General features: G+C 40.9%; 2 protein-coding genes across 12 annotated transcripts; one reads left to right on the top strand and one right to left on the bottom strand.

The window, feature by feature from the left end:
• The first annotated feature begins 61407 nt into the window (after positions 1–61407).
• GOLM1 (golgi membrane protein 1) lies at positions 61408–116489 on the top strand. 6 transcript variants are annotated; one of them, XM_025984163.2, is made up of 10 exons: positions 61408–61768; positions 73552–73700; positions 75515–75694; positions 91979–92033; positions 94639–94741; positions 102090–102219; positions 106411–106570; positions 107305–107577; positions 109654–109767; positions 114205–116489. In XM_025984163.2, the coding sequence occupies exons 2-10, from the start codon at positions 73572–73574 to the stop codon at positions 114279–114281; spliced, it is 1221 nt and encodes a 406-aa protein (XP_025839948.1). In that variant the 5' UTR covers positions 61408–61768; positions 73552–73571; the 3' UTR covers positions 114282–116489. The 6 variants fall into 6 exon arrangements, with proteins under 6 accessions (XP_025839948.1, XP_072619472.1, XP_025839949.1 ...); XM_072763371.1 differs by lacking the exon at positions 61408–61768 and adding an exon at positions 62999–63132; XM_025984164.2 differs by lacking the exon at positions 61408–61768 and adding an exon at positions 63350–63542.
• A 1367-nt stretch (positions 116490–117856) lies between these two features.
• Positions 117857–223501, bottom strand: NAA35 (N-alpha-acetyltransferase 35, NatC auxiliary subunit). Of its 6 annotated transcripts, none has more exons than XM_025984161.2 (23): positions 223467–223501; positions 222224–222352; positions 204143–204176; positions 201615–201729; positions 200347–200421; positions 199597–199764; positions 181543–181609; positions 181418–181461; positions 180293–180343; positions 179571–179654; positions 178386–178500; positions 148848–149026; positions 144457–144516; positions 139962–140068; positions 130333–130399; positions 128760–128858; positions 128029–128207; positions 124709–124845; positions 123572–123639; positions 122521–122661; positions 121975–122097; positions 119004–119084; positions 117857–118206 (listed from the first exon to the last, which is right to left on the bottom strand). In XM_025984161.2, the coding sequence occupies exons 2-23, from the start codon at positions 222345–222347 to the stop codon at positions 118147–118149; spliced, it is 2178 nt and encodes a 725-aa protein (XP_025839946.1). In that variant the 5' UTR covers positions 222348–222352; positions 223467–223501; the 3' UTR covers positions 117857–118146. The 6 variants fall into 6 exon arrangements, with proteins under 6 accessions (XP_025839946.1, XP_072619426.1, XP_025839945.1 ...); XM_072763325.1 differs by having other exon boundaries at positions 222224–222487; positions 223467–223499; XM_025984160.2 differs by lacking the exon at positions 223467–223501 and adding an exon at positions 223287–223402.
• Between the last annotated feature and the right edge of the window lie 7711 nt (positions 223502–231212).

The following is a 231212-nucleotide window of genomic DNA, read 5'->3' as shown; positions in this document are numbered from 1 at the left end:
AGCCTTTGTAGAAATGACTTCTGCAAAATGTCCTAAAATAAAGCAATTAACCACAAAAGTATTTGTCAATATCATGGGCAAAGGGCAGTGAAGACCTAAGCCCTCAGATGTCTGTAAAACAAGACCTAATAGGTAGACAGATACAGGACCAAAGCCCTGATTGGCACAACTCAGCACATCCTGATTGCTTAAGAAAGTTCCACAAAAGACCCCATAAAAACCCCAAACTTAGAAATTCCTAGGGCATTTCACTCGGGTCTCCCTCCCTCTCCAGGAGCTGTGTACCCATGCTCAATAAACTCTGCTTTGCTACCCACCACTCATCTGTGCTTCCTCTTTGTTCTTTAAGGCAGTGTGACCAAGAACCTGGGCACTGAGGGGACACATATCCTGTGTAACAACTTTCCTCCTAATGATCACGATTACCCAGGACCTTTCTTCCCAGTTCACCTTTGCAACATTCAGGTTGAACAAAAAGCAAGAGACTGCCCAGTGGGCACTCAAACAGGGCACTCCTTTGAGGACTGTGCTAGAAAGACTAAGAAATAAGGTCTCAGGTAGAGAAGAGTAGGCGGTCCAGTTTCTTTCTCTCACCCAGGGATCCCAGAAATGCAGTAACTGCCAGCTGAGGGAACCTATAATGGCTCCAGGCTGAGCCAAGCCTGTTAGGAAATGGAATTTTCACTCCCACTGCCCAGCTAGCTCCTATTCATCCTTCAAAACCCTGCTTACCTCCCTATATGGTTCCCATTGGCCATCTCTCTCCCCAGGCCAACACTGTGTGCCCCCCCCTTTGCCTTATGGCTTTGTACCTCCTCCCACTAGTGTGGGCAGAGTATATTTCCCCACTCCAGGGATGCCAGGCTTGGCTGTGTTGAATTGTTCTGGCCAAAGACATGTGCATGGAAACCGTATTATGACGGTTCTAAGCCAAGACCTTAGAGGTACTGCATGTTTCCACTTGTCCTCTTGCATCCTTGCCATTTGCCACGAGAACATGCCTGGAGCAGCCACTGGTCCAAAGTGGGTGAGACACCGTGGAGCAGACCTGACCCCTCCTGCCTACCAACTTGCAGACTGTGAGTGAAAAAAATAAATATTTGTTATTATAAGCTCTCGATTTTGGGGGTGGATTGTCATGCAAATTGTTGCCTCTGAGAACCCTTCTAGGCCTCCCACCCAACCACACACAGTAGCCCTCCCTCCTCTGAACCACTTTCTCATCTCCCACACACATATGAACACACACTCTTAGCCACTAGATGCAGGGACTGTACACACATCCGTCTATTCTGCTAGCCAAGCACCTCTTAGAAGCACAGTGCAACCTGTGGCTTAGTAAACTTGTCTGTTTCCATTCTCTCTTTTTTTAAAGATTTTTTTTATTTTTTATTTTAGAGAGAGAGAGAGATGAGAGAGAGAGAGAGCACCCACATGAGTAGAGGGAGGGGCAGAGGGGGGGAGAGAGAGAATCTCAAGCAGGATAAACTATTCTTGAAATAAAATGAATCAAAAAACCCCTTGAATCACGCATTACATTGCAGCGTTCTCTTCTGAACTCTCTGCCGTCTCTCTTTCTGCCCAAAATCGTATCATAAAATTTCCCTTTGCAACAGTATCCCACTCTCTGTTCTGTACCAGCAAGGGTAAGATGACTCTCTTACTCTTGCACAATTTACTCCTCCTAGAAGTCAAAACCTTTTTCTTTGTCTTGTCACTTCAGCACAATGTATTGCCCTTTGTTAAAATGGTATGAAAGCCCCCAGGCCTCACTACCTTTGAGAGTTTTCACTTCTTTTCTGTGAGGCTTCCCATGTGCTTATGAAATAACCTTTTCTCCTGTTTATCTATCTTTGTCAATTTAATTTGCAGGGCTCCGGTGTTCAACCTAAGAGGGAAAGAAAAGGTGTTTTTTCATTTTGTTTTGTTTTGTTTTTTCCCTCCCCTACAGAATCCAATGCACCTTTAAGAAAAATCTTCTAGGGCAGCCCAGGTGGCTCAGCATTGCTAGCCTTCAGCGCAGGGCCTGATCCTGGAGACCCGGGATTGAGTCCCACATCAGGCTCCCTGCATGGAACCTGCTTCTCCCTCTGCCTGTGTCTCTGTGTCTCTCATTAATAAATAAATAAATCCAGGGATCCCTGGGTGGCGCAGCGGTTTGGCGCCTGCCTTTGGCCCAGGGCGCGATCCTGGAGACCCGGGATCGAATCCCACATCAGGCTCCCGGTGCATGGAGCCTGCTTCTCCCTCCGCCTGTGTCTCTGCCTCTCTCTCTCTCTCTGTGACTATCATAAATAAATAAAAAAAATTAAAAAAAAATTAAAAAAAAAATAAATCTGAAAAAAAAATCTTCTAAAACTCGCTGCTGATACAATTTGGTGACCATCATTAATTTCACACTATTATTTTGTAATTTCTCTAACCAGTAATTCACAAGCACCTGAAATAACTAAATCATATGAACAGCCGTAGAAAGTGTGATAAAGTAAAACTTACAAGTTTATTACCAGTAGGCAAATCCCAACTAAATAATAACTAAAAGGAAAAAAATGTAAGTTCATTGAGGCTTTGCTTTCAGCCTTATATTGAGGTAGTAATTGCTCTGCTATTTAAAAAAGAAAAAAATCCTTTATTTGTGTATGTGTGTGTGTGTGTGTGTGTGTGTGTGTGTGGTTCCACATAATATAAGGGCTTATATTCTTTTCTTTCCCAGGTGTGAGCATCTGAGAAGGGGGAGGACCTCTCCTCCTCCCCCCCCCCCCCCCCCATGCAGCATCTGTAGGTCAGGGTAAGGGTAAGGAAATGCTGTTTTTATCCAAACCAGCGGTAAACATAAAGCAGCTGTTCACAAACTTCAGCGTCCCAGGATCACTGGGAGGGCTTCTGAAAACACAATCTGCTGGCCCACCCCAGAGGTTCTGACCCAGCAGGACTGGGAGGGGGTCTGGGCACCCGCGTGTCTACTCGGTTGTGGTGCCGCCGCGGGCCCCAGCAGCCAGGGACCACACCTTGAGAACTGCCGGCACAGAAGAAAGGATTCTGTGAGGATGAAGTCAGCTCCCCCGGGAGCTCCGTGCCAGTCACTGACGCCTCCCAGGGGTCCCCCGCTTCTCCCCTCGTAGAAGCCTCTGGTCCTTTCAGTCCCCCCACGGTTGGCGCCCAGGGAAGGGTGCAGAAAGGAGCACTGCAAGCCAACTGCTCAGAAGCAAGGGCCACCCTTGCACTAGTTCAAGTTCCCTGAGAGCAAAGGCTTGGGAGCAGCGGCCTATCTGGAGGTGATCCCCAGCCACAGGGGCGAGGTTGCAGGGAAGGCCAGGGAAGAGGACGCGCCAACCTGAAGCCGTGCTATTCAGGTCCCTCGAGTCTCCTGAGACCTCTAGGAAGCTTCCAGAATTGCCCACCGGAAGGATGGGAGACTGCGCATGACATACTTGCTACACCCACTGGTCGGTTAACTCTCCTCCACTTCCAAGCCAAGCCAGCCCCTGTGGCCTGTGACAAGGGCCTGGGACAGAAGGCAGGTGATTGAGTGTTGATACTGGAGAGACTGAGCTCTGACGACCTGTCCAGCACAGCCACGGGGGAGGTCAGAAATGGACCCATAGGGCACCAAGCGGACGCCGGGGATAGCTGCGCCCTGACTGGCGGCGGGGAAGACCGGGATGCCGGCAGGTCCTGCAGGCCCTCCTGGTAAGCCATTAGAAAGAGCTCTGGGGGATCCCTGGGTGGCGCAGCGGTTTGGCGCCTGTCTTTGGCCCAGGGCGCGATCCTGGAGATCTGGGATCGAATCCCACGTCAGGCTCCCGGTGCATGGAGCCTGCTTCTCCCTCTGCCTGTGTCTCTGCCTCTCTCTCTCTCTCTGTAACTATCATAAATTAAAAAAAAAAAAAAAAAAAAAAAAAAAAAAAGAGCTCTGGTTGGGCCCCCAGGTTCATAGCAGCACTGCTTCTAGCAGCCAGGAGGGGGAATCAAGCCCTCTTAGACACAGAGAACAAATTGGTGGTTGCTGGAGGGGAAAAGGGTGATGGGATGGGGGGAAAAAGGTGAGAGGGATTAAGAGGTACAGACTTCCAGTTACAAAATAAATAAGTCATGGATGTAAAAAGTACAAGACAGGGACGCCGGGGGGAGTGGGGGGCTGTGGTTGAGCGTCTGCCTCTGACTCAGGGCGTGATCCCGGGGTCTTGGGATGGAGTCCTGCATCCGGCTCCCCACGAGCCTGCTTCTCCCTCTGCCTGTCTCTTTCTCTCTCTGTGTGTGTCTCTCATGAATAAATAAATAAAATCTTTTTAAAAAAGAAAAAAAGTACAAGAGAGGGAATATGGCCAATAATATTATAATAATGTCATATGGTGACTGCATTTAACTGTGATGAGCGCTGCATAATGTAAAGGATTATTGAGTCCCTGCATTGCACATCTAAAACTAGTATAACATTGTATGTCAATTATACTTCAATTAAACCCTGAAAATTATGAATTTAGAATATCACATAATTGCTTATTTGTTTTATTCCATATTACCTTGCAGGGAAAAGTCCCAGGATGGCCATACAACTATAATCTCCATAGTTTTAAAATATTTGTAGCAGTTTTTCCATAATTTCTTTAATCTACTCTCCTTCATGGTTGATGGTAGACTCTGCAAGATGTATGTGTGATGCACAAGAGTGGGAGAATAACACCCATGGGGAGAAGCTTTGACCAGAAAGCGGAGAGCCAGGGGATCTGTACTTCTCTCCTCTGGATGGGATGTCCCCAGCATCTTTCCTGTGGGGGCTTCTCAGGAGCCAGTCCTGTGAGAATGAGCAACCAGTCGCAGTGCACACTCCAGATGGTCTCCCTGCAGCCGTGCTTACTCTGCTCCACTGTTGTTTCTGGGGATAAACAGGTGCTACATAAACCTTTGCCCCAGGCTCTGCTTTCTGGGAAATCCAAGCTATAATTTACGTCGAAGATGTGCATTCTAAAACGCAATTCCATTTTATACTGTCATTTACCCAAGAGCCCAGTTGTGACCAAAACTTATCTCTGTCAATCAGATAAATGTAAATAATCTCATTAACTTAATTGGCATTTCTTCTGTGATGAAAGAAATTGAGTACATTTTTATGTCTGTTGGCTCTGTTTATATCTTATCTTTTATGCTTTTTCCTTCCAAAGTTTTCTTTAAATTCTAATTACTTAACATATAGTGTGATATTATTTGCAGGGTAGAATTCAGTGATTCATCACTTACATATAACCCAGTGCTCATCACAACAAGTGCCCTCCTTAATACCCATCACCCAACTAGCCCATCCCCCACCCACCTCCCTACATCAACCCTCAGTTTGTTCTCTATCATTAAGAGTCTCCTATGCAGCGATTAGAAACGACAAATACCCACCATTTGCTTCAACGTGGATGGAACTGGAGGGTATTATGCTGAGTGAAATAAGTCAATCGGAGAAGGACAAGCAGTGTATGTTCTCATTCATTTGGGGAATATAAATAATAGTGAAAGGGAATATAAAGGAAGGGAGAAGAAATGTTGGGAAATATCAGGAAGGGAGACAGAACATAAAGACTCCTAACTCGGGGAAACGAACTAGGGGTGGTGGAAGGGGGGAGGAGGGCGGGTGTTGGAGGGGAATGGGTGACGGGCACTGAGGTGGACACTTGACGGGATGAGCACTGGGTGTTTTTCTGTATGTTGGTAAATTGAACACCAATAAAAATTAATTAAAAAAAAAAAAAAAAAAAGAGTCTCCTATGGTTTGCCTCCCCCTTTCCCTTCTCTTTTTTTCCCCCTTCTCATATATTTATCTGTTTTGTTTCCTAAATTCCACATATGAGTGAAATCATCTGGTATTTGTCTTTCTCTGACTTATTTCACTTAGTATAGTACACTCTAGCTCCATTCATGTCAATGCAAATGGAAAGATTTCATTCTTTTTGATGGCAAGTAATATTTCATTCTATATATATGCTACATATGTATAGCATATATATATATATATATATATATATGCTACATCTTTATTTCTTCATCAATCGATGAACACCTAGGCTTTTTCCATAATTTGGCTATTGTTGGTAATGCCACTATTATAAACATTGGGGCACACGTACCCCTTCAAATCTGTATTTTTGTATCCTTTAGATAAATACCTAGTAGTGTGATTGCTGGATTGTAGGGTAGTGCTGTTTTTCACTTTTTGAGTTGCCTCCATACTATTTTCCAGAGTGGCTGCACCTGTTTGCATTCTCACCAACAGTGTAAGAAGGTTCCCTTCCTCTGTGTCCTTGCCAATACCTGTTGTTTCCTATATTGTTAATTTCAGTCATTCTAACAGGTGTAAGGTGGTATCTCATTGTGGTTTTGATTGGTAGTTTCCTGATGATGAGGATGTGGAGCATCTTTACATGTATCTGTTAGCTACCTGGGTGTTTTCTTTGGAAAAATATCTATTCATGTCTTTTGCTCATTTCTCTATCTCTTTTTTGTTTAAGATTTCATTTATTTGAGAGAGAGAGAAAGAGCACAAGTCGGGGGAGGGGCAGAAAGAGGGAGAGAGAAAGCAGACTCCCCACTGAGCAAAGACCCTGATGCAAGGTTGGATCCCAGGACTCTGAGATCATGACCTAAGCCGAAGTCTGATGCTTAGTTGACTCAGCCACCCAGGTACCACCTTCCCATTTCTTAAGTGGATCATTTGTTTTTTGGGTGTTGAGTTTGGTAAACTCTTTATATGTGTTGGATACTAACCCCTAATCAGATATGTCATTTGCAAATATCTTCTCCCATTCTGCAATCTTTTAGTTTTATTGATTGTTTCCTTTGCTGTGTAGAAGCTTTTTATCTTGGTGAAGTCCCAATAGTTCATTTTTGCTTTTGTTTCTCTTGCCTTCATAGATATGTCTAGTAAGAAGTTGCTATGTCTGGGGTCAAAGAGGTCACTGCCTGTGTTGTCTTCTATGATTTTGATGGTTTCCTATCTCATGTTTAGGTCTTTCATCCATTTTGAATTTATTTTCATGTATGATGTAAGAAAGTGGTCTAGTTTCATTCTTCTGCATGTTGCTGTCCAGTTTTCCCAACACCATTTGCTAAAGAGACTGTCTTTTTTTCCACTGAATGTCCTTTCCAGCTTTGTCAAATATTATCTGACCATATAGTTGTAGGGTCTATTTCCAGGTTCTCTATTCTCTTTCACTGATCTATGTGTCTGGTTTTGTGCCAGTACCATACTGCCTTGATGATCACAGCTTTGTAACACAGCTTGAAAATTCAGAATTGTTATGACTTCAGTTTTGCTTTTCTTTTTCAGGGTTGCTTTGGCTTTTGTGGTTCCATACAAATTTTAGGATTGTTTATTTCAATTCTGTGAAAAATGCTGGTGGTATTTTGATGGGGATTGAATTAAATATGTAGATTGCTTTAAATAATATAGACATTTAAACAATGTCTGTTCTTCCAGTCCATGAGCATGGAATTTTTTTCCCATTTCCTGTGTCCTCTTCAATTTCATAAGTATTCTATAGTTTTCAGAGTACAGATCTTTTAACCTCTTTGGTTAGGTTTATTCCTAGGTATCTTATTTTTTTTAGTGGAATTATAACTGGGATCAATTCCTTGATTTCCTTTCCTGCTGCTTCATTATTGATGTGTAAAAATACAACAGATTTCTGTACATTGATTTTATATCCTGTGAGTTTGCTGAATTCATGTATTAGATCTGACAATTTTTTTTTGTGGAGTCTTTCAGGTTTTCTACATAGAGTATCATGTCATCTGCAAATAGTGAGTTTGACTTCTTCTTTGCTGACGTGAAAGTCTTTTATTTCTTTTTTTTGTCTGATTGCTGAGACTAGGACTTCCAGTACTATGTTAAATAGCAATGATGAGAGTGGACATCCCTGTCGTGTTCCTGACCATAGGGGAAAAGCTCTCAGGTTTTCCCCAAAGAGGATGGTATTAGCCATGGGCCTTTCATAGATGGATTTTATGATGTTGAGGTACATTCCCTCTATCTCTGCTTTATTGAGGGTTCATATCAAGAATGGATGCTGTATTTTGTCAAATGCTTTTTCTGCATCTATTGAGAGGCTCATATGGTTTTTATCCTTTCTTTCATTAATATGGTGTCTCACATTGATCAATATGCAGATATTGAACCACCTCTGTTTTTCTGGTCTTTTTGATATGATGTAGGCCTGGAGTGAATGGTCAAGAAACAATTCTTAAGACACTTTTGGTGCAAAAAGGGGTTTTTATTAAAGCATGGGAACAGGACCTATGGTCAGAAAATGCTACACTGAGCTTGTGAGGAGCGAATAATTATATATTTTTAAGTTAAGATAGAGAAAAAGGATGTTTCCAAAAGGATTTTCCTATGTTAAAGAAGATGTACAGGAGGTCTGCATAAAGACTATCATGCTAAGGTTGCTTTTTGCTCTAGCAAAGCATGGACATTAAGGCAGTTGTGAACTCCTTGAGGATTGTCATACTCTGCCAGTCTCAAGTATTTGTCAATGGGCTGCAAGTTGTAAGATTTAATTTTATCTACATTTCTTTTGCCTTTGTTCTCATCATCTTGCATGTTTTCCTATGGGACTATTCACCCATTTTTAATAATTTATGAGCACTCTGTGTACATTAGGCTACTGACTGTCATATGTGTTGCAAATATATTTTCTCAGCTTGCATTTTGTCCTCAGCTCTGTAGGGAATTTTAGTTTTCACTTATTAAACTTATTAGTTGGCTTATTTATTTGCCTTAGGCTTAATAACATCTTCCTGTTCAAGATTTCAGGAAACTGTATTTTCTGTTTACTTTTATTCCTTTTTCTGCTTTTAGTGTTTACACTTGAACCATTGCTATATCTAGAAATTACTGATATGAGGCATTCTATAATTTCATCTAATGAGAGATGCAAAGTCCAAAATGTACTAAAGACAAATCTGCCTCAAGATAACACATAGTTCTGGGTATAAATGAATTTCTGGCCTAAAGTAGCAGCAAAATTTAAAAGATCAGGGATCCTTTATCCAGAAATGTATTCAAAAGTAACATATTTTTAAAAAAGTGTAAAGCTACATATGTTAACACTTTAATATGCATTTTATTTATAAAAAAGAAAAATCAAAACAAACTGTGTGTAATAATAATTGTATTAGGGCACCTGGATGGCTTAGTTGGTTAAGTATCCAACTCTTGATTTCAGTTTCAAGGTTGTGAGATGAAGCCCCACATCAGGCTCTGTGCTAGGCGTGGAGCCTGCTTAAAGTTCTCTCTGCCTCCCTCCTGCCCCCAGCTTGGGTGCATGATCACTCGCTCTCTCCAAAAAATAAATAAAAAATAAATAATAATTGTGTTATTTTATTTTTTTAAAGATTTATTTATTTATTTATGATAGACATAGAGAGAGAGAGAGGCAGAGACACAGGAGGAGGGAGAAGCAGGCTCCATGCCGGGAGCCCAACGTGGGACTCGATCCCGGGTCTCCAGGATCGCGCCCTGGGCCAAAGGCAGGCACTAAACCGCCGAGCCACCCAGGGATCCCCTAATTGTGTTATTTTAACTTCAAATATCTTTCCTCTAAAATTATAATTGTCAAAACTACATAAAAATATAAAAATACATATAATTATAAGGAATTATAATTATTACAAGGAAGATACAATGTTGTATTTCTACAATGATTACGACATATAAAAATAACGTGAAAAAGCAAAAGTGGGCAGTTTTTTTTTTTCCTGAGAGTCTGCATTTTTTCTGGTGTTGATCTGCATTACTGTTACAATGTTTGATACTTTTTAAAAGTCTTATCATATGTACACATACAATATTATAAATATATGTAAACCAGAATGGATAAGAAAGAATAAAAATGGCAAAAACAATCTGAAGTAGCCACAATGAGATTTTGGCTTAGAAAAAAATGACAGATAAGATAGGCTATTTAAGGTAAACAAAGTCATGTTGATTTTAAGAAAAACAAAGGAAAAATACAAAATATATTTTAAATCTCATAAGTGTAGAATCAAACAACAAATTAAGTTGTTGCCTTTAATATTCAATTTGAAAAAAGACTGGACAATAAAGATGGAGGAAGAATGTTATGGAGTTTATGTTGTCCTTAACTGGGAAACTTGGTAGCCAAGCTTCTGATGGTGTTAAAAGATTATAGCTCTTAGGGCTCCTGATGCCTCAATTGTCTGACTCTGGATTTCAGCTCAAGTCATGATCCCAGAGTTGTGGGATTGAGCCCTGTGTAGGTCTTTGTGGTGGGCCTGGGATCTGCTTAGGATTCTTTCTCTCCCTTTCCTTCTCCCTGTGCCTCCCCGCCCCTGCTAGTGGGCAGGGACTCTCTCTCTCTCTCTCTCTCCCCCCACCCCCTCTAGGGAAAAAAAAAAGATCATAGCTCTATTTTGCCCAATGCAAGCCAACACATTCCCTTATACTTTTCAAAAGAAACTAAATGAGTGTTTGCTTGGTTTGGTTTATAATACGTTTTATTTTTAAAAGTAGTTTTTTATTTACAGAAAAATTAAGTGGAAAGTACAGAGAGTTCCCATAATCCTCCCTCTCCTGGCCCTGCCCCCGGCCCCATTATTAGCGTCTTATATAGTGTGCTACGTTTGTTACTACTGATGAGCCACTGTGGCTACATTATTAACTAAAATCCGTAGTTAGATTTGAGTTCACTGTCAGTGCTATATACTCTGTGGATTTTATGTAATGACATCTAACCACCATTAAAGCATCATGCAGAATATTTTCACTGCTCTAAAAACCTCCCTCCCTCCCTTCCTCCCTCCAAGCCCCTAGCAACCACTGATCCTTTATGGTCTCCATAGTTTCGTCTTCTCCAGAATGTCATGTAGCTAGAATCACACAGTATGTAGCCCCTTCTGAATGGCTTCCGTCACTTAGCAATATGCATCTAAATTTCCTCCATGTCATTTCATGGCTTGATAGTGCATTCCTTTTTATGTTTGAATAATATTTTATTCCATATATCTAGCTATAACACAGCTTATTTGTCCATCCATCCCATTAAAGGAAAGTTTTGATTTTTAATTACAAGTTCAGTTTTAATAGGCTTTAAAAAAAAAGATTTTATTTATTCATGAGAGAGAGAGATTGAGAGAGAGGGAGAGTACAGCACGGGGAAGGGCAGAGGGAGAGGGAGAAGCAGACTCCCCACCAGGCAGGGAGCTCCATGCCAGGCTCGATCCCGGGATGTCGGGATCATGACCTGAGCTGAAGGCAAACACTTAACTGATTGAGCCACCCAGGGGCTCCAGTAAGCCCTTTTTTTTTTTTTTTTTTTTTTTTTTAAGATTTATTTATTTTAAAGAGACAGAGGAACAGAGAAAATCTCAAGCAGACTCCCCGCTGAGTATGGAGCCTGACTCGGGGCTCAATCTCATGACTCTGAGATCATGACCTGAGCCAAAATCAAGAGTTGGATGCTTAACTGACTAAGACCCCCAGGCACCCCAATTTCAATCAGCTTTAAGTAGCTAATGAGAAGCTTTCAGACATGCTCATTAAATGAAAACCTGGACTGAGGATAAAGGCAAGCAGCATCAAAATGAATTAAAAGTTGAAAGCAGCCTGCTAACCTGGAAGTTCATATTCTGGTTTAAAAAAAAAGAAACTTCTTATTCTGTTATTCATTCATGCTTTATTATACTTTGAAAATGATCAAATACTTGAAGATGTTGAATGGATTTTCTATGTGAAGATGCACCAAATCCATTTTAATATTTATAATTAAAGTAACACATTATGAAAAAATTAGAAAATGCAGGTAGCAAAAATAAGAAAATGGCAATGACTATAACTCTATTCATTATCCTGAGATAATTACCATTTGTATGTCTGCGTGGTCTTTCAGATTTTTCCACACACTTGTATACATCTATATGTCACATAAGATTTACTTAAACCGATATACAGCTAGCTTTCATTATTCACAGGGGTCACGTCCTTTAAAGTCACCACAAAAACACTGCTTAAAGAATATTTAACCATTGCCTCTACAGGAAATACAGGGTTAGGTTCCTAGGAACCTCTGATTGCAACATTTTCATCAACTGATCAATACATGATATTGTTTTATATATGTTTGTGTGTAAAGACCACTTATTTAATATACATTGTTGATTCACTAACAGCAAACTCATGGATAACAGTGCTAGAGATCTGCCTGAACGAAGCTTGTCTAACATCCATATTTTCTCCATTAGACACATCACAGCCTTCGTGCATTTAGGAGCATTACACTACTTCAACACTGTATGCAGAGGCCATTTAAACAGTGAAATCACCAACAAAGAACGCAAAAATGTGAAAAACATGGGACCAGATGGGCTGCAAAAAGGACTTGTTTACAGTATGAGCTGAAACAAGGCAGAGTAACGCCTTGTGGGGCCTCCGCTGGGGCCGGTGGCATCAGGCTCCTCCCATTTTCGGCCTCTCTGGGCATGACCACAAATGATTGTGAAATCACCATGAGTATTGATTTGGGGATTTCAAGTTAATTTTGGCAAGAAGGCAGATTCACAAATGTGGAATCTGCGAGTAAGGAGGATTGACTATATATGTGCCAAGTCGATCATGCTATAGCTATAGCTGGCATTTCTTTTTCTTAAGGATTTATTTATTTATTTTAGAGAGGGAGAGAGAGAGAGAGAGAGAGCGCACACACACACTCAGCACGGGGAGGGGCAGAGGGAAAGAATCTGGAGCAGACTCCCCGCTGAGCACAGAGCCCAGGGTGGGGCTGAGTCCTGGCCCTGAGATCATGACCTGAACCAAAATCAAGAGTGGACACTTAACCGACTGAACCACCCATGCGCCCCATAGCGGGCACTTTCTTCTTAATATATGAGTTACCACCTTCCACATCACCAAGTGTACTTCTACATGATCATTTGCAGTGGATTAATAAGTATTTTACTGAATGAATGCAAAACATTGATTTATTTATTTTAAAAGATTTTATTTATTTATTTATTTATTTATTTATTTATTTATTTATTTATTCATGAGAGACAGAGAGAGGCAGAGACATAGGCAGAAAGAGAAGCAGGCTCCATGTAGGGAGCCTGATTGGGACTTGATCCCAGGACCCTGGGATCATGCCGTTAGCCAAAGGCAGACGCTCAACCATTGAGCCACTTAGGTGTCCCCAGAACATTGATTTAGACAATCTGTTTCATTTCCTGTGGCTGCTGTAACAATTTGCCATCACAAGCACCATAGCATAAGATGACAGAAATTTGTTGTCTCATTGTTCTGGGGACCAGAATTCCAAAATCAGTATCACTGGGCTAAAATCACAGTATTGTCAGGGCCATGCTCCTGCCTGGGACTCTAGGGGAAAATACACTCCTTATTTCTTCCAGCTTCTGGGGGCTGCTGGCATTCCTTGACGTGTGGCCGCATCATCCCAGTCTTCAAAGCTGGGATCTCCAAATCTCTCCCTGCTCCATCTTGACATGTCCATCTCTGTGTCAGTTCTCCCTCTTACCTTCCTCTGCGAAGGATACCATTGATTGCATTTAGGGCCCACGCTGATAATGCGGGACCCCAATAGGGAAAACCTCAGGCTTAGAAATAGTATGCAAATTACATTTGCCTGCATCAAGCCTAAAGAGCTTTTAGCAAGAAGGGAGCTCTGGTGAGGTGGCTTCCAGGGTCTCCTCCTCAGAGGTAAGCTCAAGGTGGTGGTGGCGAGGGTCAGGAGATCTGGGGTAAAATACCCCACATCAAAAGAAGCCCCAGACCAGAGTGTTTTAAACTCTTATATTTCCAGCAAACCTTGGAACTGTAGCACAATTAATTTATATGGTTGCAAATATTCTCTTAGGGGAACTATGTCACCTAGTTATGACATCTATTTCTGGGTTCATGTTCTTACTATGCCACCAGGACCATATTCTGGTATCAGTCATAGATTATATAATAATCCACAACCACATAATGAGTTTATCATCATTTCATGCAGTTGTTTCTGTATATACAAGGCCCGAGGTAGGCCTTGTATACAAGAGCATGGCAAGCCCAGCCAAGGCCAGCCAGTCTCCTGGCATTTCAGGACTCAGGCTGGAGCTACAGAGACAAGGCCTTGGGATGGTAGGAATGGAATGTAGAAGAGCGTAGCTGTGGGGCTGGACTGGAGATTACATTATATATTATATGACACATTTTATATACATAAAATATATAACAAATTGTAACAAATAATATTACATAATTAACTATCATAAGGATGTAATTCATATACTGATGGGGTTTCAGGACATGCTACCCCAAAATATGACACTTTGGCATACTGAATATTTCAAAGTGAGGGAATCTGAGAAACAGCAGGTGCAGGAAGGGTTTTGTGGTGTTTCCCTGAAGCAGATCATAGGATCCTTATGTGAGAAGTTCCTTCTCTACTTGGAGAAATGGAGCATCCTTATTTCCAAGGATGAGGAAGGAAGAAAGAAATATGAACATTTTTTCAAAGAAGACATGCAAATGACCAGGAGACACATGGAAAGATCACATGTGTCAACATCACTCATCATCAGGGAAATGCAAATCAAAACCACAGTAATTTATTACCTCCCACCAGTCAGAATGGTTAGTATCAGAAAGACAAGAAATAACAAGTGTTGGTAAAGATGTGGAGAACCTTTGTGTGCTGTTGGTAGGAATGTAAATCGGTGCAATCATTGTGGAAAACAGTATGGATCTTCCTCAAATTTAAAAAATAGAAATGCCATATGATCCAGTAATTCTACTACTGGGTATTTATCTAAAGAAAAGGACAACACTAATTTGCAAAGATATAGGCAAATTTTTGTATTTTGCCTATGTTTATTGTAGAACTATTCAAATGATATTTAAGAGTTTTAAATTTATTTTTTATTTTTTTTTATTGAAAGAGAGAATGCAAGCTGGGGGAAGGAAGAGGGACAAGCAGACTCTGCTGAGTACAGAACCTGACGTGGGGCTTGATCTTACAACCTGAGCTGAAATCAAGAATCTGATGCTTAACTGACTGACCCACCCAGGCACCCCTGCAGGATTATTTAGAGTAGCCAAGCTATGGAAGCAACCCAAGTTCCCAGCAATAGATGAATGGACAAAGAAGAGGTAGTACAAATATACAGTGGAATATTACTTAGCCATAAAAAAGAATGAAATCTTGCCACTTGTGACAACATGAATAGACCTAAAGGGTATTAAGCTAAGTGAAATAAGTCAGAGAAACACAGATGCCATATGATTTCATGTATATGTGGAACCTAAGAAACAAAACAAACAAACAAAAACAGACTCATAAATACCGAGAACAAATTAGTGGTTGTCAGAGGGAAGAAAAGTGAGTGGGGAGATGAGCAAAAGAGGTGCAGGGCATTAAGAGGTACAAACTCCCAGTTCTAAAATAAGTGAGGAAGATGAAAAATGCAGCATAGGGAATATATACTCAATAGTATTGTAATAACATTGTGAGGGATGGTAACTACCTGTATAGAGGTGAGTATGGCTTAATGTATGTACAGAATTGTTGAATCACTGTTGTACACCTGGAACTAATATAACATTATATATCAACTATACTTCAATGATAAAATTTTAAAAATTTACCTAATCTCTTCTTTTTCCATAATACCCTGAGTCACTCCCTGTAATTGGGACACTATTTGGCTTTCTACCTAAATCTGTATACCCCCAAATCGCAATCCTTTCATCCCAAAAAAACACTGCATTTTGGTTAGGTTTCTTATTTTTATTTTTTTAATATTTTCTTTATCTTAATTTTTTATAGAGAAAGCACAAGAGGGGTGGAGGGGCAAGGGTGGGGGGGAGAGAGAGAATCTTAAGCAGGCTCTATGTTCAGTGTGGAGCCCAGTGTAGCGCTCGATCTTATGACTCTGAGACCATAGCCTGAGCTGAAGTCAAAAGTCGGACACTTAACGGACTGAGCCACCCAGGCATGCCAAGATTTTATTTTTGTGTAATGTCTACATCCAACATTGGGCTCAAATTTACAACCCTGAGATCAAGAGTCACATGCTCTACCAACAGAACCAGCCAGGTACCTCATTAGAATGACAGTATACATATAATATTATATATATATATATATATATATATATATATATATATATAATATAAATAAGTAGTATAACATCAATGTCCTGTATTGTTATGTATCTTACCCAGATTGTGTGTATCTGTCTCACTTTCTAGTTCTTTCACCAAATCAAAAAAGAATAACCTTTTAATACCAAAAATGTAAGAGAAGAATTATCTCAGAAAAAAAGAAGTGTCCATTTAACTCCATGAAAACTCAACTCATGCCTTTTTTTTTTTTCCCCATTTTGCAGCTGACAGGTAACTCTCCTGTTACCTGATCTCTCCTGGACGGGCTCAAAACCTGCATTGTTCTTTGAGAATCTCTGCTCTTCATTATGGAGAACCTAGGATCTGATTTCACCATAGGTGTGGGCCACATAAGCAGTAACAGAGAGGTCTATAATAAAACCGTTTTGGGAATTGGTGGAAAGAAAATCTTCCTGGAGATAAGTCATTCATTCATCCATTTACTGAACAATCATGAGTGGAATGCTTATCTGGGTCAGGATCTATGGTCCTTGGTGGGATCACAGAGAAGATAAAGGGATACATTTTTGCCCTCCAGGAGCTCACGTTCTCATTATTTACAATACAGTGTGATATGTGTACAGGTTTTAGAATAGGATACCAGGGGCAGCCCCGGTGGCACAGCAGTTTAGTGCCGCCTGAAGCCTGGGGTGTGATCCTGGAGTCCCGGGATAGAGTCCCACGACGGGCTTCCTGCGTGGGGCCTGCTTCTCCCTCTGCCTGTGTCTCTGCCTCTCTCTCGCTCTTTCTGAATAAATAAATAAATAAATCTTAAAAAAAAAAAAAGAATAGGATACCAGACAGGTCTGACTTAGCTTGGGAGACAGGGAGCTCTGAGACGAGGTGGTGACGTGGAAGTGAGGGTGAGGGGCAGAGGCGCCATAGGTAGAGCACAGGCAGGCAGAGGAAGCAGCACATGCCTTACAGGAAGGAATACCGATCCCTACTGGGAACTCATAAATATCCTCTAATGGCTACACATGTTCACATTAGTAAGAACAAATTTTGAACAATTTGTTCATTGCATAAGAGAAAAATGAAAAGGAGCTGTGGGTATTCTCCTTGCTGCTCTAAATTTATATTTTTTATTAAATTGCAAATGTCTCAATAAAACAAGCTTTCTAAAAACTAGGCATTATCTCCCACAATCAAGGCAAAATGTGCAAAATGATTTGTCTTTAGCATAAAACCAATTTTCTCCCAAATACAAGACACGCTAAACTAACCAAGCTCACACAAAAGAGTCTCAAGAAAATGGGGAATTTTTTTCAGCGTTTGTTTTATAGATGGTGAAGGTTACTCCTGCAAACCAAACATTTTAAATTAGTTTTTACAAAATCTTGTCCCAAGTAACATAGGGTATCTTCAAATAAAGGTTTCTTCCTGAAGAAACCATGGGCAACAAAATTACATATTCATATTCAAGTGAGTCTTGCTGCATAGCAGGAAATCAGACAAACATGCATCTAAATAATTCATGGTTAGGACCTCTTACCAAAGACAGAGGGTGTCGGGATTTCAAGGCAAACCTGATTAGGAATCTGTAGTACCAATTTAATTTGTTTTTTACTCAATAAATGCAAGAAAGTTGTCAAGTGAGCATTTGTTTTTTTGAAAGCTGTTGATTTTCAGGAAAGTTTTGAGAATATCCATTTGGACTCAGTCACATCTCTCCTGTGAGGATATGTTTACCATATTCACAAATCCACTCCACGTCTGGGAAGATGCACACACTCGGCTGCTTTTTAAACCAAGCCAAAGCCTGACCCATAGCTTTGACCTCACCCAGGGACAACATGAGCCCAAGTGGGCTAGAACCAAGGCCCACCATATTCAATCAATATGTGTGAATCAGGAACTGTTGGGGGACAAGTGACAGATACCCATTTGAACTAGCTCAGATACAGAGAGGATTAAAGGAAAGGATTCACCACCAGACTCTCCAACATCTGAGGGGAAGGACCTAACGGGGCTGGTCGTCCAGGAGTAGAGCCTGTTCATATGGGTCACATGCCCATTTACTTCTTTCACCAGGGATCTGCTACCTTCTCCTACGGACTTTTTTTTTTTAATAGCAGCTTTATTACGTTTATTCGTATACCATAGAATCCATCATTGTAGAAGAGATAATATATTCATTTTTAGTATGTCCAAAGAATCACACAGCCATGACTACTGTCTGGCTTTAGAACATCTCATCACTCCAAAAATAACCCATACTCATTAGCAATGACTCCTCATCGTGCCTTGTCCCCTCAGCCCCTGGCAACCATGAATCTGAATGTCTCTATGGATTTGCCTATTTTGCATACTTCATTTAAATGAAATCATACACTATGTGGGGTTGTTTTATGACTGGTTTATTTCACTTAGAATGTTTTCTTTTTTAAAATAAGGTTTTATTTTTTTAAGTGATCTCTATGCCAATGAGGGGCTAGTACTCACAATGCTGAGATCAAGAATCACATGCTCTACCCACTGAGCCAGCCCCATGCCCCTCACATAGCATGTTTTCAAGGTTCATCTATAGCGTATATCAAGATTTTGTTTCTATCTGTGGCTGAATAATATTCCATTGTGTGAATATGCCATGTGCTGTGTATCCATTCATCAGTGATCAGCATTTGGCTTGTTTCCACTTTTTGGCTATGACAAATGCTGCTGCTGTGAACATTTGTGTCTGAGTTTCTGTGTAAACATGTCTTACTTTCCCTTGTATTTATACCTGGGATATATTGCAGGATCATATACAGTAACTCTATGTTTAACTTTGTGAGAAACTTCTAGACTCTTTTCCAAAGTGGCTGCACCATATGAATCCCACCAGCATTGTATGAGGGTTTTTATTTCTCGGTATCCTTGACAATACTTGTTATTGTCCGTCCTTTTTATTTTAGCCATCCCATTGTGGTTTTGATTTGCATTTCCCTAGAGATTAGAGATTTTGATAATCTTTTCATGTATTTATTAGCTCTCTGTACATATTCCTTGGAGAAATATATATGCAGATCTTTTGTCCATTTTTAATTGTGTTGTTTGACTTTTTATTATTGGGTCATAAAATTTCTTTATATATCCAAGAGACAAGTCCATTATCATATGTGCATGATTTGCAAATATTTTCTCCTACTCCATACTTTGTCTTTTCATTTCCTTTGAAGCACAAAAAGATATTTCACATTTTTAGGAAGTCCAATCTATTTTTTCATTTATCACATGTTCTTTTGGTGTCATATCTAAGAAACCATTGCCTATTCCAAGGTCATGAAGACTTACTCTTCTTTTCTTCTGTCCTATATTTTTAACTCTTTCACATAATTATATGTTTATGGTGCAAAGTAGGGATCCAAATTCATTCTTTTGCATGTGAAGATCTAATTGTCTCAGTACCATTTGTTGAAAAAACTATTCTTTCCTATTGAATTGTCTTGACCCTCTTGTAGAAATTAGCTATAGGGCTTCTACTTTTCTTCTTCTAAGATGAGCTCTCCCTGTCTCTCTGCCCCTTTATGATTTCAGCCCATGTTGCACACCATGGGACCACCTGAGTCCTGAAACTGTCTGACCTTTTAGTGGAAAGGTCCATTATTCTCTAATTCCCTGTTTCTCTCTAATTATAAAAGTGAAATCTGATTGGCCCATCCCACTATAGGGGTTGGTTTCTTTTTGGCCAGATATCTGATATTGTGCAATCAGCTGTGGCTAGGGTGGAGAGCTGGGGCATGTAGCCCATATCTAGGGTGACCAACTCACCCTGGTTTGCCTTGAACTTTTCTGGTTTTAGCACTGAAATACTATTGCCAGCTGCAAAAAATGATCACTGAGGCATTGAAAACATTGGATTCATTAGTTATAACACCTCTTGGACGTCGCCAATACTCAAAGGGGAATCCCCAGGGAAGGTTCAAGTTGGCATAGGGGAAACAACTAGAAAAGTCACAACTCTGTGAAGATTTGGATATCCCTGGAAGCAAACCCTGAGGTGAGGATCTGAGTGGGAACAATTTAACGAGAGGTGATCCCAGGCAACCCTGTAGAGAGTGAGAACCTGACTGGGGGCAGAGAGCCAATAAAAGCTACATCAGTGAGAAATCTGTGAGAAAGAGAAGATCAGATCCTCAGAGGCTTGCAAAGGTTTGGGTCAGAATTCTTTTTTCACATGTGGTCTGACCAATGTCCAATTGTATCTTCAGTCTGTCAGCCCCAAAGTCATATGCCTCTGCCACAGTCCTCTCCAGTCAGAATCCATGTGGTACCTGCTTTCTTGTGTCACTGTCTTCTGAATGGACCTCCTGCTCTTGAGTGCAGAGCCCAGATCAGGGGCCTGAGCTTCAGGGGGATGCCTAGCTCTTCCCTGGGGTGGGCACTTGTGGGGGACATGCACACCCACAAGAGGAAGGGGGTTCAAAGATGCTGGACAGTCACACAACATAACCAGTGTCCACCACACAGGTATAGCTAGTGATGAAAGAGCCACAGAACTTTGCAGGTTAGATCTAGAATATTTTGTAAATCAATAGATAAAAAGATAAATGATTTCTATGTACACGTTTCTCCAGGGGATGAAACTTAAACATATTTTTCCAGAGAAAGTACAGAAATTTTTAAAAAACACCAGGAAATCCTCGTGCTCTTTCCACCAAAAAAAAAAAAATGACCATAGTTAATATTTAGACATAGTATGTTTCTTTGGTCCTTTTATGTTTTTTTTTTAAACTGTTGAGATCACAATGTATACACAATTTCATATTCTGCTATTTGGTATCACAAGCATCTCATCACATCACTAAAACTCTCTGTAAATATCATTTTATGACATCACGGTGTTCCACTGTATGGCTGTGTACACATAATTTGTGTAGCTATTCCCAGAATGGGCTATTCCAATTGTCTCTCATTTTTGTTGCTATCATGAGCATAAATCCTTGTCTTTGTTTCTAAGCATGATGGAGTTTTAGAAGGAAATTACTAAGCATAGGGTGTGATGGCCTTTGCTTTTCTTGACATGCTTTAATAATCTCTGTACTATCTGCTATTTCTGTCTGAATGACCCTCACCAGCAGAGAGGGACGGGGTAAGTGAGGACAGTATAAAGAAATAAACATTCAGGAAGGAAAAGCTTTTTGAAGAACTGTCCTGAGATGCCTCCTGGCTTGGATTTATTATGAAATGGCTTATCATCTGCTGAGGCACCCTGTGAGTGTACATGAGAGATTTTTGACTAGCTAGTGGTCTGTAAAGAGAGCAGAGAAACTCGTCCTGATTCTGAATAAACGATGACACATTTTGTGATAAATATAGTGGCAAGCAACATGTAATACTCTATTTTTTAATGGGGGTGAAGAAATTGGATGGGTTACTATCTTTAAAAATGCATATCCTAGGGCACCTGGCTGGCTCAGTTGGTGGAGCATGTGACTCTTGATCTCAAGGTTGTGGGTTCGAACCCCTTGATGGGTGTGGAGATTACTTTAAAAAATGCATCTCCCAAATATCAACACATAGAGTGGAGCTTCACAAACGTTAGTGGCTCATGAGAGCCCCATGAAGGGCTTCTGGAGGCATGGGATTCTGATTTGCATTTCTAATCATTCGCTGATGCAGTTGCTTCTGGGGACCACAGAGGCTTTGTTAAATCTAGTAAAAAGAACTATAAAGAGGGGAATCATGGTACCTTCAAATAATATAATTCAAGAAAAGGAAATCTCTAGGCTCACTTTATGTCCAATCATGGATGATGGATACTTGTGAAGCAAAATGCTTGAGGCCGAGGCCCAGGGCTCCCCCAAGTCTCCCTTGAAAAAATAAGATGGATAAAGCTGTGCGGCTAAAGAGAAGCAAGCCTATGTTTGGGAGCTCTGGGCTTCACCCGGCTACTCGAGTGAGAAATCTCTTTTTTTTTTTTTCATTTTCTTTTTCAATTTTTTTTTCTATTGTGGTAAAGAAACACATAACATAGAACTTAACCATCTTAATTATTTCTCTTTTTTAAAAAAGATTTTATTTGCTTATCTGAGTGAGAGATAGCACATGAGCCAGGGGGAGAGGGGCAAAGGGAGAGGGAGAAGAAAGCTTCCTGCTGAGCAGGGAGCCTGACCTGGGGCTCCAACCCAGGACCCTGAGATCATGACCTGTGCAGAGGGAAGATGCTTAACCAACTGAGCCACCCACGGACCCCCCTCCCCCATCTTAACCATTTCTAAGTATACAGTCCAGTAAGTGTTAAATATATTCACATAATTGTGCAATCCATCTCCACATTTTCATCTTGCAAAACTAAAACTCTGTATCACTGAACAACAGCTCCCTGTCAGCCCCTGACGACCACCATTCTACTTCCTACCTCCATGAATTTGCTTACTCTAAGTACCTCCTATAAGTGAAATCATACATGCTCTGTCTTTTGGTAGCTTATTTCACTTAGCATAATGTCCCCAGGTTTCACTGGATTATTACATGTGACAGAACTTCCTTCTTTTTTAAGGCTGAAGAATATCCTATTGTCTGTATATGCTCCATTTTGTTTATCTACTCATCAGTTGAGGGGCAACTGTAAAGGAGATTGTTTTCTTAATTCCTTTTTCTGCTACTTTGTTATTAGTATATGGAAATGCAACAAATTTCTGTTTTCTGCAGATTTACTAAATTTATTTACTAGTTCTAATAACTTTTAAGTGGATTCCTTAGGGTTTTCTATATATAATATCATGTCCTCTGCAGTGACAGTTTTCCTTCTTCCTTATCAATTTGGATGTTTTATTTATTTTCCTTGTCTGATTGTTGCAGCTAGCATTTTCAATATTATGTTGAATAAAAGTAGTGAGAGTGGACATCTTTGTCTTTTTCCTGATCTTAGAGGAAAAATTCTCAACTTTACACCATTTAGGATTATGTTAACAGTGGGTTTTTCATATATGGCCTTTATTATGTACAAGTATATTCCCTCTAAACCTCTTTTGTTGAGAGTTTTATCATGGACAGATGTTGCAGTTTGTCAAATGCTTTTTCTGTATCTATTGAGATGATAACATCGTTTTTATCCTTCCTCTTGTTAATGTGATGATTGACCATTAATTGATTTGGGAATATTGAGTCCCCCTAGCATCCTGGGAATAAATCCTACTTGATCATGGTGAATGATCCTTTTAAAGTATAGTTAAATGTGATTTGCTAGTATTTTGTTGGAGATTTTTATATCTATATTCATCAGGGATATTGCCTATAGTTTTTTTCTTTTTTGTAGTATCTTTGTCTGGTTTTGATATCAGGATAATACTGTCCTTGTAGAATGTTGTAGAATGAATTCAGAAGTTTTCCCTCCTTTTCTATTGTTTGGAATAGTTTGGTAAGAATAGGAATTAAGTCGCTAATTTTGTTTTAGACTTTTGTTTATTGTGAGTTTTTAAATTACTATTACTAATTCAATTTCATTACTAGTAATCAAATTTTCTATTTCTCCCTCCCTGATTCAGTTTTGGAAGATTTTATGTTCCAAGGAATTTATCCATTTCTTCTAGGTTGTCTAATTTGTTGGCATATAGGTTTTCATGGCCTTCTTTTATAATTCTTTCGATTTCTGTGGTTCAGTTGTTATTCCTCCACTGTCATTTCTGATTTTATTTATTTGGGTTCTCTCTTTTTCTTGATAGGTTTGACTAAAGGTTTATCAATTTTGTTTATTTTTTTAAAAAAATCAGTTTCATTGATCTTTGAGGTTTTGTTTTGTTTTGTCTGTATTTTACTTATTTCTGCTCTAATCTTTATTTATTCCTTTGTTCTACTAACTTTGGGTTGTGTTTGTTCTTCTACTTCCTTTAGATGTAAGGTTAGATTGTTTATTTAAGATCATTATTTTTTTTAATTTCTCAAGTATTGCTACTAACTTCCTGTTAGAACTGCTTTTGCTGCATCCCAAAGGTTTAGGACTGTTGTGCTTTATCTTCATTTGTCTCCATGTATTTTTAAATTTCCTCTTTGATTTCTTCATTGATTCATTGGTTGCCTAGTAGCATATTGTTTAGCTTCCATACATTTGTGGAGTTTTTTTCAGTTTTTTTTTTCTTGTAATTGATTTATTGTTTCATATCATTCTGGTAAGAAATGATGCTTGATATGATTTCAATCTTTTAATAATTTGTTGAGAGTTGTTTTGTGGCCTAATGTGTTCTATTCTGGAATGTTTCATATGCACTTGAAAAACGTGTATTCTGCTGTTTGGGGATGGAATGTTCTGTATATATCTGTTAGGTTCATCTGGTCTAATGTGTTGTTCAAAGACACTGTTTCCTTATTGGTTTTCTTTCTGTATAATCTATCTGTTTATGTGAGTGGAGTATTAAAGCCCTTTTTATTATTACATTGCTATCTATTTCTCCCTTTATGACTGTTAATATTTATTTATTTAGGTGCTCCTATGTTGGGTGCATAGATGTTTACAATAGTTATATAGTTTTGTTGGATTTATTCCTTTATCATTATGTAGTATCCTTCTTTGTCTCTTGCTAGTCTTTGTTTTAAAGTCTATTTTGTCTGATATAAATGTCACTATCTGGCTTTTCTTCTTCTTCTTCTTCCCTTTGCATTAAATATCCTTTTGTATCCCTTCACTTTCAGTCTTATATGTCTTTAGGTCTGAAGTGAATCTGTTGTAAGCAGCATATATATGGCTCATGAATGCAGTCATCCTGTATCTTTTGATTAGAGAATTTAGACCATTTACATTTAAAATAATTATTTCTTTAAGATTTTATTCATTTATTCATCAGAGACACAGAGAGATAGGCAGAGACATAGGCAGAGGGAGAAGCAGGCTCCATGCAGGAAGCCTGATGTGGGACTCGATTCCGGGACTCCAGAATCATGCCCTGAGCCAAAGGCAGATGCCCAAGTGCTGAACCACCCAGGTGTCCCTAAAATAATTATTGATAGGTATATACTTTATTGCCATTTGTTAATTATTTTTAGTTGTTTTTGTAGTTCTTCTCTCTTCCTTTCTTCTTCTCTTGCTCTCTTCCCTTGTGGTTTGATGGACTTCTTTAGTAAAGTGCTTAAATTTTTCTCTATTTTTTGTGTATCTATCATAGGATTTTGATTTGTGGTTACTTTTGAGTTAATATATAATATCCTATATGTAGAGCAGTCTCTATTAAGTTGATGGTCACTTAAGTTTGAACACATTCTAAAAACACTAAATTTCTACTTCCCACTCCATGTTTATGTTATGCTATGATGTCATATTTTACATTTTTTAAATGTTGTGTATCCCTTGACTAATTTTTGTAGACAAAATTGATTTTACTACTTTTGTGTTTTAACTTCCATACTGGGTTAGTAAGTGAGTAATTTACTATCTTTATTGTGTGTTTGCTTTTACCTTTCTTTTGCTTTTATCCTTTCACAATTTTCCTACTTCTAGTTCTGGTCTTTTCTTTCCACTTAAAGAATTCCCTTTAACATTTCTTGTAAGGCCAGTTTAATCTTGATGAACTCCTTAATGTTTGTTTTTCTAGGTAACTCTATTTCTCTTTCAATTCTGAATGATAGTCTTACTCAGTAGAATATTCTTGACTGCAGGTTTTTTCCTTTCCACACTTCGAATATATCATGCCACTCTCTTCTTGCTTGCAAAGTTCCTGCTGAGAAATAAGCTGATAGCTTTATTGGGTTTTTCCTGTACATAATTGTTTTCTGTTCTCTTGCTGCTTTTAAATTTTCTTTTTAGAATTATTTTGCCATTTTAATTATTATGTGTCTTGATATGGACCGCCTTGGATTGATCTTGTTAGGGGCTGTCTATGCTTCCCTGACCTGGATATCTATTTCCTTCTCCAGATTAGAGAAGTTTTCAGCTATTATTTCTTCAAATAAGTTTTCTGCCCCCTTTCCTCTCTCCTCTCCTTCTAGGAACCATGTAATGTGATTATTATTTTGCTTGATGATGTTCCAGAGTTCCCTTAACCTATTCTCTTTTTAAATTTTTTTTCTGTTCAGCTTTGTTGCTTTCTGTTACCCTCCTTCCAGATCATTGATCTGTTCTTCTGTATCCTCTAGTCTGCTTCCCTCTAGCCTATTCCATATTTCAGGTATTATACTCTTTGGCTCTGATTGGTTCTTTTTTATATTTTCTCTCTATTGAAGTTGTCCCTGAGTTCATCCACTCTTTTCCCAAATCTGGGGAGTATCTTTATGACCATTACTTTGAACTCTTCTTTATCCATTCCTATGTCTTTTGAATGGAGCATTTAGGCCATTTGTATTTAAAGTAACTATTGATAGGTATGTACCCATTGCCATTTATTATTTGTTTTCTGGATATTTTTATAGTTCTTCTGTTCCCTTCTTCTTCTCTTGCTCTCTTTCTTTGTCATTGATGAGTTTCCACAGCGTTATGTTTGGTTTTATTTCTCTTTGTTTTTCTTTTATCTATCATAGGTTTTTGTTTGTGTTTACCAGGAGGTACATATATAACATCCTAAGTAAATAGCATTTGATATTAATTTGATGATCTTTTAAGTTCAAACACATTCTTTAAAAAAAGGCAAGAAAACAAAAAGAAAGAAAGCTTTCTTTGTCTTTCCCCTTCTATTCTTTTCTCTTTTACTTCTTTCTCCATGTTTCATGTATATGTTCTCATATTTTACATCTTTTGTTAGTCTGGGGAACTCTTACCTTACCTTCAATTCTGAACAGCTACAACTAGTTATGAAAGGTCTTTTCTGTCAGTCTTTATGTCATTTCCATAGTCAATTGCATATAGTTATTGCCTCATTAAAAAAGCTTCCCCATTCTTGTGAAGATAGCTTTTACACATGTTCTCTGTACCTTTTCAAAGGCTATAGTCAAACTTGGTGATCTGAATCAACCAACTTTCGGCTCTTGCTATGTCAACAGATGGTTTTTGAAGTTTAGAAAGACATTTTATGGGGAGGCTGGATGGCTCAGTAAATTAAGCATCTGATTGTTGACCTCAGCTCAGGTCTTGATCTCAGAATTATGAGTTCAAGCCCTGCATGGACCCTACTTAAAAACAACAAAAAAAGACATTTTATCTCTTAACCAAGCCTTTCAACAACCATTGAATGGGTGAGAAACCGGAAGGTAACCCAAGATTTAAGGTCTGAGGAGAACATAGGGTTTATATCTTTAAGCCTGATATTCTTCATCCTCTGGCCCTGGTGGTCAATCTCAGTATCACTAAAAGTGGAACAACTAGACCTTGTGTGTCCCTGACAGAATGCAATATGAAGTGTACAGCACCACCCATGAAACAATCCTTACCTAACTTGAGTGTTGAGCCTGAATCTGAGATTTTAAATATAACTACCAATTGAGAGAAAATAGAGGGGTGGAATAAAAGTTAATGATACCATGAGAAACCAAACAGATCAATTATGGAACATTCTATAAGACAAAAGCATGTGCAAAATAGGGAGGGATAGATGCTGTAGATGTAGAACCAAATATTTCATGTGGTCTTTTCCTGAATCTTGACTAAGACAAATTTGTTATAGAAATACCTTTTTAATACATCCCTGATTTTTGTATGCAATCAGAATATTTTGACTATGGAATAGATATTATCTGATTTTTAAAAAGATTATTTAAAAGTAATCTCTGTACCCAATGTGGGGCTTGAACTCACAACCCCAAGATCAAGAGTCACATGTTCCACCAACAGCCAGCCAGGCACCCCTAGATTGATATCTGAAATCAAAGGTTCATCATTGATGATCTTTTGTTAGAAGTAATAATGACATTATGCTTTTAATAGAAAAATGTTCTCGTGTTTTAGAAATATATATTGAAGTACATAGGAGTAAAATGACATGCTATCATGGACTTGCTTTAAAATAGTTTTCCAAATTCAATCTAGATATACCAACTTGAAAAAATGTCCAGGATATATTAAGTTGCAAAATGCAAGTTGCAAATCAAAATGCATAACATAATTATATTTCATCAGTATAAATAATTGTGATCAGATGATATGGAAATAAGTACAGAAATGATAAAGTAGAGGTTCCTGACTGGCTCAGTCTGCAGAGCATACAACTCTTAATCTCACGGTTGTGAGTTCAAGCCCCATGTTCGGTGTAGAGATTATTATTTTTAAAATATTCTATTAAAAAAAAAAAGAAGTGACAATGTCCATGTGGGTAAAATTTAGAAATAAAATGCACAAAATATAAATAATAGCTATCTTGGGGAAGGTGTTACTTGGAAAGAAAGGGAATTTTGAAATATAACTTTTCATAATTGTTTTGAGTTTTGATATAATAGGTGATATTTACTTTTTTGTTTTTTTGGGGTTTTGTCAAATAAAAATTAAAAAGGTTAAAATCACAAATTCCAAGTTTAAACTTGTGCTAATTGCATACATAGAAGAATGCATAGAGAATATCTGGAAGGGTCTAAATCAAGAGTTGATGGTGATTACCTCTGAGAACTGGCATTTGGGGAAGTGGACAACTAGAATTTCAACCTGAGATGAAGTCCTGATTGAAACTGTTTTTGTTTTTGTTTTTTTAAGATTTCATTTACTTATTCATGAGAGACACAGAGACACAGGCAGAGGGAGAAGCAAGTTCCGTGCAGGGAGCCGGACGTGGGACTCAATCCGGGGTCTCCAGGGTCACGCCCTGGGCCGAAGGCAGCACTAAACCACTGAGGCACCCGGGCTGCCCTGATTGAAACTTTTATAACAAGCATTAAGTATATTCACCATTGAAATAAAAAGAGATAAAATTGGGGTACCTAGGTGGTTCAGTTGGTCAAGCATCTGACTTCTGCTTAGATCATGATCCTGGGGTCCTAGTATCCAGCCCCAAGTCAGGCTCCCCCATCAGTGGGGAGTCTGCTTGTCCCTCTTCCTCTGCCCCTCTGCCCCTCTGCCCCTCTGCTCATTCTCCCTCTCTTTCACATACAAATAAATTAATTAAATCTTTTTTTAAAAGAGAGGATAAAGTTAATGCAGAAACTCAAAGCCTGGGAAGGAACTATCTAAACCAAAAATCTTTTTTATATACAACTGATCAGCTTCCTAAGAAATCATATTTTATCAAATATTTGCTTCTTTTTAAAAAGGAGAAGAAACACTAAAATGCCAGCAACTGAATAATGCAAACAAATATGATCACAATCAGCTTTGAGCTTCAAATCCTGAATTTGAGTCCCAGCTTTGTCACTACAGATCAAAGTGTTCATATATCTCAAAGAAAACCTGTTGTGTGTGGTCAAGAGTGCTCTGTCTGTTATATTTAATAAAGCTAGTGCTTAAAGAGATAAGACCCTGATTGTGGTTTATTACAGCGCAGATGGCATGCACATTTGAGACAAATGTCCCCAGGACCTCTGCTTGCCATTTCTGCCTCAGTCAAAATGCTAGCCAGTGACTGTCTCCCTGCATCTGAAGCCAGGTGCAGGGACCACGCTGCCATTTTGACAGACCATCTTGGGCACCTGTTAGCGACAGCGCTTGAAAAGATGCCCTGGAGTCTTCAGCAGGAGCTGCACTGTGCGCCTTTCTCATGGTTGCTGAGCGTTGTCTCTTCCTCATCCCCCTCCTCCCCTCCGCCCAACCGAGGAAGATGTTTCCTGCTTAAGCCTTCCTTGCTGCTTGCAGGAAGCACTTGCTGAGGTTGCATTTGCCCCAGTATCTGAGATTCCATCCATTTTGCCCAGATGTTCCTTCCGCAGTGCTCTACATGGTTCTTGCTCATGCACCTCCCTGTCTTATTATGATGGGTCTCACCAATCATCGGTCTTGGTTGTTTTCGTCTACATCCAAACACAAGACTGGTCACTTTGTCTCTTGATTTCATGTCTCTTGGCTAGTTCAGCTTTCTTCCTATTTGTTCTTTTTGGAGAGCCCATGCTGTCCCCAGTAACTGTAGAAGCATGCTCTTATGGTAGACATCCATATATTTGATGGCTAGAAATTATACCATACTAATATTTATAAACACTGATTCATGGAGGATGACATATGTTTTGAGGGGAAAACTTCCATCTGTTCCTGGACAGATCACATTCATGAGCCCTTTTTTTTCTTGTCATGCCAATGTAAATAAGGTAATTTCCTACCCAAAAGCAGATGCTTCAGACTGAGATATTAACCATTTAATATAATTGATACTGTTTTGTTGTTTTTTGCTTTTTTTTTTTTTTTTTTTGAGAGAGAGAGCGTGGAGTAGGAGGGAGAGAGAGAATCCCAAGCAAGCTCCATGCTCAGCCTGGAGCCCCATGCTGGGCTCCATCCCACCACCCTGGGATTATGACCTCAGCTGAGATCAAGAGTAGGGCCCTTAACGGATTGAGCCACCCAGAGGGCCCTATATAGCTTCTTTTTTTTTTTTTAAAGATTTTATTTATTTATTTATGAGAGATACAGAGAGAGAGAGAGGCAGAGACACAGGCAGAGGGAGAAGCAGGCTTCATTCAGGGAGCCTGATGTGGGACTCGATCCCAGGTCTCCAGGATCACGCCCTGGGCCGAAGGCAGGCACTAAACTGCTGAAACAGCCAGGGATCCCCACCTATATAGCTTTTTAAAGGCAGTCCTTGTTATTGGAAGCATATGGCTCTGCAGAAGTTATTAGAATGTTAAGTAATTTGGAGGGTGGCCCTGGAGGTAGAAGAAAGGAGAGGGCTTCCTGGGAGGAAGTCAGGGAGCCTACCCAGCACTGCAGCAGCAGGGAAGGGACAAGAAGGGCTGACCCCTGCAAAGAGATGTGCCCAATGGCTTTCCAGAGCTGAGATATCCACTAGCACGTGTGAAGTTTTATTTTTCTGTATTTTTAGTTTGTGGCTGGACTTGGTATGATTGACAATCTTGTGTTCTGAGTGTCTTGTAGAAAAAAGAAAAATCAAGGCCCGTGCCCATACTTTGGGATGAAGCAAAGTCACAGTATAAATAAGAATTAAATTCACTTGCAAGTGATAGAAATCTGAAAATGAGAAAGTTTAAGCAAATAGAAATTGTTTTCTCTCTCAAATAAACAAAATCCAAAGGTAACTAGTTCAGCACTGGGAAGGGGGTGCCATGATCAGCAGGAACCTGGGATCCTTCTACTTTGTTGCTCCATCACCTTGTGGCATTGACTTGTGATCTGAAGTGATTGCCTGAATGCCAGGTATCACGTTCACATGCCAGCTCCCAGGAAGGGAGAAGGAGATAAAAAAAAGGTACTCCTCCACCCTCTAAAGACACTCCATTAAGTTCCACATGATCTTTGACTCACCTAGTTGACCAGAACATACTCATGTGACCACACCAAAAGGGACTCTGGGAAACAAAACTTTAATTTAGATGCACATGGATTCAGTTAAAAATCAGAAGTTCCATTAGTACAGAAGGAGGGCAGAGTAATACCGGCATGTGATCGGCAAAACGGTGGCCTCCCAAGGTGTTCATGTCCTCATCCCTAGAACCTGGGAATGTCACCTTACACAGGGAGAGGGACTTCACAGATGTCTTTAAGGATCTTGAGACAAGATGGTTATCCTGGATTATCTGGGCGTGTTCAAAGTCACCATTTGATTCCTTAAAAGCAGAGTCCCTTTCTTGGCCATCATCACAGGGAGCTGCTTCAAGTCCTACAGAAGCAGGACTTGAAGATAGAAGAGGCCATGAGCCAGCCCCTATGGCTCAGTGGTTTAGCACTGCCTTCAGTCCAGGGTGTGATCCTGGAGACCCGGGATCGAGTCCCACGTCGGGCTCCCTGCATACTTCTCCCTCTGCCTGTCTCTCTCTCTTTGTCTCTCATGAATAAATAAATAAAATATTTTTTTTAAAAAAAGAAGAGGCCATAAGCCAAGGAATGTGGGGGCTTCTAGAAGCTGGAAAGGGCAAAAGAACAGATTTTCTAAAGAGCTTTCAGAAGGTTCCTGCTGGGACCTTGATTTTAGCCTAGTGAAACTCACATCTGACTTCTGAAACCTACGAAACTGTAAGAAAATAAATTTGTATTGTTTTAAGCCACTAAATTCATGCTAATTTGTTATAGAAGGAATAGGAAACAAAAGGTATCCAGCCAAAAGTCTATGTAGCAACCATGTAGGCATCAAAGTGGTCCAGACATGGTTAGAAGTAAGAGACACCCAGCAGGACGTGGCAAGCACCAACCAAGGGAGTCATACACACGCACTCACCCAGGGTCCTTAGCAGTAATCCCTGGGAGGGGGCTGGACTTCCTGCAAACATGCAGGATGAGGCCTATGCTGTTACTAAATATTGGGAGGAGATGACTTCCCCTTCTTGGATGATGCAAAGCTAGTAATACTATCCCTCCCAGGCCTCACAAATCTGTTCCTGGGAAGAAAACCGTGGCAGGGAATAGACTTTCATGATCTGGAGACGGTGGTGTTGTGGAAAGTCATCCCTCCATTCATGCAACATATATTCATGGAGTACCTACAGGATGTTTATAAAGTCTGGAAACATAAATCACCATTGGTGTTTTACAAAATAAAGATGTCTCATTGTGCATATTTGCCTGTATTCCCAGACTCTGTGGACCCCAGCCCTGTGCTCTAGAAACCAGACAGACCTGGGCCTGCTCCTGAGGAACTTATGGTGGACCAGGAGGGCAAAGGACTCCACACGGGATGACTCCAGGGAGGGAGGGGTGTTGAGATGGGTCTGTGCTCACCAGTTCATGTTGTGGTCCCACCACTTACCAGTCTGCCCCTGGACAACTTGGCCTCTGTGTGCCTGGTTGCAGAAAACAATGCCTAGGTGGTTGCTAGGACTAAATGAGTTCACACACATACAAAGTACTTAGAACAATGCCTAGCACATAATTGGCGCCCAATACATATGAGCTCCTGCTATCATTGTTACTAGCCTGGACCTCGTTCCCCTATCTTAATAACCTTCCATGCCCCACAGGGTCCACAGATTCAGACGAGAGAACAAATGCAAAAGATACTTATATTTTATTAAAGCACATGAAAAAGTATATAGTGTATTATGGGTTTACTGACTTTTAAAAGTAGATTGTATTTATTTATTTATTTGAGAGAGAGAATGAGCATGAGTTGGGGGGGAGGGGCAGAAGGAGAGGGAGAAGCAGACTCCCTGCCCAACAGGGAGCCCACCCGGGAACAATCTGACAACCCTGAGATCAGGACCTGAGCCAAAATCAGGAGTCAGACACCTAACTGACTGAGCCACCCAGGCTCCCCGGCATAGCTAAGTCTTATGCACATACTGATCACCCGTGTGCAAATATGTGAGTTTTGTGTGAAGGACAAACACTGTGCATAATTCATAATTCTCAGGGCCCTTATCTCTAAAGTGGACATGTGCCTGGAGCCCACAAGTAAAACAAGGCTCTGGATACTAAGTCAGTGGTCCCTGTTGTCTGATAGCTACTTAATGAGGCGCAACACAAATAAACATAAAAGCTAGACAACATATAAATCTTACCGCCCGGGAAATAAGTCAGGGACCGGACACAGCCTGTTGCCCGGGGCTCGAGCTTACAGACACACACAGCATCGATGCAGACCGTCTCCGGAGAGGCTTGGACAGCCACCCCATCTGGCTCACAGGTTCAACTAGCTTCAGGGTCCCAGTTCCAGGGCGGGCATGGTGGCGGCCAGACCGGGAGGCTGGGGGCCACTCCGGGGTCCCAGCTGGGTCAGGTTCACAGTAGTCGTCACGGAGGCAGCGAGGGTCCTAAGTGCGTGAACAGCCGTCCCTGCGCCCTGCCTGTGCCTGGGGCCCCAGCTGGCTCCTCATAAAGCCGCTCGCCGCCGCCACCGAGCAGAGGTGCCACCGAGCAGAGGTGCCACGGAGCAGAGGTGCCACGGAGCAGAGGTGCTGGCCGGCCGCCTATTCTGCTCGAGCCCCTGCGGCCTCCCCTGCGGCCTCCCCTGCAACGCCCAAGCAGGCTGGACGCGCACTGCGCTGCGCTCTCTGCATCCGCGGTCTGTAGAGCAGAGCACTGCTTTGGGGCCGGGGGTGGGGGGGGGGGGTGCAGCCTTGGAGACCCGAGCCCTGATCTTCGATCAATTCGTAAATCCCTTGGGCCCACCAGGGAACGGTCAGAGAAAGTGGAACAGAAGTGGATAAACCCAACTGATAGCGAGGCTACCGGGAGTAAGCTGTGTGACCACAAACCTCAGAGCTGGGTAAACAAAGCCAGAATCACTCTAAAGCGCGGAGGACAGGGCCACGCAGCCATGGAAAGGAACAAGACAGCCACAGGTGCTGAGTGCCCACTGGACACTGGCAAAGTCCGGAGCGGAACAGTGTGTGCCTTGTGCCCCGCTGATGGAGACGGGAAGAGGATGGGGCTGTGCAGAGAAGCAGCCAGAAGCACTGCCAAGAAACCGGCCTCGGGAATCTCCCTTTAAGGACAGAAACTTCGAGACTGGGAGTTGGGGTGTGGTGGGGCTTACTCTTCGCTACGTGGTAAATTTACTACTGTGTGAATATATTCCCTTTTGATATCTTTTGAATTTAATTTAAAATTATTTCCAAAAAATAAAAAAATAAAATAAAATAATTTCCAGGGCTTCTGAGTGACTCGGTCAAGTGTCTGACTCTTGATTTCTGCTCAGGTCATGATCCCAGGGTGGTGAGATCGAGCCCCACGTGGAGCTCCTTGCTCAACACAGAGTCTGCTTGAGGATTCTCTCTCCCTCTTCTTCTGCCCCTCCCCTCACTCACTCTTTCTTTCTCTCTCTCTAAAATAAATAAAATCTTTTTTTTAAATAAAATAATGTCTAAGATACCTATACACAGCTTCTTTATTTGAGGTAAAGAGAAACAAAATTGTGTGTGTGTATATACAATGCAATCCCAACCCAAATCTCAGCATGCTTTATTTTGTAAAAATGGACAAGGTGATTCTAAAATTCAAATGGAAATACGAAAGAACTAGAAGAGCCAAAACAAGTCTGGAAAAGAACAAAGTTGAAGAGCTAACACAACTTGATTTTAAGAATTATTATAAAACTGTGCTGTTCAAAACACCATGGTATTGGTGTCATGGTAGATAGGAGTTCAACAAACAGAATAGCAGGCACGTACATAGAAAACTCTAGAAGGATATATAGGAAACTAATGGCAGTGAATATCTTCTTTCAGGCTGGGAGCTGATTGGAGGAAAACCAGGAGGGAGCACTTTTCACTGAATTGTGATTGTATTACCTATTCAAAAAATGAAATTCAATGAGCATTTGTGTCACTTTCTAAAGTTCAGTTTATGCTAAATTTCCAGTTGGGAAATAAATTATCAGGAAGTATTGCATACCTTCCATTTGGTAGGCCAAAGGGAGAGAGAGAGAGAGAGAGACAGAGAAATTGTCAAATTGTCCATCAGATCAATTCAAAACAAGGTTTGGATCCTGGGGCTCTTGGACTTTGCAAGACAGTAAGTTATATCTGAGAAGATAGGGAAAGTTTGCACCAGAGAAAAGTCTTCAACCTTTGCCTTGGTCACATCCAATCTTAAAGTCAAGAAACTTTATCAAGACAAAGTCTGGATTTCTGGTTCCCTCCCCTGTATGAGGTCACAATCAACAAGGTTTTTTTTGTCTTCCTTTCCTTTTTTTTTTTTTTTTTTCTTTTTTTAAAGTAATCTTGATGCCCAACATGGGGCTCAAACTCATGACCCTGGGATCGAGTTGTATGCTCTACTGACTGAGCCAAACAGGCACTACTGTCTTCCTTTCTTTCTTTCTTTCTTTCTTTTTTTTTCAAAAGCAGCTTTATTGAGATAAAACAGCTTTATTGACAGATAATAAGCTATACACATTTAAGGTGTATAATTTGATCTTTGACACATGTGTTGAGAATTGCAAAAGTCTCATCACAAAATACTCCATCCACCACCCCCACACTTAGTGACTCTAGCGTGGCACCCAACAGCCTAAGAATGTCCCTGGAATGACTAAGTCCTGTGTGGGGAAGCTCAGGCTGTCAAAAGAATTTATTATTTGTTCCAGCCAAGACCTGCTAAGTCCCTGACCTCCTTTTTCTTAGAGCATTTGCTTTAGAAAATTGCAATTGTAAATCCTTTCTCCTGTCCTTTGGGGGGAAATATATATATATATATATATATATATATATATATATATATATATATATATATATAAAGTTTCTACAACTCAAGCATGTCTTCTTCAAGAAGCTGGGAGCCTTTCCTTTGAAATCTGACCATAAGGAAGGATTTGGCCCCCTATCTCCTGTGGGAGGGAAGGAGCCTAACTTGGATGAGCATCAGTTAGCAGACACAGATGGTCTTCATCACATCCCTGACCATCGTTCAGTGCTTTCCTTTAGCCCACCCCACTGATTAAAAGGCCTCCTGCCTTTTGCTTCTGGGGAGTTGAGCTTAGGTCACGCTGAGGTCTTTTCCCCACTGCAATAGCACTGAATAACATCTGTCCTATGGCCTTTACTAGTGTCTGGCTTTGTTTCTCTTTGACAGTATACAGCAGTGAAATGATCCTCCCAGTCAAGGTAGAGAACATATCCAACTCCTTCGGGAGTGTCCTTGGGCCCCAAGGAAAGCGTCCCTCCTGAGCCTCCCCACCCACTTCCCATCCCAGGCAACCGCTGCTCTGCCTTCTGCCCATTTAGATTAATTTGCATTTTCTAGACATTCATACATATGAAATCATACAATATTTATTCTTTTTTTATCTGGCTTCCCCACTTAGGAGAATTATTTTGAAATTCATCCATATTGTTGTGTGTGTCACACTTATTGCTAAGTAATATTCTGCATATACATATATCACATTTTATGTCTTTTATTGTTTTTAATATTTTTTAATTTATTTATTCATGAGAGACACAGAGATAGGCAGAGACAAAGGCAGAGGGAGAAGCAGACTCCCTGTGGGGACCTTGATGTGAGACTCGATCCCATGACCCTGGGATCACGATCTGAGCCAAAGGCAGACAGACACTCAACCACTGAGCCACCCAGGTGCCCCTCTATCACATTTTTAAAATCCATTTATTCATTGATGGAGGGAGTTCCCCAATTTTGGTTCTTAGAATGAAGCTGCTATGAACATAGGTGTACAAGTCTTTGTATGGATGAATATTTCCTTTCCCTTTGATTAATTATCTAGAAGTAGAGGAGTGCCTGGCTGGCTCAGTTGGAGGAGCATGTGACTCTTGGTCTCAGGGTCATGAGTTCGAGCCCCATGTTAGCTGTATAAATTACTTGAATAAATAAACATTACTAAAATTAAAATGGAGCACCTGGGTGGCTCAGTCAGTAGTTATGCGACTGCCTTCAATGCAGGTCATGATCCTGGGGTCCTGGGATCAAACCCCGTGTTGGGCTCCCTGCTCAGCAGGGAGTCTGCTTCTCCCTCTGCCTTTGCCCTTCCCTACCCCCATTCGGGCTCTCTCTCTCTCTCTCTCTCTCTCTCTCTCCCATTCATGCTGTCTCTCAAATAAATAAAATATTTTTAAAAAATAAATTAAAATAAATATTTAGGAGCAGAATGGCTGGATCAGACAGTAGATGTGTGTTTAACCTTTGAAGAAATTGCCAAATTTTTGGTTCTAGCAATTTTGTTGTTGTTAGTTTGTTTTTTGCAGATTCCAAAATGATTTGATTTGATTGATGCTCATCTGTGCAAAAAAAAGATAGTTTGCATGTTCTTTTCCAGTCTGTTCTGCCTTTTCTTTATTTTTCTTGACCGCTGTACCCCTAGTACAGTGTTAAAGAACAGTGGTGAGACAAAGCATTCCTGTCTTGTTCCTGATCTGAGGGGGAAGTATTCAGTCTTCCACCATGAAGTAGGATGTCAGGAATAGTTTGTTTGGTTTTTTTGTTTGTTTGTTTGTTTGTTTTTTGTTGTTGTTTTTGTAGATGCCCAATGTCAAATTGAGGATGTTCCCTTTTATTATTAGTTTGTGGAAACTTTTTACTAGGAATAAATGTCAGATTTTGTCAAATACTTTTTCTCCATCTAGGGAGATGAGCATATGATTGGTGTGTTTGCTTTCAGTCATTTAGTTAATACACTGAATTATAGTAATTGATTATCAAATGTTAAACCAACTCTGCAATCCTGGGATAAACCCCATTAGTCATGTTGTATTATCATTTTAACATATGGCTGGATTTAATTTGCTAAAATTTTGTTAGAGTTTTTGTATCCAGGGGCGTCTGGGTGGTTCAGTTGGTTTAGGGTCTGCCTTTGGCTTAGGTCATGATCCCGGGGTCCTGGGACGGAGCCCCACATAGGGCTCCCTGCTCAGAGGGGAGTTTGCTTCTCCCTCTCCCTCTGCCCCTCCCTCCCACTTGTACTCTCTCTCTCTCTCATTTTCAAATAAGTAAATAAAATATTTTTTTAATTTTTTTTATTTATGATAGTCACAGAGAGAGAGAGAGAGGCAGAGACACAGGCGGAGGGAGAAGCAGGCTCCATGCACCGGGAGCCTGACATGGGATTCGATCCCGGGTCTCCAGGATCGCGCCCTGGGCCAAAGGCAGGCGCCAAACCGCTGCGCCACCCAGGGATCCCCAAATAAAATATTTTTTAAACAGAATTTCTTTATCCATATTCATGACGGATATTAGTGTGTAGTGTTCTTTTCTTGTGATATTTTTGGTTGGTGTCAGTATGAGGATGATGCTGGCCTTGTAAAAGGAGTTGGAAATTCTTCCTCTTCTTCAGAATTTTGGGAAGAGTTTGTATAGAATGTTGTTATTTCTTCCTTAAAAGCTTTTTAACATTCCCCAGTAAAGCCCCTGGGGCTTTCGTCTTAGTGCATTGAGGAGGCCATAACAACACAACGTAGACTGGGGATGGCTTGTGTTTACAAATGTATTTTTCGGTAGCTTGGGAGGCTGGAAGTCTGAGATCAGGGAGCCTCCAGTGTGGAATTCTGGTTAAAGCATTCTTCTGGGCTGCAGACTGCTGACCTCTTATTTTGTCATCACCTGGTACAAAAGACAAAGGAGCTTTCTAGGGCCACTTTTATAAGGACATAAATCCAGTCCACAAGGACTCCATCTTCCTGATATAATCACCTTCGAAATGTCCCACCTCCTAATTCCATCCCCTTGGAGGAGGGGTATGTTTCAACCTGTGAATTGGGGGGTGACACATTCAGACTCTAGAAGCTTGGAGTTGTCCTTAAGGGATGGTTTTTAATCAGTAATTCAATTTCTTTAATAAACATAGGGCTACGTAAGTTTTTCGTTGGTGAGCAAGGGTAGTTTATGTCTCTCAAAGGATTTGTCCATTTCATCTAAGTTATTGAATTTATCAGCATTAAGTTGTTTATATAATATTCCCTTACTATATTTTCAATATCTATAGCCATCACTACCCTCATTCTTTTTTTAAAGATTTATTGATTTATTTGAGAGAGAGAGAGAACACACACAAGAGGGAGAATCTTAAAGCAGATTCCCTGCTGAGCATGAAGCCCAATGTGGGGCTCGATCTCATGATCTGTGATCATGACCTGAACTGAAGCCAAGAGTCAGACACCTAGCCCACTGAGCCCCCAGGGGCCCCTCCCTCATTCTTGATATGAATAGTTGGTGTCTTCTTTCTCTTTCTCTCTTGATCAATCTGGCTAGAGGTATATCAATTTTACGGATCTTCTCAAAGACCAAGATTTGGGTTGCATTTATGTTGTCTATCGTTTTTGTTTTCTGTGTCACTGATTTCCACTTTGATATTTATGTTCTTTCTTCTGCTTCCTTTGGGTTTTAAATTGCTCTCTTTTTTCCAAGTTTCTTAAGGTGGAACCTGAGAGCTTTCTTCTTTTGAGACCTTTCTTCTTTTTTAATATAGGCCTTTAGTACTACAAATTTTCCCCTTTGTAGCCCTGCACAAATTTCGACATGCTTTCATTTTTATTGGTTTCAGAATACTTTCTAATTTCCTGTTTGGTTTCTTCTTTGGTTGGGAGTTTAAAAGTGTCTTAATATTTAGTTTCTAACTGTTTGGTAATTTTCAATAGATCTTTCTGTTATGGATTTCTTTTTTCTTTCTCTAAGATTTGTTTATTTGTTTGAGAGAGAGAGCATGGAGGGGAGGGGCAGAGGGAGACAATCTCAAGCAGATTCACCGCTGAGCATGAAGCCCAACTCGGGGCTTGATCTCAGGACCCCAACATCATGACCTGAGCCAAAATCAAGACTTGAACACTCAGTTGAGTGTCTGAGCCACCCAGGCGCCCCTCTGTTATGGATTTCTAATGTGATTCCTTTGTGGTCAGAGAATGTATTTTGTATGACTTGAATCTTTTTAAGTTTATTGAGATTTGTTTAATGGCACAGAATGTGGCCTATTTTGGTAAATATTCTTGGTGTACTTGAGAGCGTGTGTCTACTTTTTTTTTTTTTTTTTTTTTGGTTCTTTCAAGCAAGAGAGTAAATATGTTCCCTCTTTCTCCATCTTGGCTTAAAGCAGAGCTGCCTACTGAAGGCAAAGTCTTGCAAGAGCTAAGAAGCTCAGTTTGGTGCCCAGGCCCAATTGTAATACCAAGACACAGGATTTGAAATTGAACAAGCATAGCCAACGTGCTGCTTCAGGACAGGTGCCAGAGCTCTGCTCAGTGTCACGCGGGGGGGGGGGGGAGGGGGGGGGGCAGTGGGGGAGGGGCAGTACAGCATCAACCACCTCAAATAAACACAAATAAACAGCTAAGCGGAAAACAGTGGGCTTGTTGTACAAACACAGGTCAAGACAAATCCCCAGTTGGGGAAATCTGAATTAGGATTGTACAGATGATATTAGGGAAATTATTATTAATTTTGTTAGGTATCTGAGTAATGGCTATGCAGAACAATGTGGGGTTTTTTTCTTCATATGCATACTCAAGTATCTGAAGTGAATTGGAACTGTAATGTATTTTATTTTGGGTTTGATCTTTTTTTTTTTTTTTTTTTTTTTAAGTAGGCTCTACACCCTACACTGGGCTTGAACTCAAAACCCCAAGACCAAGAGAGCATGCAAGTGACCGAACCAGCCAGGGGCCCCTGTAATTTATTTTTAAATACTTAAGCAAAGCACAAAAAGTTCTATTTCCTTTCTCTTTTCGAAACTAAGTTGTAGTCTCCATCAACAGAGCCCACAAAGATTCAGCACCACAGGAGCTTTGCAGCTGGTTGGAGGCTGGAGAAGGGAAAGCTCATACCCCTCCTTGCAGGGACACACCCCAGTGAAACCTCTTAAAAACATAAAATAAAGTTGAATAAAAATCAAAATGGCTGCACTAATGCTTCAGCAAAGCTCAATTTTATTTTTTATTAATTTTTAAAGATTGTATTTATTAGAGAGAGAGAGCGCAAGCACAAGGAGGGGAAGGGGCATAGGGAGAGGGAGAAGCAGACTCTCCGCTGAGCAGGGAGCCTGATGTGGGACTCAATCCCAGGACCCTGGGATTATGATCTGAGCCGAAGGCAGATGCTTAAACAGCTGAGTCACCCAGGTGCCCCAACAAAGCTCAATTTTAAAGCAACTTTTTCCTTCTCTTCCTCAAATCTCCCCCTCTTCCCTTCTTAGCCTTTTGTTTCAGGAACCCCGTGCCACCCTAAAGACGGGATGAATAAGGCTAGCAGCATGCACGATTCCTGTGAAAACCATCTAAATCCTGTATTTCCCTATAACCACCCCCACCTCCCTGCCCCTTCCTCCGTGAGGACTTGTAGTTTTTGGAGGCCATAGCCTGCTACATCCTCCTTTGCCGAGCAAAGCAGTAAAGCTACCATTTCTTTTATTTCAAACTCTATCTTTGTGGTATATTTTGGCTCCGAAGCACAGGAGTTGGTTTTTGACAACACCCAGGAATTACATACAGCACTTGTCCTTCCATCCCAGTGGCCAGAACTTAGCCACACGGGCACACTGTCCTGCCAGGGCTGGTGGGGAAACAGAGAATGGATTTGGGGAGATCACAAGCCCCATAGAAACTCAAGGTTTCTGATCTGCAAAGAAGAGACCAGATAACAGGAGACAATGACACATGTCTGGCATCTGTAAAACTAACTACTGGTACAAATCCTCAAAAGGATGTATTACTTGGGTTTAAAGAGTTGATTCCAACAGGATACTGGAACCTAGCAGGAATTCCCCTGGAAAATAAGCCCTCATTTCCCAGGGTTAGGTGTGAAAAGAATACATGCCCTCCTTATTCAGAGCTATTCAGACCTGGAACACAGGGCTGCTCAAACTTTAATGTGCAGACAAATCACCAGGGTATCTTGTTGAAATGCAGACTCTGATTACATAGCCTGGGGCAGACCCCAAGTTTCCAGGGTTCTAACAAGCTCCAGAGTGAGACCAACGCTACTGGTCTGAGGATCATATTTTGCATAGCAAGGTACAGTACCCTTTAACAGGTTGAATGGTGTCTGCCAAAAACATATGTAGGTATGGTCAAGTCCCAAACCCCAGTGCTTGTAAATGCCACCTTATAGGGAAATAGGGTCTTTGCAGATATAATTAAGACGTGGGTTAAGATGAGGTCTATACTGGATTAGCATGGGCCCTAAATCCAACCGCTGGTCTCCTTATAGGAAGAAGAGAGGACACACAGGTCTGCACAGGAAGAAGCCATGCAGACATGGAGGCAGAGACTGGGGCAGTGCGGTTATGAGCCAAGGAACGCCAAGCTTGCCAGCATCGACCAGAAGCCAGAAGAGGCAAAGAAGGATCCTCCTCCATAGCCTTCAGGAGGAGCATGGCCCTGTCTGCCCCTGGAATTCAGACTTCTAGCCTCCAGAACTGTGAGAGAATACATTTCTGTTTTTTTTAAGCTACCCAGTTTGTGGCCATCTTGTTATGGCAGCCCTAGGAAACTAACACCCACCCTTGATGCAGTGTGGGTGGAAGGTGCTCTCAGGGTTCCGCCATATCAGTATTGTGTCACATTTCATTTCCTCATTTCCAAGGCAGCATTCTTGAAGTACAGAGCAGTGACTTGGGATCTTCATTTAAAACCCAGAATATGGGCACCACTCTACCCATGGAGGCAACATTCCTAAACACTGGGCCCCACACTAGCTCCATCAGGGTGACAGGCTCTGTAGCACTTTCCTTCATGTTCTCCAGGGTAGGCAGGCTCACCATGTGCTGAGGATTCAAGGCCGAGCTGCCTGAAAGCTGCCTCTCCACTTAAGGTCTGCTCTAAATTCCTACTGTCAAAACCTCAATCCTTCAGCTGAAGGGATAAAGGATCAAAAACCAGATGCCTTGGGGCGCCTGGCTGGCTCAGTCCGCAAAGCATGTGACTCGATCTCAGGACAGTGAGTTGAAGCCCCACGCAGAGCAGCATAGAGATTACTTAAGAAGAAGAAGCAGAAGAAGGAGGAGGACGAGGAGGAGGAGGAAAGAGGAAGGAAGGAGGAGCCATTGCAACTGAGCCAGATGCTTTCAAGCTTTTCCCAGAGGGGCACTTGCCTGCATTCATCCAACTTCCTATGTCTCTGTCTTAGATCGCTTAATGCAAATACAACTCAAGTCTTCGTCCTGAGAGATAAACAGCAGTACCTTGCTTGGACACTGGTCCGTGTTGGGACCTAGTTGGTGAGAATGTCCGGGTGAGGGGGTGGGGGGGAGAGGGAGCATTATCAGTCATTTAGACTTCATTCTGGAAAGCGCAGCTGTGGGCGGGTAAGGAGTCCTGCCAAGCTGCTCCCTGGCTGTGTGTACTTCAGCCATCTGAACCTGTTTCCTCTTCTGCAAAACGGGGAGGGTAACACCTGCCCCTCCTACCTGGCAGGTCCTGTGTCTGCCCCAGAGCTACAAGCTAGTCACGGAGAGGGACACAGGCAGGGAGCTAGGACGGAGCTCACGGGCAGTCCTGGGCCAGGAGAAACAGCCTGCTTCTCTGTTTGTTCAAGCCTGCACTGTGGTGTTTTGGAAACTGTGATTAATAAACTGTGACTGACTTGGTTGGCTCTTCCTTTTTTTTTTTTTTTAAAGTTTTACTTAAGATTATTTAAATAATCTCTACACCCATTGTGGGGCTAGAACACACAACCCCAAGATCAAGAGTCACAGGCTCTTCAACTGAGCCAGCCAAGTCCCCTGGTTGGCTCTTCTTTTTATTTGCTTGGAGGTGACTTTTATTCTATGTAAAATTACTTCAACAATTCAGAATGATTGGCTTCTATGGATCTTTTAAAAAGCATTTAAACATGCAATTTTCCTCTCCTTTCTTTTTCCTTTAACCCCCAGCATCCACTGAATTTTGAGGGAGTTTGAGAACCATGTAGCAAATGCCTTACAGGACCATGGGAAACTTAAGCGCAAATTAGTCTTTAAAAAACTAGGAGCACCTGGGTGACTCAGCATCTGCCTTTGACTCAGGTCATGATCTCAGGGCCCTGGAATCGAGCCCTGAGTGGGGCTCCCTGCTCAGTGGGGAGCTTACTTCTCCCTCTAACCCCTTCCCTCACGCCAGCACCCCCCACCGTGCCCATGTGCCCTCCCTGCCAAATAAATAAATAAATAAATAAATAAATAAATAAATAACATCTAAAAGAAAAAAAAAAAAACCAACCCAAGTGGGAAAAAAATTCAGAACTATGGTTCTTTCTGGTTGGGCAGGGATTAACTGGAAAGGATTTATGAGAGATTAGATGACGATAATATTCTATATCTTGATCGGGTTTTGTGGTTATGCAGGTAAATGCATTTGTCAAAACCCAGCCATTCTCCAAATGTCCATGTATTTCATTGTATCTAAATATTAAGTACAGCTAAGAAATGATGTACCAAAAAGTAGCTTTTGGTAGATCATTCTCTCTCCATGAAGACACCACCTTTGGCATATGTGAGAAGAACACCAGGCTACCAAGGTGGTCCAGCCTTGTATTAGAAAGTAGAGCCTGACCTGAATCCATGTTTTCTGGCCACTAAGAGCCTTGGTCAGACAGGTTCCTGCAGGGGTTCCCGAACTTGGAACACCATCAGAATAGGAACTGTGTTCAGTACAGCAAAATGGTTACTAGTTGGGCTTCTGCAGCCTGATCCACCTGCTTTTCTTTCTTTTTTTTTTTTAAGATTTCTTTTTTATTTATTTATTCATGGGAGACAGAAAGAGAGGCAGAGACACATACAGAGGGAGAAGCAGGCTCCATGCAGGGAGCCCGATGTGGGACTTGATCCCCTGACCGCGGGATCATCCCCTGAGCTGAGGGCAGATGCTCAAACCCTGAGCCACCCAGGTGTCCTCTGCCTGCTTTTCAACTCCCACCTCCTCCACCACTGCTTACTCTGTTTGGAACAAGTCACTTGACTTCCATGCCTATATTCACCTGTAAAATGACAGTAAAAATGTATTTTTTCATATATTGCAGGGAGTAATGTAAGTAAGAATTTAACACAATGCATAATAGATGGTGATCATTGGAGTTGGTTGGCTATTGTCATGGATATTTATGTTAGTATTCAATCAGACTTCAAGGTCTACATGCTTTTTGAACTTAGCTGTTTTGTTTGGTTGGCTTTCATTTTTTATCCTTTTTTTAAGATTTTAATTTTTTGGGATGCCTGGGTGGCTCAGTAGTTGAACATCTTCTTTTGGCTCAGGTAGTGATCCCAGTGTCCTGGGATTGAGTCCCAGGTTGGGCTCCCTGCAAGGAGCTTGTTTCTCCCTCTGCCTATGTCTGCTTCTTTCTCTGTGTCTCTCATGAATAAATAAATAAAATATTTTTTTAAAAAAGATTTTAATTTTTAAAGTAATCTCTGCATCCAATATGGGTCTTGACCTCACAGCCCCCACTACCACCAGATTGAGTGTCACATGCTATTACAGACTAAGCCAGCCAGGCACCCCTGTTTGTTTGTTTTATAAGTTCAGAGGTAGAGACTCCATGTTTTAGCATACAGTGAAGAAATATGTCTATTTAATTCTATATTGCCACAACCCATTTTTGGAAAGGTGCTCATAAGTAACAAAACACCCTTTACTTTACAAGCACATTATAAGCTCACTTGTGCCATCCCAAAGTTTGTATGTTGAAGCCCTGACCCCCAGCACCTTAGAATGTGACTGGATTTGGAGGTAGGGCCTTTAAAGAAATGATTACATTAAAATAAGGTCTCTGATTGACATATTTCACTTAGCATAATATCCTCTAGTTCCATCCATGTCATTGCAAATGGCAGGATTTCATTTTTTGATGGCTGAGTAATATTCCAGTGAGATCTATCATCTATCTATCTATCTATCATCTCTCTCTCACATCATCTTTGTTCAATGAGTCAAGCAGAGAAAGACAATTATGATTTCACACATACGTGGAATTTAAGAAACAAAACAGAATCACAGGGAAGGAAGGAAAAAATAAAACAAGGCAAAATCAGAGAGGGAGACAAATCCTTAAAGACTCTTAACTCTAGGAAACAAACAGGGTTGATGGAGGGGAGATGGGTGGGCAGATGGGTGCCTGGGTAATGGGCATTAAGGAGGGCATGTGATGTGATGAACACTCGGGGTTATATGAAACTGATGAGTCACTGAACTCTATCTCTGAAACTAATAATACACTAGTTAATTAAATTTAAATAAAATAAATTTTAAAAATTAAAATAAGGTCATTAAGATGGGCCCTAATCCAGTAAGATTGGTGTCCTTATAAGAAGAAAAGATTAGGGCATAGACACACACAGAGGGAATAGCACGGGAAGCCACAGAGAGAAAGATAGCCATCTACAAGCCAAGGGGAGAGGCTTCAGGAGAACCCAGCCCTGCTGACACCTTGACCCTGGACTTCCCAAGTCCAAAACTGTGAGAAACGTTTAAGCCACCCAGTCTGTAGTACTTTGTCATGACAGCCCTTGCAAACTAGTACAAACATATATTAATAAGTAATTTATAAAAAGAGAAAGCATGATTAAGCAACATTTTAACTATAGGAATATGACTTGTCTTTTTTTTAAATCTTTGTTTTTTTTTAAGAACACTTTTAGGTTTACAGCAAAACTGAGGGGAAGATACAGAGATTCCCCATCTATTTTCTCCACCCCCACCTCTGCCTTCTCATGCATAGCCTCCCCCATTACTCTCCCTCATCTGTGCGATATGATTGTTACAACCGATGAACCTATCCTGATATATCACCAAAAGTCCATAGTTGACCTCCGGGTTCGCTCCAGCTGTGGCATATTGCACAGATTTGAAAAATCTGTAAATCACATGTAACATGAAATGTATCTGTGATTGCAGTCTTTCCACGGCTCCAGAAATCCTCTCTGATCCACCCATTGATCCTGCTCCCCCCAAAACCCCTGGTAACCATCGCGTCCCCTGTCCTGCCTTTTGCAGAATGTCACGCAGTTGGAGTCATACAGTATGGAGCCTTTTTCAGGTTGGCTTCTTCCACGTAGTAACATACATTTAAAGTTCCTCCGCATCTTTTCATGGCTTGATAGCTCATTACTTTTTAGTCCTGAATAATACTCTACTGTCTGGATGGACTACAGTTATTTATCCATTCACCTGCTGAAGGTCATCTGGGTTGCTTCCAAGTTTGGGCCGGTATGAATATAGTTTCTGTAAACATCCGTGTGCAAGTTTTTGTGTGAAATTAAGTTTTCAGCGTCTTGGAGTAAATACCAAGGGGCACGATTGTTGGAACCCATGATAAGAGTGGATTTAGTTTTCTGGGAAACTGCCAAACTGTCCTCCAGAGTGACCGTAGCATTCTGTTTCCCACCAGCAATGAATGCGAGTTCTTATTGCTCTACATCCTCGCCAGTATTTGGTGTCAGTGTTCTGGATAATTTTTCCTGAACTCTAGGCCTGGGAATCTTGGGCAATTCAAAGGCCCATCTTCAGCAAATCCCTCTCAATTCTTCTCTCCTCTCCTTTCTTTGCTATCTGTGCCTCCTTCTGTCCCTTTTCCATTGGTGAACTGTGCTCTATTCTGGTACAGGGAAAGAAAAAAATATATCTTTTTAAAATTATCAAAAGTTGCAGTGCCTTGATATGTATTTCTGTCTAAGGAGGGTTTGTTTAGAAATACATACATGTATTAGGGAGAAGGCCAGGTCAGCAGACACGGGGACAGAGCACTCCTGGTACCTGTCAAGCATCCAGAACAGTTAGGCTTTTCCACGGAGACCACTTAGGGGGGTGCGGGGACAGGCTACAGCCAGGCTTCCCGAAGTGCCCCCGGGGTTAAGCTGGCTTCAGTGCTGCCTTTCTTCCATCATTGATTCAAATTCTCACTCCTCTCTTCTCTGGCGATTTCAAACTGTGGTCCTGATTTGTCCTTTCTTTCTGAAGTTTGCTCCTCTTGGCCAGCTGGAAAAGCTTCCCTGGCTTATTACCATTGCAAGAGGAACACACTGCTGCAGTCAGCAGGTCAGCAGCCAAGGAGGGGGGTGGTGAACACTGGCACTCCCATACACCCATCTGGGGCCACAGCCACTCCAGGCCGGCTAGGGAAAAATCAGCGTTTCCGAGCTCAGAGACATTAAAAATATAGGAAATATTACCTCCTGGGCAAATTACTGCACACCTCTAGACCTCCTCCCTCTCCTGTGTGTAATATAGGAGTGAGTTTTTCTCTCCCCGAATGCAGAGAAAAATCTCCCGACGGTTCTTTCCAACATAGGAGTGATCCAGTACAGAGGTCAGGGCCTCTTGTTCTACCAAGCACCACCCCTCTAAGGGTCTAGGTCCACTCTGTAGCTCACGAGGCTCACATCCCAGGCAGGAGTGGGTTGTTTGGGACTGAGCACAACTGGGCTGTGCGGGGGGCTTCTGGCTGTAGAGGAAGGTGACCCTCAGCCATCTCCCAGAAGCAAACTGAGTTAAGACGGGTCGGTCACCTGGGCAAGTACAGCACCCACTCAGATGGGGAGCAGGTGGGCTGTAGGCCTGGGAAAGCACCCCCAGGAGGGTATCAGGAAGAGGCTAATGGCCTCCAGAGGTGGAATCTACCCTCCATTTCTCCCTTAGCACTGGGGCTTTGGAAATTCAAAAACCAATCGAACCTTTTTTATTACTCTGGTTTTCCTGTGCTAGTCCCTGTCTTAGGCAATGAACACAGAGCGCCTAGATTAGGAGTCTACACACTTCTCAGAATAAAAATGTTAAACTCATGAAAAGAAAATAAAGAAACCAATCATACTGAAATACAGTTGTCAATATATATATTTTTAAAATGTGTAATATATGTGTAATATATGCACTTGCATATATTTATATTTATATACTTGTAGTATATACATAAGATCAAGTACCTTAATTTCAATGTGTTGATGTGCATACATGTTCTTTGATACAAATATGTGCTATAAAAACATCTGCATTTTCTATTGGTTGCAAAGTCATAGGTACTTGAATACTATGAATGTTTTTAAGATTGCTCAATTTTCATTTCTAAAACATTGATAGTGAACCCACATGATCAAAACCTTTTTGGGGTTGTCAGTAATTTTTAAATGTGTTTACTTATGGGACACCTGTGTGGCTCAGCCGTTGAGTGTCTGCCTTTGGCTCAGGGCGTGATCCCAGGTCTGGGCATTGAGTCCTGCATTGGACTCCCCATGGGGAGCCTGCTTCTCCCTCTATGTCTCTACTTCTCTCTGTGTGTCTCAGGAATAAATCAATAAAATCTTTAAAATAAGTAAATGTGTTTACTTAAAAATTTGCAGTCCTAAAACCAAAAATTTGATGATCAAAGATCAGGAATGGCAGGGTAGGCAGGAGGCAGAAATGCTGGAAATAGAAAAGATATGTTAGATAAGAATAAAAAATATTTAAAAAGAGGATATTGGCCTCGATGATCCTTAAGGTCCCAACATTAGGATTCTCTGACATGGGGATAAAAGTCTCCTCAAGCCTCAACTCCATGCTTTCCTCTTTCCCTACTGAGTCAAGGCTAGACCACTGAAACCCAGCTTGACGAAAATACTAGGGCTTCACTCGTCATTGATGTAGGTAACCTGTCTTTCCAGGAGTGGTAAAGACTGATCGCTGTTCCTAAAGATCTCTCTTCTTCCTTTCTTTTTTAGGAAGAGTGCCCACGGTTGTTAGCTGGGCACATGGCAACCCAGTGAACGAGCCTCTGTTTCCCAGCTACCTTGCACCTGGGTGTGGATGGGTGCCTAAGTTCTGGCCAAGGAATGTAATTGGAAATGTCATAGGGAACTTCTAAGAGGTGTCCTTAAAGGGAAGGAGCAGGCGCTACTTTTTCTCCTGTCATCTGGGAGGAACATGGAAGTGACAGCTTCAGTGGAAACACGTGTCTTAGGCCTCAGGAATGAGGGTCCCATCTGGCGGCAGTGGGGCCTGGATCTCCGCTGACTTGGCAAACCTGCCACTTCAGCCCAAGACTGTCCACTTACAGACTTACTCTGTGAGGGATTCAAACTTGGTGAGTTTAAGCCCTATTATTTAGGTTTATTGTCACTGGCAGCTGAGCCTCATCCTAAAATGATGTGCAAAGAAAAGCTCTCTTCCTGGGTTTGAGGTTTGAGTCCCCTAGAGTGCAACCTGACAGGGAACAAAGATCTTCCCAGGTCCTTCCACCCTGTGATTACCCTTGTACTTCCCCCTGGATCATTAGATTCTCTGTTGAGATCAGTGTTTGTCAACTGCGGAGGGTGGGATGGGGTGGGGTGGGCACTATTGGCACTGGCGGCAGGAGCATGTTTTGTTTCACAGGATACTTAAATAAATAAAGGTCAACAGTAGAGCCTTCCCCCACCCTCATGAGCCATTGTTAAAAAACAGAAGTCTCTTATACAGCAATATTGTATTATATTCCTCAAACTTGCCAAGAGACCAGAACTTTATTATTTTAACCACTAAAAAGAAATGATAATCATGTAACCGGGTAGAGGTGCTGACATTGCTACAATGGCAGTCATATTACAATATAGTATTGAATTAATATCTTGTGCACCTGAAACTTACACAGTGTTATAGGTCAGTTTAAAAAAAAAGTCTCCTCTCATTTCCAGATGCTCCCTGGGTTCACCATACCCTCAGCTGAGAATCGCTGCTCTGGACTCAGGAGACTGACCCTCTGCTGGCTCCCTTTAGAAGTTCTCTAGGCACCGGGCCAGCTCTGTCCATAGAGGGTGTAACTCCTGACCTCAGGGTTGTGACTTTAAGCCTCACGTTGGGTGCAGCGATTACTTAAAAATAAAAAAATCTTGGGGCATCTGGATGGCTCAGTCAGTTAAGCATCTGACTTTGGCTCAGGTCATGACCTCGGGGTCTGAGGGTCAGTGCCCCCACTGGGTTCCCTGCTCTTGGGGAATCTGCTTATCCCTCTGCCTCTGCCCCTCCCCTGACTTAACATGAGTCTCTCTCTCTCTCTCAAATAAATAAATAAATAAATAAATAAATATTTTAAAAATTAAATAAAAAATAATAAATATTATGAGGCATCTGGGTGGTTCTGTGGATTGAGCATCTGACTTTTTTTTTTTTTTCATGAGAGACACAGAGAGAGAGAGAGGCAGAGACACAGGCAGAGGGAGAAGCAAGCTCTATGCAGAGAGCCTGATGCAGGACTTGATCCCAGGACCCCAGTATCATGCCCTGAGCTAAAGGCAGGCACTTAACTGCTGAGCACCCAGGCGTCCCAAGCATCTAACTCTTGATTTCAGCTCAGGGTCATAGGATTGCCCCATGTTGGGCTCCACACTCAGTGGGAAGTCTGCCTGAGATTCCCTCTTCCCCTCCACTCTCATGCTCAAATAAATACATAAGTCTTGAAAAATAGAAACAAAATAAATCTTTAAAAAAAAGTCCTTTCTCATGACTAAGCAAGGGCATGACCCATCCAGTACCCACCAGGTGTGGCCTCACTGTGTCACTCTAGGTGGACACAGTGGTTCTTTACTCAGGTTGTTGGAAGGTCTTGCTGGGTGTGGGGAACTTGCCAGACTCAGCAAGAGAGTAAGTCAGTGGGAACATGAGCTAGGAGAGGGCCAGAGGCACGGGCTCTACCCCACAGCACTTAGGTACATACTTGAATGAAAAAAAAGAATACACATCAGAACAAAGGACAGAAGCCACCGAAATACAGCTGACATTTCAAACTGTGTTTTCAGGAAATAGCCTCTTTTCCAACATTGGAAAATCAGCTCTAGTGGAAAAGCCATGAGTCAGGGAGCTGATGTTCCTAAGTGTTCAAGTATTCTTAATATCGCTGCCAAGTTAAACTGAATCTGTCATTCTGCAGTCGTAAGTCTCAAGGTCAAAGCACTAACCCACTTCTGAAGCCTTTTCTGAGGAGGCCGAGGGAGCATATTTTGAGAACAAGAGAGATGCAAACGTCACTCAAGCCGATGAATCACCTTTTCTAGAACAACTTCATTTTTGGAACAAAACACAGACACACCTTCCCTACTCACCCTGGGCTAGGTAGGGTAGGATCGTGTAGACACAGAAGCTCATGTCGCCGGGTTGGTCCCTGGATTTCAGGATGTCCTCAGCTTGGCCTTTTTCTCCATCAGCCCAGGGAGGATGACAGGCCCCTCACGCCCCCACCTCGGCCTCTCCAGCTGGTTCCTTAACGTCCTTTGACGCTGGACCATCCCTAACACGCATGACACACCCGCCAGAGACAACTGTGAAAGAAGCTCAGCAAGTGCTTTGGTTTTAAAGGCAGTTGTAGAGCTCACGATACACAAAGGCACCCTTTTTACTGCTTTGCTCAGTGGTAGGAGGCCTTTAAAATCTGACAGTACTTCTTTCTCAACCTCAAAACATGTCAAGGTTCACTGTTTTAAAACTCCAGTTAATACAGGACATTGAAGACAGTTGTCTGAATGTCTAAAATTAGAAGTATCTACTTTAGAAAGATTATTCTTACCATATTCTGTACTATAACAACCTGGCTTTTCAATGGTTTCAGATAATCAATTTAAAAAACTTCTTCCAACATAGGATTGCCCTACTTAGCAAAGGACAAAAACCAAAACACCAGGATGCCCAGTTAAATCTGAATTTCGGATAAATAACAATTTTTCTTTCTTTCTTTCTTTCTTTCTTTCTTTCTTTCTTTCTTTCTTTCTTTCCTTCCTTCCTTCTTTCTTTCTTTGTATCTGACCCATGCAATATTAGGAACATATTTACATTAAAAACTTATTTGTTGTTTATCTGAAGCTCACACGCAAGTGACAACTCTATACACAACAAAAGGACTATGAGTCAGAATTCTTTGTGACAGAAATCCAGTGCCAACTGGCTTGAGTAAAATGGGAAATTAATTGGCTAATATAATTGACAATCCAGGCTAGATTTGATTTCAGGTATAGCTGGATCAAGAAGATGAAATGACATCATCAATACTAGGCGTTTCTCTGTCTTTCTCAGCCTGTCACTGAGACCCAAAGCAGCTGTAGGATTATATTCTCCCAGGATGGGCTGCCTTCATGGAAAAAAGAGCCTCTGCTCTCCAGTACCTGCAGTGAAGGTGCCATATGGAGCCTCATTCCACTCATTGGGACCCAATCACACTATAGACTCCAGGATGTATTAGTCTCCTGTGGCCGCCACTTGGGAATCATCAAAACTAGGTAGCTCAAAGCAGCAGAAGTTTTATTCTCTCATGGTAGTAGGGGTAGGGCTGGGCTGTCTCCAAAGGCTCTAGGAGACAATCTGTGGCTTGCCTCTTCCCGGTCTTCCTCCAGGCCTTCCTTGGCTTGTGGCCCCATCTATATGGGCTCTGCTGCTGTGATCACATGGCATCTCCCCTGTCTGTCTAAAATCCACTCTACCATTCTCTTACAAGGGCCCTTATGATTGCATTTCTGACCCACCTGGATCACCCAAAATAAGTGCCTCAAGATCTTTGGTTTAATCACATCTTTTGCCCTACAAGAGTAATGTTCACAGGTTTGGGGATAGGACATGGAAATAGCTTTTTTTTTTTTTTTTTTTTTTCTTTTTAACCATTCAGCTCACTACAGACATTGAAGATTGAAAAGTCAGGGAGGGATGACTTGAAAACATAGTGATGCTGGTAACTGAAGAAGGGAAAAAAGAATTCTGGGGAGGAAGCAGAAGATGTCTGTGACAAGGACTGTGTATTCTATTCCCTTCCACTGCTATCAGGTATTTAATATTTGGAGCATGTCCACACTGCACTGCGCTCTGTGCCACCCACAGGAGCTCCAATCCAGTCTGAATTGTTCATCCATGCAAGTGTTGGGGAGGATACTGAGTCTCCCCTTCCTTTGGGAACTTTGCACACTTTGTGGCACAATGTGGTGGGTGCTTTGATGACTGGGGCTTTTGAGCTGAATTGTAAGAAGGGAGCTAGGGAGGGAAGCTTCTAGGCAGGATAGCTGAGCAAAGCCGGGCTGTGGGGGGCACTGAGTAGTGACCGGTTGTGGTTTGAAGAAACTTGGACAGATAACCTAGAATGGCAAGGTAAGATTCCATATCGGCAAGGAAAACCACTAAAAGTTTTGGGAGTGGGGGGTGATATGACCTGACTGGTATCTGAGGAAGATTATACTGCTGTATGGAATTTTGTTTAGTCTAAGGTTGACTCATGAACCCTTGGCAACAGGGCTGCACTTCTAGCTTACCCTCCCATCTACGATGGTTCCCCAATACCAGCTAGTCCTCTTGTTGTTCTGTGTCATGCTTTTTGCCTTCTACATCTGTCATCATGCTGGAGTATTTCTCCTTCATGTTTCTGTCTTTATAAAAATATCCACACTTCTGGTTCCCACAGCACACACAGCTTCCTTGGCATCAAGTTTCTGAAATGCAGGGCAGCCAGTGGAAACCAATAGCAGAAGGTAATTTCTGGATAGCTCTAGAGGGCAGCTTTCTACCAAGTTCTACTGGCACCACAGCAACTTCTCTGCCATTCAGAAAGCCATGGCCATGCTCTGTCCTGTGAGGTCTCGGTCTCCTTCCTTTCGAGTAGGTGGATAGATGGGGGGCTCTTACCTGGATGATCTATCTCTGCCCTAAAGGGTAGTGCCTGCCCCGTATATCTGCTATTCTTACATTTTTTTTTAGAGTTCTCTTTGCATCTTACCAGCCAGACCCTCATTAGTCCAATACCCTGCTATAATTAGCAATTTTTTAATATTCAACTTTCCCTGTTCAACTTACTGTTTTTTGAACACTGTTTTCCCAGACTGATACGCCATCCTTCTAGACCTGGACTGTCCAGTGTGGCAGCCCCTAGACACATGTGGCTATTGGGTACCTGAGATGTGGCTGGTGCCACTGAAGAACTGAATTCTTTTTTAAGATTTCATTTATTTATTTTAGAGAGATAGAAAGAGGGAGAGGAAGCAAGAGCTCACAAACATGCGAAAGGGGGGATGGTGGGGAGAGAGTCTCAAGCAGAACCCATGCTGAGCTCAAGCTCCATGCAGGGCTCAGTCTCAGGACCCTGAGATCATGACCTGAGCTGAAACCAAGAGATGGACCCTTAACTGACTGAGCCACTCAGGCTCCCCAAAAACTGGATTTTTAATTTAATTTTATTTAGATTAAAAAACTAAAACAGTGTAAATTTTTCCATTAAATACTTTAGTACATGTAAAATGTCTCATTAGCATTTTATTAATTACGTGTTTATATGATAATACATTGGATACAGTGGGTTAGATAAAATACATTAAAATTATTTTCACTTGTGAAAATGTCAATGTTACCCAGGGCAATTTACACGTTTAATGCAATCCCTATCCAAATACCATGGACTTTCTTCAGAGAGTTAGAACAAATTATTTTAAGATTTGTGTGGAATCAGAAAAGACCCCGAATAGCCAGGGGAATTTTAAAAAAGAAAACCATAGCTGGGGGCATCACAATGCCAGATTTCAGGTTGTACTACAAAGCTGTGGTCATCAAGACAGTGTGGTACTGGCACAAAAATAGACACATAGATCAATGGAACAGAATAGAGAACCCAGAAGTGGACCCTGAAATGTATGGTCATCTAATATTCGATAAAGGAGGAAAGACTATCCATTGGAAGAAAGACAGTCTCTTCAATAAATGGTGTTGGGAAAATTGGACATCCACATGCAGAAGAATGAAACTGGACCACTCTCTTTCACCATACACAAAGATAAACTCAAAATGGATGAGAGATCTAAATGTGAGACAAGATTCCATCAAAATCCTAGAGGAGAACACAGGCAACACCCTTTTTGAACTTGGCCACAGTAACTTCTTGCAAGATACATCCACAAAGGCAAAAGAAACAAAAGCAAAAATGAACTATTGGGACTTCATCAAGATAAGAAGCTTTTGCACAGCAAAGGATACAGTCAAAAAAACTAAAAGACAACCTACAGAATGGGAGAGGATATTTGCAAACGACATATCAGATAAAGGGCTAGTTTCCAAAATCTATAAAGAACTTATTAAACTCAACACCAAAGAAACAAACAATCCAATCATGAAATGGGCAAAAGACATGAAGAGAAATCTCACAGAGGAAGACATGGACATGGCCAACATGCACATGAGAAAATGCTCTGCATCACTTGCCATCAGGGAAATACAAATCAAAACCACAATGAGATACCACCTCACACCAGTGAGAATGGGGAAAATTAACAAGGCAGGAAACAACAAATGTTGGAGAGGATGCGGAGAAAAGGGAACCCTCTTACACTGTTGGTGGGAATGTGAACTGGTGCAGCCACTCTGGAAAACTGTGTGGAGGTTCCTCAAAGAGTTAAAAATAGACCTGCCCTACGACCCAGCAATTGCACTGTTGGGGATTTACCCCAAAGATTCAGATGCAACGAAACGTCGGGACACCTGCACCCCGATGTTTCTATCAGCAATGGCCACAATAGCCAAACTGTGGAAAGAGCCTCGGTGTCTATCGAAAGATGAATGGATAAAGAAGATGTGGTTTATGTATACAATGGAATATTACTCAGCGATTAGAAACGACAAATACCCACCATTTGCTTCAACGTGGATGGAACTGGAGGGTATTATGCTGAGTGAAATAAGTCAATCGGAGAAGGACAAGCGGTGTATGTTCTCATTCATTTGGGGAATATAAATAATAGTGAAAGGGAATATAAAGGAAGGGAGAAGAAATGTTGGGAAATATCAGGAAGGGAGACAGAACATAAAGACTCCTAACTCGGGGAAACGAACTAGGGGTGGTGGAAGGGGGGAGGAGGGCGGGTGTTGGAGGGGAATGGGTGACGGGCACTGAGGTGGACACTTGACGGGATGAGCACTGGGTGTTTTTCTGTATGTTGGTAAATTGAGCACCAATAAAAATTAATTAAAAAAAAATAAAATAAAATAAAATTATTTTCACTTGTTATCTTCTTTCTTTAATGCAGCTACCAGGAAATTGAAAATTATACATGTGGCAGGGTACCTGTCAGGCTCAGTCAGAAGGGCATGCAACTCTTGATCTCTGGGTTGTGAGTTCGAACCCCACACTGGATGTAGAGATTACTTAAATAAAAATAATAAAAATAATAAAGCTATATATGTGGCTTAATTCTATTTCTATAGGATAGCCCCACTCTACATCGACTTTCTGTATAATCTCTCCTGATTTTCCAAGACAGATAGGATTTCTCCCTCCCTCTTGCCCTTTGAATTTCTTTGGATATTTGCTAGTTTTTAAAAATTCTTTTTAATTTTATTTTTTTATTTTATTCTGTTTTATTTATTTGTTTGTTTGTTTGTTTGTTTATTTATTTATTTTGCTGGCCAGCATTCTGTCTCTTCTTTTTATAGGCGTCTCAATCTCCTTTGTGGAGGATAATGTCCCAGAGCATGTAGCCTTGCTGAGAATTAGTGGCCCCATCCCGGTGCAGAAAACAGCTGGGTGTCCCTGTTAGCCTGGGGAGGATGGGCTCCAAATCAAACACCTCCCATGAGAAGCCCCCTCCGGACACGATGTATCTTGAGCAAGTGTTCCAAGGACATGGGGTCAGTTGGGGTCCCATTTCTTAAAGATGCAGCAATGTGGCACACCCTTTTTCTGTTGTGTCACTTTTGCAGTGATTTCTGCAGCCTCCAGGGTTTCCAAATTGATTGGAAATTGATCAATATGATTTCACTGATTCTCACCATTGATTCTGTGAGACCCTGACATTGGTCCAATTAATTTCCCTTTTCCAGAAGATTGATAGAGGCTGTTCCTGTTATTTGCAACCAAGAACTCTCGTACTGCACTGATGTATTACATGTAGGTCAGCAAATTCTAGGCCATGGGCACAGTTTTAGAATTAAAGGTAGACTGAAGGGTCAGGTTTTGGGATGCACAGGAACCAGCCCTACAGAATGATGTGCCAAGAAAGATGGGTGCTACCATTGAGATAAGCGCATATCAGTATTTTTCAGTCCTCGGGTCACCACTTTGTTCATTCCAGGAACACAGTAACGGACCAGCTGAGGTTAGGGCCTGTGGTAGGTAGAATGATGCCCAACCCCCCAAAGATGTCCGTGTCTTCATCCCTGGAGTCTGTTAATATGACCTTACTTTGCAAAAGGAATTTTACAGATGTGATTAAGTTAAAGGCCTTGAGGTGGAAAGATTATCTTGCATTATTTGGGTGAGACCAGTATAATCATGAGGATCCTAAGAAGTGAGGCAATTTTCCCAACTGGATCTGAGAGATGTGACTATGGAAGTAGGATTAGAAAGATGTTACTAATAGTGAGATTGCTGGTTTTGAAGATGCAGACAGAGGGACCCTAGCCAAGGGATGCAGGGAGGCTTTAGGAGCAATAAAAGGCAAGAAAGGGATCTTCTCCAGAGTCTCCAGAAAGGAATGCAGGCCTGCTGGCACCTTGGTGAAAGTTTTGACCTACAGAGCTGTAAGATATTAAATTTGTGTTGGTTTAAGTTGAATGATTTGTTAGGGCAGCAAATAGAAAACTATTATAAGGTCCATCCCTTGAGCTGGAGAGGACATTGCTTTGATTGACAATCTACCAAGGCTCTATCCCTTGGAGATGGGGGGAGATTCCTGTATGAAAACAGTGTACTACTGTTGCCTACTGGCAAGTGAGGAAAAGGATGCTGCACTTGATCTGACCCCAAAAGCCAAGAAGTGATGGGAGAGGATGTTGAACAGGCAAAACATGGATGCCCACTGCAACAACTACCACAGCCCCTTGCACATTGGTTAACCAAAATCTACCCAATTGAATTTTTAGGGCTGGCAATTGATTAGTTTAAATATTTGGGGTGAGAAGCCCTGGAGAAATTGAAAAGAACTTTATAAAGAATGCAAATCCAATATTTATACGTATATATTGCTGCATCTTTATGATGCCAAATTTTGGGGTGCCTGAGTGGCTCAGTCAGTTGAGTGACCAACTGTTGGTGTTAGCTCAGGTCATGACCAGGTCCTGAGATCTATCCCCCAGTTGGGCTCCATGCTCAGCAGTAAATATGCTTGAGATTCTCTCTCTCTCCCTCTCCCTTTGCTCCTCCCACCACTCTCTCTCTCTTAAATAAATAAATAAATAAATAAATACCTTTTTTTTAATGCCAAATTTCAGCATAAGGAATCTCATGAAATTTGAAAAAGACTGCTTCCCCCTCAGCAAAGGTGTACTGATTCAAATAGCTGCCCTAGCACCTAAACATGTGGACCTGTTTCATAAAGTGTTTAAAAAACTTGTGCTGGGTGTGCTGGGGTGACTCAGTCAGTTAAGCATCCAACTCATGATATCTGCTCAGGTCTTGATCTCAGGGTCATGAGTTCAAGTCCCACCATGGTCTCTACACTGGGTGTGAAGCCTACTTAAAAAAAAAAAAAAGAATCATGGGTTTAACTATGGCAAACAGTATAGAGGATCCTCCAAAATTAAAAATAAAACTACCATATAATCTGGCATTAAGTCAGAAAGATATATGTACCCCCATATTCACAGCAGCATTATTTATAATAGCCATGATATGGAAACAACATAAGTGTCCATCAATGGATAAATGGATAAAGATGTGGTGTACACACACACACACACACACACACACATTAGAATATTATTTAGCCATAAGAAGACAGGAAATCCTATCATTTGTGACAACATGGATGGGCCTGGAGGGCATTCTGCTAAGTGAAATAAGTCAGACAAAGACGAATACTATACGATTTCACTTATATATGCAATCTTAAAAAAAAATCATAGTGAGAAAAGGTCAGACTTGTGGTCACCAGAGGTGGTAGGGCCAGCAGTGGGGAGTTAGAAAAAAGTCAAAAGGTACAAACTTCCAGTTGTAAGATAAGTATCAAGGGATGTTCAAGGGATGTGATGTACAGTGTGATGACTCGTGCTAAGGCTGCTGTAAGATATGTAAGAAAGTGGTTAGGAGAGTAAATCATAAGCCTTCTCATCACAGGAGAAATTTTTTCTTCCTCTTTAACAATCTGTATCTTTAGGAGAAGATGAATGCTAGCTGAACCCACCATGGTAGTCATTTTACAATATATATAATTAAAGCATCATGCTGGACACCTTAAACTCATACAGCAAGATACGTCAGTTATTTCTCAATAAAACTGGTGGGTGGAAATCACTGGCTTAGTCACTGATTAGTTGTTGATAAATGAGGGATTCAATGGAACCCTGCTTACAGGCAAATGAGGTAGAAGGTACGGCCCCCCAGCCTAAGAAGGCAAAACATGATGAGGGGAGGCAGAAGGAGCAATTTATTGCACCTATCCAAAAATACTGACCATGGTCACTTAAGGTCACTGGACAATTAGAAAGAAGTGATACAAGTCATTGGAAAAGCCAGGGCTGACGTCCAACACACCCCGTGGCTCTTGTATTCTTGATCCTGACCTGCAACAGTCTAACAGCAGGTCACAAAAATTATCATTTTGGGCTATAGGAGAATATTACTCTAAATTCAATTAGGAGGTTTTGGCTCATGAAGAATCCTTTTCCTGAATTTAAGGAGACCATGCTCAGGTGCCAGGTCTCCTTTCTCAAGGTGAGTCTTCGTTCTGTTTGAAAACCATTTTGGCTGTGAGCATTCCTAAGGGAGTTTGTGTACTTATTGTTGTTGTTTTGTGATTGGGATTTGGGAAGGGCGAGAAGAGGCTCCTTTCCCAGAGACCAGAGCTAGATAGGTTCAAAAAGACATAAATCTAGAATTATTCCTGGTGCTGGCCATATGTTAGAATTAGCTGGAAAGCTTTATAATAAAAATACCCACGTTTGGGCTTAGAACTCTGGAGGTTGGGACCCTGGCATCCAAATCCTCCAAGAGCTCCCAGATAATTTGGCCAGTGCGGTCAGGGTTCAGAGCCCCCGTTTTCGAATTTTCTAGTAGGGATACCGCGTAGGTCATTAGTTTTGCGGCGTCCTCTCAGGGAGCTGTGGCCTAAGGTGCTATTCAAACCTCAGCGCGCTCGGGGCGCTGTTTAGGATTCAGCCTCCCAGGCGTCATCCTTGGAGAGTACTGGAAGACCACACTTGCGCAGCGTCCAGGAATCTTCATTTTATCCACAAGTAGATAGGGTCACGGTCCGAAAAATTAAACTTTGAGGGGTAACGGTCGTGGGGAGATTAGGAACCGGCTAGGGTTGGTGGCAGAAAAAAGATTTGTGAGGACTGACCCCCCCCCCCCCCCTCCAAATTCCTGTTATTCGTTGGCCCTTTACCCTGGGCGGTTTGGGGCCTGGACCACTGAAGGTCTGTGAGTGTGGCAAGGTGGGTGGCGCTGGATGTAGTTGGCCCCACATTCCAGAAAGTTCCCTCTGGACGGGGTGGGGGTGAGGCGAGGGGTCGCCTCTCTCCTCCGAGCCCCTTTGCTCCGCGCCGCCGCCCCGCTCCCGGCCCCTTCTTGGGAAGCGCCGGGCCGCTCGGCCGCTGCCCGGGAGCCGCGTCCTGAGGGGGGCGCGCGGGGACGGGGGCGGCCGAGGAGGGGACGCGCGGGGAGGGGGGGAGGGGGCGTGCGGGGAGGGGGGGCTTGGGGAGGGGGGCACGCGCGGGGAGGGGGGCGGCCGAGGAGGGGGCGCGCGGGGAGGGGGCAGCCGAGGAGGGGGCGCGCGGGGAGGGGGGGAGGGGGCGTGCGGGGAGGGGGGGCTTGGGGAGGAGGGCGCGCGCGGGGAAGGGGCTGAGCGGGGAGGGGGGCGCACGGGGAGGGGGGCGCGGGGAGGGGGCCGCGCGGGGAGGGGGGGGCGGCCGAGGAGGGGGCGCGCGGGGAAGGGGCTGAGCGGGGAGGGGGGCGCGCGGGGAGGGGGGCGGCCGAGGAGGGGGCGCGCGGGGAAGGGGCTGAGCGGGGAGGGGGGCGCGCGGGGAGGGGGGCGCACGGGGAGGGGGGCGGCCGGGGAGGGGGCGCGCTGGGAGGGCGGCGCCGGGAGGGGAGCACGCGCGGGGAGGGGGCGCGCGGGGAGAGGGCGCGCGGGGAGGGGGGCGGCCGGGGAGGGGGCGCGCGGGGAAGGGGCTGAGCGGGGAGGGGGGCGCGCGGGGAGGGGGGCGCACGGGGAGGGGGGCGCGGGGAGGGGGGCGGCCGGGGAGGGGGCGCGCTGGGAGGGCGGCGCCGGGAGGGGAGCACGCGGGGGGAGGGGGCGCGCGGGGAGAGGGCGCGCGGGGAGGGGGGCGGCCGGGGAGGGGGCGCGCGGGCAGGGGAGCACGCGGGGGGAGGGGGCGCGCGGGGAGGGGGGCGGCCGAGGAGGGGGCGCGCGGGGAAGGGGCTGAGCGGGGAGGGGGGCGCGCGGGGAGGGGGGCGGCCGGGGAGGGGAGCACGCGGGGGGAGGGGGCGCGCGGGGAGGGGGCGCGCGGGAAGGGGAGCACGCGCGGGGAGGGGGCGCGCGGGGAGGGGGGCGGCCGAGGAGGTGGCGCGCGGGGAGGGGGCGTGCAGGCGGGCGCGGCCGGGGCCTCGCCTCCCGGCGCTCGCGGCGCCACCTCCTCCCCACGCCGCCGGCGCGGACCGGGGGCGGGGACTCGCCGCTGCGGAGGCCGGAGACGCGGCGGTGCTGGGCGCGGCGCGGGGCGGCCGGGAGCGCGGGGCCGGCGGCGGGCGGCCTGGGAGCGGGTCCTGCGGCGCCGAGCGGCTCGAGCCGCGGCCGGAGGTGAGTGCGCGGCGCCGGGCCGCCTGCCCGCTCCTCCGCCCGCGCCGCAGCGGGTCACCGGAGCCCGCGAGCCCGAGCCGCCCGGGGCCGCCTCCCCGCCCGCCGGTCGGGGCCGCGCGGCCTTGCTTTCTGTTCTCCGCTGTGGCGCGGCGCCGGGTGGAGGGGGCGGCCCCGAAGCGGCGCTCGTCTCGTCCCGGCGCCGGGGGAGGCGGCGGCCGCGTGGGCAGGTGGCCCGGGGCCGCGAGCCGGTGGCGGGGCTGCTCCAGGCTCGCGCCCGAGCGAGCGTCTCCAGCCTAGGACCGTGGGCAGCGTCCGCACAACTTTGGCTGCGCTGTGAAAATAGCGTCCCGGGTTTACATCCAGTCTGTTTCACACTCCGTGTGCTGTTTGTGATGGTTTCTTTTTTTAAGGTAAAATAAGGCAATGCCTATTTTGATGAATGTTCTTTTTAGTATAATTTAAGGACCGTCGTACGGGGGATGCCGTGACGTCGCTGGTCACTTCCAGATTCTCTCTTCTCGAGATTTGCGCGACCAAACTTGTGTGGCTTTCGCGAGTCTGAGATTTCCTTTGTCTGGTGTGGGTTCTCCAAAGCCCTATAGCTCGAAATTCCGCACATTCCTAGGGATGGATTATTAAGATGTCCCACAGTCTGATGAAATACTTAACAGCTTTCCAGTGACTCTCCTTGACTTATGGCCGTCATGTTGACTCAAATTTAGGCAGTTTCAGTATTTCTGTAATTTTTGGAGCATGAGACCAGGGGAGCGGTGGAATCTCTTGGCGGTCTGGCTCCTCCTGCTTATGCTATAGAAGATTAAGGTAAGCTCATGCACTTGGGAAGAATGATTTTATTTGTAAGTACAACCAGCAATATGGTAAGACATGCTGTCCTTAGGCCAGAACTCATTTTTAAGATATCAGTGGTCAAAAAGACATTGAATCCCTAGGATGTTTAAAGAAAACAGTGAGCTCTTCCAGACGTGTTTTGGTTTCCTGTGCAGAGGTTATCACCCGCCCGCCCCCTCCCCCCATGGGTTTTGTTATAATGTAGGACCAAGAATGAGAGGAAGGAGTGGTTATGGGGACTAAAGGGGATCAGATGTGGACGACATTGCTCTGGGGAGCAAAGGATGCCGTCTCCTTTCTAATTGTTGGCAATGGGCCGGGTTATTGATGAGGGATGAAAAGATTTTTGTATTTATATTATTTTTTGAGGGGTAGGGCAGAAACAGAAGTGAGGATGGTTGAATGTGTCAGGGGCTATCTGTCTTCAGTTGGCTTTTGTGGCCACTTTCCCCCAGCAGGGAGGAAACTGCTGACCTTGTTGAAAACCCTGTGAATGTGCAGACAGGCTTTCTGCCTCTGAAGCACAAGGTAGAAGGGCAGAGCCTGGGGAAACTGCCTCTCCAGGGAGGAGGCTTCTAGCAGGCTGTGCTGAGCAGTGTCCTGTGGCTGGTACAGTAGTGGAAAGGAGCTTGGAGGTGGCGTGGCCCCTAGAGAAGTCTAGCCCCAGAGAAGGGAGAGCAGGAGATGACGGAAGAGAGGCCCCATGCCCTGGCTTTAATGTAGTTGTATTGCTTTATTACCTTTTATTTTCTTTTGAATGACCTAAGGTGAGAAAGAACATCCATCATTTGGATAAGAGAAAAACACTTCTTTTTTTATTGTTTAAAAAACAAAAAAAGCACTTCTTTTTTTTTCAAAAGTAGGAGAAATGGTCTTGATATGCTTTTGTCTTACCTTAGAAAAGCGTGAGTAGTATTTCATTTTCCTACTCTCCACTTCCTCCTACAAAAAAACATTCTTAGGTTGTGGTCATTTTCTTTTCTCGACTTTTCCAGTTAATGATGACATCACATGAAAGGACTTGGCTTGAAGTTTCAGAAGTCCTTACCAAGTTCCCAGGGAGTCTGCTTTGTTTCGCACAGTGAATTTCCTACACTTTTTTGGGGGGGAAAATCATGCCTTCTCTGATTGTTACAATATTTTGATCTTATTTTTGTTTAAAACCCTTCAGGACTGTGTTAATAGCACTTTCCTTAGCTAAGATTTTGAAGATTAATTAGTGCCCGACAGGAGGAAAATGTACGTCAGAGTATGATATAATAATGATCATACTGATACAGATGGTAACTTGCTATGGTTTCCAAACTTTTTTGATCATTATCATTAATCTAAAAAACAAAAACTTAAAATTAATTCATTGTTATATATCAGCTATCTCAATTACACAGATGTTTAGCACTCGCCTGTGGTTTTGTTATTTATAAGTCAGGTGCACGTGCTATTACTGTCTTGTATCTCAAGGTCCAGAATACTTCTTAGAGCTGGATTCATGCTTAGTGGCAGTAGAGGTAAAGCCCTATTTCATATACTCCTTGAATTGTGAATATTTTTGGCTTGTTTCTTGCTAGATCTGATTATATCATCATAGGTTTTACTTTGGGACATGGTTCGTGCAGAACTGAAGATGTGCCTTCCCAGCAGTGGGCCTGTGTTTGCCCATGCTTATGTTTATTAGAATGACTTTAATTTGTGCTTTTTATATGAATCTTAAAGCTTCTTAGCCTCTGTAAGGTTTGGTCTGGTTATAATTTGTCGGTCCACCTCTCTGTGCACAGTGCCAAGGTCAGAGGAGTTCCTCAGGCACCTCACAGGTTGGGGCCATGTGCCTTTCAACAGAGAGACTTAGCATGCAGGTCAGTTTCTACTTTTATTAGCACTGTTGATATTTTATGGTCGTGTAATAGAATTAGTAAAATGGAAGATGGTATAAGATCCTTAATATGATTAGTCTACATATAATATAGTTTCAAGTTTTTTTATATAATAGTTATATCACTATGTTTCATGGATACAAATTAACGTAACTTCTCAGATTTTCTTCTCTAGCCCTGTGGAGCATCTTCCATTACCCTTTGGGATGCATGTGCCCTGTTGGTGGACTCAATTCTTGTAACCTGACAGCCATAGACAAGGGATAAATTAGTGGGAGTGACTGTGTCCTTATAAAACTTTATTTATGGACCCCCACATTTTAATTGCATGTGCTATTCACGTGTCATGATATATTCTTTTGATTTTTTTTAACCATTAAAAACTGAAAAACTAGGCTTGTAGGCAGTGTACAGAAACAGGTAGCTGGCGGGATTCAGCCTTTGGGCTACAGTTTGCCAACTCTTGAACTAGAGGAAAATTCGGGAGTTCCTGCCAAAATGTAGTCTTGGCATCCATGTAGGAGGTGGCCTTTCTTCAGAAAATTTCAAGTGCTGGAAAAAGCACAATGAAATTTGGTTCCTCTCATTCATTTTCAGTTGTCCATCTTGCTCTTTGGTATTTTCAGTATGTAATACTAAACATGCAAATGAATTTTTAAAAAATATTCAAGAGAGAGAATGAGCAGGGCTGGAGGGCTGGGGGAGGGGCGGAGGGAGTGGGGCAAGCAAGGAACCTGATGTGGTGCTCCGTCCAAGGGCCTGGAGATCATGAGCTGAGCCATAGGCAGCTGCTTAACTGATTGAGCCACCCAGGCACCCTGTCATGCACACGGATTTTAAAAGTTTTTTAAGAAAATTTTTTTGAGGTATAACTGACGTCACGCTAGTTTCAGGAGTACGATGTAGTGATTCAGCAGCCCTAACTCAAGTCAGTATGTATTGCAGAAATGACCACTGCAATTAATCCAGTTAATGTCTGTCACCACAGTCACAAAATTCTTTTCTTGTGAGAACTTTTAAGATGTACCCTGTTAGCAATTTTCAAATATGCAGTACAGTATTACTAAGATCACCATAATGTTTAAGTTTTTCCTTTATAAACTGTCAGCTTCCAGAGCTGGGGAAACATGATGTTTGTAATTGGGGGTTGGGGAAGTAAGACGAAATTCTCTGCACTTCCTGGTAAGCTTTTAGAGCAATTTCAGGAGAATGCTGTGGACCTGGTCATTCAACGCTAATGGCTTAGAGCCGGGTTGAAAAACTTCTGTAAGGGGCCAGATAATAAGTATTTTAACCGGTTGAGTCCTCATAATAACCCTATGAGTGGATTTGGATCAGCTCATCAACTCTGTCTGGAACCAGAGACAGCTGTGGCCCTCAAGGGAGCTGGGGCGGCTGTGTTCACAAAACAGGGCTGGCATGGCATGCTCACCTCTGCTTGGGGACATTCTTGGGGCAGGGCAGAATGTTTTTAAACCCTCAGAAAATTGTTGGTGACCGAATCCTTCATCTGCCCTGAGCGGGGCGTCTCAGGTCTGTTTGCTCAGTGCAGAGGGACTTCTGGGCTTCCTGCTAAGCCTCCTGCAGAGTCTCCTAGATCCAGGTGAGGCCGTTTTGGAGAAGGAAGAAAGGTGGGGCTCTCCCACGGGAGAAGCTGTATGGTTTCCGCAGCGGTCACGTTGGTCTAATGAGCTGTTCTGACTCGATTGCTCTTACGTACAGTATCTGCCTATATGATTAAAAACCCCCATGTGGAGGGGCCCCCAGTCTGTAGAGCATGTGACTCTTGATCTCAGGGTTGTAGGTTCAAGCCCCATGTTGGGTATAGAGATTACTTAAAAATAAATTCTTGGGGCACCTGGGTGGCTCATTTGGGTAAGCATCCTGCTCTTGATTTCAGCTCAGGTCATGATCTCAGGGTGGTGAGATTGAGCCCCACATCAGGCTCTGCATTGAACGCAGAACCTGCTTAAACTTCTCTAGTTGTCTCCCTCTGCCCATCCTGCCCCAGCTTGAGTGCTCTCTCTTAAATCTTAAAAAAAGAAGAAAAAGACCTATGTGGAAATAAGTAAACAAGAAAAAAAAGTAAATCAAGGGGCCAGTGTATTTGGCAGGTTGCTCATTTTCAGGTGCCTTTCTTAAGTAATTAGAGGTTTTTCTTCTTTTACAAAAAGATTTTTTTTCTAAAGATTTTATTTATTTATTCATGAGAGAGAGAGAGCGCATGCGCGAGGCAGAGACACAGGTAGAGGGAGAAGCGGGCTCCATGCAGGGAGCCTGACGAGGGACTCGATTCCGGGACTCTAGGATCACGCCCTGGACCAAAAGCAGGTGCTAAACCACTGAGCCACCCGGGGATCCCCTACAAAAAGATCTTTATCTTACATGCAAACAATAATTTTAACCAGTAGGTTGAATTTTTAAAATGAAGCCAGTAGGAAAGAATGTGCAATTCTTTTCACATTTCCTATTACCAAGAGACATTTAATGCAGAAACACATCACTTTCTTTTTCTCCAGGGAAGCCTGGGGGTTCCACAGAGTTCAGCTGATTTAGGTTAACCATTTTTCAGTGTGTCAGATACAGTCAAATACGAGACACAACCCATTCTGAAGCCCCAGTTACAGTGAATATTAATATACCTGATGCAATTGTCTCCCACCCCTGCCGTCACCCCCTCGGCCCAGAGAACTAAGGTTGGGGAAGGAGAGTGTTTGAAGTACCTGACACTTGTCAGTGATGGCTCCGAGTTACCACCTTAGCCTTCATCATTTCCTACCTGTATCTGGCCTTTTGTTTTCAGCAGCAGAGGTTTCTACAGTCCTGAAAGTCAGCGCCAAAGTGCCAGGCTACCCTCCCTTGTGCTCACCTCCGTAGCCAGGTGGCCCTGTGTCCCTTAGTAGCCCCAGGCTCTCCTGTCTGTGCCCTCTGGGCAGCTGCATGGTTTCCTGGCCAGCCAAGTGCTGGGTCATAGCAAGGGGCTTCTGAGACCAGGCTCATGTTGGGCTTCCCAGAACCTCTCTTTTTCATAATGGGGTCCTGGTCTGGGGTGTCTGGTGCCGTGGTGGCAGCGGGGAGTCTGCCTCAGGTGATGGCAGTTACTGCTGCTTCATTGACAGCAGAGTCAATAGGATGAATGCATAAAGCTGGTTCCTTATAAAGTAGAATGATGGTGGAAGGAAGACATTCATCACCTTTTCCTTATGAAATGGGGAAACGACTAGATCTAGAAATGATTTCTTATTCATCTTTCCATCTCTAATAGTCAAATTTATTGAGCAATTACTATGTGCCATGTGTGGTTCTAAACACCTCTCATATCTTAACTTATTACATCCTCACAATAACCTTGTGAGGACAGTGATGCTCAGATAGGTCCTATGGTTCCTAAGAAGTGGAACCAGAGTCTGACACCGGACAATGGGTTTTAGAGTTTATTCTTTTAACACTGTCCTGAGTTGCTTGGTGCTAGCACAGCACCTGTCTCAGGATAGTTGGTCAGTACATTCTAATTGGCTCAAGAAAGAGTTTTGAATGATCATCAGAATACTTACCTTGAAGGTGAGAATTGAGATTTTTTATTGTTTTCAGGCTTGTAGTATATCCATCCATTGACTTCTATCTGCTGGAATAAAATAAACACTCATACATGGACTTCATCTAGAAGTATATTGTTAGGGAATTAAGTGTAGACGAAGATAGGCTTTCAAAGCCCTAGGTAAAAATATATTTTTTAGTAAAGGGTGCTGACAGAACTGGCTAGCCATCTCTCTCTCTCTCTTTCTCTCTCTCAGACACACACACACACACACACCAAAACCCAATATTTTTTGGATTTTTTACTCCTTACACCAAAAGGGAACTCCAAGTAGATGGAAGATTTAAATAAATATATGAGGCCATGGGTATGTTGAGAGGAGATATGAGTAAATGTGCTTCTAAACTTAGAGTACAAATGTCTTTTTAAGTGTAAGCAAAATCGGGATCGCTAGGTGGCTCAGCGGTTTAGCGTCTGCCTTCAGCCCAGGGCGTGATCCTGGGGTCCTGGGATCGAGTCCCACATCAGGCTCCCCGCATGGAGCCTGCTTCTCCCTCTGCCTGTGTCTCTGCCTCTCTCTTTCTCTGTGTTTCTCATGAATAAATAAATAAAATCTTTAAAAAAAAAAAGTGTAAGCAAAATCCAGACATGATAAAAGATTGACAAGAGTAGGTTGTTTTAAAAACATCACCAACAACCCAAGACTATGGACAAAAAATTCAAAGAAAAAGTGAAAAAGTCAAAGAACAAATGAAAAATTGAGAACAAAAGATATCCTCGTGAAATACCAAAGATTTAACATACAAAGAGCTCTTATAATTCAACAAGGTGAACACCCAAGTTTAAAAATGGGCAGAAAAGGGATGCCTGGGTGGCTCAGTGGTTGAGTGTCTGCCTTTGGCCCAGGGCTTGGTCCCAGTTCCAGGATCAAGTCCCACATCGGACTCCCTATGGGAAGCCTGCTTCTTCCTCTCTCTGTGTCTGCCTCTCTCTTTCTCTCTCTCATGAATAAATAAAATCTTTAAAAAAAAATGGGCAGAAAGTATAAAAACACATTTCACTAAAATGAACCAATGGCCAATAGATGAAAAGATGCTCATTTATGCTAAGAAGTATATTTTTTAAAGTAGGCTCTTTGCCCAATGTGGGGCTCAAACTCATGACCCCAAGATCAAGAGTCACATCCTCTATGGACTGGGCCAGCTGGGCACCCCAAGAAAATGTATTTTAAAACATCATTACTGATGAGCTTGCCAAACATCAGAAGTTTTATTTTGGTGTTATTGTGTGAGAAAACACGTTTCTCTCTACTAGTGGGAGAGTAAATTATTGGAACTGCTTTGGAAGCCAATGGAATAAGATATATCCAAAATTTTTTAGATGACTTGAATTTATGAAAGTTGCAAACATAGTAGATCCCTCACCCACCCATCCCTTTGTTTAGTTGTCACATCTCTCTGACAGTTTCTCACTATCCTTGTTTTCCATGATTTTAAATTAATATTTTTGAATATAGAATGTCCCTCAATATAAGTTCCTCTGAACTTTCCTCCCCGGTGCATCCTGTTGGGTGGTCTATGATGTCTGTCCCACTAGTAGCTGCATTCACTTTGATCACCTGGCTAAGGCAGTGTCGTCCAGGGTTTTCTACTCTTTGTGCTTTGTAATTTGCTAAATGTTTTGGAGGCAATAAGCTCTATCAGTTTTAAATACCTATGACCCAGCAGGACCGCTTCTTGAAATTTTTCTACAGCTGTCTGTGATTTATTCCATCGCTTGCAAAATGGGGGCGATTAGTGCCCCTCAGAATTGCTGAGAGGCTTCAGGGACCGCTGTGTTGGAAACACTTGAGTGCCTCACATGGAGTAAGCTCCTTGCTGGTTCCTCCTCCTTCCCAAACCCCTGGAAGAGGTATTTGGAATTCAGAATTTTGTCAGAATTCAGAAGATAATAAGATGCACTCATTATATATTATGTGACAACCCCAGCAGGATCTGCGGAGCACCCTGTACTTGAACACTAATCTTTCTGCAGCAAGACATATGAATATTCACACAAAGGGAGAAAGATAAAGACTTTAAGTAGTTTTGGGTAAGTTCTGATCAGTCCTTGATCTGAGTTCAGGTCAGGTTTGATTGCTATGGGTAAGTTTTTAAAACTCCCTTTGGGCTCTTAGAGCAATTTGGATTTCAGGATTGTGTTGGGGATCGCACACCTGGATAGGGGGTTTGCAAACCCAGGTGTGGATGTGAAAGGGTGTTCATGGCAGCATTGTTGGAAATAAGCCGAAAGGCCCTCTGTAGGAGGTTAAGTAAACCTTGCACACAGTGGTGCCCATTCAGAACTTTGAAAAGAAAAGAGCAAACTGTAATGTGCAACCAGGAAAAGTGCGATAAGATGTATGACTAAGTGACTCATGACATTACAGAACAGTGTGAATGATCTTGTTTGGATTTAAAAATATGTACGTCGATGCTTGTATAAACGTCAAGAAACATGGAGAATGATATCTAGGAGAGTGGCTGGATATTAGAATCGCCCGGGAGCACTGAAAACTACCAATACCTGGGCCCTTCTCTACACCCATTGAATTGCAGGTGAAGGATTGTGCCGTGCCTCGGTTCCTGGTGATGCAGGAGTCCGTGAGGGTTGAGAGCAGCTGGAATAGAAGGATGCTGCCGTTAGAGGGGAGACTTCTCATTTCACACTTGACTGTGTGGTCTTTCTCCCCATTTGTATTTGTAGTTTTATACATACTTTTTAAAGTTTAAAAAGAGTAAAAAAGACTTTTGTGAGCAAAATCAGATATGAGGGAGTGGAGACACGTTTTCAGCAGGTATATAGAATTTTCTAGAAGTTTAGTATTTCTGAGCATTACCTTCCTTTAATATATATAGTGCTTGCTGATTTCAACTGATATTTGATTTTTAAAGTTTTTTCCCCCTCTTTCATCTGGTGAGGAAGGCACCAGCAGAGGCTGAGGTCAGGTCTGTGCTTCAGAATTCTGGTGGTGCTTTATTTCAGGCAATTCCAAAGATTGCTCATTTATCCCCATGTAGACTCCCGCAGAGGTCTCCTGGTGACACACCAGATAGGAACACCTTGGGGGGAGAGCTGGCCCTGTCAGCTCTTCCCTATCTTGCTCGCAGGAATTGAACCTGGAAGCTCAGTCCCTGGGGTCTTCCCTCCCTGTCCCCTCCCGTGCCCACCCCCCAGGGCCACACCTGGCATAGAAGCGTACCTGTTCTCAGAGATGGCCTTTATTGTGCACGCTGCCCTCCCTCTGATCAGGTCCTGTTCTGGCTGGCTCAGCAAAGCCTTTTGGGAAGGTCGGCTTTCCGTGCTCGGTGCACAGTGCTGGCATCCCGGCAGCCCGGTCTCGGGTTGAAGCCCGAGACAAACCTTGTAAGCCTCGTCTGGGATTCTCTGGACAAGGGGCTGCTCTCTGCAGCTGTGTTGCTAAGGTGGCCGCGCTGCGCGCTGAGAGAAGCAGCCATTCTGAGGAAGCCTGGGCCAGCGCCTCTCCTGCAGGCAGCGCCGTGAGTGTGTACAGCGTGTGTGTGTGCACGTGCGTGTGCGGAGTGGAGGGGTCCACAGTGGGCCGTGACTTAGTGGGCATCTACACTCCCGGGTGCTTTCTGGCTTTGCTCAACAAATGCTTTGACTGGGTGTCGTTAGTGATTCTGTCCAGGGGCGAAAACCCCTTCCTTGTTAGGTCTCAAATCAAAAAGAGCTCTTCGGGGAACAATGAGAAATGGTTTTTCCCCCCTAAGGTGATGTGGAAGCATTTGATATCTGCTGTCTCTGTTCAAACAGGTGATTCACGTCAGCCTGTACTGGAGTGGTAAGTACTACACTCGCCCTAACGTTTGACAGCGGAGGAAACTGACGTGCATGAGAGATTGTTACCTGCCCGAGGTCTCGGGCCACAGGTGCTGGGGCTGCAGGACGATGCTCACTCCTGCCAGCCTGTCCTGGGGGGCTGGCCCGCAGCGCAGGGCACCCAGCCTTGTGGGCTCAGGCTGTGCTACTTACATGGCTCTCTCCTGCGGGATCGTGTGTCCAGGCAAAGTGCCTTTGTGTCGGCTGTGCCGGTGCACGGGGTCTGCTCCAGGCCCAGCGCTGCTGTACAAAGGCTCATGGGCTTGTTCTATTTGGCAGATTCTCAACCAGCCTTTGAGATGATGGGACTGGGAAACGGGCGCCGGAGCATGAAGTCGCCACCCCTTGTGCTGGCTGCCCTGGTGGCCTGCATCATCGTCCTGGGCTTCAACTACTGGATCGCCAGCTCGCGGAGTGTGGATCTGCAGGTGTTTTGCTTGTATTTGCATGGGTGTCAAAGTATTTAAAGTTGCCGGGTGCTGGGGTCAAGGGGTTTGCTGTTTGCCACCCCCTGAGGCATTCCGTCCAGCATGCGTGTACTTCCTATCGTGAGTTTGGGGCTCTAGGTACCCTGCACTCAGCCACGGGCTAGACTCTCCACGCCAGCTCTGCTCTTGGGTGGGAGAGGACCTCTCTGTGATTTGGGGTTGCTACCGGAACAGCCGCCTCTGCTTGTCCTGTGAGTGAATGATTTTTAGTTCAGCTGTGGGGGCCGTTTCTGGGAAGACGGCTTGCTTCGGTACACAGACCACAGCCCGTCGGGCCCCCCAGTCCATGCTAGACCTCAAAGAGTGGTATTGGAAATGCATTTGGGTGACAAGTGTGGGAAGTGTGTGCTTAGATGGGCCAGTTGTTAAAATCATCATGTAAGGAAGGGTAACTTTAGCTTTCCCATTATCACTGCCTATCATGGGTCCGGCAATGCTGAGCAAGGACAGAGACTATGGTCAGGCAGCTCTGACCCCTCCTCTCCATGAGGCCTCCCTCCTGGCCTCCCGTATCCTGTCTGCAGCCTGCCCAGCCACTTAGCAAAGAATCCTGCTAAATCATCCCCTCCCCCAGCATCTGGTCAGGCACCTGCTGCCTCTCCCGTGATGTCTGAGCTCTTCGCCTGCCTTTAGCCAGAAATCCCCCTGCTCTTGAGGTCTCCCCTTGATAGTCTTCCTCCACTGACCCCTCCCTCTGCCATTGGCTGTAAACTCTTAGCTGTCTCGGCTGTGTTCAGAGTGGGGCTGGTTCTCTCCCCTACTGCATAGACGTGACCCCTATTGCAGGAGTCTTGAAGGAAGTTTTCCTTTCTGTTTTAACAAGTATCCAAATGATTTTTCTTCAACAACACATCGTATACACTATCTTCTGTACACAAACCTTGTAGGTTTGGGACTTCATTTTCCCCATTTACCAGGTAGGCAGATCGAGACACAGAACGTACAAGAGGCCTGGGGATTTGAACCCAGTGTTTCTGAGGGCAGAGCTTGGGCTCTGAGCCATGAAGCCCCATCCCGTGTGAGATCCTCTCAGGCTTACTCACCCCGAAGGGTGGTGCTTTCATGTGAACTCCACGGGAGCCCGTCCTCTGGGCACAGGTGGACATGGTGTCCAGAGCAGGAGAAATGAATCTGTTGCTAGAAGTTCTGTCTGCCAAAGAGTTAAGTGCTTTGTCATCAGCAGGAGGGAAACAGAACTAAATATTTGAGCACCTTGTAAAGCATGAGGCACTTTATGTACTCACGTCATTTCAGCCACCCAGAGTCCCTGGGAGGGCTATGGTGGTATTTCCTTGAAGATTAGCAGTGGTGACAAAGAAGCCCAGACAAGTGACTTCCTCTACTTATAATACTGTGTCTCTGGGAAAAACTGTTGTAGCTTCTACACCATTGACTTCCAAAATGGTTCATAACACACAGAACTCCTTAAAGCACATCTTGGGAGGAAGTAGACTTTATCGTCTAGGAGGAGGGTTTGCAGAGCTTCCATCCGGCTCTGCAGGACCTGCAGAGGTGGTGTCTGGCAGCAGCCTGGGCCTGGTTAGGAAGGGGAGTGGGCTGGGAGCAGGGTTGTGTGGGGTTGGGGAAGGGCCCTGGGGGAGGGACCCGCAGGGCTGAGTGGGAGCACCCCCCACCCCAGGTACTGTCTCCTGCTGGTGCCGGACCCTGAACCCCCAAACTGGCTTCTCTGTCCCGGCCTGGTCCCGGGGTCAGCCTGGGTTCGCCCTCACCAGCCATGTGTGGTGTCCCCATAGACCAGGATCGTGGAACTGGAGGGCAGGGTCCGCAGGGCAGCCGCCGAGAGGGGCGCCGTGGAGCTGAAGAAGAACGAGTTCCAGGGGGAGCTGGAAAAGCAGCGGGAGCAGCTCGACCGCATCCAGTCCAGCCACGACTCGCAGCTGGAGAGTGTCAACAAGATCTACCAGGACGAGAAGGCAAGGCCTGTGCCCTAACCCCTTAGCTCCGCTCCGGTGCCAGTCGAGACTCCATTGCACTCCCCTCGCTGGGAAGATGCAGGGCCGTGAGGGGGTTCATGCGATAATGTGGGACCGGCCTCTTCATCAGGCTGTTGCGTGTTAGCTCTCCCCTGGGTTAGACGTTGGGTCCCCGCATTATTTATTTTATGCTTGGCAGTTTGAACCTCTTAATCCCCCCCACCTCGTATTTTACCCATCCCCCCCCACCTCCAGACGGCTCTCCATCCATGACCCATTTTGTTTCTTGTTTTTAGATTCCACATGCAAGTGAAATCACATGGCATATTTGCCTCACAGATTTATTTCACTTACTGAAATGCTGTCTAGGTCCATCTGTGTTGTCACAGATGGCAAGATTTCATTCTTTTTCATGACCGACTAATATTCCTGTGTGTGTCTGTGTGTGTACACATGCGCACATACCATATCTTTATCCATCTATTGATGGGCGCTTGGGCTGCCGCCATGTCTTGGCTGTGGTGAGGAATGCTGCAGTGAACATGGGGTACGTATCTCTATTTGAATTAGTGTTTTTTTCAGATAAATACCCAGCAGAGTTGCTGGATCATACGGTAGGTCTACTTTTAATTTTTGGAGGAACCTTTTCCTGCTTTCCACAATGGCTGCACCAATATACCTTCCTACCTATGGTGAAGGAGGGTTCCCTTTTGTCCACATCCTCAGCAACACTTGTTATTTCTTGTCTCTTTGATTTTAGCCCTTTTGACAGGTGTAAGGTGATAGCTCTTGTGATTTTGATTTAGAGAATACTCATTTGCTGAGTACTTTATCATATTCACAAATGTGTATTTCTTCTCTGGAAATTGTTCCAGTTTTAATGCTGTAGTAAAGTGCTTCCTAATTTTTCTTCACTTTGTGGGTGACACTATTTATGCTCCATAAATCCCCCATAACGGATTTTAGAATAGGACCTAGACATTGCTCATAGCATGTACACAGACATAACTCCTTAAAGCACATTTCTGGGAAAAAGTAGAGTTTATTCTCCAGGAATAGAGTTGGTAGAAATTCCATGTGGGCTCTTTGGACGTGCAGAGAATGTGTCTGGCACCCGGCCCCTGCCCAGTTAGGAAGGGAGAGTGGGATGGGAACTGGGGAGTGTGGGGTGGGGAGGGGGCCCTGGGAGCAAGGCACCCGCAGGGCTGCCCACAGGGCCTGGGCGGAGATGGGCTCCCGCGCTGGGCAGTGTAGGGTGACAAGCCCATCCAGCCTGGTGGAGCACTTCCTCTCTTCCTGGCTGTGGTCTGGAACAGGATTTTTACTCAGAGCCTCTGGCTTTTCTGTGTTTTTACTTTAATTTTTTTTTCTTTTTGAAATAGTAGTGATAGAAGATAACATGAGTGTGTGGCCGTGAGTCATGTTTGCTTGTTGTGCTTAAGTGTTTTTGTTTTCTTAACTCCATCAGTCTACCAGATGCTTCTGAAATTCCACTGCCCTACGAAACCCAAAATTCTAGGAGTGATAATCTCTCTGTTCTCCCCTAAGCTTCTGGATCGTTCTGTGTGTTGCATGAAAGTGTGGGTGTACCTTTTGGGTGGGGAGAAGGAAAAAAGGTTGCTGGTTAATTTCGGCTCATGGGCGTTCTGCTTTGGTGTAAGTTTGTGCTAGTTTGGCTCCAGACCCCATAAAATGGGCCGCAAACAACTGGGTTTCCTGTACAGGTGGGCAGACTCCTCAGAGAATATGCTGTGCACAGAACCGTTTGTTTTAGAGAATTCCTGGTAATGCGGTCCATGAAGCATCCTCCCACAGGCGAGTCCTTGAGATAGAGATGCTGGTTCACTGGAGTATAATCTGATGTGGAGATAAGAGCTCAAGCTTGGCATTCTTTGAAATATGGTTGACTGGCTGTTTCCTGAAAACCTCTCCCTATATAGGAAGAAACCATTCTTAATGCTTGTTTTATGGTTTCTTTTCAAACGGGGTCACGATGCAAGGTCTCAGCTCTCCTGCCCCACCCATTCAGGAACTATTTGGGGATCCAGGGGGAGGAAGTCTCTTAGAGTTGCAATAAACAGATACTGAAAATCCAGGAGTCCAGGTAAAGAGGATAAAATATGCATTTGAAAGAGAGACAGCCAGTCACTGGGGAAGAATGAGAGTCCCTTTTCATTTGGACTTTAAAAAGTCCATGACTTTAAAAGCACCATGACTTTTATTGACCCTTACAATGTATGATATAAAGTTCTTCTAATTTTGGGGTGGGACTGGGGGTGCAGGGCTAGTTTCTTAGCTTCAGGAAGATTTCTGCTATAGCTTGGTGTAGTGGTAAAAGGCACAGGGTGTCCAGTCAGGCAGAGCTAGGTTCAGATCTTGTTTTCCTTAGCTCCATGATTTTAGGCAAGTCACTTAAATTTCTTGGTCTGTTTTCTCAGCTCTTGAGTGAGAATAACAGTAGACTCCCCCTTACAGTGTGAGGATTCAGTGAGATAATATTTATAGAGAGCTTCACACAATGCTCGGCATGGACTAGACACTCAAAAAACTGGTATCTAGTGTCATTATAACTAGTCCTAGTAATTGTGGTACCAGTAAATGGCATAGAAATAGAGGGAGTAAACCACAGTTTACTGTAGTGGTAATACTGTAGTGGTAATACTCTTCTTTTTGGTATGGGTTTTGTTTTTTGTTTTTTGTTTTTTTTAATTCCAAATCGAAGCCATGGAACAAAATTGCCCTACCTTTAGGAAAGAATTAAGAAGATGCTGGGGTGTCCATTAGAACCAAGAGTAAACAGTGTGGCTGAGCCACAGCAAATAACCGTGACAGCCACCACAGCCGCAAGGAGAGCTTACGTCACTGCGTCTCTCTTCAGCCAGACGCCAAGCTAAATGTCCACAGGGATCATTTCCTGTATTTGTCTCAACAAACCCGTGAGACTGGTGCGTAGGCTGAGTGTGGAGCCATTCCTCAGGATGAGGCCCAGATCCCTGCAGCCTGCAGGAGCGCCGCCCTCCGCTCTGTGCAGACGCAGGCCACAGTGAGGGGGTGTGCTCCAGAACCCTCCCTCCCTGCGTAACACAGGGGCTGTGGCAGGGGCCCCAGGTAGCCAGGCCGGTCCAAGTCCCTAGTTGCTGAAGCCAGGTGATGAGATGCTGTGTTTATCTGCATGCTTCAGAAGACCAAGGGATTCCAGCTACCTCTCTTTGAGCCCCAATTCCAAATTCCCAGGCAAAAAACCCCACTCGAATCTTTCAGTGTGGCTAGGCGGTTCTCAGAGAGGGAGGGTTGGCTGTTACATCAGGACGTTCATTCTCTCTCAGGTTAGCACTGGTAGTTTGAATTGGAATCAGGCTCTTTTTCAGAATGTTAAAGAATCGTCTGGTGGTCTGATGCAGCTTCTCGGCCATGGGATGACTGGGGGTGTCAGCATCTGGGGGGTGCGGTTTGCAAGTGTCACATGACTTAGAGATTTCTGACCTCCTGGAGTCCCCCCCCCCCCCCCCTTGGATGGCCACTGTTCTCTGCACAGTATTGTGGCCATCAGGTGGCACCTGGATAGGAGTTTGAAGGCCAGACCCCTCAGGAAAAATGGGGTCATGAAATCAGTGCTTCGGGTCAGTTCCATGTAATAGAATTCCCGAGGAGGGAAACAGCCATTCTTGGTGTTCTGCTGAACCACATCCCTTGGCTCTGTATGGCTGTCGGACACCTGAAATGTGGCTGCTGGGCCTAAGGAACTGAATTGTGAACTTTATTTAGTTTTGACTACATTTGGGTAGCCACGTTGGGCAGCATGGGTTTGAATGCTAAGGCAGAGAACTCTGGGGACAGGCTGGGCATGGCTACTGATGGACTGTCCTGCTTGCCGGAGAGCACAGGGCCGAGCCGGGGCCTCCTTTGGGCTCTGGTATCTTTTCCCTTTTGCTGTTTGGTCCAGAATCGGGCTGTGAATGGTGCGTCGGGCACCTTGTAACGGGGGGCTGTGCTCCCTGGGAAAGCCTTTGTTGCTTAGTTGTGTTCAGTGATGTGGGCTTATCAGCCCAGCTTATTAAGTTGGCGTTTATTAACTTAGTTTTGTTAGGAAAGTTGTTTGAGATAACTCAGGCCCTGCCAGGCAGCACGTCGCAATCGCCTGGGCACTTACACAAATACAAATATTATTTTTTACTTGTAAAGATTTTATTTATTCATGGGAGACACAGAGAGAGAGACACACACACACAGGCAGAGAGAGAAGCAGGCTCTATGCCAGGAGCCTGACGTGGGACTCGATCCTGGAACTCTGGGATCACGCCCTGAGCCAAAGGCAGGCGCTGAACCGCTGAGCCACCCAGGGATCCCACTGGGGATTTTAAATATACACTGGATCAGACTTTCTGGGTGTTGGGCCTTGGAGAATATTGAATTTTTCTTAAAAGATGATACACATAACATGTGCAGATGCACAATTTTTCCTACATGCCCAGATCCTTTCAACACAGGTAGCTCATCCAGACACTGATGAGGAAATGTTGGATGTTTTGCAGTATTACACTTTTGTTTTTTTATTTTTATATTTTTAAAGCTTTTATTTATTTATGAGAGACACAGAAGCAGAGACACAGTCAGAGGGAGAAGCAGGCAAAGAGCCTGATGCGGGACTCGATCCCTGGACTCTGGGATCGCGACCTAAGCCAAAGACCGATGCTCAACCCCTGAGCCACCCAGGCGCCCCAGTATTGTACTTTTAAAAATAAAATAGTCTTATCCGGATTTTCATTTTATTGACCCTTTCTCAATGAAATGATTTTAAAGTGGACGGTATTATGATTAAGAGAGAATTCTCTGAAGGTAATTTGGCAGTGCTCTTACAAAGTAATTGACATTGATACTGTTTTTTCTAAGCTATTTCTTACATCTTTACCCATGTTTACTGGAATCCCTGAAAATTTTTAGAAGATGTGCCAAGTTGCAAACCTCCTGCTCACCTCCTGCTGAGTTTTTTTTCCCCCAAGATTGCCAACTCCTGCCGACTTGGAATATGGGTGTGTCTGCAGGTCCTCAGCACTGAGACTGGCTTCTCAGGCGCCCCTTCAGATGTCCCCCGGAGTGGGCAGGCAGGTGTGAAACGTCACGTGAGGTCTCGCCAGCTGGCTTTGGTGCTGGAATGATCCCTGGAGCAGCTTTAGTATGAAAGAGCAGGACGTGCAGAGAGGTCAGAGGAATGATAGGCTAATACCTCTCCCAGAAATTATTTAAAACAAAAACCATTATCAAGTTGAGGTTCTCTTTGTTCCCCTTCTCTGTTCCTTTCTCCTTTCCCTCCTGCCCAAAGATGGTCACTATTATGAATTTTTAAAAATTGTGATTCTGGCATAGTCGAGTGTTCTGCTAGCTTCAGGTGGACAATATGGTGATTCAGCGCTGCCATCCATCACCTGGTGCTCCTAACGACACCTGCCCTTCTTTTCCCCAGCACCTGTTTCACCCATCCATTCACTATTATGTTTGGTGGTTTTAGAGTTCATATTTCTGAACTTCTGCAGGTGTCCACTGTCTGGAGCATTGACATGTCAGTTGGCTTCTGTTTTGATAATATGAACCAAATCCCACTGATTTTTTTTTTAATGTGAACCAAAGCCTCAGATTTTTATGTGATAAACACTTCATGTGAGACTTTAGCTGCTCCTTGAAGATGGACCTGTTGTTTTCATTTCCTTTCTTTTCTACTTCCCCTTCTGTTGCAGAAAGAGGTGTGGTTAAGATGATTTGACTACACAATTGCAGCTCTGCAGGTTTCTGCATACTTCGTCTTTCTAGGACTTCTGTAACTTGGTGGGAGCACTGGTATGGTCGCTTCCTGAGCTGTAGATGAGAAGGGATGTTCAGTTTTCTGAAACAGACAAAATGATTGTGTACAGCAGCCTTCAGTAACTTTCAAAACAGTTATCTTTTAAATTATTGAAATACTGTTATTGTTAGTTTTGAAAATACCAAAAAAAAAATTTTAATCCCCTGTAATTCCATCCCTCCAGGGTTAACCACTGAGAACCCCTCACACCCTTTTTAAAACATTCAGATGATAGCTAAGCATTTATAAGTCATCGTTATACTCAAGCTTTTATAAATGGACATGTGCTGTGAAGATGCTAGAACATAAGGGGGGCCTTTTAAATGAGAAACACTTTGGAACACATCTGGTTTTTGCACATCATTAAAAACCCAGAAACACCTGACTTATTATGTATGGTTATCTTAGGGGCACGGAGGGGCCAGCTTCCAGACAAGGATATAGTTCATAAGTGTTTGCTAAAGGGAACTTTTGCAGGTTACCTTGATGCCTCATTGGCATAGGTGTCTGTGTTTTGAACATGAAGATACACGTGTCATTTAGGGGAACGGGGTTATATAGACATGTGGTGTTCTGCTTATTTGCTGTATCACAAGTTACCCCAAAACATAGTGGTTTAAAGCCATGATGGCATTTATTTTGCACTCACACATCTGCAGTTGGGAGGGCTCAGTAGATACTGGTCTGTTCCATGTTCTATCTGGGTGCCAGAAGGCTCACCGTCGCCTGCAGCTTCCCTCACTCAGGTGCTGGTGTCAGTGACCCCAGACCTCAGTGGGGTCGAGGCCCCCAGCACATAGGGTGGCTTTCCCCCCACGGCTGCTGGGCCTCCTTGAAGCTTGCAGGCTGGAAGGTTCCTGGGGCGCCATCCCCACAGGGGGGAGGGAGTGCCCCTGTGGGAGGCTGTTACCTTTTGTAGGCATTTCCCAGGGCTGGCCTGTAACAAAGTACCACAAACCAGGTGGCTTAAAACAACAAAGGTATTTCTTTCGTGGTTCTGGAGGCTAGAAGTTCCAGATCAAGGTGTCAGCCAGGACTGTGCTCCCCAGAAGGCTCCGGGGGAGGCTCCTTCTGGAACCGGCTCTGGCCACTGCTGTTTGCCTGCAGTCTCTGACCTGGTCTGCATGGGTCCTAGAAGTGTCGCTCCAGTCCCGGCCATCTCCCTGTGTGTTTGCCCCTCTACCCCGTAGTCCTACTGGCTTCCACCCCACCTTCATGACTTCATGTCACCTGGATTATATCCACATAGACCCTGTCTCTGAATAAGGTGCTTCTTGGATTCTGGGAAGACATGAAGTTTGGGGGCACACTGTCCAACTCACTAAGCCTTTCACTGAGTGGGTCACTTCTTCAGCATTCCTAGGAGCAGGTTACTGAGGCCAGCCCAAACTGAAAAGGGTGGGAGTTAGGCTTCACCAATGAGGTCTGGGGTCACTGACACCAGCACCTGAGTGAGGGAAGCTGCAGGTGACGGTGGCAGAGACTTGGGAGTCATGTTTTTAAGCCATCACATTTGTGGTGAAATTCTTTTTCTTTTTTTTAAAGATTTTATTTGAAAGGTCGCATAAGCAAGGGAGAGGAGTAGAATGAGGAGAAGCAGGCTCCTCACTGAGCAAGGATCCCAACATGAGGCTTGATCCCTGGGTTCATGACCTGAGTTGAAGGCAGACACCCAGGCGTCTCCCCCTTTTTTCCAAGTAAATATTTGTTTACATATCAAACTAGTTTTTAAAGGGCCTAAGTAAGAACAGATCCCCAGATTTTAGGTAGTTTTTGCCAAAAGTGAATGGAGAATTACTTGTAAAGGTCTGCTTCTCTCCTGAAGCTGGCACAGAGTGCTTGAATTCAGTCTTTCGTTTTGTTGTCAGAAGGCTGATTAATATTTTCAGGTCTGAAGACTTACCAGGGTCTCTGGTGCCCCCCCCCCCCAGCCTCCAGGTGGCCCTAAAGGTGTGTGCAGGCAGGTTATGCACACTTCATCTCTGAAGTGCTTGGAGGAGGAGCCTGAGAGACCCCAGTGACTCAGAGGCTCATGGCTGTGATCACGGAGCTTCCTGCTATTGTGTTGGCTTTTTGGCTCTGTAGAATTAGTCAGAAATAGTCTCCTTCTCTGTATTTGTGTTTGTGACCTTCGTGCCAGGCTCCTTTCTTGCAGCCGTTCATCCCCCCTAGAGCTTTGGACTTTTCACTTATTTGTTAAGTATGTAAATTAATGCTGCAGCAGGGCTGGAGAAAGGCTTGGGTCACAGTCGTTTATAAGGGGAAGGAGCTGATTGAGGAAAAGCCAGAGGGTTAGAGCCAGGCTACAGGCTAGGAGACCAGATGTTGGCCAAGTGTTAACTGTTTGGAGTCCAGAAAGAAAAGCTTATAGGGAGGGGCAGCTAGGAAGGCGGAGGGGGAAGGGGCCTGCCTCACCTCTGCCTCCCACCTCTGTGACCTGGGCTCTCCACAGTAGTGGGGTCACGAGGGGGGGGCATGTGTGGTCTGAACACCCCCCCCCCCCCCCCCCCCCCCCCCCGGCCTTGCTGCTGTAAGGGGTCACTGAGCAGAGCAGACCTTTCCGTGGCCCCTGGGCAGTGAAAGCCAGAGGGCCAACCTGAACTCGGGGGCCGGGGGAAGGGCCGCTCCCCACAACTGTAGCTGCATTTGGCTCTGAAAGTGACTTTGTAAAGAGGAAGTGGCCATCGTTAAGAAGTCTGGTCATCTGTCCTGCCCTAGAGTCTTCAGAGTGCTTTCACCCCAGCACCTCTCACTTCTGGAGGTGCCTGAGGGAGGCTGGCTGGTTAGTGCTGAGTGGGGGTGTAGACCAGCCCCCAGCCCACCCCGCCAGGTCCCCCTGGCCCCACCGCGACATCTCCTGCGGCATTCAGAGTGTTCTGGCTTCATTGGAGAGCTTGGGGATTTCCTTCTGGGGAGGTGGTTTTCCTGGGGGCCAGAGCTGACTTGTGCGGGTCAAAACAGTTTCTTTGATTTTTTTTTTTTTAATCACCTCTTATCACTGTGATTGATTGAAGCCCGGAAAGGTTCTACAAGAGCTTTTCTGTTTTTAATCCCCACTGATTTTCCAGACAGAAGTCTCCAGTATTTCCCCTGCTGGGTGCTGGGAGTGTGCTGGGGATGGGCCGGGCTGTGTCCCGCGTCCCCAGGGTGCCCTGAGTGGTGGAGAAAGGCAAGTCAATGGGTCTGTCAGGGCCAGGGGCAGACAGAGAAACCATTCCAGCTGTGTGAAGCAGCAAGGGCTTAGTGCAGGGATGTGGGTGCCTGCAGAAAGGTGAGAAGGGTCTGGAGAGCATCTCCTCCACAGGTGGCTTCCAGATGGCTGGAGGCTGTACCTGCGACCTGCATCTGGCCTCCTCTGTACCCTGACCCCCTAACCGCTCAGTCTTTCAGTGTCAAGTGAGTGCATCTGATGGGAATCTAGATCCCACAGGCAGTAGGTGTGCAAGATGTTCAGGATGGCGCAGGAGCACTTGTGTCCCACAGACGGGGGCGGGGGCGTCTGCCTCCAGCACCAGGCTGGGGCAGGTGTTCCTGTGCTGCCTCACCTGGGAGCGCCCCAGACTGTCCCCCCACCCCCTGTGGCTGAGCGTGGGGAGTGGGCAGATTGGGCCCTGAGAGCAGAGACAGCCCTTCAGGAAGGGTCTTTTAGCCACTCAGGAGTTTGGACTGAGTTTGGGGATGGGAGCGCTTAGGCTTGGATGGAACCGAGCTGGCCAGGCCCTATCTGGGGCTTTGAAGGGCAGGCCCCGGTCTGGGGGGCAGTCTGGGGGACATGCTAGGGAGGGAGCGGGCAGAGAGGAGGTGGGGTGGAGGCGGGAGGAGCTTGAGCCTGTGGAGTGAGCAGGCATGAGTGTCAGGAGGTGGGGCTGCAGGCATGACAGGCGCTGGGATGTGGCTTCACAGGGGTGGGAATGCGCAGAGGGCAGCTTCTCTGAGGTCTGGGTCCCTGAGGAAACGGGGTCTGTCAGGTTGGGAATTCTCTAGTTGGCTGACTACATCCTTCTGGCAGCTTTGCCATTGAACACAAGTTGCTTATGTGTGGGGAGCAACGGACCCCCTTTCCTGCACCGCCCCCCGCCCCACCCATGGGAAGGGGCCTGGGACGGACCCCCCCAGGTGTGATGGGGCGCGGGGCGGGGATGGGTGGGGTGGGTGGGGGGCACTGGCAAGGCTGCAGGGAGGGCGGGGGCGGAGCAGGTGCATTGCTGTCTGGCCTAACTGGGAGGAGCGGGCAGGTGCTCCTGGGGCTGCTTTTGTCTGATCTGGAGACGCCAACCCTCCCCCACCCCACCTGCTCACTTCTGAACTTCCTCACCCCGCAGGACCAGCGTTTGCTGGGAAATTCGTACAGAACATCTGACCTACCTTGTCATTGATTTCCTCAGTGGGCTGAAGGAGGGGGTCGGGGGTGGCGAACTGGGATTATTCTGAGTTCTGTGATCTGATAGACATCGGTTTTGTTTCCTTTTCCTTTTTTTGAACACTAATAGAGATGATTTTATTTATTTATTTTTGTGTATCTATTTTTATTGGAGTTTGATTTGCCAACATACAGCATAACACCCAGCGCTCATCTCATCAAGTGCCCTCCTCAGTGCCCGTCACCCAGTCACCCCACCGCCCCGCCCACCTCCCTTTCCACTACTCCTTGTTCATTTTCCAGAGTTAGGAGTCTCTCGTGTTGTTTCCTCTTTCATCCTTAGTATCCGTATCCCCCACCCCCACCCCCACCCCCGTTTGCAGAGCTGTAGTCTTAACCACAGGTGCAGGTGGAGAAATTGTTCAAATCCTCATGTGGAAAGAGAAGACCTAATGCCCACAGTAGGCCCCCTGTGAAGAGGCCACCCTCGGTCCAGAGCTCCTTCCTCTGGGGCCTCATGCTTGTCCTCATGACGGAAGGCACCCCTCACGGACCTTGCTCTGCAGAGCTGTGGGTGCTGGCGACCTGCCTGGGCCACCCAACCTGAGCCCCCGGTCCCTCCAGCCGTTGCAGGTGCTGCTTTCCCAGCCCTCCGGGGCCGGGGATGTTCCACCCTTCTGACAGCTGGTGGGACCTTCTGGCGGGAGCTGTTGGGGTGCGGAGAGTAGCTATGCCCTGTGCGTAATGGGGTGGTGTCCTGGGTGGTTGGGTTTCTCTTTTCTAAGCTTCACTTAGAGGTTTGTTTACCCCCCCCCGCCCCCCTGCCGCCCCTTACTACTCTGTGGCTTGAGCCCGTGGTCCCGTGTCCACAGCGCAGCCCCACCTTCCTGCCCACCCACAGCCCCTGTGGCCCCTCTGACCCGCCCTCCTGCTCACTCTGCTGGCTGTGACCCCGGAGCATGCACTCCCAGCCCACTGCTGCGCTCTGGCCTCCATGTTCTCACACGCTCACTTGTCCACTGACCCACCTATCTCATGCTCTTTGTGGGGTTTGGCTATTGTTTTCATTGTGGTAAAAGGTGCGTCATATAAAATGACCATTTAATGCATGAATGCACCATGCATGGTCATAAAATGACCATGAATGCACGGTTCAGTGGCATTAATTATGCTCACGTTGCTGTGCACCTGCCACACCCTCCAGAGCTTTTCCACCTTCCCCAGGGAAGCACCGGCCCCATTCCCTCTTCCCCCAGGTCCTGGCAACCACAGTGTCTCCTCCTATCTCCGAATCCGACTAACCTCCATGTCTCACATCAGTGGGATCGTGTGGTATGTGTCCTTTTGTGTCGGCTTCCTTTCACACAGCAGAACGTCTTCCACACGCCAGCATCCTTGCACTGATGCTCTCTCCGTCTCCGTCTCCTCCTGCACGTGCATATACTCACTCCTGTGCCCCTGCTGTGTGCGGGAGCTTTGAGGAGCTAGGCTGCAGGTTCCCACGCGTCCTGGAGTCCTGGGTCTCCAGCTCCCTGAGGAGACCTTGCATTTAGCGCCTAGGCCCAGCCTCTCTGGAGACCTTCTCTGCTGCGCCAGAGTGGCATGGACCTGGAGTCCCCCTGCACACCCCTCTGTTTGCCTTTTGGGGAGGACCCGTCTGGTGAGATGGGGGCAGTAGTGTGGGTGGCCCACCTTTGTGCCTCCAGGCTGAGGCTCGTGCTGGACCCCTGATACACATGCTGGGCAGGTTTGCTGAGTTCTGGAATCCTTCACCTGGGCCCTTGGCCTGAGGACAGCCGTGTCTCCTGGGCTTATTTTGGTGGTGGTGTGAGTGTGTAATATTAGCACAACACCATAAATAAATAACTCCTTGGCACTTCTTTGCCAGCTGACTCTTCACTCCTCCTTATTCCTCAGGGTCTGTGCTGTCCCACGAGCAGGTGGCTAGTTGAACATTGACAATGTCCCATTTGAGATGTGCTGTAAAAATGTAAAAATGTGCTAGATTTCGAAGGCTTGGTATGGAAAAAAACCGTTATTCATACTGTTCGGTGTTGATTACATTCTGAAATGATAATTTGGGTGTGCCAGATTAAGGTATTTAATTTCACCTGTTTCTTTTTGTTAATTGGAACAAAATTCACAGGACCTATAAGCATTACCACTTTAGCCATTTTAAAGTGTATCATTTGGTAGGTTTGGTGGGTTTGGTATGTTCATGTTATGGTGCAGCCACCAGCACCGTCTCATCCAGAACATTTTCATTGCCCCCGAGAGAAATCCCACATGCATTAACCAGACAGTCCCCAGGTCTCCTTACCCCAGACCCCAGCTCCCACTAATGTACTTGGGGGCTCTCCAGATTTCCCTGCTCTGGGCATTTCCTCTCTGTGGATCCTACATTTTGTGGCTTTTGTGTCTGGCTGTGTTTGTGTGTGTGTGTGTGTGTGTGTGTGTGTTTGTGTCTGGCTTCTTGCACTCAACCTAGTGTTTTCAGGCCTCACGGCACATGTCAAAACTTCATTCTTTTTTACAGCTGCATAATACTCCACGCCGTGGCTATACCACGTTTTGTCTATCGGGTTCCTCACTTGATAGATGTTTGAGGTGTTTCCACCTTTTGGCTGCTATGAATAATTCTGCTGTGAACGTCTGGGGACACATGTCGTACAGACACGTACTTGTGATTCTCTTGGGTATACCTAAGAAGAGGAGGGCTGGGTCGTGTGACAGCCGTTCAACATCTTGGGAAACTGCCGAGCCTCTTTCTACAGCGACTGTGCCATCTCCCAATCTCCTCAGCCGTGTTTGAGGGTTCCAGTGTCTCTGCACTTTCTCCCATACTTGTCCATATTTATTTTCCTTTTTGCTGCTTATTCATTTTTAGCTTGAAGCCGTGCCAGTGTGTGTGACACGGTGCCCTCTCATCTGGGCGTGTGTTGCAGTGGCGACTGGCGACGGTGAGCGTCTCTCTGGTGCTGACTGGCCATTTGTGTATCATCTTTGGGGAAATGTTTGTTCTGATCCTCTACCCAATCTGTTTCTCTCCACTTTAATATGACTACTAGAAATTGTTAAGGGTCTGCCCAGGACTGACACTGCCTTTCCCTTGGGTAGCGCTGCTCTGGGAGACTTTGAAATCGGTGAGGGGGATGGGAAGACTAATGAGTAGTTCATATTCTGCCTTCATTGTCCGCATCCTTCCCGGTCACCAGGACTGCTCTGTCTCCCAGGTCTGTCCCCGACACACTCACAGGAGTGTCCTTACACAGAGCTTCTCCAGGCCCCGCGGGGGACGGGGCTTAGTCTGACGGGCCTCCAAGTCAGGCTTACATGAGGGGCTCTTGCCTTCAAAGCAGGTTATTTCAGTGAGCGAACCACGCAGAGCAGTGCCGTGGGCCTTTTCTCCTGTCATGTGGTCTGCGCCGCACCTCCAGTGAGCTTTCCGAAAGGTCAGATTTTGAGAAGTTAGTCATTTACATCTTCTGGCGCTTTTAGAGCGGTTGGATTTATTGTCAAATTACTGTATTGAAAATTTACTACAACATGTTGAGCTGCTTTATCCAGGAGTCTGATGCGGAAGTTGTTTCATCAAATATGCACGTGTCTCAGAATAGAACAGTGATGATAGATGTGTCCGTGGGTGGTTCATCCCGAGGTCTGCCGAGCTCAGTTTCAGTTACATGCTGGTGGCAGTGACTGCCACTGGGTGTCCCCGGGGGCCGTCCACACGCGGGGCCGTCCACTTCTCCCAGAGTCGCTCTGCACCAAAATGTGGAAAAACAGCTGGGTTGTTTAGAGTAGAATATAGAATTCATTTAAAAATAATACTGTTTAATGCAGATTTTTTTAAATTGAATCTCCAAAAAGCTAGAAGCATCTTCATTATTCCCTGAAGATGATTTAACAAGATTTTCAATAAATATAAAACTCCATATAAAATATCCTGATGGCGTTCCAGGATCCTTTTCTCATTGACTTGGGTGCAATCTGTACTTTTCCATGCATAAATAAATAGATGGGGGAAGATAACTAAAATATCTTTAGAAGAGTGGAGTTACATGGGAGACAGACATTTCCTCGGATACTTTCTCGACCCTCAGATAGTTGCAGACTCCGGGGTGGATTTCTTGGAGTGGGGCCAAGGGGAACAAGTGGAGAAGGAATAGTGGGAAATATCCTGGGGTGCCTGGGGACTCAGTTGGCTGAGCATCCAACTCCTGGTTACAGTTCAGATCATGACCTCAGGATCGTGAGGTTGAGCCCCATATCAGGCTCTATGCTGGACATGAAGCCTGCTTGAGTTTCTTCCCCTCTACCCACTCCCCCACCCCTGCTCATGTGCAATTTCTCTTAAAAGAATACATGAGTGGAAGTGGAACCAGGCAGTAATTCTACTGGCCTCGCTCAGTGCACTCAAGGTACATCCGTGTGGTAACAGCACGTCGCGGTCACTTGTTTTAAAGGCCGCGTGAGGGCAACCCCCAGTGGCTCAGCGGTTTAGCGCCGCCTTCCACCCAGGGTGTGATCCTGGAGACCCAGGATCGAGTCCTACGTTGGGCTCCCTGCGTGGAGCTTGCTTCTCCCTCTGCCTGTGTCTCTGCCTCTCTCTCTCTCTCTCTCTGTCTCTCATGAATAAATAAATAAAATCTTAAAAAAAAAAAAAAAAAAACGCGTGACGTTCCGTTGAGGGGCGCTGCCACGGCTTCCATCCCGGGCACCTGTTGAGGATGGGTTGCTCCTAGCGCCCAGCTGTCCTTTGCACAGGTGCAGATCTCTCTCCAAGATTCTATTCCGGGTCTTTTTGGCTCTAGATGGAACAGTGGGCATCCTGCCATCCCTGAGCGGTGCTGGTAGCATCCGCGCCGCGCGAGGGCCCCGTCACTTAGGCTTCCCTTCTGTCCTCCACCCCCTAGGCCATCGACTAACACTCCCCTTGGTAATCTGTCCCTGAGACCTGTCACTGTGATTTACTTCCTCTTGTACCAGGAAATGTTCCATGTCCTCAGATCTCCCAAAATAAACATGGTTTGTTTGGCCAGGTTTCATTTCTGGGAGCACGCCCCTGTACTCCAGAAAACTCTGTCTGAGCCAAAGAGAAAGGAAGGTCTGGGCAGTGGCCTGGGAGGAAGTGAGAGGCACGGACACGGGCGGTGGCACGGTTGTCACTACCCATCGTTAAGTGGGAACTGGGCAGAAGCGTGTCTCCGAATTGCAGGCAGCGTGTCCAGGGTGTGGTGTTTGCAGGCTTTGTTGGTTGTTACACAGTAGGAAATGTTCACGGCTCGGTGTGTGAACAAAGCAGCGCCTGCCTGTGTGAGGCGCTCAGATGTTTGGTATTCTAGTCACCTCTTCGTCGGATGTTTGCTTTTGGCACAGGGTCCAGCCCCCTAGCCTGGGCGCCTGCTGGGGGCTCAGAGCCCAATCTACCCGGATCAGACCTGCTGGGCTCAGGTTCAGGCTTTGTCTGTTTGCTGTGGAGAAAGCCTCATGGCCTTGAGTCTTTTCACCAGTCTGTGCCTCAGTTTCCTGTCCTGTAAAATGGGCTCATGTGCTGTCCATCTCTTAGAACCCAGTGTGAGGAGGGAGCCGACTACAGAGGCCTGAGGGTCACCTGGCCGGTGTGGGCATTTGTCACGTACACTTCACACCTCCTTTCCTTACTTTTCCCTTAGTTTTCACTGTTCTCCTGAGTCCTGTGTTGTCTCTTCCTCCTCCTCTGTTTTTGGTCTTCCCTGCTTGGTGTCACGTCATGTGAACCCCTCCCCTGCCCTCCTGGGAAAATCCCCACTTGCTGCTGCAGCTTTTGTGGAAGAAAGCACATCCTGGGCCCAAACAGAGGCAGGATCCACTTAGTCCTTGCGGGTTACAGGCTGTCATTGGGAAAGCAAAGCTCTGACCCCGTGAGCTCCTTTCCGGCTGCAGCAGCATCTGCAACCCGTCCCGTCCCTTCCCTGCCACAGCCGCTGAGGCGAGGGGGGATGGGGGAGGGGTGTTACTCCCTTTCCCCAGTTGGAACATCTTATCAAGACTCTTCGAAGTTGTTAGGTTGCCAGCATGTTTCATTTTGTGTTTATCTTCCTTGCAGGCAGTTTTAGTGAATAATATCACCACAGGTGAGAGGCTCATCAGAACCCTGCAAGGTGAGTTCTCATCCCCTCCTTGACAGCAGATGTTAGGCCTTTTAGGAAAGGGTCACCTTTCCTCTTGTCCTCTCTAGGGGTTCTTGTTCTAATCTAATGATGAGTAGGATCCTGAGTTACTGAGTAATCTTTACTGTATTTGTTTTGCCAAACTACAATTCCTTAAAGAGCTTTTTCCTTTTAAAAATGTTGCTGAAGACATTGTAGGGTATAGAATTCAGGTTCTCTTGTTTTCATAGGCTAAGAAGTATACAGAACAAATCACCTTATATATAGAACTGTAAAATATATGTGGTATATATAGGATTTTTTTAATTGAGTCACCCTGAATTTAGGTTTCCTTTATGAAAATTGTAAAAACTATCCAGCCCCAATCTAATTCCATTCTTTGCTGCCCTGCTTCAGTTGGCAGCCAGAGCTGGGTTTCCATCGGGCCTTGCAAAGCAGCAGTGGTCCAGAGGGCAGGACTGGGTCGGGGGCGCGGGTCAGCAGGCCCTGTGCTGCTCAGGGCCTGTGGGAAGGAGTGCTGCGTCCCATGAGGCCAGTAGGAAACTTGCACTGGCTCCGGAGCCTCCCTCCTGCCTCTGGGACAGGAAGGTCTGTCTACAGCCGCACTATCCAGAGTGGTGGCCACGAGCCGTGTGACCAGTGAACACTTGAAATGTGGCTATTGGGATGAAACTGGGTTTTAAATTTTTATGTTATTTTCAGTGATTTAAGATTGAGACTCCACTCTGTTTTAGTAGTGTTAAGTATCTACAACTTGAGTATATCCATCTACTTTTTAACTGTACATTTGATGAAACCTAAATTCAGATAAAAAATTCCTAGTGCAGACTTAACGTCTGGATTGAGATGTGCTCTGATTGTACGCACCAGATTTCAAAGACATAGTAGGAAAGAGAGAGTATAAAATATCTAATTCATAATTCTTTATGTTCATTATGTGTTGGCCTGATAATATCGTATAGCTGTTGGGCTAAATCAGATGTATTATTAAAATTAATAATACACCTGGTTTCGTTCTTGAAAATGTAGTTGCTAGAAAAATTACCTACGTGGCTTGCATTGTATTTGGACGGTGCTGGTCTAGATTCTCATTCTAAATCTAGCTCTAAGAATATGAGTAGGGAGATTTAGGGTCTCACAGAGTTAGGTGGGTCACTATTGCTGAGGCTCTGCAGAGCTCCCCTTTCCTGTGTGGCCTTGTGAGACTCATCTACATTGTGTCTACATTGTGAGTGTCAGTACTTCATCCCTTCTATTGCCAACTGTATTCCAGACCCATACTTGGTTTGATTATGGCACTTTTTTTTTCTTTTAAAGATTTTATTTATTTATTTGAGAGCGAGTATGTGAGCTAGAGAGAAAGCACAAGCGGGGCAAGAGGGAGAGGGATGAGGGATAAGCAGGCCCCCCATACCCCCCTCTGAGCAGGGAGCCTGATGCAGGGCTCCATCCCAGGACCCTGGGATCATGACCTGAGCTGAAGGCAAACACGTAACCCACTGAGCCACCCAGGCACCCTGGGACTTTAAGTGAGGTTTATTGAGGTGTAAGTTATACCTAATAAAGTGTGCCCTTTGTAGAGTTCTGTGTGTTTCAGCAAATGCACAATCCCCTAGATGCCCATGTCATGACCAGACCCTGTCCCTCTAGGAAGTATCCCCCCAGCCTTTTGTCACAGGTACCCTGCCTTAGCCTCCAGCACCCACTGAGTGGTTCTGCATCCCTACAGTTTTAACTCTAGAAGCATATTCTAGAAATGCGTGTGAGATGGAGCCATGTTGCTGTGTGTTTTGGCATTTCATTGAGTCCTTCATTTTTATTTCATTTTATTTTCCCCCCAAGAGCCCTGTAGGCTTAGAGTTATGAGGGTAGACCTCGGGGTGCATGTTGAGAGCTGTGTCCCGGGCCCTGGTTGTGGCCTTCCGGCCCCTCTGCTGTCACCTCTTGGCAGCTTTTCTTTCCACCCAGCCTGACCCTTTGTCAGCAGCTGCTTTTTTCTGCAAGGCTTTTAGGAGCTCAGAGGTCAGGGCAGCAGGACTGGGCTGATGCATCTCCTCCAGGGAAAACTGCTGTTTCCCAGCCTGGGGAACAGCCGGGGGTTATTTAAGTGAGCACATCTGGGAATGCCTGGCTTGGGTGGACGGGTGGTAGGAGGCGGCTGGCAGGTAGCCTGGTGGCCAGGGGTCTGCATGAGTGGCTGCTGACCTGAGCAGGTGTGGAAATTGGTGTTTCACAAGCTGAAGAATAAGTCTGCTGAGGACCAGGGGACATGGTGGCTTGTGTGTCACCTTGTGGAACAGCTCGGGGTTCAGGATGTGTAAGAAACAGGTAATCAGAACCTTTTAATGCATTTTAAGGGTCAGAGGTCAAAAACGTGATTTAAGTGAGAGGTTTGGAGAAGAGTCAGGGTGCATATTCTGGTCAGATTGCTAATTTCCAGGGCTTCCCCTGCCCCAATTGTAGAATATTCTCATCCTTCTTTCCTTCCCTCCTTACTCGCCGGTGTGCCATTGCCCACTGTGTTCTGATGTGTCTGCTGTTGTCATGATGGCTGTGCCCACGACTTGCATGATTCTGGGTCCTCCTCTTGGCTCAGACCAGTTAAAGGCCCTGCAGAAGAATTACGGCAGGCTGCAGCAGGATGTGCTCCAGTTCCAGAGGAACCAGACCAACCTGGAGCGGAAGTTCTCCTACGACCTGTAAGTGTGTCTTAGCCACCAGTGTACACCCCTCAGGGGCTGCTGTGTTCCAAGCCGTGGGAGCAGGCTGGTGGGGATGCTCTGTGCCCACCCCTCCCATCCTGGCACGTACAGGCTCTGCAGGAGGTGCAGTCTATCTAGGGGATGTGTCCTTTAGAAAAGTACACTTTATCATGTAAGTGTGAGCAGTGCCTCAGAAAGCCATGGAAAAGGACTAGCCAGTGGCTCATAATCCAGAATACACAGGAGGGTGGTGCTCCTCCCAGTAAATGACTTATCAACATCCTTTGTAAAGTTACCTTAAGTTTTAAAGTGCAGGTGTGCTGGTTAAGTCAATAATCGAAAGCCTTTCCTAAAATGTCTCCTGAAGTGCACAGACCTGCCCCAAGTCCAGCTCCTGGACTGAAGGGCATTTTGGCATCATATCAGTGATTTATCTCTAGATGTTGGCACGTGGACACTGTTTTTTTGAGGCTTTTAGTGTCTTTCCAAATTTCTACAGTGAGAATGAAGTGCTTTTATTTTTCAGCTTTATTGAAGTGTGATTGGTAAATCATTATATGTTTAAGGTATAAAACACGAAGTTTTGATATGCATCTCTTTTGTGGGATGACATCCCTGATCAAGCTAATTAACCATAATCTTTTTGCATGTGTGGTGAGAACACCTACAATCTCCCCCTCCAGCTCGGTCCCACATACAGAACGTTATTAGTAATTGAAGTCACCACGCCATTTGCTCCATCCTCAGCTAACAATATGATTGTGTTCTTAGCGGATGACCCTACACATTTACTTTTGGGAATATTTTTATGACCAAAATCATAAACTCAAAAAGTTAGGTAAACGCCATAGTAAGATAGTAAAAACCAACTTTTTTTTTTGAAGATTTTATTTACCTATTCGTGAGAGACACAGAAAGAGAGAGGCAGAGTCACAGGCAGAGGGAGAAGCAGGCTCTATGAAAGAAGCCCAATGCGGGACTCTGTCCCCGGTCTCCAGGATCACACCCTGGGCTGAAGGTGGCACTAAACCGCTGGGCCACCGGGGCTGCCTGTAAAAACCAATTTAGAGAGTGGTGTAACTCGGGCACAGGGAGTCCGGGATTCAGAGGCAACCAGCCACCTACGAGCCCAGTCCTCCTTTCCATCTGCTGACTTCTTCCTCATCCGTGTCCAGGGTCGTACGAATTTTTCACATAATTGCCGTCACCGGTAACATTTTTAAATCATTTTCCCCCACTTCCATTAGCTACGTAAAAGTCCATACTGTTCCAGAATGTCGTATCGTTAAAAATGGCTGGTTAATACTATGGAGGCACCACATTTAATTCATGATTTCCCTCTTTGGATATTGAGGTTACTTCTAAGTTTCGATTATTATAATTAGGCTGATGTTAATGTGTATGACTTTATGATTACTTTGGATTATTTCCTTCTATAAAGGACTTAGCTGTAGGTTTAGTGTCATAAATCACCACGTTGCCTTCTACCTAAGTTTCCTCACCCTGCTGCCCTCCTTGGGATTCTGATGTCCTTCCGGAAAATTGTCTCTCTGTGACATCTTCCTGAACACTTTAAAAACAAATGCTACTAAAATAAGGAAGCCCCAAATACATAAATATGCAGAGCACATGAACTAACAGTATGAGGGAAACATAATTAGAAAGTATGTATATGGAACTTTATTCAGCTAGGCCAGTGGTTCTCAATTTTGGGTGGTGATTTTGCTCCCAGGAGACCTTGGCTGCTGCTACCATCCTCCAGCGAGCAGGGCAGGCCCCATAATACAGCTGTATCTGCTCAAAGGCCAGTTGTGTTCAGTCGAGAACCCTTGAGCTAGGCTAGTAACCAGCGAGATGCATTCAGACAAAAATGAAGACCGCCTCAGTCTCATTATCATTCTCCTTAGAAGATACCTTCACACTCATTTCCTTCCTATTCATTGAAATAGGATAAGCCATTAAGGCCTCACTTGATAATGTTGACCCAGAGATGATGACCTAGCTGGAAATCAACAGTCGGCCAGGCCCAGTGATGGGAGGGCCACTCTGCTCTCCATGTTGGAGTGGACAGTGAACAGGATGGCCAGCTGTGCTGGACTCACTCTTCTCTTAGGAAGTTGATGGCTAGATTGAAACAACTTCTGGCTGACATCTGTACTGAAGTAATCCTGCCCAAAGTCTTGCATGTTTCCTGGGGATGAGGTTCATGAGATGTTGGAAGCTGGAAAGACCTATTCTTACTTTGATTATAGACCCTTTTTGAGAATCTGACAAAAGATATGGACCCCTTGTTAGCAATATCTGCAGAATTGTGCATTCACATTGTGGGGAGAAGCATCTAAGGCATGTCCACACGTCCTCTGTTAAAGCACCCTGGCAGTCTAAGCCTTTTATAGAAGGCAGCGCTGGGAGTGAAAGAGCTGACAGCAAGGCTAGGTTTCCTGATGCACAAGTTGGTGTTCGTTCTTCCTTATCAGCATCCTCACTTCTCACTCCGGCACCTGTGGCAGACAGCGCTAAGCCACCACTCTAGCCCTGCCTTGCAGGCTTTCTCCAAAGCACTTAGGATTAGTTTCTCACGTGAACTGCTTGTCATCTCACCTCCATGCCATGAGAAATAGTTTGCAAAAGCTATTCCTGGAATAGAACACTCCTCTGATGATTAGCATCCTGGATGATTGGGTCACCCGCCTTCATAGATCCCTGTATGGCATACATTCCATTTATAGTATTCCAGCCATCAATTGCACCAATTAGAATAACTCTGGCGCCTGCGTGCTGTGAGTGTCTATGCTTGAACTGAATGGTTACCATGTGCATGTAAACAGAAGCCCACCTGTGGCTCTTCAAGAAATCACACTGACACTGTCCACATGACCTGTGTCCTGGAATTTGAGCTTCATTTTGAGGTGATTTCCTTACTGCTGTGGAGCTGGAATGTGGAAAGCTGTCTTTCACCCACAAGCCTGGGAAAGAGAGGCTCTTTGTATTTGATTTTGGCAGGGCTGAGAGCAGGTGAAAACAGTACACCTTACCTATTTGTAGGTTTGTGCAGGGTCAGGAATGGCTGTGCACCTGCCCATTTGCTAGTCCCGAGCTTCTGCAATACTGTCTGCTCACAGTGGGCATGTCTGGTACTGTCAGGATATCTGCGTCTCTCATTTTCTCCTGTGGTTTAAGCTACTGTGTATGTGTCTACCCCCTGCGACTTGCATGTTCTTGACAATTTTATTTAAATTAATTTTTTTTTTGGTAAGTCTTCTCTTTTTTTTTTAAATTTTTTTAAATTTATTATTTATGATAGTCACACACACACAAAGAGAGAGAGAGAGAGAGAGAGAGGGGCAGAGACACAGGCAGAGGGAGAAGCAGGCTCCATGCACCAGGCGCCTGATGTGGGATTTGATCCCAGGGATCCCTCTTCTCTTGATCTGAAAGCTGTCCAGGGTCTGGAAGTCTGTCTGTTACTCTTTCTACAGTACCTGATGCCCTTCTCTGGGTGTGGTTCATTGAGACCCACTGAGTCCTTTGAACTGGAGGGCACACTATAGGAGTTACGGGCAGCAGGCACTCAGACCTGGTTCTGAAGGGCCTGTGACTCTGTGGAGGCAGCTGTGCTGCGGAGAGAGCCCCGTGCAAAGCCAGGAAACCCCAAGTCTGGCTTCCGGTTTCAGCCTGTCTCTCTCTGACCTGGGGCAGTGTTACACATACAGATCACCTCCAGCTTCATTATTTGCACAAGTGAGTGATTCTCCCAATTATTTTACAACCCTGACACACAAGATTTTAAGACTTTAAAATAAATTCTAGGCTGAAAGCTACGATGATGTCCCAGAATATCTTCACTAAATGGGGGCCGAGGCCTGATTAGATTCTGTGCTCCAGCAAAGGTTCTCTTAGACCAGCTGGGAGTCCTCCAGTTCATTTTTATTTTATTTTTTTAAGATAAATCTTAAATTTTGGAAGAGTTTTAGGTTTACAAGAGTTCCTGTATACACGTTGATGTGTATTTACCTCACAGGTAATTCACTGATGTAGATACATCATTATTAACTAAGGTTCATGTTTTATCCATGTTTCCTCAGTTTTCCCTTAATGTCCTTTTTCTCTGCCAGGATCCCACATTACATCTGTTCATCACGTTTTCTTAGAGTCCTCTTGGTTAAGACAATTTCTCAGGCTTATTTTTTATGATCTTGATAGTTTTCAAGGAGTATTGGTCAGGTGTTTTGTAGAATGGTTTCCAGTTGGAATTTATTGGGTGTTTTTTTCATGATTAAACTGGGGCAACACATTTCTGGGAGGAAGGCCACAAAGGTAAAGTGCAGCTCTCATTACTTTGTGCCAAGGGTACATACTCTCTGAATGACTGGGCGCTGTGGGTGTTAATTGTGATCGCCTTACTGAGGTAGGGTTTGTCCGGTTTTGTCACCATGAAGTTACTCTGTCATTTGTCCTCCGTGCTGCAGTCTTAGGGAGGAAGTCCGTGTGTACAGCCTGCACCTAGAGACTGGGGAGTTGTGCTCCAATCCTGTAAGGGCAGAGTATCTGTATACACTGCTTGGAATTTCCCTGCACAGGAGAGCTGGGTCTTTGTACCTATCTGTTTATATCAGTAGGGATTTAGGAATATTTATTTTATGCTTTGGGTTATAATCCAGCACTATTTAATTTTTTTTGCTCCCATTGTTCCAGCTTCTGTCCTATCCCCAGCTTTGTGCCCCTGCCCCCTTTTGAGCACTTTGTTATACATTTTGGCACTGGAAGATGCTCCAGGCTTTTCTGCATGTGCTCTTCCAATCCTAGGATCACCCAACCAACCATTTCTCTAAGGAGCCCTTTTTTAGATCTGGGTACTAGGTGTGTTTGTTGCTGCTGGGGTGTGGTGGTTTCTAGGTCTCGTCAGCTACAGAGGAAAGAGCCCTGTGTGTGGTAACCCGTGTGATATACAGACATTGATGACTATTTCTGTGTGTTTTCAGCTGAATTCGTACTAAACCAAGTGTAAGTTCATACTGGTGTCTCCAGTTCTAGTCGAAGTTAACATAACAGCATATACTTGCAGATGTTCTCAACTTGGGACAGTAGCAACTATTGATATTTTGTGGCTCAAAATATCTTTGAAACTGCTTGTGGCAAAGACTGTCCATTGCTTATCCAGAGCCATCATTTTCTCCCCCCGTGTAATTCCTGCCTTTCCAACCCCTCCTAGCAGTTAATTATGGCCCAGTGACCAAGTTCTGGCCAGTGGGGAAAGGCAGTGGTAGTGCAGGACTGTAGGAAGGCTTCTGAAAGTGAAGACTGTTCACTGTACCCACTCTCCTTTACCTTTCCTCCTTGTTCTTTCCTGCTGCCTGGACTCACATAAGATGGCTGGACCACTGTAGCCATCTTGGATCATGAAGCTGGAAACCAGTGCTAGGATCATGAAACAGAAAGAAAACCTGTATCCGTGATGATTCAGAGCTGCTGCTGGATTGCCTACATCAGACGTTGATTTGTGGAAGAAGCAGATTGTTACCATTTGACCTTTGTTTTACCCAGCCAAACCTTATGCTAACTTACCATTTTTGAAAGTGCCTTCAGCTACTACTTCTTAAACAGTCATTTTCATGAATCTTTTATTACCCAAAAAAAGACTTCTTAGGGAAGGTCATTTAGAATGGAATCCTAAAGAGTGGGAGGTAGAGAAGGGAGACTAGCGCTTGTGCTGGAAAAGAAAGAGAACTCGGGGAGCTCAGAGTGGTCTGGGCGAGGCGGACTATCCTGAGGTCATGGAGGTGAGCGAACAAGAGCTGTATCTTGGGCATGGTTGTAAAGGTGATTGGTTATGTTGGCCCTACTGGGAACATCATCCTCTCCTTCCCAGATTCTGATGACATGGATGTTAGATCTCTATCACAGTCATGCAGAATCCCCCAAGTGGGTTTGTTTTCTTTTTTTCCGCCAGTCTGTTTTCTCTCTGTTATTTTGATTTGGTAATGTTTGTGGTTCTGTTTTCTGGTTCAGAGTCTCGCCTCCCTTCTCTATTTGCACTCATTCCTTAAGTTCTTTAATTTTGGTTATTGCTTTTGTCAGTTTGAAAATTTACCCGTGGTTCTTCTTTATGTTTTGTTTCTTTGCTGAGACATTTGTTTTTTCATTTGTTTCAAGTGTGTTTGAATTGCTCACTGAAACATTTTTATGGTGGTTATTTTGAAATGTTTTACCTTCTCTGTCATGTCGGTGTTGGAATTTACTGATGGTTTCTTTCCACTCAGTTTGAGATCTTCCCAGTGCTTGAGGTGACAGGTGATTTTCAGTTGAAACCTCTGGTTGGTGGTACAGGCTTATCTTCCTGTCAGGTGGGGGTGGACACACAGGCTCCCCACGTGCTCTTGTGTCACACTGTGGTGGTCTATAGATCCCAGGCCCCTGGCCTCTTCAGATGATACCCACAAGTTCCAGGTGTCCTCATGGCACCTGTACTCTGTCTCCTGAACCCCTCAGGGTTGGTAATTCTCTAGGATGACTCAGAGAACTCAGGGAAGTGCTATACTCACGACTACAGTTTTATTATAAAGGATTTATCTTGGTAGAGACTTGGTTTTAGGTCAGTTTTAGTTGACACAGCTCCTTTCCTGATGAAGTTGGGGTGCCACCTTTCTAGTACATTGATCTGTTCACCAACTGAGAAGCTTGCCAAGCCTCATCACCCAGAGATTTTATCTGAGGTTTTATTACATAGGCACAATTGATTAAATCATTAGCCACATGATTGAACTCTATCTACTCTTCCCCTCCCCTGGAGGGTAGTGGTGGAGCTGAAAGTTCCAATCCTGTAATCATATGGGTTTGGTTTCTCTTGCCACCAGCCCCTATCCTAAGGCTTGGTGAGGCAGTGAGTAAACTCAGGTGTGGTCCCCAGGGCCTCCTTCCACTAATAGAAGACCCTCCCATTGCTCAGGAAATTCCAAGGGCTTTAGGAGCTCTGTGCTAATTGCTGGGGACAAGAGCAAATGTGTGTGTGTGTGTGTGTGTGTGTATTATACTACAGGTTGTATTTTTAAAAATTATTTTTTCTAACCAATATTAAATTCACCTGTTTTAGAACAGTGTGGTAGTGTGGCATATTTGTAGTAAGTTTCAGTCAACTTCAGTTTTCTTGCCATTGAATAACTGAAACACATATTTTGCCCATTTTGCCCTACCTTAGGTGTCCTCTTGAGATTAAGAGCTGGAACCAGGAAAAAGATGAGCTGTGTCTCATATTGACACAGTGGATTCCACAGTTACAGCAGGAAACACTTGCTATATAAACGCATCCCTAAATATTTGTGTTTTCTTTTGCTTTCTTTCACCAAAGGAGCCAGTGCATCAATCAGATGAAAGAGGTGAAGGAGCAGTGTGAGGAGCGAATAGAAGAAGTCACTAAAAAGGGAAACGAAGCTATTGCTTCCAGAAACCTAAGTGAAAAAAAGGACCAAAGCCAGCAGGTAATTCTGGGTTTTTGCTACCCAGGATTCGAGAAGGCATTCCTCCTCTCTCTTCAGGCACTCTGTTCCCTTATCTGCTGATTTCCTCTATCTCTGCTCTTGCTTATGGGTTTGGTTCCCTGAGACACAGCAGCCAGCCCAGGGGTGTTGCAGCTCTGACAGGGCCCTGTCCTTGAGTTCAGGGCTTTACCAGGGTTACTTCCTTTAAAGTCTGCAGCCATCCTGGGAGAGCATCGCTGCTGTTTTGAAGACCCTGACACCCATAAGGCCCCCGCCACCAGCTGGTCAGTGGTGGGGCTGATGAGCACCCACACTGGCAGAGTGTGTGACGCTTGGCCCATGAAACTGCTGCTCAAAGCCTTCAGGAAATCTATGTGTTGGTTTTAAATACAGCAGTTTTATTGAGAGATAATTCACAGACCATACAGTTCGCCCATATAACAGTTACAATGCATTGGTTTTTAGTATATTCACAAAGTTATGCTGCCATCATTACAATTTTAGAACATTTTCATTTCCCAAATAAACCCCATAACCATTAGCTCTCCCATTCACTCCTAGAAAACCATTAATCTACTTTCTGCCTCTATAGATTTGCTTTGTCTGGACATTTCATATTAGTAGAATCATATACTATGTGGCCTTTTATGTCTGGATCCTTTTACTTAGTGTAATGCTTTCAGGGCTCATCCATGTGTTTGTATGTATAAATACTTCTTTCCTCTTTGTGGCTGGATAATATTGTGTAGATAGGCCACATTTTGTTGATTCATTTGTCAGTTGATAGGTATTTGGGTTATTTCTAGTTTTAGGCTTATTATTATTTTAAAGGTTTTATTTATTTATTCATGAGAGACACAGAGAGAGAGAAGCAGAGACACAGGCAGAGGGAGAAGCAGGCTCCATGCAGGGAGCCTGACGTGGGACTTGACCCTGGGTCTCCAGGATCAGGCCCTGGGCTGAAGGCGGCAGGCACTAAACTGCTGAGCCACTGGGGCTATCCTTAGGCTTATTATTAGTAATGCTGCTATGAACATTCATGTAGACATTTTTGTAGGGATGTAAGTTTTCATTTCTCTTAGGTATATACCTATGAGTGGAATTGCTGGACCCTATAGTAGCTCAATGTTTTATGAGAAACTGCCAGAGCATTTTCAAAAAGTGATCACACTCTTAGATTTTCGCCAGCAGTTTGAGGGTTGCAGTTTTTCCATGACCTTGCCAACTCCTGTTACTATCTTTTTTCATTATAGCCATCCTCATGGATGTGGAGTCCTATCTCATTGTGGCTTGGATTTTCATTTCCATAATAACTAATGTTGAGCATTTTTCCTGTGCTTTATTGGCCATTTGTATATCTTTTCTGGAAAAACATCTATTCAAATTCTTTGTCCGTTTTTAAATTGGGTTATTTTATAATTGAGTTAGAGTTCTTTATATATTCATATGTATATGCAAAGTTAATAGATACATGATTTCTACATATTTTTTCCCATTCTCTGAGTTGTTTTTTTACTTTCTTCATGGTGTTCAGTGAAACATAGAAGTTTTTAATTTTGATGAAGTCCAGTTTGTTATTCTGTTATTTGTTCCTTTGGTGTCATAATTTAAAACACTTTGCTTACTCCAAGGTTATGAAGATTTATATTTTCTTCTAAGAGTTTTCTAGTTCTTAGCTCTTACAGTTAGTCCTATGATCCATTTTGAGTTCATTTTTTATATCTGGTGTGAAGTAAGGGTCCAAATTCATTCTTTTGCATGTGTATATCATCTCTTGGCACCTTTTTTTGAAAACAAAACAAAACAACGATTCTTTCTTCCACTGAATCGTTGTGGCACCTATGTCAAAAATCAGTTTATTGTAAATATGAGGGTTTATGTGTGGACTCTCAGTTCTGTTCCATTGGTCTGTGTGTCCCTTATGTCACTACCATACATGCAGCCTTGATTACTGTACCTGTAGCTTTGTAGTCAGCTTTGAATTCAGGGAGTGTAAATCCTCCAACATTGTTTTTTTGTTTGAAATTTAAGATTTATTTATCTTAGAGCATGCATGTGGGAGGGGCAGAGGGAGAGAGAATCTCAAGTAGGTTGCCCGCTGAGCACAGAGCCTGAGGCAGGGCCATCTCCTGACCCTGAGATCATGACCTGAGCTGAAACCAGGAGGTAGGCACTTAACTGACTAAGCCACCCAGGCATCTCTTCCCTTCTGTTCTTAATTGATGAGTGTTTTTATCAAGAGGTGTTGGATTTTTTCAAATTCTTCCTTTTTCTCCATCTACTGAGATGATCATGTAGTTTTTGTCCTTTATGCTATTTATACAGTATTACACTAACTGATTTTTGGATGTTTCACCTTGCATACATGGGATTTAGCCCACTTGGTCATGGCATAAAATACTTTTATATGTTGCTAGATTTGTTTTGCTAGTATTTTGTTGGGGATTTTGGTGTCTATATTCATAACAGATACAGTCTGTAGTTTTCTTATAGTGTCTTTAGCTTTGATATCAGGTAATATTGGGCTCATACGTAGAATGAGGCATAATCTTTTCTCTTGTTCTTTGGGAAAAGTTTGTGAATATCTGGTATTGATTCTTTAAATGTTTGGTGGGATTCATTAGTGAAGACATCTGAGCTTAGGCTTTTCTTTGGGGGAAGTTTTAAAATTACTAATTCAGTCTGTTATGTCTATTCACATTTTCTATTTTTTTAAAAAAATTATTTATTTATTTGAGATAGTGGAGGGGAGGGGCAGAGGGAGAGAATCTCCAAGTACATTCCTGGCTGAGCACAGAGCCCAATTCAGGGCTTGATCTCCTGGCCCATGAGATAATGACCTGAACTGAAACCAAGCATCAGACACAACCAACTAAGTCACCCAGGTGCCCCTCACATTTTCTATTTCTTGAGTCAGTTTGGGTAATTAGTATTGTTCTGGGAACTTGCCCAGTGTCCTCTAGGTTATCAAAGTTGACATACAGTTATTCAGGGTATTTTTTATTTTATTTTATTTATTTGATAGAGTGAGGGAATGAGAGAAAGCAAAAGCAGAGGGAGCAGCAGGAGAGGGAGAAGCAGGCTTCCCAGTGAGCAGGAAGCCAGAAGCAGGGATTGATCTTGGGACCCTGGGATCATGAACTGAGCTCAAAGCAGATGCTTAACCAACTGAGCCACCCAGGTGCCCAGGTGGTATTTCTCTTTAATAGTTTTGTTTGTGTAAGGTCAGTGGTGGTCTCTTATTTTAGTAAGTTCATTTTTCTCTTTTTCTTGGTAATGGTTTGTCTTTTTAATCTAGGTAATGGTTTGTCAATTTTGTTCAACTTTTCCAAGAACTCACTTTGATTTCATTGGTGTTTCCTGTTTTCTACTCTGTAGAAAACAGAATTCATTCCTGCTCCAGCATTTATTATGTCCTTTGCTTTAGGTTTAGTTTGCTCTTCTTTTTCCAGTATCTTAAGGTGGAAGATTAGGTTACTGAATTGAGATCTTTTTTCCTTAATACAAACCTGCAAATTTCCCACTAAGCGCTGCTCTAGCAGCCTCCCATAAGTTTGGTATGTTGTGTATTTGTTTCAGTTTTTCTCAGGATACTGTTATTTGCCTTGTGTGTTCTTTGACCCACTGGTTATTAAGAGTGCGTTGCCTAATTTCCACGTTTGTGAATTTCTCAAACTTTATTGTCACTGATAACTTCATTCCATTGTGATTGACATCATACAAAGTATGTTCAATTCTTTCAGATTTGTTGGGGCTTGTTTCATTGCCTAGCATCTGTCTGTCCTGGAGGATGTTCTATGTGGATTTGAAGATTGTATTTTGCTCTTGTTGGGTTCACTGTTCCATAGAAGTAGTCTAGTCTGGTTGGTTTATGTTCAGGTCTTCCTTGTCCTTGTTGATCAGACAGTAGAAGCCTATTTGTTAATCGATTACTGAAAGTACTTTCTGAGAGATCTTAAATATAGCAGGTGCACTTTGATCTATATTTTGCTAAATATAGCAGGTGCACTTTGATCTTAAATATAGCGGGTGCACTTTGGATTTATGCCAGGTGGTCGGGCACAATTGGAGCATATCATGACATTTCTCTGTGTTTGGGTGTTTTGTCAGAAGGACATCCATTGCATTGCTTCGGGTTACTGTGAGGTTTAAAGTCACAGAGCCCCTAGCTGTCGTGTGCTCCTGTTTTAGCTCCGAGCCCCCAGTGAGCCTCAGCCCAGGCCACAGGAAGCAGACCTGCCCCAGGCAGAGGTACCACAAGTGAAAGGAAATGTGCCCAGCGATGGTGAGCCCCAGACACCAGCCCCCAGTTTGGAGATGGCTTTGGATTTGAAGAGACAAGGTGAGAAAGGTAAGTGAAGCCTGGGAATTACACATTTAAGCCCTTGAAGACAAAGCTCATTCAAATAAATACATAGTCGCAGTTCATGTCCAACATATGTGTATACAGCCTCACGCAAGAGTGTCCCTGCAGATGGCAGTTGGTGACTTGGGTTTGGGCTGCGGGAAGCAGGTCTCTCTGAGCACCTGGAATTGAGGCCCCAGGGCTTTTCCTTGTCTTACTGACATCTCATCCTTGTAAACCCAGTACCTTGTTCTTTGGCAGCTGTGTAAAGAAAGATCCAGGCTATTCCATGTTGAGGACATCATTAGAAATGTAGGAATATGGGGATGTGGCTGAGACCTGAGCAGCTGTCATGGGAAGGGGTGGTGGTGGTGGTGGTGGCTGCTGTGTCCCTGTGGAGTGACTCCTTGGTGGACTGGCATGCCCTGCTCCCAGGTACTTGTCTCAGAGTACCTGGTTAGATGATGGTTAAATTGATGATGGTTAGATGACTTCAGCTTGTAGTTTGTAGCTGTAATCGAGATAACTTGTCCAGGTTTTTTTCCTAAACTACTTCTGTCTTCTTCATGGCTCTGAAGATGAGCTGCAGGTAGAGAGAAGCCTGTAGTCTTTGCAGACTCATAGAATAAGTTTCGTAGTTGCTCCTCCGTCCACAGCTCTTGGGAGGGTTCTGGGAGTAAGAGGGTAAGAGGGTTTTTGTTTTACATAAACTAAATGCCAGTGGTGTGTTCTCTGCACAGGGGAAACCAACGAGATTCAGGTCACCAGTGAGGAGGAGCCTCAGAGGGACAGCCTGGGGCTGCCCCCAGAGCCAGGCCGAGAGCAGGCTGTAGAGGAAGACAGACCTGTGGGTGGAAGAGGCACTGGAGAAGCTGGAGCAGTTGGCCAGACCCCACGGGTGCCAGCAGTGATACTGGCCAGCCAAGAAAATCAGGACACAGAGGACCTTGAGCGGGACCAGCTTGTCATCCCTGATGGGCAAGAGGAGGAAGAGCAGGATGTTGACGAAGAAGGTAGGTTAGCTGCTCCATGGGCTTCCGCTGACTCCGCCACTCTTCTCCCGATACTAGGAAATCCCATGAAGGGCCCAGTTTGCCATTTGGTGGTGGTGGTTTGTTGAATATGTTACTGAGTAGGAGGCAGGAGGGAAGAGCAGTGTGCTCACCAGCAGTTGGAGGTGTCAGAAATAATATTCACAGCAACTTAGTGGTTTGGTGGTTGGGTGGTGGGGCTTCAAGGTGGAAGGCCTTGAAGTGGGTGCTTAGCATCAAGTGAATGTAGCCTCTGCACTTGACCATGTGGCTTGCCTGTGTGTCTACATCCTTATATGGTGTCACGACCAGTGCCCAGTGAAGGGAGGGATGGATGGATGATTGGGTAGATGGAGTTTCATGCATATTTGAGCATTGCAGAGAAGTGACATGTGAATCCTACCTTGCTGGTTTGGTGGACTTTTCTTTAAAGATACAGGAAAGTGTGGGGACACCGACATCAACACAATATTCGGGGATGTATCTGGGTTCCTAAAGGATGTGGAAGACTTTATTCCTAGCCAAGCCAGGAGCACTTAGGAAGGGAAGAAGATACCTGTGCTTTGGGATGAGCCATTAACAAGAGTGGGGGGGATGTGCTTATTTGTGGAAATTACCCTGATTCCATGTAGATCTCATTTGCACTCAAGCTTCTCTCCCTGAAGAATGTGTTCTTACAAGGTTCCATTTAAAGAATTAAAGAAAAAGAAAAGGCCAACTCAGGTGGCAGATCCAGTGGCATGCAGGTTTTAGACTGGCCACAAAGGGTAACATCTAAATATTGGTTTGAGATCCCGCAGGATACACACCAACCTGGTGCAGCTGTAGTGACAGGATTTGCAGAATAAAGTGGCAGGGCACAGGGGCATGTGCTTTGCTTCCCTTCAGGCAGTGAGTGCAGAGAGGTGTAACTAGAGCCAAATCAAATCTCCCAGACATGCTTTTTAGAAAAAGATTTTTTTTTTTAAGATTTTATTTATTTATTCATGAAAGACACACAGAGAGGCAGAGACATAGGCAGAGGGAGAAGCAGGGAGCCTGATGTGGGACTTGATTCCAGGTCTCCAGGATCACAACCTGAGCTGAAGGCAGACGCTCAACCACTGAGCCACCCAGGCATCTCAAGATTTTGTTTATCTATCTATATGAAACCGTATGTCTCTTGAATGCCTTTTGTCCTGATCTTCTTTTCTGCAGGGCTGAATGTGGTGGTGAATGATCTGATTCTGTAGGGATGATGGAAAATCCATTGGTACCCAGTAGCCACTCTATTTCCTTCCATCAGAGCCACAAACCATTCTGAGGTGCCATCATTAACTAGAAACCTGTTGTTTCCAGCAGTAGTGGCACCTCCTTTTAACCTGGAGTTGCTCTCTTTTAAAAAACCCAGGAATTGGGTTTATTATTATTATTATTATTATTTTTAATTTTTATTTATTTATGATAGTCACAGAGAGAGAGAGAGGCAGAGACATAGGCAGAGGGAGAAGCAGGCTCCATGCACCAGGAGCCCGATATGGGATTCGATCCCGGGTCTCCAGGATCGCGCCCTGGGCCAAAGGCAGGCGCCAAACTGCTGCGCCACCCAGGGATCCCGGGCTTATTATTTTTTAAATATTTTATTTATTCATGAGAGATGCAGAGACACAGGCAGAGGCAGAAGCAGGCTCTCTGCGGGGAGCCCGATGCGGGACTCAATCCCAGGACACCAGGATCACAACCTGAGCTGAAGGCAGACGCTCAACCACTGAGCCACCCAGGTTCCCCGGAATTTGGGTTTAATTAGCTCATTTCCCCAGTTTCAGCCCAGAATACAGCCCTGTGTTGAGGGCCATGGTTTCTATGGACTCAGAGTTGAAGTGGGGGGCAGACGTAAGTGGAGAACTCACACCTGCTGTTCATTCTGGCAGCAGGCACACCAGTTCCTGCGGTTCCCCGAGACGCTGCAGGAGACCTGATTGTTAAGCCGTGCCTGGAAACACCCCAGTTCCTGGGTTCTTTAGCTCCTGTGGCCTCAAGAGAGTAATGTGGGCTGTGTTCTCTGTGTTCATTTTACAGGGAGGCACCAACAAAAGCTGGGGGGAGAGGAGGACTACAACATGGATGAAAATGAGGCAGAATCGGAGACGGACAAGCAGGCAGCCCTTGCAGGGAACGACAGAAACCTCAATGGTAAGAGGTGTGCCGCAGGTGATGGGCTTGCCTTACTTTACACTTTGTGCTCTTTTGTTCACTTTAGCTAAATACTGAATCCCAACACTAACATTGTAAGTCATCCACCATTGGAGGGCATGTCCCCCATCCTGACCTTTCTCAGCAGCATTTTCTTGCTTTTCTTTATGGGCTTTTCACTCAGGTGGGCATCCCTGGACCCCAGAATTTAGTTTTGCCCATTTTCTTAAAACTGACTGCTCTTTAAGCTTCTCTTAATCAGCAGGTTCTCCTTCCATTCCTTTTCTTCATTACCCTGGAGTTTCCCACCATCTGTAGAGTGCTGCTTGCATATTTATACTGCTGTTTAGTATATTCTTCTTTCCCCTCTACTTCCCCCATATTGGCAGCCGATATCCAGATGCTTGGTTAGACAACTTTGGGCTCAGGCCCTTGGTAAAGTGGGAGGTGGTGGTGTGTTCTTTCACCAGGAGGCAAGGAATGCCTTTCTTTTTGTGATGTAAGTACCAATTGATGTTCAGTGCCTTTGTTAATTCATTGGTGGTATTCTAGTTCAGCCTTTTGTATTCTGTTGGTTATTGAGATATTTTTTATAAATAGGCAGGTCAGTGGTTTTATCACATAACATAGGATAAAAATGCTTGATTCTTTAAGTGTTTACCCATCTTCACAATAACAGATTATTTCCTGGTCATTCTCTGAAGGTAGTATATAAAGTACAAACTCAGTGGATTTAAACTTATTTGATGGGTTTCACTCGATTGTACTTATTATCCTTTTTGGAGTTCAAGTTATCCCATCTTCTTCGGCCAGTGGAGACTTCCCTACTTTAATCTGAACCTTCAGTTCCTTTTCTTCTGGCCCTGTCCTCAGCCACGGCTCTTCTCCCTACTCAGCTGTTTTCCTTTGTTTGGTGGGGCTGTCTGGGAAGGAGCTTCAGAAAGGAGCCTTGGTAGATGAGTTTCAGAAGTTCCTAGGGCTCAGCCTCCCTTGGCCCCTCAGTCCTTACCATAGCCACTTTGCACTCTGCAGTTTGTTCACTGGCCCAGGTACTTTCTGGTGTAAATCCACTGGCTGTTTGAAGTTCTTCTGTTCTAATCTTAGGCCCATTGGGTGCTCCATTGTTCCTGTTCTTTCTATATGCTGCTAGCATACAGGCACTGTCCATCGTTTTTGTGTCTGCTTCTGTTTCAGGGTCTGCAGGATTCCTTGTCATCTACTCTTGTGAAATGTCTCTGATATTTTTCAATGTAGTTGCTTTATGAAGGGACCCTGAAATTAAAAAACTATGCCACTGCTGCCACCACTTTTCCAGGACCATCAGGTTTTTATAATTTACATTTAGATATCTGATTCACCTGATTAATTTCAAATGTATTCAGGTAGTATGGAGCAAGGTTGGGTCCAATTTTCTTTTTCCTAAGGGCTGTCCAATTGCCCCAACACCAGCTCAGGGCCTGTGATTTGAGGTGCTACCGAATAGATTTCCGTACATACCTAAGTCTACTTTTGGTTTCCCTGCTGACTCACGCTGTACCACACTGTTCTAAGTATAACAACTTTCCCTCACTGCTCTTTTTTCAATATCTGACAAGGCTACTCCTTCTGGATGATCTTCGCCAAGATCTGTTTGAGTAATGCTTCTTCCCAATTTGATTCCTTCTTTTAACTCAGACCAGAAATGTTAGATCTTACCATTCTCTTCAGGTCTCTTACCCTCTTTTTTATATTATTCATTTCTGCCTCCCTGATCTGCATTCAGAATGATTTCCTCAGACATAGCTTGTAGTTCGCCAATTTTTCCTTTAGCTATGTCTTATCTGTTCTTTAATTCATGGTTTTAGTTTTTTCATTTCTAAACTTTGTACTTATTCTTTGCTGTTTGTTTACAAACATCTTTTAGTTCATTAACTGTATCAGACTTTTGCTTCTTTAAGTGTATCAGGCATTATTCCATGTCTTCCAATTCCAGTGCCTGGAAACCTTGTGGGTATTTCATCAGATTGCCCTTAGGATACCTTCTTTCCTTGTGTTTTGTGCTTTTTAACTGTCTCCTAGAAGCCCCTAGGGGCATCATAGTAGTACTGCACTAGAGAGATCCTTTCCTTCGGTCAGCCTCTCAAGGGCACTATGTCACCAACTCTTTAAGAACGTAAATTTTTTTTTTCTTTTTTAATCACACAGGAAATATGAGTTCAAACTGTATACTTACACCTCCTCCCCAGTCTAACCACTAGATGTTCATGCTGTCCCATCTTCCCTGCAGACTTTCCATTACCATTCAGCTTTATATAGGAGTCCCCTTCTGGACTTACCACCCAGAATGAAGCCTTGTCTTTAGCTTCTGTACCTCTGCATCTTTGAAAGCTGTGAAAGAAGCCCAGTGTCTTCAGGCTTCAGAAGTCCTTAGGGCAGAACTAGCCTTGATGCTTACTACCTTCAGGAGTTGGGACCTTTTACTTCACATTTGGTGGCTCAGATTCCTTCTTTTATTGCCATTATAAACAGTGCATTTTAACATCTTTAAAATATTTTCACTTTTCAATTTGAAAATAGATTTTAATTTAAAATAAATGTAATTCCATATAACCTTTACCCAAGTTCCCCAGGTTAACATCTTATGTAACCTTTGTCCAATTATTGAAATGAAGACATTACTACTGATAAATGCTATTATTCAAATTTAGTGAATTGTCCAACTAATATCCCTTTTCTGGTTCAAGATCTAGTCATCCAGGATTATACACTGCATTTATTGTCACACTTCCCTAGGGTCCTTTAACCTGAGATGTTGATGGTTCTTGAAATGTTCTGGCCGGTTATTTGGTAGAAAGTCCCTTAACTTGGGTTAACAATGCATTCTTTATTTATTATTATTATTACTTAATGCATTCTTTAAAATCTTTTCAAAAAAAATCTTTTCATATTTTATCTAGCATTCAGTTATTACAGTTGGCAGAGTTGTTTGAGGTTTCTAGAAATGGGAGTTGTTGTTTTTTTTTTAAAGATTTATTTGAGAGAGACCAAGTACGCACTAAGAGGAGGAGGAGAGGGAGAAGCAAGCTCCCCACCAAGCAGGGAACACAATATGGGGCTCAATCCCAGGGCCCTGGGATCATGACCTGAGCAGAAGGCAGACGCTTAACCGACTGAGCCACCCAAGTGCATCTAGAAATGAATTCGAATTTGTTTTTAAAATTATTTTCTTAGAAGGACACTTGAGTGGTCCAGTGCTTGAGTGTCTGCCTTTGGCTCAGGTCGTGATCCTGGGGTCTTGGGATCGAGTCCTGTGTTGGGCTCCCCACAGGGAGCCTGCTTCTCCCTCTTCTTCTCTGCCTCTCTGTCTTTCATGAATGAATAAATAAAATCTTTTAAAAAATTTTTCTTAGACTCTTTATGTGATTTTTAAAATGCAAACCATGAACATACATATTAGCAAGTCAGTATTTTAAATAAAGTTTCTTGTTCTGTATTGATTCCAAATACCTATCTGTGTACCTCAGTCCTTGACTATTTGCTGGTGTGGTTACTGTCCTACATATTTTGCCATCCTTTCAAATCAGTCTAGTGTCCTAAATGTTTGGCTTGCAGTGAAGCTCTAGGATCTTTCATCCCCTACACACAGGGGCCCCATGAATTTGACCTTGTTTGTATAAGGCTTCAACAAAGTGAGGACACAGAAAAGAAAAATGCTCTTTCAGCTCATTTAAGAGTTTTAAGTCAAAGAACTGCCATCACCATCATTTTAAGATTATATCATTAGATCATTAAAATAGTTTAAGGCCCTGCTTGCTCTAGGGAAATTAGAAGAAAAAGGCATTAGTTCCAACTTTATTAGAGAACCTTAAAAGACAATTTAAGGCAGTCATTTAATTCATTTAATAAAATCATTAACCACTTAATGTGTTCTAGTTGTAAATCAGCGTGGTGGTTCTAGGTTTTGTGAGGTCTTTCTTTCTATGTCCTTTCTGTGTCAAAGGAGAGTAAGGATGATGGGAGCCACATAGACTTCAGCTCTATAAAGGAGAAGCTTTGTAGTAAGAGCTGACTGAAGCTGCAAGTAGTTCTTAGGGCACTGTGATGCCTGCTAGAGATATACCACCAGAGATGCAACGCAGCACAGCAGAGTTGTGGTTGTATCACAGATTTTATGAGGACATTTTATATTGCCCATTTTAGAGGACATTGGGCATTATTTCAATATTTTAAATAGGAAGTTTTTTCAATGTTTTAGCTTTATTTTGTGGCACCATGTTGGTCATACATGTTGTCTCTTCAGTACCTATCCTTGATTAGGAAAGCAAATCCCCATTATGTTGCTGTGGAAGATAACTCTCCTCTTGATGACTCTCCACACTTCAAATAGAACCTTCATGGCTGGTTTCCCTGAATGTTTTAATGTTTGATTATGGTTTGTTTTTGTTTTTTTTCCCTCAGTTCTTAATGCTGAAAATCAGAAAGGAGACATAATAAATTTACTTGCTCAGCGTGAAAAGAGGAATCACACACTCTGAATGAACTGGGATCATATACTGGTCAGGATCGAACAGAGATCAGTACAAAATATTTATGAAGGGTTGAATACTGTGAAATGTACTAAGTAAAATATACACCTTAAAGATTATTGTGGAGTTTTAATATGTACTGTATGTAGGAAAATGATTATCTTGTAGATGGTTTTTTGGGGGTATTTTCAAAGTGTTTATGCTAAGGTGTCAAAATTTATCAGCTAATAGGTATGAGATCAACACCGAAAATAGAACCCAAGTTTCTCCGTCAAATATGGTGACAGTGGCGCTTTTTAAGAAATTCTGGAATGTAACTTTAAAAAAAAAAAAAAAAAGCCTGTAGGAAGAGGCTGCCTTCAAGACACCAAGAGACCCACCACACCTGAGAATTCTTCTCTGGTTCCTTTGGTGTCCCTCTTCACGTGCTGTGCTGAGTGCCCGGGTCCCAGACCGATATTCTGTTCTCCAAAGTCAGTGCCGAAAGATTACTAGCTTATGCTCTCAGTTCTGGTTTGGACAGTCAGTGGCCTGGAGCACAAAACTGTTAATACAGACATCACTAATAACAGTTTTAAACAAGTCTATATACAGAGGCATTTTATGTGAGTATTTTTAAACTACTTGTATAACCTTTGTCATTAATGTACAGAAATGCTTCTAAGTGACTTGTAATTTGAATATTTGTGACATTTTTACTTTGCTTGGTATGTATGGGCAAAGCAAAATATTCTGCAGTAAGACCATTTACCAAGAAGAGCCATGAGTAGATTAGACTTTACACAACCGGGGCCAAAGCAGAGCTGATCCTGGGGCCCATAGCAGAGCAGGGAGGGAAATAACAGCACTGTGGGGGCATGTTTGCTGTGGACAGAATGTCCACTTCACTATTACAGGAAGAGGAGAGAAAGATGATAGTAAGGGGTATAGACTGTTAAATGGGGAAAGTTTAGAAAAGCAACAGTTGTTTTTCGCATAGTCTGTACATTTGGCTTGTGATGACTATCAAAAGTGATTTAAAAATCAGAAGTTAATCTGAAAAGGACTAATCACAATTCACATTGATTTGCTTCTCAGTATTTCCAGTAAACTCTTGCCACTTACCAGTGACAGGCAAAGTCACAGTAGTGACTCTTAGGCCTTCTTCAGGGTAAGTGGGTGGTGATACTTATTAAATACAAGTCTCGGGATTTGAGATGCAGGGGCCTCACATCACCCAGTATAACCCTTCACCTTTAGAGAGGAAATGGGGGCCCAGAGAAGTTAGAGCTACACAGGCCAGACACCTGGCGAGCCTTACCTGGTCTGGACTCATGGTGCCCCTGTCTGGCACTAAAGGCAAGACCTGGTTTGCATTCAGGTTAAGATCTCCAATGTGAATGTTACTCATGTAGGTTATCTTTTTACTTAATTACTAAGATTAAACTTCCACCTGGAAAAGGCAACTAAAGAAAGGTGTTAAAAATAGCTTTGTGAGATTTTTATGTCTTTGTCCGACTTCCCTTTGTGTCTTAGCCTTAGGGTTGATAGTCTCTCTTGCTTTTGCAATAAAGTGTCTATTCATTTCATGTTTAATCAGTGTGCATAGAGTTCTGAAAAACATGTTTAACTGCTTTATTTTCCTTTACTGCCTTAATGGATCCCTGAAGAATCAGCTTGTAAATTGTGGATTAAGAATGGTGGTTTTGGGGGGGAAAAAAAAGTGGTTTGCCTTAAGCCTTTTGTGGACTGAGATGGGATGTCATTGTAAATAATAACCACCTTTTTTCCATCTTTATGTACAGAGGCACCAGAGGTCATTTGTTCAGGAGGTGTGTACTGTGCGTGATTTCTCCAGTCATGCTTTTTTATCACTGGCTTTCCTTGGTATCACATAGTCTCTTATTCATCCCAAGGCAACAATTTATACAGGTGTCAGTTTTTGTTTGTTTTTTTTTTTAAAGCAAAACAAAAACCTGTGTAATACATAAGTAGATAGCAAACCCCCCACTTTGGTCTTTTGGTTTCATCCAGAATTAATCAGCAGCTATTCCAGTCTTTAATAGGTGGAACTATTTATTTCACACCTTCCTTGGGACTCTCAAATGGTGTGGAGACAGGAGTGTGATAATTCAGATTCCCTGCACAAGACTCAGATTTCTTGAGTAATGTAAGCACTGCACATACTTCATGTATTTCTGTGTGATGAAATTTGAGAAATAAACCAATACCTGTTAAGTCAGTGTGTGGTCATTAAATAACTAGATCGGTAACTGTCATGATTGTTTTAATTGGTAAGTTACTGGGTTTTTTTTTTTTTTTTTTTTTTTTAGTTACTGGTTTTCCATTCTTAGTGGAACCTGGAGTAGTAGAAGACACGTGTGAATTCAGGGTCCTTTAAGGTCCAAGGGGATTGGTCTACTCCCACTAAGAGATTATTAATTATAAATAATTGGTAGTTAATAGGATACTCTACAACTTCTAATCCTTGTCTCTGAATTTTCCAAAAAATACAGAAGGATTCCATTAAATGTAGGTGATGTTTTTTTCCCCCCGTATCATTAGCTTAGACTTTGAAAATGTCTTATTAGTGTCAGAGCTGGGGAAATAGCTTGTGTATTTAAATGTTTGTGTACTATTTCTCCACACAGAGAGCAATACTTTCTTAAAGTGTACAAAACACTGTCCCTTAAAAACTGCCTTATAAAATTCTGATGATGCATACATTGAAGAATTACTCAAAGTTGCTATCATCACATGCACTTTTTTAAAAGCTAAAATAAAATGCTTCCAGCCTTGTTGGTGTGCCTATGAAACACATCTTTGGGAAAGTTAAAGGACTTGAAGTATTATATTCTTTAAATTATGCATAAACTTCACATGAGTTTTATAAACCAAGGCCCTAACCAATTGAGACAAATGCTTATTTTCTATCCTTAGTCCTTAGAATAAAATGATACAATCTAACAAAATAAAACTCCACAGCAGCATGAGACAGGAATTAGAATAAGCAGCAAAGGATAGGGTAGGGCCTCTGGCACTGGGCACTCAAATCCAACTGTACCTTTAAGTCTGTTTTCGAAGCTAGCAGATACTGGAAAGAACCCCAGTGAAAACATTTCAAGGGTTAAATTGAGTATGTAGTAGTAAACAAAAAGGAGTATGCCATATTGAAACCTTACCCTAAAAATTAATTTACACATTCTTACCTCTTAAATAATGTCAGTAGCAAACATTATGCATAATGTTTTAAAAGTGCCAAAAGGAACAGTTAAAGGATGTTAAAAAAAAAAAAAAAAAACTTCTATATCCTTATAGGTATATAATTTAAGACATCATGACACAAAATCACAATCCCCATGTAATTTAGTCTCCCTAGGTAGGTTAGAGGTTCCCCCTCCCTGCATATTCCCTTTTAAATGTATTCTGCCAAAACCCCATTCACATGTTTGTTCGATCCCTTGTGTTGAAACTTCTTTTGAATAATGTTTGAACTACTCAAGAGTAAACACCTTCAATTCCTAACATGCATCAACAAAGTGCTGTTGTTTTTCATTTCCAGTAGTGCATTTTTTTGTCAAGAAATTTATTAACCTTTACAAACACTATTTTCACTCATTCATTAAAAAATGATTTATGATTAAATCTGTAATAAAACCATGTAACGTTCATCACCGCATTCAGTAAGCCCAGTTTCATCCATGGAACATAAACCACTTTAAAACAGCAGTTTTCATTCACATCGTGTAAGGCTGTCAAATTAAAAGTATTTCTTATAATAGGCTGTTATCCAAGAAATCCATTTCACTTCATGTTATGTGCTGAGATTGACGGATGGATCCCCTTAGAATCTGAAAGTAGATTCTGCCCCTTGGTGGTCCCCATTCAGTGTCTCTCAAACAAGTTTCACAACAGGAAAGTATTTGTGAGCAGAGAAATCAAATTCAGGAGGAACCTGTAAAGAAAGGCAGGAAGAAAATGAATGTATTTACCAATATTGACAGCTCAGTATCTTAGAGTTTCTCACAATTTTAGAGGTAAAGCAGCAGGAAGAGAGGAAAACCTGGTTCAATGACAAAGAAGTAAGGTACTAACCTGGAGGGAAAACGATTTGCTTATCTCTGGGTTTAAGAAAAAACAGTTAACAAAGGCAAATAGACTTAAAAGATAGGGAAGGGTCATGAGTCAGCACACTTTTTTAGTTCCTGGGTCACAAACAGAACTAAGCAAAGAAAACGATCTAGTAAAGCAAGGCAGAAGATAAGGAAGGCAGATAACAAGCAGCAACGGGAGTCAACAGAGGTACACACAGCGCAAATGTTCAGCGGTGCACATGCAGACCTAACAGCACTGCCGATACACCAGCCAGATAAGCTTACAGAATTTACCATCTCTTGAGCCATTAAACAGTCTTTAATTACTGAAGCATTCACTTTTCTACAGGCAGATAACTTTTTAAATATCTCTCCCATAATTTGTTTTCACACATTCTGTTTTACTTCAAGTCATTCACAGTAATTTATACAACGGAGGGAGGAGAATGGAAGGGCAGACTTCAGATATTTTAAGTCAATAAAATCTCTAAGTTTCAAAGCAAAATGGCAAGCTCTAGTTATTTCCTGCCACTGAGCCTCTTTTAAAGAGATGATTTTTGAAAGTTTTACCTTTTTGTAATAATATTTATGCATCTTATTTTTTTTTAAAGTTCTGCAATAACTTAACACCCATTTATTTTCCCCACAATGCACTTACCTTAGATTCCTTTTTGTGTCCTCCTGCTAATAACTTCATGACCACAAAGTTGGGTTTGGCAACCTTTAAAATTCTATTCACCTAAACAATGAGCAACATTAAGCTATCAAAACAAAATTCAGAGTCAAAATATCTTTATATTATTGATAGTTATAGGAACTTTGCACAAGGTAAATGTTGATATTTTATTAAATAAAATAAAGGCAATGTAATAACAGGAACATATATACTTTTTCGTTACCACAGAGCTCTATTTCAGTTCAGCTGTGCTGCCCTGGAGGGGCCCCTGGGTCATCAGGTTGCAGAGGTAGCAGCAGAGCACTTGGGGCACAGACTATGTAGCTGGAGTGTTTGCAAACCCCACCTCTGCCAGGCACTAGCTTTCATAGCTAGGGGCAAGTTCTTCGGCCTCTCTGTTTCTCAGTTTCTTCATCTCTAAGCATGGGACAATGATTTGACTACCTGCCCCCTGCCATAGACCTTCTGGGAGGATTACTATATGAGCTACATACTATACTACAAGCTGAGAACCACACCTGGCAGACAAGAAGTGTCCTGTGTTTACTGTCACTCCTGACTACCCCCAAGCCTGAAAGGTTTCACATGAACCTTTATTGTAATGAACAATATATGAATGAACCTTTCAGGTTCATGAACAATAACAGCAGAGGACTGGAATGCTACATTCCTCCCAAGAGGGAGTGATGTGCAACTTGAAGAAAGAAGTTCCCATTGCTCCTTGTTGCTAGCTGACCTCTCTGTAGAAACACCTCACCACAAGTTTGGAACGGCTTCTCCTCAGCCCCAGATAACACATCCATCCGTCCAGACAACAGCTCCATCTGGGCCTCCCAACCAGCATGTCCCAACCTGAGCTCCTGACATCTCAGCCCTGTCTCCCACCTGTTCCTGCTCCACCTGCCCTTCCACTGGCTCTATCCACCTGGGGGCTCAGGTCCAAACCCTGAAGTCCTCCTTGACTCCTCTTTTCCTCACTCATATCCAGTCCATCTTGCTTTGGATCACCTCCACGATCCACACCATCTCTCACCAGATACTGCTGTGGCCCCTACTGGTTCCCCAGCTCCCCACCTTTGCTCCTACCACAGTCTGTTTTCAGCACAGGGGAGCCAGAGTGAATCTTTAAAACAAAAATCCAATCTCGTCACTCCTCTGCTCAAAACTTTCCAACAGCTCACCCCTTGCTCATCCCACTCCAGCCACACCAGTCCATGGCCTTGAGGCCTTCACATGTGCAGATCCCTCTGCCCACTGGCTCCATCCCCAGTGGCCAAGTGACTTGCTTTTTCACCTTCTCAGGAGATTTGCTCACAGGTCACTTTAAAAATGCATAATCCGGGATCCCTGGGTGGCGCAGCGGTTTGGCGCCTGCCTTTGGCCCAGGGCGCGATCCTGGAGACCCGGGATCGAATCCCACATCGGACTCCCGGTGCATGGAGCTTGCTTCTCCCTCTGCCTGTGTCTCTGCCTCTCTCTCTCTCTCTCTCTGACTATCATAAATAAATGTAAATATAAAAAAAATAAAAAATAAAAAAAAAAAATAAAAATGCATAATCCTTCCTACCTCCCTATTCATAGTGTTTGCTATCCCCATCCCCAGCTTAATTTTTCTTTGTAGTCCTTATGATCTTCTAATATACTACATAATTTATTTACTGTCTGCAACATACGACCTTCCACTGCCATCAGGAGGGCCGAGATTGGTCTAGTGTTTTGCACTAATTTTTCCCACAAGGCTGGGGACATAGTAGGCACTCAACAAATATTTATTGAGTAAACGAATTAAGGTACTTTCCTCTAATTTTTACATTCCTTGTATTTTTTTTATTACATGATTAAATAGGACAAAAGTCATCTCTCTCCTATCCCTGTTTCCCAGCTCCCCTCCCAAGAAGCAAACAGTATTATCGATTCTCACACAATTCCTACATCTCTTTCTGGAGATGTACTCCTGTAATATCTCTGCACACATACAGACTTCCTGGGCCCCTTTTAATTGAAATGGCAGCATACTTCACAGTTTTGTACTCTGCTCTTTAAACCTCTCATATTCTGAAGAACATTCCATTACAGTATATAATGACCTTCTGTATCCTTTTCAAGACCTCAAGTATTACAGTATATGGTATATCATCATTCATTTGACAGTCTCTGTTGAGGGACAATGAAGTTTCCTTACTTCTTTGCTATGAGAATCCTGCTGCAAAGAGGACTCCTGTGTATTAGCCACTTGCTTCCCTCACTGCCCACACATGCACATATATGTGTTACAAAAATCCCAAACAGCAGAACTGCTTGGTCTATTTTAACAGGTAACTGCTATTAACTTCCCTTTCATGGGAATTGTATGAAGATATACCCCCTAAACAGTCAGTGTTTACAGGCAAAGCATTCTCATTTGCAGAATACATGCATGTAAAATATAATTAGGCATACAGCAAAAAGAGACTGCAATTTAGTATTCTGTAGATTCAAAGAAGATCTGTAGAATAATATCTCAAAATAAAGTCTTTGAACAGTAGGCTCTATTTTAAATGGTCAGGTGGAATAAGGTTTTTACTTCCTGTGATAACTGACCAGATCATTTCTCGTATTTTTAAGATTCAGCATAATAAAACTATATGTTAAAATAAAAATTTTTTTAAGTGCTACCATTTTTGAACTATGGATCACTCTGGATCCTATTTCTGTTCTTCCTACTCACTTTATGGTTCTATGACTTAATTTCTCTTTGCACTGATTTCTAGATTTACAGAGGAGCTATTTGCTTTCATCGGAAAATTTTAAGTCTTAAGGTTGGGTTAGCAAAGCCACTTAAAATCCTTGCCAGAAACATGACAGGCTTCACTATTAGTACTGTAAGGTTCATTTTTATAAACTGTCATTCAGTACTAAGATACGTATTTCCTGCCAAGCTTTTCCTTTAAAATTATTGTGACTATAGTCTTACCTCATGGTCTGGGTTTGGGATATTTTCCAGGATCATTTTTGCCTGTTGAAAGTGCTTACTAGCTGCCACATACAGTTCTGGAGACTGAGGAGGAGGGCTGTATTTATTGAGGTCAGACATTTCCTAAAAGGGGAGAAATAGAATATTATCCAAAACATGTTTCATATGAAAAACTCTAAAATGCCTTTTGTAATTAAAGAATTCTGCCCTAACTCATGATTCATATATATAGACAACATATAGACACTAAAGCAAACACCCAGGATAGGTCCCTATTTTTCCCCTATGTAAATATTCAATTCCCAACCTTTGTATGTTACCTCTTGTTATCCTCATACTTTTAAAATAACTCAATGTGATGAGTATATCCAAAAAGAGCCAAATAATTTTCATACTAATTAAAACTGATCTTTTATCATCTTGTCACTGGTCCAGTAATAGTCTGATTTGGCTATTTTAACGAAACAGCTAGGTACAAACAGCATATCTCTAAGAAAGTCTAAGACTGAATAAGTATTCTGCAGTTGCTTTCATGAGCAGAGTCACCTTGAACTGCAGATAGTGGACTGGGGGTGGGGTCATTACACTGTTGAATGGAGCAAATCTGTGCTCATATCGAACTTGTTCACTATCCAGCTCAAACTTGGGTTTTCGTACTTTGCCATCCATGTCAAATGCTACCATGGTCTAAAGGAAAAACAAAATGAAAGAAAAGATGGTATCAATATGAAAAAATGAACTCCTCATTAGTACAGGACAGAAAATAAGAAACATATTTACATGGACTTAAAATTTTAAGGTTCAGAAATCAGAAATAGGAAGAGAAAAAACTGCCTTACTATTCATTTTTATGTTACATGCCATATTCATATAAAAAATTTTCAAGTTCCAGTGTTTAATATATTAGTTTTCCCCAGTGAAATTATACCACATGCATATTATTCGGACTCATGCTCTTACAATAGCTTTGAGACCTTCAAGTAAAAGCTTCTAAAGAAAATAGTCATATATAGTAAGAAAAGCATAGATCCTGTTTCTCAAACAGAAGTCCATGTTGTTTTATATATTTTAATATAGGTTGTCTCACATAATTTCTTGAATTGCCAGGTACAACTGAAGAGTTAGCACTTGCTACCTCCTGAAAATGTCCGCTTTTGCTTCAGCCAATCATTGTGGAGCTTTCTAATATGCTCCTAAAGAAATACAAACCCCATCTCTTCCAAGAAACCTTTTCTGATCATGAATCAGAAATAAACTCTGCTTTCTCTTATTATGTCACACAGGTCACCTGACCCATCATTACCTAAACACTCGAGACCAGGATAACATCTCATTAGACTCAGTATCCTTAAATGTACTCAGTTGAAGATATCTGACACATGGCATGGGTGTTAAATCAACATTTATCTACAAATACTTGCTAAACAAATTAATGAAGAGTAGACTTGGAAGAAAGGTAATTCTTAAACAGATGGTTAGTAAACACAAAGGTGAAATTAGAATTTGGGAAGATGCACAGAAAAGAGTCCATTTTAATTAAACTATATAACAGCAATGTAGTTAAAAAGCAAAAAGAACTTCCTTTGTGACAACTTACTTTAAACATTCCAGCACACATGTTCTGATATGCCTGGCTCATTGTGATCTCTCGGCTCAATGGGCGAACTGTAATTAAAAAGAAAATCACCCACACCCTTTTCTACCTCCTCTTGCATTACTGCAGGAGAAAACCTAATTAAAAAAAAAAAAATCTTCCATCTTTACTAAAATTAAAAATTCGAAGTTATTCCTACAGTTTAAATTTTAAGGCCCAAATTTAAAATAATAAAATATAAGTGAAATGAAAAGTTTTTTAAAAAGCTATGTCCACTAAATAATACCATAAAATTCTAGTATGAAGTAATTTTAACTTCTTTTGAATTCACCATAGAGATTTAATTTCTGAAATAGGATACCCATCAATATAGTCATTTAAAAACCCACTCAAACTGTTGAAATCCTAATGAAATACAAAGTAATATTTTGTAACCTTTGTACCAATATCCATACCCTTCCACTAGTGAAACATTTCTTTCTCCTCTCAGCCTTGGGTGTTGCACCCAGGCCTCTGTGATCATCTCTCTGTGCCATTATAGTGGTCAGCCTTCTGTCAAAACATCAAGGGTCTCCTGCTGCCTTGTCCTTAACTTACCCTGCTCACACACTCCAGGTGGCTGCTACTTCTTGTCCTAAGGTCCTCTAACACAGAGAACAGCACAGAAATAAAAGCCAGGGAAGGCACCAGAGGCTTGTGTCACTAACACTGGGACTCATTTTCTCTCTTATATTTTCTGAAGAAAAGATGGGCAAGAACTGAGATGTAATGACTGATTCACCTATAAGGCATAGGTAGCTCTCCATCTATTTGTACAATTTTATTTTATTTTATTTTATTTATTTTGAAAGAGAGAGAACATATGAAACGGGCAGAGGGAGAGGGAGAAGCAGACTTCCCTGAGCAGGGAGCCCAACATGGGGCTCAATCCCAGGACCCTGGGATCATGACCTGAGCCCTCAGGTGTAAAAGATACACCTGAGGATAAATATCAGTCCTTTTCGTTGCAGCAAAACAAAAGCTCCACACGGCCTAAATCAAGGACCTGTCCTTAACCTACTGAGCCACACGGCACCCCTATTTGTAGAAATAAAAATATATTCCAATGCTATTCTTGAATTTAAAAACAATCCACAGTACCTTTCTTCTTTTTCTTTGTTTTTTTACTGCTCCGGCCTTTCTGCTGCTCTTCCATGATCCTTTCCTCTGCCATCTGAGAGCCATCAGCACGACTTAATGTCGACATTAACCACGCATAAAGGAATTCTGATAGATACCTTCAAGGGTACCAAATATTAAGTTAATGGAAGATGTCTACATGAAATAACTTTATCACCATAGGTACTGATATTAACAAAGACATATTTTTAATACTGCTTTAAAAGTTAAAAAAAAAAAAAACCCAGATTATCCAATTAGATAACTGATTAGATCTTACAAGAAACTGGCTATACAAATGCTTTTCCTTTCTTATAGCCTTATAATGTTGCTGGACAATGCTGAAAAATGCTTAATTTCCTACATGCATTTTACAACTTTTCAAAAGACTTAATTACATTTATATATATATAAATCAAATGAATGCCCATTAAACTGGTTTTTTTTCACCCCTTTTTATTTTATCAGGACACACTTCACCTCAGCCTGTTAGTAAGTCAGTATTTTATTCTCCCGTTAACTGCAAAATAAAGGAAATTAATTTAGGAAAAAAAAGTAAAGTTGTAGGCACTATCCCAAAGCATTCTAAAAAATTAAGGACATTTAGGCTTATAATTATTTGAGTTTATTCAGCAAATGAAATGCAAAACAGATTATTCCAGCCGATACTAACTTTTCAGAAGTTTAACCAACATTACATTCTTCTATGCCCAAAGTGGTTCAAATCTAGGATATGAATATATATACTTTATAATATAATCCATAATAAAGTTAAGGACCACTACTATATTAAGCTAAAATCAAAGATTTAGAAGAAATCTTATTATGATCAAGGATGAGCATGTGATGCCTATTTCCAAAATTCTCCCAAAAATTGTAAAGCAGGTTACAATACTAAAATATAAAATAAATAAAATATAAAATAATAAAAAATTAAATAATAAAATAAATAAATAAATAATAAGGGAAAATAGTAACTTGCCAAAAGATACACCTGAGGATAAATATCAGTCCTTTTTGTTGCAGCAAAACAAAAGTTCCACATGGCCTAAATCAAAGCTGTACTGGCAAAAAACAAAACAACAAAAACTCCCAAATGCCTGGAATGGCTTAGGTGCTGTTGTTTTATTTTTTATTTATTTATTTTTAAAGATTTTATTTATTTATTCATGAGACACAGAGAGAGAGGCAGAGACATAGGCAGAGGGAGAAGTAGGCTTCCCGTGGGGAGCCTGATGCAGAACTCGATCCCAGGACCGGATCCGAAGGCAGATGCTCAACCACTGAGCCACCCAGGCGTCGCAGGTGCTGTGTTTTAAAGTGAAACTAAGTACTATACTTCCTGGCAACTAAGGCAAATTGGGAAATGTATTATTATTTCATTAAAAAAAAGTGCATATAGTTTCAAATGAAGAGAAAAGAATTCCTGACAATGAATTTAAGAAAAGCATTTAGAATATCCTTTTACAGTATACAAATGAATCCCCCCCCCCCCCCCCCCCATCACACTACAAGATCTCAGGGTCTGGATCTTAACTCAATGTGAGGATTTCTACAGGGAATTAATGTTGCTGCCTTCTACCTTCTAATCATCAAAAATAAGGATAGATGAGTGAAGGATATAGTTGGCAGAAGTTAGGCTTTTCTTATCAATTATCAGGCATCTCAGTGAGCTTTTATTAAATGCATTATCAAAATCAATGCACAATTTTATCTAAGGAGGGTCAGAGTACCAATATTCTAGACCAGTAATTCTCAAACTGTGATCTCTGGACAAGCAGCAACACAAGAACTAGTTTGAAATGCAAGTGATTGGGTCCTATCTCAGACTTACTAAACCAGGAACTCAAGGGACCAAGCCCAGCAAGTGACCAGGATGCACTCTAAAGAATCAGTGTTTTCTACTATTGATTCTTAAAGGGCCACATGCTTTAGGAATGATTATATTCAACAGGCTTATCTTGTTTAAATGCTGAAGCCTAATCAAGAATTTTGATATTGAGAAGCAATTAAAACATGAAAGTAGACCACAGGGGTATTTATAGGCAAAACTAAAATTCTTTCGTTAAACGGAAATGAATCTGCTCAAACATGCAGATACATTTCTAATGTTTACGTATCATTCATTTGCTGCATTAAGAGCCCCATTCCTTGTGCCAAAAAGCATATAAAATTTTTATTTTGAGGAATCAAGAGCACAAAAGCTTCCTGTTAGCTGCCTCAAACTTCAGAGAAAGAAATTGAGCAAGTTCCCCTACAAAATGTCTGGTTTGACTACTGTGTCTACTGTGAATTAATAACAAAACATATGCCAAATAGCTATCTATTGGTAAGAGTTGTTATCTACATAATATTAGAGAGTATATCAAACAACATTATTCTATTACTTTAATTCATGTTCAAATTCAAGTTTCACAGCCAAGAGTTACATGTGAGGAGCCCAAGCAGCCATGATAACAAAATCATGTCAGTGTGGAAGAGAATTACTCTCCTTCCTTCATAGTGGTGACACCAAGGAATATATAATATCTTAATTTACTGTGTTAAATAATCCAAACAGGAGTTAAAAAGATGAACCATATTGAGATCTAAATTACTAAGCTGTTTGTCATGAGCAACTGGTTATTCTTATTTTAATAAATTACCACCATACTTGGCCAGACTAAGAAAAAGATCCAATAGCTCTTAATTTATTTTCTTTCTATGGCAGCTTTCCAATGCCTAAATATTTCCAAACATCCTCTTACTAGATTTCTTCATTTCATCTTCAAGTGAAAGTGAAGAACTATTGGTTGAGGATGGTGATCTCTTACAATTCCTTCAAAGCTCCTAAAATAAATCCCCAGGGTGGCAGTTTCCAACAGTTATGCCCCCAATGATAATCTTAGCCACGATTTCTTCTCAGAGAAAAGATCTGGCTCAGATTTTGAACTCTAATTCAGTTAAGTACACTCCATAGCTAGCACCTAGTGTCACTGATTCAGGACCAAATGTATCTTAAGTTTTCTCTGTAGAAACAGACAAAAGCTCTTCAACTAAACCATTTACTTTGCAGCCACTTTCATTAATCTTTAAAAATTCAATGGCTGGAAAAAGCGTATTTGTATGATGTTATAGCACTGAAAGATGTTTAAGATGATCTGGCTCTAGTTTTTAAATAGATATTTTTCAACTGTCCCACAAGTAAAGTTAAAATACATTAAGTGAAAAAGTATTCTGAAATTATATTCTGTTCTAAAGATGCTCTCTCAGATCTTATCTACTCTACCCATTGCTAATTTTAACTCACGTTGTACTCTTACCAATATATGTAGTAGTACTCATGCATGCTGTAGAGTTCCAATTCAAAGCCACTCAGAAGATACTGGATCATAATTCGAAGGTTATGATAAAGGACCCAGGTACCTAAACAGGCCAAATGTTGCCTCTGAGGTTCCTGTTTCAACAGCATAGTGTGAAGGGCTGCATCAACCTTCTCTGCCTATCAGAATAAAATGTCATAATATTGACACTTTTTTCAAGGTAATTAGAGAATTTAAAAAAAAAAACAGCTGAAAATAGCATTTAAGCAGAAAATGTAAAGCTTGTCACCTAAAGAAGTCACACTTTCAAAACATTTTTGGTTAGGTTTAAAGTTCTCATTTCATGATGGGTAACGTTTATGTAACACTCCTTAAACTAAAAAGACATTTTATAAAACAAAAATACAAAATATTGACTTCAGGTCTTTAGTTATGTTATCAATACTGCTGCTTACAAATTAAGATTTTTATTAGAATGTGAACTTGCTGTAAAACTATAGTTCTGCCCATATTTTATAATTCATTCTGATTATCAAAGACATAATTTATTTGTTTGGATTACTCTTTTTGTAAACTCTTTCTTTGATAAGTTAAACTATTAAAGTTAAAAATAAATTCATCACACTGAAAAATTAGTCAAAATGTCATTCTAAAGAATTGTTTTAAAAAATCTGATCAAGATATAAGAATATCTTAATTTTTAGAAGGGAAGGTAACTTATTGGCTCTTACCTCATCCTGCAAGGTAGCAAATTCCTCAAGAATATGCCCAAGCTTATCTCTCTGTCGAGCCCTATTATGTCCATGGATCTGAATAAGACTACAGAAGGGCTGCAATACACATACAATTTGTTAACAGTCAGTGTAAAATTACTTGACAATAAAGAAAATTAACATTCCAAGTTTTCAAAATCTAGTTTAAGGGGGAAAAAATATTGTGGATGTAAGAATAAGGACTATGCATATTTCTTACATAGGTATTTCTTTTTAAGGAAACTCAACATGAGAATTTATCAGTAGCTAAAAAAAAAGTGGCTGTTACATATGAAACTTGTTCTCATATGGCAAAAATATCTTACTTCAATCTTTAGATATTCCCACAATTTCAAGAGCATAGTTTCTTTTCTGCTTATCTCAAGCTATTAGTCAATGTTCAAAGGTGACACTTCTATGCTGCTTACATTCACCAGAATAATTACAAGGCTTAAATAACAGCTAATACAGTTGACCCAATGAATAACACAAGGGATAGGGGTACCTATACCCCATACAGTCAAAACTTCATGTATAACTTTTCATTCTCCAAAAACTATTAATAGCCTATTGCTGACTGGAAGCCTTACTGATAACATACACAGTTAACTCCTATTTTGTATGTTGTATGTTTTATATACTTACAATAAATAAAATAGAGAAAAGAAAATGTTAAGAAAGAGAAAATACATTTATAGTACAGCATTATATCTAAGAAAAACTGTGTATAAGTGGACCTATACAGTTCAAACATCATTCTTTAGAAACTGCAAGGTTTCTATTCAACATCATAAAATATTGTAATACTTCATTAATCAGACAATACACAATGAATGGTAGGATGCTCTGATTTAAGAAATATGAATTAGAAGAATAATTTTAAATTTACAGTTTGACAGATATTATTATCTCACTTGATCAATACCCTCTAAGAAGTAACAGTAGGTTACTTCTTAAGGTGCAGTATTAACACCTCATTTTTCAAAGACTGAGAAGTTTATAGAAACTATAAGTGATCTGCCTGACAATCATGAAATATTAATGATAAATTTGGAATCTGGCCCTTTAGTTCTCCTCCTTTCACCATCCCAAGCTGCCTTCATATATATCTACATCTATATCTCCACATTTCCAATATATATATATTTCCAATATATATATATATATATATATATAAAATATGTATTTATTTAGTAACTGGAATTAGGCCCCCAAACTGACTGCTTCAGTTCTCCAAGAGAAATGTTCATATAATTAAATAAGAATGATTTATGATTAATTTAATCCACTACAAGATTTGTATTTTTTCCTAATTACCTGAGATTTGAAAAAAAAATTGTGATCTCTTTGACATTAACAATTTTAATTTTACTATAATTCTATTCATTAAAGTCGTACAAAGATAAGGTATCTTGGAGTGTTAAATTTTTTATTTATTCAATGAAAATAAGTAAGAAATGTTAGATGGAAAAAAAAAATTAATGCTACGGAAGGAATTATACCCCATAAATTTTAAGGTATCCATCACAATGATCCAAACTGTATTTCTTACCCGAACACAGTGAGTAACAAAGGAGTCAATACAGTCCTTAGCCTGGTGATTATTATATAGGCAGCACCTGTAAGATAATACTCATTAAAATCAAACTATTTGAACTACAAAAAGCAGCAGTGATTACCATAGGTACTTCGTATAGACAAGGTGGGAAAAAGAAAATGAAAATCAAATACATTACTGAATTAAAAACTAGCATTAGATTAAGAAATATTTCACTATTACACTATTAGTTACACAAATGTATATTTCCAATTTTTCAGTTCTACATTTGTAACTGAAGAGTTGCATCCAAGATCAAATTAACAAGAGAAAAAAAATTCCAAAGTGCCACTTTTTCATGACCCTACTACAATGTTACTTATTTTTCTACAACTGACACCCTCATGGACTGTGCTCATAATAGTCACTACAAAGAAAATACTATACAGAATCATCCTATTTTTTTCCAAGATGTATCCAAATTTCCAACCACTGGCCAAAATGATCCCCTCTACATTTCTGGTACCTCATCTTCTATCCTTATGAAGTGGTTCCTGTGGTGTTCCTTATCTCAGTTAATAACATCACTTCTTGACTGAAGCCCTCTTTGAGCAGTCTGGGAGGATGTGCTTACCCCTGGAGGAACTACAGGGGCTGAAGACATGTAAGGTCTGTAGGCCTTTGCACCTAAGAAGATGAGAAAAAGCAAAGACTTTCCCCTGGAGCACTGACAGGCAGACAACTTGCTACTCCTCAGTGTTTGCCATAACTGAACAATCTGACCAGAGCCTCAAAAATAAAGAGAGCCATAATCATGCAACATAAAATGACAGTGCACACAGCATCCAGGAGAAAGAAAGAGCAGAACACCTGGAACAGGTGGTGGCAAAGGAGAAGTGCTGGAAGGTCTATTATATCTTTAACTCCAAGATAAAAATATGATTTAAGGTCATTAAAATAAAGCTCTTAAAAAAGACTTTCTGGACCCAAAAGTTAGGACTTCCAAATTTAAAAGTTCAATGGATGAAAGACACTCACTAATAGCCTTGAAGGTCAAGAGGAAGAACTTTCTCACATCATGGCAAAAATAACCAGAGATAAATATTAAATACATATAAATATAAATGAGATAAATATTATAAAGAATATGGAGAAGAGATCTAGAAGACTTAGTATATGAGGGGTTCTAAAAAAAAAAGGTGAAACAGTAATTAAATGAAAAATAATAAAGAATAAAATATAATTATTGATTGTAAGACCTGAGGCTTTAATGACTGAGTTTCTAACAGGATTGCTGAAAATCACACATGTACATTCTGATAAAGCTCTTAAACTCCAAAAGAAAAAAAGAGAAAGAAAAAGAAAGGAAAAGAAAGAAAGAAAAGAGATTTTACAACCTTCTAGAAGAAAGTCCCAAATCACTTAAAAAGGAAAAAAAGAATCAGATCAGGATCACATTTCTTCTAACCCCCTCCCCCCCCCAAGGATCCCATTTCTTATCTGTAATACCAGATTTTTTTTTTAAAGATTTTATTTATTTATTCATGAGAAAGACACACACAGAAAGAGAAAGAGAAAGAGAGGCAGAGACACAGGCAGAGGGAGAAACAGGCTCCATGTAGGGAGCCCGGTGTGGGACTTGATCCCGGGTCTCTAGGATCAGGCCCTGGGCTGAAGGCAGCACTAAACCACTGAGCCACCTAGGCTGCCCCTGTAATACCAGAATTTTAAAAACAGTTGTAGTAACAGGGGCACTTGGGTGGCTCAGTTGGTTAAGCATCCAACTCTTGGTTTCAGCTTCAGGTTACGATCTCAGGGTTGTGAGATTGAGCCCTGCACTGGGCTTCACGCACGTAGGAGTCTACTTGAAATTCTTTCCCTCTCCCTTTGCCCCTCCCAATGCTCTTGCACTCTCTCTCTAAAATAAAATAAAAACTTAAAAAAAGTGGAATAACATTTAGAGACTATCATGCAATGAACTTTGTTATACATACAGCCAATTCTCCATATTCACGATACTTATTCTTTAAAGCTGCTACAGACACTGAATTAGACGATATGTTAACACTGCCGCTAAAGTGAAATACAGGGCAGCCCCGGTGGTGCAGCGGTTTGGCGCCGCCTGCAGCCCAGGGCGTGATCCTGGAGACCCGGGATGGAGTCCCACATCGGGCTCCCTGCATGGTGCCTGCTTCTCCCTCTGCCTGTGTCTCTGCCTCTCTCTCTCTCTCTAGCCGTGTCTCTATGAATAAATAAAATCTTAAAAAAAAAAAAAAAAAAGTGAAATACAGGGTTAGGTTCCTGCCAGCTTCTGGTGACACCATTTTCATCAACTGATCACTACGTAAGTGTTTTAAGATGCCTCATGTAGGGACGCTTGGGTGGCTCGGTGGCTGAGCATCTGCCTTCAGCTCAGGTTGTGATCCTAGGGTCCAGGGATCAAATCTCACATCTGGCTCCCTGTGAGGAGCCTGCTTCTCTCTCTGCCTATGTCTCTGCCTCCTTCCGTGTCTCTCATGAATTAAGAAAAAAAAAAGATGCCTTATGTAATGTCTATTGATGATTCATTAACAAACTCAGGTCTGAGTTAACTTATCTAACATACATATTCTCTCTGAAAGGCATGCCACAGTCTTCTTGTGCTGAGGAATCCTAGACAGCACATCATTCATTATACATGGAGGCCATATGAAACTATGAAATAGTTTCAAAAGCACAGAAGTGTGAAGAACATGGCACCTAAGGGAGCTGTTTACAGTGTACCAACTGAAAAAAAGAAAGTAGAGTTGCCTTGTTCAACACTGGGTGACTCAAAAATTTTTTGCTGCTCTGCACACATCTGAGAATTCTGCAAGAATGGAACAAATACTGACTGGAGGATTACAAATACGTTTTACCAAGTAAGCAAGATTTGCAAATATGGAATCCTAAAACAGTGTAGGTTGAACTATAATTAAAGCTAAATGGGTAATAATAAAAGTACTAAAGGAAGATTATTAAATACAAAAGGAAAAAAATGCAAATTAGATATAAACACTATTTCACATACATCATTGTCAAAAATTCCAAAGTGTGATAATGACAAAGCCCAAACAAAGTCTGGGAAAACTAATATTCTTATACACGTTTTCTGGCATACAAACTGGTTTAATTATTTTAGAAAGCAATTCGGCAAAACTAGTAAAGTTGAAGATGCACATGGTGTATGATTAGCAATTAATTTCAGTTCTAAGTATATACAGCCTATGTGCACAAGGAGACATATTCAAAGAAGTTCACTATAGCACCACTGTGTTTTTTTGAGAGAGAAAAGAGAGTGCACAAACAGGGGTGGGGGGAAGGGCAGAGAGAGAGAGGGAGAGTGAATCCCAAGCAGGCCCCACCACAAATAAGATCATGACCTGAGGAGAAATTAAACAGATGCCCAACCAACTGAGCGATCCAGGCACCCTCAGCACTGTTTCAACAGTAATAAATTAGAAACAAATTAAATGTCCAACTATAGAGAAACAAAACATGTTCAAAGTGTGAATTTTAATGAATGAAGTAAGTCTGCATGGATCAAATTAGGTGATTTCAAAACCCTAAAGTTGAATGAAAAAATCATGTTGAAAAGGATACATACAGTGTGACAACATTTATGTGATGTCTAATAAATGGATGTATTATTTCCAGAAACATATTTGGGTGAAGTATAAAAGCATTTATAAAAGTGAGACAACTGTGGTACTGTGGTCACCTCTAGGACCAGAGTGAGAGAAAAGGATGGGGTGGGGGAGGATGATTTGAAATTGCAGGCTGCTGTTCTCCAAATGTGGCCCAGGTTCCCCTCCCTGGTGGAGATGATGACCTTGGGATGCTTCCGGGGGGAGCACCAGGTCAAAACTATTTTCACAATCATATTAAGATGTTATTTGCTTTTCGCACTCATTCTCTCACAAGTGTGTAGTGGTTGTTTCCAGAGTACATGCTGTGTGATATTACAACAGATTGAAAGCAGGTCAAAATAAACCAGTTATCTTCTATTAAGACAGAAAACAGATTTGGAAAAATGTAAAACTGCCACTTTTATCACTAATTTTTCTTAAAAAGTTATTTTCCATAAAAATGTTATTATGGGTCTGTAACCTTAAAACAATTAGTAATTTTTTTAAAGTATTGTTTTAATTTCTAAAACAGTAGGTGGCAATACCCATGACCCTATATAAACAAAACCCATCTAGGTCTTTAATAACTTTTAAAATGTAAAGAGGTCTCAAGACAAAAAAGCTTCACTGCTGATTTAGATGTTACCTCTTATAATTTAATTCATTAAAATTAGCTGTTCCTTGATACTTAAGTTCAACGCTACTTGGGACTTTCAGATGTCGCTGTTAGGAAGCAACCCCGCCCCGGATTCTGTGTGGCTCACTCCTTCAGTTCACTCACATGTATCACCACTTGCAATAGGCCTTCCAACTATCACAGCTAAGAGAACCATCTATCTTTTTATCTTTTTACAAGGCACTTATGACCTTGCATTATGTATTTGTCTACTGCTCAGTCTCTCCCACTAGATGGGAAGCTCCTTGTTAGCAGGTGTGTCCTCCTTTTCCCTAGAACCCAGAAAGGTGCCTGGCAATAACAGGTACTAATTTACTATATTTATTACATAAGGAACTGATAACATGAATATACATTAAGTATTTATCAAATTTTATCGATTCTCCAAAAGGGGAATTTATAAAAAACAAGTAAAAATATTGCTTAAAGTGGATGGTAATATAGGTAGCTGTCAGTTTATACATCTGAGTATTTGATATATCATAAATTTATTTTTTTTTAAAGATTTTATTTATTCACTCATGAGAGACAGAAAGAGAGAGAGAGAGAGAGAGAGAGAGGGGCAGAGACACAGGCAGAGGGAGAAGCAGGCTCCATGCAGGGAGCCCGACATGGGACTCGATCCCAGGTCTCCAGGATCACGCCCCGGGCCAAAGCCGGCGCTAAACCGCTGAGCCACCCGGGCTGCCCTTTAATTATAAATTTTAAAATAACTTTTAACTTTCTCCATTTGCAGATAACATCTGTAAAAAACCTAAAGATTTCACCAAAAAACTGTCAGAACTAATAAATTTAGTAAAGTTGCAGGGCACAAAAATCTATTGCACTTCTATACAACAACAGTAACTATCAGAGAAATTAAGAAAACAATGTCATTTATAATAGCACCAAAAAGAATAAAATACTTAGGAATAAATTTAAGCAAGGAGGTGAAAGATCTATAAATGAAAAACTGTAAGACACTGACTAAAGAAACTGAAGACATAAATAAATGGAAAGATATTCTGTGCTTATGGGTTGGAAGAATATTGTTAAAATGTCCATGTTACCCAAAGTGATCTATGGAGTCAATGCAATCCTTATTGAAATTCAAATAGCACATTTTACAGATATAGAGAAAAGAATCCTAAAATTTATATGGAACCACAGAACACCCTGAATACCCAAAGCATCTGGAGAAAGAACAAAGGAGTGTGTCGCACTCCCTGATTTCAAACTATCCTACAGAAGCTCCAGTAATCAAAACAGAATGGTATTGGCATAAAAAGAGACATAGATCAATAAAACAGAATAGAGAGCCTGGGGGGAAAAAGCATGTACAATCAATTGATTTTTGACAAAAAAGCCAAAAATACACAATGGAGAAAAAAGACAGTCTCTTCAATAAATAATACTAGTAATGATAGCCACATGTCAAAGAATTACACTGGACCTTTTCTTACACCATACACAGAAATGGACTCAAATGTATTAAGAACATAACACTTCTGTATGTAAAACCTGAAACTGTGTATCAGAATAAAGTGTAGGTGATAAGCTTCTTCACACTGATGCTAGCAGCACTGATTTTTTGGTTTTGGACCAAAAGCAAAGCCAATGAGTGCAAAAATAAACAGTGGGATTACGTCAAAGGGAAAAGCTTCTGCTCACCATGAAAAGGCAACCTACAGAAGAAAATACTTGCAAACCACACATCCGACAAAGGGTTAACCAGGGAAGAGCCAAGAAAATCCTGAAAAAGAATGCTGCCAGAGGACATGTCTTAACATATTAAAATTTAAGACAAAGCCACAGTAATAAAAAACATCATTATTAGATCTGAAATAAATCCCAAAACACAAAGGATTTTCAAGTAAAATAAAGATGGTCTTTTAATCCAGTAGGAAACGACAGTTTATATTGTAAGTGATGTTCACCCAACTGGCTATCTACCTAAAAGGAAATCAAGTTGAACTTCTATCTTCATACCATTTATAGGAAAAGAATTCAGAAGACTTAAATCTTAAATGTACAAGAATAAAATAAAAATCTTTGGAAAAATATATATGTGACTAAAGGCATAACCTGTGGACTGGGGAGATTTACTTTAAACAAGAAACCTACAAGTTATATAGGACAAAATAAAGTAGAAAAAACTACCTTACAGAAAGCAAAAATTTTGATGCAAAAGAAAGCTTAAGGGAAAAAAAAGCTGCAATGCCTATCACAGATAAAGGAATTGAAAAATAATGTAATTTTGTAAGTTCCTGTATATTATCAAGAGCAATACTGTATAGCAATGTGTATTATATACTCATAATGTTAAAGGAATTCATATAAATTCTCCAAAAAAAGTGAACCACTTAACAAAAGTCAATAGGCAAAAGATAAAAACAATTCATAGAAAAGTACTTCTAAATGTACAATAAATATTGTATTAAATGTTTACATTAAAGTAACAATGAAATATTGCTCCCCGCCAACCACAATGGAAAAAATTCAAAACAATGATAACACCTATTGCTGGTCAGGATATAGGGAATGTACACTCTCATGTATTGTTAATAGGAATAAAAATTGCTATAATCTTTCTGAATGTAATCTGATAATATCTATTAAAAATACACATACCTCCACCACCCAGTAACCTCAATCCATAGAATACATTCATATTATATTTGGCAGCCATTTAAAAAGAGTTAATTAGATCTACATCAGGAAATCTGAAACATAAATTCATGATTTATTTATCTTTGAGTGGAAAAATTTTTTTCTTTAAGATTTTATTTATTCATGAGAGACACAGAGAGAGAGGCAGAGACACAGGCAAAGGGAGAGAAAGCAGGCTCCTTGCAGGGATCAGGATCACACCCTCAGCTAAAGGCGTCTGCCTTTAAAGGCTCAACCGCTGAGCCACCCAGGCATTCTGATAAAATTTTTATTTTTTAAAAATCTGATTTATTTATTTGAGAAGGAGAAGAAAGAACACAAGCATGGGGCAGGGGCAGAGGGAGAAGGAACAACAGGCTCCCCACTGAGCAGTGAGCCTGACGTGAGACCAAGACCTGAGCCAAAGGCAGACGCTTAACAAACTGACCCACCTAGATACTCCAAAACTTTTATTTTAAACAAGCAATCCACAAAAAATAACTAAAAGTTCATGATAAAAACAGCCTTTTTAATGTAATCACATTTATTTAAAGTCATAGGTGTATCATATAGCTGTGTATCATAAAGACATTTACAGTGATTGTCATCAAAATGCAGTTATCTCAGAGGTAAGATTTCAGGAGAATTTTATTCTTTTTTGTATTTTATGCGGTCTAAATTTTCAGACATGACCATATATTATTTATATAACCAACTTCTGGGTTTATTTTTAAAGCAACTTAGTTACCTTCTTATTCCTCTCCTTCCTCTGCTGAATCAGTTGCCACATTTATTAATTTTACCTCTGCAATGCTCCTCCAATCTGTCCTCTCCTTTATATTCTCAAGGTTTAATCCTTCATCATTTCTTGCCTATAGTGCCGAATTAACCTAGCTCACCACTTTGTCCCCATTATCACTACCAGTTTGTTTCCTATGAAAAAATGCATACTATACTATGCCAATTCCCTCCTAAAAACCTGGGCACTTCCACAGACTATAAAGACCAAGTTTTACCAAACCACTCAAAATTCTCCAGTCTAACTCCAAACTATTGTAACCATCCAACTCCCATTTACTTATTCTCTCATTCAACAAAGATTTATAGTTTGCTGGACTAGCTCATATTGTAGACACTGTTCTAAGCACCTATGGTACATTAGTAAACAAAAAGCTAGATCTACCTGCCCTGACCTTCTGGAGTTTATATTCTAATGGGAATGGGAGGAGAAGGTAGAGAGGGAAATAAGAAATAAATATAATGAAGACTTGTATGGTACATACAGACATAAACACAATGAAGTAAATTATGCAGTATAGTATGTAAGGAGACAGTCATTACAGGAGAGAGAAAGGCAGTGACGGGCTGAGGCAGCATGGAGGCTACACTCTTTAAATAGTTTAACCAAAGCAGTCCTCACTGAGATGAAGTTAACAGACTTAAAGGTGGTGAGGGGGTCAAGTCCTGGGTATTTCCAAGTAAAATGCCCTCCACCCCAGACTCTATGTAAAGGCTGTAGGATGAGAGCCGGCCTGGCCTGCATGTTCCCAGAATAGTAAGGAGGACAAAGTGGCTGAAGCAGAGATAAGCAGAGAGGGGTAAGAGATGATGCAGCCAGAGAGGTATCAGGACAAGAGTCTAGACCAGAGCATATGGGGCCTCCTAGGATCAATCATAAGAACTTGGCTTTTACTGTGAATGAAATAGGAAATATAACAAACACTGAATGCCTGGGAGTTTACCTCCTCCCAGGGGTAGTCCTTAACTGATTTGTGTGTGGATAAATTCTCAGGCCTCCCTTGTTTTGTCCCTGACAAGGACAACTTGGAGTACAACCCACACTGTCTCCACAGCTCCCTGGCAGGACCCAACCAAAGTTACTTTCCATGAAGTATATCTCTGTGTGGTTTTCTTCCTTTTCATGTCCCACTTGCCCACAACCCTGCTGGTTTTTCCTGGAATACTTTCTAAGGTTATATGAATGGTCACAGGATCTGCTTCTGAGAAACTCAAGAGAGGAAAAAGTTTTATGTGAGATGTGGCATGATTTATTCAACAAATTGAATGCTGAACCACTAACTCTTCTTAAAACATATAATTCATATGCCCATGTCTTCAGACATGCTGGGTTTGTTTTTGTTTTTTTTTTTTTTTGCTGAGGAATAATAACACCTTTCTTTCCTCCCCTTTGGAAAAGCTCTACTCATTTTCCAAAATGCAAACACAGATGATGATTTCTTACTGCATGAAATCCTTTCCAGCCTCTTATGGCAGTATGTTTCTAGTGGTGCCACTGCTCTGTTAATTTAAGGATCATTTTTTTTGCATTTTAAATTTTTATCCAGCCTCATAGCATTGAAAAGAGACCTTATTTTGCTTTTTTTAGAATTATTCCCAAAGTGCTTACTTGACACACTGCTTTGCACGCAGTAAGAATCAATGCAACTTACTGAATTTGAGAATTCTTTCCAAGGTTTTCTTCTCATACTGGGCCTAATGTCAACCTCACAAAAACCTTAGTTTAAATCTAAATAATATGCAGCAGAAATAAATTAATTTTAATATGACTGAGTTTTTTGGTTTTTATATGAGGATTTGATTATAGCAGTTTTTATGCTTTGGCTATAAAGGAGCACAGAGAATTGGAGCTTTTAAGAAATACATATGCCATAAAAAAGTCTTACAGTACTTACTTTGGGGAGAGCACCGGAGGACTGACAAAAGACCGAAGTGCATCCTTCACCATGTCTTGCATGAGATGGGTTCCAAAAACTTTTTTGTTATCCACCAAGAAAGTGGTCTTAAAATAAATTATATATTAGTAATGCTGTCACAACTTGACATACTGTACATATATAACTGTCATTACTGTGACATGAACACACTTCTTATAAATACTGGAGAATACAGAAGAGATTAAAGTATAAAAACCTGATGGAAATCAATTAATAAATAAATCACTATTTCTAACATGGGTATTACTTATTAACCCATATTTAAGATATATTCTGATGAAGGAAAATAAACAAATGTCCAAGAAAAAATATTTCCCAAGTCAAGGGTAGTGATAGTAAACTAGTCAAAATGAACTGACCAGTCTGAATATGTCAAATAAGCTAATACATAAGAGGGTGATTCATAAATTATGAAACAGGAAATAGCTACCAGTATTAATTGATCATCTTTCTCTAATGAACATCTGGGAATACATACACACTTTCTGAAACTGGAAAAATAGATTTCATAATTAAATTTAAAGTATTATTTAATAATAATTTACATTTAATTTTCTCCATGAACAAAGGAGAAAATTACCATATTATGCCCTTCTTGATTTCCTAACACATTTGGATTGTTTCCAGTTTTGGGTGATCATGAACCAAACAGGTATAAACATTTACATACAAGTTTCCAGGAGATCATAGGATTTCACTTGTTAGGCAAACATCAAGCAGGAGTAGGATCTGTATATTTAATTTTATAAGAATCTGACAAATTGTTTTACAAAGTGGCTGTAGCAGTTCACATTCCTATCAGTAAATACATCCTCACCAGCACTTAGTATTGTCAGTTTTTCTTTTTAAAAGATATCACAAGGAGTGGGTAGTGTTATTTCACTGTGGTTTAATTTGCATATCCCTAATCCAATTATGTTCAGTATGTTTTCATACTGAAGTGTTCAAATTTGCTGCCCCTTAAAAACTGGGTTGTCTGTTCTTACTGCTGTGTTCACAGAGTTCTTTGTATGATACAAGTCTTTTGCCTCACATCGATTTGCAAGTATTTTCTCCCACTCTGTAGTCTCTTTTCATTTTCTTAACAAGGTCTTCCACAGAATTAGTTTTAAATTGATCAATTAATCATTTTTATGAATTGTTTTTAATGTCATACCTAAGTATTCTGTTTTCTAAAGTCACAAAGATTTTCTCCTATCCTTTCTTGTAAAAGTTTTATAGTCTTATATTTTAGATTTGTGATGCATTCTGAGTCAACTTTTTTTGCATGTCTGTCCAAATGTTCTTGGACCACTGTTGAAAAGGATACATTTCTCCACTGATTTGCCTTTGTGTTTTGACAAAAATAACTGATCATTTAATAACTGATCAGTTGATCATGTTAACTAATAAAGAAATATATAATACAGTACTATATAATAAAGGACTGATTAAAGAATAAGACTTATTGGCTTTCCTCTTGGTTCCACCGATCCATTTTGCCAACAAAGAATGGTTTGCAACCATACCTCTCCTGCAGTCATGTAGTTGAGTTCCCCAACTTTGCTCTTTTTTGCACCACTGTTTTGGCTATTCTAGTTCTTCTGCCTTTCCTTATAAATTTTAGAATCAGTAGTTGACATCTACAAAAATCCCGCTATGATTCTGATTGAGTCTGCTCTGTATCTATAGATCAATTTTGGGAAGAACTAACTTTTTAGAAATATTAAGTCTTCCAATCCATAAACAAGATATATCTTTTCATTTATTTAGGTTTTTGATTTCTTTAACCAGTACTTCATAGTTTTTTAGCATACAGATTCTATAAATAGGTGTTAGTTTCTACATAAGTATTTAGTTTTTTGTGTTGTACATAGTACTGTTTTTAAATTTTTGATTTCCCATTGTTCATTACAAATATATAGAAATACAACTGCTTTTTGTATATTGATCTCATCTCCTGTGTTCTTCTTAAATGCACCCATCTGGTCTAGGAACATCTTTGTAGATTCCTTGACATTTTATATAGAAAATAATGTCTGTAAAAAAAGTATTTTTTCCTTTTTCAACTGTATGTTTTTTTGCCTTTTTTCACTGGCTAAAATTGCCAATACAGCTCTCCCTCAACTATGTCCCAATAAACCCAGTGTAAGTTGAAAATAATCTACGTTGCAATGAATTTATTTAATACATCTAACATATTAAATATCATACCTAGCCTAGACTACTTTAAACATGCTCAGAGCACTTAAATTGGCCTACTGGGGGCAAAATCATCTGACACATAGCTTATTTGATAATGAAGTGTGAATATCTGCTGTAATTTATTGAATAATATAGTGAAAGTGAAAAGCAGAATGGTTATATCTGTTGTTTACCCTTGTGATCATGTAGCTGAGTGGGAGTTGTGGCTCGCTAATCATGACCAGCATCATAACAGAGTATTACACTGCATAATGCTAGCCCAGGAAAACATCAAAATTCAAAATATGGGGCATGGTTTCTACTAAATGTATAGTGCTTTCATATCATCCATAAAGTTTATAATCATAAGTTGAACCCTCTTAAGTCATGAACTATCTGTACGATGTTGAATAAGAGTGGGACTCTTTTCTCCCCATCTTAGGAAGAAAGGATTTAATCTTTCATCATTAAGCATGATGTTAGCTACAGACTTTTTGTATATACCCTTTATCAGGTTAAGGAAGTTTTTTTCTATTCCTAGTTTTGCTGAGAGTTTTTATCATGAATGGGTGCTGATTTATGTCAAATGCTTTTCTTCAATCTGCTGAGACTTTAGATTGTATGGTGGATTACACCAACTGATTTTTGAATGTTGAACCAGGCTTGCATTCTTGGGATAAAACCAACTTGGTCATGATATATTATCTTTTTTTATATACTGCTGAATTTGAATATGATAATACTTTAAGGTTATTCTATCTATCTATGCTCATAATATGTCTAAAATTTTCCATGCTTTAATGTCTTTGTTGGGTTTTGCTACTGAGATATTGCTGGCTTTATAAGTATTGTTTCTTCTATTTTCCGGAAGAGATTGTATAGAATTGACCTGGAATTTTCTTTGTTGGAAAGTTTTAAGCTATGAATTCTGAATTCAATTTCTTTAATAGATACAAGATCATTCAAGTTCTATCTTTGTGAGTTTTGGTAGTGTCCTTCAAGAAACTGGTCCATTTCATCTCTGTTTTTGAATTTATGGACATAAGAGTTGTTTAGAATATTTCCCATATATCCTTTTGGGGACTGTAGTAATAATACTCTTTTTCATTCCTGATACTGCTCATCTGTACCTTCTTTATTTCTTGTTCTATCCGGTTAGAGGTTCTTCAATTTTATTGATATATTTTTTTTGTTTTTTAAAGGCTCAGTTATTTTTAAAGTATTGTTTATTTAAGTAATCTCTACACCCAGCAGGGGGCTTGAATTCAATGGGAGATCAAGAGTCACATGCTCTTCTAACTGAGCCAGTCAGGAGCCCCTTTATTGATATTTTCAAAAGAACTAAGTTTTTGGTTACATCAATTTTCTTTACTGTTTATCAATGTTTCCTATTTTACTGATTTCTGCTTTTATCTTTGGTATTTCCTTTCTTCTGCTTGCTTTGAGTTTCATTTGCTTTTCTTTTTTTTTTTTTTTTTTTAAGTAGAAGCTTAAATTATTCAGGCTTTTCTTTTAAAAAATTTTTAACTCAAGTATAGCTAACATACAGTATTATAATTAGTTTCAGGTGTACAAACACAGTGATTCAATAATTTTATACACTGTAAAATTCTCACCATGGTAAGTGTAGTTAACCATCGTCACCAAAGTCATTACAATATTTTTGACTATAGTCCCATGAGGTACTCTTCATCCCTGTGACTTATTTATTTTATAACTGGAAGTCTGTACCTCTTAATCCCCTTCACCTATGTCACCCATCCCCCCCAAACTCCAATCCCACTGGTGACCACCTTCTTTTTCTCATATAAACATTTAATTTTATAAATTTTCCTCAAAGCACTTCCTCAATTATATCCCAAAGATTCTGTAGGTTATATTTTCATTTTCATTCAGTTCAAAATATTTTGTAATTATCCTCAAGATCTCCTCTTTGGCTCACGAGTTTTGCTTAGAAATGTGTTAATTTCCAAATATACTGAAAATTCCAAAAATCTTTGTTACTGATTTACCAGTTTAAGTCCAAAATAGAGAGCATACTTTGTATGATTTTAATCGTTTTGAAATTAAGGTTTGTTTTACAGCCCAGGATATGATCATGATGAATGCCTCCAATACTTCTAATCACAAAAATGTAACATTAACTGTTGAATATCCTTTTTTTGTTTGTTTGTTTGTTTGTTGTTGAATATCCTTTAAAAGCATCTACTTTTGTTCCAGCAATCAATAAAACAATGTTAACATAAAATTTGATGTTTAAAAAAGTATTACAATACTATATAGAACTCACTTGCAATAGAGATCTTGAAAGAACACAAGGTGATTGTTCACTAAATTCACAGAAAAAATCCTGATACACAGAGAAAAAATAATGTCATTAACAGATTTAATAAAAGCTGGAAATGTTTGTATATAACATGTAATTTTTGTCAGAATTCTGAAAATCATATACTACCAGAGTTAAAATAGGACAAAGCGCTAAGGATCATTTCTATAGGAATTGTCTTAATTGTATCAATGGGACAATGGATGATTTTTGAGACTAACTTTTTATTAACTGACCAAAAGTACAACTGTGTGGATACCAGTATTAAATTTGCACACTATGAAAATAATAGCATTAATAATAATTTGCTGACAGCAGAGGTTTACTTCCTACTTCACAGAAATAAATACCAAGTAACCAGGCCAAGTGGATTCATGTAACTGTTCCTGATTCTTCTGACATCCAAAAGATATGCTTAGAAAACTATATATGGGTTTATACATAGATAAAAGAAAAAAGGTAAGAAAATATACTACAATGTTAACTTCTGTAGATAATAGTAGTTATTTATCATTTTCATATTTTTCTGTATTTTCCAGACTCATGATCCTCAATTTAAATGAGTGCTCTTCTAAAACTTACCAAATTTCTCTAGTCAATTCACTTTTTTCACAATTAACTTTTATACTCTGCTCACACTTCTCAAAGTAAATGTTCTCTAGTATAGATGTCCTCCCACTTAACATTGCAAAAAAAAATTAAGTCATCTACCAACAGGAAATCCCTCCACTTCTGGCTCTAAACGTTATCTAACATTTGTACTCCGCTTCTTTCCTTGCCTGCTTCAACAACGGAAGCCCTCTATTTGTATTACAGACTCCATTCCTTCTATTCTTTTCAGGAACATTACACATTGTCAATAATCCATCCTTATCTAGATATTTAAGTTCTCCCTTTATTCCAGATCCTCCCATTTATATTTATGTCGTCAATCTCCTCCAGTTTGAAAAAGAAACTGTTACATGCTCCACATTTCTCTCTCCACTGCTCCCTTCTCAGCTAAACTTTCTGAAGGAGTTGACTGAACCGTCTCTATCCAAAGGCCCCTCCTCATCAACACATGCTAGTCTAGTTTTTTGCTCTAGTCATCACGGTCCTCTAATACCACATCAAACCAACATTTGTTGTGGACCTTATTCACTTCTTTCATCTGACCTCTCAGCAGTATTTGACAGGACTTCATTCTGGTAAAATAAAACCTTTCATGAGTTTCTTCCTTTGTGGCCACTTCTCGGGTCTGCTCTGGGGTTCAAGGTTTAGTTCCAGATTATTTTCTTTTCTCAAGCTATATGCTTTTCCCCTTACAATCTTCTCCACACTCATGCTTTGATATAACCAAAATTACATATCTAGCACTGATTTCTAAACTCTATCCATATAGTATCTATTCAATATCTCTGCATAAATATCTCAAAGGCACCTCAAATTCAGCTTCATTACGACTCTCAGCTGACTAAAGGTCTTTGAGAGTTTCCCCATTTGAACAGCATCAGAACGTATCAAGATTTGCCAGTTGGAAATTCAGAGACCTTCCTGAGAGCTCTCTCATGCCCCATATTTAATTCACCAACAACAAGCTATCAATTTTTGTTCATACACAGTTTGAACTCTGACAAGCCACATCATCTCCCTGCCATCCTTCTAACTCAAGTTAGAAGTCCTTCTAACTCTCTCCCTTGGACTGCAGTATGGTTTCTTAATTTATCTCCCTATGTCTACTCTCTCTGGTCCCTTACACCATGTCGTCTCTATATGGCTGCAAATTGTTAATTCAGTTTCTTTTTTTTTTTTTTAAGATTTATTTATTTATTTATGATAGACACACAGAGAGAGAGAGAGAGAGAGAGAGAGAGGCAGAGACACAGGCAGAGGGAGAAGCAGGCTCCATGCCGGGAGCCCAATGCGGGACTGGATCCCGGGACTCCAGGATCGCGTCCCGGGCCAAAGGCAGGCGCCTTTGTCAATATGGCATATATTCTACACATACTATACATAGGATGGTAGTGTCAGTAGTGGGCATTTAAACTGTTTTCAGTTTTTTTCGTTTTCTTTTTTTTTTAAGATTTTATTTATTCATTCTTTCACACAGAAAGAGAGAGGCAGAGACATAGGCAGAGGGAGAAGCAGGCTCCATGCAGTGAGCCCAATGTGGGACTCAATCCCATAACTCCAAGATCACACCCGGAGCCGAAGGCAGACGCTCAACTGCTGAGCCACCCAGGCGTTCCTGTTTTTAGTTTTTCAAGATTACAAATGATGATGAACCAAATACCTCTTTAGTTCATCTTTGCATATATCTTAGATGATTTTCTTTTTTTTTTTTCCGATGATTTTCTTAATGCTAAATCTCTAGAATGGGAGTTGCTGGATCAGGATATATACATTTTTAAGACTTTTGAGAGCCACAGCCACAGAAGTACAGTAGGACAACTATTTCCCTCCATCAAGATTAAGTATTACTGTACTTTTCAATCAAGTTGTTATAAATTGCATTTCTTCAATTACTAGTAAGATTGTACATTTTTCCTGTTTACTTCTTTTTCAGTGTGTGTGCTCATGTCCATTCCCAATTTTCCAGAGATGATTTATCTTGGATATAAGCACACTTTATAATCTGGTACTTTATCCTAATCGTAACACTTTTCTTATGCAAAACCATCAAATATTTGGTCCCCTCTCTTCTCTAACTTTAATCTTCTCAATTCTTGGCCTTAGCCACATTCCCCCACTACCACCACCTATTCCTGTCCCAACTGTTCCAGGGATCCAGACTCTTCCCCTTCTATGCCCTCTTTATGTTCAGTGCTGGCAGTCCAGGCCAGGCTCTCCCAGCCCCCTCTATTTATTGTGTGTGTCATTCAGCATTCACCTCCCTGACAAGGCAATCCATAACCCTCTGCCAAAAGAGAAAATTCCAACTGTTGCATTATTTTCTCTTATTCCAATTCACACTGATGGTCTTCTAAAATCCTACAATTAATCTGAATACAAATATATATTCATGTAACAATTAAGAATCCAAAAAGAATGTGACATAAGATTAAAGGCTCTATTCTAATTCCACATATGCCACTAACCAATCATCTAAATTTGGTAACAAGCCCTCTAATTCTTACTTTGTTTAGCTGTACAATGAACTGCAAAATGAACTAGGTTATGTCTATGATCTTTCCTATCTTTAAGATTCTATGATTCTTAAGACAGAATAAGAACAAAACTACTAAAAAGAAAGCAAACAGAAATGAGGTAATAAAGATACAATCATGAAAGTTTCACTAAGGAATGAAGACTTAAGCTGGGCTTAAATGACGAAGAATTAGAAGGCAAAATAAAGTTATTACAAGAAAGAGCACAAACAAAAGCACAAATCTTTGTTGAACATCTACATCTCAGAGGCTGATGCTCAAATTCTAGGAATGTAAGCAAGGTATTTCATCAGCTCAAGGAATCCAGGTACAGAAGCAACCTGGAACCAGCAAGGAAAACCTCACAGAGAAAATGACATGGGCTGGGAATTATCTGCCTCTATGCAAAATTGTATGAAATAAATTAGTGTAATTATGTCTAAATAACAACAGTATTATTTTGCATATCTTCTACCTTCGTAACCTTTATAGACATTGCTTTTTTGTACTTTAATCTATGCAGAAGATTAACCAAAAATATGTAAAAATGTATATACTCTTTCACCCAGCAACTTCATGGTTTGGGAATTTACCTTAAGGAAGAAGGAAGCAGACAATATGAAGGTTCACCTACAGAGATGCTCATTTTAGTAGTTTATAACAGTAAAACACTGAAAATGACCTAAACGTAATTCCATATGAATGGACTAGAAAAAAACTGTGATATATGCTTACAATAGAATATCATGTAGCTATTTAAATAATGTAGAAAAATGTGTACTCATTGACATAAAAAGAAAGATATTCATGATACAGAGATTAGTGATAGAAGCAGGCTACAAACAACATGATCTATTTTTTTGTATAAAAGTATACATTTATGTGTTTATGTATATATGGATACGCCTATATATGTGTACACACCCACACACACCCACACGCATATTTATGTATAAAAAGTTTTGAAGATAGAATCCAGGGTTTAAATCCCCATTCTTAAAACTTGGGTGAATTATCTAAACTTTAGTTTTTTAATCTCTAAGATGGATAATATACAATCCTTATGAAGATTAAATAGAAACAAATAGACAACACACACACAACACTTAATTCCCGGCTATCAAGGAAAATAAGTAAGCAATATTATTTACCTGAGACAGCTTCTAAAAAGTGATAAACTATTCTGTTGTTCAATCAAAATCATATTCCAGAAGAGAGATTTGTACTTACCAGGATACAATGCAAATTTGTTAAATTGACCACTTCACAAACAGTTTTTATTCTATCTATCAATCTTGCAAAATAGTTGACCATTTCTTCCCTTTTAATTATTTTTGCATATCGAGGGAAGGTAGGTGGAAGTAGCCTCTGGTTAACAAGGGGCTCAAAACCCATCATAATTGGATGATCTAAAAAGGAAAAATAAGGAAGATTTTCAATGCTTCACTGCATCTTAAATCTCAAATACTAAGAAATATAAAAAGAGAAACGCCAATTTCAAAAGCATCTTCAAATTCTTGTCACAGTATTGTCTAAATGAATTTTATAGTTTACAAACATCTATACATGTGCATTTAAAAAAAACGAGATAAACAGATTTAATAGCCTAAAAATTGTACTTCCCACCTACATGGAACTGATAACAGTGACAGAAAAGGGTTGCTAAAATTAACCATAAGCTAAAAGTGGGACCAAAAAAGTGAATATATTTCCTTAAAAAAAAAAAAAAAGCAATGCTGTAACCATGAGATTAACCATCTCATGAGAAAACCATGAGATTGCAGAGAAAAAGGTAAAATGGGATGTCTTCCCTTCAATCACTTAACAGTATAATCAACTCAAACTCAGTTACATAATAATGTAAAACAGAGAACAGTCCATGCCCCACCCTCATGAGTCTGGAATACATTTGGTACTGACATTAATTATAGAAGAGTGCTTTAAAATATAAATAACCTTTTACAAGAGACCTAAGGGTGATCTCCTCTTTCCCACACTCTGTCCACTGTGACCTCACTTTTCACACTAGTGCAAGACTCCAAAGTAAGTTTCTCTCAATTTGAAATCTAAAATGAACAAGCAGGGATCCCTGGGTGGCGCAGCGGTTTAGCGCCTGCCTTTGGCCCAGGGCGCGATCCTGGAGACCCGGGATGGAATCCCACGTCAGGCTCCCGGTGCATGGAGCCTGCTTCTCCCTCTGCCTGTGTCTCTGCCTCTCTCTCTCTCTCTGTGTGTGACTATCATAAATAAATAAATTAAAAAAATAAAAAAATAAAAAAAAAATAAAATGAACAAGTATATGAAATGAGAAGTGATTAAGAATCTGGGAATTGAGGTTCTCATTATACTACAAAGAGGCTATAAACCAAAAATAAATAAAATGGCTTCAGATGTTACTGAAAGATAAAATTAAGAGCTAAGTATGGGGTGCCTGAGTGGCTCAATCTGTTAAGCATTAAAACTCCTGATTTCAGCTCACGTCATGGTATCAGGGTTGTCAGAGTGAACCCTGCCTCAGGCTCCACTCTGGGTGTGGGGCCTGCTTAAGATTCTCTCCCTCAGATCCTCCCCCCCTAAAAAAAGTTAAGTTAAGCAGGTGTCATTATTAAGAATGAAAAGACTGGTATTTAACCAAATTATAATAATGCTCTTGTGATATATGTAATTATTCCTAAAGATCAAACAAATAAAGATGCCCCCTTAGGTTCTTGGTCTTCTTCTTCTTCTGTGTACTTAAGTCCTCCCTGGTTGAAGTTATTTATTCTTATATAAATTCCAATTTCACTCATGTTTTCCAGGCTAAAATCATTAGCCCAGAATCCTCCTTCTGGGCTCCAAACCTGAATTCTAACTGCATAATGGACATTTCTACCTTGGTACCCTATATCATCTCAAAAGGCACATGTCTAAAAACTACCATTATCTTGTCCCAAACACTGCTTCTCCTTATATTCCTTATATTCCCTTTCTCAATAAAATGACTGACAGCCCTTGCAATTGCTTAGGCCAGAAACCTTGTCTGATTTATTCAGTGCATAAGTCTTAAAAGTATTCTACATCCTAACATCCACTGACCACCCCCCTTCACTTATACTGTCATTGCAAAAGCCTAACTCATTCCCCTAAGCTGAATACTCCCTCCTTAATTAATTCTGTACACTGCCATCTCAATTGTTTTATCTAAATAACAATGTGATTTCATTCCACTAATCCAAAAATTTTGTTGGTTCCCTATTTTATACAGTACAAGATCACTGCTAAGGCACTGGATGGTACTTTAAAATTCCTGACACTCCTATAGAAAAAAAAAAATCTGTACTCCAACGAAAAACTATGCACTGTCAGATTGATTCAAGGCAGCTATTTTACAAATCTATAAACTTTAGGTAACTAACAGAAGACATGCAAATTCTGTCCTGACAGAGATTCACCTGACTTCCTCCCAACTCTACAGAAGAGTTTTGCCTCCACATATAATTTCAATATTCCAATGCTCCAGGTAAATTTGAAAAAATTTTAAAAGATTTTTATTTATTTGAGAGAGAGTGTGAGAGAATGAAAGACAAAGAGAGAAAAAGAGAGAGAACATACACAAGCGAGGGGGAGGGGCAGAGCAAGAAGCAGGCTCCCCAACAACCAAAGAGCCTGACATGAGGTTTGATCCCAGGACCCTTGATCATGACCTGAGCCAAAGGCAGATGCTTAACTGACTGAGCCACCCAAGCTCCCCTAACTTTGAATGTTTTAAAACTTCATGTCTAGTTATTTCACTGACTTCAACAAAATCCAAAAAACATATTCATTTTTATATCTGTATGAGAGTCACAGTTTTAACTTTTTTCTGAGTCACCTTTAAACATGCTCCATTTCCTAAGCACCTAAGCTATAACCAAGCCCACTGACTTACAAGTATCATGCTCTCTTATGCCTCTTTATTTATTCACTATTTGCTCTGCCTATAAAGTCTACACCTATTCTTAGCCTGAGAGACCTACTATAGCTTGGATTCCCTCTTATGCTTGGAACCCCCTGAGTACTGTGTATATATACTGCTACACTATCCATGTGGGATTACATGAATTCTCCCTCCGCTCTTTTGAAAGAACAGAACTGGCTTGTGTCCTGAACACCTAAATGCCTGGCTCATAAAAGACACTGGATACATGTTTTGTGAATGACAAGATTTCATACTCAAAATAAAATGAAAGACTGTTACCAGTATAAAACAGTCTGAATTTCTGATTTATAACCTTTCATTTAAGGTAAGTGTTGCAACGAGGATTCTGTAAGAAGCTTCTTTACTATACCAATATGAATACATTTTGGGCTTTAATGATAAATGCACAGAATCTAAATACTCAAATACTATATTATCTTTATTTTCCCTGAAAGCACTCTAATTTTCATCTAAAAGTATTACCCAGAAATATTCTCTTAATCTTAATAGACATATCTTAAGGCTTTAAACCATAAATAGAAGATACAGCTACTCATGAAAATCTATATTACCATGAAAAGTAAATATTAATGGGAGATGGGTATCAAATATATTCTACATTTTTGTACGAATTTAAACATGTAACATAAAAGGTTGCCTGATTGGTTATGCCTCTGACTCTTGATTTTGGCTCAGGTCATGATCAGGATTGTGGGAATGAGCCCCAAGTCGGGCTCCATGCTTAGCACAGAATCTGCTTGAGATTCTCTCTCTCCTTCTCCCCCTTCCCCTCCTCACACAGGTACTCTCTCTGAAATAAATTAAAAAAAGAAAGCAACATAAAACAGCATTAACATGTAAAACGAATTCAGCTGTCCTACAGACTACAGGGGTTTATAAGCAGCATTCCTGACCTACACCCGCTAGATGCCAGTAGCATCCCCTTAACTATGAAAACCAGAAATGGGTCCAGACATTGCCAAATGTCCCTGGGAGGCCCCAGTTGAGAAACACTAGTCTAGACAAATACAACAAGCAACTTTAATTCACTGTGGATAAGCTCAGGATGTAACATGACCATCTAATCCATGGAAAAATTAGATGAAAGACTGATAAGAAGTGAAATCTAAGGAAAGACTCAAATGATAAGTTAGCAAAACACTGGTCAGGAAAAATATTCCAAGCATATCAAAGGCCTAGAGGACAGAATATGGTCCCTTTGCTTTTTTCCATGAGGAGCTCCAATTTTCCGAATCATAGTTTCTCCAAACTTAGGAAGTAAAAATACATGCATATAAACAGAATGGGGACAAAGTCCCTCTGCATAAAGTTAGAAGGTAACTGTATGTTTCTCTCCATTCTCCACATATACTTAAATCACCCCCCTACAAACACCTCTCTGGACCTAATCCTTGTTAATGGTTAAAGTTATTCCTAGTAACTATTTTTAAGTCTCAGCTGTTGCTGAATCTCATACATAAGAACACTGTAACTATCCTGTACAGACATAACAACCTGCCTGAGCAGAGACAAACAGAAAAGCTGAGATAAGAGAGACTGAAGAAGTTGCTCAGAACAGAGAATAATTGTACAGGAAAGAGGCTAAAAACCAGGCAGGAGTTTGTATCTGGTTTCATGACAACATAAACTATGAAACCTTACAAGAAGTTTTACCACACCCACACGCCTCCTGGAATACACTGCTCTAACATTTCCCCGCCCTACATTTATCTTCTCTACTACACAATTTACCTCGCCTGGCTTCTATTAAAATAACCCGAAGGGCAGTGGTTTAGTGCCACCTTCAGCCCGGGGCATGATCCTGGAGACGGGGGATCGAGTCCCACGTTGGGCTCCCTGCATGGAGCCTGCTTCTCTCTCTGCCTGTGTCTCTGCCTCTCTCTCCTTCTGTGTCTCTCATGAATAAATAAATAAATAATCTTTAAAATAACCCAAAGAGCCCTTACAAAATGAGTCTGAAAAGAAGAAAATTCATATTACTTTCTACCCAGTGTGAGCTTTGCTTAATCAGGTTTTCATGAATTGGACACACAGTTCAAACAAGATAACTTCTGGAATTTCTTTTGTTTTTTTATTTTTTTAAAGATTTTATTTATTTATTCATAGAGATGCGGGGGGGGGGGGGGGGCAGAGAGAGAAGCAGGCTCCATGCAGAGAGCCTGACCTGGGATTCGATCCAGGGTCTCTAGGATCACACCCTGGGCTGCAGGCTGCGCTAAACCGCTGCACCACCAGGGCTGCCCTAGAATTTCTTTTGAAGTTCCAACTATGCCGAAGCATAAAAAAATCATCTTGCTTTTCCAGTTAAAATACTTCAAACATACTCCTTAGTAAGAATGCCAAATAAGGATTTTCCCCTCCCACTAGCACTCTTCTAAAAATAAAATAATAAACTATATAATTATTTGAAATTTCAAAACATTTTAAACAGCACACTGGTTTAAAGTGTTAAACAACTGGCCATTATTAACAGCAAAAAAGTTCTACAAATAGTACAAGGTTCTTGGAATATAAGATGTATAGTAACAATGTATTATAACTCAGCAAACTAAGTTATTAAAATTGATTAGATGCCAAAATAAAGATCCAGAAATGGGGGATCCCTGGGTGGCTCAGCTATTTAGCACTTGCCTTCGGCCCAAGGTGTGATCCTAGAGTCCCGGGGTTGAGTCCCATGTCAGACTTCCTGCATGGAGCCTGCTTCTCCCTCTGCCTGGGTCTCGGCTTCTCTCTCTATCTCTCTCTGTGTGTCTCTCATGAATAAATAAATAAAATCTTTTTTTTTTTTTTTTTTTTAAAGGGAGAAGCAGAGGGAGAAGCAGGCTCCATGTAGGAGCCTTACGTGGGACTCAATCCCGAGACTCCAGAATCACACCCTAGGCTGAAGGCAGGTGCTAAACCGCTGAGCCACCCAGGGATCCCCTAAATAAATAAAATCTTAAAAGAAAAAAAATCCAGAAATGTATATCAAGAGATAGAGATGACATATCATCTTCAGACATCTCTCCCCAAGGTTACATAGGCAATTTACAGTCACATTTATTGAAAGTTTTGGATGTTCTGAAATTGGAAGGAATTCTGGAAAACGATGAAGCTGCTAAGAATTTGTTAAATGATTTTGCACTTCTTGGCTACATTATTTCCTTTTATAAAATGTTTAACATTATTTTATGTGAAATAAGGCAGACAAAAAGGAGATATTATATGATCCCACTTATATGAGGTACCAGGAATAGCCCAATTCATAGACAAAAAGTACAACAGTGGTTACTAGGAATAAGGGGGAAACGGGAAGTTATTGTTTAACTAGTATGAAGTTTCAGTTCAGGAAGATGAAAAGTTCTAGAGATGAATAATACTGATAGTTACATGATAATGTGAATGTACTTGATGCCACTCAACTGTACACTTAAAAATGGTTAATATAGTAAATTTTATGTCATATATATTTCACAATAAAAAAAACTTACAAAAAGGCATCAAAACTGTTCAATGCAAAAGGCATGGCCTCAATGAATATTCTTTCATAATCACCAATGAGAATTTGCTGTACAATATTATGTGCATATCTACATATTTTGATTGTAAGATGTTTAAAGTGTACAATGTGATAATTTGATATATGTATACATCATGAAAACTAACACTCCCATCAAATTGATTAATATATTTATCACCTCACATATTCACTGTTCTTTCCCTTTGGTGAGAACATTTAAGTTCTATTTTCTCAGCAAATTTTAATTACACATGCAGTAGGTTTTTGGAGGTTTTTGTTTTTAAAAGATTTACTTATTTGAGAGAGCAAGCAAGCATGTGAACACAAGCAGTGGGTGGGGACAGAGGGAAAGCGAGAAGCAGCTCCTTGCTGAGCAGTGAGCCCGATGTGGGGCTCCATCCCAGGACCCTGAGATCATGACCTGAGCTGATAGCAGATGCTTAATCAACTGAGCCACAGTGCAGTGTTATAACCTATAATTACCATGTTCATACATTTTAAGGTTCGAGCCTCATAACTGAAAGTTTATACTCTTTTACCAACCTCTTCATATTTCCCCAAGCCTCCAGCAACCATCTTTTTACTGTTCCTATGAATTCAAGTTTCTGGTTTGACTGCACTTATATGTTATATATACCATGCAGCATTTGTGTTTCTTGGGTTTATTTAACTTTGTATAATGCTCTCCAGGTTTATCCACATTGTCACAAATAACATCTTTTTTTTTTTTTTAAACCATATGGTATAGAATTTTATACATATTATATATATAATACACACATTTTCTGTATCTATTCATCTATGAACAGACACTTAGGTCATTCCTATACACTGGCTATTGTAAATAATGCTAAAAAAAGGTTTAAGCATGTGAAGAGAGACCAAAAGAAAGCAAGGATAGTTATATCACACAAAATAGACTTTAAGCCAAAGACTATAATAAAAAAACAAAGACTGTCAATATATAAAAAAGAGATCAATTCATCAAGAAAATAATTATTTATGCACCAAACATAGGAACACCTAAATATATAAAACAAGTATTAACAGATCTAAACAGAGAAACAGATAACACATTAAAAACAGGGGACTTTAATACCTACCTTCAACAATGGATAGATGATCCAGGCCAAAAAAAAAAAGTCAATAAGGAAACTGTATAGGTGAGCTATAAATAGACCCTAACAAGAAATACACAAAACATTTCATACAACAGCAGCAGAATGCACATTCTTAAGTGAATATGAAGCATTCTCCATGACAGATCAAGTAATAGGTCACCAAACAAATCTTAGCACATTTAGGAAGATAAACCACACCAACTATCTTTTCTGACCACAACAGTATGAACTAAAAATCAATAGGAGGAAAGCTGGAAATTTACAAATATGTGGAAACCAAACAACCAATAGGCCAAATAAAAAAATACCTGGAAACAAATGAAAATAGAAACACAATATACCAAAACCTACAAGATACTGCAAAAGCATTTCTGAGAGAGAAGTTTATAAGGAAAAATTCATCTATTAAGAAATCAGAAAGATCTCAAATACACAACCTAACTTTACACACCTCAAGGAACTAGAAAAAGAACAAACTAAGCCTAAAGTTAGCAGAAAGAAAGAAATAATAAAGATCAGAGTGGAAATAAACAGAGATCCTCCTCCCCCCCAAAAGGAAAGATCAATGAAATTAAAAGCTGGTTTTTGAAAAGATAAATAAAACGGACAAATGTTTAACTATAATCTATTTTTTTAAATTAGAGATTTTAATCCATTTATATTTAAAGTAATAATTGATAGGTATAGGCTTATTACTATTTTGGTTTTTCTTTGTACTGTTTTACTGTTTGTTTGTTTGTTTTTAGAGAGAGGGGAGGGGCAGAAGGAGAGGAGGAAAGATAATCTTAACAGGCTCCATGCCCAGCAGGGCTTGATCTCACTACCAAGATCATGAACTGAGCCAAAATCATAATGGACTGAGCCACCAAGACACTGACCAACTCGCGTTAATTTTGTTAGTTTTGTACTGATCGTTTTGTAAATTCCTTTTTCCTTCTCTTGTTCTCTTTCATTGCTATTTGGCAATTTTCTATAGCAGTATGCTCTGAATTACTTTCTCTTTACATTCTGTATTTCTACTGTTTTTCTTTTGTGATTACAAGACTTGCATTAAAACATACTTCTAAGTATTTTAAGCTGATAACTTCAAACACATAAAAAAGCTTCCTCCTCCCCCCCATATTTTGCTCATGATGTCATAATTTCCATCTTTAAAAAAAAAATTTACTCATTTGACAGAAAGAGAGACGGAGCATAAGCAGGGGGAGATGGAAAGGGAGAAGACTCTGACTGAGCAGGGAGCCTGATATGAGGCTCGATCCTGGGATCATGACCTGAGCCAAAGGCAGATGCTCAAGTGACTGAGCCACCCAGGTGCCCCTTTTATCTTTTAATTTTCATACTAGAGTCATAATTGATTTATTCACCACCATTATAACACTAGAGTTTTCTGAATGTATTTACTTTTACCAGTATTATATACTTCTACACATTTTCCTGCTACTAATTAGCAACCTTTCATTTCATCTTAAAGAACTCCCCTTAACATTTCTTGTGAGGGTGGGTCTGGTGATGATGAACTCCCTCAGCTTCTGCTTTTCTAGAAAACTCTCTCCTTCAATCCTGAATAACTTGGCTGGGTAAAGTGTACTTGGTTGGCATGTTTTTTGCTTATTGCTTTGAATATATGAATATATGTGGCAAGCGAGGTTTCTGCTCAAAAATCTACTGACAGCCTCAGGGGGGTTCACTTTCACATAACAAGTTGCTTTTCTTTTGCTGCTTTCCAGATGCTTTGTCTTTAACTTTTGACAATTTAATCATAATGTGTCTTGGTGTGGGTCTCTGAGTTTATCTTGTCTGTACTTCCTAGGCTTCCTGGATCTGGATGTCTGTTTCTTTCCCCAGCTTAGGAAAGTTTTCAGTCAGCTATTATTTTTGTGAGCAAGCTTTCTGCTCCTTTCTCTCTTTCTCTTCTCTGGGATCCCTAGAATGTATACACTGGTCTGCTTTTATGGTGGCGCCCCATAGTCCCATAAGCTATCTTTACTTTTTGAATTTTTTCTTTTCTTTCTGCTCCTCTGGGTGAATTCCACTGACCTATCAAGTTTATCTTTTCTTCCACTTGATCTAGTCTGTCTGGAATGCCTCTACTGAATTTTTCATTTGTTATTGTATTCTTCAGCTCTGTGATTTCTTTTTGGTACTTGATATATTTTCTATGTCCTTGTCGAAATTCTTACTTTAGTCATGCATTGCATCCTCACTATGATGAAAATCTTTGTGACTGTTATTTTAACCTATCAATTAGGTAAATCACTTATCTCTGTACCAAGACCCATCGGTGTCCCAAAGAGAAGAATGAGTCAGTACCTAGATGCAAATTGATTAGAAGCTGGATCCCCACACAGTAGATGGGAAAGTCTGTAGTTAGGTGCCTTCAGGGGAAAAACTGAAAGATAGGCATATCTGCCTAATTCCTTTATGGCTAAGCCTGGGTGTATAGTTCCTACACCCATTAAAAACTTTATCTTTGGGACAGCTGGGTGGCTCAGTGGTGGAGTGTCTGCCTTCCGCTCAGGGTGTGACCCCAGAGTCCCAGGATTGAGTCCCACATCAGGCTCCCTGCAGGGAGCCTGCTTCTCCCTCTGCCAATGTCTCTGCCTCTGTCTCTCTCATCAATAAATAAATAAAATCTTTAAAAAACTGTATCTTTGTTTGCTACATTACTGTGGGACATGTGGATACAACCTCATTGACATCAGAGATAGGCTTGTCCCCCAAGTGGCAGCTGCAGAAGCCTGGGCACCAGATATGTGTACAAGTGCCATCCCAGGAGATACTGGTAACTGGTTTTTATTATTGAAGCAGGCTAGAGGGAGAAGGTGGCAGAAGAGGTGCCTGCTGGTTTCCCCAGTCTTTGGGGAAGAACTCAGCCAGCCTCTGGATGCCTGCTAAATTGTTAAGACAGCAGCTTTAAAGTACCTAGATAAACCTATTTCAGGGATAGACTAATTCTGTGCTGAGCCCTGTAGCTATAGTCCATTAAGAATTGTTTTGTTTGCTAGACTCATGAATGGAAGCTCCTTTAACTAACAGACCTAGGCAATCTGGGTCTCGTTCCTCAGGTGGTATCTGCAAAAGCTAGGATGCAGATATGCATACAATCTCCTTCTAGGGAAATACTGGTGACTTGGAGTGGGTTGGAGGGAGAAGGTGGGCAAGGTATTCTCTAGCTTCCATGGTCTCTGGGGAGGATCCTAGCCAGCCCCTCATGCCTACTAAATTAGAAGCTTGGCCCTCAGGTAGCAACTTTTAAAGAGTACAAATAAATCTCACAAACCTATTAAGAATTGCTTCTTTGTTCGCTATAGTCTTGTGGATCTTGTCAACACAAGACCTGTTGGCTTTCAGAGGTAGGTATTTTAGGTGGTTGTCCCTCTAGAGGGAGTCCTAAAAGTTGGGGTGCTAGATGTGAGGTCCAAATTTTTTATTTTTCAGGTACAGGCTGGGAGTTGGGGTTTCTGTTCCAATTGTATTATGCTGTTTTGGGGGTGGGAGTGATGATGAGACTATGTCTCAGCCTTCCCTACCTTTTTTTTTTTTTGTTCTAAGATTTATTTATTTACGAGAGAGAGAGAGAGAGAGAGAGAGAAAGAGCACATTCATCCAACTGCAGGGGAGAGGGGCAGAAGGAGAGAATTTAAAGCAGACTCCTCACTGAGCACTGAGCCCACACAGGGCTCAATTTCACAACCTTTGAGATCACGACTTGAGCCAAGTCCAAGAGCTGAACGTTCAACAGACTCAGCCACCCAGGCGCCCCCCTTTCCTGTTTTAATGTATTTTCCCATCTGTCTGATGTATAGTACTTGTTCAGCTAATTTTCAGATCTCATTCAGAGAGAAGTATTCTGTGTATCTGCACATTTATTTAGTAGTGTGTCCATGGGAGGAAAGGAGCCTCCAACATCACTATCTTGGTCAACTCCCACTCCCCAGTCATTTTAGCGGACAGTGATTTTAGGAAGTAAGGTCTGGATGTTACATGTTTTCACTGCTATTGGTGTATCACTGCTCCCAGGTTCTCTAGATGACAGAACCAAAAAATGTTATGACACATTTCTGTATCAATCTATGCATAATAAAAACTATGAATTTATTCCCATACCTTTAATTTCAATTCAATACTATAGAGTTCAATCTACTTTTCTCCCTTTCTAGAAATTAGCATAACTCCCTGAGAAACATTGGCACACCATGGTTCTCAATACATTTTTAAATATGATCAATTCCACTGTATGTAATCAATGTTTGTAATAGTTTCTAAGGCTGTTGTAACAAATTATTGCAAATTGGATGAAAACAATAGACATTTATTACAATTTTGAAAGCCCTAAGTTTAGGTCAGTATCAGTTTCATGGGCTGAAATCAAGGGCAACACTCCACTCAAAGGCTTTAAGAGAAAGTTTGTTCATTGTTTCTTCCAGTTTCTGCGGCTATTGGTATTCCTTGGCCTGCTCACGCCAATCTCTACCTTGGTCTTCACATCATCTTCTCCTCTTACCTGTGACCAATCTCTCCCTGCCTCTCTTTTGAGGATACCTAAATAGCACTTGGAGCCTACCCAGATAATCTAAGATTATCTCATCAAAATATCCTTACTTACTCACATATAAGGTTAGGACCTTGATGCTTAGGGCTATTACTCAGCCCATTACAACCTCCTACCAGTGACATCTACCTCCCCACATAGATGTGCTCTCACCTTATTTAGGTTCTGATATGCCAAGTCATCATAGTGCCCACCTTGTTTGGGCTCTTACACTTCATGCCAGGCCACTCTTCTAGAGATGCCTCCTTACCCCATTTGAGCTCTGAAACTCCACACCAGATCACCTTTATGTACAGATACCTTTCCTCAACCTGTTTCTGCTCAGATTGAAAAAAGGTTCTCCTTTTCTCACCAGAGCCATCTTTCCTTTCTGACACCTTCATTTTGCTGCTTAAGTAGATATTCAATTCTGGGCTATCCTCCTGTGCAGATGGCTCTCTTCACCCCACTTCTGATCTGACATCCTACACTTGGGCACCCCTCCAAAGAAACACTTTCCTCACTAGGCATAAGCTCTGAAACTCCCTCCATACACAGATGCCGTTGTTCCCTTGCATGGTCTCCAACAGCCAGACACACAGCTACCTCGATAGGTATACATACCTCTATCTGCCTCAGGTTCTAGCACTCCAGGTCAGGCCACATTCACATGCCCTCCTCACCCTGTCTGGGCTCCCACACGCCTTTTAGGCCATAAAACTCTGCAGTAGGCTGCTCTCCCACAGACAGCCTCCTATCCTATTTAGGCTTTTGACACACAGCACCAAGTTGCTCTGAGGAGGTTACCCTCCTGATATTGCTTAGGCTAAGGCATCCAAGGTCAGCTACTCTCTTGTACAGACTCCTTTCTCACCTCACTTGAGAAGCACTGAATCTAGCCATTCATGATGAGGCCTTCCTCAAGCCACTTTACCTTCAAAACCTTGTTCCAGGCCCACCTCTTTGCAGATGCCCTCCCCATTCCACTACCAGTCTAAAAATGGACATACACTCACCCCACACAGGCTTTAATGGCCCTGAAGAATGTCCTGTTAGGACAACATCCTTCCTACCCACAAGGTTGCAACACACTGTGTCAAGCCACCCCTATTCCGTTTGTGGATACCATTCTATTCCTGGGTCAAGCTCCAACATCCTGCTCTAGTAAAGATGCCCAGCTTGCTCAGGCCAACTTCATGGCTTCAGGACTGAATTTTTTTAAGAGCCGAAGGGAAGAACAAGAAGAAGACTGTACTTTTGTCCCCACTTCACAGGGAATACGTGTTTTCTCCTTTGCAATGCTTGTGACTTTTTCTTTCACTACAGTTTACTCCGGTTACATTTTCTTTCTGATAATTGATAAGTTTTCTTAATTTTATAGCTATAAGTTTCTAAGTATCTCCAAGGTTCATTCAGGTATCTATTAATTTCTTCACCCATAAAATCAATGATTTTCACCTCCTTTGACCCACCAATTTAAATTATCTCCATCATCACTGGTTACTTTTGTATGTTTTTATCTAATATTTCTGATAGATTTATTGCCTCTTAACTAGGGTCTTTGGACACAAGCAATATGAAAAGTCTTCTTCCTCCCCTTTATCTCTTGACTTTTGTTAAATGGTTACTTTTATGTTGTGAAGGTTCAAGATACTTAAGTTACATTTAGTTAAATCAATTTCCATAGCTATTTTTGGTACAGTTCTACAATGAAATGGATTTAATGCTTACTGCTCATTCTTTACGCCATAGCTTTTCCAGTTATGCCTTGGGAAGCTGAATTTTCTCTCTTTTCCCCCAGAAGATTTTATTTATTTATTCATGAGAGCCACAGAAAAAGAGAGTCAGAAACAGAAGCAAAATCCATGCAGGGTGCCCAACGTGGGACTCGATCCTGGGACCATGGGATCACGCCCTGAGCTGAAGGCAGATGTTCAACTGCTGAGCCCCCCAGGTGCCCAGTAAGCTGAATTTCATTCTTTATTCCAATCTTTTTTTTTGCCAGGAAAGTCATAGGAAGATTATTTCCAGAGTTCTTACAAGTGTAAAAATACTGGTCACTTAAGAGATACAAAATTCTTAGATCACTTAAGAGATATAAAATCCTTTACTCAAGAACTTTTAGGTACCCTTCTACTTTATGTGTTCAATGCTGACGTGAAGGACTCTGAAGTCAGGATGTACACATAATTGTGGCTTTATATCTAAAGTAAAACTTACTAGGACATACCTAACAATTAATACTTCTTTATCAATTTTGCATCGGACACATTATAGCCTTCAAATTAAACCTGTAGATTTAATTGTTTGCTTCTTTTTAGAAGTGTTAAACATTTTCTTTCCTGTTCTGTTATTTGGTTATCCTCTTAAGTAATACCAATTATGAGTATATTGAATCCTCTTTGGCTATTATTTTCTAATACTTCAGATATCTTTATTCACTTTCATTTTGCTAGTTTTTTCCTCAGTCCTGATATCCATGTCCTTTACAACTTTTCAGCAATGTGTAGCATACTTTTTACTATTTTCAGTGAGGTGTTTCACTTTTTTTTTTTCCCAAAGATTTTATTTATTTGACAGAGAGAGACAGGGAGCGAGTGCATAAGCAAGGGAAACAGCAGAGGGAGAAGGCAGAGGCTCCTCACTGAGCAGGGAGCCTGATGTGGGGCTCCATTCCAGGACCCCGGGATCAAGAACAGAGCTAAAGGCAGACACTTTTACCAACTGAGCCACCCAGACGCCGGAGCTGTTCAGTTTCAGGATTTATTTTCTTTTCCTTACCTAAACCCTTCCTGCTCACAGGTACTTTGTTATTATTTCTTACTTTACTCTTAATATTTCCGCTTGTGGTCGTTTTATAGAAGTTCCTTAATTTTTAAAAAATATATTCTTTGAAATTGTGCAGAAAAAATGTCTCTGGTGTTTTTCATCTGCCTTTTGTTTTTCTTGTTTGCTCATTAATTTTCTAGAATATCTGTGTATAAATACTGTGCAGTTGCTTTTTAAATATTATATTGAGTGAATGCTTCCTGAGTCAATTTGCCTGAGGTGTTAGAATAGTATTCTAGACTAACAGGAAGGCTCACTGACTTGCAGTTAAGCCCCATATGATGTGCCTGTGTGAGCAAGCAAAAGAAGTTACCTACTTTTCTATCTCCTTTACTGAACAAAGATTACCAGTTGACAGACTGTTAATTAGCATCCTCTCTGTCTTGCAGGAGTAACATCTTTAGCACATTTGCATGGTCTCTGTTGCAGCCCTAATCAGACAGGTTCCCACAGCTGATTTCAATACCCCACTCTTACCTATTATTCCAAAAGAATCCCTGATTTTGTCCTTCAGATTACACTTACTACGTTGGAAAACATGTGCTTTACTGGTCTGCTAATGTTTACACCCAAAAAATCTTGGAATCCATTCTTAATGTTCTCCTTCATCTGGGAGGCTCCCACTGTGTTTGCCAGCACTTTTTATTTTATTATTATTATTTTTTAGTCATTCTATTTTCTTTTGGATTATAAGGTTTCTATTTCTTAGCAAGTTGGGAGGATTCTGTTTTTCGTGTTCTTTATAGTTTTCATTTGGTTGTAGAGAGAAGCAGCAAAACTGGTTTCCCACCTAAAAACCAGAAGTCTTCTGGATTATACCCACACATGACACATGTGGACTGTGTGTATATGGATTTTTAAGAAGAAAAGTGTTTTAATGAAGAATAATATGAATATGAAATCATTATGATATACCACTGGAACTGTTACACGACAGCTGTATCTCAATTAAAAAAAAAGTAAACTCAAGTTTCTGTCACAAGTACATCCACAACAGGCCTCTCTGTATATGTATACGATAAGCATGTATAAATTATATGTACATATACACTTCTGTCCCGTCTCTATTGCAGTTAAATCATAATTTTATTATGATTAATATTCAGGCATGTACACCATTATGTAAATGATATTCTTATCTGGGCTGTGGAAAACTTTGCAAACCTAGAAATAACTCAGATTTATTCTGAAGTTAATCACGGTCTTCAACCCCAAATCCTTTGCCCATTCTCTAAACTTTTTACTATATCAAACACAATAGCTATTGCATTCATTTTACTGGTGACAAGTTTTGTATCTAGTTTGAGACATCTCGCCTAGAGCCCTGTGACTTTTTCCAAGCTGGATTTGTACTTGATGTAGTGCTGAGTTACTATCTGGTGATCTCACTGGATAATCACCCTGGGGATATTCATTATGCTCTCCTGCTGGATGCTCATTCCCCAAATCCGTTGCTTTTCTTTTTCTTGATTTACTATTTTTAATTCCAGTAAAATTAACATAGTGTTGTATTAATTTCAGATGCACAATATAGTGATTCAAAAATGTGATGCACTAATCAGTGCTAATCACAATAAGTGTATTCTTTATCCCTTTCACCTGTTTCACCCATTCCTCCTGCCCCACCTCCTCCCTAGTAACCATAGGTTTTTTTCTATATTTATAAGCCTGATTTTTATTTGTCTCTTTTTTTCCTTTGTTCATTTGTTTCTTAAATTCCACCTCTGAGGGGTGCCTGGGTGGCTTAGTTGTTTAAATGTCCAACTCTTGATTTCAACTCTAGTCACGATGATCTTAGGGTGATGAGACTGAGCCCCATGTTGGGGTCTGTGCTCAGCAGAGTCCCCCTTTGTTCCTCCTGCTGGTTGCTCTCTCACAAATAAATAAAATCTTTTAAAAAATTCCTTATTTGAGTTAAATCATATGGTATATGTCTACCTTGACTGACTGACTTCACTTAGCTTATACCCTCTAGATCCATGTTCCTGCAAATGGGAAGGGCCTATTCCTTTTTTATGGCAATGTAATATTCCAGTGTGTGAATACATAGTTGTGTATAAAAAACCTCTATCCATTTCATCTCTCAATGGACACAGGCTGCTTCCATAGTTTGGCTATTGTAAATAATACCACAATAAACACAGGTGTGCATATATCTTTTTGAATTAGTGTTTTCGGGATGCCTGGGTGGGTCAGCGGTTAAGAATCTGCCTTCGGCATGATTCTTCCAGGGCGTGATCCTGGAATCCTGGGATCAAGTCCCACATCAGGCTCCCTGCATGAAGCCTGCTTCTCCTTCTGCCTATGTCCCTGCCTGTGTGTCTCTCATGAATAAATAAATAAAATCTTTAAAAAAAAGAATTAGTGTTTTTTTCTTTAGGTAAATATCTAGTAGTGTAATTACTATATTATATGGTAACTGTATTTTTTAATTTTTTGAGGAAGAGCCATACTGCTTTCCACAGTGGCTGCACCAGTTTGTACTCTTGCTCATTATGTACGAGTTCCTTTTACTCTACATCCTCACCAACATTTGTTGTTGTTTCATGTGTTTTTGATTTTAGCCATTCTGACAGGTGTGAGGTGGCATATCATTGTGGTTTTGATTTGTATTTCCCTAATGATGAGTGACGCTGAGCATCTTTCCAAGTGTTGGCCATCTGGATGTCTTCTTTGGAGAAATGTCCATGTCTTCTGCCCAATTTTAATTGGATTATTTTTTTAAGTGTTGAGCTGTATATGTTCTTTATATATTTGGGATACTAACTCCTTATCAGATAATGTCATTTGCAAATATCTTCTCCCATTCAGAAAGTTGTTTTTTGTTAATTATTTCCCTTGCTGTGCAGAATTTTTTAATTTTATGTAGTGCCAATAGTTTATTTTTGCTTTTGTTTCCCTTGCCTCAGGAGACCTATCCAAAAAAATGTTGCTACAGCTGATGTCAAGAAAATACTGCCTGTACTCTCTTCTAAGACTTTTTATAGTTTCAGGTCTCCCAGTAAAATCATTAATCCATGTTGAGCTTATTTTTGCATATGATGTAAGAAAGTGGTCCAGTATCATTCTTTTACATGTAGCTATCTACTTTTCCCAATACCATTTGTTGAAGAGACTTTTTCCCATTGCATATACTTGCCTACTTTGTCAAAGATTAATTCACTACATAATTGTGAGTTTATTTCTGGGCTCCCTTTTCTGTTCCACTGATCTATGTATCATTATATTCAGATAAGTTCTCCCTAAACCTGTTTTGAGTTTTTATCATGAATGGATGAGTACTTTGTCAAATGTTTTTTCTGCATCTTTTGAAATGATGCTATAGTTTTTATCTATTCTCTTGTTTATATGATATACCATATTAACTGATTTGGGAACCTGAACTAACCTTTCATTATAGGAATAAACTCCATTTGATCATGGTGAAAGTATTTTTGTTTTTTAACATATTGTTGAGGGCAGTTTGCTAGAACTTTGTTGAAGATTTCTGCATCTATGTTCATCAGAGATATTGGCCTGTAATTCTTTTTTTTTTTTTCTTCTGTAGTGTGTTTATCTGGTTTTGGTATCAGGATAATATTTACCTCATAGAATGAATTCAGAAGTTTTCCTTCCTCTTCTGTTTTTTTAGAACAGTTTGAGAAGAATAGGTATTAACGCTTCTTTAAATATTTGGTAGAATCCAACAATGAAGGCATCTGGTCGTAGATTTTTCTTTGTTGGGAACTTTTTGATTACTGATTCAGTTTTGTTGCTGGTAATTAGTCTGTTCAGATATTTTTGATAGTTTTGATAGTTTGTATGTTTCTAGGAATGTATTCATTTCTTCTAGATTTTTCCAATCTCATGGCATGTAATTTTACATAACATTTGCTTATAATCCTTTTTATTTCTGTGGTGCTATTTCTCCCTTTCATTTGATTTTGTTTGAGTCCTTTCTCCTTTTTTGAGGAGTCTGGCTCATGAGGCACCTAGGTGGCACAGTTGGTTAAATGTCACCCTTTGGCTCAAGTCATGATCTCAAGGTCCAGGGAGCAAGCTCCATGTCAGGCTCCCTGCTCAGCCCAGGAGCCAGCTCATCCCTCTCCCTCTGCCCCTCCTCCCTGCTTAATCACTCTCTTGCTCGCTTTCAAATAAATTATAAAAGCAAATAAATAAATAAATAAATAGGAAAAGAATGTGCATTCTGCTCATTTACAGTGGAATGTTCCAAATATATCTGTTAGATCCATGTGGCCCAAAGTGTCAATTCAAAGCCACTGTTTCCTTATTCATTTCCTATTTGGATTATCTATCCATTGATGTAAGTGAAGCATTAAAAGTCCCGTACTATTATTGCTTTTCTATTGATTACTTCAGGTTTGTTAATAGCTGCTTTATGTTTTTGGGTGCTCCCATTTTGGGTGCATAAATAAATAAAATTATTTTATTCTTGTTCAATTGTTCCCTTTATGATTATGTAGTATCCTTCTTTGTCTCTTGTAGTCTCTTTTTTTAAAGTCTATTTGGTTCTATTTAAGTATTGCTATACACGGGCTTTCTTTTCTATTTGCTTCCTAAGTGTTTTTCCATCCCTTCACTTTCAATCTGCATGTGTCTTCAGGTCTGAAATGAGTCTCTTGTAGGCAGGATACACATGGGTCTTGGTTTTTATCCATTCTATCATCCTATGTCTTTTGATTGGTCTGTGTAGTCCATTTACATTCCAAGTAACTATTGATAGATATGTACTTATTGTTACTTGCTTTATGGTTGATTTTGCAGTTCTCTATTCTCTTGCTCCCTTCTTTCATAGTTTGTTTTCCTTAGTGAAGTTTTCTCTATTATTTCTTAGAATAGTTTGATATATTTGGATACTTTTCTCTTTATTTTTTGTGTATCTATCACTGGTTTTTGGTTTGTGGTTAACCTTATGTTTACATATAGCAACCTATGTACACAGCAATCTATATTAATTTGATGGCTAAAGTTTGAAGCCATTCTAAAAGCACTAAATTTTCACTCCTATTCCCACATTTTAGGATGTAGTGTCCTACTTTACATCCTTTTTTGGTGAATCCCTTGATCATTTCTAAAGATATACTTATTTTACAACTCTTGTGCTTCTTACTTTTCTTACTCCTGCTTATGGGTCTTTGCCTTTCTACCCAGAGACTCCCTCTTAAGATTTATTATAGAGCAATCGAGAGGCGGGGCAAGCTGGCGAAGAGTAGGGTCCCCAAGTCACCTGTCCCCACCAACTTACTTAGATAACTTTCAAATCATCCTGAAAACCTACGAATTCAGCCTGAGATTTAAAGAGAGTACAGTAGGAATGCTACAGTGAGAAGAGTTCGCGCTTCTATCAGGTAGGAAGACAGAAAAAAAGAAATAAAAAAGCATCCAAGGGGGATGCTTAGCCCATGCCAGGCTAAGGCCGGGAGGCGAGTGCCCCCAGGACAGAAAAGCCCAGTCCCGGAGAAGCAGAAACTTTAACAATATTCCCGGACGGAACTCGGGCAGGATCCCAGGAGGGGCAGGGATATCCTCAGGCTCCCAGGGGCACTAAGAGGGGAACTGCGCCCCGGGGGAGAGAGTGCCACACACTGCAGGCCGAGCTCCCTAAAGGGCGGGAGCGTGCCCCAGCTCAGGCAGCGGCTCCATGGGGAGGGGGCTGCGCGGCCCCAGGAGCGCGATTTTAGCAGTGCAGGCCCCGGAACCCAGGGCGCCGGGGGACACAGCCCAAGATCTGGCGTTCCCCCCCGGGGCAGGCGGAGGCCAGGAGGCCACCGGGCAGCAAGGACAGTCCTGCCGCCGGTTGGTGCAGATTGGCGCCCCCCGCCCCCGGGGCATCCAGGACCCTGCGGACTAGAGCAGTGGTCGTTACTGCGGAAGCAAACTCCAGAGCTGGAGAGCTGGCTGCTGCCACTGTTGTTGTTCCTCCTGGTGTCACCTTGTACCTGGGACTGAGCAGGGGCCCCACAGGATAAATAGATCCCACTGAGCCATGCACCTGGCAAGGGGCTGGACAGCTCCCCCAGGTGCACACACCTGAGAATCAGCACAGCAGGCCCCTCCCTCAGAAGACCAGATGGAAGGACAAGGGAAAAGCAAATTATTGACCAAGCAGCACTGGAAACTTCGAGGGGAAGTCGAGGGATTTACAGTATATAGAATCAGAGGATACTCCCCATTGTTTTTTGTTTACTGTTTGTTTCCCCACGCCCCCCACGCCCCCTTTTTTCTCTCTTTTTCTCCTTTACTCCAGTACAACTTGTTTTTGGCCACTCTGCACTGAGCAAAATGACTAGAAGGAAAAACTCACCACAAAACAAAGAACCTGAGACAGTACTCTCTCCCACAGAGTTACAAAATTTGGATTACAATTCAATGTCAGAAAGCCAATTCAGAAGCACAATTATAAAGCTACTGGTGGCTCTAAGAAAAGCATAAAGGATTCAAGAGACTTCATGACTACAGAATTTAGATCTAATCAGGCCGAAATTAAAAATCAATTAAATGAGATGCAATCCAAACTGGAGGTCCTAATGATGGTTAACGAGGTAGAATAATGAGTGAATGACATAGAAGACAAGTTGATGGCAAGGAAGGAAGCTGAGGAAAAAAGATAAAAACAATTAAAAGATCACGAACATAGGTTAAGGGTAATATAAATGACAACCTCAGAAGAAAAATCGACATTTAATTGGGGTTCCAAGGACGTCGAAAGAGACAGAGGACCAGAAATGTATTTGAAGAAATCATAGCTGAGAACCTCCCTAACTTGGGGAGGGAAACAGGCATTCAGATCCAGGAGATAGAGAGACACCACCCCCCCAAAATCAATAAAAACCGTTCCACACCTCGACATTTAATAATGAAACTTGCAAATTCCGAAGATAAAGAGAAGATCCTTAAAGCAGCAAGAGATAAGAGATCCCTAACCTTTATGGGAGATGTATTAGGTTAACAGCAGACCTCTCCAGAAACCTGGCAGGTCAGAAGGGGCTGGCAGGATATATTCAGGGTCCTAAATGAGAAGAACAGGCAGCCAAGAATACTCTATCCAGCAAGGCTTTCATTCAGAACAGAAGGAGAGATAAAGAGCTTCCAAGATAGGCAGAATCTGAAAGAATATGTGACCACCAAACCAGCTCTGCAAGAAATATTAAGGGGGACTCTGTAAAAGAAAGAGGAAGTCAAAGGAAACAATCCACAAAAACAGGGACTGAAGAGGTATCATGATGACACTAAATTCATAACTTTCAATAGTAACTCTGAATGTGAATGGGTTTAATGACCCCATCAAAAGGTGCAGGGTTTCAGACTGGATAAAAAAGTAAGACCCATCTATTTTCTGTCTACAAGAGACTCATTTTAGAAGTAAGGACTCTTACAGCCTGAAAACAAAAGGTTGGAGGACCATTTACCATTCAAATGGTCCTCAAAAGAAAGCAGGGGTAGCCATCCTTATATCAGATAAATTAAAGTTTATCCCAAAGACTGTAGTAAGAGATGAAGAAGGACACTATATCACACTTAAAGCATCTATCCAACAAGAGGACCTAAGGATCATGAATATTTATGCCCCTAATGTGGGAGCTGCCAAGTGTATCAATTAATAACCAAAGTTAAGACAATACAGAGATAATAATACACTTATACTTGGTGACTTGAACATAGTGAATACAATCAACAGGTATTCTAAGCACAACATCTTCAAAGAAACAAGAGCCTGAAATGATACACTGGACCAGATGGATTTCAGATATTTACAGAACTTTATGTCCAAACGCAACTGAATACACATTCTTCTCAAGTGCACATGGAACTTTCTCCAGGATGGACCACATACTGGGTCACAAATCAGGTCTTAACTGATACCAAAAGATTGGGATCGTACCCTGCATATTTTCAGATCATAATGCTTTGAAACTAGAACTCAATCACAAGAAGAAGTTTGGAAGGATTACAAACACGTGGAGGTTAAGGACCTTCCTTCTAAAAGATGAAAGAGTCAACCAGGAAATTAGAGAAGAATTAAAAGATTCATGGAAACTAATGAGAATGAAGATACAACCGTTCAAAATCTTTGGGATGCAGCAAAAGCAGTCCTGAGGGAGAAATACATCACAATACAAGCATCCATCCAAAAACCGGAAAGAACTCAAATACAAAAGCTAACCTTGCACCTAAAGGAACTGGAGAAAAAACAGCAAATAGATCCTACACTCAGCAGAAGAAGAGAATTAATAAAGATTCTAGCAGAACTCAATGAAATAGAGACCAGAAGAACTGTAGAACAGATCAATAAAACCAGGAGTTGGTTCTTTGAAAGAATAAGATAGATAAACCATTAGCCAGCCTTATTAAAAAGAAGAGAGAAAAGACTCAAATTAATACAATCATGAATGAGAAAGGAGAGATCACTACCAGTACCAAAGAAATACAAACGATTTTAAAAACGTATTATGAGCAGCTATACACCAATAAATTAGGCAATTAGAAGAAATGGACGTATTTCTGGAAAACCACAAGCTACCAAAACTGGAACAAGAAGAAATAGAAAACCTGAACAGGCCAATAACCAGGGAGGAAATTGAAGCAGTCATCAAAAACCTCCTAAGACACAAAAGTCCAGGGCCAGATGGCTTCCCAGGGTAATTATATCAAACATTTAACGAAGAAACCATACCTATTCTACTAAATCTGTTCAGAAAGATAGAGATGGAGTACTTCCAAACTCGTTCTATGAGGCCAGCATCACCTTAATTCCAAAACCAAAGACCCCACCAAAAAGGAGAATTACAGACCAATATCCCTGATGAACATGGATGCAAAAATTCTCAACAAGATACTAGCCAATAGGATCCAACAGTACATTAAGAAGATTATTCACCATGACCAAGTGGGATTTACCCCGGGATGCAAGGCTGATTCGACACTCATAAAGCAATCAATGTGACTGATCATATCAGCAAGAGAAAAAAAAAGGACCTATTGATACTCTCAATAGATGCAGAGAAAGCATTTGACAAAATACAACATCTATTCCTGATCAAAACTCTTCAGAGTGTAGGGATAGAGGGAACATTCCTCAACATCTTAAAAACCATCTACAAAAAGCCCACAGCAAATATCATTCTCAATGGGGAAGCACTGGGAGCCTTTCCTCTAAGATCAGGAACACGAGAGGGATGCCCACTCTCACCACTGCTATTCAACATAGTACTAGAAGTCCTAGCCTCAGCAATCAGGCAACAAAAAGAAATAAAAGGCATTCAAATTGGCAAAGTCGTCAAACTCTCCCTCTTTGCAGATAATATGACACTGTACATATAAAACCCAAAAGCCTCCACCCCAAGATTGCTAGAACTCATACAGCAATTTAAGAGTGTGGCAGGATACAAAATCAATGCCCAGAAACAAGTGGCATTTCTAGACACTAACAATGAGACTGAAGAAAGAAATTAAGGAGTCAATCCCATTTACAATTGCACACAAAAGCATAAGATACCTAGGAATACACCTAACCAAAGAGGTAAAAGAACTACAAAAGTGTTCTGAAAGAAATTGAGAAAGACACAAAAGATGGAAAAATATTTCATGCTCATGGATTGGAAGAATTAATATTGTGAAAATGTCAATGTTACCCAGGGCAATGTACACATTTAATGCAATCCCTATCAAAATACTATGGATTTCTTCAGAGAGTTGGAACAAATCATCTTAAGATTTGTGTGATATCAGAAAAGACCTTGAATAGCCAGGGTAGTATTAAAAAAGAAAACCATATCTGGGGGCATCACAATGCCAGATTTCAGGTTGTACTACAAAGCTGTGGTCATCAAGACAGTGTGGTACTAGAACAAAAACAGACACATAGATCAATGGAACAGAATAGAGAATCCAGAAGTGGACCCTCAATTCTACGGTCAACTAATATTAACTAATATTTGACAAAGTAGGAAAGACTATCCACTGAAAAAGGACAGTCTCTTCAATAAACAGTACTGGAAAAACTGGACATCCACGTGCAGAAGAATGAAACTAGACCATTCTCTTATACCATACACAAAGATAAATTCAAAATGGATGAAAGATCTAAATGTGAGACAAGATTCCATCAAAATCCTAGAGAGGCACACAGGCCACACCCTTTTTGAACTTGGCCACAGCAACTTCTTGCAAGATACATCCATGAAGGCAAGAGAAACAAAAGCAAAAATGAATTATTGAGACTTCATCAAGATAAAAGCTACTGCACAGCAAAAGAAACAAATCAACAAAACTAAAAGACAACCTACAGAATGGGAGAAGATATTTGCAAATGACGTTATCAGATAAAGGGCTAGTAGCCAAGATCTATAAAACTCAACAGCAAAGAAACAAACAATCCAATCACGAAATGGGCAAAAGACAGGAACAGAAATCTCACAGAGGAAGACATAGACATGGCCAACAAGCACATGAGAAAATGCTCCGCATCACTGGCTATCAGGGAAATACAAATCAAAACCACAATGGGATCCCACCTCACAGCAGTGAGAATGGTGAAAATTAACAAGACAGGAAACCACAAATGTTGGAGAGGATGTGGAGAAAGGGGAACCCTCCTGCACTGTTGGTGGGAATGTGAACTGGTGCAGCCACTCTGGAAAAGTGTGTGGAGGTTCCTCAAAGAGTTACAAATAGATCTGCCCTACGACCCAGCAAATGCACTGCTGGGGATTTACGCCAAAGATACAGATGCAGTGAAATGCTGGAACACCTGCACCCTAATGTTTATAGCAGCAATGTCCACAAGAGCCAAACGATGGAAGGAGCCTCGGTCCATCAAATGATGAATGGATAAAGAAGATGTGGTATATGTATACAATGGAATATGACTCAGCCATTAGAAATGACAAATACCCACCATTTGCTTCGATGTGGAGGGACCTGGAGGGTATCATGCTGAGTGAAATAAGTCAATCGGAAAAGGACAAAGATTATATGGTCTCATTCATTTGGGGAATATAAAAATTAGTGAAAAGGAATAAAGGGAAAGGAGAGAAAATAAGTGAAAATATCAGTGAGGGTGACAGAACATGAGAGACACCTAACTCTGGGAAATGAACAAGGGATAGTGGAAGGGGAGGTGGGAGGGGAGGGGATAGGGGTGGCTGGGTGATGGGCGCTGAGGGGGGCACTTGTTGGGATGAGCACTGGGTGTTATGCTTTATGTTGGCAAATCGAACTCCAATAAAAATTTTTTTTTAAAATATTTCTTATAGAGCTGGCTTAGTGGTGAGGAATTCATTTAACTTTTGTCTACAAAACTCTTCATCTCTCCTTCAATTCTGAATGGTAGCCTTGTGGGACAGACTCAGTTGCAGGTTTTTGTTTTCTGTTAGCACTTTGAATATATCATGCCACTCCCTCTGGCCTGCAATGTTTCTGCTGAAAAATCAGCTGACAGCCTTATCGGATTTCCATTGTATATAACTGTCTTTTGTCTTGCTGCTTCATAAATTCTCTTTATCCCTACTTTTTGTCATTTTAATTAGGATATGTCTTTGGTGAATATTTCCTTGGGTTGATTTTGTTGGGGAATTTTTTGTTTCGTGGGTATGGATTTGCTTCCTTCCCTAGATTCAGGAAGTTTTCCACACTATTTCTTCAAATAATTTTCTTTCCCCTTTTTGCTCTCTTCTTCTAGGATCCCTATAATGTGAATATTGTTATACCTGACAATATTGCTAAATTCCCTTAATCTATTCTCATTTTTCATTACTCTTTTTTCTTTCTCTGTTTGGCTTGATGCCTTCCATTATTCTGATCTCCAGGTCATTAATCTGTTCTCCTGCTTCCTCTAGTCTACTATTCATTCCCTCTAGCGTATTTTTAATTTCAGTTACTGAGCTCTTTATCTCTGATGGCTTCTTTTCTGTATTACGTCTCTTTGTTGAGGATCTTGCTGAGATTTACCACTCTTTTCTCAAGTCCAGTGACTATCTTTATGATCATCACTTTGAATTTCCTATTAGGCATATTACATATCTGTTTCACTTAGGTCTCTTGCTGTGATTCCATCCATTTCTTTCATTTAGGACATATTCATCCATCTCTTCATTTTGTCTAACCTCTGTGTCTGTTTCTATGTGTTAGAAAAGTCAGCTGTCTCCTACTCTGGAATGTAGTGGCCTTATGAGGAATACCTGTGTGGCAGTCAGTTGGGTGTCCAATTCTTGGGTTTCGTCTAGGTCGTGATCTTGGGGACATGAGATGGAGCCCGACAGCGCTCAATCTGTGAAGGCCTGTATCAGGCTCCATCTCAGTGCAGAGTCTGCTTAAGACTCTCTCCCTCTTCCCTCTCACCAAAATAAATAAATCCTAAAAAAAAAAAAAAAAAAAAAAAAAAAAGAAGTAGTGGCCTTATGAAGAGGTCCTGTGGTGCCCTGCAGTACAATGTCCTTTGTTCACCAGAACCTGGTGCTTCAGGGTGTCTCCTATGTGTGTTGTGTGCACCCTACTGTTGTGACTGTGACATGTTTACCTTCAATCATCTACAATGGTTCTCTTTGTCTGCTGTGGGCAGGGTTTGGTCCCTGTGTTATTTATGGGCCAGTCTACTGCCTTGGGCTTGATTTGGGTCAGACTAGGCATTTGCCAGAGCTGAGGTCACATAGTACTCAGACCACTTTACCTGTGTCATCCCCTTAGCATCTTGTTGGTGGGTTGGGGCCTGCTTTCAGACCCTATGTATGTCCCCAACCCACTGTGGGGCTACAGTTGGATCAATGTGTGTGATTTCTTGCCTTCTCCCCAAGGCAAGAGTCACTCTGAGGGGTGCTAAACCCCGTTGGGGATGCTTGTACACTGCCATGCTTGTGTTGCCACTTTAAATGAACTTCAATTGAGGATGTATTAGATGGGGGTGGGTATGCAAGTGAATGCAAGGAGCAGCATGCAGTGTTAGCAACGTTTGTGCCAGTCTGATGTGGTGATGTAGTAGCTTTGGAAAAACTGCAAGGGGTGTGTTGGAGGAGTCTGAAGAGCATGAGGGTGGGATGTGCTCTTAACAAGTTAGGTGGAGAGTGCACCACTGGTTCCCACTGGTGTGCTTCTCGGCTGGGTAGGTGGGAAGGGAAATGGCACCCGTCTGTTCTTTTGTTCTTAGAGAAATCTCCTAAGGATTCCTATCCCTGCCGCACACTTCCAAGCCCAGAAAATAAATTTCATTTCAAGATTAGAAACCATCCCCTTACCCAAATAAATTCTCAAACTGCTGCTTCTATGCTTTATTTCAGTGGGATTGTCATGCGGTCTCTTGAAAGGCAAAGACTCGGTTTCCTATTGCCCTCTACCTTAGAGCTGAGCCTGATGGCTTTTAAAGTTTCAAGCCTTAAGCACCACTGATTTTAAAAACGCAAGAAGTTGAGCCCTTCTGGATTTCAAAGCCAAATATTACGGCAATTCATCTTTCCAGTGTAGGTCCCTCATGCCTCCATGTGGGGTCTACTCCTCTTCCCTCTCTGCTACCTTCAGTGTTCCTCACTCCTGGAGATAGCTCTGGGAGTCAGGTTCAGTTTCTGACCGTGTCTTTGCCCCTCCTACCCTCTTCCAAGTGGCTTCTTCTCTATATTTAGCTGTGGAGAGTCTGTTCTGCCAGTCTTCAGGTTGTTTTCTGGGTTATTTACACTGATACGGGTATTATAAAGTGTATCTCTAAAATAAGGTAAGCCTAGGATCCTTCTACTCTGCCACCTTTCCCGGAATCCCCTTAGTCCCTTGTTTTAGTGGAACACATATACCAGTAATACCTTCAAAAACTTCTGGGAGATTAATTTTGAGACTTTAAATCCTAGTATTATTTTTCTTCACAATTAAATGACAGTTTGAAACTAGGATTCAAGATTAAAAACCATTCTTCCAGTCAAATTCTGAAAATATTGCTCCATCCTCTTTTAATCACAACTCTGAGATATAATTAACGTATATCTTATTAAAAGTGTATAATTTAGGGATCCCTGGGTGGCGCAGCGGTTTGGCACCTGCCTTTGACCCAGGGCGCGATCCTGGAGACCCGGGATCGAATCCCACATCGGGCTCCCAGTGCACGGAGCCTGCTTCTCCCTCTGCCTGTGTCTCTGCCTCTCTCTCTCACTGTGTGTGACTATCATAAATAAATAAAAAAAAAATTTAAAAAAAGTGTACAATTTAAAATATAAATATCTCTTTATAGTGAGTTTTAAGAATCAAAATTGCTACATATTATCTAAAATGTTAACTTCGCTGCAACTTATACAACAAAGGTACATTATTCTTTCATTTTAAGAAATATTTCATAAATACAATCTACCACCAATGTGCCAACTCTGTAGAGAAACACAAACAGGACAGTTCTTGACCTGAAATATTGTCATAAAAGGACAAACAGGTAAACAATTATAATATGATGTACTAAAAAAATGTTATACAGAGGTATGTATGAGTGCAAGGAGACCACAGAGGGTATAGGCCAACTATTCAGGAAATACTATGTACCTGAAGAGATGATGTCTCAATGGAGTAAAGGAAGAGGTGATTTAAAAAAAAGAATGTATTGCTTACATTACAGAATGATCATCAGATATTAAATATTCACAGCCCAAACTATAATAAACAGGAGATAGTCAAGTTTTATAGTCCAATTTCTGGTCTATAATAAATTTTAAAGGAAAGCATAAACACTTTATATAAAAAGTCTATGGACTTAAACATTCCGAGGTTCAAACAGATGAACTTAAAAGAAATTTTAGAACAAACCAAACTCTATACATTCTAGATGGGTAAGGAAAAAAAAGAGGAAGAGTAAAACAATTACCTCCTTTTGTAGTATCATTCTGAGCCTGGATGCCATGATGCAATGAATTGTGAATGGCAGAAAGAAGATCTGCTGCTTGAACCATCAATTTTTGAGCTTCTGCAACAGCACTGGTCTAGCAAATAAATCACCAAAAACATTCTTACATATTCTTTCACTGAAAGATATACATTAAATAGGAAAATCCTATAAACAATAATGAAATTAAATGTTATAATGACATCGGTTTTCACAAACTATTCACTTATTACAGGATGCTCAGATCCTGTTAGGATAGAAATTTTTTTTTCCCCCATTTCTGTTCTGGTAGGAGCCATTTAAAAATAATAGGAAACATCTTTGGCTTATTCTTTTATATTTTAAAAAAAGAAAGGAAAAAAACTGAGTTGCAGTCAACTGAAAATTGCAACTTTTCTACTATGCCATTCATTAAGGTGAAATTTAAAAAGCAGGAAAAAAGAGACTTAGAAGTTAGATCAATTGTAAAAGGTTGGATCTCTACTCACCACTTCCTAATTATCCACAAATTAGTCTATAATTGATTTGAGTTAATGCAAATACACATGAAGAAAAAATATTCACCATCTAGAGCTTTTTTAACAAATCCAACAGTTAATTATTGAACTGAATGAAAGAAGTCTACCTAAAATTCTGATTTTTGCTTTCTCCTTTTCAATTCGCAAAGTAGGACTATACACAAGCAATTGCAGTTTCTATTATTGTACCACTAATATGTAATATAAAACACTATTTTAGATATCAACGGATATGGATATGTTATAGAGTAGAATGTAAATCCCTGTGACTTTTTGAGAAAATTATCTAATATCTCTAAAATATATATGAAATATATATATATAATATATATATGAAATATACCAAACACCGTATATGTGTGATTGGAGGTGTTTCAATGGAAAAGTTTCAGAACTACTTGAATAATGCACCATGTCAGTGGCTCAGCAATTGAGCATCTGCCTTTGGCTCAGGGCATGATCCCAGGTCTGGGGATTGAGTCCCACATCAGGCTCCCTGCTGGAGCCTGCTTCTCCCTCTGCCTAGGTCTCTGCCTCTATCTGTGTCTCTCATGAATAAAATTTTTTTTAAAAAAAAAGCACCACGTCCTGCTTTCTCTCCCGCCCCCACAAAAAGTTCACTGAAATAGATTACAGTAAATGTTCTTACCTCTTTCTTAGTAAAGGCTATAAGCACTGTCAATAACACTCGAGTGAATTTCACCCTGCTGAATACTGCTAAACACTGCTGGTGCTAAAAAATAAGAAAGGACTAGAAGTTAAAAGATGCAAAGTCTGTTAAAGGAATTTCATTTTAAAATATAGTGTCATAAGTCCTAAATTTCAAAGCTAATAACTTACTATATTACAAACACCTTCACTAACAGTATTTTAAATGCCTGAAAAATGAGCTGCAGAAAATAAAAAGTTTGTTCTATTGAAATAGAAATATAAAGCTCTGTATCAATGGGATGGATTTTTCCTTAAAAAGTTAGACTATTACCTCAAAAACTAATTTCATTAGCATTTTAAATAGGACTGATAAAAAGATTCTTTAAGCAGCATCAGAAAATTACAGATCTCAACAAAGGTTCAGTACTTTTCATACTGTCCAAGTTCTTGAGTTTTGCCAAGTTTTGACATATCATCTGTAAAAAATCATTTTCTTCCTACCTCACAGGAATACTGAAGAGCTTTGAAATCATGAATTTGAAAGAGCTGTATTATCATTCTATCAAAAAAAGTACAAGGGAAATAAAATCCCTTGCAATGTCCAATTTTTAAAGAAATACCTTAAAAAGGGCTTCCATAAATTATAACGCAGTTCATAAAACTACAACATTAAGAGGTAGACTTCTCTCATATTATCTACCAGAAAATAAGTTCAATTACTTCCAGTTCAACTTCTGGATCTCTTTCTTCTCCTTGTCGACTTCGAGTACTCTAAAATTTTAAAAAATGTGAATTAAAATAAACACAAATATGTAAAAATACAAGGTAAAGTGCTAAACCTAATTTATTGAGTACACACAAGAATCTATTTTTAAGAAAAATATTTGGGAGAAAAAAGCTGTATCTAGTATTTATTTTCCTCCTATTAATACTATATACAGAAAGTTCATTTTGATATAAATTATAAAGATCACACAGAAGAGTAAGGTATTAAAAACATCAAAAGCAAAAGAATGAAATAAGTACATGACACATCATACTGTTTTCTTTTTAAAAGGACATATTAATTGAAAGTCTTGATGTTCTCAATACTAACCCTGTTTGAAAAAAACAGTAACCTTTACAAAAATCACATCATAAAAATAAAATCACGTGGTAAATGCTGACTGTTCCACACTAACATGCAAAACCTCTTGTAAAGCATAACTGTGACTGGCTACTTAGACAACTGTAGGGCAGCAGTACAGGAAGATATGGCAGAAGATTCGGGAGCAAGCCCTGCCCTGCCACTCCCTAGTGGCAAGCCCTTCAGGAGACTCAGTTTACTTAACTCTTTTAAGCTGTATTTTTCTCACCTAAAAATAGGACACTATATGCATTTTATTGCCTAATTCGCTGCTTAATTATAAACATCAACTATTTATGGTAACAATAAGGTAGTAATATAAAATTGCTTTGATAACCATGGTTTTCAGCAGATTTGGGGCACGACCATTTACTGAGGTCTTCTACTGTGCTGCAGACCTTGTAATAGCTGTTGAAGAAGACAGTCCTTAACTTTGAGGAACTTAAAATTCTAGAATATTATGCTATTCTTAAAAGAGCATACTATAATTCTAAAACACTGGCAAAAAAAATGGTTAAAATTTCAATACCTGAAAGGGACATTAATTCACCAGAAACAACTTCCTCTAGCTGTCCTCAAATTAATTGCAAAAAAGACACAGCATATAGAAAGGAAGCTGTTGGTCCTCCTTACACTCGCTATTTGTAATTAGCTAAGGTAACTTGACATTTAGAAAAATACAAAAATCCTATACCAAAACAAAGAGAAAAGAAATATACCTTTACTCTTCTTTGCAGGTCATCCTCCACATCTTTTAGCATGCCTAAAAAGAGAGATGATGAGTTTAAAGAGGAAATATAAATCCAAATACAAAACTTGTGAATCATCTTATAAATTGTTTTACCTGTAACTCGAAGGTCTGTCACACTGTTAGCCATTTTAAATCCATATGTCATTGACTGAAAATCTTCCTGTACAGGAAAGGAATAATTAGGCCCTTGAGTAGTAGCAAAACTTTTCATTATATTTCTCTTACAAAATCACTATTTGCTAACATGAACACAGTAATGAAATGTCATCTGCTTGTCTAAATACTGCTATCATATATCCATGCTTTCCCCAGAGTATCCTTAAAAACACCATATTCTAACGCTATCTCCACCTTTAATCATCTGTTCTTAGGGCAATTTAAATATACTTGGATGTAGTATGCTAACTTGCAAAATAAGGTTAATGCTAATAATATCAGAAAACAAAAATTCCCACTTACAAAGTATTCTCACTTTCCCAAGTGAACAGTAAATACACAGTAATTACTGCTAGATAAGGTTGCAAGATTTAAACAAGACTTTTGCTTCAAAAATTATCATATACTTATTTACACACTGTTAGGCCACAAAAGTTAAGCCTTCTCAAATAGAATTACTCAGTGATAGCAAAAGCATACTTCCACTTCGGCCCCACTGTAAAGAGAAAATTATTCATACATGGATTCCCATCTACAAAGTCATTTAAAATTTACTGCTGAAACATTAACAGATTAAGTAGTTTGCTAGACTCACTTTAAAAACTAAGTATCATTTGGCTGATTCGATTAAGTCACAAGAGTCTATTAAAGGAATGTTTCTGTTATAATTCTTATAAAAATGTATACAGAAGCCTAATATAATTGAATAAGGCATATATTTATAGCAATGGCCAAAACTATGGCAACATTTCTGTGGGTTCTTAACAAAAACATCAGTGAGAACATAATCCAGATCATGTACTATAATACGTGTTACAAACAGAAAGGGAGAAAAAAAAACAATGTCCCTGGGTTCAAAGAACTGATGTTAGTTGTATTACAGGACTCACAGGATTGAGTCTTTAAAAATCTCAGGTTGTGTTACAGAGCTATAAGCTTATCCTCTAAGTAAAGTTTATACTCTATCTCTACTAGGCCACCAAATAGGACTCTCACATTTTACACATTTAAAAGGAACTCTCCCAGCGTTTACCATGTTGCTAAATGGCACCTCCAACCACCCAGTTACTCTGACTGAAAACCTGCCCCACAATTCCACTCGTTTTTTGTTTTTTTTTTAAGGATTTTATTTATTCTATTCATGAGAGAGAGAGAGAGGCAGAGACACAGGCAGAGGGAGAAGCAGGCTCCATGCAGGGAGCCTGACATGGGACTCGATCCCAGGACTCCGGGATCACGCCCCAGGCTGAAGGCAGGCGCTAAACCGCTAAGCCACCCAAGGATCCCACTTTTTTTTTTTTTTAAGAGAAAGAGAGAAGGCACACATGTGCAGGGGAGAGGGAGAAAGAGAATCTCAGAAAAAGCGAGAGAGAGAGAGAGAGAATCTCAAGTAGACTCCACACCCAGTGTGGAGCCTGATGCAGGGCTCCATCTTAAGACCCTCATCATGACCCGAGCCAAAATCAAGTTGGACACTTAACCAACTGAGCCCTCCTCTCGTTTTTCCATGCCTTGTATCCAACCATCAGAAAACCCAAAAGGCTCGACCTTCAATTTCTCACCTAAGCATAACTCTCACTTTTCACAATTCTCTCTACTGAAGTCATCACCCTCTCTCACTTCTATACTGCTTCCACACAAGTCCCTCCCTTCCATGCATATCCCTGCTATAATTTATTCACTGCCAGAAGCCAAAGAGATTGCTTTAAAATAAATGATTTCACATCATGTCCTACTCAGAACCTTTCAACTGTTTCCCTGCTCACAGGAAAATCCAGAAACCCACATGGACTGAGGCCTATCACCAATCACCATGCAGCCCTGGCCTCCCTTCTCCAACCTCATTCCCTTCCACCTACAATTCTTCACCTTCAATGCATTGTCACACAGGCCTTCTTGTCATCCCTTGGACACATCAAACAGATTCTCTTCTCAGGACCTCTATACTTGCTACCTCTCCCCACAAAGAGTTTCTTCCTAACGTTTTCAGGGCCCCATCCCTCCCTATATTATAGTCTCTGTTCCAATGTCAATTCCTCATACAGAGGTTTGCCCTATGCATTCTCTTTAAAACAGCACCCTCCACCATTTTACATGTGCTGTCTCTGCTTTACTCTTCTTCACAGAACTTAACACTTGACATTATATATTTGCTTACTGACACACTATCTATCCCAAGGAATGCAAAATCAATGATATTAAGTCTCTGTTGTAGTCACTGCTTTATATCCAGGGCTTAGAATTTTACTTGACACAAAGTACCATTAAAAAAAAAGTCAAATGGGGATCCCTGGGTGGTGCAGCGGTTTGGCGCCTGCCTTTGGCCCAGGGCGCGATCCTGAAGACCCAGGATCGAATCCCACATCAGGCTCCCGGTGCATGGAGCCTGCTTCTCCCTCTGCCTCTCTCTCTCTCTCTCTCTCTCTCTCTGTGACTATCATAAATAAATAAAAATTAAAAAAAAAAAAGTCAAATGAATGATGACCTACTGTAGGGCAGAGGTCATCTTCCTAAGTAGATCAGGTTGGCTACAAGATACCTGGGGGAGTGGTAAAGATTGTGGCAGACTAGAGAATGCACACGTAAAGGAAGCCAGCTGCTACTTACCTTATTAAGTAATGAATGCAAGGCTAATGTTTTTCAGAATATCTAATTTAATGTAAAATTCTCCAATTTTTAAATGTTACTAATTTTTTACAAATCAAATAGACCAACACTGTGAAAACAAAACACACCAGTATGCCCTACTTAAGCACTGCTGTCCAAGAGGAGTCTAATGAAAAGCATCGTCACAGAGTATCATAGGTCTGTGAAATAAATAGTAGTTTCAGTAACAAGAACTTAATCCAAGTCATTGGAGGACTGAAGCAGAGGAGTTCTATAAACAGATGCTACCATTAAAAGAGTACTCTTGAAACCCTGTAGATTCAACAAGGACAAAAGTCAACATAAAACCAGGGAGACCAGATACTGGACACCACCCAATAATGCAAGCAGGAGCTGATGGTGATTTGATGAGATTATAAGTGATGAGAAGTTGCTGAAATCAGGATATATTGAAAAGGTAAAGCCAACATGATGTGCCAATGAAGTGAATGTGGGGTATGAGGTAAACTGTGCAATCAAGGATTATTTTTAGGTGTTTGGTCTGAGGAACTGGTATATGATGGTATAATTTATTGAGACAGGGCAGATTTTCAGAGGAAGAGGTTTAAAGGCAGAGATGGAGTACAATTTTAGTATGTTACGTTTATAATTTTTTAGGTATCCAAGTGAAGATTTCAGGCAGGTACTTGTGGGAGTCTGAAAATCAGGGGAGGAATCAGGACTAGAGGACACTGACTGAAGAAGAAGATACAGAGGAGCCCAGGAATAAGTCCCAGCATCCAGAGAAGCAAGCACAGGAAACAGGTTAACCAGTGAGGAAGACAGAAACCAAGAGACAGCTGTACCAGGAAGACGAGGAGAGGTCAACTGTGTAAAATGAGGCTGATGGCTGGAGAGGGAGAGGGGTGAGAACAATGGATTTAGCAAGACGGTTATCATTAAGGAACTTGTTAAGACTAGCTTCTGTGCAGTTGTAGAAAAAGAATGACCAATAGAAGAGGGTGAGAAGAGATTTAAAAAAAAAAAAGTAAATATTTATAGCTCATTCAAGATATTTTTTTTGCATAGGGTAGCAGAGAAATGACACTAGATAAGGAGCCATGGGATCCAGGTGATTTTTGTTTTAAATTGAACGATATTTAAGCATGTTTATATGCCAAAAGAATAATATAGTAGGGAAGGAGACACTAATAATGCATAACAAAGAATGGTTAATGACTGCAGCAGGCCAGAGACAGAATCTAGAACACAAGTGGAAGATGAGCTTAGATGGTCAGGGGAACTGCATTTTCACAAGATAGAAAGAAGGCAGATGATGTGGGTACCAACACAGGTTAGCAACATATGATTGTGAGAAGATAGAGCACTTCAACCTACATCTGATTCCATCTAATATTTCATTAAGGTACAAAGTAAACACAGAAAAGAGGGTTGTCAATAGAGGTTTTGTGAAGTAAAATATGTGGAGAAGTCACTGAGAGGCTGTTAAAGAAAGTTTACCACAGAAGTGTTGTAGGATAGGACTGTCTCTAGTGCTGAGTGCCCATCTGAGATTTGCAGTCCTAAAATTAAAGTGAGAATAGACACACAGATGTGGGTTTTTTCTAGCAGCCTTCTGCTGTTTGGGTGCAAGCAGCAAGCAGGCAGATGGTTGGGATTTTGCCATATAAGTGACACATTATGAGACAAGAGGGGCAAGGGAATCAAGGGTGTTTGAGAAAGAATGATTTTACCACTGGACCATGGACACAACAGAAGTAACAGAGAAAACTAAAGGAGCAGCATCTGGAAACTGGAGGTCTCTGTGGAACTGAAGGATAGCAAGAGTAGGGGAATCAGAGTAAGGGAGCCAGAAAGTAAGTGGCAGAGAGCAAAGGGTAGTATTTTTTTTTTTTAAATAAAGATTTTTATTTATTAGAGCGAGAGAAAGTGAGAGAGTACAAGCAGGGAGAGCGGCAGGCAGAGGGAGAGGGAGAAGCAGGGAGCCCAATGTGGGGTTCAATCCCAGGACCCTGGGTTCATGACTTGAGCTGGAGGCAGACAGTTAACTGAAAAGGGTAGCAGTTCTGAAATCAAGAATTTGGAGGTGTGGACGAGTAAGGAAAATGTTCTCCTTATTCATTTCTGAACCATTTTCAGAACACAGAATGTACCCAGGGGTACAATGGCAAAATACAATCACAGCCACTATAGAGCCTATTATCCACTGAGAGGATGAGGATGTCCTGAGAAATAAAGCCCCACGTTCTTTATTGTACTTTACAATGTCTTTACAATACTGCCAAGATATAACTGCAGAAAGTTATCAGGGGTATTCAGGGTCCTATAAAACATAGCATTTAAAACAATGCATCTCCACAAGGAAATCTGGAATAGTAAAACATTTATAATCATAACTGTAGCAGAACACTCAATATCAGCACTAAATGTGATTCCAACCAAATCAGTGATCTTGATTGTACTAATAATGTAATATTCTAAGAAAGTAAAATTTTTTCAATCCCTTCTAAAACAAAAATTACAATATATCAGTTATCATTCATTACTACTTTAAAAATTTATTTCACCGACAAAATACTTGCATAAAGATTTCAGGTGCTCCTGAAACGACTTGATCCATTCACCCAAATCTGAGTGCATTCAACAGACCAGATACTGAGTAACACAGTATAAAGCTACAAGTAAGGGTAAAACATGCCCACAGATGATTCAGATTAAGACTTCAAACAATTTAAAATGTCCATTAGTAAGTGGCTTATACTTTACTGAATATACATTGGAATACAAATGATAGTAACAACTAACATTAAGTACTTACTATGTGCCAGACACTATTCTAAACGTCTTACTTGTATTAACTTCATTAATCCTCACAATAACGCTCTGAGGTAGGGACTATTACAAACTACATTTTATAAATGAGGACACTGAGGTGTAGAAACTTAAATTCCCAAACACCACAAGCATGTAAGTGACAGAGGAAGAACACAAACATAGGTGGTAGCAATCCCCAGAGACTGTACTTTTTAAACTTTTATTTTGAAAAAATTTCAGAATACAAAAATAGCATAGAGGTCCTAAATTCCTTCCCCATAATCATCAAATGATAACATTTTACCATATTTGCATTATCATTCTCTACACTTTTTCTTAAAAATTTGAGACTAAGTTATAGATTGTGATGTTCCTTCACCTCCAAATACTCACTGTGATTTCCCAAAACCATAAATCATTCTCTTACATACCCATGGTACAATGATCAAATTTGGTAATTCATGTCGCTTTAATGTGGAGCATTTCCTTGGTCCTTATCTTTCATGCCCTGACATTTTGGAATAGTATAGGCCAAAGTTATTTTTAACAACTACATCCCTCAATATGAGTTTGCTTTATGTTTCTCCAAAATAAAATCCAATTTATGCTATATTTAATAGGAATATCACAGACGTGATGCTGTGTTCTTCATGGAGCATTCTCTCTGGAGACACAGGATGTTGAATTGTCCCATTATTGGTGATATTGTCTGGCCATTTAGCTGAGGTGTTATTTGCCATGTTTCTTCCCTATAAATGAATCATTTTCCCTTTGTAATTAGTACCTTATGGGAAGACACTTGAAGGGTAGGTACAAATCCGGTGCTCATTATACTTTTGCTTACTAGTTTTAGTATCCTTTAACAATTCTTGTCAGAAACAACTATTCAAAACCTATACTCTTAACATGATGCTATGCAGGCCAATAAAAAACAATGAGGTAGCTCTCTACCTACAATATACTGGTACATACAGAAATCTATTTTCTATTGTCTGTGGAAAAAAAGTTGCAAGTATTTTACGTAATTCCATGATGTTAAGTGAAATACACATATATACATATTACAGAAAATATCTGGAGAAATACATGCCAAATGAGTAACTGTTTACTCCTTGCCAGGCAAACCAGAACCTTTATAGTTTTATTTATTGTCTTAAAAATATGCTTGGTTGCAAAAAAGAGGAAAATTCAACTACAGTGACTTAAGTGATGCATACATACTTATGTCATGCCAAATAACAGGAATATCAGAAATAATCTTTCTTCTTCACCATCCTAAGCTCTAAGGCGGTCTTAGATTTACATGTTTACAAAAAGAAGCAGGACCTACCTCCAACATCACATTCATGTTCAAAATAAATGACAAAAGAAGGGGTGGGCCATACCATTATTACTCCAAGTGGCATACTACTGAGAGTAGAAGGGGATGCTATTAATAACTACATCAGGATAAAAGATGCCAAGTAGGACTGTTCCATGTAAGCCAGTATGTAGGCACCAGCTGTAACAGAAGAATGTGCTAAGAAGGGCAGAGAAGAAAACTGAAGTCTGTATGGGCAATTCAGGAGGTGGGGATCCACATTTGAAGGTAAGTAGGACTTTATCCTAAAAAGGAGAAAAAGCATAAGAGCTAGAAAGAGCATCCTGTGCAAAAGCATGGGATAATGAAAGAGAATAGTGTACTCAGGAGCAGCTGAACAACAATAAGCCACAGGGAGAAAAAAGATGAGTAAAAACACCCAATGATATCTGTACCATGTATCACAATGAGATGTTGGCTCACACCTCTAAGTGTGATCATCAACAAGGTAAGAGATGACAAATGTTGATCCAGATGTGGAGAAAAGGGAGTCTTTGTACACTGTTGGTGGAAACGCAAACTGTTTCAGCCACTATGGAGAACAGTATGGAAGTTCCTCAAAAAATTTAAAATATAACTACCATATATATGATCCAGCAAACCCAATTCTAGGTATATAGCAAAAAGAAATGAAAGCAGGTAATGAAGAGACCTATACAACTCCCATATTATTGTAGCATTGTTCACAATAGCCAAGACATAAAAACAACCTACGTGTCCTCCAATGGATAAATGGATAAAGATATGGTGTGTATATATGCATATGGAGTGGAATACTATTCAGCCATGAGAAAAAAGGAAATTCTGTCATTTGCAACAACATAAATAGACCCTGAGGATAACATGCTAAGTCAGACAGAGAAAGACAAATACTGTATGTTATCTTTTACATGTAGAATCTAAAAAAAAAAAACAAAATTATAGAAACTAGTAAAATGGTGAGTAAAAGCAAATAAAATGGTGAGTGGAGGAACGGGAGAGATGTTTAGGGTACATTATCTGCAACTAGTAGGTAAGTCCTAGAGACCTAATACACATATAGGGATTGTAAACAACAAAACTGTATTATAAACATTAGCTTGCTAAGAGACTAGATTTTAACTGTTCCCAGCACTAAGAAGTAATGATCATTATGTGATACAACAGGTGTTAGTTATGGCTACTACTGCAATTATATAGCAATATAAATGCATCATATCAATATGTTGTACACCCCAAACTTACACAGTGGTGTATCTCTAACATAACTCAATAAACAAACAACAAAAAAGATGAGCAATAAAGTTAGAACCAGCTCACGGGAAGTGTTACTCTAAGGGTTTTAACTTTTATCATGTAGGCAGCAAAAATGTTCAACTTCTGGTTAAAAGCAGTACTTCCATTACACCTCTTAAAATCATACTAAAGATGATACTAGAGGAATTAAAAGTTTGAATCCCAAAGGACAGAGAATGGAGTACAACAAACAAAATACGTAAGGCAATTTTTGGAAAATACAAAGTAAATGGACAAAAAGTAACTGACTTAGGTGAGTGGAAAAAGCTAAACCAATGCCCTTGGAAAGCAAGGATGAAGAAAGCTTTCAAGAATTAGAGGTATTAGGGGCACCTGGTGGCTCCAATTAAGCATCTGCCTTTGGCTCAGGTCATGATTCCTGGATCCTGGGATAGAGCCCTGCACTGAAGCTCCCTGCTCAGTGGGGAGCCTGCTTCTTCCTTTCCCTCTCCCTCTCCTTGTGTTCTGTCAAATAAATAAATAAATAAAATCTTAAAAAAAAAAAAAGGATTAGAGGTATCAGACACCTTTGAAGGATGAGGTGTGGCTCTAGTAGCTGGATGTTTAAGGAAGGAGCTCTTACTCTCCCCTCCCACCCTCAGCCTGAACAGCAAAGCAATACATGCCTGTCATTACAGGTGCAGAATACCCAGCAGCACCTGCCCCAATGCCTGGCACATGCTAATTAAACAAATAACAGTATCAGTAAGGATAGGCAAACTTTTCTTTAAAGAGCCATATAATATATATTTCATGCTTTGCAAGCCATGTGGTAAAATAGAGAATATTATGTAAGTACTTATATGACTATTTAAATGTAACCATTTAAAACATACATAAATGGGGGCCATATCAGGGGCTCAGTTGGTTAAGTGTCTGCCTTCTGCTCAGGTCATGATCCCAGGATCCTGAGATGGAGCCCTGTGTTGCATTCCCTGTTCAGTGGGGAGTCTGCTTCTTTCTCTCCTTCTGCCCTTTACCCCCCTGGCTCATGACTGTGCTCTCTCTCTCTCTGAAATGAATAAGTAAAAAAAAAAAAAAAAAAAAAAAAAAAATCTTAAATAAAAATTCAAAAAACATTCTTTGCTTAACGGCCATAATAAAAACACAGGAGCAGGCTGGATAGGCCTATAGGCTGTAGACTGCCAACCTTTGTTTCCTAGGACTTCCTGAGGGTTTAGATGTAGGGTATGAGAGAAAGAGAAGAGTCAAGGATGACTCCAAGGTTTTTATTCTGCACAACTAGAAGAACAAAGCTCTGTTTGCTGAAATTGAGAAGACTACAGAAGGAAGAAATAAGGAGGCAAGGGGAAAATCAGCAGCTCTATTTTGGAAATGTGAAGTCTGAGATAGACGTCCAAGTGGAAAAGGCAGAACAGGCAGTAGCATATGTGAGTCTGAGATTTAGGGAAGTCTATAAAGTCTCAGCTGAGGATATAAACTTAACATTCAATAGCAGAGACAGAATTTAAGACTATGAAACTGCATGAGATCATCAGTGGAATGAGTATGGAGAGATGAGGTATAAAGACAGGACCTGAGCCACACCAATGTTTAGAATTGTGCTGACCAATATGGTCATTACACAGCCAATTAAGTAGAGAGCATTTGAATCAAACTGAGACGTGCTGTAGGTGTAACACAGAGACCACACTTAGAATATTTGCTACAAAAAAATATAATTTTACATCTCATTAATTTTTATTTTAGTTAACATACAGTGTATTATTAGTTTCAGGATAGAGTTTAGTGATTCTTCAATTGCATATAATAGCCAGTGCGTATTTACATCAAGTGCGTCCTTAATGCCCGTCACTCAGTTATCCCATCCTCCTATTCATCTCCCCTCCAGCAACCCTCAGTTTGTTCCCTGTAGTTAAGAATCTCTTGGGGTGCCTGGGCAGCTCACTGGGTTAAACATCCAATTCTTGATTTCAGCTCAGGTCATGATCTTAGTCATGTGATCAACCCGCACACTGCGTTCTCCATTCAGCACAGCTGTCTGCTTCTTGTCCTCTCTCTTCCGCTACCCCTGCTTGTGCATGCTCTCTCTCTAAATAAATCCTTTAAAAAAGTCTCTTATGGTTTGCCTCTCTCTGTTTTTACCTTATTTTATTTTTCCTTCCATTCCCCTATGTTCATCTGTTTTGCTTCTTAAATTCAACATGAGTGAAATCATATCGTTTTTTTTTTTTTTAAGATTTTATTTATTTATTCATGATAGACACAGAGAGAGACAGAGACACAGGCAGAGGGAGAAGCAGGCTCCACGCAGGGAGCCCGATGTGGGACTCGATCCTGGGTCTCCAGGATCACGCCCTGGGCCGAAGATAGGTGCTAAACCGCTGAGCCACCCAGGCTACCCAATCATATGGTATTTATATGGTATTTGTCTTTCTCTCTTTCAGAGAAATTGGAATTCACAATACACACTAGTTCCATCCACATCGCTGCAAATGGCAAGACTCGATTCTTCTTGACGGTTGAGTGATATTCCACTGTGTGTGTGTGTGTGTGTATATGCACAGGTATAGGTTTATACATATACATACATACGTGTATATACACACACATATCTTCTTTATCCATTCATCTGTCAATGGACACCTGGGCTCTTTCCATATTTTGGCAATTCTCAATATTTTATAAATGATTATATATCAAAATATTATTTTAGATATACTGGACTACATAAAATGTTAACAAAAATTTCACCCACAGACTACTAGAACATTTTAAATGAGTTAAATGGCTTGCATTCTATATCTATTGGACAGTGTTGGTTTAGAAAATGAGATGACAAACAAGAACAACCAGTGAGGCAGGGAACCAGGGGAAAAAACCATCTTAAAAAGAGAAAATAATTTGTTTCAAGGATGGATTTCATGTCAAAAATCCAATGCCTGATTAAGTTTAAGACCAAACGTTAATCAATGGGTTTAGCATCACTGAGGTCTTAGATGACCATGATGATAAAGTTTTGGTGGAACACCATTCAAAGTCTGACTGGAGAGGATTCAAGAGAGAATGGACATCTCTTAAGGATTCTGGCTAAAAAGAACCGAGATAGGGGAGAGAAGCTGAAGTTATGTTATGTGAAGAAATGGTAACATACTAATGGGAATGATCCAGCAGAGGGGCAAATTCATTACGCAAGGGACAGAGGGTAGAATTGTTAGAGGAATATTTGTTAATATAAGACAGGTTATGGGATCTAATATACAAGCGGAAGAGATCGCCCTCATATAGGTTCATCTAGACAAAGAGAAGGGTCAAAGAACACAGAGCACATGTGCAGGTAGGTGAGATGACTTTCACTTATTTAGTACAGTAGAAAGGTAGGTTGGCTTCAAGCAATGATGGTACAACTGTTAGAATTCTGAGATGGAGTGTGAATGACCCAGGGAAGGAGACTTAAGGCCCACTTGGAAGTACGTGGTGGTGAACTGAAAGTAGACCAATCGGAGTGCAATCAACTGCAATCAACTGAGGTGTGCAAGTGTAAAGGCACAGCAGATAGAGGGCTGGACTTAACTAGAATTGAGGTACAATAGGCAAGAGAGGAAGAGAGCTGCAAGTATAGTTAAGGGAGTAGCCGTAATGAAGGAAGATAGTTTTAAAGTTAGAAAAGAGAGTCAAAAGGGTAATGACAATAAAAAGGTAATATAAACTGGAGTCCATGTAGGGGTGAATTGTAGGAGTCAGAACACAAGCAACATAGAGACAGGTGGTGGTCTGTGAACAAAATACTTCAAACTGAAATTAGTAAAGGGTTGCGATGACCAAGTCTAAGGTATAGTCATTAAAATGAAAAATCCTAAAAGCTTCCACAGAGAAAATATGGGTTACATATAAAGGAGCAGGACAGCAACACTGAAATTAAGAGTCAGTGGAGTAATGTCTAAAAAATTCGGAAGAAAATAGTTTTCCATTCTAGAAATCTATCATGACCAAACTTTTAATCAAGTGTGAGGGTAGGAAAGACATTTTCAGACATGCAAGTTCAAAAAACAATTCCTTCCTGGTCTCCCCATCGAACTGGAGATGCTGTACCAAGCAAAGTAATAAACTAAGAACAATAAGGGTATGAAATCCAGATAACTACAAATCTAACAAAAAAGAAAGGGAAATGGAATTCCTAGGAGAATAGTGAAGAGAACCCTGGGATCACAGCTGTACAGTGGATGTAGAAGGAAACTGATCCAGTCTGAAGCTAAAGAACAAAGGAGCTAAGGTGAAGAATCTCAAAATATATATAAACGGACAGACTGATATATTTCATAATAATGGGAAGAGAAGAATATGGGAGAAGCTCACAGAAAACTAATCAAATTAAAAAAAGAGGAGGGAGTTATCACCTTCAAGAAAAATAAATTTTTTTTTTTTTTTAATTTTTACTTATCTATGATAGTCACACACACAGAGAGAGAGAGAGGCAGAGACACAGGCAGAGGGAGAAGCAGGCTCCATGCACCGGGAGCCCGATGTGGGATTCGATCCCGGGTCTCCAGGATCGCGCCCTGGGCCAAAGGCAGGTGCCAAACTGCTGCGCCACCCAGGGATCCCCAAAAATACACATTTTTGAGAAAGAAATGTACACTTACACCACTTGGGTTCATCTGTCATTAGTATTTATACAATCATAGTAATGTCAACACTGAATAATGATTTAACTAAAAATTACTATTTGGGTAAAACAGGGAGTAAAATGTGAATGCTGGTTATATGCTAAAAATGTGCTGACATATCCTACCTAAAAATTGCTAAAACTGTATAAAATTGTTTATATTAAAACAATTATATAAAATTTTTTATATGTAGAAATGTGGAGATAGTGGGGAAAAAGCTAAATATAATTTAATATTATGGAATGTATAAGAACATAATTTTTCATTTTACATCCTATGGTCTATTTGATTTTGCATAGTATGTAAAAGTATTACTTTTATTAAAACACACACCCCAAGAAAAATTTTCAAAGAGCAAAACCGAATACGACCAGATTATCTACTTTTAAGATGGTAACAGGTAGTCAAGTGGAAAGTGGCCTAAAGGGAAAAACTGGCCCAAAAAGAAATGTGCAGACACTCTCATAAGAACCTAAATCTGAAGCTGACAAAAGCTCAAACTAAAACAGGAACAAGGGGCAACCCGGGTGGCCCAGCAGTTTAGCACTGCCTTCAGCCCAGAGCGTGATCCTGGAGACCCAGGATCAAGTCCCACATTGGGCTCCCTGCATGGAGCCTGCTTCTCCCTCTTCCTGTGTCTCTCTGCCTCTCTCTGTCTCTGTGTCTCTCACGAATAAATATAAAGCCTTTTTTTTTTTTTTTTTTAATTTATGATAGTCACAGAGAGAGAGAGAGAGGCAGAGACACAGGCAGAGGGAGAAGCAGGCTCCATGCACCGGGAGCCCGATGTGGGATTCGATCCCGGGTCTCCAGGATCGCGCCCTGGGCCAAAGGCAGGCGCCAAACCGCTGCGCCACCCAGGGATCCCACGAATAAATAAATAAAATCTTTTTAAAAATTAAAAAAATAAAGCAGGAACAATGAGAAAAGGAAAAGCAGTGCCTAGATTCAAAACACTTGCAAGGTAAAAACAAAAGAATTCAATCAGATAACGCTGTAGATACCATTCTGTAAGATGCAGAATGCAAGAGGACCAGTGGTTTGAGGGGGGAAACTGTGGTTTCCATTTTGCACATGTATACAGGATATTAAGAAAGACACATGTCTCCAGTTCAGGAGTAAAAACAAAACAGAGACACATCTGAGGGCAAAATATACCAGCATGTAGGAACTTCAGAAGCAGCCAGTTCAAACAAGTGATTTATTACAGTTCATTCTTACTTATTCATTACCAAGTCTCTTAAGGACTTTCAACAGGTAATTCTTTTTCTAATTATAAAACCAAAACAAACTTATCTGGAGAAATCTGAAAAGTTTACAGAAACAAGAAAGCATAATCTTTCCAGCCCAGGAGTTTTTATTTATATTTCTTTCCAATCTTTATTTTTCCTAACCCTTTAAAGTATTCATGATTTTTTAAACATTTTATTTATTTGAGAGAGAAGGAGTGCACACACCAGAGCGCACAAGCAGAGGAGAGGGGAAGAGAGAGAAGGCAAACCAGACTCCCCGCTGAGCAAGCCCCCCCCCCCCCCCCCCCATCATGACCTAAGCCAGGATCATAACCTACACTGAAGGCACTGAGCCATCCGGGCACCCCTACTCTCCCATGATTTTAAACACCTTTCTCTATCACTCTGTATAATAAATTATCCATAATTTACTTCATGTAAACCCTTATGGTGGCATTTTAGTTGATGCCAACTTTCACTATTAAAAACTGATTAAAGTGGGCATAATGTATCCTCATTTAAGGCTGAGTTCTAAACATGCATTAATTAGTTTCAGCTGTGCTAATGCATACTCCCACTAATAAAAATCAAATGACAACTTACTGCATCCTTACCAATACTGAATATTTTTATTTAAAAATATATTTGGCAGATAAAAGGTAAACTAATTATTTTATTTCTTGGATGACATGGAGACTAAATTTTTAACTGTTTGGTCATTTATTACCCTCCTCCATGAGTAAGCTATTGGTTTTATAGCCCAGTTATTCATTTGGGCTTCAGTGTTATACTTTATTTGAACGAGATCTTAACACATAAATGTTGATCATTTTTGTTATCTAGATTTTTCCAAAAAACTTTCTATCAGCTTTTTCCTATTGGTTTTCCTTTATGATTTCTCCCATTTGGAAGTTCTTTATCCAGAGAATATGCAGAATTTCAATTATAATTATAAAAAATTTATTTTCATTTACTTTTAAAACAAACTCATCCAGGCATGTAATAAAAATTCCAACAGCACCAACAAGTATATATCCCATCCTTCAAGATTCCAGTTATATTATGTATGAAGATTTAACTACTTCCCATTAAAAAAAAAAAAATTGATAGTAACTTATACAACTTTTCTACACCTGACTTATTTTACTTTATTTTGGAGATCTAATCTTACTTGTAAACCTACCTCTTTCTTTGTAAAGGGCACACAATACTGTATGAAGATAGCATCATTAAACAAGTCTATTGATAGATATTAAGGTAGTTTCTAGACTTTTGTTACTATAAACGAAACTACAATTAATGTCCTTATACATAAATCTTTGTGCACAGCACAGATTTGTATAATAAATTCCTAAAAGTGAACTTGCTAAGTTGTCATATACATTGTAACTCATGATACTACCAATTGCTCTTTAAAACAGTTGTGAGGGATCTCTGGGTAGCTCAGTGGTTTAGACCTGCCTTTGGCCCAGGGCATGATCTTGGAGTCCTGGGACTGAGTCCCACATCAGGCTCCCTGTGTGGAGCCTGCTTCTCCCTCTGCCTGTGTCTCTGCCTCTCTCCGTGTCTCTCTCTCTCTCTCTCTCTCTCTCTCTCCCTCTGCCTGTGTCTCTGCCTCTCTCCGTCTCTCTCTCTCTCTCATAATAAATTTTTAAAATCTTAAAAAATAAAAATAAAACAGTTGTGAATTTATAATACCATATAAATGTATGAGTCCTGCTTACAGTGGAAACCTGAGCCCTGACTAATAAATTTGTATCTGTGTGGGGGTGCTAGAGTGAGAAAATCATAATTTTGCAGCCATCACAGTGATTAGCCCAAGCAAGCATCCAGTGATGCTAAGGGAAAGACTTTAATGAGCAGGATATTTGTATAATCTTAGAGTTTCCCTATGGAAGGCTTATTACATGCCAGGGTAGAAAACAGTAACCATACAGTGATCAGAAAACACCTTGGAACAAAGTAACATGACCACCAAGGGGGGCAGATGGGCATTGTATGCCTCAGCTGCAATACCAGAACTAGGACACAGTGTCACTTATGTTGTAATCCTGCCAGGACTGTATAATCTAAATGTAATCACAAGACAAAACATACAAACCCCAAATGAGGAATATTCTATTAAAAAAGACAAACCAGAAGAGGCCTATGTTCTCCAAAAATATCAATGACATGGAAACAAAGGCCGAGGAACTGCTGTAGATTAAGAATACTAAAGAGGCAAAAAAAAAAAAAAAAAAAACAAAAAACTAAAGAGGCAACTAAATGCAGGATATGATCCTAGGCTGGATTCTGAACTGTAGGGAAAAAAAAATGCCAGGAAGGGCATTACTGGGTCACCTCATGGGAATAGAGTATGGAGAGTGGACTGTTAATACAGATTCACTGAGGTTGGTAATTAATTATACTATAGTTGTATATGAAAGTATCTTTTCTCTTAGAAGATGCACACTGAGAGGTGTCTGCAGGGAGAAGGTCGTAATTGTATACAACTTAGTTTCTTATGGCTCAAGAAAAAAAACATACATACATGAGAGAAATTGAGATAGTAAAGGGGACAATGGATTAATAGCTGAAATCAAGGCGAGGGACATATGCTGTTTTTTGTGCTGTCACTATAATTTGTTAATTCGAAATTAAAAATTAAAAAGGAAGCAGTGACTACTCGTCTCACACACACAGCACATGTGAGTGCCTATTTCTCACTCTCATCAACATGGTATATTATACAAGATTTCTAAGCTTTGCCAATAATGGGTACAAAATAGTATCTCAGTTTTAATCTGCATGTCTCTGAAGTTACACATCTTTTCTCATGTTTAAAGGTTCATTTTCTATAAACAATCTTTTGACTTTTTAACAACTTAAAAAAAATATTTCATCTATCTGCATTTTGGAAGGCAACTATACTCACCACTATACCACCAATGCCGGCTCTATCTGCATTTTGATGTTGTCATAAAGACTGTATCCCTCCAAAATTCATGTTAATTCCTAACACCCAATGTGATAGTATTTGGAGGTGGGGCTTTTGGGAGGTGATTGGGCTATGAGAGTACAGCCTTCATGAATGGAATCAGTACCCTTACAAAAGAGAAATAGAGAGCTCCTGTGCACCTTCTGCCATGTGAGGACACAGTGCAAAGATGGCCACCTATAAACCAGAAGGCAGACAGACACTGGAGCTGCTGGTGCCTTGATCCTGGACTTTTTAGCCTCTGGAAGTGTGAGAAATAAACTTCTGTTGTTTACAAGCCACTCCATCTATGGTATTCTGCTATAATAGCCCAACAGATTAAGGCAGATATAAAATGATGGTAAATTAATTTTCAAGGGTGTTAACCAATTATCCTAGCACTGTTTGCTAAATGAATCCTTTCTTTGCCCTGCGATTAGGACTTTTGATGTCTTTTTGGGTGTACTTTGAGAATGTAAGTATTTAATAACTTGTATATCTCTTCTCACTTATTAACTCGAACTAATCTTTTTAAAATTTTCACTCAAATGGGTAAGATTTTTCATGATACCCATAGGAATTAAAATTGGTAGCTAAAAAAACCAGTAAGTATGTAAAAAGCAGACAATATTTCATACACAACTCACAAGTCATGTGTTTAAATGTGAACAGTCATATTAGCTGTATTATTCTCACATTATTAATATAAATTTAGAAAAGCTACATGTACTATACACTGAACCACTGTAGGGGACTAATATATTTAGTTTGGATCAGTAACAGCATTAAAAAGAAAAGTAGGTTTCAACAAAAGGAGAACTGAGAGACTTGAGAGAAGAAGCTGTGTCTTCTCTTAGTGAATCCCCACAATACCCAGAACAAAATACTCTGCACATAATGGATACTCCATGAATGGTCCCAACAGAAAGAACATATACTGAGATCGAAGTTTTCTTACCACAGGATTACTTCAGCCAATACATCTGTAAACACCACAGCATCACTTTTAAAAACTGTTAACTATATATATTGATAAAAATATGTATCATATAATCATTTAGATATATCACAATAAAGTGGTCAATGAGCTTCAGGAATTCTCTTAATACAAAATCTTACCTCTTCAAAAACAGCAGCTTTATTTACTTTTTCTCTTGCAATATCACAGATTTTTAGGATTCCCAGAGCAAAAGCTTTCATGGCAGGATCTTCTATAAAGTCTGGATTATGAATGTAAAGGCACGTAAATACGGTCTGTGCCAAGGAATGGCCTTCTAACCATGTTATCTACAAGGAAAAGAATGTTTATGTTTAAGATGACACAGAGTCTGCAAAGTCTAAATTGACCCAGCAGCCAAAGTCTGGACTGCCGCAGACCAAAATAAATGTATTATTAATCATGGTATTTCAAAGATGATTAAAGGGAAGGTCAGAAGAGACAAAAGAATTACAATTCACTTTTACAGACTAAAATTTTTCAAAAATCATATACCATAAATAAGATTAGCTATCTAAGGAAAGCATTCTCACACAGAATTCAGTTTGCAATATATTTGGGCACTAATGAAATTAGAATGCTGCCTTACATACTATCCAAAAGCAATCGATTCCACAATGGAGTCAATAAAAATCTATAAAGTAGGGAATTCACAATTTTAGAACTAACCAGGTACTTAGCCACTCATCTAACTTTTCTTTTTCATCCTTATTACTACTGATCTAGTCAACAGTATCACATCCCAATCTAGAGTACTGCAAGAAACTGCACAAGTTTTCCTGCCTCCCACCTCTAATTTGATAACCCCCAACCAGAGGAACTTTCTGGGAGGTCACAGTTTTTAGATTAGCCAAGTGTATTTTAACTCTTACCAAACAGCAAAAACAAGTATCCATTATCCCTATCAATTCAGGCAAGGTGAGGTCTTTAATTTTAATGGTGCCATCCTAAAAAGGAGGAGAAATATGACATGAGTAAAAGTTTTTATAAATTTATGGTTTCTATGTTTAGTAGCAATTTTTGCCTTCCAAAAATCAAATATTTTAGAAAATAACAATTCTGTATCATCATCTGATAAAAACTAAGATACTGGGGCATCTGGGTGGCTCAATTGGTTAAACGTCAGCTTTCGGCTCAAGTCATAATCTTGGAGTCTTGGGATTGTACCCTGCATTGGGCTCCCTGCTCAGTAGGGAGGGGGTGCTTCTCCCTCTGCCCCTCATCCCACTCATGCTCCCTTTCTCTCTCAAGTTAATAAAATCTTAAAAAAAAAAAAAACTAAGATACCAACTCTGTATTCTTAAAATATATTTTAAATAGATATTCAATAAGAAAAATCAAAGCTTCTTAATTATAACAGAATAAAGGCCTATATAAAGCAGTCAAACCAACAAGTATTTAAAAACACAGTTCAAATTAGTTTTAAGCATTAATAAATATGAATCACTTCAATGGATCAAAACTACTTAAAAAGAGAAAAGTAAACATTTTTTAAAAAGATTTATTATTTTAAAGAGAGTGTGCATGCACATGCACTGAGTGAGGAAGGAGAAGCAGAGAGAGGGGGAGAGAGAGTGCCTCAAGCAGACTCCCCCTTGAGTGCAGAGACCAACCTGGGGCTCAATCTCATGACCCTGAGATAAGCTGACCCAAATGAGCCAGCCAGCAGGCTCAAGAAAAGTAAACATTTTTAAAAACCCTTCCCGCATTTAGATTAGGTTGTTCAGCAAATCCTTCTTCATTAAATATGCAAAATTAAACTCTGTGGCAATTATAAATGAATCTGTAAGTCAATCCTCACAGAATGAATTTCAAATTCAAAACCACAAGTATTTTGCCTAATATATTAATACATAAAATTTAATACCATAGCCAACTACCCTGGTACTTGAACATACACGGAAATCCTTTAAAAAATTAATAAACACACACGTTGAAATTTAGAACAAGCTTATAATGAAGACCTTGAACAATTTACAGATTTCAAAAGAGATCAATAACTAAAGGTTATAACTAATTTTTATTTATATATCTGAGATGTTCTTAAAATAATTATACTTTAATACACCAAGTTTGATCTTCATTGTTTTAACATATGAAATAACAAATGATAAAACACAAAAAGCACAACGGTAACTACCTTAATAGCTTGTTCAAAATTGAGAACTTTTCGATTAACTTGGTTTCCAATCATGCCAGCGTCCATCTTGGGATCCATCATTTCAATGGCAGACATGGCTTCAAAAAGACCAAACCTGCAAATAAAAAAATTAACCCCACAAATTGTTTTTGAACCAGTAAGTTTACCCAGACTCTCACAATGATATAAAAATTATTATAGTGCTTTAAATAACTACAGTATTCTACATATTTAGTCTTCCCAATTTGCCACCACTTGTTTCAATTAAATAATCTTCCTTTAACATAAAAATTGTTTCAAGTATTTGCCACTCAAATTATTTTACAGGTACTGTGGGGGAGAAAAGAAAACAAAAGATTTTCTTTGTGTTTCCTTCTCAAATGCTGCACATTGGAAATTTTGGAAAAAAGACCAACTGGTCTATAATGGATTTCACTTTGCCTTCTTTAAATAATTTTCTCTACTTAATATTCAGAAAGCTGTGTTGGGAAGAATCATCAAATATAACTTTAAGATTTCTTCATTTTCTTTATATCATGAATAACAGAAATATCTGGCACATTACTGTCTATAATGCCCAAAGTTCTGACAATTAACATAATGAAAAATAATCCAACAACCTACTTATCTTGTCTGATATTTACGGCTTGTTAGCCATAAAAGCAGATAGTTAGGATGCACTGTGGACTGGTTAAGAAGTATATCGTTAACTGAGATATGCCTCAAAAAAATGGGAAAGGAACAAAGAAAGCTTAAAAGAAAATCTGACAGGTGATCAAGCTACTGACTTCATATTTCACTCAGTCCAAGCTATTAGATTACCAGGAAAATAAAGATATGTACCTTGTTACATAAATCATTTCTCTCAGAAGAGCAGCACCAAGATACCACTACCAGCTTTAAATTAGAAGACATTCTTCCCTGCAATCTCTCAAATATCTTAATGCTTCAAGATAATCTGAAGATGAATGAATGTGATATTATTGAAGACAACTCTAGTCTATGCTAATCAAAACCCAAATGGTGGGATCCCTGGGTGGCGCAGCGGTTTGGCGCCTGCCTTTGGCCCAGGGCGTGATCCTGGAGACCAAGGATCGAATCCCATGTCGGGCTCCCGGGGCATGGAGCCTGCTTCTGCCTATGTCTCTGCCTCTCTCTCTCTCTCTCTCTGTGTGACTATCATAAATAAAAAAATTAAAAAATTAAAAAAAAAAAAATAAGTGCAGCAACAGTGGCTGCCTGCCTTTTAAAAAAAACAAACAAACAAAAAAAAAAACACCAAAACCCAAATGGTATTTTTCAAAGAGGTTGTCAAGCCAAAAGAGTAAATATGCAAAAATGAAGAGAATTTTTTCAACAAAAACAACAGAGATTCATCAAATATCAAAGACATGATAATTAAAAGCATTTTAGAATACAAAGATCAATAGCAAACTGCTTAAACTCACATTTCTGTAGAAATTATATATGATAAAGGTAGAATTTCAAAGTAGTGAAAAATAATGGGTTAATAAATACTATTGAAACAAGTGGCTAAACATCTGGAAAAAGTGAAATCTCTCACACAATTTCACAAAAAGTAAACTTGGAACAAGTTACAAGACAGCTAAGGGAGATAAGAATCACAAGAACATAACTTTAATAGATGGTCAGGGAGGCTGCTGGCAATGTGGTTCCCTGGGCTGAGCCTAAAACCTTGGGGAAATGAAGAAGGCTTGGTTAATCCAGCTATCTTCCTTCAAATCTTATTGCATAGTCAGGCCCACATTCCTGCATTAGCTTGTGATATGATTATATCTTTCCTAGAATTGCCTGCAACACCAAAATGATGCCCCAGAATGGTTCTTAATGTGGTCGTCCCTAGATCAGCAGCATCAGCTTCACCAGGAAACTTTTGAGAAATGCAATTTCTGTGGTCCCACATGCCAGCTCTAAAGAAGGAACTTGGGGGGAGGGGGTGGGGGGGAGCAACATGTGTTTCATCATGTGGGATGATCCGGATTCACACTAGAGTCTGAGAAGAACTACATTTCAGAGTCTACCCCCTGCTTTCTAAATGTCTAATCTTGGCCACTAATTTAACACTTTGTATTCCTAACCTTGAAACTGAGTCTGGCCATAGCAGTAGGAGAACTATCTATGGGAGTTAAACAACCAAGCACCTCTCTTTTTTCACCTTTCTGGGGAATTCTCAATCTCCTTTCATCCAGCCATTAAATCACTCATCTCTGGCCATCAACCAGCCTATCACAGATAACATACAGCCTGTACCTTTTCTTCAAGAAATTCCATGTCCTATATATAAACTCTCAAGGAAAGGACCACGAGTCACAGTTGCATTAAGTACAGCCATTTCATATCACAACTAGGATCAGCTGTCCCAAAATTACTCACTGAGGTTAAAAATATAATTATTTTATTTTTACAACTTTGAAATGTAATATTACCCAGGTCTCAAGGAATATACTGCACACAAAAAACAGGTGTAAATATTACACTACACTATTTCAAAAGACACAAATACTTACAGCTTATCATGAAGCAGTTCTCCCAACTTTAATTCTAAAAGAAAAAAAGAGAAAAATTCTTTGAAAAATTACATTATATTTAAATTTTAATTGTAAGGAAATAATCCAAAAGTTTAGCTCAAAAATGGACTAGATTACATTAAACTTCTTTTTCTAAGAAATTACTATATTATTTGTATGCAGTTACTAATATAACGCCTTCTACACAGTGAATATTTAAACCCTATAACTTGAACTTTTTAGAATTAGCCAGTGACCAACAGACCAAAATAATCCGATCAGAATTACCAATCTCATTTTAAAGTACCACTAGTAAAATTTCCCCATATATACTTTTTCATAAAACTACTAAAGTTTCTTAAATTGCTTTTAAACCACTTGGTGTCATAATCTAGCCTCTCGTGTCCCAGTAACAGTGCCAAAGCGACTTTTTAAAATTTCATTTTACTCAATCTGGAGGGGCAAGATGGCGGAAGAGTAGGGTCCCCAAATCACCTACCCCACCAAATTACCTAGATAACCTTCAAATCATGCTGAAAATCTACGAATTCGGCCTGAGATTTAAAGAGAGAACAGCTGGGAAAAAAAAAAAAAAAGAGAGAGAACAGCTGGAATGCTACAGTGAGAAGAGTTCCCTGTTCTATCAAGGTAGGAAGACTGGGGGGGAGGGGGGAATTAAAGAAACAAAAGGCATCCAAGGGGGAGGGGCCCCGCGAGGAGCCTAGCCCCGGGGCCCCCTGGACAGGAAAGCTCCATCCCAGAGAAGCAAGAGCATCACCAATCTTCTCAGGTGGAAAAGCATTCCCAGGGAGTTAGAGCAGGACCCCAGGAAGGTCGGGGATGCCCTCAGGCTCCCTGGGAAACTAACACAGCAACTGCGCCCAGGGGAGAGTGCGCCAAGCTCACTAAAGGGTTGCAACACGCACGGCTGGACCCGGGAGCAGCTCGGAGGGGCTCGGGCAGAGGAAGAGGCTCCGTGCGGAGGGGGCTGCGCGGCCGGGAGCGCGAATCCAACAGGGCGCTGGCCCGGGGGCACTGGGGGCCCGGACACAGCCCAGGATCTGGCCTCCCCCCGGGACAGACAGAGGCCGGGAGGGCACAGGACAGCAAGGACGCTCCTGCCCCGAGCTGAGCAGATCAGCGGCCCGGCCCTGGAGCCTCCAGGCCCTGCAGACAGACAGCTCCCTAGTTCCTGCGGGAGCTGAATCCAGGGCTCCAGAGCTGGCCCCGCCACTGGGGTTGTTCCTCCTGGGGCCTCACGGGGTAAACAACCCCCCCACCCCCGAGCCCTGCACCAGGCAGGTGGCAGAGCAGCTCCCCCAAGTGCTAACACCTGAAAATCAGCACAGCAGGCCCCTCCCCCAGAAGACCAACTAGACGGACAAGTTCCAGGGGAAGTCAAGGGACTTAAAGTATACAGAATCAGAAGATACTCCCCCGTGGGAGTTTTTTTTTTTTTTTTTTTTTTGCTTTTTGATTTCTGTTTGCTTCCCCCACCCTTTTCTTTCTTTTTCTCTTTTTCCTCTCTTTTTTTCTTCCTTTTTTCTTTTTTCTTTTTCTCTTTTCTTTCCTTCTTTCTCTCCTTTTTCTCCTTTTCCCAATACAACTTGTTTTTGGCCACTCTGCACTGAGCAAAATGACTAGAAGGAAAACCTCACTTCAAAAGAAAGAATCAGAAATAGTCCTCTCTCCCACAGAGTTACAAAATCTGGAATACAATTCAATGTCAGAAAGCCAATGCAGAAGCACTATTATACAGCTACTGGTGGCTCTAGAAAAAAAGCATAAAGGACTCAAGAGACTTCATGACTGCAGAATTTAGATCTAACCAGGCAGAAATTAAAAATCAATTGAATGAGATGCAATCCAAACTAGAAGTCCTGACGACGAGGGTTAACGAGCTGGAAGAACCAGGGAGTGACATAGAAGACAAATTGATGGCAAAGAGGGAAACTGAGGAAAAAAGAGACAAACAATTAAAAGACCATGAAGATAGATTAAGGGAAATAAACGACAGCCTGAGGAAGAAAAACCTACGTTTAATTGGGGTTCCCGAGGGCGCCAAAAGGGACAGAGAGCCAGAATATGTATTTGAACAAATCCTAGCTGAAAACTTTCCTAATCTGGGAAGGGAAACAGGCATTCAGATCCAGGAGACAGAGAGATTCCCCCCCTAAAATCAATAAAAAACTGTTCCACACCTCGACATTTAATAGTGAAGCTTGCTAATTCCAAAGATAAAGAGAAGATCCTTAAAGCAGCAAGAGACAAGAAATCCCTGACTTTTATGGGGAGGAGTATTAGGGTAACAGCAGACCTCTCCACAGAGACCTGGCAGGCCAGAAAGGGCTGGCAGGATATATTCAGGGTCCTAAATGAGAAGAACATGCAACCAAGAATACTTTATCCAGCAAGGCTCTCATTCAAAAGGGAAGGAGAGATAAAGAGCTTCCAAGACAGGCAGGAAGTGAAAGAATATGTGACCTCCACACCAGCTCTGCAAGAAATTTTAAGGGGGACTCTTAAAATTCCCCTTTAAGAAGAAGTCCAGTGGAACAATCCACAAAAACAAAGACTGAACAGATATCATGATGACACTAAACTCATAACTTTCAATAGTAACTCTGAACATGGGCGGGCTTAATGACCCGATCAAAAGGCGCAGGGTTTCAGACTGGATAAAAGAGCAGGACCCATCTTTTTTTTTTTTTTAAAGGAATCTTCTTTTTTTTTTTTTTTTAATTTTTTTTTTTTTTTATTTATTTATGATAGTCACAGAGAGAGAGAGAGAGGCAGAGACACAGGCAGAGGGAGAAGCAGGCTCCATGCACCGGGAGCCCGACGTGGGATTCGATCCCGAGTCTCCAGGATTGCGCCCTGGGCCAAAGGCAGGCGCCAAACCGCTGCGCCACCCAGGGATCCCGAGCAGGACCCATCTATTTGCTGTCTACAAGAGACTCATTTTAGAGAGAAGGACACCTACAGCCTGAAAATAAAAGGTTGGAGAACCATTTACCATTCAAATGGTCCTCAAAAGAAAGCAGGGGTAGCCATTCTTATATCAGATAAACTAAAATGTACCCCGAAGACTGTAGTGAGAGATGAAGAGGGACACTATATCATACGTAAAGGATCTATCCAACAAGAGGACTTAACAATCCTCAATATATATGCCCCGAAAGTGGGAGCTGCCAAATATATCAATCAATTAATAACCAAAGTGAAGAAATACTTAGGTAATAATACACTTATACTTGGTGACTTCAATCTAGCTCTTTCTACCCTCAGTAGGTCTTCTAAGCACAACATCTCCAAAGAAACGAGAGCTTTAAATGATACACTGGACCAGATGGATTTCACAGATATCTACAGAACTTTACATCCAAACTCAACTGAATACACATTCTTCTCAAGTGCACATGGAGCTTTCTCCAGAAGAGACCACATACTGGGTCACAAATCGGGTCTGAACCGATACCAAAAGATTGGGATCGTCCCCTGCATATTCTCAGACCATAATGCCTTGAAATTAGAACTAAATCTCAACAAGAAGTTTGGAAGGACCTCAAACACGTGGAGGTTAAGGACCATCCTGCTAAAAGATGAAAGGGTCAACCAAGAAATTAAGGAAGACTTAAAAAGATTCATGGAAACTAATGAGAATGAAGATACAACAGTTCAAAATCTTTGGGATGCAGCAAAAGCAGTCCTAAGGGGGGAATACATCGCAATACAAGCATCCATTCAAAAACTGGAAAGAACTCAAATACAAAAGCTAACCTTACACATAAAGGAGCTAGAGAAAAAACAGCAAATAGATCCTACACCCAGCAGAAGAAGAGAGTTAATTAAGATTCAAGCAGAACTGAACAAAATCGAGACCAGAAGAACTGTGGAACAGATCAACAGAACCAGGAGTTGGTTCTTTGAAAGAATTAATAAGATAGATAAACCATTAGCCAGCCTTATTAAAAAGAAGAGAGAGAAGACTCAAATTAACAAAATCATGAATGAGAAAGGAGAGATCACTACCAACACCAAGGAACTACAAACGATTTTAAAAACATATTATGAACAGCTATATGCCAATAAATTAGGCAATCTAGAAGAAATGGAATCATTCCTGGAAAGCCACAAACTACCAAAACTGGAACAGGAAGAAATAGAAAACCTGAACAGGCCAATAACCAGGGAGGAAATTGAAGCAGTCATCAAAAACCTCCCAAGACACAAGAGTCCAGGGCCAGATGGCTTCCCAGGGGAATTCTATCAAACGTTTAAAGAAGAAACCATACCTATTCTACTAAAGCTGTTTGGAAAGATAGAAAGAGATGGAGTACTTCCAAATTCGTTCTATGAGGCCAGCATCACCTTAATTCCAAAACCAAAGACCCCACCAGAAAGGAGAATTACAGACCAATATCCCTGATGAACATGGATGCAAAAATTCTCAACAAGATACTAGCCAATAGGATCCAACAGTACATTAAGAAAATTATTCACCATGACCAAGTGGGATTCATCCCCGGGACACAAGGCTGGTTCAACACTTGTAAAACAATCAATGTGGTTCATCATATCAGCAAGAGAAAAACCAAGAACCATATGATCCCCTCATTAGATGCAGAGAAAGCATTTGACAAAATACAGCATCCATTCCTGATCAAAACTCTTCAGAGTGTAGGGATAGAGGGAACATTCCTCAACATCTTAAAAGCCATCTACGAAAAGTCCACAGCAAACATCATTCTCAATGGGGAAACACTGGGAGCCTTTCCCCTAAGATCAGGAACAAGACAGGGATGTCCACTCTCACCAATGCTATTCAACATAGTACTGGATGTCCTAGTCTCAGCAACCAGACAACAAAAAGACATTAAAGGCATTCAAATTGGCAAAGAAGAAGTCAAACTCTCCCTCTTCACAAATGACATGATATTCTACATAGAAAACCCAAAAGCCTCCACCCCAAGATTGCTAGAACTCATACAGGAATTTAAGAGTGTGGCAGTATACAAATGCCAGAAATCAGTGGCATTTCTATACACTAACAATGAGACGGAAGAAAGAGAAATTAAGGAGTCAATCCCATTTACAATTACACCCAAAAGCCTAAGATACCTAGGAATAAACCGAACCAAAGAGGTAAAGGAACTATACCCTAAAAACTATAGAACACTTCTGAAAGAAATTGAGGAAGACACAAAGAGATGGAAAAATATTCCATGCTCATGGATTGGCAGAATTAATATTGTGAAAATGTCAATGTTACCCAGGGCAATTTACACGTTTAATGCAATCCCTATCAAAATACCATGGACTTTCTTCAGAGAGTTAGAACAAATTGTTTTAAGATTTGTGTGGAATCAGAAAAGACCCCAAATAGCCAGGGGAATTTTAAAAAAGAAAACCATAGCTGGGGCATCACAATGCCAGATTTCAGGTTGTACTACAAAGCTGTGGTCATCAAGACAGTGTGGTACTGGCACAAAAACAGACATATAGATCAATGGAACAGAATAGAGACCCAGAAGTGGACCCTGAACTTTATGGTCAACTAATATTCGATAAAGGAGGAAAGACTATCCATTGGAAGAAAGATAGTCTCTTCAATAAATGGTGCTGGGAAAATTGGACATCCACATGCAGAAGAATGAAACTAGACCACTCTCTTGCACCACACACAAAGATAAACTCAAAATGTGTGAAAGATCTAAATGTGAGACAAGATTCCATCAAAATCCTAGAGGAGAACATAGGCCACACCCTTTTTGAACGTGGCCACAGTAACTTCTTGCAAGATACATCCATGAAGGCAAAAGAAACAAAAGCAAAAATGAACTATTGGGACTTCATCAAGATAAGAAGCTTTTGCACAGCAAAGGATACAGTCAACAAAACTCAAAGACAACCTACAGAATGGGAGAAGATATCTGCAAATGAGGTATTAGATAAAGGGGCTAGTTTCCAAGATCTATAAAGAACTTATTAAACTCAACACCAAAGAAACAAACAATCCAATCATGAAATGGGCAAAAGACATGAAAAGAAATCTCACAGAGGAAGACATAGACATGGCCAACAAGCACATGAGAAGATGCTCCGCATCACTGGCCATCAGGGAAATACAAATCAAAACCACAATGAGATACCACCTCACACCAGTGAGAATGGGGAAAATTAACAAGGCAGGAAACCACAAATGTTGGGAAAGGATGTGGAGAAAGGGGAACCCTCTTACACTGTTGGTGGGAATGTGAAATGGTGCAGCCACTCTGGAGAACTGTGTGGAGGTTCCTCAAAGAGTTAAAAATAGACCTGCCCTACCAGCCAGCAATTGCACTGCTGGGGATTTACCCCAAAGATACAGATGCAATGAAACGCCGGAACACCTGCACCCCAATGTTTCTAGCAGCAGTGTCCACAATAGCCAAACTGTGGAAGGAGCCTTGGTGTCCATCGAAAGATGAATGGATAAAGAAGATGTGGTTTATGTATACAATGGAATATGACTCAGCCATTAGAAACGACAAATACCCACCATTTGCTTCAATGTGGACGGAACTGGAGGGTATCATGCTGAGTGAAGTAAGTCAATCGGAGATGGACAAACATATGTTCTCATTCATTTGGGGAATATAAATACTAGTGAAAGGGAATATAAGGGAAGGGAGAAGAAGTGTGTGGGAAATATCGGAAAGGGAGACAGAACATAAAGACTCCCAACTCTTGGAAACGAACTAGGGGTGGTGGAAGGGGGAGAGGGCCGAGGGTGAGGGTGAATGGGTGACGGGCACTGAGGGGGGCACTTGACGGGATGAGCACTGGGTGTTATTCTGTATGTTGGCAAATTGAACACCAATGAAAAATAAATTTATTATAAAAAACTAAATAAAATTTCATTTTATTTCGAGGTAGAAAAAACACTTGAGTAAACAGCTAATCAAAAAACAGTATTCATCCCCTATGAAATAGGTCTCAACCTTGACTGCATACTGGTATCAACTCCAGAGTTTGTGGCAATCTCAACATTCATCGGTACCCTAAAACAATTAAATTCTAGGGGTGGGGCCTCTGCAGTGGTTTTAAAGCAATACAGGCAACTTCAATGTGCAGAAAGGTGAGAACCACTACCATAACATTTTAAGTAGCTTAAAAACTAATGGACAAATCTTACAGAAGGTGCAAAGCACTAGTTTTCAGCAGTTCTCAAAGATGGTTTGGGAACCGAGGTGTCTGTGATATTAAAATTACTTTCATAGTAATATTGGGGCACCTGGGTGGCTTAGTTTGTTAAGCACCCAACTCTTGATTTCAGTTCAGGTCATGACCTCAGGGTTTTAAGACTGAGCCCCGTGTCGGGCTCCAATCTGCGTTTGGACCCTGCTTAAGATTCTTTCTCTCTTCCCTCTGCCCCTCCACCCCTGCTTGCTCCTTCATGCACTTGTATGCTGTCCCTAATAAATAAATAAAATTTAGAAATTTTTTTTCACAGAATAAAACATTGTCTGTTTCACTGTGTTGACCATTGTAATGAAGATGTAAAAACAATGGCATAAAGAGGAAAAATAAAAAGTGGAGGCTACACTGCTCTAGTTTTAGTACAAATTAAGAGTGTCCACAAGCTAGTGTATTCTTTACTTCCATGCACTTGCAGTTAAAAAAGACAATTTTTTTTTTTTTTTAAATTTTACCTAAGGAATCCTTGATAAAGCAGTAAAATCATTAACCTCAGGGCCAGGACCAGAGTGCAGCAAGTGAAGCACCTCCCATGCAAAATTTAAGGAGGCACTTGCCTTCACAGGTAGCAAATCCTTAAATGTTGCACTCGAGGTGCCTCAACTGCTTCATCCTAATGCTGACCCTGATATTTCTGATTATATCTCAATCTCTGAGCACATCTCTTAAATATTCTATTTGACAAAATGGGAAGTATAAACAAACACTTCTGCTGCATACCAATACAAGACATTGTCTTAAGGAAAAGCACTTGCACAATTATCATGAAACACCATTTTTACTTGAAAGAACAATGGACAAAAACTATACTTATCTCGGGGAATATGTCATTTTCTTGAAACTAAATGAGTTTATTGCTTTAAACTCATTTAAAGAACATAAAGACTCCCTCTCTCTGCCTCAGAGAAGGAGTGCTTTAAGAAAAACAACTGACATTGTGTGTTGCTAATGATAACATTTGGGGGAAAAATGATAAACATTTGAGCTTTTAAAGCAAAAATTAAGAATTTGGAGAAACATCTGACACTGTGAACCTGATAGCTTCCAAATACTTAAAAGAGACTTTTCTGATGGTTTTGGTGGTGATACTAACAAATGTGCCTTTCAGTATTATATAGTTTTATCTGCATTTGGAAGATCTGCTAACTCAATGAACCAGTATTTTCCAAATGGCAACACATGTTCCAAAATTAGGCACAGATAAAAGATCCATTCAAAGTTCAGACCAGTGAATTTTAATATAACAGAGAATGCAAAGTCCACTAAATATGTCTTCAGATTCCTTATCACAACTAATCTTTAACAAACTACCACCTGTCAAGTTTCACTGTAATATCAAAGAAGAATATCCACAATTATCTAAAAAGGTTCCATTTCAGCTACCTACTGAATGAGGCCAGATTTACCCCATACAGTTCAGACAGACACACAAATAAGGAATTCAGGTGCTCTCTGTTATGCTGACACTAAAGAGATTTTCAAAAGTATAAAATTACTCCACTCCTGTAAGTTACTCTGTTTTGAAAAATAAATATTGCACTTATTTTTCATTAAAAAACATCATGTTAGGGCAGCCCAGGGGGCTCAGCGGTTTAGCACTGCCTTCAACCCAGGGCCTGATCCTGGAGACCCCGGATCAAGTCCCGCGTCGGGCTCCTTGCATGGAGCCTGCTTCTCCCTCTGCCTGTGTCTCTATGTCTCTCATGAATAAATAAACAAAATCTTAAAAAAAAAAAAAAAATCATGATAACATGCAATGGGTTTGTAATTGTCTTTAAATGAATTGATAATTATTTTTTAAATTTCTCAGTCTTCAATTTTAATACAGTGAACATCTATGTATGTTAACACACAATTTTTAAGAGTTTAAAAGTGTAATTTTTAAGAGTATAATAGGGTCCTGAGACCAAAATATTTGAGAACTGCTGTAATAATTTATCAAATATTTAAGGTAGATTTGGATAGCTTCACCAAACTTAAAAATAAAACACTCCACAGACCTAGAAGCAAGTCAATCAGGGGACTTGGTTTCCTAACTGTAAAATAAAGGGTTAAACTAGCTGACTCTCATAAGGTCCCTCAGAACACCAGTAATCCGGTGCCTGGGTGGTTCAGTAGATTAAGCAACCAACTCTTGGTTTTGGCTCAGGTCATGATCTCAGAGTCCTTAGATCCAGTCCTACCCCTGGCTCCATACTCAGTAGGTCTACTTGTCCCTCTGCTTCTCTTCCCTTACACACACACATACATGTGTTCTCTCTCTCTCTCAAATAAATAAAATCTTAAACACACACACACACACACACACACACCAATAATCAGATCACAGTCAACTGTAGGCAGGAAACTTAAAATTTACTCGACTAAGCAAAGTGCAAGCACTCTCACTGCATGATCAACAACTGGACACTGAATCATAATCTTTTACAGCATTACAGACCTAAGTAGTTTGGGTCTTATTCAACTAGGAAGCAATTCTCAAAAATTTAAGTGAGAAGGATGTTTTACATTTATCATTAACAGAGCAATGACATCATCACACATCATATACTCTTTGGAAAATTCCACAGTACTAATAAGAGAATGAGAGTAAAAAGACAAGTTAACAACTGAGTTTTTTTTTTTTTTTAAGATTTTATTTATTTATTCACGAGAGAGAGAGAGAGAGAGAGAGAGAGAGGCAGAGACATAGGCAGAGGGAGAAGCAGGCTCCATGCAGGGAGCCCAACGTGGGACTCAATCCCAGGTCTCCAGGATAAGGCCCTGGGCTGAAGGTGGCACTAAACTGCTTAGCCACCCGGGCTGCCCAACATCTCAGCATTTTTTTTTTTAAAGATTTATTCATTTATTCATGACAGATATAGAGAGAGGAAGAGAGAGGCAGAGACACAGGAGGAGGGAGAAGCAGTCTCCATGCCGGGAGCCCGACGCGGGACTTGATCCCGGGACTTCAGGATCACGCCCTGGGCCAGAGGCAGACGCCAAACCACTGAGCCACCCGGGGATCCCCACATCTCAGCTTTATATGGAAATAGTTTTACCACGGAAATTGTTTTGACCTTGCATACCCTTTAAAAGGTATTGACGATCCCAAGGATCACAGACACACCAAACTGCTGAACTAAGTTAACACAATAAGTTACTTCTACTTTTAAGTTAAAGCCTTAAGTAGGTCCAGTAGTACATAGCTTAAAACACACAGAGCAATGGAAAAAATTAGATACAAGGAAAAGTTTATGAGTCAAAAAAAAATTTTTTTGCCACCCTGACAATAAACCACCTTTTTCTTTTATCCTCACTTTCAGATAAGGCATGAATAGATCTGTGAGAGATCTATTTAACTCTTGTGAGAGAGCTGTGAGAGAAATTTTTTTTTTTTTTTTTTTTTTGTGAGAGAAAATTTAACTCAATTTTGTGGATCACAGAATTTCCTAACATCTTACTGGAAGTCCTTCCTTTCGCCTTGGAAATGAACGATGAATCATAACTTGTGGTAGAGTCTGGATATGCAGCAGTGCTAATAAGCACTTGTAGCATATGATCATTCTCCTGAGAAAAAGTTCTTAGAAGACAGAGAAAAGCATGTACCTATGTGACAAGACAAATACATATTATCATGTTATAAATGAGCAGATCATGTGTAAACTGATGTTATAGATCTTTCAATATATTTCTACCCATAACTTTATAAATGATGGTTAAGTTCCCAGGTAGGGTCCCTAGGAACACCCTACTTGAATCTATGACATTGTTGAAATCCAATGCGATTGTAATTGTGATATTCAAACAAACCAATTGAGGTTTACCACGGGCTAAAGGTGGCTAACTGAACACATGCAACTACCTTTAGTTCTCTCCTGAAATCTCATTAAAATAACCAGAGGAAGAGTGTGTGTGTGTGTGTGTGTGTGTGTGTGTAAGAAAGGTATACACTCCAAAAAAGAAAACCAAGTGCAGAAGTAGTACAACAAAATTGAGGAAACCTGGAAATAAAATACAAGTAGTTTCTTAGCAAATTCAAGAAAACAGAATCCTAAAACCAGGAATGGAGAAAGCCAAAACCAACCTGACTTACCACTTGCTTCTAAAAGAGCAGAAAAAGGAAAGCTAAAACATGGAAGACTGAGCAGACAATGCAGAATCCTGTCCTAATTTACAGAGCAGGATAACTGCCCCTCCCTAACACTGAAGACTTTCTTTGAAGAAGGTAAAAACATCTCCAGAGACATAAGGTTACTGGAAGGCCAGGGTATATAGTACTGGAAAGAGGGAACATTAAGTATGTGAAAACCCCAAGATCTCTTCCTCCCCTTCACTATTTAATCATAGACAGTCAAGTCAGAGCTTCAACTTCAAGGCAAAAGATTAAATTTTCTCTACTAAACATAATCTTTCCAAGTAGAAAGAGCTAAATAACTTTTATCAGAGGTTCTCTAACACAAAAGCAAAGTCAGATCACCTGACAGTGGCAGTCAGTGTAAATAAGTCCCACTCATAAATTTAGAGCTTCCAATTGGTTTTTTGGTCTCCCACCCCTAGACAGGCATCAAAGAATTTTTATCTGAAGTAATGCCCAAATATGAAAGATAAAAAGGAAGTGTCTTCCTAAAGGAAACAAACAAAAAAGCAAACCAAAAAACCAAAAAAGGAACACTGGAGAAAAAAGGCACTATGTAAAGGAACATTCAAAAGAACTATTATCCTTAGAGAGATAAACCACTGCAACCCTGAAACAAAAACGGGACATTTTACTTTCTTAAAAAAGGGAGGAGGAATACTAAGAGAAAAAAAATGTTAGAAATTAAGAACATAAAAAAAAAATTAAGAACATTAGAAGCAAATAAGAAAAATTCGGTAGGTTTGGAAGACAGAGTCTTAGTCCATTCAAGATTCTACAACAAAAAAATATCATAAGCTGGGCAGCCTATAAACAACAAATGTTTATTTCTCACAGTTCTAGATGCTGGGAAGTCCAAGATCAAGGCACCAGCAAATGTTTGGTGAGGGCCTACTCACTAGATGGCCATCTTTCTGCAATAACCTCAAACATCAGAAGGGACTAATCCCATTCATATGGGCTCCTCTCTCATGATCTAAGCACCTCCCAAAGGGTCAATATACAAAAAAAATACTCTCTGTAAGAATACAAAAAAAAAAACAAAAACAAAAACAAAACAAAACAAAACAAAACAAAAAAACCCTAAGAGGAAATAGAGTACTTAAAGAAAGTTTCCTAGAACTGAAGGATCAGACAAGATGAGAGGACCTCAGAGGTGTCAACCAGACAAATCACTGTGAAAGGGGTGTACACGGGGTCATACAGAAGATCTTAAAGGTTACCTATGAAAACTTAGTTATCAAAATGTCATCAAACTTCTTAATAGCAACGTCAGAGCAAAAACATCAATGGGTCACGCCCTCGAAATTCTCAAAGGTATCCAAACATGTTATTATCAATAAGTGGGAGAATAAAGACATATTCAGACAACCAGAACCTCAAAAAATTGTATCTTCCATGCATTCTATTCAGGAGGTGACTAAAGACGTCTAATTTATATTAAAGTAAGAAACCCCGCTGCTAATGATCTCAGGATCACATGATGTACAAAGGCAAGAAGCCCAGATTGGAGCAATAAGTAAGAGGCTGGAGGAGAAATTTCTTCAAAGAGATGAAAACAATAGGATGTCTGAGGTGTCTGAATGTCTTAAGGAGATTTAGACAAGTAGTGAAGAGTCTAAGGTAGAATTAATGACAACCACATAGATTTTTGGATTAAAAAGTTTTGTGTAAGAATTGTACAGGAAAGAAAAAGAAAAACTTTACTCTTTAGCTCAGCTATGGATAATATTTGCATATCCGTAATGTAGTTATAACTATAGATAGAAGTCCTCAGGGCAGCCTGGGTGGCTCAGTGGTTTAGCACCACCTTCAGCCCAGGGCTTGATCCTGGGGACCCGGGATCGAATTCCACATCAGGCTCCCTGCATGGAGGCTGCTTCTCTCTCTGCATCTCTCATGAATAAATAAAATCTTAAAAAAAAAAAAAAAAAAAAAAAGTCCACAGATAATGCCAAATCGTGATTCAAGGAATCCAGAAGTAACAATAAAAGCATGCTATCTAGAATTATGAATATTAAAATAACCAGCTAAGTGAGGGAAGGCGTTGACTTCTGAGGACAACCTTTCTGTTAACCAAAAATTCCCAACAAAAAGGAGGCCACACAATACCTAATTAATGAGAAAACCTGTTAAGATGTATTCAACAATGCAGAAAAGACCTCAAAGTGCATCAAAGCTCCCATTCTCTTCCCATTGCTTATTCTATGTTAATGCTAATTGTTAGAGGTGTTAGGACATCCAATATCCATATGTTCCCTTCCTCAAGAATCCAGGGTCAGAAAGATTAAATGATAGTCGAATATTATTGAAAGTAACCTAAATAGAGTGAACTACACAGCACTGTTGGCATTTTGTGCAAAACAATTACTTCTTTGTGGGGGCTATCCAGTGCAGTATCCTTGGTGTGTACCCACTAGACACCAGCAGCCGCCCGCCTCCTACTGTGACGACCAAAAATGTTGCAAGACGTTGGCAAATGTTCCTTAAGAAGCAAAATCAACCCTGGCAGATAATCGCTGATCTAAAGTGACCCACAATTACTAGTACAGCCCACCCCACCCATGCCCCACCACTGAAAACACTGAGAAGATGTAACAAGGAAAACATAAATTTCTAAAATCAGAATCACTTAAAATTTTCTTTACAGATCTTTGCCCAATATACTTACTTAGATTTGCCCAGATCTTTCACCAAGCCATTTCCATCTTTTTCTTCTTGAATAAAGTAATACAAACAGCAAATTCCTAGAACAATGACTCTCAGATTGGGGTTTATAAATTCAGCAGAGAAGGAGTCCATGAAAGTTTTATCAAGAATCTATATATTGTTTAAGATAATTGTTAAATGCCATGTAATCAGTTTGGTGATAATTTTTTAAGAAGATTACAGATTACCAAATGGATACTAACATTATAATCAAGTATTGCTATAATTTCAGTTCCCAATCTTGTGTTCATAATTACATTGGTTTCAGGCAATCACCCAAAATGATAGCATTTAATGTAATCCAGTGGTTCTCAAACCTCTGAAGTACAATATCCAGATACTCTAATATGAAGAAACATGGCCTTAAAATCTTCTTTTTTTTTTTTTTTTTAAGATTTTATTTATCTGGGGATCCCTGGGTGGCTCAGCTGTTTAGCGCCGCCGTCAGTCCAGGGCCTGATCCTGGAGACCAAGGATTGAGTCCCATGTCGGGCTCCCTGCATGGAGCCTGCTTCTCCCTCTGCCTGTGTTCTCTGCCTCTCTCTTTCTCTGTGCCTCTCATTCATAAATAAATAAATAAATAAATAAATAAATAAATAAATAAATATCTAAAATATATATATATATATATTATTTATCTGAGAGAAAAAGCGCCTGCACGAGAGTGGGCACGTGCAGCAGAAGAGGCAGAGGGAGAGTGAGAAGCAGACTCCTCGCTAAGCAGGGAGCCCAATGCTGGGCTTCATCCCAGGACCCTGGGATCATAACCTGAGCCAAAGGAGACGCTAACCAATTGAGACACCCAGGCATCTTTCATTCACTCTTTAAGCAAATATATCTTAGGATCTACAAACATTCTAAATGAGAGAAGACAACACAAAAAGGAAAAGGAACAAGAAACTTAAGAATCCTAGGTTTTAAAAGAGGAAGAGAAATCAATAAAAGTTTTCCAAAAGTACTGGGCAAGAGTGGGACAAACTGGATAGGTGATGGGGCCTTAAAACAAGGGGTGAGAAAGACAGAGGAGGAATGAGTAAAACCATCAAAGACAGAAGGATATGAAATGACAGGATAGGCCCATTTCATTCTAGACTAAAGCTCAAAAAGAATGGAAGTAATGACAGCCAACCTTGGATTACCTCTGAGTTCTAGATACCTGACAGTGTCATCAATCTAGGATAAACAGTGTGGAAGAAAATAATCTGATAGGTAGAAAAATGAGTAATGTATATTTTATCATCATTTATGTTTAAGTTGTAGGTTTGTACTTCAGAAAGCACCTAATTTTAGACAACCAAATGAAATATGAAGATCAAAGGCTTTTTATAGGAGGCAATGAGATGGTTTGAATTAGGCAGTTTCCTAGAGAAGCAAAGCTCAGAAGTGTTAGATAAATGACATGTTACATACCAGGCACAGTAACAGTAATAGCACCATATATTCAAAATAATTTAAGGGGGGAAAAAAGCCCCCCTACCCCCCAAAAAAGGCCAAGGGCCTCAATGTTGAAAATAGGAAATGTGGAGGGAATGTGTGCCATCTGCCTAACAGGAAATAAAAGAAGTGATGAAATTAGAATTTGGTCCAGAAGACTTTGAAGAGTCACTAAAAGAACAGATAGAAATGTACATGAAAAACACTGTCATCACTATGCAGATTGCTTTCTCGGTACCAAAATAAATAATCCCCAAGGTCTAGTCAAATGCCATCCCACTGTTACTGAAGAGGAAAGACCACTGCAACAGTTACAGGGTATAATATTTGTTTTAAATTTAGCCCTCAGAAACCTGCTGGAGTCTAAGCTAAATTAATGCTATGAATCTGATTTCAAGAAAACAAATTATTAATACTATAGGCTCAAGAGCTCCCAAAAGACTTTAGTCCTAAATCTATATGTAAAGGGAGATCACTTCTACATCAACTTTTTCATTTCAAATATACCTCACATCTGTGCCACTTCAGACCAAGCAAGAGCTAATTATTGAAAAGTTAATAGGATGGTTTGAGGTTGGCAACAAAATGACATGCTCCCCCTCCTCAATCCCCACTGAGACAGGAATAAAACCATATTGCCTATTTAAGGTTTTGCTCATGAGGAAGCAAAATTATTCACTCTCCCTCAAATATCCAACTCTCATGAACTCTGGTGAGAGTAACAGTTCATCTGAGTCTAGAATAATTCCCTCACATTCACTTACAGAAACTCAACCACTCCTCTAAGGCCCAAGGCCTAAGCCATATGAACTTCATAAAGCCTTTTCCATTTAGGTTCAGAACAACAACCCTCTAATATAGATCACTTAAAAATCAGTGCAAGATGATGGGCATAATCCACCAACAGTTTAAGATCTCTGGGCACAAAAATTACACTGTAACTTACACTTCTTTCTCTCTCCCTTGGATAGATGGATATGGGCAATCCCCCAATTTCCAGTCTAATATTCTTTCCACAATTTCACTTTTGCTTTCTTTAAATGGACACGTTTCATAACAAAGGGTCAGTGCACGTGTTATCATTTTGCTTATACCCAGCTGGCTCCCTTACCACCTGCAGCTACTCCGAGTCTCTACTCCTCCTTCTAAGGGCACTATTCTAAACACTCCATCTCATCAACAACAAAGACTTAACCTTCAGTTTAGTAAAAACAGAGACGCCATCGGGGTGTGTATCCCTCTACCATTCCTCTCCACTCGTTTAGAAATCTACCTGTTTCTTCACCAATCCTAACCTCAGTTCCTCCTGTCTCAGTAATTCCTCATTCTGGTCCCCTAAGTTAATTTCTCTACCATGTTCTTTATCCCATCCTCCCTTCAAATTCAATCTCTCACTCTACCTTTTTTTTTTTTTTCAAAAAGATTTTATTTATTTATTTGAGAGCATGAGCAAGAGAGCACAGTGGGGAGGGAGGAACATGGGGAGGGCAGAGGGAAAGGAAGAGGTAGGTTCCTGAAGTGGGGCTTGATCACAGGAACTGAGCGGGAGGCAGCTGCTTAAACAACTGAGCCCCCCAGGCACCCCTCCCACTCTACCATTTGTCTCTTTCCCGTCTCTCCCTAAGACCCATTCTCCTCAGACAACAAATATGCTCACTTCTCTAATCATTTATGCCTTTGCATTTGTTAAACCATTACTATGTTCCAGGCAATGTTCTCTGTGTTAGGCTTACAGACAAGATGTCTGCACTCACAGAGCTTATGTTCCAGTGGGTAGGGCTGACAGTAAACAAGAAATAACTGAAAGGACAGCTTCTGATAGTATATAAGTATTATAATAAAAAAAATAAATAAAACAGAGTGATTCAGGTGAGGTAGAGTCAGACAGAAGAGAACAGGGCTAAATCTACTAAATCTACTTAGATTGTTTGGAGACATCCTCCCTGGGGAGCTAGCATTTAACTGGCCAGGAAGGAGCCAGCTATGTGAAGGTAAAGACCTGGAGGCACAGCAGTTTAAGATACAGAAAAAGAAATATGCAGAGGCCCAAGGGGAAAATGCCCTGGTGAGCTTAATGGCATAGAAAGGACATTGTGACTAACATAATGAGCCTAGATGGGCAGTGGTACAGAAATGAAGTCAGTGGTAGACAGGCATCAGACCACACAGGCCACGGGGATGGAAGATGGATTTTATTCTATACTGAACAGGAAGCCACTACAGGCTCTTAGACAGGAAATAATGTGATCTGATTATTTACAAATCTCAAACATATAATAGTCCACCATCTTTAGGTCAAGACAATTCATGTTTGCACAGTCTGAAATTATTGCCATGTACTCTCTCCTCTGTTAAGGCTAGAAAAACTGAAGCAACTGCTTCAACATCTGTATTTCATGCACTATCAAATACTGGCTTTAAATGAAAGTTAAAATTATTAAGAGGGTAAGGAATGAATAAGTGTGGTTAACAAACTTGATAAACCACACTTACCTGTTGCTTACGTTTGAGTCTACAAATCACAAGATTTTATTTTACCTTTTCCCAGGTTTTTAATTTCTAACCCAAGAATTCAAACTCACCTCGACAAGCTTCTTCAAAATCTTGGGTTATGTCCACCCAGCTTGTATTGCTTTTTTCCATCTTTTCTGGTATACTGAGCTCCCATCCTGAATCATCATCTTCTACAGAAGCTTTCATGACCATAATGCCTATAAAATTAACACTGGTGTAAAAGAGGTTGTGGCTTTCAGGGCAAGACTATTTGCAAGCCATGTGTGTTCACTCAAGTCCTGGATGGAAGTCTTACTAAACTGCCAGACTTCATCGGAGTTTGATAGTGGCAACTGGGAAATTAAAAAAAAAAAAAAACCTTAATGCAATTAAACCTTACGTTAAAAGCACTGCTGCTTATTCACTAATAGCCCAGCACCTACAAGGGGTTTTAAGAGTTTGCCTTCCCACCATCCAAGGAAAAAAAAAATCAGAAGCCACCCCACCACCACTGGCCCAAGCAGGATGAACTCCAGAGCTTTCAACTTTGCACACCGGACACAAATGAGTAAGGCGCTCTTCAGAGCCACCTCTCGCAGCCCGGGGGCCCACCGGGCAACTACTCAGTCAGGGTGGCCCCTCACGTGTCCGGAGCTCTCCGGGCCCGGCCGGACCCCGCACAGCCTCGCACGGCGGGCACCGAGGGCGGGAGCGCCCCGCAGGGCACCTACTCGCCCGGCCCAGAGCGGCTGCGCACCTGAGGCGAGGACCCGCCCCACGACCACCTTCCCCGGGTCAGCCCGGCCGGGCCCGGCCCCGGCCCCGGCCCCGGCCCCGGCCCCGGCCCCACAGGGCGCGGAAGCAAGGACAGAGCTGTCGTCGCGCGGGAGGGCGGGCACGCCCGGTGCCGGGTCGTCGCCCGGGCAACACCGGGCAAGGCCGGGCCCTCGGCGGGCGGCGGACACCGGAGAGCCTGCAGCTCCTACCTGAAGCGCGGCGGGAGGCCGGGGCCGCAGGGTGACCTGGCGTCCCCAGGGTCCGCCACACGCGCGGGGGGCTGCGGCTCTAGGACGCAGGAGGAAGGGAGAGTCAATGGCTCTGCACCGGCAGTCCCTACCTACTTCTCCCGTGGCCACCCGCGCCGCCACGCACCGTCCAGACCGCGGAAATAACGACGCCGCCTCAGCCTCAGCCGCCGCCGCCGCCGCCCCCTCCCCTCTCAGCCCAGCCCGGCCGCCCCGTGCGCGCATGCGTACGCCCGGTGCGCGCGACCCGCCCCCTCTCCCTCACTCCTGGGGACTTCGCGCGCCCCGGCCACACCCCCTCCCTCACCATTGCCACCGATGGCAGCCGTCTTCTCTTCTCGCGGGATTAGAGCCAATCGCGAGACCGGAAGCTACCTTCCTTCCCCTGCCTCGAGCCGACTCCCGGGTAGTGGGCGGGTCCCGGTGAGGGGTGGAGCTTGGGGGGGTCGGAGCCCCGCCCCGCCCCGCGCGGCTCCCTGGGAAATTATTAGAAAGGTGACGGTAAGGCGGAAAAAACCCGGGAAAGTCCTTGTAGCCCTGGGCAGTTGTGTCCGTGCAAGAAAAGCCTGAGTGTGAGCTTCACCGAGCTAGTGCGGCCTGACACAGGATTCAGGTGTCCTAGAGAGCCTGGAGGCTTCTTGAGGGAAAATGGAAACAAAATATCTGGCAGTCAACCAAGCCATTTTCTCTCAGACTTGTAAACGTTTTAAGTTTTTCTTAGAATGTATTAATGATCCGTTTTAGAGTGGTATTATGTAAGTAGAATGGCAGGAACAAGAAAGCACCTTTACTACTACATTTCCATTGAAATGGCCAAAATTTAAAAGACGACACCAAATGTTGACAAGGACTTAGAGCAACTGGACCTCTCATCTGTTGCTGATAAGAATGTAAAATAGTGCAGTCACTTTGATTGAGTTTGTATTTTACCAGAAAATCAGTCATACACTATCACTTGATCTAGCAATTTCAGTCCCAGGTATTTTCTTAGAAATATGAAAATGTTTCCTTTTTTTTTTTTTTTAAGATTTTATTTATTCATCAGAGACGTACACAGAGAGAGAAGCAGAGGCGTGGGCAGAGGGAGAAGCAGGCTCCATGCAGGGAGCCTGACGTGGGACTTGATCCCGGGTCTCCAGGATCACACCCCGGGGCTGAAGGCGGTGCTAACCGCTGCACCACCGGGGCTGTCCTATGAAAACGTTTCTGAAGTAGGAATGAGTTAGGGGCAGATGAAGCTAGGCAGGGAAAAATAAGGGAAAGGCCCAAAGTCAGGCTCCTACCCATCCCAAGGAAATAGATTAAGACAGTAAAAATAGAAAAAAAAAAATCAGGCTCCCTAGACCTAAAATGTAGGGAGTCTCTCCCTTTGATGGTTACCAGGAAATCACAGAAACTCACCAGACCCCAAAACAGCCATATGACATTCACTCAAGAAAGCATAAAGAAACCCAAAGCCATAGGCTCCCTGGTTAGGTTCTCAATAAAAAAACAGCCAAAAAACCCTTCAGTGGCAACCTTGTTGGATCCCTTCTCACTTCTGAGAGCTTTGTCTGTATCTTTGCTTAATAAACTTCTTTCACTTTACCCACACTCCGTTGTCAGCAAGATTCATTCTTTGACCCCATGAGACAAGAACCTAGCTCTCCCATATCATTTCCACTTGTACATTACTTTTCATAGCTTCTTTTTTAGTAATCCCAAACAGGAAACAACCTAAATATTCATCAGCTGGTGAATGGATAAACAATCTGTGGCTTATCTGTACAATGTAATAATAATTACCAAAAAACGGGTGTGAACTACTTGACATGCAAAAACATGAATCTCAAAAAACATTATGTTGAGCAAAGGAAATCAAGAGTATAAGCAAATGACTATGTTTCCATTTATATGAAACTCTAAAAAAGAAAAATGTGGGGCACCTGGATGGCTCAGTGGTTGAGCATCTGCCTTTGGCTCAGGTCATGATCCCGGGGTCCTGGGATCAAATCCCACATCAGGCTCCTTGCAGGGAGCCTGCTTCTCCCTCTGCTGCCTGTGTCTCTGCCTCTCTCTGTGTCTCTCATGAGTAAAAGAAATAAAATCTTTTAAAAAAATGTTCTGGATCTTGATTATGGTAGTAATTAGATGAGTGCATACATTTGTAAAAATTCATTCACTTATGATGTGTCCATTTTACTGCCTGCAATTTAAATTATTTTTTTTAATTTTTATCTTTTATTTATGATAGGCACACAGTGAGAGAGAGAGAGACAGAGACATAGGCAGAGGGAGAAGGAGGCTCCATGCACCGGGAGCCCGACGTGGGATTCAGAGCCCGACGTGGGATTCGATCCTGGGTCTCCAGGATTGCACCCTGGGACAAAGGCAGGCACCAAACCACTGCACCACCCAGGGATCCCATACTGCCTGTAATTTAAACCTAAATATAGTTGCTTATTTATTTGAGAGACAGTGAACACACAAGAGAAAGAGCATGAGAAGGGGAGCAGAGGGAGAAGGACAAGTGGATTCCCCTTTGAGCAAGGAGCCTGGGGAGTGGGACTTGATCCTAGGACCTCAGGATCATGACCCGAGCTGAAGGCAGATACTTAACCTACTGAGTCACCCAGGCACCCCTAGAATTGCTTTTTAAAAAGCGAAAAATACATCTGTATGTCTCTTACAGAATAATAGGTTTTATAAAAGCAGGAGCTTTGCCAATTTTGATCACAGCTACCTCACTCAGGGTGGTGGTTGGCATATAGTAGGTGCTCACTAAGTGCACTGAGGATGAAAATGTAGGGAAGAATTACAATAAAGCAATTCTATATTGTTTCTCCAAAATCATTTGATGAACTTTTGCAGAAGCCATTAGAAATCTAGAAAAGGATGAACTGACTGCATCTGAGTTATTCAGTATTGTATGTAGATTGTAACAAAAACTGATACAGCAAGAAAACAAAAACAACAAAAACCCCCAAATTTTTGGAAATAAGATTACTTCAGAACTCAAAAAACAAAAACACCAGAACAAGGCAGCCAAGTGAAATAGAGTTTTCTTAATTTCTTTACTAAAATTGTAATTTTTCTGAAATTCAAGTTTATTTTTACAAGTTCTAATTACCTCTCCACTTTGAAACCATATTCCTTGAGAAAGAGAGGTTAAATCTATGACATCTTCTATGCTTCATAGTGTTAAAAAATGATTGGTGTTTTAGATATTAGGCTACATGATGAATAAATGAATGCAAAGGACCTGACTGACAAATAGTTGTTCTACATAAACATGCCTACAGATAGGGAGGAGGTAGGCATTTTGACCAGCTGGAAAAGAACCTTATGAGTCTAAATCTTGACTCATAAAATCCTAAGTATTCTATGCCTAAACACTAATGTTAAGAGGAAATTTAGCTTGATGTCATCATTTTGCACTGATACCAGGAATCAGTGGAGCATCGGTTTGATAAAAGCAGAGCTACTGAAGTGAACTTTAAGTCTGACTATATTCAGTTTTACCACAATGTAAGAGAAATTGAAAGCCTGTGGACAGTTCAGAAAAATGCTTTCAAAAAAGGAAATAGAGTAAAAATATACTACTGTGCCACAATACAAAAAGAAGCATGGAGCTGTTTAATTAAGTATAGATAATATCAGTTTATAACATATATATTATACTATAATATATATAATATCAGTTCTATATTTTATTACCCTTTTTAAAAGTCTTACATTTATGCAAATTAAGAATACACAGTAGAATAGCCAAGATACCAAAGCAACTCAAGTATCCATCTACAGATGAATGGATAAAGATGTGACACACACGCACACATACATATACACAAAGGAATATTACTCAGCCATAAAAAATGAGAGCTTGACATTTGTGACAACATGGATGGACCCAGAGGATGTTATAGTAAGGGAAATAAGTCAAACAGAGAAAGACAAATACCATATGATTTCACTTACATGTGTAATCTAAAAACAAAACAAACCAATAAACCAACAAAAAGCAGAAACAGACCCATAAATACAAAGAACAAACTGAAAATTACCAGAGGGGAGAGAGCTGGGGGATGGGCAAAATGAGTAAAGGGAAGTGGGAGACACAGGCTTATAGTTATGGAGTGAATAAGTCATGGGAATAAAAGGTATAGCACAAGGAACACAATCAATAGTATTGGAATAGCATTATATGGTGACAGGTAATAGCTACACTTGTGGTGAGCATAGCATAATATATAGGCTTGTCAAATCATTGCACTGTACACCTGAAATTAACATAACATTAGGTCTCAGCTATAGTTCAATTAAAAAAAGGAAAAAACAAGAATACATAGTAATCTAATAAGAAGTTCTTTTTTAAAAAGTTAAACTTTAGGGCAGCCCCAGTGGCACAGCGGTTTGGCGCTGCCTGCAGCCTGGGGTGTGATCCTAGAGACCCGGGATCGAGTCCCACATCGGGCTCCCTGCATGGAGCCTGCCTCTCCCTCTGCCTCTCTCTCTCTCTCTCTCTCTGTCTATGAGTAAATAAATAAAATCTTTTTAGAAAAAGTTAAACATTAGTATTAGGAGATAATGTATAATTATCCTCTGTATAATGTTTATAATGTATAAATATTATAAATATATTTTTCTCACATAGTTTTTGTATTAATCACTACTAATTGCCACTTTTAACTAGTTCTATAGTTTTGTTTAAATAATAGCACTTAAGTAACAGAAAATTAGGGGTACCTGGGTGGCTCAGTCAGGTAAGCATCTGCCTAGAGCTCAGGTCATGATCCCAGGGTCCTGGGATGGAGTCCCATATTGGGATCCCTATCCCTGTCCCTCTCACTTCGTGTGTGCACATGTGCTCTCTCTCTGTCAAATAAATAAAAATAAAATCTTTTTTAAGAAAGACTTTTAAAAAGTAACAGAAAATTAATACAGAACAGTTTCAAATAAACATCCACTTCTCATAATTTCATGTTAAAGTGGTAACACATGTCTGTATATCGCTTTTTTCCTAATATGGCTGTGTCCTGGATTGATAGTCTAAAAAGATAGTCCTCCTACTTCACTAAGTGAATATACCATAATTTATTCAACCAGTTCTCTTTGATGGACATTTAGGTTGTTTCCAAGGTTTTGCCATTATAAATAGTGCTACCATGAATAGCTCAGTGCCTATGCCTTTTCACAATTTTGCCTGTGTATCTTAGGGCTAAATTCCTATAAATAGAATTTGGGGTCTAAGTATGCATACATATGTAATTTTCACATTGCCAGATACCCCTCTACTCAGTGTGTTCCTTTTTTTTGTTTATTTATTCCTTTTTTTATTGTCCACCAGCAGCATGTAAGAGTGCTCACGTTCCCATAGCCTCATCAATATAGTATGTGGTCAAAGTTTTAGAATTTTGCCAGACTGCTAAGTGATAAAAATGGCATCTCAGTGTAATTTTAATTTGCATTCTCTTATCACGAGTGAGGTAGAATATCTTTTTATCTTTTTAAGTGAATTCTACATCTTTTTCTGTGATCTGTCTGCTCTTACCTCTAACATATTTTTCTGTAGGATTACTGGTTATTTTCTTTTCTGCTTTTAAGAAGCTATGTTAACTCTATGATTTAAGTTGTAATTTTTTAAGCCAGGGCATCATTTGTCTTTTGCTACTTTGTTTTTGGTTGTTTAAACTTGCTACATGAAAATATTTTTTGGTGAAATTTATCAACAAAGATGTCATTTAGTACCATGGGTTATTATTGAGATCTCATAAGAAGACAGTGTCAAGAGGGAAGTAAGCTCAACATTGAGTCCTGAGGAAGCCAAACATTTCAAGATCAAGTGGAAGAAGAGCACCTAGTGAAATGCTCTGAAAATAAAGATCAAAGCTAGAGAAAAGCCAAGAGAGTGGTTCACTGAATCTGAGCGAGATGTCAACTCTCAATTATCCTTTTAATAACACACATATAATGTAATTTATAATATCATTTTCTTTGTAAAGAAAATCTTCCACAATTCCTTTTTATTATTGATTTTCAAACAGTTCCTTTACACTTTATCAGGTGATTTTTTTTTTACTTAAAAACTATTGACCAAAAAAATTAACTAAAAATGTAAATTTCTTACATTCGCTTAATGAGTTGTCTAATCCATAGATACTGAAACTCTTAAACTCCTATCAAAAGGGAAATGAGCACAGCAAACACCAATCAATTGCAGTCAAAATATGAAATTAATGAATTGGAAAAGAAATTCAAAGAATCAAGAAATACTGAAAAAAAGAACTCTTATGAATTAGATAAACTTAGGTCCTAATTGAAATACATTGTAAAGAATTTGAAATTACTGAGCAAACTTGAACACTGACTGGATACTTGATATCCAGAAATTAGTATTTTTTAGTATAATGACATTGTAGTAATCTTTAAAAAAATTTTTTTAAAGATATCCATACTGAACTATAAAATATAGTAAAAGATAAGTGAAAAGGTATAATGCTTACTATTTGTTTGAAAATCATCCAATGGGTTAGGGATAAATGGATAGAGAGAATAATACACATTGATAATTGCAGAACATGGCAATAGATATGAGTTCATTGTATTATTCTATTTTTGTATAGTTAATGTTTTCACAATAAAGTTTTCCTTTAATAAAGAAATTAAGAGCCAACTGTTTGTCCCTAATGGCTTTCTTTAGCTCATCAAAGAAGAAAATGATCTTTACTCTGCTGTATTACCATAGTCCCAGTGTGTAGGAGTGCTAACAATACTGACTCCATCTTTGGCCCTCTCTCTTGTTCATGTTCCCTTCTCTTGGGGCTACATCCCAGGCCCCTGGGAGATAAACATACATACCTTAGTAATGCCTCCTAAAGCGAGGAATGGGGAGAGGCTTGCTTTGGCTTCCCAGGACTCTGTTAGAGATAACCGAGTCTTTCCCCTTCCTGATGCAGCCAGCTGGTGCCGCAAGATCTGATTGAAGGTTAGCTGTCAGGTAGGTACTTCTGAACACTTTGATCTCACTCCAATGCCCTTCTGTGTGTCTTCTCCCTCTATAAAATCTGTAGACTCAGGTCTGGACTTTTTGGAGAACAATTCTGCAGCTGCCATGGATCATCCTCCGCCCCATACCCCCTCTTAGTAAGTTACCCTGGGTAGAATTTGTGTATACTGAATGGAGTCGCCTGCTTCATTTTCCAGTCTCAAAGCAACTCTCAGTTTGGGGGATACTTTACTGCTCCTCCCCCACCTTGTAACACCCTGCCATTTAAATTACATGAAACACTGCAACAAGTCGGTTGCTACAAAATAAAACATGTTTATGTGGAAACCACAAAGTAAAATTGGGACATTTAAAATTATCTTCCCCTCAGTGTTACATGAAACAGTTACTGTTCAGTGACCTAAATTTTTTTAAATGTTTGTTAAAATATTCGTAAAATAATCAGTAGGTTTATTTCTTATTATAAAACTAATAGAAAATCACCCATAATCCCAGGCCAAGAGATGGCCTTTTTCGTACTGTTTCTTCATTTTGCCCATGCATATATTTTGTCTTATTTTGTGTATTGAAAGTGAGTTCTCATTGTACCTATTTTTTTAACTTCAAGATGGATTGTGAATGTCTTTCACTTTAATGAAAATTATTATAGAACACTCAGACATACGAATATTTGTCCACTCACGAGTCTTTTAAATCTCAATTCATATCTGTGGTTACTTCTCCTTTGTGATTTCTGAACTTGTTGTTGATTTTTTTTCCCTCATCATGCTTTTAAGAAGTTTAACTGATACAATTTTTTCCATGTGCTTTTTTTTTCCCCAAGACCACTTTTTTTTTAAAGTTGACCTTTTTATATGTTTTCTAATTAATTTCTTATTTCATTCTTATTAATGCCTTCTCAGCCTCTTTTGGTAGTCCTTTCCTAATTTTGTATTTGATTAGTTTCCATTGTTTGTATTTAATAATGAGGACATTTGAGATGATACAATTTCCTCCTCTGGGTTTTATCACATATTCCTATTTCTGTAGATTTCTCAATTCCATCTCTCTTAAATTCCCCCTTGATCC

The sequence above is a fragment of the Vulpes vulpes genome, chromosome 1 (assembly GCF_048418805.1).
Source record: "Vulpes vulpes isolate BD-2025 chromosome 1, VulVul3, whole genome shotgun sequence".
In the NCBI taxonomy this organism is placed as follows: Eukaryota; Metazoa; Chordata; class Mammalia; order Carnivora; family Canidae; genus Vulpes; species Vulpes vulpes.
This window is presented reverse-complemented; position numbering and strand designations above follow the sequence as displayed.

Excerpts from the sequence above, each read along its gene's own strand:
- GOLM1 (XM_025984162.2), top strand. The coding sequence starts at position 73,530 with ATGGGCTTGTTCTATTTGGCAGATTCTCAACCAGCCTTTGAGATGATG. Across the intron at positions 75,695-91,978 it reads AGATCTACCAGGACGAGAAG|GCAGTTTTAGTGAATAATAT; the intron begins GCAAGGCCTGTG and ends TCTTCCTTGCAG. Across the intron at positions 94,742-102,089 it reads CGGAAGTTCTCCTACGACCT|GAGCCAGTGCATCAATCAGA; the intron begins GTAAGTGTGTCT and ends CTTTCACCAAAG.
- NAA35 (XM_025984161.2), bottom strand. The coding sequence starts at position 222,347 with ATGGTCATGAAAGCTTCTGTAGAAGATGATGATTCAGGATGGGAGCTC. Across the intron at positions 128,859-130,332 it reads TTGTTACTCACTGTGTTCGG|CCCTTCTGTAGTCTTATTCA; the intron begins GTAAGAAATACA and ends TGTGTATTGCAG. Across the intron at positions 119,085-121,974 it reads TCCCAAACCCAGACCATGAG|GTGAATAGAATTTTAAAGGT; the intron begins GTAAGACTATAG and ends CTCATTGTTTAG.